Raw genomic sequence first — 288,358 nt, forward strand, 5'->3', positions numbered from 1 at the left:
ATTTTTCAAACTCAGAAAGACCTAAATTACAATACAGTTATACAGTATTATGTCAATATTCAGTGTTGGGGATATGAATCTTTGAACTGTGCATTTTAAAAAGTTGATTTCCCTTTCTTACTATTTTAGAAATTAGAGTCTAAGTCCTGGAAGTGGATATGGTAACCTCTTGGTTTATTTTTAAAAAATTTGATAAATAGAACTATAATTCTAAGTCCTGAAATAACAATAGCTTGAGAAAAAATACCATGATTTTGCAGTGTTTAAGGCAGAAGTAGTAGAGTCTTTGCTAGCATAGACAGAGTGACCATGTAAAGAAGTTGCTTGATAAAGGTTCATTAGGTCATCTTATAATCTCTACTAGCTCTTGCCTTGCCTAATATAAAAACACTACAGGCTACTAGGGTTTCAGCTTAATTGGTAAAAGAAATATACAGACTACCACTATAAAAATAGGCCAATCTTACTAATCACCTGAAAAGATGTTCAATGTTACTAGTCTTCAGTTCAGTTCAAATTTAAACCATAATGAGATACTATTATACACCCACCAGAATGGTTAAAATAAAATATGACAAGTCCAAATCTTTGTGAGAATGTGAATTAACTGAGTGAGACTCTTATACTTTGCTAGCAGGAGTATAACCAGGAGTTATACCCAGTTTGGAAAACTGTTTAGCAGTTCCTTCTAATTAAACATACATCTATCCTGTGACCCTGCATTTTGACTGCTATTTCCATTTCCTAGGAGAAGTAAAAACATATGTTCACAAAAAGAACAAGAATATGAAGAATATGTAAAGTTACTTTATTTATAATACCTCCAAGATGGATCCCTCGAGTGGAGAATGGATGAACAATTTACCCTATATTCATTCCTGGAAACCTACTCGACAACAAGAATAAATCACCGATAAAGGCTATAACATAGGTGACTATTACAATGCTGAGTGAAAGATACAAAACACAAAAGAGTACACACTGTGTGGTTCCACTTAAATTAATTTCAAGAAAAGAGAAAACAATCAAAACAGTGGTTCTCTAGGCCAGGAGTTTGAGGGATTGACAAAGAAAGAGTAACAAGGGAACTTTCTTCTGGAATGATAGAAATATTGCATATCTTGATTTGTGTGTTGGCTACAGGGTAATGCTTATATGTAAAAACTTGTTAAATTATGCTCTTAGTACATGTTCATTTCTCTATAAGTAATTTTATCTCAAAACTTTACAAAATTTAAAAAGGCCAATCATTAGGAAATTAAATCTTTAATGTATATCAATACAAGAACCATGTGCTTAGCTTGTTATGGAGATACAGATTCAAGACATGTTCTCTAGATAAGGCCCAACCAGATCAAAACCCTAAACCCCTTGTCTGTACAAAAACTCTGGAGTTCCCACCTACTTAATTCCCATGTAAGTCAAGAACTAAGAGGAGGACATGGTCTTCAGAGGCTGAGAGATTCTTTTATTGTCTGGACACTTGGCCATTAAGCATGTCAAAAAGAATCAATGAATAGAAGGATGTCTTAGAAGTAAATTTGAATGGTAGCAAGAAATCAAAGCCTTCCATGTGACTTTTCATGGATGCCATTTGCCAACTAGGAAAGAGTTTAGCTTTAGAATCATACAGGTACTAGGTTATAATTCATGTGTTTTCACGTACTCCAGCCTTTATCATTGAGGTGGAGCTCATGGCATTTCCAATAAATATGTGAAGTGAGAATTAAGAAATATAAATCATCTAGTTCTGTGGGAAATAACTAGCTTAGCAGCTTTACATGACTAAATTGGAGCTAATATTAACATTGCTCCACTGTCTGTTATTGCCATCAGAATAGTCTTTATTCTTACATGTTTCTCTCTCTGTTTTGACCCAATGAAAATTCTTCTTTTTTAATATTCAAAGTAGCTTTATTCATAATAACCCCAAATATTTTAGTCAGGTTTTTCACAGCTGTGACTAAAAGACATGAGCAGAACAACTATAGAGCAGGAAAACTTTATTTGAGGGCTCACTCTTTCAGAGGTCTTAGTCTATAGAAGGCTGGCTCCATTTCTCCAGGCTTGACATGAGGTTGAACATCATGGCAGAATGTGTGCAGAGGGAAGCAGCTCACATCACAGTGATCAGGAATCAGAGATAGGTCTCTACTTATCAGATACTCCACTTATCAGATACTCCACTTATCAGATATACCCCAAAGACACAACCCTAAATCCCACCACTTCAGTTACCACTCAGTTAATCCCTATCAGGGGATTAATTCACTGATTCGGTAGTTAAGAATCTCACAACCCAATCATTTCTCCTCTGAACCTTCTTGCATTGTCTCATGTGAGCTTTTGAGGGACACCTCACCTCCAAACCATAACACGAAACTAAAAATTAACTCTTCTTTCCTTTTCAGTATAACAATATGTACTCATCATTCAGGCTCTTGCTCTTTTGAATTAAAGGGAGCAGATTTCCCCCAATGATTTCACCCTCTGCTTAAAACTAAAGGTATCTGCTTTATGAACATAGACTAGTCAAATAAGTTGTGCTTTGAAATTGGACAACCTGGTTCAAATTCTGGCTCTGCCACATAATAATTGTGATTTTCATGACACAACTTAAACTAATTGAAGTTCCATCTTCTCATCTATAAAGTGAAGATAATAATAGTACATACCTTACAAAGTTAGACTATATTATATATATATATATATATATATATATATATATATATATATATAGTACCTAAAGTGGTATCTGGCTCACAGTAAGTACCACTAGGTGGTACTTGGCATTATTAGAATCAAAAGTTCCAAACACAAAACGCTTGCTTTCACTGTTTTTTTTTTTTAATGCCTTATCCTTCCATTTAAATTTCTTTGTTGTCTGGTTCCCATTTTGAAATAACCAGTCCATATGTACTCAGGCTGTGCTATGCCTGAGTCCTCCACTTGCCCTGTTTTTAATACCAGTAGTTGATCTGTTCTTTTTTAAGTTAGCAACCAAACTATAATATATGCTTTCCTTCTGAACCATCCTGTCTTTTCTTGCCTTTGTACTATGGTTTGGCTTTTCAATGTCCCCTGAAAAGCTCATGTATAAGCAACTCAGGAATGTTCAGAGATGATATGATTAGATTATGAATACTATAATTTCGTTGATGGACTAATCCATTTGATGGATTAATAATTTGGACTGATGACTGATAGCAGTAGTTAGGTTGTTAATGATTTGAAGAAGTAGGTCACTGGGGTCATGCCCTTGGACTATATCTGTTCCAAGTATCCCTCACTCTCTGCTTCCTGGCAGCAATGTGCTGAGCAGTTTTTCTCTGCCACACTCTTCTGCCATGATCACCTTAAGCTCAGAGCAATGGAGTTGGCTTACTTACCATAAACAGAATCTCTGATACTTTGGTCCCAACTTAAACCTTTCTTTCTTTAAGTTGTTTTGGTTAAGTATTTTGATCATAACAATGAAAAACAAACACACTTTGCCTCCTGATGCTCTGGCTATTATCTTGTGTCTGCCATGAACCTAACATGAACCAACTGGGACTTGGCATAGTGTCCTGACTTCTCTTTGCCTGCCTTGTCCTAGTATTACCCTCAATTCAGCACCATTTGTCTTATATCCCAAATTTTCCTGTTCTATTAGGAAGAAAAGGTCATGCCCTTTTGCATTTGTTGTCCTTCTTGGTGATGAGTACATTTTCAGTCAACATCCATTTCCTATCACTATAGAAAAGACACTGCCAATGCTCTCCACTGTCCAATGTAGTATTAAATTGTCTAAAATGGCTATTAATAAATTTTATTTAACTAGAATTAAATAATATAAGAAATTTAGTTGTTCAGTTTCTTTGGCCACACTTTGTGAGCTTAATAGACATATGGCTAGTTTTACTCTATAGGAAACTTCAAATATGGGGTCTAGACTAGGGCATTATGAGATGACTTTAATTATATCTGCTAAGATCTGTTTGAGAGAAAATGTGGAATGCCAGATAAATTTTATCTCTGGCTTGATAATCCAAAGGAGACAAGTATAAAATAGTAGTTAAAGGCATGGGCTTGAGAGCCAGGTGGTCTCAGTTAAGATTATGTCTCTGACACTTGCTAGTGATGTGAAATTAGGGTAAATTTCTTTGTTTCACTGTGCCTATATTCTATCAATAATAGGGGTTTGTGACTCATAGGCATTCTCATGATAATTACATGAAATTTCATATATACATACAGATGTAATTGAACATTATACATACCTATGTAATTGAGAACTATATACAAATTTGTGTCAATGTTAAGAATTTGGGACTTAGTATTTAATAAACTACATATTAGGGCAATTGTCCACCAGCAATGTAATTTTTATAAATTGAGTTTCAGAAATAATGATTTTAGAGACAAATATTTGGTTATGATTTGAATATCTGTATTGTGATAGAGGAAAGAGCCAAATATTACATAGCATGTTTTACACTTACACTGTATTTTATTTCCTGGAATAGAAGGAAATGGTATATTTTATTTCCAGGCTCAGTTTCATGTCCTGCAGAGCTATCCCAAGTGAGTTTGAGATAAAACAGCAAGAGAGTCAGGAATGGTCATAGGGGATTATTAGCCTGGAAAATTAGATTTAAAAATAATCTCTGTAAAGATATAAGTTGCAGCAGGTGGGGAACACCCACTGAAGAAGATATTGAGAAAACAAGCTGAGTTTTAGCTAAGTGTTAGTAAAGGGGATGGACTATGAATAGTGTTAGACAATGAGAAGGATAAAGAAAGACACAAGAGTATAAAGATGTGTAAGAATCCCTTTCTTTTCTCCCTCTCACTTTTAGAGGTAGAACACTACCCATAAAGACAAGAGACCTACCCTCATGTTCTGATGAATATAAAAATCTTTGATTATCATAAGGTTTCTCTAACTGACCTAACAGTATTTTTATTCTATACAACAGCAGAATTTCTTTGGATTAAGTATCAACTAAATGTGCTCTGAAAGTACTTCAGTGACCCAAGCCCAATCTGTTCTAGGTTTTGCTAACTAGGTTGGACGATATCCTGGACAGACACATTACCCTTGGTCCCCTTCCTCACTAAGACAATCTATGGAAATATTCCCTGCTCTCAACCTAAACTCATCTGACCAGTTTAGTCATTTTCTTACAGCTGTAAGTGGCAATCAGTTTTACTGATAAAAATGAAGATGGGTTATGCCTAGGTGGAAAATCAAATAATTCATCTGGGTACCCTAGTCTGGCCACAAACAATATAGAGTCACTTGGAGGGGAGGGGGGATAGTAGGGTATAGGAAAAGTAGCAGAATACAACAATTACTAATTGGGCATTATGTAAAATTGTGGATGTGTAACCGACGTGATTCTGCAATCTGCATTTGGGGTAAAATTGGGAGTTCATAACCCACTTCAATCTAATGTATGAAATATGATATGTCATGAGCTTTGTAATGTTGTGAACAACCAATAAAAAAAATTATTCTTAATAAAACATTGGCAAAAAAAATATATAGAGTCACTTGGTATATAATTATTTCTGCTGAATATTTAAAAAGAGTTACAACAAATAGTCTCTGCAAAGGTAGAGAAGTAAAAACACAGTATGCATTTAGTGAAATATAATTAAGTAACTTTGATTTAAACACAGAAAGTGTCAAGGAGGCTGGATAGCATTGGAAGAGCAGATATTATGGTGGTATCCAGGAACTAAACATAAATTGCTTGTGGCACCATACTTTGAACAGATTTGGAAAAACAATCAATGTTGAATAACTAAATGAACATTAGGTGGTTGTAATAAGGATTTTGGATTTCATACCAATGGTGGTAAACTATTAGTGGGAAATTGGAGAAAATGAAAAAGTGTTAAGTGACAATTATGACAGAATGTTGACAGGACTTGCTTCTGATCAAGGGGTAAGAAAGATGGAGGAGTTGAGATTGATTCTCACATTTCTGAGATGAACAACTGTATGAATGGTGGTACCATTCACTGGCAGCACTGAATAAGTAAATCTATGTGGGGGTAGATAATAAATCTGCTTTGGGAAATATTGAGTATGAGTTAGCTGCAAGTCATCCAACTGGGGATTTTTAGTAGTAATCCTGACAATGAATATGGAGCTCAGGAAATATAATGGGGCAGAAGATACCAATTTGGAAAATAATTATGAAAAGGCACTAGAGTATATGTAATTTCATTGGATGGTTTTACTAAAGAGAGTTAAGGAAGGAGCCTGGAGTTGTCAATATTTAAGTTATGGATGAAATAAAATGAGGCAGTTAAGAGGAATGAGGAGGAACAGTATACGAAATTTGATGAGAGATTAAAAATGGCAATATAAATATCAGTAAAAGAAACAAACACCACTAGATGTAATATAATTAGTTTGTGGTCAATGGAAATATATGGCACATACAAATAAAATATTTTGCCTTTGGATGTAGTAACTGAATATAGTGAGATAATTGCAATAGATGATTATTTCAATGACTACATTGTATTAATTTAAGGTTGAAGTAGGAATGTGATCTTGGGACACATCAGTGGTCATGCTGTACTGTGTATGTGTGTCCCACATGCATCTTATTCTTATTTATTTATTTATATACTGGGAATTGAACCCAGGGACACTACATCCCCAGACTTTTTTTTTGTTTTTTTGAGATAGGGTCTCACTAAGTTTCTGGGGCTGGGGATGTTAGAACATACCAAGTTCTCTACTTTCAAAGACTTATAGTCTATAGGTGACAAAGATATCTGTAGGGTGATAGGTTCTGTGTGTGGGGGTGGGAGTATAGGGTGTTCTGGAAATCAAGAGGAGAAGCACCTAATGTAGCCTAAGTTCATCAGAGATGATTTTCCATTGGATGTTATATCTGAGCTAAGGCTTAAAGTGTTAGAAGTTAGCCAGGCAAGGAGAGTGGGAAAAGTAAGAATATTATTTATTTTGACTACAAATGATCTTGTTTGATTAAATTATGGAATCTGATATCTCTGTCTAGGTTCTCTCAAAAGTGTTCTTACTCTATGATATTTTTTTTCCTAAAGTTTTCCTTGTGGCATTTTTCTGCTCAGGTTCACCATTGCTACCACTAATCCATCTGTGGATTTAAGACCCTGAGGGATGACCCTGTGCTGAAAGTTTTGAGTAGAATTACTATATAATTTGGGCCTGAATACAAAAGGAAAATATTAGTCCATTATTTAAAAATTATTAACAATTTCAAGGTAGTGACCACAGAGTACTAAATCCTTTCACCCTTCTATGTGTGGAGTCTTATGCAAATACACATGTTCATACCCATGAATCAACGCTTTTCAGAACACTTTACTGAAAGTTTGGGTGATCATGGAAGGACAAAATGATATAGAGGAGACTTTATCACCACCATTAGTAATATATGTGATTGCTCGAGGAGACTCAACATGGCGGCGGGCGGGGAGGCAGCGCTTTCAGTACCTCCTCAGCCACGCGGACAGAGAGACATATCAGAACGTTCGGATTCTACCTGCTGAGAAACTCCCAGCAAAATTCCACTGAAGTGAGACCTAGACGAGGAGTTTGAGATTATTGGAGGTGACAGCTTGCCCCGGAGGGGTGAATCTCTGCCACCCTGCGCGCGGAGGTGCGCACCGCTGCTATATGGCGACTGGCACAGAAGGAGGTGTTTCAGCACGGCCGGATACCATGTGCGGCGTAGAGAACCTTTGAAGAGGTTGCTAACCAAACCTTCATGAAACAGCAGACCGACAATCGAAACCGAGACTGGGACAGACCAGAGATAGGCCAGACCCACCCCTCCCATCAGACACTCCGGCAAGGAGTCTGGGGCCACCATGGCAGAGAGCTGACATCACCAGAGTTTGGCAGAAGGGATCCCTTCTCAGTGAAATCTCTTCAACAGGTGCGTGGCCACCAAAGGAGTCCAGGCAATTTGAGCTGACAGTTCCAAGATCACCCGCTCCACAACCTTGGGGTCTGGGTGAACGGCAAACAGAGAGAGTGCCCAGTCATTCGAGAAATAGGGCACTCAGGGGGCTGCAAGTGTAACTAGATATGTGGAGATCGCCTCCAGTGAGCGGGGCCTGGCTGGCTGGCAGGAGGAAGAGGGGGAGGGCCTGGAGAAGAGAAACGGCTCTGGACTAACAGGATTGGAAAGACACCCAGTAGGGGAAGAGGAGCCGCCTTACAGGATTGCTGCCGGGACATAGAGGGCAGAAGCTCGGCTCGGAGGGCACAGCTCTACCTACTGGAAGAGAAGCAAATAGAAGTCTAAGACTTCATTTATCATTTTTTTCTCTTTTTCTTTTTTATAAGACCAAACAACAGATCACTATATGCATACAGAATCCGTAAGCCTTTTATGAAATGAATGAATCATCTTTAAAGTACAATAAAGCCCAACAGCTCTAGACATAGTCTCCCACCACAAAGGAGAGACCAGAGATATACAAAACCAAAACAAATTTATCGGAGAAAACAGAAGCACAGCAGTTAAACAGAGTTGGAAAGTAACGTGAGCACCATGAAAAAACAAGGGAAAAAAGGATTACAAACAATGCAAGACAACTTAAATTTAGAGGAGAACCTAGAGGCATCAGAAAAATGGACAGAGAAAGAACTCAAGGCATACCTGACTCAGATGGAATGGAATCTTAGAGAAGTCATTAGACAGCAAGTACAAACAATGAAAGAATACTTTGAAAATGAATTACATAAGCAGATTCAAGAAGCAAAAAATCAACTCTACCAGGAGATAGAGATTCTAAAAAAAATCAAACAGTAATCCTAGAAATGCAGGAAACCATAAAACAAATCAAAAACTCAAATGAGAATATGACAAGTAGACTAGATCAAATAGAAGTCAGAACATCAGATAATGAAGAAAAAGTTTATCAACTCGAAAAGAATATAGTCAACGCAGAAAGGCTGGTAAGAAACCATGAGCAAAACATCCAAGAGATATGGGATGTCATAAAAATACCAAACTTAAGAGTCATTGGGATAGAGGAAGGTATAGAGGTCCAAACCAAAGGAATGAGCAATCTGTAGAATGAAATAATTTTAGAAAACTTTCCAGACATGAAAGATGGAATGGATTGCCAAATCCTGGAAGCCTACAGGACCCCAAACATACAAAACCATAATAGACCAACTCCAAGACACATTATTACGAAGATATCCAACATACATAACAAGGAGAGAATATTAAAAGCTACAAGAGAAAGGAGGCAGATTACATTCAGGGGTAAACCAATTAGGTTAACTGCTGATTTTTCATCACAGACATTGAAAGTGAGAAGATCCTGGAACAACGTATTTCAAATGCTGAAAAATAATGGATTCCAACCAAGAATACTGTATCCAGCAAAATTAAGCTTCAGATTTGACAATGAAATTAAAAATTTTCATGATAAACAAAAGTTTAAAGAATTTGCAACCAGAAAACCAGCACTGCAAAGCAGTTTGAGCAAAACACTACAAGAAGAGGAAATGAAAAACAGCACCCAAAACTAACAGTGGGAGGTAACTCAGTAAAGGGGGGGGGAATAATCAAAGAGGAAAAACAAGCCAAATTAAAATAAATAAATAAATAAATAGATAGATAAATAAACAAACAAACATGACAGGAAGTACAAACCATATATCAATAGTAACCCTAAATGTTAATGGCTTAAACTCACCAATCAAGAGCATAGGCTAATAACTTGGATTAAAAAAAAAACAGATCCAACAATATGCTGCCTTCAGCAGACTCATATGATAGGAAAAGACATACACAAGCTGAAGGTGAAAGGTTGGGAAAAATCATACCACTCACATGTATTCCTCAGAAGCAAGCAGGAGTGACCACACTCATATCAAATAAAATCAACTTCAAACCTAAGTTAATCAAAAAGAATAAAGAAGGACACTATATACTGTAAAAAGGAGCCATTCACCAACAAGACATAACAATTATCAATAAGCATGTACCAAATAATGGTGCTATAACGTTCATAAAACAAACTCTCCTCAAGTTCAAGAGTCAAATAGACCACACCACAGTAATTATGGGTGACTGCAACACACCTCTCTCACCATTGGACAGATCCTCCAAACAAAAGTTGAATAAAGAAACTATAGAACTCAATAACACAATCAATAACATAGACTTAACCGACATATATAGAATATATCAACCATCATCAAGTGGATATATGTTTTTCTCAGCAGCACATGGATCCTTCTCAAAGATAGACCATATATTATGCCATAGGGCAACCGTTAGTAAATATAAAGGTGTGGAGATAATACCATGCACCATACCTGATCATAATGGAATGAAACTGGAAATCAATGATAAAAGAAGGAAGGAAAAATCCTGCATCACCTGGAAAATGAACAATGTGTTACTGAATGATCAATGGGTTACAGAAGACATAAAGGAGGAAATCACAAAATTCTTAGAGATAAATGAAAATACAGACACAACATATCGGAATCTATGGGATCCAATGAAAATAGTTTTAAGAGGGAAATTCATTGCCTGGAGTTCATTCCTCAAAAAAAGCAAAAACCAACAAAAAAAAAAATGAGCTCACACTTAATCTCAAAACCCTAGAAAAGAAAGAGCAAAACAACAGCAAATGTAGCAGAAGGCAAGAAATAATTAAAATCAGTGTGGAAATTAACGAAATTGAAACAAAAGAAATCATTGAAAATATTGACAAAACTAAAAGTTGGTTCTTCAAAAAAATAAATAAGACTGACAGACCCTTAGCCATGCTAACAAAGAGAAGAGAGTGAACTCAAATTACTAACATACGGGATGAAAAAGGCAATATCACAACAGACACTACAGAAATACAGAAGATAATTAGAAATTATTTTGAAACCCTATATTCCAATAAAATAGAAGATAGTGAAGATATCAACAAATTTCTTAAGTCATATGATTTCCCCAGATTGAGTCAGGAGGATACACACAATTTATACAGACCAATAACAAAGGAGGAAATAGAAGAAGCCATCAAAAGACTACAAACCAAGAAAAGCCTTGGACCAGAATGGTATACAGCAGAGTTTTACAAAACCTTTAAAGAAGAATTAATACCAATACTTTTCAAGTTATTTCAGGAAATAGAAAAAGAAGGAGTTCTTCCAAATTCATTCGATGAGGCCAACATCACCCTGATTCCTAAACCAGACAAAGACACTTCAAAGAAAGAAAACTACAGACCAATATCTCTAATGAACCTAGATGCAAAAATCCTCAATAAAATTCTGGCGAATCAGATACAAAAACATACCAAAAAAGTTGTGCACCATGATCATCATTCTGAATGGAGAAAAATTGAAGGCATTCCCTCTAAAATCTGGAACAAGACAGGGATGCCCTCTCTCACCACTTCTGTTCAACATAGTTCTCGAAATACTGGCCAGAGCAATTAGACAGATAAAAGAAATTAAAGGCATAAAAATAGGAAAAGAAGAACTTAAATTATCTCTATTTGTGGCTGTCATGATTCTATACCTAGCAGACCCAAAAGGGTCTACAAAGAAACTACTAGAGCTAATAAATGAATTCAGCAAAGTGGCAGGATATAAAATCAACATGCATAAATCAAAGGCATTCCTGTATATCAGCGACAAATCTTCTGAAATGGAAATGAGGACAACAACCCCATTCACAATATCCTCAAAAAAAAAATAAAATACTTGGGAATCAACCTAACAAAAGAGGTGAAAGATTTATACAATGAAAACTACAGAACCCTAAAGAGAGAAACAGAAGAAGATCTTAGAAGATGGAAAAATATACCCTGTTCATGGATTGGCAGAACTAACATCATCAAAATGGTGATATTACCCAAAGTTCTCTACAGCTTTAATGCAATGCCAATCAAAATCCCAACGGCATTTCTTGTAGAAATAGATAAAGCAATCATGAAATTCATATGGAAAAATAAAAGACCCAGAATAGCAAAAACAATGCTAAGCAGGAAGAGTGAATCAGGCGGTATAGTGATACCAGACTTCAAACTATACTACAGAGCAATAGTAACTAAAACAGCATGGTACTGGTACCAAAACAGGCGGGTGGACCAATGGTACAGAATAGAGTACAGAGAGACCAATCCACAAAATTACAACTATCTTATATTTGATAAAGGGGCTAAAAGCATGCAATGGAGGAAGGATAGCATCTTCAACAAATGGTGCTGGGAAAACTGGAAATCCATATGCAAAAAAATGAAACTGAATCCCTTTCTCTCGCTATGCACAAAAGTTAACTCAAAATGGATCAAGGAGCTTGATATCAAATCAGAGACTCTGTGTCTGATAGAAGAAAAAGTTGGCTCCGATCTACATATTGTGGGGGCGGGCTCCAAATTCCTTAATAGGACACCCATAGCACAAAAGTTAAAAATAAGCATCAACAAACAGGACTCACTCAAACTAAAAAGTTTTTTCTCAGCAAGAGAAACAATAAGAGAGGTAAATAGGGAGCCTATATCCTGGGAACAAATTTTTACCCCTCACACTTCAGATAGAGCCCTGATATCCAGAGTATACAAAGAACTCAAAAAATTAGTCAATAAGATAACAAATAACCCAATCAACAAATGGGCCAAGGACCTGAACAGACACTTCTCAGAGGAGGACAAACAATCAATCAACAAGTACATGAAAAAATGCTCACCATCTCTAGTAGTCAGAGAAATGCAAATCAAAACTACCCTAAGATACCATCTCACTCCAGTAAGATTGGCAGCCACTATGAAGTCGAACAACAACAAGTGCTGGCGAGGATGTGGGGAAAAGGATACACTTGTACATTGCTGGTAGGACTGCAAATTGGTGCGGCCAATTTGGAAAGCAGTATGGAGATTCCTGGGAAAGCTGGGAATGGAACCACCATTTGACCCAGCTATTGCCCTTCTCGGACTATTCCCTAAAGACCTTAAAAGAGCATGCTACAGGGATACTGCTACATCGATGTTCATAGAAGCACAATTCACAATAGCTAGACTGTGGAACCAACCTAGATGCCCTTCAATAGATGAATGGATAAAAATAATGTGGCATTTATACACAATGGAGTATTACTCTGCACTAAAAAATGACAAAATCATAGAATTTGCAGGGAAATGGATGGCATTAGAGTAGATTATGCTAAGTGAAGCTAGCCAATCCCTAAAAAACAAATGCCAAATTTCTTCTTTGATATAAGGAGAACAACTAAGAACAGAGCAGGGAGGAAGAGCATGAGAAGAAGATCACCATTAAACAAGGACAAGAGGTGGGAGGGAAAGGGAGAGAGAAGGGAAATTGCATGGAAATGGAAGGAGACCCTCATTGTTATACAAAATTACATATAAGAGGAAGTGAGGGGAAAGTGAAAAAATCAAGGGGGAGAAATGAATCACAGTAGATGGGGTAGAGAGAGAAGATGGGAGGAGAAGTGAGGGGAGTGGGGATAGTAGAGGATAGGAAAGGTAGCAGAATACAATAGTTACTAATATGGCATTATGTAAAACAGTGGATGTGTAACCGATGTGATTCTGCAATCTGTATTTGGGGTCAAAATGGGAGTTCATAACCCACTTGAATCAAATGCATGAAATATGATATGTCAAGAGCTTTGTAATGTTTTGAACAACTAATAATAAAAAGAAGAAAAAAATATGTCATTGCTCTCATAATCCATAGGGCCAAGTCTATAACGAGAATGTGTAAAAGGCGTCTGTGTGCATAGTTCTTGGATTGTTTTTGTGTGAACATGAAGCTAAATAACTGCCATTGCTTGCCCCCCCCCAAAAAAATAGTGTGAGCTTATTTACATACTAGGTTCTAGGTTAAGCTCCAGCTTCTTCTGTACCCAGGAAGAGGAAGATTTTCTCCTTACACTCACATGAGGACCAATTCTAATGTTCATATTTTCACTCAAGCCCTGTTTTGTTTAAGGACAGTTGATAATGGAATGCCAACTCTTCTGAGAAGACAGCTCTGAAACTCTGTTATACATAGCCTTTTTGAATTGGAACCTTACTCTGTAGCCCAATTTAAGCCACATAAATTAATTGTCGTTCTCCTTTTGTAAGAACTAGCATTATACAACAGGGAAAAATCATTCCTATGCATCTTTTATAATGTTCTACAGGCATCAGGTAAAATTTTCCAGTAAGAAATTTTAAAATACTCCAATTCTAAGTGAGCAAGTAACAATTAAAGTACAGTGTAGTGTAAACTCATAGAAAGTAATTACATTAGTACCCAAAAGCAATAGTCTGTAAATACAACCCTGACTCAAGTCATGTAGAACAATTTATATTACCAAAGAGAACAGTGATTTAAGAGTGTAAAATATCTACATTGAGATTGTTATAGATTTCCAAGAAAAATAAATGTTTTTTTTTTTAAATGTGTGTAACAAGGCCAATTCACATCACTTTTCCAAATAAAGTAACAGGCTATCCAAAAGATTGTTTAAGTTCTTTCCTCATGAGAAAAAGAAAGTGGCTTGTAGTCTTTTTCTTGACTATTTATTCTTTTTGTACCCACCAAGAGTTCTAAAATCTTAGAGCAAATTTTTGGGCAAAATAAGGTTAGTCTATTTAAGAAGAAAAAAAATAAAAGCTAGTTATACTTCACTAAAGATTTATGGGGTATGTTTAGCTTTTGTCTTTATTTTTAAAATATTCATTTCAATCGTACAAGAAATACCATTTTCTTGGTATAAAATTTTGATTAAGAACAGAGTAAAAAGAGAAAGTCCCATCAATCCCTCCTGCCTCACTCCCATTCTCTTATCCTAGAAATAACCACTAAAAAGATGATAGTTTACATCCTTGCTTGATCTCATTGTATACATCTACCTATTAGTGAGTATATGCATGTACTACTACGATAATACCTAGAATATGAAGGTCCAGACACACATTTTTAAATAGTTACAAGCACTTCCAAATTTATCTCCAAAACAGCATGAATAATTTATATTATGTTGTATGTACCCATTGCTCTGCATATTTACTAACGCTGGATTTTATAATTTTTATTTTTTTCCAATCTATTTTTTTACTCCCTGCACTAACCCCATACCTTTTTATATATGATTGCTAATGTTTATATCTGGCAGGGAATGTCCTCCTTTTCTATGTTTTCTTACCTGTAGAATGAGAGTAATAATAGTATCTTCTTCATAGGGCAATTTTGAAATTTATAGAAGTAAGCAGGATTCAGATGATGTACTACCTTACAGAGTCTGGTAAGTAGTTTGAGTCTTATTCTAAGTATGAGATGGATTCAAGGTGAGTTTTAAGAATTAGGAAAATGTGATTTGACATATACCTTAAAAGATAACTCTGCCTGGGAATATTGTGCTAATAAAGTTCAAAGAAGGCCCCACATACTGGTTTGCTACCCTTCTTTCTAAAGTCCTTATACATTGAGATCTCCTTTGGAATTGGCACAAAGAGAGATGGTAGGCAGTAGATTTTTGAGATTATGCAAATAAAAAATATGGGGTAACCAGTTGAATCTGCATTTTAGTAAATGTTAAATTTTTGGTATAAATTGTCTCAAATAATGCATGTGGCATGATTATAATAAAAATGCTGTTTTGAAATTTGATTTTGACTAGGAATCCCATATTTTACTTGGCAAACTTAGAAGGGAAGTGATTATTTTATAAGGTACCATGGTTCCTTTTTCTTTCCTATTTTAAACACGGATCAGTTTTATCTCTTTTTCTTCTGAATTTCATGGAATTTTATTTGTCTCTTTACTAATAAATTACTTGAGGGCAGGGAAAATATCTGATTCATTCAATGTAATGCCTGCATATAGTAGTTACTCTGTAAATATTTGTTGAATAAAGCATAAAATATAAAGATGTGAGATACAGGGGTGACTTGAACAATACTATTTTATTATTTTTGCTTTCCATTTTCTGTTTCTGAGTCAGAGTAATCTATAGTCTACTGAGGGATTATTCTAATTAGGGCATTTGGTGATTTATGGAAGTTCGGATATTAGGAGGAACTGATCCCCATTGATTAAACTTCCAGTCAAAGGATGATACCTATTAGCTTAAGTGCTCTATTAGTTAGGCCTCTCAGGCTGTGTAGGCTCTTCCATTCTGTGCAGCAGCACCACTTACTCCGTGACTGCATCATTCTACTCTCTTTTTTTTCCAGAGGGAGACAAAATCAAGTCCTTTGAGAATTGGGCAGTCCAGCCTCTCATTTCCTCCATTATTTGTCAAAGCTTTATTTTTTCTAGAAATAAAGGAAATTTTCTGGAATCCCATGTGTTTTTTGAGATGATAAATGGTTCATCAGTGGGTTCCTTTTGTCAAGTATACTGAAGAAAGCAATTCTAATAACAGTGGCTGAACTATATTAGAACAGGGTTAAATGAAAGTGATTTTTCCTTCAGGAAAAGTAGTTAATGCTGAATTTCTTGCCTTTTAACTTGGTGTCAGGGAGGAAGAATGCTGAGATATATGGTTTTCTCTGCCATACTCATAGAGTACAACATGTATAGTCAGAATCATAGATAATATGGCACATAAAGCCTGAAAGATGTAAGTAGAGGGAGAAGGAAAGTAAAATATTGAGATTGGGAAAGGAAAGGTGAGGGATTATGTTGTGTGTGTGTGTGTGTGTGTGTGTGTGCGCGCGTATGCGTGTGTGTGTGTTTGTGAGTATATACATCAACATCAGCCAGAGTTACAGTTCTATTTTCTTAGTTTTCCTATGAATTTTAGAATGTGCCCTTTTAAATTGAAAGTCTCTTTTTTGAGAATAGCAGCTTGTAATTAATTTGAGACTGCCAGTAGCTAAATGTATCATCATAACTGGGGTGCCTGTGATTTGAGCTGATGTCTTGACACACACGTGCAGAAGACATTCTATCTTTACCTTATGGAAATCACAAATCACCCTAGTTATTTTGGTCCTGATATAGTTTTAGATTTCTACATTGGTGTCACCTTGGTTTTCCTGGTTTAGTTTTGCTCTATTTTTATCTCTTAGTTATTTGCAATATCTGAAAAAGAGAGGAAGCTCCTTATTTGAAATAGCACTGACTAAACTTTGAGTTTGGATCATGAATTTTCATAGCTAATGATATAGGTTGGCAGGCAGTTCTTTCTGTAGTTTGTGGTGAACTGCTAAAAATACCTTGATTGCCCACTTTCACCACCACCCCAGTATGGACTTTGTCATTCCATATACTTCAATAAATTTCAAAAGGCACCATTATTAGACAAAGAGTCATCCCAAGTGTTAATTCCAGATGAGATAATCCTGGATCTTGGCTTTAGAGGTTCCCTTCTGGATCACCCGAGAAGATAGCAACTCAAACTGATAAGGGAGAACAAAGAATCTCACACAAATACCAAGATAAATTGACTAGTCTACCATCCATCGTACTAAGAGAATTTTACATACCCCTCCAACTAATGGATAGGTAATGTGTAAAACGCAGGATATTGAAAATTTGAACAACAAAATTCACAAGTTTAATCTAGTGGGGAGATAAATATATATTATTAGAGAATAGAGACTTCTTTGAAGCATACAACAGACTGATCGTGTCTTAAGCCATACAAATTTTAAGAAAATTCTAAGAATGAGTATCATAAATATTATATATTTAAGCAAGAAACAAGTAACAACAGTATAAAGCTCATATATTTGGAAATTTACAAGCATATGGCTATTTAACTAAAGAGTCACAGAAGAAATGATAGAAATTAGAATGTATTAAGAACACAATAATAAAAGAAATACTGAATATCAATGTATGATGGGAAATTATATATGCATATGACTTAAGAAGAAATATGTAATAAGTAATATTTATATTATAAATTAAGAAAAACACTGAAAACTAATAAGTTACTTAATGAAAAAACAGTAGTAGAATAACAGCAAAGATAGTTTATATAGGGAAATAGTAAAGATCAAATATTTAAAAGTACGGATACTATATAAAAAAATAGTTCTCAATACTTACTGAATGTTAAGGTTATTTTAAGAGTTTCCATTTAAAATATTCATTCAGAACTGCTGGGAATATGTCCCCAGGCATTGCTTTTTAAAAAAGTTTCCTAAGATTTTTCTAGTTTGTAGAAAGGGTTGAGAGCCACTGAATAGAGAGGATAAACAAAGTCAAAAGTGGTATTTTTTAAAAGGACTAAAATATTGTTAAAACTCTGGCAACACTAATCAAGAAAACTGTTATGTCACAAAAAAACAATGAGAATAAAGAGGGCTGGGATTATGGCTCAGTGGTGGAGTGCTTGCCTGGCATATGTTAGGTCCTGGGTTTGATCCTCAGCATCACATAAAAATAAGTAAAGAAAATAAAGATATTATGTCCAACTACATATTAAAAATTTTGGATGAAACTATAGATTCAGTTGATATTAAAAGGAAATTATAATGTGAATGACCTCATGGTAATGCATTTGAAATTTAGATGAAAGGAAGAATGTTTTATGAAGGTAAAACTTGCCAAAATGGACTCATTTAGAAATAGAAATTGTGAATTGTTAGTTTAAAATATTCTCCATAAGAAAACATTCCTACTCATAACTTATGAAAAGTTTAAGCATCATATAATTCTAATCTAACACAGAAAATAGAATAAGGAATATCCCAAACTCATTTTATGAGGCTATTAATAACCTTGTTTAAAAAGGCCAATAAGGATGATATAAGGAAAGAAAATTACAGATTGTCTCACTCATTAACATAGGTATGAGCATTGAAAACAAAATATTAGATAACTGAATCAAGCAATGTATAATAAGGATAATACATCACAAGTTTTTCTAGGAATTCAGTGTTAGTTTTTTAATTTATCACTACAGTTTAAGAAATTAAAGCTGGCTAGGGATGTGGCTCAAGCGGTAGCGCGCTCATCTGGCATGCGTGCGGCCCAGGTTCGATCCTCAGCACCACACATCAACAAAGATGTTGTGTCCGCCGAGAACTAGAAAATGAATATTAAAAATTCTCTCTCTCTCTCCTCTCTCACTCTCTCTTAAAAAAAAAGAATTATTTAAAAAAAAAGAAAAAAGAAATTAAAGCCATATTATTGATCATACAAATATATTTGGGAAAGAATTAGATTAAATTTAACATCCATCTATAATAAGAACTCTTAAGATAAAAAAACTCTTAGTGTACTAGGAATACAAGAATATTTTCTTCACCTGATAATGAGTTTCTGCAAAATACCATTACCAAATCTTTTAACGGATTAGGTACCATTGGAAATGTTCTTATAAAATCTGGAATAAAACAGGTGAAGCTTTTGATCACTATTTTCTGTCCCAGGCAGTAAAATAAAGCACAAGAATAAAGTTATATGATAATACAACTTTAATAGATAAAACTAAAAATGTCCTTATTTGCAAGTAACATAGTTATCAACTCAGTCATCTGCAAAAGAACAATTTATTTTTTATAATTTATAAGAGGGTAGCCATATTGTCGAACACAAGATCAATATCCAAATGTGTAGGCACCTGCATTTTCAGTCAGCAACAAAATATAACTAATTAAAATAAAGTACCTGATTTTCATGGAAGATGGCAGATTAGAGTAAGGGTGAACTCCTTAGTAGTTCCTCAGCTCAAGATTATAAGTGGGCAAACTGCTGTCAGTGAATTGGGTGACTAAGGAAATTCACTAAAATTCAACATTGGACAATAGAATAGTCCTAGAGACACAGAAATTTGAAAACTTTGAACACAAAAGAAATTATATGTTAGAGATATGCCAGCTCATCTGGCCTTGATATTAGTGTAGCCACCCCACTGAAGAAGGGAAGAGAAGAAAAATGTGCATTGAATAAAATTGGCTTGGGGGAACCTGTGGAATAGAGAGAGTGGCTTATATTAAGCTACCAAGAGGAAGTGGGAGAAGTTGTTCAGTGAAAAGTAATTAAAAGTACTTGGTCTATGGACAGAGATTTCCTATAGGAACCAAAAAGTGCCAGTGATGAGAACCATTTTCAAGGAGCTTCATGGCGGTAAGCCAAGATGGGAGACTGGGAACTCATAAACAAAGTTGCCAGCCTGATTCAGCAGTCACCTATTGTGGAGTAAAGAATGTTCCTAGAGCATCATGATTAAAGCAGGTGCAGAGAGGACTATGGCTAGGATGATTTGAGCTGGGGATACCTAGGAGAAAGAGCTCTATTTGTTGCTGGTGAACCATAGGAACAACAGTGAAGACACCAGTAACTGCTTATTCAGGTTCATATTCACTCCAGGTCTGACCCTGCCTGGGTAATTCACATCTATGGTGGTGGAATATGTGAAGCCTTCCCAGTTTAGACTCCTAACCCTAAAAGAGGAAGTTTCAGGAGGTTCCTAACACCCACACTTTTAGCAAAGATAAGCATCTGCCAGAAATATGGGTTATAGATCAAATCTCATGTAGTTCCAAATCAGCTTAGACTAAATCCCAAGTGTTGGAACTTCAAAATTAGAACTCTGTACCAACCTCACTATGGTAATATATCATTTGTCATCACTTTCCAGTGTATCTCATCCTATAATGGGAGAGGAAAAGCTTACATCTACTATAACCAGCTTTGGCTCTGGCACACAATACTGGCAAATTGGTGAGAAACGTGAAGAAGTGGAACTTAACAATGCTCAGCCCTTGACCCAGGGTTACATAACCCCCCAAAATAAAAAGAATGACACAACAAGCTGGGTGTGATGGCACACCACTGGACAGGAGGATTGCGAATTCAAAGCCAGCCTCAGCAATTTAGCCAGTTGCTAAGCAACTCAGTGAGACCCTGTCTCTAAATAAAATACAAAATAGGGCTGGGGATGTGGCTCAATGGTTGAGTGTCCCTGAGTTCAATCCATAGTACCAAAAATTGTTTAAAAAAAGAATGACATAACAGAATAAGCAATGAAAATCAATCCTTGCCAACTGCTTTGATTACCTCAATGGAAATAAGCCCTTTATTTCTTTAACAATTTTTCTCCATCTTACCCCCACATTTTCTTCTTTGAAAAGGTTTAGATTTTATTTATTTTTAAATTTATGTATTTTGTACATTTTTCCAAGAGAGAAAGAATATTGGTGTGCTGATAGGTTTGAGAAAAAAATATGTGTTCATATAATTTTTCTATGCAGTAAAATTTTATGTGGGTTTTATTTATTTTGATTTTATATGTATTTGTTTTTCATGCATCAGTTTTTGTTCCTCTTATTACACTATCTTCACTCTATTCCTCAATTAATAGCTAAATTTTCCTGTTGCCTCTTTCTTGCCTTTTTTATTTTATAACTTTATAAAATAAAGTTATTTTTTACTCATCCATCTTTATAGTTATCATTTGCTACCTCTCTCTTGCTTCTCCTTTGTTAACTTATTAAATATTTCAAACTTTCTCTTGCCTTCCTACTCTATTTTCCCTTTACTTAAGAAACTGTAATTCCATTATCTAATAGAATTATATAGTTTATATAAGTCCTAACCCATTCATATTGTTGTGATTATTAATATAGTAGATTATGTAATAGACACCTGTAGTTTAATGTCTGATCTAGTTCATAGTTGTTTATTATTAGTGCTGATATTAAATTCTGGCCACACCATTCCTTTACAGGTGGTAATTAATGTTATAGATATCAAAACCAGACATTTATCTTAAAGTGGTATATGAGTTTCTAACATTGCTATCCCTTGCTTTCCCTTCTGTTTTAGGGGGTGGGAAGTGATTGGGATGTTTGAAGTTCACAAGGTAAAGATTCTGATGCTGAGCAACTGTTGTAGCTCAGCCAAGTATCAGTAAACCTCACTCCACACATGAACTAGCCCCATTTGAACCTCAGAATATGTTAACATGTATAATAGGGGAGACAAAAATTGCAAATCAAAAACCAATCCCCAGCACTGACATGTGTGGAGCACAGGTAGGCCCAGAAGAGCCCCACTGATGCCTGTGGAGCCTAGGCAGGCCCAGGTCATCTTTCTGACACCTGCAGAGCCCCACACTGTGTCTGGAGACAGCCAACAACCACAATGCTGCATGCCATAGAGCTGTATCTCAGAACACATCACTCAGTGCCAACGACTGGCCCTGCCCCCCCCCACCCAACCTGATACTCCATCACAGAAAGCAGCTGCCTCCATCTTGGGACACATTCATAGCCATCATTAGTTGGGGCAATTCCCAGCTTGGAACACCAGTTGGGCAGGTATTGATAGTATCTAACTCTGCACTCTCCCTGGCAGCCACTAACCCAGTACAGTGACTGCCCAATACAAAATAGCTCTCCAAGACAGGTGTACATCCCCCAGAGCACAACCCACAAGACCTTCAGATAGAAAGTCCCTGAATAAGAAATAGAAAGGGAGAGGGAGAACAAGATACAGTTTAGAGAATAAATTAAAGACCAGGAACTGTGAGATCTACAGGCAATATAAGGAGATAAGATCAGGTGCCCACTTCACAGGAGCAGGTCCTAGAGATCATTGGGGTGCAGTCTCTCATTGGGGAGCAGCTGGTGCCATACCCCACTTCCAGGTGCCCTGCACCCAAGACCAACCTTCCCACCCTGGTAACCTTTACCATCCTGAGGGTGGAGATACCAGCAAAAAAAAGACAACCCCATTAATTGGTTGAGAAGGTAAGCAGGAAAGATACTGATCACCAACCCCCAAACAATCCTTGTTTCTTTCTTCAAGATTTTTTTTTCTTTTTTCTCCCTCTCTATTCTCCTACCCTCATATAAACAACATTTGTGAAACCAAATACTTTGCATGAATTAGGATACCAAAGACTAGAATATCCGAATAGAATATTTCAGTTGATAAAATATATAATCTTGAAAACAATGTAGATCACATAGTGAAGATGGTAAGAAACCATGAGCAGAACATTCAAGAATTAATGGATAACATAAAAATATCAAATTTAAGAGTTATTGGAATAGAGGAAAGCATAGAGTTCCAAACCAAAGGAATGAACAATCCATTCAATGAAATAATATCAAAAAAAATTTCAAACATGAAGAATGAATTGGAAAACCAAATACAAGAGGCTTACAGGACACCAAATGTACACAATCTCAACAGATCCACACAAAATCACATCATAATGAAAATGCCTAGCATACAGAATAAGGATAGAATCTTAAAAACCACAACAGAAAGGAATCAGAATATATATATATATATAGGGAAAATATATACCAATTAGGATATCTGCAGATTTTTCAATCCAGTCCCTAAAAGCTAGAAGATCCTGGAACAATATATACCAAGCACTGAAAGAAAATGGATGCCAACCAAGAATCTTATATCCAGCAAAATTAAGCTTTAGATTTGATGATGAAATGAAAACCTTCCATGATAAACAAAAGTTAAAAGAATTTATAACTAGAAAGCCTACACTAGAGAATATCCTCAGCAAAATATTCCACAAGGAGGAAATGAAAAACAACAATGAACATCAGAAGAGAGAGGTATTACACTAAAGGAAAAAATAATCAAAGGAGAAACCAAGTCAAGTTAAATAACAAAAATAAACAAGACTGGCTGGGAATACAAATTATGTCTCAATAATAACCCTAAATGTTAATGGCCTAAACACACTAATCAAAAGACATAGACTAGCAAATTGGATTTAAAAGACACATCAATATGCTAACTTCAAGAGACTCATCTCATAAGAAAAAACATCCACCAACTGAAGGTGAACGTTTGGGAAAAAACTGATGTGGACTGTGGAAACAAGCAAGGGACTCCATCCTCATATCAAATAAAGTAGACTTCAAAGTTAATTAAAAGGGATAAAGAAGGATATTTCATACTGCTCAAGGGAAACATACATCAACAATACATAACAATTATAAATATATATGACCCAAATAATGGAGTATCTATGTTCATCAAACAAACTCTTCTCAAGTTCAAGAGTCAAATAGACCACAACATAATACTTCTGGGTGATTTAAACTCATCTATTTCACTTCTGAATAGATCCTACAAACAAAAGCTGAACAAAGAAACTACAGAACTCAATAATACAATCAATAACTTAGGCTTAACTGGCATAAATAGAATATTTCATACATCAACTAGAGAATACAATATTTTTCTCAGCAGCAAATGGATCCTTCTCTAAATTAGAGCCTATAATATGCCACAAAGCAACTGTTAGCAAATACAAAATGTAGAGATACTACCCTGCATTCTGTCAGATCATAATGGAATTAAATTATAAATCAATGATAAAATAAAAAAATAGAAGCTACTCCAACACTTGGAGACTAAATAATATGCTACTGAATGAACAATGGATTGCAAAAGACATCAATGAGAAAATTTAAAAAATTCTTAGAGATGAATGAGAACACAGGTACAACATAATGAAATCTCTGGGACACTATAAAGGTAGTATTAAGAGAAAAGTTCATTGCATGGAATTCATTCCTTAAAAGAAGAAAAAGTCAACAAACAAAAGACCTAACATTACATCTCAAAGCCCTAGAAAAAGAAGAACAAATCAAAACCCAAAGCAGCAGATGACAGGAAATAATTAAAATCACAGTGGCATCAATGAAATTGAAACAAAAGAAACAATTAAAAAATTGCCAAAAAAGTTGGTTCTTTGAAAAAAATAAATAAAATTGACAAACACTTAGCCATGCTAACAAAGAGAAGGAGACAGAAATTACTAACATACATGTAATGAAAAAGAAAATATCATATCAGATACTACAGAAATACACAAGATAAATAGAAATTATTTTGAAAATTTGTACTCCAATAAAACAGAAAATATCAAAGGCATCTACAACTTTCTAGAGTCATATGATTTGCCCAAACTGAACCAGGATGATTTACATGATTTAAACAGATAATTTCAAGCAATGAAATAGAAGACACCATCAAAAGCCTACCAAATAGAAAAGCCCAGGACCGGATGGATACTCACTTCAGTTCTACAAGACCTTTAAAAAAGAAATATTACCATGACTCTTCAAATTATTTTGTGAAATAGGAAAAGAGGGATCACTTCCAAACTCATTCTGTGAGGCCAATATCACCCTGTTTCAAAAACCAGGCAAAGGCACATGAAACAAAGATTACTTCAGATCAGTATTTCTAATGAACATAGATGCAAAAATTCTCAATAAAATTCTGGCAAATTGAATACAAAAACATATCAAAAAGATAGTGCACCATGAATAAGTGGGGTTCAACCCAGGGATGCAAGGTTGGTTTAACATGGAAATCAATAAATGTAATTCATCACATCAATAGACTTAAAGATAAGAATCATATGATCATCTCAATAGATGCAGAAAAAGCACTTGACAAAATACAACACCCCTCATGTTCAAAACACTAGAAAAACTAGGGATAACAGGAACATATCTCAACATTGTATAAGCTATCTATGCTAAGCCCCAGGCCAACATCATTATAAATGGAGAAAAATAAAAAAATCCCTCTAATGGCCCTCTATCACCATTTCTATTTAACATAGTTCTTGAAACACTGGCCAGAGCAACTAGACAGACAAAAGAAATTAAAGGGATATGTATAGGAAAAGAAGAACTCAAATTAGCACTATTTCCTGATGATATGATTGTATACCTAGAAGATCCTAAAAGTTCCACCAGAAAACTTCTAGAACTAGTAAATGAATTCAGCAAAGAAGCAGGATATAAAATCAAAACCCATAAATCAAAGGCATTTCTGTATATCAGTGACAAAAACTCTGAAAGGGAAACGAGGAACACTTCCCCATTTACAATAGCTTCAAAAATATAAAATATTTGGAATCAACTTATTCAAAGAGGTGAAAGACCTGTACAACAAAAACTATAGAACACTAAAGAAAGAAATTAAAGAAGACCTTAGAAGATGGAAAGATCTCCCTTGTTCCTGGATAGGCAGAATTGATATTGTCAAAATGACCATACTACCCAAAGCATTATTCAGATTTAAGGCAATTCCACTCAAAATCCTAATGACATTCCTTATAGAAATAGAAAAAGCAGTTATGAAATTTATCTTGAAAAGTAAGAGACCCAGAATACCTAAAGGAATCCTTAGCAAGAAGAGTGAAGCAGGTGCCATCATTATACCAGACCTTAAACTATACTACAGAGCAATAATAACAAAAATTACATGGTATTGGCACCAAAACAGACTTGTAGACCAATGGTACAGAATAGAGGACACAGAGCCAAATCCACATAATTATAGTTATGTTATATTAGACAAAGGCGCCAAAAATATAGACTGGAGAAAAGATAGCCTCTTCAACAAATGGTGCTGGGAAAACTAGAAATCCATATGCAACAAAATGAAATTAATTCCCTATCCCTCACTATGCTCAAAACTCAACTCAAAGTGAATCAAGGACTTACAAATTTAACCAGAGGCCCTGCACCTAATAGAAGGAAAAGTAAACCTAAATCCTCATCACGTCAGATTAGGCCCCGACTTTCTTGTGTTATGACTCCTATAGCACAAGAATTAAAATCAAGAGTCAATAAATTAGATGGATTCAAACTAAAAAGCTTTTTCTCAGTAAAAGAAACAATCAATGAAGTGAATATATAGTCTACAGAATGGTAGCAAAGTTTTACCACATGCACATCAGATAGAGCACTAATCTTTAGTGTAAACATATAGAACTCAAAAATCTTTTTTTAATATAAATTTTTGAGAGAGAGAGAGAGGAGAGAATTTTAATATTTATTTTTTAGTTCTTGGCAGACACAACATCTTTGTTGGTATGTGGTGCTGAGGATCGAACCCGGGCTGCACGCATGCCAGGGGAGCACGCTACCGCTTGAGCCATATCCCCAGCCCTAGAACTCAAATATCTTAACACCAAAAAACAATTAACCCAATCAATAAATGGGCCAAGGAAGTGAACAAACACTTCTTAGAATATGAAATACAGTCAACAAATATATGAAAAAATGTTCAACATCTCTAGCAATTAGAGAAATGCAAATCAAAGCCTCTCTAATATTTCATCTCATTCCAGTCAGAATTCAGCTATTAAGAATACAAACAACAATAAATGTTGGCGAGGATGTTTGGAAAAAGGCACACTCATACACTGCTGGTGGGACTGCAAAATGGTGTAGCAAATATGGAAAGCAGTATGGAGATTCCTTGGAAATCTGGGAATGGAACCATCATTTGACCTAGCTAACCCACTCCTTGGTCTATACCCAAAGGACTTAAAAACAGCATACTATAGGGACACAGCCACATCAATGTTTATAGCAGCACAACTTACAATAGCTAAATTGTGGAACCAACCTAGATGCTCTTCAGTAGATTAATGGATAAAGAAAATGCATTATAAGTACGTAATGTAATATTACTCAGCATTAAAAGAGAATAAAATCATAGCATTTTCAGGTAATGGAGAATATAATGCTAGATGAAGTAAGTCAATCCCACAAAGACAAATGCTGAATGTTTTCTCTGATATAAGGATGTTGATTCATAATGGGGATGGCAGCTGGGGGGACTATGTGGGAGAAATAGACAAACTTTACATAGGGCAAACGGGGGGGGGAGAGGAAGGCAGGGGGCATGGGTGTGAGAAAGATGTTGGAATTAGACAGACATCATTATTCTAAGTATATGTCTGAAAACCTGAATGGTGTGACTCCACTTTGTGTACAAAAAGAGACATGAAAAATTGTGCTCTATTTATATAATATGAATTTAATTGCATTCTGCTGTCATGTTTAACAAATTAGAATTTAAAAAATCCCCAAGTAGGAATAATTAGATTGGAACCTGAGGTCTCACTCCTAGACACCTACTTATACACCCAAAACAAAAGTCTCTATACTAAAAGAAAACTACACACCAAAGAACACATATAAAAAAGATGAAAAGGAATCCATCTCAACTCATGGACAAGCCAAATGTTTCTTAAAGCATGAGGACACTTGGAAACAAATCTAGAGAACCCTCAATATTCACAATCCCTAACCAAAAAACACAACGATATGAAAGGAGATGAAATTACAGAGAAAGATTATAAAAAATGACTATTAAAATGCTCATTGAACTTAAAGAAGATCTGAAAATAACTTAAGAGAATAAATACAAGAGGTCAAAGACCATTTCAATAAGGAAATAGAGATATTGAAAAGAAAATAATCAGAACTTCTGGAAATGAAAGACACAATGAATCAAATTAGAAATTTACTTGAATACATCAGCAACAAATTATATTGTCTGGAAAATAGAACATTAGTCCTTGATACTAGAGTATGTGAACTTGAATACTCAGTAGGTAATAAGGGAAAAAAATAAAAGAACGTAATTAGAATATACATGAACTCTGAGGCAATATTAAAAGAACAAACCTAAGAATCATTGGGATAGAGAATGTGGAGATATAATCTAAAGGCATTAAGAATCTATTCAGTGAAATAATAGCAAAACTTTTCTTACCTTAGAAATGAGATTGACATCAACATACAGGAGGCATATAGTACCTCAAATAGACTAGTTCTAAAAAGAACCCCTCTAAGACATATGATAAGCAAAATGCCTAACAGAAAATAGGAAAGAATATTAAAAGCTGCAAGATAAAAACATTAGACCACATTTAGAAGCAAACCAATAAGGCTCACGCTGACTTCTCAAATCTGATCCCAAAATAAAGGAGGGCATGGAATAAGATATTCCAAGCTATAAAATAAAACATTTGCTAGTCAAGATTGCTGTATACAGCAAAGCTATCTTCAGAATACATTTAGAAATAAAATCCTTCCATGATAAGGATAAACCAAAATAATTCATGACCACTGAGCCATGACTTCAAAGAATACTCAAAGATATACTGCACACAGAAGAGCTCAAAAACAAACTTCCAAGCTCACAAATAGTTGTATCTCACTAGAGGAAAAACTAAATGAAAATAAAGACTGAATGAGATATAGCAAAAAAAAAAAAAGAAACAGAATGGCAAGAAATAACAAACATCTATTCATAAGAACACTGGATCCAAATGGTCACAGCTTCCCAATTAAAAGAAATAGACTGACAGAAAGTATTGAAAAACAATATACAACTATATGCTGCTTGCAAGAGACTTATAGGAAAATACACTCATAAGTTGAAAGTAAAAGGATGGAAAAATATTCCATGCAATTGGAGTCCATTCTGAAAACAGACCATATTCTATATCACAAGGTAAATCTTAGAAAATTTAAAAAATGCTAATATAATCCCACATATAATATCAGGTCATAATGGAATGGAATGTGCTAAGTAGTTTGAAGACAGAGGATTATAGTTTGAAATGGCACATTAAGAAAAAAAAGAGATAGATCTCAAATAGGCAATCTAATTTTGTACCTTAAAGAATTAGAAAAGACAAACAGCTTAAAGTGAGCAGAATGGAATGAGAAATCCATAGCAAGTAAAATTATAGAAAACACAAACACATGTTGTTTGAGCAATATTTTTGTAAATGAGAGAAGTAATCAAGAAATTCATAGAACCTAATGTGAACAGAGGAAAAATATCTATCAACGTCTCTGGAAGTTCTAAAAGGAAAGTTTATAGCATTGTGTGCCTTCATTAAAAAATGTAGAAAATCCCATATAAATAAATAATCTAATGTAACAACTCAAGATCTTAGAAAAGGAAGAAGAAACTAATGCCAAATTCAGTAGTAGACAAGACATAATTAAGATCAGAACTGAAATGAATGAAATTGAGAATTGAAAATATACAGAATTAATACAACAAAAGGTGGTTATTTGAAAAGATAGATATAATTGATTAAACCCTGACCCAAATTAACAAAATTAGAGATGAAAAAAGAGATATCACTACAGATAATTCTGAAATCCAGAGGATCATTAGAAACTGCTTTGAACATCTATACTCTAATAAACTGGAAGATCTGGAACACATTGACAAATTTTTAACATATATGAGATGCCCAAATTGAACCAGGTATAGAAAATCTAAACAGACTAATATCAAATAATGTCATTGAAATATCAATTAAAAGCCTTCCAGGAGCAACAGCAACAACAAATTCCAGGGCTAGATGGATTCTCCACTGAGTTCTACCAGAATTTTAAAGAAGAATTAATACTATTATTTAAATTATCCCATGAAATAGAAAGGGAGGGAAACACTCCCAAATATATTCTATAAAGCCATCATAACTCTAATACCAAAACCAGAAAAAACACACATCAAGGAAAGGAAACTACAAATCAATATCCTTGATGAACATAGATATAAAAATCCTTTATAAAATATTAGCAAACCACATTCAAAATTATGTCAAGAGGATAATACTCCACCATCAAGTTGGTTTTATCCCAGGAATGCAAAGTTGCTTCAATATACAGATACCAATAAGTGTAATTCACCATGAAAATAGAATGAAGGATAAGAATCGTATGATAATCTCAATAGATGCAGAAAAGTTCTTTGAGAACTGGAGAAACTAGGGAATGAAGATATGTACCTCAACATTATGAACATAAAATATGACAAAACCAAAGCCAACATCATGCTAAACAGAGAACAACAGAAATCGTACCTCTAAAATCAGAAATAAGACAAGGGTACTCACTTGAACCATTTGTAAGTCTGAAACTCTAGTCAGAGCAATGAGACAAGTGAAGGAAATTAAAGGGATACAAACAAGAAAAGAGTAAGTCAAATTAATCTTGTTTACTGACCCCAAAACTCCACCAGACATAGTCTAAAGTTGATAAATATATTTAGTAAAATAGTAGGATACACAATCAATAAAGTATTAGCTTTCCTACATTCCAATAGTGATTCTGCTGAGAAAAAAATCAGGGAAACTATCCTATTCATAATAACCTGAAAATATACTTAGAAATTATTCTTACCAAGGAGGTGAAAGACCTTTAAAATGTGATCTCTAGAATGGTGAAAAAATAAATTGAAGAAGGCATTAGAAGATTGAAAGACTTCCCATGTTCTTGGATAGGCAGCATTAATATTGTCAAAATGATCATGCTACTAAAAGTGTTATACATAATCAATGTAATTCACATGAAAATACTAATGGCATTCTTGATAGAACTGGAAACAACAGTCCTAAAATTCATTTGGAAGAGTAAAAGATCGAGAATAGCCAAAGCAATCTTGAGCAAGAAGAATGATGCTGGAGACATCAGAATAATAATATTAAGTTAAACTATAGATTTATAGTAACAAAATGGCATGGTATTGGCATCAAAATAGACTTGAAGACCCATGGAAAAGAATAAAAGACAGAGAGAGACACCTTCATAGTTATAGTCATCTGATACTAGATGAAGGTGCCAAAAAGGTGTTTGAGAATGGCGCTGGGACAAACTAGATATCCATATGTGGAAGAACAAAACTAGATCTATATGTCTCATTCTGCACAAAAGTCAACACAATGTAGAAAAAAGACTTTGGAGTTAGACCAGACACTTTGCAAATTCTAGAAAACAATATAGGATCAACATTCCAACATATTGGAGCAAATACTTAACTTCCTTTACAAGACCCCTAAAGCTCAAGCCAGAATCAATAAATAGGACAACACACAATTAAATAGCTTCTGCACAGCAAAGGAAACAATTAATAGCATGAATTAATAGTATAGAATGGAACAGAATGGGAGAAAATATTTGTCACCTAGTCTTCTGACAGAGGATTAATATCCAGCATATATAAAGAACACAAAAAGCTCAATGCCAAATATATAAATAAATAAATAATACCTAAAAAACTCAATGGACAAAGAACTAAATAGACACTTCTCAAAAGAAAAAATACAAATGGCTGATAAATTTATTAAAAATGTAAAAATTTTCAATATCTCTTGCAATGAGAAATATGCAAATCAAAAATACATTCAGATTTCATCTCACTCCAGTTAGAATGACAGTAATCAAGAATACAAATAATAATAAATGATAGTGATGATGGGAGGGGAAAATTGACACTCATACATTATTGGGGGAACTGCAAATTATTATAACCATTCTGGAAAACAGTGTGGAGATTCCTCAAAAAACTAGGACCAGCTATCCCACTCTTCAGTATTTCTCCAAAAGAACTAAAATCAGGATACTATAGTAATACAGTCAGCCTCATCTATATTTATAGCAGTGCAACTCACATTAGCTAAGTTATGGAACCAACTCAGGTACCTTTTAATAGATGAATGTATGAAGAAATTGTGGTATATACATGCAATAGGATTTTGCTAAGCCATATAGAAGAATGAAATTATGTTATTTACCAGTAAATGGATGAAAATGGAGAACATGATGTTAAATGAAATAAATCATACTCACAAAATCAAGGGTTGCATGTTTTCTCTCATAAGCAGAAGATAGAACAACGTAAGGGTAAAAAGTGAAGGGGATCAAATTTCATAAAGACAGAGGTAAAATCTGTTGATCAGAAGTAGATTGAGGAGTAAGGATGAGAGATGGAAAAGGGAAGGAAATTGAATAGATTTGGAAAATTACACTCTATGCATGTGTAAATGTACCACAATGAATTCCAAAATAAAATATATGAAATAAAATAAAAAATAAAGCTGCCATTTGAAATCTTGACAAAATCTTGGATTGAATCCTATTAAAATGTGTAATGTATTTATGGGGAAAATTTTAAATTCACTTTTGTAGATAACTTAATTCTTTCCAAATTCATGAATTCTAATAAAAATTCCAGCAATACTTTTCAAGGAAATTAAAAGTTGAATTTAAATTTATGTTATAGAATATGTTATAGATGGTGATGTTGAAAACAGTGTGTGGGATACTCAAGATACTTTTCAAGAATATAGGGGAAAATGTGCAGACTATATTTTTCCCATACATAAAAGCTTATAAACAATGCAGTACTTAGAGCTTTTATGTGTCAGTCACATAATTAAGTGGAACAGAAGATTAAAAAATAATCCCAACTCAAATCTTGATCTCTGACAAAGCTTCATAGTAGATTCCTGATGAAAAAAAGGGGTTATTCAGTTAAGGGTGCTAGAACATTTGATTATATATGTGAAAAATAAATTAGATCTGATATCATTCACAAAAATATAGTTGGATTAAAGACTTAAAAGGGTAAAGGAAATAATTTAAACTCACAGAAGAATATATTTGATATTGGGAAGGATTTGTTTATCAAGAAAAAACATATGAAGGATAAAGAAAAAAATTGATAAATTTCATGAAATTAAGAGCTTTTGGTCATTGGAGTGATGTCAGTAAGTTGGCTGAATATGAGTTTCCACAATGCACCCTAACATACACATAGAGAATATTCTATCATACAACAGCAAAATACATGCTATTTTTAAAAAAAAAATTTTTTTTCTTTTTTTTTATTGGTCGTTCATAACATTACATAGTTCTTAATACATCATATTACACGGTTTGATTCAAGTGGATTATGAACTCCTGCTTTTACCCCGTATACAAATTGCTGTAATTTTCTATTTGTTACACATCATTTTCAAGCAGAAAACCAATATTGTGTACAGTAAATCATATTTAAAATTTTTATGATTGAAATCATACAATCTCTTTTCAGACCATATTTTTGTAAATATATAATTAGTAACTGAATGAAAATTGGAAAATCCACAATATGCAAACAGTAAATAACACATATTTGATCTCTCAATGGATCAAAGAAGAAATTAAGATGGGGAAATGCAATTGGGAAGGATGACATAAAGAAATTAAGAGGGACTTTTAGGGTCTGGGAAGTGATCTGTGGGGAAGCAGAAGGGGGAGGGGGTATGAGTAGAAGGTTATATAGATACGATTGATGCAATATGGAAATATCACAGTGAATCCTATCAACTTGTAAAACTAATATGTATTAGTAGATATGATTCTGAAAAATGCCCACTGGAAAAACAATAAAAAGGGAAATTTAAAAATTCTTTGGGCAAACAAAAGAGAAATACAACATATTAAAATTTATGAAATGTGCTAAGTAGTTTTAAGAGGGAGGATTAGAGATTGAAATGGTATGTTAAGAAAAAAAGAGAGAGATCTCAAATAGACAATCTACTTTTGTACCTCAAAGAATTAGAAAAGACAAACAGCTTAAAGTGAGCAGAAGGAAATAATAAACATTAGACCAAAAACCAAAATGAAACAAAGAGTAGAAAACAGTAGAAAAAACAATGAAATTATTGATGTTTTGAGCAGATAAACAAAATAGACAAGCTTTTATATATAAAAAGTAAAAAAAAAGAATATTGAAACACATAAAATTATAAATGAAAGAAGAGACATTACAACTGATACTGCAGAGAACATACAAGGCATCATAGGAAACTACTTTGAACATTTGCACACAAATTGGGTACAACAGAAAATATGGATTAATTATTGGAAACATACAACCTACAATGACTAAATCATAAAGAAAATCTTAACAGACCAAGATAAATGAGACTGAATCAATTAAAAAAACCTTCCAATAAAGAAAACCCTAATACCTATATCTTCACAGGTGAATTCTTTCAAACATTTAAAGAATTAATGCCATTATTCTCAAACTCTGCAAAATATTGAAGAGAATGAAGTTGTTCATTGTGCAAAGCTACATCCTGATACCAAAGCCAGAGAAGGAGACCACAATGAAAGACAATTATAGGCCAATAACAATTATGAACATAGAGGGAAAAATCTTCAATAAGTTATGTTCAAACCAAATTTCATGATGCATTAAAAGGATCATAAAGTGTGATAAATGGGATTTATTCCTATGATGCAATGATGATTTATTATATGAGAATCAATAAATGTGATATGCCACATTTACTGAATGAAGGATAAAATTATTTGATCATCTCAATAAATGCAGAAAAGACATTTGAGAGAATTCAACATTCTTTTGTGATAACACTTCCCAGGAAATTAGGCAAAGAAGAATGTACCTCAAGATAATACCTGGTATAGAAGACAAGCCCACATTATACTCAATGGTTAATGGCTAAAACATTTTTTAATGGTTGGCAACAAGAGAAGGATATCCACTATCACCACTTCTATTCAACATAGTACTGAAGGTCCTAGTCAGCAATGAGACTTTACAGTATTGAGACAGGAAAAAGAAAAAGCTACTAAAATTGCAAAGAAAGAAGAAAAATGATGTCTTCTTGCAGACAACATGGTTTTCTCTGTGGAAAAGCTTGACTACTACACACACACACACACACACACACACACACAGACACACACCTCTTAGAATTCATAATGTTCAGTAAAGTTGCAGGATACAATATCAACATACAAAAATTGTGTTTCTATGTATTAGCAGCAAACTGTCCAAAAAAGGAATGGAGAAAACAATCTCATTTATAATAGTAGTATCAAAATGAATGAAATACATAGGGATAAATTAACAAAGTACATGTAAGAGCTGTACACTGGAAACTATAAAATATTTTGAAAGAAATTAAAGACACAATAAATGTTGTCTCTGGTATGTGGATGCTAACTCACAATAAGCGGGAGGGGTGAGGGAAGAATAGAAGTACTTTGGATTGAACAAAAGAGGATGAAGGGAAGAGTGGAGATGGGAATAGGAAAGATAGTAGAATGACATAACTTTCCTCTGTTCATATATAAATACACAGCCAATGAAACTTCAACCATAAGAATGGGAAGTTGTACTCTATGTATGTACGAGATGTCAAAATACATTATAATATCATATATAACTAAAAATGGCAAAAGGAAATTGAAGACACAAATAAATGAAAAATATTTGGTGTTCATAGATATACTACCCCAAACAATTTGCAGATTCAATGCAGTCTCTATCAAAATCATGACATTATTTTTCACAGAAATAAGAAAATAATCTTAATTCATGCCTAACTATAGGAGATTTCAAATAGAAAAATTAATCTTGAGCAGAAAGAACAAAGCTAATAAGCTACAAAGTTAAGTAATCAAAACACTATGGTATTAGTATTAAAAACATACCCAAACATGGATTGGTGTAAAAACAAACAATGGAATAGACAGTCTACATGTTTACAGGCGAATGATCTTCAACAAACTTCAAGAGCACACAGTAGAATAGGATACTTTCTTCAATGAATATTGGTGGGAATACTGGATATTAATTGGATACACAGAAGGATATAATTTGAGTCTTAATTACATACCATAAAGAAAACTAAACTCAAAATGGACTAAAGACTTAAAATAATTCTTGAATGTTTAAAAGTTCTAGAAGAAAACCTAGGGGAAAAGCTTCTTCACATTGATTTTTATGGTGGTATTTGGAAATTACCTGCACAGCAAATCAACAGAGTGAAGAGACAGCTTGTATGATTTATAAAAATATTTACAAACTATGTATCTAATAAGAAGTTAGTATGAAAATATATAAGGAATTAAATAACTCACTAGCAAGAAATCAAACTTATTAAAACTGGGAAAAGGTCCTGAATAGACATTTCCAAACGAAGATATCAGGGACATGAAAATCAAAACCACAAAAAGATATCATATCACACCCATTGGAATTAATATGAGTATTTTCCATCCTCACAAAAATTCTGTCATTTGTGACAAAAAGGGTATTATACTAAGTGAAATAAGCTAGGGATACAAATACAAATACTGCATAGTTTCCATTATGTGTGGACTATAAAAAGTTGAACTCATAGAAGCAAAGAAGAGACTGAGTCTTGAAAAGACATGTGGAGGTGCTGGTGCTCGCCAAAAGTTACAAATTTTCATTTAAAAATTTTTTTTCTTCTTTTCATTATTGGTTGTTCAAAACATTACATAGTTCTTGACATATCATATTTCATATATTTGATTCAAGTGGGTTTTGAACTCCCATTTTTACCCCAAATACAGATTGCAGAATCACATCGGTTACACATCCACTGTTTTACATATTCCCATACTAGTGTCTGATGTGTTATGCTGCCTTTCTTATCCTCTACTATCCCCCCTCCCCTCCCTTCCCCTCCCATCTTCTCTCTCTACCCCATCTACTGTAATGCATCCCCCCCTTGTTTTTTTCCCTTTCCCCCCACTTGCTCTTATATGTAATTTTGTATAACAATGAGGGTCTCCTTCCATTTCCATGCAATTTCCCTTCTCTCTCCCTTTCCCTCCCACCTCTCATCCCTGTTTAATGTTAATGTTCTTCTCATGCTCTTCCTCCCTGCTCTGTTCTTAGTTGTTCTTATATCAAAGAAGACATTTGCCATTTGTTTTTTAGGGATTGGCTAGCTTCACTTAGCATAATCTGCTCTAATGCCATCCATTTCCCTGAAAATTCCACGATTTTGTCATTTTTTAGTGCAGAGTAATACTTCATTGTGTATAAATGCCACATGTTTTTATCCATTCATCTATTGAAGGGCATTTAGGTTGGTTCCACAGTCTAGCTATTGTGAATTGTGCTGCTATGAACATTGATGTGGCAGTATCCCTATAGTACGCTCTTTTAAGGTGCTGTTGGGATTTTGATTGGCATTGCATTAAACCTATAGAGAACTTTTGGTAATATCGCCATTTTGATGATGTTAGTTCTGCCTATCCATGAACAGGGTATATTTTCCATCTTCTAAGATCTTCTTCTGTTTCTCTCTTTAGGGTTCTGCAGTTTTCATTGTATAAATCTTTCACCTCTTTTGTTAGGTTGATTCCCAAGTATTTTATTTTATTTTTTGAGGATATTGTGAATGGGATGGTTGTCCTCATTTCCATTTCAGAAGGTTTGTCGCTGATATACAGGAATGCCTTTGATTTATGCATGTTGATTTTATATCCTGCCACTTTGCTGAATTCATTTATTAGCTCTAGTAGTTTCTTTGTAGACCCTTTTGGGTCTGCTAGGTATAGAATCATGACAGCCACAAATAGTGATAATTTAAGTTCTTCTTTTCCTATTTTTATGCCTTTAATTTCTTTCATCTGTCTAATTGCTCTGGCCAGTATTTCAAGAACTATGTTGAACAGAAGTGGTGAGAGAGGGCACATCCCTGTCTTGTTCCAGATTTTAGAGGGAATGCCTTCAATTTTTCTCCATTCAGAATGATGCTAGCCTGAGGCTTAGCATAGATTGCTTTTACAATATTGAGGTATGTTCCTGTTATCCCTAGTTTTTCTAGAGTTTTGAACATAAAGGGATGCTGTACTTTGTCGAATGCTTTTTCTGCATGTATCAAGATGATCATATGGTTCTTATCTTTAAGTCTATTGATGTGGTGAATAACATTTATTGATTTCCATATATTAAACCAGCCTTACATCCCAGGGATGAATCCTACTTGATCATGATGCACGATCTTTTTGAGATGTTTCTGTATCCAATTTGCCAGAATTTTATTGAGGATTTTTGCATCTTTGTTCATTAGAGATATTGGTCTGTAGTTTTCTTTCTTTGAAGTGTCTTTGTCTGGTTTAGGAATCAGGGTGATGTTGGCCTCGTAGAATGAATTTGGAATTCTCCCTCTTTTTCTATTTCCTGAAATAGCTTGAAAAGTATTGGTATTTCCACCATGTGGACAGCACACTGGTTTCATTAATGAGGTTCTTGGCATAAAAGTTAGCTAGCAGAGATCAAAATAAAACACACAGACTCAGTTACCTTTTCTATGACCAGGTCCGAGACAGCTCCCCTCTCTGGCTCCCACCTCTAACCACCAGTAGGGCAGCAAGTATTACTCAGGGCTAGCAGGAGAGAGAGAGAGAGAGAGAGAGAGAGAGAGAGAGAGAGAGAGAGAGAGAGAGAACGCCAGGGAGTAGCCTTTTATTGGGGAACAAGAAATTCAGGGGAGAATTCCATCCAATGAAGGTTGAGGGGGGCCGCACTCCAAGGTCAGGGTCAGTGATTGGGCCCCCGGGGTCAGTGGTCAGTCACACCCCCACACGGATGGGTTCTCTCCTCAGGAGAGGGCCAGGAAAGCTCCAACACAGCCAGAGCACCTCAGACCCAAACCGGGAGTCGCCCAGTCACGTGTGAGAATGGCTCCCCACAGTATTAGTTCTTCTTTAAAGGTTTTGTAAAACTCTGCTGTATACCCATCTGGTCCTCTGCTTTTCTTAGTTGGTAGTCTTTTGATGGCTTCTTCTATTTCCTCAATTGATATTGGTCTGTTGAGGTTGTGTATAACCTCCTGACTCAATCTGGGCAGATCATAGGACTCAAGGAATTTATCTATCAGGATAACAGCTGATCCTTCAACAAATTTTCATTTTTGTAGGATGAATATGTTTATGGATTGAATATGCTCTATGATGACTATAGTTAACACTGTATTATATACTTGTATTTTGCTAAAGCAGGAGATCTTAAATGTTCTCAACTGTATACAAAATAGTTAACTGTGGGGTATGGATATGCTAATTAGTTTAATTGTGGTAACCATTTCACAATGTATATATTTATCAAAAATCACATTGTACAATTTTTATTTGTTGGTTATACCTCAATAAAACTAGTGAAGAAAAAGAACAGTTGATCATCAAAATACATCTTTATGAAAATAAAATGATATGATGGTGTTGTGAGCCACAGCCGAAGGGGCCCCAGCAAACTTCCAGCTGATTGGCTCACCGTGGCCCCAGCAAACTTCCAGCTGCCAGCTGATTGGCTCCTCTGCGGTGATGCTCATTGGGCTGTTTCCCCGCCCTTTCAGACCACAGAGCTGCTCATTGGGGGACTCTTTTGGCTCCACACATGGGACCCAGCCAATTGGCCTCAAGAGAGGAGGAGTGGGGGTTGAGAGGCTCGTGGGAAGCTGGTGGTGGCAGTTGGGCTCTGAGGGAATTCCTGAAGAGCTCATGTGGTGCTGCATGTGTTCTAAAAATAAAGTTCGTTTCTGCTTGACAAGTGGCTCCTGAATTGTGCCCAGCCAGACTTCGGCATGCTGGAAACAGAAGATATTTGCAACACATTTAACTGTCATCAAACACCAGAAAATATAATTACCTTTAATTAATTCAGAAGACCAAGACAAATATGTAACAATTAATCACACTATTATATATTTGAAGCACCAATAAAAGAGAAAAGAACTTAAAAAACAAGCAAAGAAGACAAAGACACATATATCCACAGGAAAATGGGTCAGAGACATGTAGAGATGTTTCACACAATAGGAAACAAAAATGTCAGAAAAAATTATGAATAGAGTGCAGTGAGATACCACCCTCTAAATTGGGTAAAAATCCTGATACCATAAAATGGTATCAATATTTTATAGCAACTGTAACTTGTTCATTGCTGGTGGGAATGTAAAGTATAAAACCTATTTAGAAACTTTGTTTGGCAGATTCTAAATCTTCACTTCATTTCTACACTCCTAGGAACTTATCCATGATAAATGAAAACATTTATCCATATTAGAGCTTTGCATAAGAATATTCATGCCAGTTGTCTTATTCATTTTGGACTGCTGTAACAAATTACCATAGACTGGTTTCAACATGAAGTATTCTTTTGTTAGAATTCTGGAGGCTGGAAATCTGAAATCATGGTACCACTATGTTTGAGTGCTGATGATAACCCTCTTTCCTGAGACAGTCCACTAGCTCCTCTCTGCATTGTCACATAGACAAAAGAAGAGAGTTCTCTCAGGTCCCTTTTTAAAGGGCACTGATTCCATGTATGAACGTTCTGCCCTAATGACCTAACTACCTCTCAAATTCCCCACTTTCTGATACTATCCCCTCATGTTAAGGTTTCAATATTTAATTTCCCAAAAGGCTCATATGTTACATTTGTTCACTAGTCTGTAGCACTATTGGGAGATGCTGGAAGCTTTATGAAGTGGAGCTGCCTGGGAGGAACTTGTGTCAATAGGGGAGGCCCTTAAAGAAGATAGTGGGATCCTGACCAGCCAGCTTCTCTCTTTTCTCTTTCCTCTCTCTTCTCTCTATCCTTCCCAGCTGCTTTGGGATGAACACTTTGCCTCATCTTAAGCCAAAATAAATCTTTTTTTTTCTTTTATGTTTTTTTTAATTTTAAAATATTTTAATCGGAAAGAAAATCATCACAAGTAACAGAAAGAAATTTAAATGATTTTATACTTTCAGAACAGAATTTAAACTACAAAATAAGTCTGATTAGTTTCAAGGAATATGCTTATCACCAAAAGTGATGCCAGAAATATTTTTTTTTAAATTAGACCAATTTCCTCAGGAAAAAAAAATCATGACCAAACCAGCTTTTAAATAAGTACAACTTCTTTGCAAAGTCAAACAATTCCTGAAGTGTAAGAAAACCCCCACTCTCAGGTTTTTTTTTTTTTAATTTCTTGGGTCTCTTTAAAGAGAACAATTTAAAGAAAGGTAATGAAAAATTATTAGAAAAATATTAACTACTAAATAGGTAAAGTATTTCCTCCATGTGATCAAATTATATGATATAGTTGGACACATAGAATGCAACAACAGTCTTCCCGGGATGAGCATACCATAGGTTGTCTGCCACGACTTCCTTCTCTTCAAGTTAGCAGCCTATCTTAGCTCCTCTGCTGATTGTGGACAGGATTTGTGACCTGGTTAATTTTCTAACATTTTTAGGTGTGGGGAGGGGGGTTCTGTTAAATATCTTTGTTTTCAAAAAAATCAAAAATGACACAGTGACTCTAAAGAATGCTATCAAAATGAGAAGAATGCACACTAAAATAATTCCTGGTACTAACAAAAAAAAAAAAAAAAGAAAGAAACTAAGAAAGAAAAGAAAACCCCACTCTAGAGAGACTGGATACTTTGATTTGGGAAACAGATTTCTTAAGGACTTATAAGAACATATGATGCAACATCTATTTTTTGCAGTGCTGGGGATGGAGCTCAGGGCCTTGTGCATCCTAGGTAAGTGTTCTACCACCAATGTATACCCCTAGCCTGCAATTCCATTTCATTTAAAAAATGTTTTAATTGACACCCAGTAATAGTGTAATATTTGATACATGTATACAATATATATTGATCAATCAGAATTTTTGGCATATCCATTATCTTGAACATTTATTATTTTTGTGCAGGAAATACTCAAAATCCTTTCTTCTAGATATTTTAAAATACATAATAAATTCTGATTGTCTTTAGTCTCCCTCCTGTGCTATAGAACAATAAAACTTATTCCTCTTTTCTAAGCATATTACCCTTTCTAGCCTCCACAAACTGCTATTCAAATCTCTGCTTCTATGATATCAAACTATTGAACTTCTATATATTAGTGACAATATGTGGTATTTTCTTTGTATGTTTGACTTAACTTCATTTAACGTGATGTCCTTCAGGTTTATTTCTATTGTCACAAATGACAATATTTAATTCTTTTTCAGGGCTAAATAATAGTCTATCATGCACATACATTTTGTTTATCCATTTATCTGTTGATGAGAAATTGAATTGATTTCATATTTTGGCTATTGTTTCTAGTACAACTACAATATACACAGAAGTGCAGATGTCTTTTTGACAGACTTATTTTAATTCCTTTGGCTATATACCCAGTAGCAGTTTAGCTGGATTGTATCATAATTTTATTTTAGTCTTTTAGGGAACCTTTATAATGTTCTCCATAATAGGTCTACTAATTTCCATTCATACTAACTGTATGTGAGTTTCCCTTTTTCCATGTCCTTATCAACATTTATTATCTTTTGTCTTTTTGAAAATAGCCATTCCAACTAGGGTAAGATGGTGTATCATTGAGGTTTTGTTCTGTTTCCATGATTAGTGATGAGCTTAGTAGTATATTTTAAAGTATGTGTATATCTTCTTAATTATTGTTATTTTTAGTGCATACATCTTTATGGAGTACATTGTAGTAATTCAAAATAAGTATGAAAGGTATAATAATTAAATCAGGGTAACAAGCATTTCCATCTGTTCAACTAGTAGTCATTTTATGTATTGGGAAATTTATACTAATCACTATTAGTGGAGTTGAAATATTGGGGATTTTTATTGGGGGCTGATAATAGTAATCCTACTGTGCTAAGGAATAACTAGGAGTCATATCTCCACTCTGTGTTCTTAGTGTTCTTATTAAACTTATTTCTGTCCCTGCTCCGTCTCCTCTTCCTAGTATCTAGTGTGCATGATGCTATTTATATCATCTACAAGGTTTACCTAGTTTCTACAAGTGGGAACTTGTATTTGTTTTTCTGTGTCTGTCTTATTTCATTTAACATAATGATTTCCAGTTCCATCCATGTTGTGTGAAATGACAGGGTTTCATTCATTTATACTGAATATATATTGATGTATTATTCTATAGTATATATATTGTGATAACTTCAGCCTTTTTCTCTCCAGGATCACTTCAGCAATTCTAGGTCTTTTGTGGTTACATATGAATTGTAGGACTTTTTTTCTATTTGTGTGAAAATAGAATTTGCATTAATCTATAGATTACTTTAGGCAGTATATTCATTTTAACAATGTTGATTCTTCCAATTCATAAACAGGGAATATCTCTCCATTTGTGTGTGTGTTTGTGTGTGTGTGTGTGTGTGTGTGTGTGTGTGTGTGTGTTTTCTCTGATTCATTCATCTGTGTTTGATAGTATTCATTGTAAAGATATTTGTATTTCAATCATTTATTCATAAATATTTTGGGTTTTTGTAGCTATCATAAATAGGATTGCTTTCTTAGTTATTTTTTCAGCAAGTATGTCATTGCTATGTGAAAATTTTAGTACTTTGATTTTGTATCCAGCAACTTTACTGAATTCATTTATAAGTTCTAAAAATTTTTTATATAATATTTAGGTTTTTCTAAGTATAGGATCATGCCATTTGCCAACATGAATAATTTAAGTTCATTCTTTCCAATTTGAATGCCCTTTTCCCCCTTATCTTTTCAATTGCTCTTGCTAAGACTTGCATTATTACATTAAATAAGAGTGGTTAAAAAGTGTTCAACATCTCTAGCAACTAGAGAAATGCAAATCAAAACTACTCTAAGATACAATCTCACTCCTGTCAGAATGGCAGCTATCAAGAACACAAACAACAATAAGTGTTGGTGAGGATGTGGTGAAAAAGGTATACTCATACATTGCTGGTAGGACTGCAAATTGGTGCAACCACTATGGAAAGCAGTATGGAGATTCCTCAGAAAATTAGAATTTCACCCAGCTATCCCACCCCTTGATTTATACCCAAAGGACTTAAAATCAGCATACTATAAGTGACACAGCCATCTCAATGTTTATAGCACCTCAATTCACAATAGCTAGTCTATGGAACCAACCTAGGTGTCCCTCAATAGATGAATGGATAAAGAAAATGTGGTATATATACCCAATGGTATATTACTCAGCTTTAAAAAAAGAGTAAAATCATGGCATTTTCCAGTAAATGGTTGGAGTTGAAGAATATCATGCTAAACAAAATAAGACAATCCCACAAAACCAAAGGCCAAATGTTTTCTCTAATATGTGGATACTAATTCACAATAAGGTGGGGGGAACTATGGAAAAATAGTGTTACCTTAGATTAGGTAGAAGGAAGTGATAGGAGGGGAAGGGAGGCGATATGGGGATAGGAAAGATAGTAGAATAAAACACATTATTACTGTATGTATATATGTGATTGCATGACCAATATGATTTCGCAACATGTACACTCAGAAAAATGAGAAATTATATTCCATCTATGTATGATATATCAAAGTGCATAAATGCATTCTACTGTCATGTATAACTAATTAAAACAAATAAAAAAATAAAAAAAATAAGAGTGGTAAAAGTGATATTCTTGCCTTGTTCTTAATCTTAGAAGAAATGTTGTCAGGTTTTCCCTGTTCAATATTATATTGACCCTAGGTTTTCACATGTATCATTTAGTATTTCAAGGTATGTTCTTTCTATTCCTAGTTTGTTGAGTTTATTTTTTTATTGTGAGGAGTTGTAGAGGTTATAGATTTTGTAGAGGTTTTATATCTCTGTCTGTATTCAAATGATCACATGGCTTTTGTCCTTCATTATTTTGATGATTTTTGTCACATTTAATTGATTTCTATATGTTGAACAATCCTTGCATCCCTGGGATGACCCCCAATTGATCATTGTTTATTATCTTTTCAACATGCTTTTGAATTTGGTACACTAGCATTTTATTGAACATTTTTGCATCTGTATTCATCATTGTTGGTTTTGATAGAATGGTAATCCTGGCATTTTACAAAGATTTGGGAGAAGATCCTTCCATTTAAATTTTTTGGAGTAGTTAAAGAAAAATTTGAATTAGTTCTTCTTTAAATGTTTTATAGAGTTCAACTAGAATGTCCTTAGGTCCTGGACTATTTTTCAGATGGGATATTTAAATTACATGAGAGAGAGAGAGAGAGAGAGAGAGAGAGAGAGAGAGAGAGAGAGAGAATTTTTTAATATTTATCTTTTAGTTTTCAGTGGACACAACATCTTTTATTTTATTTGTATGTGGTGCTGAGGATCGAATCCAGCGCCCTGCACATGCCAGGCGAGCATGCTACTGCTTGAGCCACATCCCCAGCCCTAAATTACACTTTTTATCTCATTACGTATTATTGGTTTGATTAGAATTTTTTTGGCTTCTTGATTCAATTTTGTTAAGTTATATGTATTCAGGAATTTATCCAGTTCTTTGATATTTTACAGTATTTAGCATATGATTTAGCATAGTAGTTTTGTATGCTCTTTTGTTTTTCAGTGGTATTAGTTGAAATGTTTTCTTTTTCATCTCTGGTTTTATTTATTTGGGGCTTTCCTTTTTCTTGGTTAGTCTAAGGGGAGTATAGTAGTATATGTCTATAATTCAGTGACTTAGGAGGCTAAAGCAGGAGGATCACAAGTTTGAGGCCACCCTCAGAAACTTAGTGAAAGTTTCAGCGACTTAGCAAGACCCTATCTTAAAATAAAAAAGGACTGGGCATGTGGCTCATAATAATATGTCTGTGGATTCAGTCACCACTACCAGAAAAGAAAGCTGTCTAACACAACATGGGTGTTATGGTTTCAATGTATGAATCCAGGATGGACTCAAAAATTCAATTTCTAATGGTATATTAATCAAAAATAAAATTACAAATAATCTTGATGGTTATCAATAGAAGAATGAATTAACAAAGTGTGTCTTCATACAACAAAATGCTTCTCATATTAAAAAGTAAACTATATACTGATGAATACCACACAATAATTAATTTCAAAAATGTGCTGACTAAAAAGAAGGCAAACATCAGAGCATACAAACAATATCATTTTATATGCATTAAATCCTACAACAGGAAAAACTAATCTGCAATTGAAGTCAAATCAGTGGTTACTTCTTGTCTGGGGTGAAGGGAATGGGGTGGGTAATATGAAGGTAAAAAGGAAATGTATAGGTTATTTTACATCTGGACAGAGAATCTTGGTTACACAGTTGTACATATTTGCCAAAAATGAAAGTACTGTATAATTAATATCTGTGGATTTCATTGCTATAAGTTATTCCTCAATTTATCAAAGTCTTACAGATTCTGGAAGTAATTATGCTACATAAATTTTTAAAAATCAAAATATTATTTGAGACTTATGATAAAATTGTCAGTGAAAGCATCATGTGCAGAAATTTTTATAAACTATCTGAACAAATTAAAATATTATGTGATTCAAAAGTAGTGCTGGTTTTGGTTAAAAGCCCTTATGCTGATGGGATATAAAGTTTCAAAATAAAATTATTTTATGAACAAAATCAATAAAATCTCAGTATCATTAATCAACTAGTCATCAGGGAAAGATAAACTATAGCTTTAATGAGGTATCTTAAGTCTACCAGATTTGCAACACCCCCACACACACACACACATACACACATACACACATGCCTGATACTGACAAATGTTGATTAAATTGGAGAGCTATGGCTATCCTTTATTTAATACTACTGAGAGTAAATACTGTTGTGGCTTTATTTGAAAACAAGTTGGCATTAATTAGTGAAGTTCAAGATATGTATACCCTATGATACAGAAATTCTACTACTATATATTCTAGAGATATATATGTTCTGCAAAAGATCCATTTGTTTGTTTTATCTTGTTTTTCATCTCTCCCAAAATAAAAGCACAAATTCTACCAATTATCTAAAAGATTCTATAGAATCTGTTTTGCCTACCTTTTCATTACCCATCTGAACTTATGCTCTTTTACTCTCTTCCTTGCTCACTCATCTGTAACCCCATAACCTTCCTTGCTCTTTGTTTAACACTCCAGAAATGCTTCTATCTTGGGACTTGTTAATTTGTTGTTATCACTGAAACAATCTTCACCCAGAAGAGAATAACTTGCTCTCTCACCTACTTCAGGGTTTTACTTAAATATCCCCTCAGTAAGCTTTACCCTGACCACTGTATTTTATAATTATACCATGATACTCTCTCTCTGGTTGCAGTGGCACACACCTGTAATATCAGCAATTTTGGAGGCAGAGGCAGGAGGACAGCAAGTTCAAGGCCAACATCAGCAACTTATCAAGGTTCTAAGCAATTCAGTGAGACTGTGTCTCAAAATAAAAATAATAAAATTTACTGATGATGCGGCTAAATGGTAAAAGTTCCTCTGGGTTCAATCTACAATACCAAAATTTTTTAATAAAAATTTCTTTTTCTAATTGATTTATCCCCCACATTTTTGTGATACTGAGGATTGAACCCAGGGCCTCACACATGCTGTACAAGTACTCTACCACTAAGCATACTTCTCCCGCCTTATCTCAAGCATTTTTTCCATAGTGTCAGAAAGCTAACACACCTGTCAACACCCCTTAAAACCTTTTCCTGCTCTATTTTACCACTAGCATTTATCACCATTGAATATGCTGAATATTTGACTAACTTATTTACTTTATGTCTCTTTCCACTGCAATATAAACTCCATGCAGCCAGACCATTTGTTTTCCTTTTTCACTAATGGAATTTATGGACCTAGATCACTTCCTATTCTATAGTAGGTATTTAGTGACACTTTGTTAAATTAATGCATGGATGTCCATAATATCATTGCTAGACAAAGTCTCACTATGTTGCCTAGGCTTGTCTTAAACTTTCCATCCTCCTGCCTTGGGCTTCTCAGTAGCTGGAGTACAGGCACCTTCACCCCCCGCCATTGGCTGTAGCATTTCTTCTCAAATGAACTTGATTGTTAGAGACTAGGTTCCTAGAAAAATGAAACAGAAAGTAGAGTTCATATCCTCTCTATGCCCCCACACATCTATAGCCTCCCGAATTACTAACATCTCCCAAGACAGTGGTATTTTTATTGCCATGGATATACTTATATTGGCACGTCATTATCATCCAGAGTTCATAGCTTACATTAGGATTCACTGAGTGTCGTATATCCTGTTGGTTTGAAAAATGTACAATTACATGTGTTCATGATTATAATATTGTATAATGCAGTTTGACTGCCTTAAATATCCTCTGTGTTCTGCCTATCCATCATTCTCTCCTATAATAGCATCATTGTTAGTAATAAACATATGGAAATGACATTGACAGTACAATGGTGAATAAAATATAACGTATTCAGAAAGCAAAATACTATACATTTGTGAAAAAGAATCAGCTATAAAAATAAATAAAAATTTATTCATAACAGCATGAATAAATTTTATAAATATAATGTATATAAAATCAAGTCATATAAGAATGCATATGTATGACTACATTTACATCAACTAAAACCTTTTATGAAACTAGAAATGTATTTCTAGGGTTACATATGAATATAGTAATAATATAAAGCCCAGTAAAGAAATGATGATTGATATATTTTAGGACAGTGGCTAACTCAATGTAAAGGAGGGGATCAGAGAGGTCTTGAAAATTGTAATGCTCTTTCTTTTAATGTAAATGATGGTGACATGTATTTTGTTTTGTTTTATCTTTATGTCTTATACATGTATTGTGTATGTTCTTTTTATGCATAAATATTTCAAAATTAAAAAAATTAATGAGGTGGTTAGAAACTCTATATGAGAACATGACATTTTAACAAATGCTTGCATAATGCAAGGGAGTAAACCATACCACAATCAAGGAAAACATGATTTATAGACAAAGGAAGAAGTAACTCTGAAGCAAAAATAAATAAATATATTAAGTAAATAAAATAAAATGACTGAAGGATGCCCATAAAAGAAAGGGGTTGGGGGAAAGAAACAGGGAAATGTGTGTGTGTGTGTGTGTGTGTGTGTGTGTGTGTGTGTGTGTGTGTGACACACAGAGTACTGAGTGGAAAAGGAAGATTTATTTTGCATAAGCATACAAGTAGAACTCAGATCTGTGGGCAAAAACCATAAAGAGATGACTCAGTACTAGACAAGGAAGAATTTGAAAGTATCAGAGTCCTAGAGAAGACTATTTCAAGAAAAAATGTAAACATTTTATTTCATTGCTCTTTTGTATTAATTTCCTCCTCTTTGGAAAATAGGTCCCAATTTTCCTTTAGGGAGTGAGCATTCCTACCTCCATGGCCAATGCTGGTGTGACTAATACTTGAGATGCTGTGGCCTTGTCTAGTCAAGTGATGAGCTTGAACTTGATAATCACCCTAAATTAATCCTCTCTGTTCTTTATCTTTTCCTCTTATCTCTTTGGGAATTTCTTGTCTTCACTAGTGCAAGTACAGAGGGATTAATATCTACCTTAGAAGGTTTAAATGGTTATCAGGTTCATTGGCAAGGACTTCAAGCTATATGTGCACAGCATTGTGAATAAGATTGAGATGACATCAATTTTCTACATGAAAGAATAGAGCAGTCCATTACCATTCTTATGACAATCCTCAAGCCTCTCTGAAGAGTTTTGGTTACCATTTTTTTATCATGATTTCTGGAACTAACTTGGTTCCTGTACCTTTTTGATGCTAGTTATTTATTCCTTCCATCTACAACATATTATTTCAATAAATTCTGAATTTTTGCTTTCAATTCAATCCTCATACTCAATATATGTATTCTTATTCCTGTATTATAAATTTGTTGCATAGCCCGTATGGTGCAATGTTGTCCAATTCTTACTTTAAAATTTCAGAAGGTATGGAAATACTAAAGCAGAAAACATTTTCATTTAGCCTTAAGTGGAAATTATGAATGGTGAAAGTAATTGGGGCGAGGTGGTTTCATCATATTCTCCCTTTATTTTTGGTCTTTTAAATTATCCTGCACCATTGCTTGAGTCTCCTGGGGCAGTGCGAATAATTTGCGGTAGGCCTTTAGTTAATTTAGCCTAATTTTGCAGGTGCTGTTAGGAAAAACCAGCTGGCTTGAATAAAATTTCCCCCTAGATGCCAGCTAGCCATGATATTATCAGCTTTTTGAGGATTTTCAGAATAACAGAGGCAATAATAGTAGGTTTTTAAAATCCCAGTTTAGATCTGATTTTACTGCATTGGACTCCAATGATTTTGCACAGGCTGTTATGATTTTGCTTTTTCCTTACCTAATGACTCCTCTCCCTTCTCCTTCTCAGTTTTCTCACAAAATGAAATCAATCTCTCTCTCTCTCTCTCTCTCTCTCTCTCTCTCTCTCTCTCACACACACACACACACACACACACACAGAGAGACACACACAGACACACACACACTCACACAGAAACACACACAAATTAAAATGTCATTCAGATAGTAAACAGATCACATACCATCCTTACTGCTATACAAAAGCTCAACTTCTAGTCTATTGATTTCAGACTGCAAAAATGCATGTTTCTCTGTGAAATGGGAAGATATTATGTTAAGTTAAATAAACCAGATACAGCCACAAACTGTATAATATCACTTATATGTGAAATCTAAAAAAGTCAAACTCATAGAAACAGAGTACAAGGGTGATTAACAAAAGCAGGAGAAGGGAATTGGGGAGATGTTAGTCAAAGGGTACAAAATTTCAGTTTTGTAGAAATAAATTCTAGAGTTCTAGCACACAGCTTGGGATCTGTAGTAATTAATAATACTGAATCATATATTTGGAATCTCCAAACATAGTAGATAGATCTTATGTGTTCTCAACACACACACACACACACACACACACACACACACATACACACAAAAAAATTGTAACTGTGATAACTTGGATTAATAATTCATTTGACTTGAATAAGTAGTTCATCATGTATATCAAAACATCACACCCTATACATTAGATATTAACAATTTCAATAAGCTTTTAAAAAGCTATTCAGGAATAACCAACACAATAGTAAGTGTCACATTTATTCAAACTTATGACTGACTTTGCCAAACTAGCTCAATTATTTGAGAGAATGTTATCAGTTTCTCTCTTTTAAGATCTTTATATAAAATAATCAAAATGTGCATTCTTGTCAAAATTAACATTAATTTTTTGATATGTTAAATTAATTGTTTGATATGTTTCCTGAAATGTTTATGATTACTTGTTTGAGAGAAATCAGTCACTGAAGTGCAGATACACTATTGGGGAAATTTTGGTTTGGAGAAAACATGTGGAAGAGATTTATAACCTGTAAAGAACTGGGAAGTAGGATAATATTATAATAAAGTCAACATCCATCATTAAATCTGTTACTGTGAAGTAAATTAGGATTTTGAAAACTATGAATGGGAATCAAGGACTTGAGAATGGTCATTAATTTGTATTCACAATGGGGAAGACAGGACTTTGAGTATCATTCCACAGCTTCAAACAAACTAAGTCCATCTTCACTTAAGCTTTTATGCTTCGGACATAATACTTTTTTAAAGAACAGATTCAATTTAGAGCTAAAAGTTTGACAATCACTGGTATAACAGGAAATTTGCATAATTTTAGCATTGGAAAGGACCTTGGAGACCAACATTTAAAACCATGTCTTTTCATATATAAGGAAACTGAGGAATAAACAAATTATATAGTTTATCCAAGGTCATATAACTGGCTAATGGCCCTAACCTCATGATGTTGACTCTGCATAAGTTTTTCCCATTTCCCACAAATACTTCTTTTCTTGGCATCCTCAGATGAATTCTTCTGGAGCAGAAGTAGTAAAACCATAGCCATAAGCCATTTCAAGTTAGTAGGCTATCTTTTTAAATAACATTTTATTAGAACATGGTTACACCTATTTATATTTTCTATGTCTATTTTTTGCATATAAATTTAATTCTGACAGAGACTGTATGGTCTGCAAACATAAAATATTTCCTATTTGGCTGTTTACACAGTTTGCCAACCCGTGACCTGGAACCTAAAAGTCTTTTGTAATTTAGCTGAACTGAGATAGTCTATCCATTCTCTAACCTCTAACTATTTACTGAATGGAATCAGAAGGGAACAAAATGAGATTGATGACATGTTTTGTGGCTTTCTGCCAGCAAAGTGAATCCTTGAAATGGCCCTTTTCCAATTAGCCCTTTTCTTGCTTGCCAGCTTTTAAGTCACTCCAGGCTGCTAATGCCTCCCCTCATCCCCCCACACCATTTGCTAGGCCATCTGCATACAACAATGAGTCTTCTTAGTAATCATTCTAGCACTATTTATATTCACTTTTAGCCTAATTTCTGATTTTAAAAAAGACCTTTTGTCCACTTTTTATTAGAAAACATTTTATAAAATACATTCAAAATATCATGATTTTTTTCTTTTTTCTTTTTTATTCTAATTTGTTATATATGACAACAGAATGCATTAAAGTTCATATTACACATATAGAGCACAATTTTTCATATCGCTGGTTCTACACAAAGTATATTCATACCATTTGTATCTTCATACATGAACTTAGGGTAATGATGTCCATCTCATTCCAACGTCTTTTCTACCCCCAAGTCCCCTCCTTTCCCCTCCCATTCCTCCTCCCTTCCCCTCCCACCCCTCAGCCCTATCTATCACCCCTTTTGCCCTACCTAGAGTTTGTCTAATCCTCCCTTGCTCCCTCTCCCAACCCCACTATGAATCAGCCTCCTTATATCAAAGAAAACTTTCAGCATTTGCTTTTTTGGGATTGGCTAGTTTCACTAGGCATTATAGTCTCCAACTCCATCCATTTACCTGCAAATGCCATGATTTTATTCTCTTCTATTGTGACTAATATTCCATTGGTATATACACCACATTTTTTTTGTCCATTTATCTACTGAAGGACATCTAGGTTGGTTTCACAGTTTAACTATTGTGAATTATGGTGCAATAAATATTGATGTGGCTGTGTTCCTATACTATGCTGTTTTTAAGTCCATTGGGTATCCAGTGAGGATTGGAATAGCTGGGTCATTCCCAGTTTTCCAAGGAATCTCCATACTGCTTTCCATATTAGCTACACCATTTTGCAGTCCCACCAGAAATGTATGAGTGTACCTTTTTCCCTACATCCTCGCCAACACTTATTGTTTTGTGTTCTTAAGAGCTGCCATTCTGACTGGAGTGAGGTGAAATCTTAGAGAGGCTTTGATTTGCATTTTCCTAATTGCTAGAGATGTTGAACATTTTTTCATATATTTGTTGATTGATTGCATATCCTCTTCTGAGAAGTGCCTGTTCAGTTCCTTGGCCCGTGTATTGATTAGATTATTTATTTTTTGGTGCTTAGCTTTTTGAGTTCTTTATATACCCTAGAAATTAATGCTCTATCTGAGGTGTGAAGGGTCAAAATTTGCTGCCAAGCTGTAGGCTCTCTGTTCACCCCATTAATTGTTTCTTTTGCTGAGAAAAAGCTTTTTAGTTTGAATCCATCCCATTTATTAATTTTTGATTTTAATTCTTGTGCTATAGGAGTCTTATTAAGGAAATACGGGCCTAATCTGATATGATGGAGATTTGAGCCTTCTTTTTCTTCTGTTAGATGCCAGGTCTCTGGTTAATATATAGGTCTTTGATTCACTTTGAGTTGAGTTTTGAGCATAGTGAGGGATAGGGAATTAATTTCATTTTGTTGCATATGGATTTCCAGTTTTCCCAGCACCATTTGTTGAAGAGGCTATCTTTTCTCCAATCTATATTTTTGGTGCCTTTGTCTAATATAACATAACTATAATTATGTGGATTTGGCTCTGTGTCCTCTATTCTGTACCATTGGTCTACAAGTCTGTTTTGGTGCCAATATCATGTAATTTTTGTTATTATTGCTCTGTAGTATAGTTTAAGGTCTGGTATAATGATGGCACCTGCTTCACTCTTCTTGCTAAGGATTCCTTTAGGTATTCTGGGTCTCTTACTTTTCAAGATAAATTTCATAACTGCTTTTTCTATTTCTATAAGGAATGTCATTAGGATTTTGAGTGGAATTGCCTTAAATCTGAATAATGCTTTGGGTAGTATGGTCATTTTGACAATATCAATTCTGCCTATCCAGGAACAAGGGAGATCTTTCCATCTTCTAAGGTCTTCTTTAATTTCTTTCTTTAGTGTTCTATAGTTTTTGTTGTACAGGTCTTTCACCTCTTTGAATAAGTTGATTCCAAATATTTTATATTTTTGAAGCTATTGTAAATGGGGAAGTGTTCCTCGTTTCCCTTTCAGAGTTTTTGTCACTGATATACAGAAATGCCTTTGATTTATGGGTTTTGATTTTATATCCTGCTTCTTTGCTGAATTCATTTACTAGTTCTAGAAGTTTTCTGGTGGAACTTTTAGGATCTTCTAGGTATACAATCATATCATCAGGAAATAGTGCTAATTTGAGTTCTTCTTTTCCTATACATATCCCTTTAATTTCTTTTGTATGTCTAGTTGCTCTGGCCAGTGTTTCAAGAACTATGTTAAATAGAAATGGTGATAGAGGGCACCCCTGTCTTGTTCCAATTTAGAGGGAATTTTTTAATTTTTCTCCATTCATAATGATGTTGGCCTGGGGCTTAGCATAGATAGCTTATACAATGTTGAGATATGTTCCTGTTATCCCTAGTTTTTCTAGTGTTTTGAACATGAGGGGTGTTATATTTTGTCAAGTGCTTTTTCTGCATCTATTGAAATGATCATATGATTCTTATCTTTAAGTCTATTGATATGATGAATTATATTTATTGATTTCTGTATGTTGAACCAACCTTGCATCCCTAGGTTGAACCCCACTTGATCGTAGCGCATGATCTTTTGATATGTTTTTTTATTCCATGTGCCAGAATTTTATTGAGAATTTTTGCATCTAGTTCATTAAAGATATTGGTCTGAAGTAATCTTTCTTTGATGTGTCTTTGCCTGGTTTTGGAATCAGAGTAATATTGGCCCCATATAATGAGTTTGGAAGTGCTGCCTCTTTTCTTATTTTCTGAAATAAATTGAAGAGTATTGGTATTAGTTCTTCTTTAAAGGTCTTGTAGAACTCAGCTCTGTTTCCATCTGGTCCTGGGCTTTTCTTGGTTGGTAGGCTTCTGATGACATCTTCTATTTCTTTGCTTAAAATTGATCTGTTTAAGTTGTGTATATCATCCTGATTCATTTTGGGCAAATTATATGACCCTAGAGATTTGTCAATGTCTTCTATATTTTCTATTTCATTGGAGTACAAGTTTTCAAAATAATTTCTAATTTTCTTCTGTGTTTCTATAGTGTCTGTTGTGATATTTTCTTTCTAATCATGTATGTTAGTAATTTTGAGTTTTCTATCTCATTCTCTTTTTTAATATGGCTATGGGTTTGTCAATTTTATTTATTTTTTCAAAGAACCATTTTTTGGTCAATTTTTTTTAATTGTTTCTTTTGTTTCAATTTCATTGATATCAGCTATTATTTTAATTATTTCCTGTCTTCTACTGCCTTTGGTGTTGATTTGTTCTTATTCTAGGGCTTTAAGATGTAATGTTAAGTGATATATTTGTTGAACTTTTCTTCTTTCTTTTAAGTAACAAACTCCATGCAAAGAACTTTCTTCTTAGTATTACCTTCATAGCATCCCAGAGATTTCAATATGTTGCATCTGTGTCCTCATTGACCTCTAAGAATTTTTTAATTTCCTCATTGATGTCTTTTGCAACCCATTTTTTATTCAGTAGCATATTATTTAGTCTCCAAGTGTTGGAGTAGCTTTTATTATTTATTTTGTCATTGATTTCTAATTTCATTCAATTGTGATCTGATAGAATGCAGGGTAGTATCTCTACATTTTGTATTTGCTAAGAGTTGCTTTGTAGCATAATATATGTTCTATTGTAGAGAAGGATCCATGTTCTGCTGAGAAGAAAGTGTATTCATTCATTGAAGGATGAAATATTCTATTTATGTCAATTAAGTCTAAGTTATTGATTGTATTATTGAGTTTTATAGTTTCTTTGTTTAGCTTTTATTGGGAGGATCTACCCAGTGGTGAAAAAGGTGTTTTAAAATCACCCAGAATTATTATGTTGTGGTCAGTTTGACTCTTGAACTTGAGAAGAGTTTGTTTGATGAATATAGACTCTCCATTATAACAGTAAATTCATTATTGTTATGTCTTGTTGATGAATGGTTCCCTTAAGTAGTGTGAAATATCCTTCTTTGTCCCTTTTGATTAACTTTGGCTTGAAGTCTATTTGATATGAGGATGGAAACCACCCCTGCTTGCTTCCGCAGTCCCTGTGAGTAGTATGATTTTTCCCAACCTTCAGTCTGTGAATATTTTTTCTTATGAGATGAGTTTCTTGGAGGAGCATATTGTTGGGTCTCTTTTTTCAATCCAGTCTGCCAATCTATGTCTTTTGATTGGTGAATTTAGGCCATTAACATTCAGGGTTATTAATGACACATGATTTGTATTCCAGCCATTTTTGTTTATTTATGGTATTTAACTTGACTTGGTTTCTTCTTTGATTAGTTTTTCCTTTAGTATAATATCTCCTTTTGCTGATTTTTATTGTTGTTTTTCAATTCCTCTTCATGGATATTTTGTTATCATATGATTTTTTTTTAGTGGAGAACAGAATTTTCTTTTCCATAGGTAACCAACCTCCAGATGAAGAACTGCTTCATTTGTCTGGTAGCCTATGGAATTTGTACTGATGACACTGATAATTGTCCTCAAACCTCTGAAAGCTCAGAAGGATATTCCTCTCCAACTTGCTAGAAGTTCTCTTGTCATGGTCCCTAAGGAAGAACTTTGGGAGATGAATGGATAGTAATTTAAAGGGATATATTTATGCTATACCTGTGCTTCACTTAGGGCCTCTGGCAGGCACTCTTTTTGGGATATATATTAACCCTTAATACTTTTCAGCATCATTAGCTAATGTTAATTGAGCACTTAATATCTGTCAGATTCTTTGCTAAAGCATTTGACAGGGGGACTAGGTAGTATTTTTGTCCATGTTGTATAGGTGATGAAGTTGAGATACAATTCTACTCTTTTGTATGATTATAATGAACCAATTAAAATATTTAAAAATAAATAGAAGGAAGATCCTTAAAGTAGAGGAAGGGGATTAGTAGGAGAAAGGACAATAGGAAAAGGATAAATACTGGGGAATGAAATGCAGCAAATTACATTATGTACATATATGAATATTTCACAAGAATAATAGTATTAGGTATAATTATTATACACTAATATAACATAATAAAATTTTCAAAAATAAAAAAGAACTTTATGTTCAGAGAGATGAGATACCTTGCCCAAGGTCACACAAGTAATAAGTAACAAAGTCAGAATTTAGACCCAGATTTTTCTGATTCCAGTGTCTTTCTTTTTAACCACTTAATAGAAGTGCTTTTTAAAAAAATAGTTATCAATGGACCTTTATTTTATTTATTGATATGTGGTGCTGAGAATTGAACCCAGTGCCTCACACATGCTAGGTAAGTGCTCTGCCACTGAGCCACAACCCAAGCCCAATAGGACTGCTTTATAAAGCAATATTAGAAAAAAAATTATCACGAGGGCTGGAGATGTGGCTCAAGCGGTAGCACGTTTGCCTGGCATGCATGCGGTCTGGGTTCGATCCTCAGCACCACATACAAACAAAGACGTTGTGTCTGCCGAAAACTAAAAAATAAATATTATAATTCTCTCTCTCTTTCTCTCTCTCTCTCTTTAAAAAAATTATCATGAATATGCAGAAACAGAAAACAATCATTCTCTGAGACCTAAAAGTCATTCTAAAATTTTTCTACTGGCTGATCTTGTACACATAAGACATTCAGTTTACAATCAAAGGTTGGAAACATTTTACAATTGTAATATTAAATCAATTCAATCAATATATTCTGAGTTCAAACTATGTGTCGGCAACTGTCTTGTAGTCATTTAGAAATGTTAATAATATAGTTATTTTGTTACTCAACTTTTGTTGCTATGATCAAAATTTTGACAAGAACAACTTAGAGGAGTAAATATTTATTGTGGGCTCACAGTTTCAGAGGTTCAGTCCACGATCATTTTTGACTCCATTTCTGTGGGCCTGAGGTGAGGTAGAATATCATGACAGAAGGGTGTGAAAGAGGAAAGCTGTCACCTTATGGCAGCCAGGAAGCAGAAAAAGAGGAGCAAAGGACCAAATTCCTCCAGCCCTGTCCTACCTACCTAAAGTAGTTCATCTACATTATTAATCTATCAAATAAATTAATTCACTTATGAGGTTACAGCCTTCATAAGCTAATCATTTCACCTCTGAAAATTGAAAGTTTATGCATTAACACATGAGCTTTTGAGAGGATAGTAAAGATACAACCATAATAATTATTTTCTCACAGAGCTCAAAGACTGTCTAAGGAGAAAGACATAGATGATTAGCAAATATTTGTTCAATCGAGAGATGAAGAAAATGGTACATCTTCCCAAATCCCACAGTCCAGCTGGTGAAGCACACATGTAGATAAATAGTGAAATAGATGTAGGCATAAAATGAGGAATTAAGAATTTCACAGGTAGACAATGCAGGGAAGGACATTCCTGGCAGGGAAACCTAAAAAGGGCAAAATCACAGTGATCTGAAATAGTCTGGAGTGTTAAGGGACTTATAGGTACTTACATACTGCTGGAGGGTGAAAGACATGAAAAGAAAGACATGGATACATAGAGGGAACCAAGGAGTGATTTTTTTTCACTTAACAGTATTTATTGAATATCACTGCCCAGGGGATTTGAGTATGATCCTTGGGAAGCATGAGTAATAGAAGAAATCGCAGTAGATGTCTGCTTCTGAGGTGATAGTCTGCTTATGGATATAAAAATAATGAGGGCACATCAGCAAGTACACTCATGGGTGATTTCAACTGAACATTTGAATTTTGAAGGAGTATGATTTGTAGGGTATGGTGTTCAGGGGCAGCCTTAAAATTAAACATTGGGAAAAGACAGTTCCAGTTAAAATGACTCCAGTGATTTCCAATTTGTGAGCCTTAAGTTTCTTGGGAGGGGGGTTATTGAATCATTGCAATGGGACAAGGTTGTATTTGAGGAGAAGGCACCATCTCTGGATGAATAAATAACATCAGTGGTTCTTCATGTGCTACAATTGATAAGATAAATATGTGTAGTTCCCATAATTAATAAAGCATAATGAATATAAAATATAAAATCATTATCCAATTCAACAACTACTGGTCAGCATAGATACTTTTATTCAGCTGCTAAGGTAATGTAGAAAATAGTTCCACAAATATGTGTTTGTTAGAGATCTTCAGAGTTCCAAAATATTGGGAAGCACAGGTTTAAGGAAAGCAAAAAACAAATATTTTCTCCATGTGACCATAATGCGACCAAGCTTTGTGCTGGACACTAGCCTGATAATGAGGTATGGGAATAAGCTGGAATAATCTCTACTGCAGCATCATGGATGGAATGCTACAGGAAATCTCTCCTAGAAAAGAGCTTTCATGAGCAAGTTAACTTTAACCAAACATACAAGGAATAATAGTGTGCTGTTACAGAAAAGGTAATAATGTTCTCTCTAAGATGGAGAGAGAGAAAGAGAGAGAGAGAAGCAAAAATATTTCAAGAATTAAAGAGAAGTTAAAATCCCAAATAGAAAGGAATAGGGTGATAATTCATAGAGGCAATATTAGGGCAATGCCAAGGCTCAGGAGTTTTTGAGGGTAAGTTATTTTTCCAAGATTTCCCTTCTCTGTCACATATGAAAATTCTCAGAAAAAAATTATGGAGACCCCCCACTCTCCCTTCTCCATATGGCAAATTGGGAGATAACTGAGAAGGCAGAATTACAATAAACCATTCTTTTTGAGGCCACTAGACTTTTGAAGTTACAATGTGAGGAGACAAGTTGATTTTTTAACGACTCTTTCCTGACTTGAATAAATATATATCCTTGCCTTACTTTTTAAACATCTTTTCTTAGTCTCCTACTTATCTTCTTTATACCATACCTCTTCTATTTCTGTTTTTATCCTCATATTTTTTCTCTTCAACTTTTTTTTGCCCTTTACTCTCTTCTTCATTTCCTCCCCTATTTTGGTGAGGAGAGCTGTTAAGAAAGTCTGTCTCCTTCTCTGTGTCTCTGTGTCTCTGCCCCTGTTTCTGTGGCTCTGTCTCTTTGTCTTTCTCTTGGTCTCTCCACACTTCCTCCCTTGCTCTCTCCCTCCCTCCATCCCTGACTGCCTCTCTTTCTCTGTAATAACTAAGGACTTAGGGATAAGAGAATAATGTTTCCAATTATTTTTATTCCAAGCCGAAATGTCATACATCCTTCATATACCCAAAATAATACTAAGACCTCAATATAAATTGCACATCTGGAATTCAGGTAAAATTATGCTAGAGTTCTATCTCATATTGAGTTGGAAGTCTATTGTTCTCCATTTTTTTCTGTAAATTCAAAGGGACTGAAATTTTATTATTACTTCTAGTTCTGAGTTTTGTGCTTCCACTGAGTTATTATTTTTTGCCTCTTTTCCCTCCAATCTTCTTTGTTCCATACCAGTTCAGAATTAGAAACTCAGTCACATTTCTTTGATTTTTAACAACAAATGTCCAACCATGTTAGCTTTTTTTGCTTGGGGAAATGGAGGAGGTTTATTTCACATTGTTTCCACCCCCCCAAAAAAAAGAGTTTTATTCAATTCTTATTCAGAAAATTTGGATTTGCTTAATTTTTAAGCTTTGTTTTTCTAATCTGGATTCTCTTCCTCATCTTTTACCTTTTATAACCAATTGACCATCAAGTCATTGTGTTAAATATATTGTTGTTCATTTTCTGAGGAATTCTGTCCATCTATTAAAATAATATTTACCCTGATATTGTTGTGGGGATACCTTCTTGTTTGCAAGTTCTGCAAAGCAGTGTTACTGAGGGATTGGGGAGAATAGGGAGGCTCAGGCAGCAGAGCTGTATACATCCATAGCCTTGCTTCAGCCAGATCAGGTTCACTTTTCTCTCTCTTTCTTTTTTTAAATATATTTTTAGTTGTAGATGAGCATAACATCTTTATTTTATTGATTGATTGATTGATTTTTATGTGGTGCTGAGGATCGGATCGAACTCAGAGCCTCACATGTGCTAGGCAAGTGCTCTACCACTAAGCTACAACCCCAGCCCACTTTGATATTTCTTTCATATGATTTCTTGATCATTTGGGATAGAAAAATTAACTTTTCAAATAATATTTAGAAACCACTGCTTTAACTAGTTAGTTCCAAAAGATAGTACCAACTGAAGATATATAAATATTTTCCAAAAGAAGAAACAAAAAGAACATCAAGGCTGTCAGAACTGCAATATTAATTTGAAAATGATTCAAGGCATATTAGGAGGATAATCATATCCTTTGATGAAATCATCAGTGCCTAAATTCTGTTAAACTGGACTCTCAAACATGATCACATCTCTGGAAAAGAACTCTTTCTGTTTAATGCGGACTTTGGAGTACTGCTCTATCATGATTATATGGTTTAAGAAGCCTTGCAAAGGGACATTTGAAGATATAAGATACTTGAGAAGTGTTACTGTTCTTTTCCTACCTTTATTTTCCTGTATATGAGTGATGAATAGTTTGGCTTTTGAGTTTAGGATAATTTTAGTATTCAGTATCCTAAAATCTTTCCACACTTCATCAATTCCTCTGGTCATGACTGTGTCTGACAATGTGAGACTGGATTCCAGCTGTCTCTCAGATGGATTGATTTGATATATACTGCTGTTACTTAAGAAAAATAAAATCTATGAATTATGCATTTATTCTTCTGATGAACTGTTATGATTAATTAAAAATAACTGGTGGAATTTCTGGAAAATCTATAGCATTTTGGCTTTTCCTCAAAATTGAGGTCATTTATGTATATATTATTTCACTTATGGACTATATTATCTCCTTTAAGGTAGGGGTTATATTTGAATGAATCATCTTTCTGTCCACTGTATGAGAAAGTTGTAGGTGTGCAAAAATACTTTGTTGGCCAGGGATCCCAGCAGCCTGCAGCAGGGCCCGGAGAGCCAGGCCAACTGATTCGCGTGGCCTGCCCTGCGGCTACAGAAGGCGTGGCGCCTCAGTGAAGCCATTAATTGGCAAGCAGGGAGGTTAGGGAAGGCCATTAGGTGGAATCCCACCAGCCAAGCCCACACGGACCCTTGGGCCGAGCACGGGTTCTCAGAAGGGGAAGGAAGCGGTACAGTCCCATCCCCCACAGCGGACACCCCGCCGAGGCAGTCAGCGGCCAGCATCCGGGAAAGCTGAAGGATACACCACCACTCTCCTTCAGAGTGCGACATCAAAACAGGTCGGTGTCATTCAGCTCACCCCCCAGACAGCGGGAATTCGCATAAAATCTCTCCTAGGCTTGCCGGGAGAGGGAGTATCAAGCTGAACCTCCATACAGTCTAGGGGGAAACCAGAGACACCTGACCTCCAACCCCTCCTCCCAGTAGCAGCCAAAAGGAAACCTGGCTAGCCAGCGCTGGGGGAGGGGCAAGCAGAAAAAATCAAAGTGATAGAGTGCCAGGGATCCCAGCAGCCTGCAGCAGGGCCCGGAGAGCCAGGCCAACTGATTCGCGTGGCCTGCCCTGCGGCTACAGAAGGCGTGGCGCCTCAGTGAAGCCATTAATTGGCAAGCAGGGAGGTTAGGGAAGGCCATTAGGTGGAATCCCACCAGCCAAGCCCACACGGACCCTTGGGCCGAGCACGGGTTCTCAGAAGGGGAAGGAAGCGGTACAGTCCCATCCCCCACAGCGGACACCCCGCCGAGGCAGTCAGCGGCCAGCATCCGGGAAAGCTGAAGGATACACTGCCACTCTCCTTCAGAGTGCGACATCAAAACAGGTCGGTGTCATTCAGCTCACCCCCCAGACAGCGGGAATTCGCATAAAATCTCTCCTAGGCTTGCCGGGAGAGGGAGTATCAAGCTGAGCCTCCATACAGGCCAGGGGGAAACCAGAGACACCTGACCTCCAACCCCTCCTCCCAGTAGCAGCCAAAAGGAAACCTGGCTAGCCAGCGCTGGGGGAGGGGCAAGCAGAAAAAATCAAAGTGATAGAGTGCCAGGGATCCCAGCAGCCTGCAGCAGGGCCCGGAGAGCCAGGCCAACTGATTCGCGTGGCCTGCCCTGCGGCTACAGAAGGCGTGGCGCCTCAGTGAAGCCATTAATTGGCAAGCAGGGAGGTTAGGGAAGGCCATTAGGTGGAATCCCACCAGCCAAGCCCACACGGACCCTTGGGCCGAGCACGGGTTCTCAGAAGGGGAAGGAAGCGGTACAGTCCCATCCCCCACAGCGGACACCCCGCCGAGGCAGTCAGCGGCCAGCATCCGGGAAAGCTGAAGGATACACCGCCACTCTCCTTCAGAGTGCGACATCAAAACAGGTCGGTGTCATTCAGCTCACCCCCCAGACAGCGGGAATTCGCATAAAATCTCTCCTAGGCTTGCCGGGAGAGGGAGTATCAAGCTGAACCTCCATACAGTCTAGGGGGAAACCAGAGACACCTGACCTCCAACCCCTCCTCCCAGTAGCAGCCAAAAGGAAACCTGGCTAGCCAGCGCTGGGGGAGGGGCAAGCAGAAAAAATCAAAGTGATAGAGTGCCAGGGATCCCAGCAGCCTGCAGCAGGGCCCGGAGAGCCAGGCCAACTGATTCGCGTGGCCTGCCCTGCGGCTACAGAAGGCGTGGCGCCTCAGTGAAGCCATTAATTGGCAAGCAGGGAGGTTAGGGAAGGCCATTAGGTGGAATCCCACCAGCCAAGCCCACACGGACCCTTGGGCCGAGCACGGGTTCTCAGAAGGGGAAGGAAGCGGTACAGTCCCATCCCCCACAGCGGACACCCCGCCGAGGCAGTCAGCGGCCAGCATCCGGGAAAGCTGAAGGATACACTGCCACTCTCCTTCAGAGTGCGACATCAAAACAGGTCGGTGTCATTCAGCTCACCCCCCAGACAGCGGGAATTCGCATAAAATCTCTCCTAGGCTTGCCGGGAGAGGGAGTATCAAGCTGAGCCTCCATACAGGCCAGGGGGAAACCAGAGACACCTGACCTCCAACCCCTCCTCCCAGTAGCAGCCAAAAGGAAACCTGGCTAGCCAGCGCTGGGGGAGGGGCAAGCAGAAAAAATCAAAGTGATAGAGTGCCAGGGATCCCAGCAGCCTGCAGCAGGGCCCGGAGAGCCAGGCCAACTGATTCGCGTGGCCTGCCCTGCGGCTACAGAAGGCGTGGCGCCTCAGTGAAGCCATTAATTGGCAAGCAGGGAGGTTAGGGAAGGCCATTAGGTGGAATCCCACCAGCCAAGCCCACACGGACCCTTGGGCCGAGCACGGGTTCTCAGAAGGGGAAGGAAGCGGTACAGTCCCATCCCCCACAGCGGACACCCCGCCGAGGCAGTCAGCGGCCAGCATCCGGGAAAGCTGAAGGATACACTGCCACTCTCCTTCAGAGTGCGACATCAAAACAGGTCGGTGTCATTCAGCTCACCCCCCAGACAGCGGGAATTCGCATAAAATCTCTCCTAGGCTTGCCGGGAGAGGGAGTATCAAGCTGAGCCTCCATACAGGCCAGGGGGAAACCAGAGACACCTGACCTCCAACCCCTCCTCCCAGTAGCAGCCAAAAGGAAACCTGGCTAGCCAGCGCTGGGGGAGGGGCAAGCAGAAAAAATCAAAGTGATAGAGTGCCAGGGATCCCAGCAGCCTGCAGCAGGGCCCGGAGAGCCAGGCCAACTGATTCGCGTGGCCTGCCCTGCGGCTACAGAAGGCGTGGCGCCTCAGTGAAGCCATTAATTGGCAAGCAGGGAGGTTAGGGAAGGCCATTAGGTGGAATCCCACCAGCCAAGCCCACACGGACCCTTGGGCCGAGCACGGGTTCTCAGAAGGGGAAGGAAGCGGTACAGTCCCATCCCCCACAGCGGACACCCCGCCGAGGCAGTCAGCGGCCAGCATCCGGGAAAGCTGAAGGATACACCGCCACTCTCCTTCAGAGTGCGACATCAAAACAGGTCGGTGTCATTCAGCTCACCCCCCAGACAGCGGGAATTCGCATAAAATCTCTCCTAGGCTTGCCGGGAGAGGGAGTATCAAGCTGAACCTCCATACAGTCTAGGGGGAAACCAGAGACACCTGACCTCCAACCCCTCCTCCCAGTAGCAGCCAAAAGGAAACCTGGCTAGCCAGCGCTGGGGGAGGGGCAAGCAGAAAAAATCAAAGTGATAGAGTGCCAGGGATCCCAGCAGCCTGCAGCAGGGCCCGGAGAGCCAGGCCAACTGATTCGCGTGGCCTGCCCTGCGGCTACAGAAGGCGTGGCGCCTCAGTGAAGCCATTAATTGGCAAGCAGGGAGGTTAGGGAAGGCCATTAGGTGGAATCCCACCAGCCAAGCCCACACGGACCCTTGGGCCGAGCACGGGTTCTCAGAAGGGGAAGGAAGCGGTACAGTCCCATCCCCCACAGCGGACACCCCGCCGAGGCAGTCAGCGGCCAGCATCCGGGAAAGCTGAAGGATACACTGCCACTCTCCTTCAGAGTGCGACATCAAAACAGGTCGGTGTCATTCAGCTCACCCCCCAGACAGCGGGAATTCGCATAAAATCTCTCCTAGGCTTGCCGGGAGAGGGAGTATCAAGCTGAGCCTCCATACAGGCCAGGGGGAAACCAGAGACACCTGACCTCCAACCCCTCCTCCCAGTAGCAGCCAAAAGGAAACCTGGCTAGCCAGCGCTGGGGGAGGGGCAAGCAGAAAAAATCAAAGTGATAGAGTGCCAGGGATCCCAGCAGCCTGCAGCAGGGCCCGGAGAGCCAGGCCAACTGATTCGCGTGGCCTGCCCTGCGGCTACAGAAGGCGTGGCGCCTCAGTGAAGCCATTAATTGGCAAGCAGGGAGGTTAGGGAAGGCCATTAGGTGGAATCCCACCAGCCAAGCCCACACGGACCCTTGGGCCGAGCACGGGTTCTCAGAAGGGGAAGGAAGCGGTACAGTCCCATCCCCCACAGCGGACACCCCGCCGAGGCAGTCAGCGGCCAGCATCCGGGAAAGCTGAAGGATACACCGCCACTCTCCTTCAGAGTGCGACATCAAAACAGGTCGGTGTCATTCAGCTCACCCCCCAGACAGCGGGAATTCGCATAAAATCTCTCCTAGGCTTGCCGGGAGAGGGAGTATCAAGCTGAGCCTCCATACAGGCCAGGGGGAAACCAGAGACACCTGACCTCCAACCCCTCCTCCCAGTAGCAGCCAAAAGGAAACCTGGCTAGCCAGTGCTGGGGGAGGGGCAAGCAGAAAAAACAAAGTGATAGAGTGCCAGGGATCCCAGCAGCCTGCAGCAGGGCCCGGAGAGCCAGGCCAACTGATTCGCGTGGCCTGCCCTGCGGCTACAGAAGGCGTGGCGCCTCAGTGAAGCCATTAATTGGCAAGCAGGGAGGTTAGGGAAGGCCATTAGGTGGAATCCCACCAGCCAAGCCCACACGGACCCTTGGGCCGAGCACGGGTTCTCAGAAGGGGAAGGAAGCGGTACAGTCCCATCCCCCACAGCGGACACCCCGCCGAGGCAGTCAGCGGCCAGCATCCGGGAAAGCTGAAGGATACACCACCACTCTCCTTCAGAGTGCGACATCAAAACAGGTCGGTGTCATTCAGCTCACCCCCCAGACAGCGGGAATTCGCATAAAATCTCTCCTAGGCTTGCCGGGAGAGGGAGTATCAAGCTGAACCTCCATACAGTCTAGGGGGAAACCAGAGACACCTGACCTCCAACCCCTCCTCCCAGTAGCAGCCAAAAGGAAACCTGGCTAGCCAGCGCTGGGGGAGGGGCAAGCAGAAAAAATCAAAGTGATAGAGTGCCAGGGATCCCAGCAGCCTGCAGCAGGGCCCGGAGAGCCAGGCCAACTGATTCGCGTGGCCTGCCCTGCGGCTACAGAAGGCGTGGCGCCTCAGTGAAGCCATTAATTGGCAAGCAGGGAGGTTAGGGAAGGCCATTAGGTGGAATCCCACCAGCCAAGCCCACACGGACCCTTGGGCCGAGCACGGGTTCTCAGACGGGGAAGGAAGCGGTACAGTCCCATCCCCCACAGCGGACACCCCGCCGAGGCAGTCAGCGGCCAGCATCCGGGAAAGCTGAAGGATACACCGCCACTCTCCTTCAGAGTGCGACATCAAAACAGGTCGGTGTCATTCAGCTCACCCCCCAGACAGCGGGAATTCGCATAAAATCTCTCCTAGGCTTGCCGGGAGAGGGAGTATCAAGCTGAACCTCCATACAGTCTAGGGGGAAACCAGAGACACCTGACCTCCAACCCCTCCTCCCAGTAGCAGCCAAAAGGAAACCTGGCTAGCCAGCGCTGGGGGAGGGGCAAGCAGAAAAAATCAAAGTGATAGAGTGCCAGGGATCCCAGCAGCCTGCAGCAGGGCCCGGAGAGCCAGGCCAACTGATTCGCGTGGCCTGCCCTGTGGCTACAGAAGGCGTGGCGCCTCAGTGAAGCCATTAATTGGCAAGCAGGGAGGTTAGGGAAGGCCATTAGGTGGAATCCCACCAGCCAAGCCCACACGGACCCTTGGGCCGAGCACGGGTTCTCAGAAGGGGAAGGAAGCGGTACAGTCCCATCCCCCACAGCGGACACTCCACCGAGGCAGTCAGCGGCCAGCATCCGGGAAAGCTGAAGGATACACCGCCACTCTCCTTCAGAGTGCAACATCAAAACAGCGGACACTCCATCCAGGCAGTTAGTGGACACCATCCGGGAAAGCTGAAGAATACACCACCACTCTCCAACAGCTTGCAACATCAAAACAGCCAGCAGCAGGACCCCGGAGATCCAGGCCAACTGATTCGCGCGGCCTGCCCCGCAGCTACAGAAGGTGTGGCGCCTCAGAGAAGCCATTAATTAGCAAGCAGGGAGGTTAGGGACTGCCATTAGGTGGAATCCCGCCAGCCAAGCCCACCGCCCACGCCCGGAACAGACCCAGCGATCTGCCAGCATTGTAGTCACGACACCCCAATTGGAATAGGGACAGAGCAGAGCCGCCTTCCACTCCCGGAACAGGCCCAGAGAGCCGCCAGCGTGGTAGACACGTCACCCCAATTGGAGTAGGGGCACAGCCGCCGCCTGCACCTGCAAGGGAGACTTTTCAAGTATACAAGAGCAACATAAATAAATAGGGGGTAAATTTCAAAACACAACAGTTGCACCAAGCAGAAAGAAACGCGAGCAGTATGAAAAGACAAGGAAAGAAAGGTCCACAAGCAATGCAGGTCAACTCAACTTTAGAAGAGGTAATAGCTGCAACAGATGGAATATCAGATAAAGAGTTCAGGATATATATGCTTCAGATGATCTGGAGTCTCAAGGAAGACATGAGACAGCAAAATCAGACAATGAAAGATCACATTGACAAACAAATCCAGGAAGTAAAAGATCAATTTCACAGGGAGATAGAGGTAATAAAAAACAAACAAATTGAAATTCTAGAAATGCAGGAAACAATAAACCAACTTAAAAACTCAATTGAGAATACTACCAGCAGAGTAGATCACTTAGAAGAGAGAACATCAGACAATGAAGACAAAGTATTTCAACTGGAAAAGAACATAGACAGCTCAGCAAGTCTGCTAAGAAACCATGAGCAGAACATCCAAGAATTATGGGACAATATCAAAAGACCAAATTTAAGAGTCATTGGGATACAGGAAGGCACAGAGCTCCATTCCAAAGGAATAAACAGTCTATTCAGTGAAATAATACGAGAAAACTTCCCAGAATTGAAGATTGAGACAGAATCCCAAATCCTAGAAGCCTACAGGACGCCGAATGTGCAAAATCATAAGAGATCCACACCTAGACACATTATAATGAAGATGTCCAACATACAGAATAAGGAGAGAATTTTAAAAGCTGCAAGAGAAAGAAAGCAGATTACATTTAGGGGTAAACCAATCAGGATAACAGCTGATCTCTCAACACAGACTCTGAAAGCTAGAAGATCCTGGAATAACATATTTCAAACACTGAAAGACAATGGGCTCCAACCAAGAATCGTGTATCCGGCGAAATTAAGCTTCAGGTTAGAAGATGAAATTAAAACCTTCCACAATAAACAAAAGTTAAAAGAATTCGCAGCTAGAAAACCATCTCTTCAAAAAATCCTTGGCAAAACATTACAGGAAGAGGAAATGGAAAACAACATTGAAAACCAACAATGGGAGGTAGGACAGTAAAGGGGGGAAAGTAGTCAAAGAGGATAACAAATCAGGTTTAGTAACATCAATAAACAAATATGGATAGAAGAACAAACCATATCTCAATAATAACCCTAAATGTTAATGGCTTAAACTCACCAATTAAGAGACATAGGCTAGTAGAATGGATCAAAAAACAAGACCCAACAATATGCTGTCTACAGGAGACGCATTTGATAGGAAAAGATATACATAGACTGAAGGTGAAAGGTTGGGAAAAATCATATCACTCATATGGACCGCGGAAACAAGCAGGAGTGTCCATACTCATATCTAATAAAATAGATTTCAAGCCAAAGCTAATCAAAAGGGATATAGAAGGACACTTCATACTGCTCAAGGGAACCATACACCAACAAGACATAACAATCATAAATATATATGCCCCAAATAATGGTGCAGCTGTATTCATCAAGCAAACTCTTCTCAAGTTCAAGAGTCTAATAGACCAACATACAATAATCATGGGAGACTTCAACACACCTCTCTCACCACTGGACAGATCTTCCAAACAAAAGTTAAATAAGGAAACTATAGAACTCAATAACACAATTAACAACCTAGACTTAATTGACATATACAGACTATACCACCCAACATCAAGTAGCTACACTTTTTTCTCAGCAGCACATGGAACCTTCTCAAAAATAGACCATATACTATGTCACAGGGCAACTCTTAGACAATACAAAGGGGTAGAGATAATACCATGCATCTTATCTGATCATAATGGAATGAAACTGAAAATCAATGATAAAAGAAGAAAGGAAAAAGCAAGCATCACCTGGAGAATGAACAATAGGTTGCTGAGTGATCAATGGGTTTTAGAAGACATCAAGGAGGAAATTAAAAAATTCCTAGAGTTAAATGAAAACACAGACACAACATATCGGAATCTATGGGACACATTGAAAGCAGTTCTAAGAGGAAAATTCATTGCTTGGAGTTCATTCCTCAAAAAAAGAAAAAACCAACAAATAAATGATCTCATACTTCATCTCAAAATCCTAGAAAAAGAAGAGCAAAACAACAGCAAAAGAAGTAGAAGGCAAGAAATAATTAAAATCAGAGCTGAAATTAATGAAATTGAAACAAAAGAAACAATTGAAAAAATTGACAAAACTAAAAGCTGGTTCTTTGAAAAAATAAATAAAATTGACAGACCCTTAGCCATGCTAACGAAGAGAAGAAGAGAGAGAACCCAAATTACTAGCATACGGGATGAAAAAGACAATATCACAACAGACACTTCAGAAATACAGAAGATAATCAGAAATTACTTTGAATCCTTATACTCCAATAAAATAGAAGATAGTGAAGGCATAGATAAATTCCTTGAGTCCTATGATCTGCCCAGATTGAGCCAGGAGGATATAGACAACCTAAACAGACCAATAACAATAGAGGAAATAGAAGAAACCATCAAAAGACTACCAACTAAGAAAAGCCCAGGACCGGATGGGTATACAGCAGAGTTTTACAAAACCTTTAAAGAGGAACTAACACCAATACTTTTCAAGCTATTTCAGGAAATAGAAAAAGAGGGAGAACTTCCAAATTCATTCTACGAGGCCAACATCACCCTGATTCCGAAACCAGACAAAGACACATCAAAGAAGGAAAACTACAGACCAATATCTCTAATGAACCTTGACGCAAAAATCCTCAATAAAATTCTGGCGAATCGGATTCAAATACATATCAAAAAAATTATACATCATGATCAAGTAGGATTCATCCCTGGGATGCAAGGCTGGTTTAATATACGGAAATCAATAAATGTTATTCACCACATCAATAGACTTAAAAATAAGAACCATATGATCATCTCAATAGATGCAGAAAAAGCATTTGACAAAGTACAGCATCCCTTTATGTTCAAAACGCTAGAAAAATTAGGGATAACAGGATCATACCTCAACATTGTAAAAGCAATATATGATAAGCCACAGGCCAGCATCATTCTGAATGGAGAAAAATTGAAGGCATTCCCTCTAAGATCTGGTACAAGACAGGGATGCCCTCTCTCACCACTTCTGTTCAACATAGTCCTCGAAACACTGGCCAGAGCAATTAGACAGTCAAAAGAAATTAAAGGCATAAAAATAGGAAAAGAAGAACTTAAATTATCACTATTTGCAGATGATATGATTCTATACCTAGCAGACCCAAAAGGGTCTACAAAGAAGCTATTAGAGCTAATAAATGAATTCAGCAAAGTGGCAGGATATAAGATCAACACGCATAAATCAAAGGCGTTCCTGTATATGAGCGACAAATCCTCTGAAACGGAAATGAGGACAACTACTCCATTCACAATATCCCCCCAAAAAATAAAATACTTGGGAATCAACCTAACAAAAGAGGTGAAAGATTTATACAATGAAAATTACAGAACCCTAAAGAAAGACATAGAAGAAGACCTTAGAAGATGGAAAAACATACCCTGCTCATGGATAGGCAGAACTAACATCATCAAAATGGCGATATTACCAAAAGTTCTCTATAAGTTCAATGCAATGCCAATCAAAATCCCAACAGCATATCTTGTAGAAATAGATAAAAGAATCATGAAATTCATATGGAATAATAAAAGACCCAGAATAGCAAAAACAATACTAAGCAGGAAGTGTGAATCAGGCGGTATAGCGATACCAGACTTCAAACTATACTACAGAGCAATAGTAACAAAAACAGCATGGTACTGGTACCAAAACAGGCGGGTGGACCAATGGTACAGAATAGAGGACACAGCAACCAATCCACAAAACTACAACTATCTTATTTTTGATAAAGGGGCTAAAAGCATGCAATGGAGGAAGGATAGCATCTTCAACAAATGGTGCTGGGAAAACTGGAAATCCATTTGCACCAAAATGAATCTGAATCCCTATCTCTCGCCGTGCACAAAAGTTAACTCAAAATGGATCAAGGAGCTTGATATTAAATCTGAGACACGGCATCTGATAGAAGAAAAAGTTGGTTATGATCTACACGCTGTGGGATCGGGCTCCAAATTCCTCAATAGGACACCCATAGCGCTAGAGTTAACAAATAGAATCAACAAATGGGACTTACTCAAACTAAAAAGTTTTTTCTCAGCAAAAGAAACAATAAGAGAGATAAATAGGGAGCCTACATCCTGGGAACAAATCTTTACTCCACACACTTCAGATAGAGCCCTAATAACCAGAATATACAAAGAACTCAAAAAATTAGACAATAAGATAACAAATAACCCAATCAACAAATGGGCCAAGGACCTGAACAGACACTTCTCAGAGGAGGACATACAATCAATCAACAAGTACATGAAAAAATGCTCACCATCGCTAGCAGTCAGAGAAATGCAAATCAAAACTACCCTAAGATACCATCTCACTCCAGTAAGACTGGCAGCCTTTAGGAAGTCAAACAACAATAAGTGCTGGAGAGGATGCGGGGAAAAGGGCACTCTTGTTCATTGCTGGTGGGACTGCAAATTGGTGCAGCCAATTTGGAAAGCAGTATGGAGATTTCTCGGAAAGCTGGGAATGGAACCACCATTTGACCCAGCTATTCCCCTTCTCGGTCTATTCCCTAAAGCCCTAACAAGAGCATGCTACAGGGACACTGCTACATCGATGTTCATAGCAGCTCAATTCACGATAGCAAGACTGTGGAACCAGCCTAGATGCCCTTCAATAGATGAATGGATAAAAAAAATGTGGCATTTATACACTATGGAGTATTACTCTGCATTAAAAAATGACAAAATTATAGAATTTGGAGGGAAATGGATGGCATTAGAGCAGATTATGCTAAGTGAAGCTAGTCAATCTTTAAAAAACAAATACCAAATGACTCCTTTGATATAAGGGGTGTAAACAAGGACAGGGTAGGGACGAAGAGCTTGAGAAGAATATTTACAGTAAACAGGGATGAGAGGTGGGGGGGAAAGGGAGTGAGAAGGGAAATTGCATGGAAATGGAAGGCGATCCTCAGGGTTATACAAAATGTCATATAAGAGGTAAGGAGGGGTAAGTCAAGAGAATACAAATGGAAGACATGATTTACAGTAGAAGGGGTAGAGAGAGAAAAGGGGAGGGGAGGGGAGGGGAGGGGAGGGGGGATAGTAGACAATAGGACAGACAGCAGAATACATCAGACACTAGAAAGGCAATATGTCAATCAATGGAAGGGTAACTGATGTGATACAGCAATTTGTATACGGGGTAAAAGCGGGAGTTCATAATCCACTTGAATCAAACCGTGTAATATGATGTATTAAGAACTATGTAATGTTATGAACGACCAATAAAAAAAAAAAAAAAAAAAAAAAAAAAAAAGAAAAGGAGATGTAGCTCAGTGGTAGAGTGCCCTTGGGTTCAATACATACAAAATAAACTGAATAAAAAATAATAAAAAAAAAAAAAAAAAAAAAAAAAAAAAAAAAAAAAAAAAAAAAAACAAAAATACTTTGTTGAATTGAATTTTTACTAAAGTGGAGCAGGACCCAATATGGTATTTCATGTTTTTTTTTTTTTAAGATGACTTCTTGAAAAGTAATTGAGATTGGTAGGGAAAAAAGACAGAAGAAACTGGCAATTTTATAAATTCATGATGTGCTATGCATTCTCTTTGAAATGTTTTCTACATCATCTAATTAATTGTGTTTAATTACTAGCATTTTAGGTTTAATGATAGGCATTTGTATTTTATTTGCATAGTATTCAATTTTGTCCAATCTAATACACAGACTCTATGATTCAAAAAGTCCTATGTTGGTTTTGCTGTTGTATCCTTATTCATAAGAACCTCTTTATGGGCAATGGCCAGAGAAATACAACATTCACTTAGTCTGTAGTAGTAAGTTTAGTTACTACCCTTTTTAAAATTTAATTAATTATTAATTAGTTTATTGAAGTACTGGGGATCAAATCCTGGATCTCACCCATGCCAGCCATGTGCTCTACTGCTGAGCCACATTCCCCCTTAGGTATTACACTTTTTTTAACCTATATTCATTGAGTTTAAGATATAATATGCTATAGGTATGAGACTATTACAGGGCACAAAATGTTAAAGAGGAAGCAATTTGACCTACAGTTAACCTTGGTTCTGTGTACTTGAAATAGTTTCAAACATAGCCCTCTTTTGGCTCACATTCTTCAATTCTAGCGTTTCTAACAAGTTTTCACTTCCTAGTTCCTTTATTATCATATGCCAGATCAACTTAGAAATTTACCTGGCTCATCTTGCCATTGAATGAACTGGCAACTCTATCTTCCCCCTTGGCTCCTTCTCCAGTTTGGGATAAACAATATCTCAAGCCTAGGACTCTTTTGTTTTGTTTTTATTTTTGTTTGTACTTGGAATTAAACTCAAGGGCACTTAACCACTGAGCTACATCTCTAGTCATTTTTTTTTACAATTTTGTTTTGAAACAGGGTCTCAGTGAGTTACCTAGGGTCTTGCTAAGTCACGGAGGCTGGCTTTGGACTCATGATCCTCCTTCCTCAGCCTCCCAAACTGAGGGATTACAGGTATGAGCCACAGTGCCTGGCAAGCCTAGGACTCTTGAGAATCATAGATGTATCTCTTTACAGTTAGGGGTTATAAAATTTTTCTTTTGGTTTTAACCTCCTCCTTTTTGCTTTGTTTGGCTTCTATACAGAGGCCTGGATTCCTTTTATTTTATGTCCTGCTGGTTCCTGGCAGCCTTTCAATCCAGTTACTCTAGTTAACATGCAACACTACTTGTTTACTTCTCTAAATAGTTCCATGTAAATCACAGAATTGTGAGAAGATCACATATTGAACATAAGGCTAGCCAAGAGGACCTAGACAATGGGGAGAACATTTCTTCCCAGCAGGTGAACTCAGATATGAAAATCTGGATTTATGTAACAAATAAATCAAGGGAAGTTTTTTCACTTTACAGAAGGATTCACCATGGGGTTCCTTTAAATAGCTGGTTCCCTTAGTGCATATTACAATGATGTTTTATTGTCAAAAAAATCCAAGTGAAAGTTTGCAAAAAATATGCAATTATTATAATACCTGGTAAATTTTGTAGGTTTCTTTCTTCCTTGAAAGTAAAAAAATTAAAAATAGACTCAGAGTTAACATATACAGCATGATAATATAATAATCCTAGGGGGAACTATGATGTTTATCTTGATTGGTGTTTCTTACCATGAAGCACCTGCAGAAGAAAACCTATGGTGCATTTAAAGTGCAGATTCTCCATGGAAAAAGCTCAAGAATCTATATTTTAACAAACTTTTCCAGGAGATTCTAATTGACAATAAATTCTTTAAGAACCATGTGACTAGCTTTTTTTCTATTTGAATCTTTTCTTCTTGGCTTTCCTTGGTTTTAAAGCCAAGTACCATAGATTGTGACCTTAACTATTTTAATTATTTCATCACTGAGGAAAAAGAGATATTAAAAATAGGAGATGGTAAATAAAGAGATTATTAGGAGGAGAGATGGTGATTCTGTTAAACACATTAGTGTGTACATGTGTGTATAAAGACAAAAAGTATATAAGGAATATATAAGGAAAAAACATTATAATGTTCTCATATATACTCTTTTCACTTCTTTAACGTCTGATTCTATGTGATAGGTGAACAGCCATTATGCAATGTGTCTGGCTGCTTCAAGTTATTCTTGTATTTTTTTGACAATGTATTTCCTAAGTAGTCTGATATTGAGGGATGCTCTTTCATAGGTCCATACATTTTTCTTATTCTCTCTCATCAATAAAATGTCAGTTACCCTTTGAATACTGATCTTTGTATCTCATGTATTACTGATCGAGTCATCATAATAGATGAGCATAGTGGGAATCAGATGGATTCAAACAGAATGCCAGTAGGAGGTAATGAATATGAAGTGTAATATGAAGTGACTCTCTGACCCCAGCTTAAAAATGACAGTGAAAGACCACAGAGTGAACATGCCTATTATAATCATTACATGGGTCAATTAAGATAACATTAAAAGTCCCCAGAAAACCACTTCACTCCTTATATTTATTATTACCACTTTCTCCTCCCAGAGTTACTATTATGCTGATTTCTAACACTATAGATTATATTTGCCTGTTTTGACTTTTATAAAATTTGTGTCATTCAGTTCATAGACTTTTGATATAGATTATTTCATTCAGCCCATTTTGTTGATAATAATTTTTATTCTGGATACATACCCTGTGTTGGTTATATGTGGCAAAAACCATTTCTGTGGTTTGTATTTTCACTTTCTTAGTAGTGTTTTTTTGCACAAAATTATTAATGTTAATTAACTCCCATTCATTATATTTTCCTAGAAAGTTAGAAATATTTCCCTAACCCAAGGTCTTGAAGATATGTCTCTATATTTTTTGGAGGCTTTGATATTTTATCTTTCATGTGATAATTCATACTGAATCTTGAAATGATTTTTGTGCATGGTATGATGTATCATGTTTCATTTTTTCATAATTTTATTTAGGTAAAACTGAAGTACAATAAAATGTACATATTTGAAGTATACTATTTGGTCAGTTTTGACATGTATGTAAATCAATACATTCAATATAAAAAGCATTTCCATTACTTTTTTTAAAAAATTAAAACCATGCAGACTGTATTTCATGCATGATTTATCATATTAGAAATAAATCACCTCAAGATATAAAATTAAGTGGAGCACTTATAAATATTTCAGAGGTCAAGGAAGAAAGTCTGAAGAAAATAAATAAAAAGTTCTTTGAACTAAGTGATAATAAAAGTCTAAAATATCATGATTTCTGGGATGAAACAGTACTCAGATCAACATTTATAACTTAAAGTATTTGTATCAGAAAGAAGCTAGAATAACAATAAAATTATTTTCAAATTATGCAGTAGGAAGGAAAAAATAAGAGTAGGAGCAGATATATGAAATAGAGAAGAAATAATACAGCTAAAATTTGATAAAAATCAAACATCAGTGAAGCAAAAAGCAAGAACACAAAAATGAATATCAATGTAAATGGAGCTATCAAAATAACCCTACAGATGCTAAAAATATATTAAGGTGATATTATAATTGTATGCCAACATATGTGATATCTTATATAACATGGTCTAGAGAACTGTCTGTGTGCTGCTGAGAAGAAAGTGTATTCAGTCATTAATGGATGAAATATTCTATATATGTCTGTTAAATCTAAGTTATCAATTGCATTTTTTACTTCTATAGCTTCTTTATTTATTTTTTGTTTGGAGAATCTATCTAATGGTGACAGAGGCATGTTAAAGTCACCCAGTATTATTGTGTTGTGGTCTATTTGATTCTTGGAATTGAGAAGGATTTGTTTGATGTACGTAGATGCTCCATTGTTTGATGCATAAATATTTATGATTGTTATTTCTTGCTGATGTATAATACCCTTCTTTGTCCCTTCTGATTAACTTTGGCTTAAAGTCCACTTCATCTGATATGAGGATAGAAACCCCTGATTATTTATGCAATAATCCATGTGAGTGATACATTTTTCCCATCCTTTTACCTTCAGTCTGTGGATGTCTTTACCTATGAAGTGATTCTCTTGGAGACAGCATATTGTTGGGTCTTGTTTTTTAATCCAATCTGACAGTCTGTGTCTTTTAATTGATGAGTTTAGGCCATTAATGTTCAAGGTTATTATTGAGATATGATTTGTATTCCTGCTGATTTGGGTTTATTTATAGTTTTTAATTTGAGTTATTTTCTCCTTTGATTTACTAGTCCTTTAATGTAGTACCTCCATTTGCTGATTTTTACTTTTTTAAAATTTTATCTTCATGGATGGAATATTTTGTTGAGAATGTTCTGCAGTGCAGATTTTCTAGTTGCAAATTCTTTTAACTTTTGTTTATAATGGAAGGTTTTTATTTTATCTTCAAATCTGAAGCTTAATTTTGCTGGTGTGCAGTTAGGCTAGGGGCAGAGTGTATCAAACCTAGTTAAAGCTGAGTTTCAGCATTCTGAAGCTTTATCTGTTTTTTGGTTCACCTTCATTGCTAGGGTGGAGCCATTTGAAGATGCCAGTTGAACATATATAACATTTAACAGAAGTCCTTGGCAGGACCTAAATTCCAATTTTTGTTTCCTCCAGCCCTGTGTGATTACTGAATACTTTTCTGAGCTTCTAAGCCTCAAGCTGTCACTTTTTATTTCACAATTGGCAATTGCCTTTAAGGTAAAAGCAGCCCTAAATGTCAGGTTTACTTGTCTTGACATCCCTTTTTTTTCAGATTTTGACCCTGTATATTCTTTTTTTGGTGCCTCTTGAGTTTCTTCAAATGCATTTCGCTTTGTTTCCTTTTGTACCCCTTATTCTAATAGCTCTCAGTGGACAACTTAATGACACAACATATTCAGCCTTTAATGAAAGTGGGCCAAATTCTTGGACCATACACTGTGATAATCTAATTCAGCTGGTTTGACATTGGATAATCTACAGTTAAAAAAGAGTCAAAGTGAGTTATGATCTAGTGGCCCACATGATGTCCATACAGGGAACCTTGAAAAACTTGTCTAAAATGTGCATGTATTTTTTTTAGAGAGAGAGAGAGAGAGAATTTTTTTAATGTTTATTTTTCAGTTTTTGGTGGACACAACATCTTTATTTTATTTTTATGTGGTGCTGAGGATTGAACCCAGCACCCTGCGCATGCCAGGCAAGCGCTTTACCGCTTGAGCCACAACCCCAGCCCCTAAAACATGCATATATGATGACCTATAAACTAAAATAAAATATGTCCCTGAAGTTTCTATGTAGCCCAGAGTCTCTGGGAATTCAACAAGCAAGATTCATAAATCTGTGATTCCTTCAATCTAAAATAGAGAGTGTTGAGTATGTTCAGACTTCAGGTCAGCAATTTTTCTCTAGTTCTGTGGCAGTTCTTCAATCATAGGGCATTCAAGAGTCTCTAGTACCCCAATTTTGACATCTTGTCATATTCTGCTCCATACTCATAGCAATAAGACAGATCACATTTTTTTCAGATAAGAGAAAGCAGGGTAGGGAGATTTCTTCCAGTGGACATTTGAGCTAACCCTTGAAGCATGTGTAGAATTTCTATAGAAAATAACATTCTAGAAAGAACTAACAGTAGGAGCCATATAGGGCAATGGTTCTCAAAGTTTATTTTACATCAGAATCACTCAGAGAACATTTGGAACATGCAAGTAACATGATTACATTCTCAGAGCATCTCAGTAGATCTGGGGTAAGGGCCAAGAATTTGTCTATTAAATAGTTAGAAAATTAAAACACTGCTATTTTATTTATTGCTACATAACTGTTAATGATCTAATGTAGTTAAAAAAGTGGTTCATAGGAAGGAAGTAATTTATGACATATCAGAGAGTAACTGAAGTAGAATGGTAAGGAGAAAAAAAAAGCTTAATTTTAAAAAAGCTAAATATTTTCTGCCCATAAAAAGATGAAGTTATCAAAGCCATGGGAAACATATCCCATAAGTTTTCTTCCACTCTCTTTCTAAGAAAGTATTAATCACGAACTAATACAATAGGATTCACCTTACTCTAGAAGCCTTTATATGACCTGTCCCTTGCCTGTGTCTCCTGCCATATTATTTCTGTTTTATTCTTCTAAGAATGTAAATCATATTGTGCCACCTTCTTCCTTAAAACCCTCCAAAGCCTTCCCTTTCAAATTAAGTTAAAAATCCTCTTTTCTCTGCTTATAGAGCTCTATCGTATCATCTGGCCCTAGGCTCTTTTTAAAATATTTTTTTTAGTTGTAGATGGGCACAGTACCTTTATTTTGTTTTGTTTTATTTTTATGTGGTGTCAGGGATCAAACCCAGTGTCTTATGCATGCTAGGCAAGTGCTTTACCACTGAGCCACAACTCCAGCTCCCCTAGGCTCTTTTAAATCTCATCTTTTATCACTCTATTGCCAGTTCACCATACTTTAGCCACACTACTTTTGTTTCTATTCCTCTAAGATTTCATAGCCTTTGAACTTGCTGTGTTTCTTGTCTGCTATGGTTTTCACCATGATCCTAACCTCTCTCTGACAGGCTGCTTCTCATCATTAAAATCTCTAGGTCAAATGTCATTACCTCAAAGAAATCATTCCTTACTATAATATAGAAGTTTTTAATTACCTTCATCTCTATGACACTTAGTTATTACCCTGATAAATAAATTCCTTTCTTATTGCTCACATAATCTATTCTTTGTCTTTTATTTTTTAAAAAAGCTGCTGTATTTATTTTTAGGTTTTTGTATCAACTTAACTTCTTATTTCTCTGTATTAAATGCCAAAGAATGCAATTTTATTCATATAGTCCTTGCTTGCTTAGTTTTTTATTGTGCATAATAATTATAAAGAATAGTTGGTTTTATGGTGGTATATTTGTACATGCATATGACATTTTAATCAATTTTACTCCCCAATACTTATTACAAACCCTTCCTCTCTTCCTCTGATCCCCTTACCTAACCCAATAGTCTGCTTTCTAATGATTGCATAAATAAAATGTGATATATACAAAAAATTATATTTGTATTGGTTATTTTCTTTTCTAGTAGAATAGAAATTTAGTGCTGGGATCTTATTTTTATTGCTGAATTTCCAGTGCCTATTATGTAATTAACACACAATATCAATATATAGTTGCTAAAATAAATTAGTGAATTCACTAGGCACTACCAAAGGCTCCTCCTAGTCTCATTCATTCATATTCCTCCATCTGTCAGAATTCCCTGAAACTTTTTTCTCTTAGAGAGACATTTTCCTAAAGTAGTGCCATTGTCTCAAAAGTTTTTTTTTTTTTTTTTTTTAATGAAAATGTTGAATATACCCCTGTGAAGAGTAGTGCCTGAGATTTCATTAGCCTTGTATACCTCAGGTCTGGTTCTGAGGGAGTAGGATTTTGTGTTGGAAGCAAGATAGAAGCGAGCTCAGAGGGAACATTCTGGAAAAAGTTCTTTCCTAGGAAAGATGGGCCTAGTTGGGACATCAATAGGCAATCCAAATATTTGATGCAATGAAAAAATAAAAGGAAGAGTTTTAATATAATTGGTATGGACCTACAGGTTGGCTTGGTGCCAAAGCTGGAATGAAAGAATCCTTTCTCTATCTTTCAGTTTGTAAGCAGTTTTCATTTCACATCAAGGCTCAGCACCTGCCCTCCCTTCAGAAAACTGTCCTTTCAAATTCCTTGGACTTATTTGTCATTTTCTTACATGCCACAACCAGTTGTGTCTGTTGTTGCATTGTCCTGCTGACATAACATAATCTTCCGTGACAGATGCAACTATGGTATCTTAGTGACTCATAAATAGGAGACGACAGAGTTGGATTCTGGAGAAGTGTGATGGCATATGTCTTTGCTGACAGAATCTTAATGACCAGATGTGATTCCAACCCTTATTTGTGGGCTGATGCCTTAGTGGATGGATTTAGGCTTTTAATGGGGATAGTAGGTTTATACAGACTGAGAACCTGCTGTGAGCTGAAGGTGTTAGTGGGACCTGTGAACCAAACTATCAAGATGTTTACCAAAATACTAATAATAGTAGCTAATATTTACATGGCACTTCTTCTGTGCCAGGCACCATTTCTCAGCATTTCACATATGTTAATTTATTTAATCTTTACAATCTTGTGATGCAGGCAAGACTAGTGTCAGGGAGGCATATGGGATACTGAAGTACAGAAGTTGGTGAATTGTCCAAAGGCACAAAGGACTTTCAGGACACATACTGAAACCAAGTTTATCTGCCCAATTTAGGCTCTTTTTTAAAAAATATTTTTGGTTGTTGATGGACCTTTAATTAATTAATTTATATGTACTGTTGAGAATCCAACGCAGTGCCTCACACATGCTAGGCAAGTGCTCTACCACTGAGCCACAACCCCAGCCCCAAACCTAGGCTATTTTTTTAAAATATTTTTTTTACTTTTAGATGGACACACTATATTTATTTTATTCATTTATTTTTATGTCGTGCTTGGTATAAAACCCAGTGTCTCACACATGTGAGGCAAGCCCTCTAACACTGAGCTACAACTCCAGCCCCAAATCTAGGGCTCTTAATAAAGATTATCCCATACTATTTTGGTGACATTAGAGGTAACTGAGTTATGGTAATAGTAGAAGTAGTAAGAGTAACAACTCTAACAACTATTATTATTCTCTGTTCTGAGATTTGCTAAGTATATATATTATCTTTTTGAATTCTCACAGTAGTTCTACGAAATAAATAGCACTACAACTCTGTGTTGTAGATCAGGAATATGAAACTCAGATAGTATATATACTGTCTTGCCCAAGTCTTGTAGCTAGAAAGTAGGATAGTCTGGACTTGAACCCAGGTACCTTCAAACATGGTTCTACAAAATATCAAATTCTCATCCATAGGACCATACTTCAGGGACCTCATAGACCAATATGTAAAGATTCCCTTTGTTTTACAATGAAGCTCTTGAAGAAGGATGGAGAAATCAGTAACTCACTCTTGCTATTTTGTAGATGTGCAGTCTCAGAGTATACACACGGGGCATTGCATTCCACCCTTCTAGGAGGTTAGTCAAAAGCAGCAGTCTAATAAGTGGGTCCTGTAGGAGAAAGTCCTCACAGAAGACAACTGAGGCAAGCCTTCTTTCTCGTTTATACAATCACAATGTGCTCTTTGCTGCTCTTTATATACTGAAATAATTCTACCTACCTAGTGTCTCTAAATGTTACTTTGAATTGGTTTACTTGCAGCAGGGACAGAGAAAACAGATGCCTCCTATTTAATGTGGTCCCTGTTGTGATTTTTAAAACAGCTGGCCAAGATTAGGGGTTCAGGCTATGGTCAGGGTTTAGTATCCCAGTCATGTCTAAGGTTAAGGTCTGAAGAAGTGGTGAAGATAAGACCAAACTCATTGACTCATGGGGATTATACCCTTACTTTAATTGTTCTGCCCTTTAACTAGCCAGTTCCTGGCAAGGCAGCAGGGACTTCAATTTTCTGGTCTGAGTGCCATTCGTAGTGCAGTTCAAACTGCTCAATACGGTTTTTTTCTGCTCCCACCTGCTGCCATATATTTGAGTTCCCTGCTACTTCTATCCCTCTGCGAAGTGTGCAGTGAAATGAACCTGTTTTATTTCCCCCGCACACAGCAGTCACCAACTCCCTGTTGGTGCACTGAGATAAGGCAAGTGTAGGGGATCTCAGTCATCATCCCACTGGGATCTGACCTTTATAAATTTGTTGACCCTTATCCCAGGTCACCACCCAAGTGACCTAGTAACATCTGAAGAAGGGTTATCAAAATTTGATGCTCATCCCCCACCCACAATGCTGAAATATTGCCCAATCTATCAGGGGAATAACTCAGCTCAGTAGGAAACTTCTCTTTGCATGCTCCCTGCTTCTGTTTCTAATGACTTTCTGTTGATATTAGGAAAGCTGCACTTCGATGTCAGTGGACCCCTTATCCCACTGAGGATGGGCTGAGAAGGGCATGCTGCCTTGGTTTTATAAAGTAGCAGAAGTGCCTACTTGCATTTGCTACAACATTAAGGTCAGAGATTTTACAGAAAAAACACAATCTTTTAAGCCTTAAAAAAGGCATCAAATTTCTTTCATGATAGCTTCTTCCACTGTAGTTCATAATACCTCAGAACTGGAATGTTGATAGCAGAAGGAAATGCCTTGTGAAAGAGGCAATCCCAGGAAAACTGGTGATGGAGATGACAAGTCTGCCCTTACAGGAAATGCACCAAGGTCAACTTCTGTAATTTGCAGAAAAACAGCATTCTCCCCACTTGGAGTTTTTGTCCTACTGTATACCCTATATCCTATACCCTGTGCAGGGGTTTTGTGTCCAGGCCATTGAGTTTCAAGTAATGGACAATTGTGTTGCTCTATGTGTGTCTGGGAGATGGGGGCTTAGGGGGAATGACCAAAATATATCAAAATAAAGCAGAAGACATGTGTGATTTAGAAAAAAAATTATTTAATATTATAACAAAAGTGATATTTGATAGAAATCAGTAGCACACACATTAGCTTCCTTATATGAGTGATGCTGAAATGACTCATAAATCCATAAGAGGATTTATAACAAAGGAAAAAGGTATGTTTTATGCTTATCAAAGGGGGATAGGTGTTAAAAACAGATTAAGAAATTCTGCCTTATCTTTTTGCTCTCCTTGCTCATATGTTTTTCCTCTGTCTGCTAGTGCTTTTCGAGTTCCCTAATCTTGCATGGGAGAATGAGGGCATAGTTCCTTGTCTGACAGCACCTTGCCCTCTTTAAGAGATGAGCTCAAGGTTTATTCACTCATAAGGTGTTTTATTTGTCCCCACTGTCTCTTCACTCCCCCCTTCTTTTGGCTTTGATTGCTTCAGTCTTATTTACTGTTCATGTTAGTTGTTGAATTCCATTATGTACGTGTTGATTTTAGGTTATCCTTCTGTGTCTTGGTATGTGCCTGCTGGCCTCCTCCTTTCTCATTTTTTTGGTCTCATTCTTTCATCTTCTTTAAGGGTCTTCCTCTTGGTCTTTTCTTCTTGCATTTATCACTATTTTGTCTTTGATAAAGTAGCTTGCTTGCTACTCCTGCTACTGTAGGGGTAGGATAGGGAAGTAATGTTTCACTTGTCTGTAGTCCCTATTCAATCCTTTGCCTTCCCAAACATAAGACCTCATAATCAAAGGGCAATCTGGAGCTGACATGCCAAATATGATTCTGCTTTTGCCAATAAAGTTTTAAAAAATATTTGCTCTTTGGCCTTTTATGAAAATGTTTGCTGCCTCCCTTTGTGAGCAATGTTGCTTTAGCAGGTCATTGTTAAAATGCAAATATACAAAACCTTTCACCAAAAACCCCCATTCAGTTTATCTGGAGTGTGTGCACTAATTTACAGTTTCAAAAAGCTGATTCTTGTGATAAGCAGATTTGGAAAATAATGAAAAGGCACACATCACACAGAAAAATATTTCAAATCTAGAGCTTTCCATCTGACTATGTGTGCCTATAAACTCTATATTAGACACAATTATATTCTTTTATTTGTCTCTTTGTCCAAAATGAAGAAACAGTGCATTGTGCCCATATTACTTTGTCTTTTATCTGAGAACTGCTGTTGTGATTTAAGACCTTGCTGTTCAAAATGTGGTCTGCAGATAAGACACCAACTATATAGGCATCGTTGGCAGAGCCCATTAGAAATGCTGAGTTTCAGGCCCCATTGAATCAGAATTTGCACTTAAACAAGATCCACAGGGGATTTGCATATTTGCTGATGTTTTAGAAACACTGTTCTTGGGTGTGTGTGTGTGTGTGTGTGTGTGTGTGCGCACGTGCGTGCTGGTTAAAAACCAAAACTCTGGTCCAATTCTTGTGTGTCCTTGAGTATAGGCACCTGGGATACATTGTGGATTGGTAAAATGAGAATATACTTTGAATTGAAATGGTGTTCTGTTAAAATGCTTGTTCTGTTACCTATTAGCAATGTGACTTTAACCAAGATGCTTCCCTTCTCAGTTTATCTCCTCTTCTGTAACAGGGAGAGGATAATACCTGCCTCTCATATATATGACTTTTTGTGAGATAATGTATATAAAGTGTCTGGCAGATGTTAAACGAACAATTAACATCCATTTTCTTTTTTTACCCTTGGTTTTCTCAGCTGTAATATAAGGGAATGGTTAATAATACCTGAAGAATCCCTACTATAAGTGATCATAAGTACTATCTATATGAAAGTTCTTTGTGAATCACAATTATACAAATGTAAGGTGTATTTTTATAATTCTGAGGGTTTGTCAAAACCCAAATAGTTATTCTTGAAAACCAGAAAATACCAATGTAATTATCCTGATGGGCTTTACAAACTACCTTTAGGTTTCATTAGAATATGAAACAGACACAACTAACCAGTAAAATTCATGAACCAACATGTTTTTAAAACTATGTGGGAGAGTCATATTCGTTATAACTTGTCACTTCCTGGTATTCCAGTTACAGTCTAACATTAACTTATTTTTCTTGCTTAGTTACCTGTTACATTTTGGCAAAAGTCAATCTGGATATAGGAAACAGAGAAAATGATACCATGTTCTAGGAAGCCCAGTCTTAACATTGATGTTAGAACATTGAAGAGGCAGCACCTATAAAGAAGGGAAGGAACTAGCAATCAGTGCCTCTAGCAACTGTCAATAATAATAACTCCTGAGATATTTATATATACTTAGCATCAGTAGAGAAGTTGCTAGCCATCTTAGGCTACAAGGCAATGTATACAGGACAGATGTAAGGCTGTTTCTCTGTGTTCTTACAAACATGACCTCCTTTCATTTCTATGACTTGCGGCATGTGGATGTGAAGGTGATTTTGATTTTGTGTGTGTGTGTGTGTGTGTGTGTGTGTATGTTGAGTATTCATTATGTGTTGATCATTGTATTACACTATTTGCATTAATATCTTTTAATCAATCCTCAGAATAATCCTGTGAAAGAAGTATTATTCTTGTCATTCACAATTTACATATTTGAAAACTGAAACACAGAGGTTTTGCAAACTATTACCAAGATCTAAAGGTTTCCACATGATAGTTCCTGGTTCAAATCCATGTCTTTTTGACTTCAGATCACAGGCTTGTTCTTTTTGTGTCACTGACCCCTGCTTCCTAGGTTTATTGCCTCCATTTCCTTCATTATGTTTCAGAGGTCCTGGAGCCTGTGGAGAAGCTATTGTTTCCCCATGATCCAACCCCATTAGTTTTCTTTGCTATGGAATACAATCACTGAAACTTGTTTCCTTTCTGTGTAGCCTTGTATGTGAGGCAACTACATGAGTTTGATGAAATATATTCTGCCTACTTGCACTGCATGTGTAATAAGTAGGTAAGGGACAGGAAGCAATGGATTTGAGGGAGAGGTCAGAAAATGTGCAGGAATCAGTGCCATTGCAAAATATAACAGCCTTTAGGAGTGAACATAATAGGGATTTATATAGCAGTGCACTTATTTCTTGTTCTTTGCCTGTGATCCCATACAAAGTTGGAGAGTTTTGTAGCCATAACATATGGATCATGTCCTCTCCCTCTCCCCAACTGTGTCTTGTGGCTCCTCCATGTAAAAAATCCATGGTGCTCTCTATCTACCCATGAACCTATTCATTACTAATTGCTTGCCATGTGCTAAGCACCGTGCAATGAACTTTGTGATTTTTGCTTTTGATACTTCTCTGGAGGTGGTGAGATTATAGTGGCATATTAATCTCTCCTGGAAGAGTCATTTATAGATATTTAATGTTGAATATGCAGCTTTTGCCAACTTTTTTTGGTTGTTTTCTCTGCAAAACTTGGACCAACATTGCTTATACTGCTTATTCTCCAGTAGGGTCAATGATGTCTGATTTTCCATGTAGTTTAATTTCTCTTGGTGTGAACTGTTACTTTCCCCCTTTTCTCAATTTTTTTCAGATCAAAAGATTTTCTAGTTTTTCTGGAAAAGTGATCATGGAACCACTGTGTCAGAATCACCTACATTCTTTTGCTAAAATGCAGATTCTTCTGTCCCATCTCAAACTTTAAGGAATTTGAATTTCTAGAAAGTTGGGCCATGGAATCTGCATTCTTACCACACTGACTTTAGAGAACACTTGCTCTAATTGTTTTCCTTCTTCCATTTCAGACAGACACTTGAGTCCTCTTTGATCTTATTTCCTATTTCCAGAGCAGTTTACTGTCTCCAGGAGATGCTTGAGAGGATCTTTTATGTACCCAGGAGTTAACTGCTAGTCATTTAAGAGGAATACTCTGAAGCCATCAAGGTAATTAAAGCAAATGTATATCACCCATGCCCTGAGGAGTGCAAGGGCAGTTAAGAGGAAAATGTGTGGACAGTGCTTCCCACATGCACAGGATGGCCCTATAAGTAGATCTAAATGCTAGCTTATAACCCACTCACTAACAGCATGCCTCTCATTTCAACATCAGGTGCATGGGCTTGTCAGTGGGGTAGTTTTCTACATCCCAGTTCATCAGCTTCATTGAACTGTGGAGACCCTTATACCTCCAAAATAACCTTAAAAACACCTGGCCCTAAAGGCAGAGTTGGAAAAGGGAAATTGATTTTAGTTTTCAAGTGTAACAGCTAAAGGTGGCTAGTATACTGTTAGGGAGCACAATTATGTTATTTTGGAACATACCTTGGCTCCCAAGGTCAGATGCAAAGCATGCCTAATGAGATGCTGAAAAATAATAATCTCATAAGGGAAAGGTTCCAAGCTGTAGAAGTGCTGTGCACACATTTAATGCAATTTTGTATTCTTAAGAATCATTACTGGTTTTCATTTGAAGTTGCTAGCTTTAAATATCTAGTGGTGGATACACTGAAGTCCAAATATTAATTAATTTAGAAAACAACAATAATTGGTTCAAAATATCCCTTTGTCTCAGGTAACCATATTATTCACAGTTCAAAATGGAATAATTTTGAGAGTGGAAGAGGGTGCTATTAATCAAGCCAGGACAAAAGCATAAACTAGTGTATAAGCAAACCTTCCTTCCATTCTATTTAACCTTAGCAGGCCTGCCCTGCCATGTGGTCTTCTTTCCTGTTGGCAGTCAGAAATACAAATAGATTTGGGGAGAAGAGAAATTGAAAAGCAACCTTTTGTTTTTCCTTTGTTCTTATTGATGAGACAGCCCATTTTTCTGATCAAATGTGACCACTAGGAATATGATGCTGGGTGACTTGATGACCCATCCACCATGGCAACAGTCAGTGCTTTTCAGCCGATAACAGCTAAGTGAAAGGTTATGTATATTACTCTATTTGAGATCATCTGCTAAGCAGTTTCATTACAAACAAAAATAAGCTTACAATGCATATGGGCCATTTAAACTAAAGTATGGCCTCAGGATTGAAGACAGAGGTTTGAGACCAAATTGAAGGGCACCCCTTGCCCTTCGATTATTTTTCTTTATTATTTCAGACACCTATTAACATATTCATATAAATTCTCAAAAACAAAAGAGCCCATTCACATATGTGCATGTATGTGCATGCACATACACTCTGTGTAACACCTAGTGATCAAACTAAACCTGATGGGGATGTCAAGATCTGCTAACAAGAGAATGTAGACCAATATCAGATCTCCAACACAGGGGAATATCTTCCTGTGCCCATTCTGCTGCAGTGTTTGTGTTAGTTAGGGAAAGAATCTATATCTTTTGTGGTTTGGATCTGGAATGTCCCTAAAAATTCATGTGTTGGAAGCATGGTTCCCAATACTGCAATGTTCAGAGGTACAGCTTTTAGAGGCAATGTTTTAGAGCTCTGACCTCAACTCTGTATTAATCCACTTGCAGATTAATCCATTGATAGCTGAATGGTCTATTGCATGGTAACTGTAGGTAGGTGGGCATGGATTGAAGATTCAGGTCACTGAGAGCATGTCCTTGGGATTATGACTTGTCCCTGGCTTCTTATTCTATTTCTGTTTTCTGAATGCCATGCACTGAGCAGTTTTCCTCCAACATGCACTTCTGCCATAATATTCTGCCTCACCTCAGGTCTAAAATAATGGAGTCAGCCATCCATTGACAACCTTTGAAACTAGCCCATAATAACCTATTCTTCCTCTTAAGTTGTTTTTGTAAGGTATTTTGGTAACATTGACAAAAAGCTAATATAATACCTTAGGGGGAGTATAGAGAACTGCCTTCTGTGAACCACAGTCCTGATTTCAGATCCTTTCTTATTCTCCATTGCATTTTTCAATTTCTTCCCTGTAGACCAGATCTTCACCTTTCAGCAAACTGACTCACAATTTTCTAAAAACTGAGTACCTCTTATGGAGGATATAAGGAAGTTATTGTATGCAAATGCAGGGTTAAATGGCTCCTCATAGGGCCCCAATGCCACACTGTAAAAATCTATAGCTTCAGTGCTTTGACTTCAATGTGTCCCTTGGGGAAACTTTCAGCTTCTGTGTTACCAAGCTACGTGAAGACAACCAAGATTTAGCTGCCTTTTGTAGATGATCATTTTCAGGAGTTGATAGTGACCTTTGAGGAGTTGACATAAAAGGAATATTTAATATTGATTTCCTGTCTCTAGGACTTAGGCTGCTTCAAGGATATGAACTAAAGATTTTGCAGATGTTTTGTAATTCCTAATTACCACCCTCCTTTTCCCCCATGCCCTCTCCAGGGAGTAGCCTAATATTGCTAGGTTATTGCTTTGATTTTTCTTTATAATCCTGAGGCTGATCAGCATTGAATCTCTTATTCTTTTGGTAGACTCTGGGAAACAAAAAAAAATTATGTCACAGGACCATAATATATTGGAGTTTGTATATACCAAAGAGATCATTTTAGTTAACCCTTTATTCTGCAGATGAAATCTCCTGTCATTGACCCACTTCCCTTGCTAGGCTCAAATTTGGCTTTTGTATCGGAGATGGGAGGACATGGTTGGAGCTAAACTAATCTCTCTTTAACCCTTTTTAAAAATCATTGTTATACTTCCCTTTTTGTAATGTCTCCCCAAACCAGTCATGGACTCCATATACAGTGTTATACTTTCCTATCAGGATTTCATCAGAGAATGGCTTCTTCTTGCTTGCTTCTATTTTCCTCAGCAACAATTGGGAGTTTCATAGCCTTTTCCTTTCCACAAAGGATTAAACAAAAAGTCTTAGTTTTATTTCTCTATAATTTCATACCAGTATGTGAGGAAACAAAGTATAGGCCTCCTCTCTGAGCCATAGGAAGCCTCAAAGGTTAGAATCTATGAAGGACAGATGACCACCAGTATTTAAGCATCTGAAATCCACACTGACATGCAAAGACTGCTACTCAGTTTTTTTCTTTCTTATAATTAGAATGTGTCTTCTCTCAGCACTTGCAGAAATCCTACCACTGTGTACCATATCACTGTGCCTGTCTGTCTCCTCCATTAGATTGTTAATTCCTTGAAGGGGGGCAATTATTTAGTCATATGTATGCCTTTAACCCTGCCAATAGTGTCAGGTAGCCAAAAAGATTTGTTGCAATGAAATTTAAGGCATTATTTAAATGATCTATTGCAGACAGACATGATGCTAGATACCACAGTCACTTTACAAATAGCATAAGATACAAAACACAGATACAAATTCATTCCTTAATTTTTCTAGAAAATAACTTGAGTGCCTATTATGTTGTGGGTATTAAGGAAATATTGGGGATTTAAAAAAATTTTGGGGGATCTCTCACACATGTAAAATATATGTCACACCATATTCTGGGACAAAACAAATGTTATTTGTTATTGGTTTACCCCTTCTTTACATTAACATAGCAACCTCAACTCAAATGAACAAAACTCCAAGGGCAAACCTGTAATATTTTCCTCCAACACCACCCCTTTCTAAAGGCCCCAACACTCCCTTATATTCCAACTCTGATGCCTTCTCATATCTCCCACTACATAACACTAGTAGAGAACTCATCTAACTATTATTAGTGGGAATCATCCAATGAAGTAAGAATTTCTGAAAGAAGCTATATTTGAGTTAGGCCTTGAGCAATGGATGGGGATGAAGAAAGGAATGATCCATAAAGAGTCATTAATAGGTGCAGTAGTGCAGGCCTGTAATCTCAGTGGATTGGGAGATTGGAGGAAGCAGGATCTCAAGTTCAAAGCCAGCCTCAGCAACTTAGTGAGGCTCTAAGCAATTTAGCAAGACCCTGAGAAAAAGGGAGGGAGGTGGCTGGGGATGTGGCTCAATGGTTAAGTGCCCCTGAGTTCGCTCCCTGGTATACAGGGGATGAGAGAAGGGGAGAGATATATTAGTAAGAACAAAGATACAAATATTGGAGGAAAGTGATTTACTAACTTTACTTTGTATTGGAATTATTGGAGTATATAGAATATTTAAAAAAAACCTGAAACCCTATTCCATATCCAGATATTTTGATTATGGAAGTATTTTTTTAAAGAATAAATTTTAACCATCAGCAATCTCATCTACTCTCTGGGCTGACATTATTTTACCATCTTAGTGCCTTTCCCCATATTCTTTCCTGATAACAGACTGTTCGTTTCCTTCCCTTCTCCCTAGTTAAGTCAGATCCATTGTGAGGGAACACTATAATTCTCATCTCTTTTTGAAAATAATTCTCGATGGAAGCCACTAGATGTGTGGTCTCTCTTGTCTTTAACTCTGATCTAAGCAGATATTTGGAAACTGATCTTCTTGATGGTTTATTTTAGATAGTGAAAATTATAGATTAAGGAAAAGTGCATCTATTTGAGTTTCTCACAACATATTTCCCTGTGCCCTACATATCCTACATAATCATTAGATGTTTATTTAATAGATTTCACTAATGTAACCACCTGACTTTTACTAATACTTGCCCTTAGTTGCAACGGGGAGTTTTGGGTCCTAAGTTGATGTGCAATCATAAAAACTTCAATAATGGAAATTGAGCATGATAAAAAGGGAATGATTGAAATCAGATTCTCTTAGAGATTTTTTGGATTGAGCCAGGGCCTGAATACTTTATGATGGATTCAAAACCTTTCTATGAAAGGCTTCCTGGCAAGGAGAAATCATCCATCTCTGTAGTAGTGATTTTCTCATTTTCTCTATTAGAGTTGTTAAAGCCAGAACGCTATGCCAAGTTTGTAGAGTTGTGTGTTGGGGTGTGCATGTGTATGTGTGTGTGTGTGTGTGTGTGTGTGTGTGTGTGTGTATGTGTGTATGTATGTATGTGTGTGTGTGTGTGTGTGCATGTGTATACATGCTTGTCTTTTTTTTCTACTGAAAGCATTACTAAAGAAAGTAAACTATTTTATCGTACACGATAATTTCCTGCATCACTAACAAAATTCACACTCAGAAGCTCATGTCTTGCAGTTTTCTGTTTTGTTATCTCATTTGGGAAAGAGGTCAGTTCCTTTATCTTTTCTGAAATTTAATATTTATTTATTTATTCATTTTTAGTGTGTGTGTATATTTATTAAAGAAATATCAGGGATTCTGTATCAGAGTTTCCAATTGCTGTGATGGAAATCCATGGTAATCCTTTTATTTTTTTCACTTATGTATGAAAGCCAGGATACCTGTAATATTTTTATATTCCTGAATCACAATCTCTCTTGAAGCTTGAGAGTTGTTTTTAAAACCAGGGTCAAGTTTTATCCACCAATGTCAAAGTTTCTAGGCATTTATTTTTGGAATATGGAAGTCTGAGTTCAAAGAGAAACCCTCTACGTAAGCCTAGTAGTATGGAACAAGAAGACTTGCTTTGCTTTTCGATAATTCAAAATGTGAATTGGACTTTTCTTCCTCTCAAAATCTCCAGAAAAACAAAATCTCATTGTATTTTGATGTTTTCTACATCTGTTGTACTGAAATTATGTGATAGAATTTCTCCCAAAGATTTCATAATTCCTATTTCAGAAAAGACAAATTTTGATTTGTCTTTTATTTTCAGGTACGGAACTAAAGCTGAAGTGTTTCAATTTCACATCCCAGTGAGTTTATAGATGTTTCATGATACCTTTTAGGGTATACATGTTTTGATGACACTGGTACTGAACCCAAGTTCTTGCGGGGAGCAGTGGTAAAAGAAGATTCATATCTTTGAGTCTTATCCAAGCCATGTTCATTCTTGGGCTGAGTTGTCTTCCTTGTAGCAGACCCTGATATCTGATATAAGGATTTTAGTATAGATATTTATTTGAGTGGTGATATTCAGATACAGATATAGAGGAATAGGGACTTTAGAAATAAAAAGGAAGGTAAACAATATAAAAAAATATTAAGATATACATGATATTATAGCAAATTACAGAGACTCAGTGCCATGGGAAACTGAGACTGTGGAACATGCCTTAGAATCATCCCATTTGAATACAAAGGAATGTGTGTGATTTATCTTCAAATTCCTATTCACCTTTGGCCCAAGGGTACTCTTGAGAACATTATCTCTATACCTTCTAGAGGACAAAGAGGAAGCCCTCCAGTGAAGAATTGCATGGACTTGCAGTAGTACACCATTTGGAAGTACAGGGTTTATGCTGGGAGAATTTGGGTGGGAAGCTGTATATTTTTGTTAAAATTATATATCCACTACTTGAGAATCAATATGTATGTTTGTCAGACATTTTGAATGCAAATTAAGTACCAAACTGTGTTATTAAGATTTTCAGTCTACGTCTGCTTTCTAGAAGATGTGAGAGTTCATATGGAACTTCTGTTTCCTCAACTGCAAAATGAGGATAATCATATTTACCTCATGGTAATGTCATGATTAAGAAAGATATTATATGTTATTATATTACTATTCATGCTTAGAAATTGAAAGGATTTATATTACAAAGAGAATAGAGATCTATGTGTAACAGGGAGATTGAGAAATTTTATTAGAAGAAGTAAGACTTAGAGCCTTAGAGAACGGGTAAGAACTAAATGGCCTTACAGTTAACTCAGTCCTCCAGGATGCAACAGGCTTGAAAACAAATTTAATGGATGGGAAAACAGCATATTAAAGGGCTCAGTTCTTAGTTTCCTACCAAGGTAAACCAGCATTAAATATTTCTTTGTATATTTATTGACCATTCATTGTTCTTACTATTATAAAGATGATTAATGTGATAGTAATTACAATTCATCATCAGTGTCTAGTTTTGAACATGAAGAAAGATGGCAGTTCTCCTTGAAGTTAGGCATCACCTTTTGCCTTTCTTTACACAAAGACATTTTAGCAGATATGATATGAGTCACTACAACATGGTTGTATCAGTTGCCAGCATTCAAGTAATCTTCTACTGCTAACAAATTGTGGAAGCAGGAGTTGATAAGGAAGTCTAATATTTAGCCATCACATGGAAAGCAGCTGCAATGGAGAGTCACCTGAACCCATTGTTCATTTTGCACATGTGGAAAATAAATAAACCATTGTTGTTAGAAGCAACTGAGAATTGGGGATTGTTACTGCACCACAGCCTACTCCATCTTACTATAAAGAAGTATAGAAATACTGTTCTTACCCTGATGAAGATCACTTCCAACCAAAGGAAGCTAAAAGTAATTTCTCCTTTGTCTACACTAATTCATTCTTTTAATCCTTTATTGGCAAGAACTGTGAATGATGAAAACAATGTTATCTTCTTAATATATTAATTATATCCTGCATTTAAATAAAAATTTCACTCTGCTGAGCTGTGGCTCTGACTCTGAAATGAGGTAAAAGGAAAAATTTATTTGAATTTATTCTAATCATGTCTGGCCTGTAGTAGGTAACTAAGAAATATTTTCTCAATGTGATATAGTATAAGACAGTGCTATTCTTTATTTTGTTACTTATTTATTCATTCTAATTTGTTATATATAACAGCAAAATGCTTTTCAATTCATAGTACACGTATAGAGCACAATTTTTCATGTCTCTGGTTATACACAAAGTATAGTCACACCATTCGTAAGACAGTGTTATTATCAGTACTATGGCTATACCTGACCAGGTTTATACTTGGAAGAATTATGATATCAGTTAAATTTGTAATACTGCACAAGTGACGTCAGTAAGATGATGGAATTCCAAACCCTTTTCTCCCCACAGAAACATGAGTAAAACAATACTATTTTGGGCCAAAATAACTTACACAACCTTGTGAATCCAGTTAGGAAATTGCAACTTCTTAGATGTGCAAAAAATGGAGGAAACCCACTTTGAAATGGGAACGTGGAACAATTTCACTTTACCTTTCAGTCCTTTCCCCAAGCCAGCATAGCACAGCACTGAAAGACATCTACTTCCTTCTAGATTCTGTTTTGGGGCAAAGAGTGAGTGAAGCAAGAATCCAGCATCCCCAAATGTCAGGGTACTGCCTGAAAGACCTACTTTCTTTCTTTCTGTCTTAAGCTGTTTTAATTGTCTCAGTGAAGCTTTATTTTTATGTGGTGCTGAGGATTGAACCCAGGGCCTCACACATACTAGGCAAGTGCTCTACCACTGAGCCAGAACCCCAGCCCTAAAAAAACCTACTTTCATGTCACATTACCCAGAGTTTTGATGGAACCTGCAGAGTTAGAATGCCTGGGGACAACTAAGAAAAAAGAAAGTATGAAACAGGTGTTCTCTGCAGTTTTCACAGTACTTGCAGGATTGAGAGAAGATGTACAATTCTTGAGAATTCTTCCTCCATCTCCCTCCTTCCCTTTCTCCCTCCCTCCCTCCCTCCTTCCCTTCTTCTCTCTCTTTCTCTCTCTCTCTCTCTCTCTCTCTCTCTCTCTCTCTCTCTCTCTCTCTCTCTTTCTTCCTCTCTCTTTCCTTTTTCCTTTTTCCTCTCCCCTTTTTCCTTTCTCTCTCTTTCTCTTTTGTCTCTTGAGAGGATGTGGAGAAACAGAATTTTCTTTTAGCAAGAAGGGAGAAAAGTGGAACTTGTACCCAGCATTCCAGTGCACTCCCCCAGGGAAAAAAGATAGGTGACTCTTAGCAGTCAACATGATACTAAAAAGTTGAAAGATGGTGCACAATACTGAGGATTTTTCTACAGGAAAAAGGAAGAGGAGTGCAAGTTTCAGCCAGCCTCCCTACAGAAAATGGACAACCAGCTCTCAGCAGCCTGCAAGGCATTGTGAGATTGAGAAAAGATATACAATCTCTGAGATTTCTCCTTCAGGAAGAAGAGAGAGAAGTGGAACTTATAGCCAATATTTCAGTATTCCAGTGAAATGCTTTAGTCAAATGGGGTGAAAGATTTACTATGGTCTGCATGGCTCTTCAAGATTGGAAGAAGAAGGTGCACAATCCTGAGACTTCTGTCTCAGAGAGAAGGAGAAAGTTGGGAGCATGCTGATCCACATAAAATGTTTGAGGACTTTTCAGAGTTTCTATATGGGTTGACAAAAATTTTTTGCCTAAACCACCCCACAAAAGAGTCTATGTGCTTCTTCAAATATGTAGATACCAATACAAAACTACAAGAACATGAAGAGTCAAGAATTCTATGACTCCATTAGAGGAAAAAAATAAATCTCTAATTAGTGACTATAAAGAAAGTAATATCTATGAATTGCTTGACAAAGAATGGAAAACAGTCATTTAAAGGCTCAGCTACAAGAAAACACAGAGAACTGAACAAAATCAAGAAAGTAATACATAAACAACATAATATTAACAAAAATTTTAAAAAACATTAAAAAAGAACATAAATTCTAGCCAAAGAGTATGCTAAATGGAGTAATTCAATAGAGAAGCATTCAAAAGCAGACCTGATCAAGAAGAAAGAATCAGCAAACTTGAAGACAGGTCATTTGTAATTATGTAGCCAGAGAAGCAAAATGAAAAAAAAAAGTGAATAAATTCTACAAGAATTATTGGACAAAATCAAGTGATTGATATGATCATGGGAATCTCAAAAATATAAGATGAAGGTCTACTAAGTTGATTTAAAGAAATAATGAATGAAAGCTTCCCAAATCTGAGAGGACAATAAATATATACAATCATGAAATGAAAATAAGAAAAATAAAAGAGGTCTACACTGAGACAAATATAATCAAGTTTGCAAAAATCAAAGAGAATTTGAAATCAGCAAGAGAAAAATTACTCATTAAGTACACAGTAACTCTCATAAGGCTATTGGTGAATTTTTAAATAGAAACCTTATAAGACAGAAGATACAGGGATTATATTTTTAAAGTACTGAAATAATAAAAAATGCCAACTATGAAAACAATACATGACAAAACAGTCCTTCTATAATAAAGGAGAGATAAAGATTTTCCAGACAAAAAGCTAAAGGAGATCATCACCTTTAGACCTACTTTAGAAAAAAAGCTAATGTGAGTCTCCCAAATTGATATGAATGGATGCTAGACAGTATCATGAAGTCATATGAAAATAAAACTCACTAAAAAGGTTAATATATAAATTAATACATGTAATATTGTAATGGTGATATATAAATAACTATTTTTACCTTTTATATTTGAAATTAAGTTTTAATTACATAAATTATATCATATATATATATATATATATATATATATATATGAATAGATAAATTATATCATACATACACAGTGTATAAAGATCAAATCACGGTAGTTATCATTTCCCTCTCAAGCATTTAAAAAATTTTGTGCTACTGTGGACTGAACCCAGGAGTATTCTACCACAGAAGGACATCTTCAGTCCACTTTTCTTTATTATTTTGAGACAAGGACTCACTAAATTGCTGAAGCTGACCTCAAGCTTGTGATATTCCTGCCTCAGCTTCTGAATTTGCTGGGATTAAAGGCATGTGCCACCATGCCTAGGTAAGATTTTTTATTACCTTGCAATGATTATACTATTTTATGTGGGACAGTGTGATATTTCAATACATATATAAAATACAAATTGATCTAATCAGAATGGTTAACATTTCCATCTAATTATCATCATTTTTTGTTTAGAATTTTCAAGTTCCTCTCTTCTAGCAATTCATAAAATACAAATCATGTTGTTGTAAACTTCACTCACCCCACAGTGTTATATAACATTCAACTTTTATTTCTATCTAATTTTGTTTTGGTACCTGTTCCCCAAACTTCCTCATTCTTCCTCCCTGCTTAAACAATAGTAATCTCTATTATATATTCTATTCAACATTTTTAAACATCTCCATATAACAGAGAACATAATAAATAAACATCTCCATATAACAGAGAACATAATAAATAAACATCTCCATATAACAGAGAACATGTGGAATTTGTCTTTCAGTTTCTGACTATTTCACTTTACATAATGACCTACAATTCCATCCATTTTGCCACAAATTATAGGATTTCATTGTTTTTATGGCTAACTAATATTTCATTGTTATATATTTTATATTTTCTTTATCCATTTATCTGTTTATATATACCTAGATTAGTTACATATCTTAGTTATTGTGAAAGGCATGTTAATAAACATAGGCATACAGGTGTGTTTTTGATATGCTGATTTTATTTGCTCTGGATATAAACACAGAAGAAGGATAGGTAGATCATGTGGTAGATCTATTTTGGGTTTTTGAGGAATTTCCATATTGTTTTCCATAATGGATATTCTAACTTACATTCTCTTCAATGATGTATGATTTCCTTAATCTACAAATTTATAGACAGTCTTCCATGTCTGTGGTTCCACATCTGAAAATTTAACCAACCATAAATTTAAAAAAATCAGGAAAAATTAATCTTTACTGAATATATATGAATATTTTCTTGTCAGTATTCTCTAAACAGAGTATGACAAGGTACATGATATTTACATTGTATTAAATATTATGTATAGATGATTTAAAGTACACAGGGTATGTATGTGGATCATTTTGTATGCCATTTTATACATGCAACTCAAGCATCTGTGGATTTTGGTAACTTTGAGGATTCTGGAATCAATGCTCCTCTAATACCAAGGAACAACTCTTGTTAAGAGATAAAATATGGGCTGGGGATGTGGCTCAAGTGGTAGTGCGCTCGCCTGGCATGTGTGCGGCCCGGTTTCGATCCTCAGCACCACATACAAAACAAAGATGTTGTGTCTGCTGATAACTAAAAAATAAATATTAAAAATTCTCTCTCTCTCTCTCTCTCTCCTTCTCTCACTCTCTCTTTAAAAAAAGAAATAAAGTATGATAAAAGGAATATAACTATAAAACTTTCCTAATGAATTCATAATATACAAATGTAAATTATAACATCAATATCATAAAGTATGTATGGGGACATATAAAAGTCCAAATATTTGTATAAGATTTAAGGCAAGAAAAAAAGATTGAAAGTAAGATGTTAGTCTAAAATATAACTGTTATAACTGATTTTATATGTCTTATGGTAAACACAAACAAAATACTTTTTATGATAACAAAATAAAAATAAATGTTTCAAATAATATCATTACAAAAATTAATGAATTCAAAGCATGACAAGAATAGGAATAAAACTAATAGAAAATAATTAACAAAAAGACAATAATAAGTTCTCCCATGTTAATGATTACTTTAAATGTAAATGGATTAAGGTCATCAATCAAAAGACATACGCTGGTTAAATGAACAATGAATCAAATCCAAATATATGCTATCCATAGCATATATCAGATTTATGGACCCACATTTGACAGTGAAGAGATGGAAAAAGTTCCAACAAATTTAACTGAAAGACAGCAACAGTGACTGTGTTTACTATGAAACAAATAGAATTATATTTGAAACTGCCACAAGAAACAACAAAAGACATAATGAGTAATAAAAATTACTTTCATTAGGAAGGCATAAAATTATATATGCACCCAACATAAGAGTCCCTAAATATATAAAGCAAATATTAATGGAATGGAGGGAAAAAAGACAGAAACATAATAATAACAGGAAATGTCAATATGCTAAGTTAAAAAATAGACAGACCATCTAGATAAATATGTCAGTAAGAAAAAAGCAAACTTGAGCACCATTATACACCAAATGGACTTAACAGACATATACAGAACATTCCATCCCAATAAGAACTGAATATACATTCTTCTCAATTACACATGGAACATTTTTCAGAATAGATTATATATTAAGTCATAAAAAATCTTTACAAACTTAAGAAGACTGAAATCACTTGAAGTATCTTTTTCTAACACAATGGTACTAAACTAGAGATCAGTAAAGAAATGAGAGAATTCCCAAATATTTAGAAATTAAACTATACCTTCCAAAAAATCAATTGTTTAAAGTCTAAACTAAAAGGAGAATCAAGAAAGATGTTGAGACAAATGAAATCACAATGTACCCAAACCTATGGGATGTAGTAAAAGCAGTTTTAAGAATTTTGTTCATATAAATAACTGACTACAATAAAAATAAAATATCAAGTAAATAACCTATCTTTACCCTTGAAAATATTAGAAGAACAAACTTATTGCAAAGTTTAGAGAATAGAGGAAATAACAGAAATCAGAGTAGGGATAAACGAAGTAGAGACTAGAAAACCAATAGAAAAAAAGATCAATAAAACCCAGTGTTGGTCTTTTCAAAGGGTAAACATACTTGAAAAACTTTTATATAAATAAATAAATAAACAGAAAAGACTCAATAAAATCAGAAACAAATGGGGGGGGGGAATTAACAGTTTCTGCCTCATAATGGGAAAGGATTATGACAGACTATTATGAACAAATATATGCAAACCAACTGGGTAACTTAAAAGAAATGGATACATTCCTAGACACATACAAACTGCCGATATTGAATCATCAGGAAATAGAAAATCTGAATAGACTAATAATAAGTCAGGACCTTTACTCAGACAGTACTCAAAAACTTCTAATAAAGAAAATTCCAGAACCAGATGGCTTTATTGGTGAATTTTACCTATGAATAAGGCCTAATGTGAATCCTTCTGAAACTATTCCAAACAATTGGAGAGGAGGGAATGTTTCCAAATTCCTTTTATGAGACTAGTTTCACCCTGAAACCAGTGCCAGATAAACATACTATAGGAAAGGAAAATTATGGGCCAATAACCCTAATGAAAATAAATGTAAAAAATCCTCAACAGAACACCAGAAATCTTAATTCAGCAACACATTAAGAGAATAATACACCATGACCACATAAATTTATCCCAATAATACAAAGATGAGTCAACTACACAAATGAGTGTGTTTAACAGATATTAACAGAATTAAGGATAAAAATCACATGATCTTCTCAACAGATGCAGAAAAATCATTTGACCAGTTCAGCACCAATTTATGATTAAAAGCAGCCAAAAAGGTAGGTATAGAATAATGAGGTCAATGTGAGACTCCCACAATTAATATCATATTAGAGGAGGAAAAGCTGACAGCTGTTCCACTAAGATCAGGAATGCCCAATCTCACCACTTCATTCAGCATTAGGTATTAAGGAGAAATAAAAGGTATCCAAATAGGAAAAGGAATAAATGAAATTGTCTCTTTGCTGGTAACATGATCCTGTGTATAAACACATAGGAAGCATTTTAGACTAAACCAAAAACTGTTAGAACTGATAAACATGGATAGTAAAGTTACATGATGCAAAGTCATCATAGTGAACTTAGTTGCATTTCTATACACTAATAACAAACTATCTGAAAAAGAAATCAAGAAAACAATCCGATTATAATAACTTCATAAAGAAAAAATAGGAATTAACTAAGGAAATAAAAAGCTTGTATACTGAAAACTTTGCAAAACATAAATGTAAGAAATTGATGAAAGCATAAACAAAAAAGCACCCTATATTTGTGGATTGAAAGATTTAATATTAAAATGTTCATAGCACTAAAGTTACCCACATATTCAATGCCATCCTTATTGGCATGTTTTACAGTGTAGAAAAAAATATTAAAGTACATATGCAATTAAATTAGATTTCAAATAACCAAAATGATATTGAAACAGGGGAACAATCCTTGGGGCATTATACTTCCCAATTGAAAATATGTTATAGGGCTACAGTAATTAAAACAGTATCATATTAACATAAAGACAAGACATATGGATCAATGGAACAGAATAGAGAGCATAGAAATACATCTTTGCATTAATGACCAATTCTTTTAAAGAGAAGTGCCAAGAACATACAATGGGAGAAAACAGTGTTTTCAACAAATAATACTAAGAAAACTGGATATCCACATAGAAAAAAAAAAGTAGGATTCCTATCCTATACCATACAGGAAAAATTGACTCAAAATAAATTAAAGACTTAAATGTACAATCTGAAACTGTAAAAGTCATAGAAGAAAACCTAGGAAAACCATTTCTTGACATTGGTCTTGGCAATTGCCTTTGGAACTAATACCAAAAGCACAGGTAAGTAAAGCAAAAATAGACAAGTGGGACTTCATTGAACTGAAGTACTACTGTGTACAAAGGAAAAAATAGAATTAAAAGACAACACAAGGAATTATAAAAATATTTTCAAACCATATATCTGATAAGGTGTTAATTTACAAAGTATATTAGGGACTCCCACAGCTCAACTGCAAAGAAAAAGAAGGAAACAACCCAATTAAACTGAACATATATTTCTCCAAAGTCATATAATGGTCAACAGGTATATGAAAAGATGCTCAACATCATTATCAGATTAATTCAAATCAAGAGTTGCATGAGATATATCTCAAACCTTTTAGGTAGCTATTATCAAAAAACAAAAAAAAAAAGATAAAACTTTTTTTCCAGGTTGCAAAGAAACTGGAGTCCTTTGACACTGTTGGTGGTAATGTTAAGTGGTACAGCAGCTATAGTGGTTAAAAATTAAAATAGAGCTTCCACATGTTTCAGCAATCCCACATCACCTCCAGATGATACAAAAGAACTTAAATCAGAATGTCAAAGAGATAGATCTACATCTCTGATTTTTTTCTTTTTACACCAGTTGGAATTAAACTCAGAGACTTGTGCATGCCAGGTAATCACTTTATCACTGAACTACATCACCAGTTCTGTACTGTCATGTTCATTTCAGTGTTATTTACAATAGTTAGGATATGGAAACAAGCCAAGTCTCCAATTATAGATGAATAGATAAAGAAAATGTGATATATATATATACACAATGGGATATTATTCAGCATTAAAAAGTAGAAAATCCTAACATTGGCAGTGACATAAATGTGTAGAGAACATTATACCAAGTGAAATAATCCAGTCATAAAATGAGGAAAGTAGTTGGGAAGGAGAGTTGGGAGGGGATTGATCAATAGGTTCTCAGGTAGGAACAAAAAATTATGTTAATCTATTTCACAGTATAGTGACTATAGATAACAATAATGTAATACTGTCAAAAAACTAAAAAGATTTTGAAAGTTTTCACCATAAAGAAATTATATTCAAAGAGACAGATATGTTCAGCCTGATTTAAACATTACATAAATATACATGTATCACAGTATCATATTACTTCATCATGTACAATTTTAATGTTTTATATTAATTAGAATGAACTTAAATTAAAAGGACAAATACTTCATGATATCACTTACATTGCTAAATTAATCAGATTCATAGAAGCAAAGAATGAAATAGTTGTTTCCAGGGCTTTAGGGTGGAGATAATTAGGGATATTTTGTTCAGTGGGGTGTAATATTTCATTTATGCTTGATTAATCAACTTTAGATATCTGCTATAGAACATAGTGCTGATAGTTAACAATATGGTATAGTTCACTTCAAAATTTGTTGAGGTTAAATCTCATGTTAAATGTTTTTACTAAACAAAATAGAAAAACAAGGGAGGTGCTAGGGTTATACCTCAGTGACGTAATACATACTTTGTATGTGTGATGTCCTGGGTTCAATTCCCAGTACATACACACACATACACACACAAACAAACAAAATTAAAAATGGGCACCAGGTGTTTTATTCAGCTTTTCATTGCCATGACTAAGAGACCTAACAAGAACAAATTTAGGGAGAAAAAGCTTATTTGGCAATCACAGTTTCAGAGGTCTCAGTCTGTAGAGAGCTGGCTCCATTACTTGAAGCTCAAGGTGAGGCAGAATATGATGGTGGAAGAGTATAGCAGAGGAAAGTGACTCAGGAAATCACACCAGGAAGCAAAGAGAGAGCTCCCTTCATCATGAATAAAATATAAGCCTTGTAGTCATGCCCTCAGTGACTCACCTCCTCCAGCTGCCTTCTATCCATCTACAGTTACCACACTATCAGGGGATTAATGCAATGATTAGATTAAGGCCCTCATAAACCAATCATTTCACTTCTGAACTTTCTTTCATTGTCTCATACATGAACTTTTGGGTGACACCACATACCTAAATTATAACATAAGGATACATTGGGAAGTATTGGATATTTCTGTTACCTTGATTGTGGTAATGGTATTAGTATTATTTGTCTATGTCCCTACTCATATTGTACATATTAAAAATATTTTAGCCTTATATATGACTTATGTATCAATAAAGCTGTTAAATTATAGCACTGAAGTCTATCATCTATTCTCTATTCCCTATGTTACCATCTACTTTCCTTTTATTCTTTGCCAACCACCAAATATTTGTGCATTGGTCTGTGTCTATCTGATCAGGAAAATTGGTTGATAAACTTCCTTACAGTAGGGTGGAACTGACATCATATGTTATCTTTCATAGAGAGAGTTGCATTACATTAAGGTAGAGCAGTGATTCTCTAAGTGTGGTACCTGTATTGGCAGCATCAGAATTACCTGAGAACTTGCTAGAAATCCAAGTTCTTGGACCCTACTACAAATGTCCCAAATCAGACTTTCTGGTGACAGAGCTCACCTATCATGTTATTATTCTAATTTTTAATAAAGCAGTCAGCATCGTAACAAGAACTCCATGTGATACTGAGAAATTAAGGTAGAGGATAGAATCTTTATAACTTTATATACAATAGTATATAAATATACAGAAGAATATAAATGCTTTGGGTAATGATTTTATGTTTAAAATCTTAGTCTTCCTTACAATATTATCCGTATGTAAGCAAGAGATTGCATTTGTAAGCTGTTTATTGACATCATGAATTCCAGTCAAAGCATTGTACTGTACACTCCTATTGTACATAGAGAAGGTTTCAGCCTAGTGGAATAAAGATAAGAAGACTTATATTTACTTTATCATATTCACTAACATTTCACTATTAGAGATTCATTTGTTCATTTCCTATGAAAATGCAAAATAGTGTTGAATGTTGCTCATTCATTGTGAGCCCGAGAACCTAAAGCAGAGGCCTTATGCACATTCTTCTTTTTATAATTTTTTTTTTTAGTTGTAGATGGACACTATACCTTTATTTTGTTTATTTATTTTTATGTGGTGCTGAGGATTGAACCCAGTGCCTCATAGGTGCAAGGTAAGTGCTCTGTCACTGAGCCACAACCCCAGCCCTATGTACAGTCTTCTAACAGATCTCACTTGCCTGTGGTTTTCAAATGATCCTTCCAATCCCTTTGTAACCCTCTCATGATGCAAAATACAAAGTTACAAAGAAATGTTCATATTCTAGTAGAAAAAAATCATATGAGTTGTGGAGAGTGAGAAGAGAGCACGATGCAGGTTTTCTAGAAATGTACAAAATGTCATTGGAAATTGCATTACCACATCCTGTGGTGAGCAATTCCCACACCACATGATTCACTCAGCCCATAGGTCATCAGCAGAAGGTAAACTAAAGTTGAAAAGAAACTCTTTTTAACTTCTAGAGACTAAATGCAGCTGACAATGCCCCTCAGCCTAAAGCTAAATGTTTCAAGAGGACAAAAACTATCACATTGACAGTATAGGTGTGCAGAATATAATAGAATAAAGCACAGTATGTATTTACCTCTCTCTCAAATGCTTCCCTATTTACAATTTCCAGTGATTTTCAGTGATCTGTTCATATCTAAATATAAGTAAAATATCTATTTGTCTACTTGAGGAAGTTTATCACTAAAAAGCCTCGTGAAGATTTTTTAAAAATATTTTTAGTTGTAGATAAAAATACCTTTATTTATTTATTTATTTATTTATTTATTTATTTATTTAATGTGTTGCTGAAGTTTGAACCCAGTGCCTCACACGTGCTAGGCAAGTGCTCTACCACTAAGCCACAACCCCAACCCCTTCATGAAGATTTTTTAACATAAATAATTTATAAGAGAATAATATCCCAAATTTTTGTAATTCTAATCATAGGACATCAGCTCAATCCAAGCATAGGGTTATACATTTGATAGATATTTGATATACTAGTTTACTTTGACAAGTGTGGGACAATAAAAGATGCTTTTAGGTATATTTCTTTTTAGCCTAGTATGAGGGAATGCTAGAATAATCAGTATTGTATGTCACATAGCAAAATGAGTGATGAAAACTAAAATTCTCATTAATTCAAATATTCAGCTCTTGATTGTAAAAAGCAAACTGTCTGACCTTGGCTAAGAACCTTACCTTCCTTGGCCTTCTGCTTCTAGGAGGGCTTAGGTGAAGTTAAGGACATCTGAGATAGGCCATTTGTTTCCTGGCCAGAAGCTGGCCAAATATTGGAATAAATCAACCCAGCAATAGCAGCTGTGTTATCACAAACCCAGCCTTGGGCATAGTCATTTGCAGAGCTCTGTCACCTCGAAGTGTGCAAAGTCACTTTTCCTTTGATGAAGATGGGCTAAGGTAGCTGTTGTAGACAGGCTTGCTTCACATTTTTTTCTCCACAAGCATTTCCCGCAGCTGAATACAGGTAGGGACTAAATTCCTCTAAGAGACATGAATTTTATTCTCAGCAATCAGTGTTGTTGTCAAAGACTGGACTCCAGCTCTGGGGTCCAATGAAGCCTACATTCTGAGCCCTCAATCACACTTAAGTTCCTGGCCTCTGCTGCCTGTTGATTACAGGCATTTTTTTTTTTCCCCACTGACTTTTGTGTATCCAAAAACTCCTCAGGAAAAAAAAAAAAAGAAGAAAAGTCCTCAGTGGGTGATTATGAAAAGCCACATAATAGCAACAGCTAGTGCATAATTTATTCCTTTTAGTATATATGTAAAATATTTCTGGATATTGGAATGAAGTACATGACTTTTATTTCATATGTTCCTGTGACCATGTAATTAGGAATCTCATGGCCTAACTACAAAATGTAGGTCAATATATAATCCACTTACGGCTTCTAGGAGTAATTCTTAGGCTATAACACTGGCTTCTTCATGATATTTATATATAAAATCTCTAGAAACATATTCTGATATTTGTGAACTCTGTTCCCAGACTATCACTTGCTTGAAAAGAATAGCTACAGGATCTCTCTGTGATTTCTCTTGGTTCATCCAGAGAAGTCACATCTTACAACTCAGAGACAATAGCAGTGTATAGAATAATAATATAATAATAACAATAACAACAATAATAAACTCAACAGAAAACAACCAAATTCCCAACATTTAGCTTGATGTGTAACTTTTACCTTTATCTTACCATGGTGAATGTTCTTTGTCCCAAACTGTAGCAAAATCCATGCTCCCTACTTGAGATGAACCACTAGTACTAACAATTTCACTTGAACTACTAATTCTCCTGATCACATTTCAAAGATAGAAGCCGGATTCAGGAACAGTGTTGAGACAGTCACATTAAAGGAAAAAGACAATTAGGCTTTTGTTTCTGGTAGCATACCTCTACTTCAAAAGTTATTTTATTATTTGAAGAAGCTGCTGAATATGCTCCATTAAAGCAAAGCCATGGTATATGAGGTTCCTGTCATACAGTAAGATTTTTAAGATTTTTAAGATTTTCCATATTTCTGAGTGGATCTGGCATAAGATAAAGTTTTACTATGGCTGGTGGCCTCCCTTTCTGCTTGGGATGCATGCCTCAGCCAGAAACTCAACAGGAAATCTGCTTGAGACTGGCACTAGGGACAGAGATAAGTAAGGTAAATATTACCAAGCTCCCAATTAGAACCTGGATATGCTACCTGGCAAACTACTTTATTTTGGAAAAAAAATAAGAACATAAGAGAAAAACTTGATTTATTTTTTTCACAATAGTTTTAGCTTGACCTGTTATTTCTAATGCCCCATGAACAAGCAATTTAGATGGTAAAAGCCAGTTGGTAATTGAACCTATAAAAATATCACACTCTGACATGGGCTCAAAACCACTTCTGAGAGGTGAGATGCATGGGGAGAAGGGAATTTCCCCACCTTCTTAATTTGTAAAATGCCTCCAGCTCCTTGTCACCCATTCTGAGAAAGATAAAAGCTAACAGGCAAGTTGCTAGCTCCAGACACTCAGCCCTTTATGAATGGTTATTTGATCAAAATGTGTCACTCTGTCTGCTCTTTAATATTTCCATCCACCCCAAGAACTAGGTGGCATTTTTAACAACTCTCATTCATTTCTTCCATACCCTCCTTGGACAGAATGATAAACACATTTGAATCAAGGTGTTAATGGCAGATAAAGACAGTACTTCCTATTTGGAGGCACTGTTTAACCTTTTTGATGGGCTTTCCATGCCATGACATAAAAAAAAAAAAAAAAAAAAAAAAAAAAAAACCACAACTGTTGGGGTTTAAGTGTGCAGAGTTTAGCTCCCTCAGCCTGACACTTTGCAAGAAGCTGTGGCTGTGATTTAGGTCAGCTGAAGGCATGCCTCGCTAGGAGAAGGAAAGGTCCTTTTCCCCTTATCACAAGACACAAGCTTCTGCATGGTTTGGCCTAGAGGAAGAAGCTTCCTGCATACTGGACCTGGGAACAGTACATTCGGGGATTAGATAATGTCTACAAAGAACTTTGGGAGGGTACTTATCAAATGAACAGGAACAATTTGGATTTAGCTCTGTGTACCCACTGAGGCATGATATTTGGGCTATGTAGATGAAATGTTACTGAAGAATTGCTTGCTTTGTTAGAAGAAGAATATAAAAGAAACATGCAAATAAACCTCAGCATGCAGTTGCAATTGCTGCCTTGGCGCTGCATCCCCTGTGTCCCGGTGATTTCGCGACCCTTACCCAGGGACCCGAACGCACTAGACGTTCACACACAACAACAACAAAAAAAAAAAACTAAGAAAATGGGAGATTTCTAGCCAATGCATTAAATCCTGGAATAACAGTATTTGGGGACAGAGGATTTTCCACTATCTTCTCCAGCTACTCAAAAGTCAGTTATTTAAGAGGTTCCCTAGCTACTACTCTTTATGTGTCACTCTATATTCCTACATTTCTCTATCTACAACAAGTACAAATAAATAACAACATAATGTTTAACTCTTTGGGTTTCAGAATGCAAAGCCTTGAAATTAGGAGCGAAGGAAGAGTTAATTTAAGAATTTTGATAACTTCAGGCTTCCCACCCCTAGCTTCTTCTTTGCTATTTAAACAGAGACTTGACATTTCTAATTAGGAAGTTTTACATCCAGGCAAGCGGAATTTACCCCCAGCTGGGAAAACATGGCTTAGTAAGAGTTTGACATCAGCCCTCATTGATCTGAAGATTATCTCCAGTTTGAGACTGAAGAGCCTCTGGGAGATTGGGGAGGGAAAACAAATGTGGGAAAGTGTGTGTAAATGCATTCTTTGACTTTGGGGTTAGGTTGATAAAGTCTGGCAAGCAGAGACTTGGGAACAAAAATCGTTTCTTTCTTTTCCCTACTGTAGCCTTTTTCCCCATAGTTTCTCTTGTCAATATTTCAGATTCTGAACTTGCTGAAGAAAAGGCAAAGAACTTGTTGATTATAGCCATTGGGCATATTTTTGCATTTTTAAACCTCAGCAACAAAATGGCTTGTTGGTTTGTGGTTTTCATAGTCTTTGTGGGGACACATTCCCACCAAGATGTTTGAGTTAGTTGAGTGGCCTTTTCAGAGTGTGTTTGTACTACTGTAACAAAATACAAGAAATTGAATGGCTTATGAACAATATGACTTTATCTGTTAGGATCTGTGGACTGGGAATTTCAAGATCAAGGTGCCATCAGTTTCAGAGTCTGGTGATGGCACACTCTATCCTTCTAAGATTGCATCTTGAAAGCTATGTCTTCTGGAGTGGGTGAGGTCTATGTCTACACAGAGAAAGGGACATATGGGCAAAAGGAGTCTTTCCAGTTCTTTTAAAATGTTGCTAATCCTGCCCTTATGACTTAATCACTTCCTAAAGGCCCCTATCTCTTAATACATTGGTGATTCAGTTTCAACATATAAGTTTGGGGGGATACATTAAGAACACAGCAGAGCTTGTGTTCTTTTTACATTTTTTAGTTGTAGATGGACACAATAATTTTATTTTATTTATTTATTTTATATGGTGCTGAGGATCAAACCCAGTGCCTCACACATGCTAGGTTAGCACTCTACCACTGAGCTACAAATGCAGCCCTGCTTGTGTTCTTTTCTAGGATCAAATATATTAGTAATCTTACTAAAATGATAATAATCAGGGAGACTACCTCCAAACTGGGAACTACCTACAGGTTCTTGTCTTCCTATTTTACTTGAAGTCTTCCATTGGTACTTTTGATATACTAGGATTTCCTGTATATATCCTCTGTGGCTTAAGGACTTCATGCCATGATTTTTATGTCCATTCTGATGAGTTCCTGTGGCAATGCTTACCTCCTAAGATGCATCATGGTAGGTTTTAGCTTCTCTACAGTTGAATGTCCTTTTTACTGAAAAGAAAACTCCAGTCCCCAAACTCTCTAGCCTAAGTATTCAGAGAAACTCTAAAGTAGAGTCACTCTGGAATCCAATTGATTTCCAAAAGATCTTGGCAGTAGCTTCAGATAGCACTGTGAGGGTTGTATTTACCTTTGCTTCTGATGAGTTTTTATATGTCCTTAGTAGTTATAGTATTCCTATGATTACTTCTTCCTAGAGGATTATCTTAAATTTTATGTAAAGGAATGTGACAAGATTATCATACACAAGTTTCTAATATATCCTCGAATCCTTGCATACATTGTTCTAATAGGCTAATACTCTAGAAAACTTTATAAAATTAACCCAGGCTTAAACTGATTAACATATTTGTGCAAGAGAGCCTTGCTTCTGCAAGGTGGCTTATAAGTAAACTTCCACAGATTATGTTCTTGCCTTTGAGTTATAGCTTTAAAATGTCTAAGTTCATGGAAGCTTTATACAAAAGAGAATAGTGCTGGGAAAATGAGCTTAAGATTTATTTATGGATATTTAAGTTCTTATAACTTCTTTGGACCACTGTAAGTAGGAAGCTGCCTGAATTTCTTACTTGTGGCATTTCCTAAAGTAGCAGTGTCATAGTCTGGGAAAATTGGGTTTTAGGTTTTTATCAGGAGTTAAAAGAATAAAAGAAAGCAGATGGTGAAATATTGGTCAACCAGTTAGAAACCAGGAAACAGAGCCAACCAAACAAGTCAGTTAGCAGAAGATCTACTTAAAAGTATCAATGTCATGTGACAGATAATTTGAACAACTTAAGAGCTTTCACATATTTTCTATGAAGGCAGAATTTAGTTTTCCATGTCTGGGTGTTGAAGTAGAAATAATTGAAAGCTGTTGACTGGAGAAGAAAGAAGCTTGAATGTTGAACAGACATTGAAAGAGATTGAGTTATTTATTTTGTCTCCCTTCCTAAATTCAAGTGTCTCCTGTTTCAGTGCTTAGCACATAAAGAGTATTCAGTTAATGCTAAACAAATGAATAATTACTTGATGAAAAATATGATAAAGACATTAAGGATATGTTCATCTACATGACAATACATATGGAACTGGAGATCATTATTTTAAGTAAAATAAACCAGACAAAGACAAGCATCACATGGTCACTCAATTCAAATATCTAAAAATATTTTTCTCATAGAAGTTGAGAGTAGTATGCTGATTATCAAAAGCTGGAAGCAGTGAGTTGGGGAATGGGGAAAGGTTGATCAATAGGTACTAAGTTGCAGTTAGATAGGAGCAAGAAACTTTGAGGTACTACTGCAATGTATGGTGACTATGAATAACAATTATGTACTATATATTTCAAAACCTAGAAGAAAGGATTTTGAAAGTTTGAACCATAAAGAAATGATAAATGTTTGAGGATATAGATAATATTCTTTGATTTTACAGTATATGCCTATATCAAAACATCACATGGTAACCTATCAATATATAACACTTTTCTGTTTCTATGTATTAGTGAAAATAAATTCTATTTTTAAAAAAGTATTTGTACATTTGATTTAATTACAGGAGATATTTTATTTATAGGTAACTAAGTTCATGAGGGCAATTGACACATCTACTCACTACCTCCATTCTGTAGTATGGTTCCAGGCTTATATTAGGTACTGGATGAATCTTTGCTACATGGTTGTATGTGAATATGTGTAAGGGTGTCATTTGGATTCCTTGAGCTCAGTCCAAACTTAACAGTTGTTTATCAGTAATTTAACATATTCTTGATTTTTTTTTCTGTTCTGATGTGATAGGGGGCAAAGGAGAATCACAAAACATTTTCTAACCTGTAAGTTGGAAGATGATTGCAGCATATAATTTTATCTGAACTGAGAAGGGCCCTTTTCTCTTTGGCACATTATATAGTTGTACTGTCTTAAATCCTACAGCATATAGTAATTTTTGAATATGGCAGGGATGGTGCTATGATAAAGGTAGGTGAAGTTAAAGTATGATTCAATTTCTGTAAATTTGATTTTCACAGGGAACTTCAGGAATATGACTCTGTAAGTATGATTTACATATAAAAATAGCATTATGGATCATGTTTCAAAAGAATTACAGATACATTGTAATGATGACTGTATCTTAACAATGCACTTTGGTGGTAAGCAGCATAAATCACATTCAGCATTCATAAATAAATTCATAAAAAACAAGGGATGGTGTTTCAAGTTGAGCATAAATTATCAGTCTAAGATATTAGCCCATTTGGGATGGCAGGCAAACTTGGGACATCAGTTTCTTTTTTTCTCTGTTGAATTGAAGATAAGCTAAACTCAGGGAAGGGATGGCAAAACTGCAGTCTGCCAAGTTTTTCTGGGAAGCTTCAGCCTTCCCTTTCTTTTCCTTTTACCCCTTATAGTACACTTCTCTTTCAAATTCTCAATACCCTGCTTCTTTCTACCTGCCTTCTTTAATTAACTAGGATATAATTTGATCACTTTATATTTAAAACATTCCTATAATGATGATTTTTCTGCCAAGTATTTTACAGGTCACTTCAGTTCAACTCAAAAGTTACTAAGCATCTAACGCATAAAAATTATCAACTGGGTTAGATTAAGCAGATATAATGGTTACATGGTTATGATCTCATCATTAAGATATTTAACAACTTATTTAAATGAAAGGGTCTAAGAAAACTCAGAGACAAGAATATAAAACATTCTACAAATAAAACCCAAGGAAAACATAATAGAAGTATGTGAGAAGTGGGTTATTCTCAAGTCATGTTTAGATTTGGATTGAATTGACACTGGAAAGTTTATTACCCAGAAAATACTGCTGCTAGAAAATGTCATTCTGAGTAGAATGAATAGTAAAATCAATATGTACTAAAAGAAAAGCATAGGACATACCTCAAGAACAGTGGGTATTTCATGTGGCTAGACTGCAGACTATATGAAAAGTGTGCTATAGAATATTAATTCAAGGAACTTGGGGCTGGGGTTGTGGCTCAGTGGTAGAACAGTTGCCTAGCATGTGTGAAGCACTGGGTTCAATCTTCAGCACCACATAAAAACAAATACATAAAATAAATGTATAAAAATTTCAAGGGACTTTAATTATTAGGAAGAATAGCTTACATTTTATTCTTTAAGGAACCACCAGAATCCATCCATAGTTTTGATGAGAGGGGCTGTAATTTGAGAAGTCACATATGATGAGACTAAGAAAATTGGGTCAAAGAAAAGGAAACAGGGATGGAAAATAGTCAAGAAGCTACTATAACTATTTAGGTGATTTGTGAAGATGTTTTAAACCAGCCTACTGGCAGATAATATGGAAAAGTTTGACAAATAAAAAATGGGGGAAGAAGATCTATAGAACTTTAGCAATCTATTAGAAGTGATAGATGAAGGGGAGGGAGGCTTTACAGGTGATATCATGATGTGAAATCTGACAGCTCATAAAGTTGTGATCACTGGAACATTTTGCTAGAGAAGATACATAAAGGGATCATGTTGTAATATGTTGATCTTGTTACTTGAACATTCAGATGAAAATTTCAAAGCAGCAGCTGGGAATGTATGTGGTGTAATTATTAAGAGGAGAGTCAGAGTAAAAAATATGGATTTGGGAAATATTGTCATGTATGTGATTAAAAGATCTATAGAATTTGTGGCATCACTAGGTGCAAGAGTCTAGTATTAGAAGACCAAGAACACTTTCTTATAGAACTCCTTTATCCAGAAAGTAGGAGAAGGGAGAAAAGCTCACGAAGGATATCAAGCAAGATCAACCAAAAAAATTTGATAATAAGATAAATTAATATGCTCTCTTGTCCATATGCTCCTTGAGATCAGGAGGTTTGCTTTATTCATTACTTTGTTACAGCATAGCAGTTGCTGCAGAAATACTTGTGAAGTGATTTAATAAATATCACAGAAGCCAATGGAGATGACTTTACATTGCCATAAGGAACAAGCTCTTCAATGTGGTATGAAGTTGAATAAAATTGGAACTAGGAATGGTATTGAAGGTGGTGTTAAAGAGGACATTCATTTGTAGTCTGGTCAGAGCAGTGTCTGTGGGGAGGTGATGGTAGAAACCATGTAAGAATAAATTGAGTAGTGTACTAAAATTGGACATGAAGAGGTGGAGCTGATTGTAAACTACTCCATCAACAATGATGTGGAGTGAACAGAATGAGATATATAGAATGGCTATTAAAGGGGGGGATTTTTCATAAGAGGCTTCACAGCCTTAATAAATAGCCCATATACTTTTATACTTTGCTGAATTCTGGAATATTTTAATTAAAGTAAGATTTGAATGGATTTATAAACCAAAGAGAAAGAATCAATATAAAGAAAAAAAGACTAAATATGCAAGAGGAAGAAGGCCAGAACTGATAGAGTAAGATATTGAAAGAGGCCAAAAGAGCCCCGAGGGACAGAGGAGATTCAGAGATTAGTCTTAGAACCATTCTTCCTTTGAAACAAGAAGTGATAATGAAAGGAAATAATGGTAAAATATGGGGAACTTTTGAACTTATATCATATGGGGTTGAAAGAATTTGAAATGGACTTTTTATCCCTCAGAGAAATGGATAGAAGAGGTTATTTGCTAAAGTTTACCATGGGGCTTTGAGGAAAATTAAAATATCTTTGGTATATTTACCTTGAGAACATCCTGAAGTGCACTGAGCTGTTGAAAAACAAAAGCATTGCCAATTGATTCTGAAGATTCAGTCCAAGTTGAAAATAAGTTATCATGTAAAAGAATTATATTATTGAGCTTTCTGTCACTATAACAAAAAACCTTCAACTAACTTATAAGGAGGAAAGGTGTTGGGAGCTGGCGACCGCACCCTGAAAATGGCGCTGGTTTCCTGCTTCTGCTGCTTTAGCAGTTAGAGTTGTTAGAGGTAAACAACTCCTTGTAAGGCTGTGGGCTGGGCTCTGGCCTGCTTCCGCTGCGCTGCACCTATTAGATTTTCCACGTGGTGCTAGTTCATTGGCGGGGCTGGGTACTTAAGCTAGGGCAGACCGACTGCTCGCTCTCTTGTTCCTGTTTTCTCATCATAATTCAAGGGTCCTGAATAAACTGCTGAAAGAAGAATCCTGTGTCGTGTTTCCCTTGCTGGCGAGGGGTCGCGACAGAAAGGTTTGTTTTGGCTCCCTATTTTGGAGGTTCAAGTTCATGACTGAGTGGCTCCTGGTTGCTGTGGGGCTTTGAAAAGACAACTCATTTTAATATGAATATGTGGTGGAGGAAAACTTAACATCTCATCATTCAGGAAGCAAAGTCAGAGAAGAGGAAGAGACTGGGGTGACACAATCCCCTTTGAAGATTCACCCACAAGACCTAAAAGACCTAATTATCTCCTCCTAGAACTCATCTTCTAAAGTTGCCTCCTAATAATGTCACCCAGGGGAGCAAGGCTTTAATACAATGACCCTTTGGAAGATAAGAGTATAGCAAGAATCTATCAAGAGCTGGGTGTGGTGGTACAAGCCTATTATCCCAATGACTCAGGAAGCTTACCAAGATGCTGACTCAAAAAATAAAAAGTATATGACTCAGTGGCAATGTGAGATTGAACTCAGGGGAACTCGACTACTAAGCCACATCCCCAGTCTTATTTTGTATTTTATTTAGAGACCGGGTCTCACTGAGTTGCTTAGCACCTTGACAGTTGCTGAGGCTGGCTTTGAACTCACCATCCTCCTGCCTCAGCCTTCTGAGCCACTGGGATTACAGATATGCACCACCATGCCTGGCTGCCCCTACTTTATTAATACTGTTCTCATTCTATCCCATTCCTTTTGTTCCAGGATTCTTAAATATTTATGCTTCCAAAAATTGTGATCATTTTATCATTACAAATTTTAGACCACAATTTGAAATGTTATGGTTTGTAATATCAGGTACATTCAGACATTCTGCTTCCTGATTATTTAACTGAGGCCCTTGAAGTTTGCTGCTGAGGCATAAAAGAAGAAAGGCACTTTGGCTGTAATTGAGTGAAACACAGGGAAATTCTGTTCTGGATCAAGGCAGAGAGGTACAATTGGTTGCAGGGTAACTTCATATGACAGGGCATAAAACCTGAGACCTGAATTCCTGTTAGTTTGTGTAATTAAGATGATGCTTAAATAAGGCCAGTATAACAAGTCTGTAATCATGTAAAAGAGCTAATTTTACAAATGTAAAGGGATGAAAATATCACCACCACTCTCTGATTTTAAGTCCTCTCTGAATCTGGCTCTTCCTAATTTTCAGCCTTAACTCTGACTCACATTTTATACCCCAGAAGTGATGAGTTGCTTGCCTTTTCATTGCACAGATTCTACAATGTTGTTGCTGACATTGTGTCTTTGCTTATGTAAACTATTTGTATGGATGGTACTCCATCCTTTTCCTAATGCACTTTAACGTCTCCATTAAGAATTAAGTCATGTATCATCTACTACAGAGTGATTACCTTACCTTCTACTCTGTATCCCTGAGACTGGGTTGGAGCCTCAAAACATTACATGCATATTTGTAATAGGGTATTCCTAATTTATTTGATCAGTTTACCTTCTCCCTCAGGATTTCCAACTCCTAGAGGACCAGGATGTTGTTTTATTTATCTTTATATCCATAACATTTAGCACACAATTAGTAACAGTAAATATATGTTTAGATACATAGGAGTTTGCATGTAGCATGGTAATAATTATGTAGGCCATTTAATGTGCATTGGATGACAACTTTGCTGAAAGTTTTATTGGATTACAGCAATGATCTCTCTATATGTTTGCTCAGTCTTCATAGTTTGTTGCTGATCTAGCACGGCTGTCTGCTCACAACTTAAACAAATTACTGGGAACACTGCTTACAAGGCACACATTTTTCTTTATAGCCTTTTGTTCTTTAACCTCTGGAGATTTCTGAATTGTTGTTCACCATCTAGTTTGGAACAAAATCCCAAAGAATGTAGCCTCCTACAAAACAAGTTAAAAATACATATATAACATTTCAGTGGCCATATTTCATTGTATAAGTAAAAGCCGATTTACCTGGCCTCCTATCGCTAATAACTTTCTATTAACTGGTCCCTTTCCACAGTCACTATACAAAGAAAAATGATGATCATAACATGAGCCCTGATACCCTGTGACTTCATGGAGTTCCTTCTGAATCATCAAAACGAAGTTCAAGCTCTATTCAGTCTTGTTTCAGAAGAGAATATATTTTATCTTTTTATTCATTGAAAGTTGTCTCATGCAGAATGGTAATCATAAAGTGGAATCTTTCTTGACCAAGCCAGAAAACAGATTTCTTAAACAGACCTGATGACAGTAATTGGATTATTAGTGTAATTTAAATAGAATGTCAGGTATGATTTCTGTCTTTAAAATTAGGAATCTGGTTGCTCTTTCTTTTGATTTAGAGACAGTTATTTTAAGGATTAATTAAATTATACCTGAATCACACCTCTGGTCTCTCTGAGAAAGGTGCTAGATAAGTGCAATGCCACCAAGTGAAGCAGGTGCCACTTTTCCCTTCTAGTGAACATTGAAAACATCTTGAAGTTTTCATCTGTGCAATACTGATATTTTTTTTTCCTCTGGAATTCTGAAAAATCATCTTATAGTGTATACTTTAGCTCTGTGACTGGCATTATCTTGTGTCATATTGTGGAATAAAATGCACACTTTTTACTTAAATGAGCTTGGCTCCAGATAACAGGATAAGATCACTTTTGGAGAGATTATTTCCTTCTAGGAACTATGCTTATACTTTGTAACTGTAACATTGAATATTATAATGCATCCCTTGGTTCAGGTGCCCAGTTCTTGCCAAACCAGTTAAGTCCAGGAATAATATAAACTGAGCCATAGCTCTCCACGTCTGGGAGAGCACATTTTATAGAATGGTATGTGGACTAGGCTGGCACACCACATGATATCTGCTAAGGAGTACATAGTACAGGCAGGTTAAGTAATATACATTTTATGTATTTTTATGTATTTTACATCATATATGACTAACCAGGCTGTATTTATTTATTTAGGTACCAGAGATTGAACTCAGGGGCACTCAACCACTGAGCCACATCCCCAACCCTATTTTGTATTTTATTTAGAGACAGGGTCTCACTGAGTTGTTTAGTGCCTCGCCATTGCTGAGGCTGGCTTTGAACTCAGGATCTTCATGCCTCCCACCCACTGGGATTACAGGTGTGCTCTAAGGTGCCTGGCAGGGGGAGGGCTTTGTTTATATGCAAAAAGCCTGGAGAAAGGGAGGGAGAGCAGAAAAGAGGGATAAGGGAGAGAGGGAGGGAGGGAAGGGGAAGAAAAGAGGAGAGGGAGGGAGGGAGGAAGGGAAAGAGAGAGAGAAGACACAGATTAAGAATCAGATAACACAATATCATTTACCCCCCTGGCCCTCCACCCTGTAGGGGAACAGATGGAAAGCGTAGGTGTCTTTGGTCTTTGTTCCTGATTTCAGCTCCTCATGAAACTTGCCTACACTCCCTAACCTAGGATCTATGACATATCATTGTATTTTTTTCCAATGCATTCCATCACCCTTTTTTGTGTTAGCTAACTTAATTTCCCTTTCACCTTGCCTCTTACTCCCAAATGAACTGCAACTAAGATAGCCACTTGATTTTCAACTTGCTTCACATGGAAATTTAAAAAGAGCAAAAGCAAATGAACGTTAGAACACTGGGTGGACATTTTGTACTAAAAATAATTTCCCAGTGTTTAAAAGGTTAGAATGATATAAATAATTGAGCATTAAGGATGGAATATTTTGTACATAGTAGTAAATGAAAATAGATTTTCCTTTTTTACCAAAACATTATTGAGAATTATGCTGATATTTTTCACATTTCTTGGGATCAGTGCATCTTCAGTCTAAATGCTACAGGAAAGTACATTTGATTCTCTCTCTCTCTCTCTCTCTCTCTCTCTCTCTCTCTCTCTCTCACACACACACACACACACACACACACACAAACCCATTTACATCTTTAGTGAAGATATTTAAAGGTCATGTTGCCTTTATGATTTTAGTACACTGTTGTTGGAGACTGCTGATCTTTAATTAAAAGGTCAGATCTCTCATCTTCTTCCAATGACTTATGATTATTTTCATTACCAATGAACTGAATTTCTATTATTTAATAAAGCTGGATTCAAATAATTATTTAATTTCCAGATCCATGGAAGGCTTTATTAATTATGTAGGTAGCATGAACTGTAGATATTCCTTTTTATTCACATATAGCCTCTATTAAATAGTATTGTTAGAAAACCCTAAGGAATATTTTGATCAGTACCTTTTCTCATGCCTTTGGGTTCACTTCGTCCTAAGAACCAAGGCTGAAAGCCATATTTGGCTTTGGTGCCCAACTAATTCCCTTTAAACAGCATTTTACTTCTCAGGCCATCCCAAGACTCTAATACATTAAGGTTCCTCCAGACTACTGGAGGTACTGTTTTCTCTAAGCCATTCCCTCTTCCCAGGTCCCAATATTTGCCAATTGTGTTATTCCTTCATGGCTGCATGTAAAATTGTAGTGGTTAAAGTTTCATTCCATTGAAGCTGTTTTCTCTCTGTTGTATTCAATGATAAACCAGTTCTCATGCATGATGGTATTCCCAACTATAGACAATTTGAGAGTTCTCTATCCTGGGGCAATTAAAATTGAAGTTGAAATTGTTACTCCTATCTTCATTGTCATTTGATAGCTTAACTCATAGATATAAATAACAATGAAAATTAGAGGATCGGGAATATAAGGTAGCCAATTAAGTTAAGGGCCTTGATTTTATTTTTGTGACACTCAGGATTAACCCAGGTCCTCATTCATGTATAGCAAGCTCTGCACCACTGAGCCATATCCCCAGCCCACATGTTAAAGGCTCTGTTATGGTTTTGTTGTGAGGTGTCCTGTAAAAGCTTACTTGTGAGACAATACAAGAAGGTTCAGAGAAGTGATTGAGTTGTGAGAGTCTTAACCCAATTGGTGAATTAATCACCTAATGGGATTAACTGAGTGGTAACTGAAGGCAGGTGGGGTGTGGCTGGAGGAGGTTGGGAATTGGGGGTGTGGCTTTGTTGTATATATTTTGTATCTGGCAAGTGGAGATCTCTCTCTCTCTCTCTCTCTCTCTCTCTCTCTCTCTCTCTCTCTCTCTCTCCTTTCTAATTATGATGTGACTTGCTTCCATCTGTCATAATCTTCTGTCAGCCTCACCTGGGGCCACTGGGGAATGGAGTTGGCTGTGTATAGACTGAGACCTCTGAAACCATGAACAGTTAAATAAACTTTTCCTGCTGTTTTGGCCAGGTCTTTAAGTCACAATATTGAAAAAGCTGACTAAAACAGGCTCCATTTTCATGACCAGGTCCCCTCCCAATATTCCTATCTCCTAATATCATGAAATTGGGTTTAGAATTTCAACACATGTATGTTGGGGAGATACAAACATTCAGTTTTCAGGACTTCTTTTATAATTTAAATTTAGAATTGGTAGTCCTCTCATGGGTTCAAAGACCAAAAAATATTAAAAGATAAAAAATAAAAATCTTCCTCCCATCCATGACCTCATGGTTCTAGTTCCTACATTTCCCCAACCAGTACACACAGAAAAACTGTTCTCAATTATTACATGTTATTGTAAAGTTTATAGCTGTAGTCTTTCAGAGCTTCTTCGTGCAATTTTTTTTCACTTTTTTACTTTTTTTGTGGTGCTAAAGATCAAACCCAGGGCCATGTGTATGCTAGGCAAATACTTTAACACTTAACTATATCCCTAGCTCCTCATTATGCAAGTTATCAAAAAATATTTATGTAGATTCTCATTGTTTTCCTCTTGACTAATAATTCTTCCTAAGCATTTTACTCATTTCTTTTCCATTTTTCCTAGATATGTTATACTTTTCTCAGTGTTTCAAGTGGGGTCTTTTCTTCCATTTTATCTTCTCTTCAGATGCTATTTTGCATATGAATGAAATTCATTTCAGTAGGTCAATGTTGTAGCTTACTAATAAACAGAATCACTTTAAAGTCATAAAAAATGTGGTATGTATACACAATGGAATATTGTTCAGTCTTGAAAAAGAATAAGTGTATGACTTTTGCTGGTAAATGGATGGATCTGGAGACTATTATGTTAAGCAAAATAAACCAATCCCCCCAAAATAAACATCAAATGTTCTCTGATATTTGGAAGCTAATCCCCAACAAGGCTGGGGAAAGGAAGAATTGAAGTTTAATTGATTAGACAAAGGGGAATGAAGGGAAGGTAGGAATAGGAATGACAGTAGAATGAATCAGATTTAACTTTTCTATGTACATATATAAATCCACCACAGTGAATCTCACTGTGCAACCACAAGTCCGGGATTCTAATTAGAATAAGATGACCTCCATGTTTGAATAAATGTCAAAATATGCTCTGCTGTCATATATTACTAAAAAGAACAAATAAAAAAATAAAAGAATCCCTCAAAAGTGAGTTAGAATAGATTCCATGAGAAAAGCAGAGTGTCAGAGTTAGCAGAGCAATGGAAGGTGATACATTGTGGATTTTGAAAATGGAGGTAGGATGCTACAAGTCAGAACATGTAGGTGGCTTCTAGGAGCTGGAAAAGACAAGAAGGACAAAAGGAAAGAAGAGAAAGAGAAAGAAAATAATAAATAAAACTCAGATTTTCCCCTGGAGCTTTTCAAATGGAATGTGGCCCTGCTGACATATTGATTTCAGCACAGTGAGACCTGTGTTGGAATTCAGACCTCCAGAATAGTAAGAGAATAATTTAGTATTGCTTAAACCACTGCATGGGTAGCAACTTGTTAAGGTACCAGTAGGAAACTAATATAGGCACTAATGAAGCTATGTGCTTTGATAAGGAAGTCTACTTCTTCTTCTGAGGTTGGAGAAAACAGAGTGCATAATGCAACAGGTGGATTTTCAGGTGTAAAAATAAAGGTGTAATCAGAGTTTATGTGACAAAGGCAGGAAGTTTGGAAATTACTGAAGGGGCACCTATACCTCAATAACTTCAACCCACAGAATGAATCAATACTAGTTAGGCCCAAATGTCAAAGAAGGCATCACTGGTTGTAATTATTTTTACTGTGGTTTTACCTTACATAAACATAATTATGAAAACATAATGTACAATTATTGAAATATCCCAGATATAGTTCATGCTGCTCAGAAGAATTCTTTTATTTAAAAAACAAAAATACTGTAATTTTCCCACCAGGTTTTAAACTCTCCAAGGACAAGGAATACACATATTTTTTATTGTTACTTCCCATGTCTAACACAGTGCCTGGCATGTAACAGGCACTCAATGAATATTTGCTAAATGAACAAATGAAATCTCTAAAATATAAAAAAAAATATTTAAATATATTTTATTTACAACAGGTTTTCATGAAGACATGTTTTCTTTTTCCCTCACTCTTAAACACTATTTTCCACTGGTGCATTATAATTATACATAATAGTGGGATTCATTGTTTCTTGTATGCACACATGATGTAAAAGTACAATTTGACCAATATTATTCCCCATGAAGACAGATTTTGTATAAAGAGATGACAGCAATTGGATTTATCATTTATTCAACATATTGAGCATTTTTGGCTTTCACATTGTGCTCTAGGGATGGGAATAAAACATTGAACAAAACTATGCCCTTTCTCTCAAGCAATGATATAGACTTTTTAGGGGAGACACACAATTAAAGTGTTCACAAACAATTCTGTATTTTCTACAAGGAGATGGCATTGTTTATCTAATATTCATAGGATGTGAACTTTGAGTGATAGTGTCAATAAATGGTTTTTAACTGAGCCATTCATACTTGTATGTAGTCCCCTTTTGCATTAGGTTCTGCCTGGGGGTGGTTATTTGATCAAGTAAAGGAGGGAAACTAGCATTTGTTGAATGTATTTTATGTGCTAAGTGCTATGCTGTACTGGGTAATCTTTTTTATCTTTTAAACTTTATCTGTTTTTCTCTTTTTCTTTTCTAGCAAGTGATAGAGATAGAATTTTAGCTCCTACTTAACTCCAGAACTCATTACATACAAACTCTCACATCACTGCTTGGCCAAACTGCTATGGAAAACATGAACTAAACTTCTCACCGCTATTTTAATGACTCTTGAGTTGTCAATTTGAGAAGGAGTTCTAACAAGCCAGTATCCAAAATAATGCTGCTGTACACGTAGGTCTTGGCTCACTAGGTCAATGTTTGAAAGGGTGGCAGATGCTAGATATGAAGGAGCATTAGTGCTATTGAGGCAGAGACTACCAGTATTCTAACTAGTATGTGAATCTGGAGGATGTTCTTCAAGTTCTCTCATCTAGTCATACCTTTCTCTGGGCTACCCTCCTATGCCATAAACTTTACATTTGCTTTTACTTGCTGGTTTTCCAAATTTTACAACCAACCCATTAGTTGTCTGGCCCAGTACCCTGATGCAGTGCTATGATTGGAGAAGCATTACAATATGTACCTGGTCACAAGTAGAGGCTGGAAGTCAAGTGTGAGAAACAGCACACTGCTTTTAATTAGCTGCAGCTGATTTCCCATAACCTGGATGCAAGTTTAGACTGCTGCAGCTCAGATCATTTGAATAACAGGCAGCATTGACTGAGAGCTCCCATCCCCTGATGGGAGTCTGTCTAGTTTGAGCTAAAGAAGCTGATGTGATTAAGTGTGGGGCTTTTGATTAGGTGGACTTTGACAAGGCTTATTTGATTGTGTCAGGCTGGGGTTTCTTGAGGAATTGCCTCTGTCTCAAAATTGAACCACAACTTGACATGTCTGGGAACTTGGGATTTCCAGGCTGTGAAGCTGAAGGAATTAATTTTAATTGGCTAAAAGTAAAGACTGAGGAATTTAGAATATTATGCAAGCCTCTATTATCTCACCCAACCATTTGTTTTCCTATCATGGACCCTAATTTAAATGACATTCACAGGCTCTGAAGATCATTTCGTAATCTTTGCATGGGGTCTGAGAATTACAAATGTACCCATGCAGAGGTGGTTCTTAGTCCCACATTGTAGGACTTATACCTTGGCCACGTTTTAATTCAGCATTCTTAATAGAGCCCCCTAGGCAGGTCATCTGCAATAAGGCAATGGAAGGAAGATGGGAGGTTAAGAGTGGTCTTGATGTTTATACTATGTACAACTAATTACTCATTTCACTAAACACTACAACATTAGACCTTTTCTAGGGAAATTAAAACCAGTAGGACCTGCCATAAATATCAAGATCAGTAGTTCCTTAATTACTGCAAAGCTGAATCTTGTTGGCAATTCAAAAGAATTCCCAGGCTACCTCCCCTATGATACTTAGGACAGAGTCTTAACATGGGGAACAGAATTTCTGCATGTACATACTTATTGAGCTTTATGGAATTGTTGACCACTTAGTTTTATATAAAAGAATAAGTACTGCAACAAACTGTATATGAAAACATGAAACTGTACACCTTGAATATATATACATTTTTTATTTGTTGATTGAACATCAATAAAGGTTGAAAAATGTTTGCCTGGACAATCCAGCTCAATACTTAACCTTTGACAAGGGCCCTTGGGATAGTTTGGGAAAGAGCAGTGCTCTCATATTGCAGGTACTTCTAGTTTGACACCAAATTATAGATACTCATCTAAAGGTTCTTAAATGTACCAAGATGTCCATAGATCTATGGTTTCCAACACCAGTAGCATCTTGCTAAAGACATAGAGCTTTGGGGATGATTTTTATAAAGAACATGAGTATCCATTGCATGAGAACTGTGTTTGAAGAGGAGCAGCTATGGTACCCAAATTCAGTTGCCTGAGCAATTCTGTAGTAATTGTGCATCAAATCTGTGTGCTTGCTCATCCTGTACTACTATCTTATAAAAGGCAAACATCTTAAGTAACGCAAAATTCCGATGACCCATTCAGCCTAGGATTCTACTAGTAGCAGTGTTAACAATGGACAGGTTGTGGAAAATCATGGTTACTTATGTCATGACCTCCTAGTATTTCCAAGTTCCTGCAAGTTGAAAGAAACAGCCAGTCACACATACACATTGTGCCATGCTTCTCTAGCCACAGGTCTTTCTTATGAATTAAAATTAAAAAAGATTAATTAGTTACTGCTATAGAGCATGTGGAAGATGGCTGCTCCCACGACGCATGTAGAGAGGGTGCTACAGGCCTGTGATTCATTGCTCTGTCAGCAGTGTGAGATACACTGTATGAAAATGCCATATAAATGCAAATACAAATACAAACAGCAACTTCCCCTGTTGGCTAGTGATAAGGTGCTCATCCAGATGAGACATTAAGATTTAAAAGCCAAAAAGTAATAGCTGGGAGGGGAAAAACACAGTTTCTCCTCAAAGTTTCTTTTTTTAAGAAAGTCATTAAAATGCTTGCTGCCCCCTTCCCTCACGAATGACAGTTACTCATACAACCTAAATAGGTAGTCCTTATTCAGAAATGATGCGTTTGTGATTAATTCATTTATGGAGAGTACAAATTTGGAAACAGGATTGGAAGATGGGTGATTTAATGTGCAAAGGAGTATGTCTTTCTCAGAGGTGAGTATCTCACAACCAACTTGCCTCTGAAATGGGCTCTAGTCATTGACTTAATTATGAATTTGGATCTTGACTTTGTATAATCCTTTATATTTTTGAAGTGCTTGGAGCAGGGAAAGTTCAAAAAAAAAATGACAAGTGAAGGCTTAGCTATTTGCCTGGCACTTCTTTCTTAAACAGAAAAGGTGTGTTTCAGATAGCCATTTTCTCAGTTGTGCTTTTTGATTGTGTTGTAACCTACTGTTGTTGTAAGAAGTCCATTATAATGACATATAGAATTTTGGACATATAGAATTTTGGAGATGGAATGGGTCTTAGAAGATTTTACCATTGTTCCAGAACTGAAAATTCAGTTGGACTCTATAAACAGTGAAGGTTTTTGATCCAATCAGTATTTTTATATAAGGGCTTGAAATTGTACAACTTAGGTTTTATTTGATGCAGAACTATTTAAACTAGGATGCTGAACCAAAGAGTATCTTGTATATAGAACTTCTTGTTCTTCCTCATATTATCTTCAAAACTTGGGTACCTTCTAAACAACCTACACGTCCCTTTATAGCCTATTTGAGAGTTGGCAATCACTGAATTATTGAAATTGAAACAGTTTCTACTGTCTACCTGCATCTTGTCTTTGAAAACTATGTTCACCACAACTTTATTTATTGCTCCCAAACCTATCTTCCTCAAGTTTCAAGTTAAGAATGTGGCCAGGAAGCTTAGTTTTAAACTTCTGGTAATATGTGAATCTTTTCCTTCTGACTAATGAACCCAGAAAAGAATAGCAGCAATGCGATTCAAGCTATTTTAGTGCTGTTACTTATCTCTGCTTAATATTTAAAATGGCTTCTTATTGTCTATTGTATTTATGCATATAGGATTTGCTACTAACTTAATGAATTTTTTATAATCTATATAAGGGATTATCCAATTATGACTCATGGTCCTAGTTTTATAAATAAAATTTTACTAGAATACTGGGTACTCATTTTCTTACATATCTTGTATTTCTGATTTCATACTACAAGAGTGTAATTGAGTAGTTATATCCCACAAAGCCAAAAATATTTGTTATGTGGCCCTTTACAAGAAAGTTTGATGACATCTGCTCTATATCAGTGTTTTAAAATTAGAAATATACAATACAATCATAGGAGAGTTTTTTCAGGATACAGATTGCTAGAGCCTACCACAGGCCCAATAAATAAGAACATACAAATGCTGGTTTGGCTTGGTGTTGTGAAAAAAATACAGTTCAGGTGGTATTGCTACATCTTGATTGTGACACAGTGTTTTATATGAACATGTCAATATGCAAAAGTAGCTTATAAGTACAAGTTTAGTTGCCTTAAAAATAAAAACACAAATTTCATTAGATCTTTCCAAATTACTGGCATAGGATCTTTAAATCACCTCCAAAGTCACATCCAAGTTATTGTTTGGAATGCCTAGGGTGTGTGTTTATGTGTAAGTGTATGTGTGTCTATATGGAAAGAGAAAGAGAGAGATCAATCTTCAGTTAGCTTTTCATTGATAATTATGAACTGCCACCAGTTATACCCCAAAATGTAGTATGCATCTTCATACCCATAAATTACCATCTTTCCTATGGTGTACCTGCAAGATATTGCCTTGTCTGCCAGTGACCACTATATTCTATGAAAAGTGATGCACTAAATCCCTCAAAATATCAGAGATACACTGTGTTCCATTGCCAAGTAAGAAATGCCCTCCCTTCATGTTCCCTTATGTTAGAGAATATTCACATACTGATAATGATGCTCAACATCTTACAAAGATCTTAGCAAAACATTTAGTTTTCACATGTTCTCCATAAATCTCAAACATGAATTTAATATGGACTAGGGCAAGAAACAAATCTTTTGTAGTCAGATTCTTTCACTGTTTATCCGAGTTTGTTATGTTTAGTTATGCCTTCACATAAGAAGGAGGCTCTCTAGAAGGTCCTGGACCCTAAAGTAATTAGGTCTCCTCTACCAGATCCCAGGCATGACAAGGTATGTCAGAACCCAGTTTAGGTTCATGTTGTAAAATCATTCACTCTGCTAGTTTTAAGCTGTAGCTTGCAGCCTCCAAAAGACTTTTTAGCAAAATTTTAATTTCTGTAATAAGCACTAAGTGGAAAATTTTAGAATATTTAAGTCATTTGTTCACACCAAGATGTGAGTCCAGAGTAGTTCTGAGGGCAACAGCTGGGTAGATACTACCAATTCTTTCAATGAACAAAATGAATAAAAAATAAATAAATAATATTTGGAGATATTGTCAAAGTTGAATGTGTCTAGAGAAGGCTAGTAAGAGTGTTTCAGGGTACAAAAAACATTTTAATTGAGGTGAGTGGAATATTTAACCTCATAAAGAGGACACAAAAGGAGATACAATAAATATCTTCAAGTATTTGAAAGGATGCTGATAGAAAGGATTAATTTGCTTCTTATAGCTGAGTTTGACAGAACTAGGGCCAGTAAATGAACATCAAATGAGACAGAGCTCAATTTAATCTAAAAAAAAATACTTTATGACATTAGAGCAGACTGTTGTGAGCGGTAAATTTTCCTCTACTGTATATCCTAGTGTATGTATACATACGTGTGTGTGTGTGTATTATATATATATATACACACACACATATATACAAATATATGTATATGTGCACATATATATACACACACATATATGTACACACATATGTATACATACACTAGGATATATGTATATATATGTGTGTGTGTGTGTATATCGCCCAGTTAACTTTCTGGGATACAGCACATGGGATCCTGCACTACATGTGAGGTTTACCTATATCAGTAGATTTCAAACTGAACTCAGAGAGGCCCTAAAGTGCTCTAAATTAATGCATTAGAAGTAGCTAGCTAGCTAAGGTGAGGCAAAAATAATAAAAACATTATGTCTGAGAAGGCAGAAAAATATTGAAATGCCATTTTGACCATCAATATTTCTACATCCTGTAGGATATCAGTTGCCACATAATAGGTGCTCAGTAATTGACTAGTGAATGTGTGAATTGAGGGAAAATAGTTCACTACCAATAACAACAGTAGCAAAGTAATACAACATAGGAAGAATAAAGGAAGAGCAGCAGTCTGTTTTAGTATGTAAGGTGGGAGGGAAAGGTATTAAAAGAGGCAGTCAAACTATCACTAAAGATACCCAGGGTAAAGGAAAACAACTTTCAAAGTGAATTTTAGTTTTTAAGGAGATGACATATATAGGATGACAGAGGGTGAAATAAGAGAAGGCAGAATAACAATGCAGTGTCCCTAAAAGCAGGTTCCTTGATTCCGTACAAAACTTGGAATGGAACCACCATTTGACGAGCTATCCCACTCCTTGTTTGATACCTAAAGGACTCAAAAACAGCATACTATAGTGATGCAACCACTTCCATGTTTGAAGCAGCTCAATTCACAATAGCTAAACTATGGAACCAACCTAGGTTCCCTTCAACAGATGAATGGATAAAGAAAATGTGATATATATACACACAATGAAATACTACTCAGACATAAAGAAGAATGAAATTGGGGCATTTGCTGGTAAATGGGTGGAGCCCGAGAATATCATGCTAAGTGAAATAAGCCAATCCTAAAAAACCAAAGGCCTAATGTTTTCTCTGATAAGCAGATGGTCATCTTTAATGGTAATGGTAGGGAAGAATGGAGGAATTTTGGATTGGGCAGAAGGGAGTGAGGGGAGGAGGGATGTGGGGGTCGGAAAGATGTTGGAATATAGTAGTTGGGTTCATGTTCACAAAATCATACATGCATTTGATTTTGATTTGATCTCTGATTTTTATTCTTTCCCTTCTCCCAATTCTCCTTTCTCTACTCTGCTGATCTTCCAATGATTGATTGATTGATTGGTACTGGTGATTGAGCCCAGGGGTGCTTAGCTACTAAGCTACATTCCCAGCCCTTTTTACTTTTATTTTGAGACAAGATCTTATTAAGTTTCACAGAGCCTTGTTAAGTTGCTGGGGCTGGCTTTGAATTTTTTTCTTTCTTTCTTTCTTTTTATTTTTTTCACAACACCAAGCCAAACCACCATTTTTATGTTCTTATTTATTGGGTTTGTGGTAGGCCCTAGCAATCTGTATCCTGAAAAAAAACTCTCCTATGATTGTATCTTAGGATATTGGCAAATGATTCCTAATTTCTGAAAGTGAAAGGAAAAAAAAAGGAATGAAGAAATTTGGGCAGTGCCGCAGTCTGGCTGGGCACAATTCAGGAGCCACTTGTCAAAAGAAACTAACTTTATTTTTAGAACTACAAACGCCAAGCAAAACAGCTCCTCAGGAAAAGCCCTCAGAGCCCAACTGCCACCACCGGCTTCCACAAGCCTCTCCCCACACAAACCTCACCACCTCCCCCAATCCTCCTGCTCTTGAGGTCAATTGGCTGGGTCGTGTGGGCGGAGCCAAAGAAGTCCCCCAATGAGCAGTTCCATAGTCTGAAGGGCAGGGAAACAGCCCAATGAACATCACCGCAGAGGAGCCAATCAGCTAGATGTTGCTGGGGCCACTGTGAGCCAATCATCAGCCGGCAGCTGGAAGTTTGCTGGGGCCCCTTTGGCTGTGGCTTTCAACAGGGCAGCATTCTTCATTTCATTCACATTTTGTTTTCTACATATTTGTTTCAGAGATGAAATAAGTTTTATTACTCTTCAAATCCATATACCAGATAATTCTGCTACTTACTACATGTGTTATGTTAAGTAAGCTGCTTAACTTCTCTGATCCTAAAAGGTATCTCTAAAAAAATGATAACTTTAGTTACTCTTAGGGTGACTGTGATGACCAAACTAGACAACACATGTAAAGAGTGTCTATTAACCCTTCCTGGTACTTAGTAGGTACTCAAGCATGTGCAGTTTTAGTCTGTGTAATAAGACTGACTTCAAATTTTTATTATACATCAATGAATATACACCATAATATGTATTTTTTAATTTTTTCTGACATAAACCTTTTGAGACAGATACCTTTTGTGATGTTGGTTATTGTCAATAATTTTAATTTTACAATGGTCTATCTGATTTCACTATCAGCACTTAAAATCAATTGCTTATTTATGCATAAAAGACATACCCTTTTCTGTAATTTTTTGTAAGATCTTTCTCTTTATAACACTGCTTCAAAATCCAAGGACAATGCTTACTTCTTTCTAAGTGGTTTTCTGCAACCACTTATTCCTTGTTTGTAACAAACAGATGCAGGGCATTTGTTGAGAGGAGATCTTTAAAGGGCACTGTTGTGTTTCTGCTTTTAGAGATGGACTTTTCTGACCTTTTAGTAGCTAAGACCTTTTATCTGGAGTGAGGATAATGTGTGTTTATGTTCATGATTTCATATCCGTGAGTGTCCATTTGGATGATATAGAGTTGTCAATGTTGAAGTGCTACATGCAGAGTCCAGGCTTTGCTCATAGCTTATATAAGGGTGCTGGAGGCTACAGTTGTGAAATAACCAAAGACACATGTTCTCAATGTAACATCCATCAGAGCACAGACTTGCTCACTGTGTGCAAACAGGGTCTGGACAAGAGAAATGGATGGTACTGTGAACACCAAGGTGAAGGAATGAAATCAATCAGTCTCTGAATACTATTGGAGCACAATTTCTCAGAAACTTCACTCCTAGAATTACTCCTGTTCCTTTGAAAGAGTCTAAGGCAATGTGCTTAAGGGAAAGGCAGAAACAAAAAGAAAAAAAAACATGCTTACACAGTCACAGATAGAAAACAAAATAAATAAAAACTCCACCAAAGCCAGGAGAGAGAGAGACCGAGTTAGAGAAGATTGAAGAAAGAACAGGCAGAGAGAGACAAACCATGGAGGATTCCATTACTCTCTGTATTAATATAGAAATCTACTTTGGTTGGAGTTCAGTGAGACAATCTACCATGGAGACTGTTTATAAAACCAGGAGAACAATACCTACTGAAAAGTTTCATTGTTCTGCTGAAAGATACTGAGTCATTTGGGACATGTGAGGAAATCTATAACTTTATTTATTTATTTTAATTAGGTATATATGACATCAGAATGCATTTTGATTCATTGTACACAATTGCAGCACAACTTTTCATTTCTCTGGGTGTACCTGATATAGTGTCACACCATATGTGCAGTCATGCATTCATCTCATTCAACCATCTTTCTTGCCCCCATACCCCCTCTCCTCCCCTCCCTACCCTTTGCCCCATTAAAGTTCCTCCTCCATTTTCCCCATTCCCTCCCCTCCTTTATGGATCAGCATCCACTTATCAGAGAGAACATTCAACATTTGGTTTTGGGGGGGATTGGCTTACTTCACTTACCATGATATTCTCCAACTCCATCTATTTACCTGCAAATGCTATAATTTTATTCTCTTTTAATGATGAGTAATATTCTATTCTACCATAGTTTCTTTATCCATTCAACTATTGAAGGGCATGCCTTTTTTCACCATTTCTATTCAACATAGTTCTTGAAACTCTAGCCAGAACAAATAGGCAGAAAAAGAAATTAAAGGGATACAAATAGGAAAAGAAGAACTCAAACTATCATTATTTGCTGATGACATGATACTATACTTAGAGGATTCAAAAAGTTCTACCTGAAAACTTCTAGAATTAGTTAATGATTTCAGCAAAGTAGTAGGATATACTACCAATACTCATAAATCAAATGTATTTCTATACATCAGTGATGAATCCTCTGAAAGAGAAATTAGGAAAACTGCCCCATTCACAAATGGCCTCAAAAAAGTAAAATAAAATACTTGGGAATCAACTTAACAAAAGAGCTGAAAGACTGCTACATTGAAAACTACAGAACACTAAAGAAAGAAATTGAAGAACTTAGAAGATGGAAAGATCTCCCATTCTCTTGGATAGGCAAAATCAAGATTGTCAAAATGGCCATACTACTCATAGCACTATACATATTGAATGTGATTCAAATTAAAATCCCAATGTCATTACTTATAGAAATAGAAAAAGCATTCATGAATTTCATTTGGAAAAATAAGAGACCCAGAATAGTCAAAGCAATCCTGAGCAAGAAGAGTGAAGCAGGTAGCATCACAATACCAGACCTTAAACTATCCTACAAAACTATAATAGCGAAGGGGATCCAACATGGCGGCCGGCGAGGAAGCAGCGATTCCAACGTCTCCACTTTAACGGGATAAGAAAGACCCATCTGAACAGCTGCAGCCTACCTACGGAGGAACTTCTAGCATAATTCCCTTAAGAGGAGAGCAGCCGTGAACTGGTAGGTTTATTGGAAGTGACAGTTTGTCCTAGAGAAGTGGATCTTGGATGGCCACTCGGGCACAGAGGTCTAGTCCCACAGCCATTAGCCGCTCCAGCAAGCGGCTCCCCCGGGAGGCCTAGCTCTCGCTCTGCGAGCAGCCACCTCACCTGCCCGGTTCCTAACCACGCGGCCGCGCTACCCGGCTCCATAGGTGGCCCTGCGGCAGGTGCAGAAGTCAAGTCCTGAAGCCAGCAGCCGCTTTTGCAAGCGGCGGACACCCGGAGCGGTTTGGCCAGCCCCGCCCGAACCGGCAGTCGGCCTCCGCCATCCGGGCTCCCCTGGGAGGCCTAGCACTTGCTCTGGGAGCAGCCGCCTCACCCGCCCGGTTCCTAACCACGCGGCCGCAGCTACCCGGCTCCACAGGTGGCCCCGCGGCGGGTGCAGAAGTCAAGTCCTGAGGAGGGAAGATGGCGGCGAAGGGAGTGCATCACCCCAGTGTGCCGCGTCACTGAGCGGGAGAAAGATGATGTGAATCGCCTGAAGGCTATCTTGTTGGGAATTTCCAGTGAAATTGAGGTGCTCCAGAATCTAGTGGACAGATTTCCATCGTGCGAAGTTCGACTGCGGGAGCTCCATTTCTCCGCACGGAGGGTTGCATAGCCTGATAGGCAATCGCCCCGCAGCTGGAGTCTGTGGCGCGCGCTGGGGAGCGGCAAGGTGCCGGAGCGGGGGAGCAGCAGTATGGATTCGGGGGGCTCCCGCCAGTGGTACATTGGCAGCGCTGAGTGCTGAGTTCCGGCTTTGAGACAGAGGAGAGAAGCGGGCCAGTTTGGTACCAGACACCGGTCGGACCACAGAGGATGACAGCAGCCGCCATTTCGGAGAGATGATGTAATTATCCCCATGTTCTACTGATCTCAGCTCATTCAGCTACGGAACAGGTGATTTCAGGCTGGTATTTGCTTGTGTCTAGCAGACAGATTTCTTGCTCAGGCTCGGGACTGGGGATCTTGTGGAGAATACTCCTAGAGGCTCCTGCCTGGCAAGGCATGTGCCAGGCACTGAGCAGCTGGATTCTGGTTCCCGGGGCTAACCTGGCCCAGGTCTGAGGAAACTGCGGAGACTGCCGATGGAGGCCAGCTCCAAGTGGAGCGTGCGCTGAGCTTGGGGCGACAGGGTGCTGACTCCCGGAACAGTTTTGGCCTGGGGCTGGGGAACCCGTGGGGGTCGCTTGCTGGAGCCAGCTCCCAGTGGAGAGTGTATCGGGATCCGAGAGGCGGGGTTCTGGCTACCGAAGCTGCTTCGGCCCAAGGCTAGGGAACCAGCGGTGACTGCTTCTCAGTCAGGCTCCTGCTGGGTGCTGTGGGGTAGAGTGGAGCTTCCACCTGCGCCCAGAGCAGGCCAAGTGACCCGCCGGCGTGGTATCATGACACACCAAACGCAGCTGGGGCTGAAGAGAGTAGCCGCCCACGCCTAGAATAGGACCAGCGACCCTGCGGCGCGGTAGCCAAGTAACCTCATTTGGAGTAGGGGCTATGCAGGGCTGCCATCTGAGCAAGCAGGGCAGGCAGACCTGCGGCCCACTGGAAAGACAGGCCAGGTAGCTTGCCAGCGTGGTGGACACGTAACACCGAGGCAGTCGCGTCACACTGGTTGGAGTAGGGGTGGAGCAGGGTCGCCACCTGGGTCCGGAGCGGGCTCAGCGACCCGTTGGAGAGGTAGTCAGGTACCACCATTGGGAGTGGGGGCTGTGCAGAACTGCGACCCACCGGCCTAGAGGCCTGCCAGCGGGGTAGACACGTCACACCAATTGGAGTGGGGACCCAGCAGAGCCGCCACCCACATCCAGATCAGGACCAAGGACCCCAGGGCATGGTAGTTACGTTACCACAATTGGAGTGGGGGCAGAGCAGAGCCGCCACCCGTGCCCGCAGGGGGGGCAGACCTGCGACCCATCAGCCTGGTAGACAGATCACCCTAATTAGAGGAGGAGCACAGCCAATACCCACCCTGCAAAGGAGACTTCCCAACTATACAAGAGCAATATAAATAAATAGGGGGTAAATTTCAAAAACACAACAGTTGCACCAAGCAGAAAGAAACGCGAGCAATATGAAAAGACAAGGAAGGAAAGGACCACAAGCAATGCAGGTCAACTCAACTTTAGAAGAGGTAATAGCTGCAACAGATGGAATGTCAGATAAAGAGTTCAGGATATATATGCTTCAGATGATCTGGAGTCTCAAGGAAGACATGAGACAGCAAAATCAGACAATGAAAGATCACATTGACAAACAAATCCAGGAAGTAAAAGATCAATTTCACAGGGAGATAGAGGTAATAAAAAACAAACAAATAGGAATCCTAGAAATGCAGGAAACAATAAACCAACTTAAAAACTCAATTGAGAATACTACCAGCAGAGTAGATCACTTAGAAGAGAGAACATCAGACAATGAAGACAAAGTATTTCAACTGGAAAAGAACATAGACAGCTCAGCAAGTCTGCTAAGAAACCACGAGCAGAACATCCAAGAATTATGGGACAATATCAAAAGACCAAATTTAAGAGTCATTGGGATACAAGAAGGCACAGAGCTCCATACCAAAGGAATAAACAGTCTATTCAGTGAAATAATACGAGAAAACTTCCAGAATTGAAGAATGAGACAGAATCCCAAATCCTAGAAGCCTACAGGAACCCAAATGTGCAAAATCATAAGAGATCCACACCTAGACACATTAAAATGAAGATGTCCAACATACAGAATAAGGAGAGAATTTTAAAAGCTGCAAGAGAAAGAAAGCAGATTACATTTAGGGGTAAATCAATCAGGATAACAGCTGATCTCTCGACACAGACTCTGAAAGCTAGAAAATCCTGGAATAACATATTTCAAACACTGAAAGAAAATGGGTTCCAACCAAGAATCGTGTATCCGGCGAAATTAAGCTTCAGGATAGAAGATGAAATTAAAACCTTCCACGATAAACAAAAGTTGAAAGAATTCGGAGCTAGAAAACCATCTCTTCAAAAAATCCTTGGCAAAACATTACAGGAAGAGGAAATGGAAAATAACATTGAAAACCAACAATGGGAGGTAGGACAGTAAAGGGGGGAAAGTAGTCAAAGAGGATAACAAATCAGGTTTAGTAACATCAATAAATAAATATGGCTAGAAGAACAAACCATATCTCAATAATAACCCTAAATGTTAATGGCTTAAACTCACCAATCAAGAGACACAGGCTAGCAGAATGGATCACAAAACAAGACCCAACAATATGCTGCCTACAGGAGACGCATCTGATAGGAAAAGATATTCATAGACTGAAGGTGAAAGGTTGGGAAAAATCATACCACTCATATGGACTGCGGAAACAAGCAGGAGTGGCCATACTCATATCTAATAAAATAGATTTCAAGCCAAAGTTAATCAAAAGAGATAAAGAAGGACACTTCATACTGCTCAAGGGAACCATACACCAACAAGACATAACAATCATGAATATATATGCCCCAAATAATGGTGCAGCTGTTTTCATCAAGCAAACTCTTCTCAAGTTCAAAAGTCTAATAGACCACCATACAATAATCACGGGAGACTTCAACACACCTCTCTCACCACTGGACAGATCTTCCAAACAAAAGTTAAATAAGGAAACTATAGAACTCAATAACACAATTAACAACCTAGACTTAATTGACATATATAGACTATACCACCCAACATCAAGTAGTTACACTTTTTTCTCAGCAGCACATGGAACCTTCTCAAAAATAGATCATATATTATGTCACAGGGCAACTCTTAGACAACATAAAGGGGTAGAGATAATACCATGCATCTTATCTGATCACAATGGAATGAAACTGAAAATCAATGATAAAAGAAGGAAGGAAAAATCAAGCATCACTTGGAGAATGAACAATAGGTTGCTGAATGATCAATGGGTTTTAGAAGACATCAAGGAGGAAATTAAAAACTTCCTAGAGTTAAATGAAAACACAGACACAACATATCGGAATCTATGGGACACATTGAAAGCAGTTCTAAGAGGAAAATTCATTGCTTGGAGTTCATTCCTCAAAAAAAGAAAAAACCAACAAATAAATGATCTCATACTTCATCTCAAAATCCTAGAAAAAGAAGAGCAAAACAACAGCAAAAGAAGTAGAAGGCAAGAAATAATTAAAATCAGAGCTGAAATTAATGAAATTGAAACAAAAGAAACAATTGAAAAAATTGACAAAACTAAAAGCTGGTTCTTTGAAAAATAAATAAAATTGACAGACCCTTAGCCATGCTAACGAAGAGAAGAAGAGAGAGAACCCAAATTACTAGCATACGGGATGAAAAAGGCAATATCACAACAGACACTTCAGAAATACAGAAGATAATCAGAAATTATTTTGAATCCTTATACTCCAATAAAATAGAAGATAGTGAAGGCATAGATAAATTCCTTAAGTCTTATGATCTGCCCAGATTGAGTCAGGAGGATATAGACAACATAAACAGACCAATAACAATAGAGGAAATAGAAGAAACCATCAAAAGATTACCAACTAAGAAAAGCCCAGGACTGGATGGGTATACAGCAGAGTTTTACAAAACCTTTAAAGAGGAACTAACACCAATACTTTTCAAGCTATTTCAGGAAATAGAAAAAGAGGGAGAACTTCCAAATTCATTCTACGAGGCCAACATCACCCTGATTCCGAAACCAGACAAAGACACTTCAAAGAAAGAAAACTACAGACCAATATCTCTAATGAACCTTGATGCAAAAATCCTCAATAAAATTCTGGCGAATCGGATTCAAATACATATCAAAAAAATTATACACCATGATCAAGTAGGATTCATCCCTGGGATGCAAGGCTGGTTCAATATACGGAAATCAATAAATGTTATTCACCACATCAATAGACTTAAAAATAAGAACCATATGATCATCTCGATAGATGCAGAAAAAGCATTCGACAAAGTATAGCATCCCTTTATGTTCAAAACTCTAGAAAAGTTAGGGATAACTGGATCATACCTCAACATTGTAAAAGCAATCTATGATAAGCCACAGGCCAGCATCATTCTGAATGGAGAAAAATTGAAGGCATTCCCTCTAAGATCTGGTACAAGACAGGGATGCCCTCTCTCACCACTTCTGTTCAACATAGTCCTCGAAACACTGGCCAGAGCAATTAGACAGAGAAAGAAATTAAAGGCATAAAAATAGGAAAAGAAGAACTTAAATTATCACTATTTGCAGATGATATGATTCTATACCTAGCAGACCCAAAAGGGTCTACAAAGAAGCTATTAGAGCTAATAAATGAATTCAGCAAAGTGGCAGGATATAAGATCAACACACATAAATCAAAGGCATTCCTGTATATCAGCGACAAATCCTCTGAAACGGAAATGAGGACAACTACTCCATTCACAATATCCCCCCAAAAAATAAAATACTTGGGAATCAACCTAACAAAAGAGGTGAAAGATTTATACAATGAAAATTACAGAACCCTAAAGAAAGATATAGAAGAAGACCTTAGAAGATGGAAAAATATACCCTGCTCATGGATAGGCAGAACTAACATCATCAAAATGGCGATATTACCAAAAGTTCTCTGTAAGTTTAATGCAATGCCAATCAAAATCCCAACAGCATTTCTTGTAGAAATAGATAAAAGAATCATGAAATTCATATGGAATAATAAAAGACCCAGAATAGCAAAAACAATACTAAGCAGGAAGTGTGAATCAGGCGGTATAGCGATACTACAGAGCAATAGTAACAACAACAGCATGGTACTGGTACCAAAACAGGCGGGTGGACCAATGGTACAGAATAGAGGACACAGTAACCAATCCACAAAACTACAACTATCTTATATTTGATAAAGGGGCTAAAAGCATGCAATGGAGGAAGGATAGCATCTTCAACAAATGGTGCTGGGAAAACTGGAAATCCATTTGCATCAAAATGAATCTGAATCCCTATCTCTCGCCATGCACAAAAGTTAACTCAAAATGGATCAAGGAGCTTGATATTAAATCAGTGACATGGCATCTGATAGAAGAAAAAGTTGGTTATGATCTACATGCTGTGGGATCGGGCTCCAAATTCCTCAATATGACACCCATAGCGCAAGAGTTAACAACTAGAATCAACAAATGGGACTTACTCAAACTAAAAAGTTTTTTCTCAGCAAAAGAAACAATAAGAGAGATAAACAGGGAGCCTACATCCTGGGAACAAATCTTTACTCCACACACTTCAGATAGAGCCCTAATAACCAGAATATACAAAGAACTCAAAAAATTAGACAATAAGATAACAAATAACCCAATCAATAAATGGGCCAAGGACCTGAACAGACACTTCTCAGAGGAGGACATACAATCAATCAACAAGTACATGAAAAAATGCTCACCATCGCTAGCAGTCAGAGAAATGCAAATCAAAACTACCCTAAGATACCATCTCACTCCAGTAAGATTGGCAGCCATTAGGAAGTCAAACAACAATAAGTGCTGGAGAGGATGCGGGGAAAAGGGCACTCTTGTTCATTGCTGGTGGGACTGCAAATTGGTGCAGCCAATTTGGAAAGCAGTATGGAGATTTCTTGGAAAGCTGGGAATGGAACCACCATTTGACCCAGCTATTCCCCTTCTCGGTCTATTCCCTAAAGCTCTAACAAGAGCATGCTACAGGGACACTGCTACATCGATGTTCATAGCAGCTCAATTCAAGATAGCAAGATTGTGGAGTCAGCCTAGATGCCCTTCAATAGATGAATGGACAAAAAAAATGTGGCATTTATACACTATGGAGTATTACTCTGCATTAAAGAATGACAAAATCATAGAATTTGGAGGGAAATGGATGGCATTAGAGCAGATTTTGCTAAGTAAAGCTATTCAATCTTTAAAAAACAAATACCAAATGACTCCTTTGATATAAGGGGAGTAAACAAGGACAGGGTAGGGACGAAGAGCTTGAGAAGAAGATTTACATTAAACAGGGATGAGAGGTGGGAGGGAAAGGGAGTGAGAAGGGAAATCGCATGGAAATGGAAGGCGATCCTCAGGGTTATACAAAATGACATATAAGAGGAAAGGAGGGGTAAGACAAGATAATACAAATGGAAGAAATGATTTACAGTAGAAGGGTTAGAGAGAGAAAAGGGGAGGGGAGGGGAGGGGAGGGGAGGGGGGATAGTAGAGAATAGGACAGACAGCAGAATACATCAGACACTAGAAAGGCAATATGTCAATCAATGGAAGGGTAACTGATGTGATACAGCAATTTGTATACGGGGTAAAAGTGGGAGTTCATAACCCACTTGAATCAAACCGTGTAATATGATGTATTAAGAACTATGTAATGTTTTGAAAGACCAATAAAAAAAAAAGAAAAAAAAATAAAAATAAAACATTAATGCACTTAAAAAAAAAAAAAACTATAATAGCAAAAACATCATTGTATTGGTACCAAAATAGACATGTAGACAAATGGTACAGAATTGAAGACACAGAAACAAACCCACATAAATACAGTTATTTCATACTAGACAAAGGAGCCAAAAACATGCATTGGAGAAAAGATAGTCTCTTCAACAAATGGTGGGTGAACTGGAAATTCATATGCAGCAAAATGAAACTAAACCCCTATCTCTCACCCTACAAAACTCAACTCAAAGTGGATCAAGGATCTAGGAATTAGACCAGAGACCCTGCAGCTAATAGAAGAAAAAATAAGCCCAGCCAGATCTTCATCATGTCAGATTAGGCCCTGACTTCCTTAACAAGATTCTTAAAGCACAAGAAATAAAATAAAGAATTCATAATGGGATAGATAAAAATTAAAAAGCTTCTTCTTAGCAAAAGAAATAACCAATGAGGTGAAGAGAGAGCCTACATTTTGGGAGCAAATTTTTGCCACATGCTTGTCAGATAGAGCACTAATCTCCAGGATATATAAAGAGCTCAAAAAATATAACACCAGAAAACTTTAAAAAACAATAAATGGGCTCAGGAGCTGAACAGACACTTCTCAGAAAAACGATATACAATTGATCAACAGATATATAAAAATGTTCAAAATCTATAGTAATTAGAAAAATGAAAATCAAAATTACTCTAAGATTTCATCTCACACCACTCAGAATGGCAGTTATCAAGAATACAAGCAACAATAAGTATTGGCTAGGATGTGGGGCAAAAGGCACACTCATACATTTCTAGTGGCATTGCAAATTGGTACAACCACTCTGAGAAGCAGTATGGAGATTCCTTAAAAACTTGGAATGGAAATCTATAACTTTTAATGTACACAGTGGGAAGTAGGAATTGATGTTCCTAAGCAGTTATAGAAGGTTAAATAACTCTGGAGTTACCAAAATAATCAGATTTTAGTGGCGATGTCTTCCATTCTGCATCTAAAATACCAGTCTGGATCAAAACCAAGTGAAATCACATCCACATCCAGAAATAAGTTTTTCTACCAATCAGATGGAATTATGGAGAGATAATGGAATGATGATGCTCAAGTTGTCAAGATCTAGGCATGCACAGCAAAATGGGATGAGGGGAAGGAGATTAATATATAAAACATCATAGAAATGATACAAAAATATAAGGTAGGTATAATTTGGCTGACATCCCAGAAATAATTTAGAAAAATGACAAAATAGTAGAACATTTAAGATTGAGACTAAGAAAGCAAAAGAGCACCTCAACCAACCACATCTGATGAGTGATTTCTCATATGAGCCATCTATTGCATAAATAATCCATTAGATTGAGATCTGAAGAACACCTTAGTTATCTTGAAAGTGACTACCTTCAGTAAAGAATAGTGGGCCTAGGGCTGGGGATATAGCTCAGTTGGTAGAGTGCTTGCCTTGCATGCACAAGGCCCTGGGTTTGATCCCCAGCATCACACACACAAAAAAAAAGAATAATGAGCCTTATATTCCCATCCAGGCTACAGATTGGAAGTTTGAGTATAATAAATTTTTTAGTAGAAGTCAGATTTCTTTTATAATAAGAACAATATTCTTAAATTAACACTTTTAAAGTTAAGAAAAATTATACAAATGAATAATTATCATCCCACACAAAAATAATACAAAATAGACATACAAAAGGAAAAATAATTAATAGCAATTCCTACTCCCATTACGCAGAGCTGAGTATTCTTCATATTTTGGTATGTGTTCTTTCAGACATTTTCTTTGTAAATACATAATACTCATACATTTCTTTGAAAATATAAATTATAATATACTATGCATATAATATACTATGCATATTTCTGTGATACCTATTTTTTTATTTTTAAGAAATGCCTAAAATATAATTGTAATTAATATATGTTTCCATTGCTTAGATGAACCATATTTTATTTTTTGTTTTTTGTTTTTCTCAACACTTTTTATTGGTACATGATAATTTTACATAATAGTAGAATTTGTTGATAAATATTTGCACATGCACATGATATAACAATATATTTTGAACAGTATTACTCCCTGCACTTCCCTCTTCTCCTTCCTCACCTACCCTGTTTCCTTCCTCTATTCTATTTATCTCCCTTTGATTTTCATGAGATACCTCCATGCATGCCTTTCTTTTCCCTTTTCTTCTCTCTATATTATATAATTATATTGTGAAGAAGGCCTATATCACTCCAAAACTTACGTTTTTCCCCACTAATGTTTTAATAAGATATAACTAAAATATATAAATTAATACATAAGCAGGGGTGTCTGTAGTTAAAGCAATCTAAGTTTCCTTGCATTGTTTAGGGGAATAATGTAGAGAAAATGATTGACTTTAGACTTTTATGTCAAGTATGTATGTTAAAAATTAAAGATGACTTCTATAAACAAGAGAAAGAGGCCCAAAACAAAACAAAGCAACAACAGAAAAAATCAAATTTTCTGTCTGTTCTCTACATAATAGCTTCAATGCTAACTTGATTACAAATATACCTTATTTTAGAGAACCTACACAGTGGAGCGAAAAGAGCACTGGAATAAGAGTCTAAAGACCAATAGTCCTCTTTTGACTGAGCTGGTTACTACTTTTACGATAGAGTAGACATATTTACTAAACAGATAAACATTTGTAGAAGAGGTAAACAGTTTTGTTTACTGTTTTTTTCTTAAATACCACCCAAACTCTTCATCTACCTTGGTGTAAGAACAATTTATATTTAGTCGATTTATTACATTTGTATTAGTACATCTCTTATGAGTACCAGAACAATTGCCTAGCTGTCCTTTACTTTCATCTGATTCACTGCCTTGCATATGACTCATAGTACAGGCTCTATGGCTGACATAGGAGGATTTCTTTAGGCAGTGCAGCAAATCCATGGCATTGGCATAGTTTTCCTTGTCAACATTTTTTTCAGTGTTTTCTTTGGAGGCCAAGGTGACAGGACTGAGTGGCTGTGGGAATGGTTGGTAGAAGACCTTGCTGTGTGACAGAGGTGATTTTCTTGAAAGCAGTTATTTCCCTAAGCATTGAATTTGTGTCAATTTATATCACCAATGACCTTCTCTTTCAAAACCCACTCAAATGAACTCCAAAATTACACAGATATAAAGAGAAAAGCCAAACCTTTGTCCTGTTCTTAATAAGCTCTTGCTGCTCTCCCTTTTCCATACTGTCTTCTCAGTACCACATCCCTTGATCATACCCTATCTCCATTCTCACTGTCTGTCTGTGCCTAGATCATGGATTTAGGTCTAAAGCTCACTTAAAGATTTCCTAATATCAAAGTATGCTATATCCACAGCATTGTATTCAAAGAATAATTGGTATGTCAGGAAAGTATGCAAGCCCACAGTCAATTCTCTTATTTGTCTTTCATAATGGGACTAACCCAGGCTGACTAGCTAATGAGCCAATTATTTTAGGACAAGCCAGTAGATCTGGACACATAGCTCTATAGCTTTGGGGTTTATTTTATTAAGGCTTCTTTTCTTCAGGTTTCACATTTCCCATGGGGAAACTCTCCATGGGAGTTAAAGGACAGCACTACAGGTGCCTAACTTGAAACAATCACATATGAATATTTTGAGTCTCTAAAGATGAAACAGGAAACTTTAAGAACATTGCTTCTCTCTTTCTTGCTTTCTCATTCTCTTTCTCTAATATACACATACTTTAATTTTACATTATAGCTTGCTATGAAAATGTGCATACTCCTTGCCTATCTGATTCTACTTTGAGTAATTTATGCTAATCAAATAATCATGGATATAGACAAAGCTTCAGTTGAAAGAATGTATATCTGACCATTTTTTAAATTGAAAAAAATTGAAAAATTTTAACTGTCTACTAGTAAGAACCCTCTTATAAAATAATATGAAGCTATTAAAAATAATATTAAATGTGAAAATATATTCTTACATATGGCTAAGTTAAAAATACAAGTTATTCACAGTATGTAATATAAGCTAGTGTGTGTATGAGGGGGAAGTCTAATGATTAGTCAGGTACATGCCAAAATATTTGAAATTTTCTTTGGACATTGAGGCTACTGGATAATTTATTATTTCTGAAAATTTGAAAGGTTAAAAGTGATACCAGCTATCCTTGTATAAATTTCTCAGAATTTATACTTATTAATATTCTATTACTTTCTTTTAAGTCTTTTTATAAATAAGATAAATAAAACATTACACAAAATATCAAGATTCCTATTTTCTTTCTCTACAACTCTTAGCCGAATCATATACTATAAAAATTCCTTATATTTCTTTTCAATTACTATGGGTAGTATTTATTTTTTTTCTTCATTTTCTCATTTGTTACAATAAAAGAATATTGCTTTGGTTATGAGAAAAAGTTATTAAATTTTCTCCCCAGATATATTTACATTTTGATTTAATTTATAAGAGCATTGTGTATGAATGATCTCTTCTAGGTATGAAATTACCTGAAGTGAAATATAAGCTACATAGATTGATCTAAGTGTATATAGGTATATCTTCTTTGATATTGTCATCTGTTATCTATGGATCTTAGACAAGTTACTCAACCTGTTTGTCCTTAAGTTTCTTTATCTCAAATGGTGATAGCAATAGTTTCTACCTTACAGAGTTTTTTTTTTGTAGATTAAATGAGAAAATGCATGTAAACTACTTAAACTAGTGTCTAGAACATAAAACATTTCCAGTATAAGGTAGCTATTATTATTATCATCATGTTTGTCAATCTGAAAGAAGAGAAATGGTTTATATAGAATGGTGGTTTTAAAAGATAGCCACAGATCCTTTGACAGTCTTCTCACTGAAAGATGCAATCTAGCTTCCTTCTCATTCAATCTGTATTGACCTATGAATGCTTTGAACAATAGAATGTGGTGAAAGACATGCTATATGGCCTCCTCTGAGGCTGAATTTTAAAAGTTCCACAGCTCCACCTGTTTCTGTTAGAACACTCTGGGGCAAACCAGCTTCCTTGTAGGAAATCCATCTACTATGAAACTGCCATGCTTGAGATGCCACATACTTGCTCTGGTATTTCGAGATCAGTCTTTCAGCCACTTCCACCAAGAAAGTAGAAACATCAGTGAAGCTATTTCAGACTCTCCAATCACACCATCCAACAACTTAGTACCACAGAGTAATCACTGTTGATGCCATGGGGAGTGAAATAACTATCCAATAAAGTTTTCTGAATATCTGATATGCAGGATCCATGAGATATAACAAAGTGGTTATTTTTTAAAGTAACTTTGTATTAAATAGTGTGTTATGGGACAGTAGTAACTAGAAGAGATTTTAATTCTAGATTTTACCCTAGTAGTAGGGTATTGCCATAAAAACAAAAACACATTCCATGGCATTGGGGCCAGGCAGTAGATTGAAGCTATAAAGTCCTTGAGGAGTTTGTTAGGGGAAGTTCTGTGGTGCCTAAAGGAGTCTGTTAGAGAATTCATAAAAGACAGTAAGAAAAATGTTATTGGAAATTGAAGGAAGGGGATATTTTGTGTGCAGTGTCAGAAAGTATAACAAAATCACCTTGGTGCCACACATACACACACACACACAGAGATGTATATATATATACACACACACACACACATACATACATACATATACACACATATACATATACATATATTCTTATCTTGAAACATATTAAGTATGTGTATACACACACATGCACACATACGCTCTTTTATATGTATAAAAAAATCTTATCTGAACTGATGGATCAGGCTATAGAGATTTCTATGAAGAATGCTGAAGGTGTCAGTTTGTTTCTTTTAGTTGCATATCAAATAGTTGAATATGCTAATTGACTTGTCTTGATTATTACACATTGCATATATGTATAGAATTATCACACTGTATTTCATAAGCATATACAATTATTGTATGTTTATTTCAATAAGATACCCAGAGATACCAAACCTCTGTGATCAGGAAAAAGGCTGAGGGAACTACTCAACTGGAAAAATGGACTGCTTTTTTGAAAAAGGAAGAATGACCAAGGGCAGAATCAGAGACTAGAGAGTAGAACCAAGATAGAGGGAATAAAACTGGATTTTAGTAAAGAAACTGTCTGGAAATTCTGAATTTCATAATTATTTTAGATCCATAAGACTGTTAGGTCTTTCTTGATCTCCTCTTTAAATGTTGTTACAGCTTCCCACTGTTGTATGTTTAGTGGAAGATGACCTATGTATTAGGTCATGAACTTCCAGAATGGAAGGATCCATAGCAAAGAAACTGAATCTATGGAAACTTATTTTCATTTGGACCTGATTAAGATTACAAAGACTTGGATCTTAACCTGAGCCCAATGTTCCAGTTAGATACAACTTTTGGACAGTATTGGAATAAATTGATTGAGCACATTTTACATGTGTGAGGAACAGAAATAACTTTTAGCCAGAGTGAACTGTGGCTTTATAAAAAAAATGGTTCTGGATTCTTTGATATTCCCCTTATGTAGAGGCAAGTATCTCTGTCCCCTCCATTTGAATCCAGTGGCCTTATGACTTCAACAAATACCATCTGGTGGAAAGTGATTATATGTGACTTCTGAGGCTACATATTAAGGGACAATGCAGTCCCACCAACATGAAGCCACCCCACTGATGATGTAAGTGCAGTCATCTTGGTTCCTCTAGTTTGCCTCAACCTCCACAAAATATCACTGAGTGACCTCAGTTGATAACCCACAGAACAACAACAACAAAAATCACTCATTAATTTAGACTGAAATTCTGACTTATAGAATTCAAGAGATATAACAAAATTCATATTTTATGTCATTAGGTTTTGAGATAGTTGATTATGTACCAATGTAACTGAAATATTTAGTTTTACTATTACTCGATAAATATACAAGGTCTTCATACATGAGAGAGACAAAAAAAGGTGATACATAAGCATATCTTCAATGCTTACTTGAAAATGACTTTTGTCATCCTTTGATGGCTATAGTATTGCACAGAAGCCAGAAGTCTTTACAGGAATGGTCTTACCCTGGTATAACTTTAGGTTATGATATGAGACACTACAAAATCTAGCTCCATATTTCAGCATCAGGTGTCCTCTATATAGGAGACCTGGTGCACTGAAGGAATTGCTATGAATGGGATGCAGACCCATTACTAGCAGTTGACAACCCAGATATCTTTATGAGATACTTTACCATCATGTTTAGAGACATGTTTAGAGAGGAAAAACTCTGGAGAAGGAGGCATTAAATAGCAAGGTTCGTGAATGAGAGGAAAGAGAAACCTCAAGCATGGAGGAGGATAATTGAGAAATGCACGCCTACATGGTGACTCAAGTCACTCAACAAGTGACTATTGGCAGTTTGAAACAGTTGGAGAACACTGAATTACAGAATGCAAGATTAATATTTTCATAATTATGTCTCAAGGATCAGCCCTACATAGACTTATTTTGTGACATATCTTAGTAAATGGAGATATAAGTAATTGTTTGAAGTTAAGTTTTGGGTGTTACTTATATTATTTCCTTACATTTGTTTACTACCTCATAATTTATAAAGCATATTTACCTTCTGAGAAGGTGCTACATATGACCACCACTCCATATTTTTATTTGATGGAATAGATATTCAGAAAGGTGAAATGACTTGCCCCAAATCCCATACTAAGTTAAAATGGAAAGGTTATCCCCAAACTCCATGACTCCTGACTATTTCTACCACATTTCTTTTGAAAGCTAAAGTTGCTTCTTTCTTGTACTTATAGATATGCATCCATATGGAATGCACATAAAGCAAAATACTGTGTTTAGGCACTGCTAATGCATTTTTCTGATTGCTAATTCAAACTGAAATGCTCATCATATATCATTGTAATAAATTCCAAATGATTACCCAGATAGAATTTACAGCCAGGAATGCAGAAATGTTGAAGCATTTTATAGATTTTGAAAGTCTTTTAATCATACTAGGAATTCACTTTTTAATGGAATGGTATCTGTCAGAAGAAATAAGATTTAGAATGTACATCAAATAGAATTAGCTAAAATAAGGTAATTGTGAAAAATACTTCTATTATTCTTTTTCTGTCAAGGTGCATGGACAGAGAGAAATGCCAAAAAGGTCCAATGCAAAAGGAAAATTCTCAGGGGTAAAATCATTGGATCAGTCAATTTAGCATCATGACCCAAGTAGGAAGCAACATGGCAGAACACTGGAACATATGTGGCCCCACAAGGCAACATTACTGGTTTCTGTATCTCTTATTTTGACCAGGTAGTTTGGGGAAGTGACTCTGAGTCTCAGCTGCCTCATGAGCAAAATAGAGATTTATATTTTTACCTGCCTGAAGGTGGGAAGCTGGAGCAGATGTTCTACTGAGATTCCTTCCCAATTTCAAGTCTAAAATTGTAATCTTTCCTCTTTGGTTTCCCTTTTCCCTCTACACACCTTTCATTCATGAATTTATCTAAGCCCTTTTGTAACTGATTTATATTTTGGCCTTCAGGGTAATGAGTTCCACTGAAATTCTAATTCCTGTTCCTTTAAAACTCACTCTTTCATACAATGCAGGGCTATGGAATAAGACTAGTATTCCAGGACTTGGTCAAATTTGCCTTGGTGACAGTTCAGTTGCCATTCTGGTTTGAACTCCAGAATTGCAAGAGAAGAGCTGTGGGTAAAGGGAAAAATAAATCCAAGCTTTGTTTTCATTTCTTTCCTAAATCACATTTACAATCCATGAAGCATTTTCTTTGTGAATTTAAAATTGACTCCTCCAATTCTTAGTTTAATAAAAATTAATTTAATTTATTTTCATTGTTGTCAGATAACTTGAATTTCTCAGGCTGGATATTTGTTATGATTCTTAATTACATTATAACTTTTTGCAATCATCACAAAAGAAATAACAATGGTATTATATAACACAAAAGAGTGTACCTAAATCATAGTGGAGGAAGATAATATGGACTAAAATGTATTCATAATCCAAGAAAATAGAACTTGCCCACAGCAAATATTAATTATGGGAGCAATCATATGAGCAACATCACTTCTTTCAAGGACAAGAAATAACTCTAAATCTCATGCCAGTATTCTTTTACAAACATAATGATATTTGTTTTGAATCAGAAGATGATATGTGATTTTTTAAGCTGAATTATTTTTTAATTTAATTTTCTTTCTGATTATAGTAAGTCAGGATTATGACTAACTCTATACTAATGGATCTTCAAATATATTTCTATAGCTAATAAAAAAGTCATCTCAAATCCCAGATGGGGTTTTTAAACTAGAATTGCAGTGAATACTCTGTATTGTATACAACAAAACTCATGTTTGCTCTTACATTCATTCAGCCAATACAGTTTAAGCCACTTTCTTTAGGAGTAAACCCTCTATAAAGTACTAGAGATATCATGGTGAACAAGACAACTATGGTTCCTACGAGATTTAAAGTCTAGTAGAAAGACTTAAGGAACAAGAAATGACAAGTATTTTTAGAATTACGAAGGACAAGTTTAAGATGAGGTTTGAAGTTTTAAGTCTGTGCTTAAGCCACATATTAGTTGTATGTCCTCAGATTACTTCTCAGAATCTCAATTTTCTCATTTATAATAATAGAGAAATTACAAATACTGCCTCATAGAATTGTGTGATATTTGACAGAAAAGTATTCTTTAGCACATGTTAAGTGTTGCTACTATTTTTCTTTCCAGGCATTCATTTGTGTGAGAAGTGAGTGAGTCATATAGATTCAGAGCCCTCCTACATTTCTGTTCAGTCCTTCACTTGGTTACCTCTTCTAACCTTCCTTTATTCCTCATGCTCCTTTTTACTCATGGCACCCATCCTTTCCTCAGCACTCCTCAAAGGCTCCTTTACTGGATTAGGACTGGGAGATTCAGGGTATTAATCTTGCCTACTTCCTACATTTTTTCATCTTTTTTTTTCTTAATTGATTCATTCTATTAGCTTAGTAGCTAATGATGATTTTGCAAGGATATGGCATTGTCATTTTTTTCTAGTGGTATGTTGGTTTAAAGTCTATTTTCCCTTAGACTTTAATGACAATTAAAGTTTCTTTAATACTGACTCAAAACTTATAGAATTGGTACATTACCTTCTTGGAAAACAACACCTTAAAGAAGACTGCTTTTTCTAATGTAAATGAACCTGAAATGGGGCCTGGGCCGGGCTTATGTTAAACCATGATGGTAGGACTACTATGGGAGTTTGCTTTCACCTCATCATTTTTATTGCCAATAAGTGTGCCATTTTTCTACTGTTAGTCACTGAGTAGAGCCAAGCATTGCAACTAAGAGTTCACAGGAAATGTTTTGTTGAAAAGGTGGGTTTTCCATATGGTTTCAAAACAAAGCAAAATAGTCTGGTTTAATGAGAAATGGGTAACATGAAGTTTTGGAAAGGCAGAGTAACTTGATAAAAATGAAAGTCAGAGACATGCTAATCAAGCAGTTTCGTCTAGGATGTTCTGCAGTGGAGGTAGTGCCAAAGAAGCATGGTTTAATGGTAAAAATCTTTACTAAGAGTTAGGAAATCTAACTTCTCCCAACCCCAATTATTATTAGCTTTGATTTCTTGAGCCTTTATTCTATTTGGCGTACAAATTACTTATTTGCAAAAAAATGAAGAAGTTGAAGTTTCTTTAAATAATCTCTGCATAAAATATTAAAAACAAAAAATTATTGAAATAATCTCATAATACTATGAACACTAGATACATAATGGTAGAAGAAGATATTTAGCAGAAGGAATAAATTGAAAGAAAAATATCTTGAAAGAATCACTTAGGATTCAGTGGCAAACTGTGTAGATAGATGAGAGTGGGGAGCCAAAGTCCTGACTTGGTAAATGAGAGTAACAATAATATAGATGAAGAAAGAGAAAGAGAACTGTTTGGTAAAGAGGATGATTTATGAGTTATCAGTGAAGTGGCAGAACAATCAAGATGCTATAATACTCTGTTGGAACATGGGCATTTTTAGAAGACTGTGGAAAGCCATGCCAAGATTATTACAATCTGAGAAGTACTTGAAAGACAGGATTTAGCAATTTAGAGGGTAAGGAAACCAACTAAGAGGAGATGGGTGTGGTCAAGAATATGCAAACACATGTATATATATATATATATATATATATATATATATATATATATATATACCCAATATTTCCTTCTTTATTATACTTCATATCACCTCTTGAGAAATAGAGGAAATGTGAGGCATCATGAATCATGATCCAGTCTTTGGTACATCTTTTATTGGGTACATACACTGGTAGAAAAACAGTGATACACTGGTGGTAAGAATTCTTGAAATGAAGTACAAACAGAAGGACCTTCTATGATGCTTCTGCCCCCACCATCTTTTCAGCTGAATACCTCTCAGTTCACAGTAGAGTTTCATGGTCAGTGAAAACACCTGCTTTATACTTCTCTTGATTTTTCTGTAAACATAGGAATCCAAGGGCTGCTTGGTAATTATCTGTCGTATTTTTTTTCCCTTTCCCCTGTCATGTTTAATTTCACAACCATTTTCTTGAAAATGAGGTTGGATGGAGCTGAGATGTGTTGTGCCTCATCTGTCGCCACATATTGATAGGAACTCACTATTGTGTACAGATTGTATAACACCTTTAGATGAATCTTATTTCCTTCCCTTAGATAGTGCTAATAGGGTATGAAAGAAAAAATGATTACATACGATGATTATTATGGTGTTGTGTAAAGGCCTGGAGTCACTTGAATGGCTTGGAATTAAAAACAAATGTCTTCTCTGAGAACTCCGTGTTGCTGTCACAGAGATGACAACCTATTTCTTCTATCAGTTCTAGTTTCAACACATTTACCCTATTTTAATTTTTTCTTTGTCTTAGAGACTTCTCAAAATCTCTTTTAAACAATTGTACACAAGTGAATAAAAGGAAGCCTTTTATAGTTCAAGTATTTTAAAAGGTTATTTTTCCTTTTTTTTTCTATTTGTATTGTGGCTTGAGTGGCAGTAACACACTCGTTAAAGGCATAGCAGACTCAGTTTGGTAAAACCACTTTAATGCCTTTTTGTGCAAGGAGTATTATGTAGCTGATCTGCCACTCTGTAAACCATGACCTTTATTGAAATTATTAAGTGAGGTTGTCCTATGCCAGATAGCTCTCAACAAAAATTCCACAGGGGTACTTTAACACATAACTTTAATGTTAGTTGGGAATTACTAAACAAACACTATGAATGACAATATACTAAACATTTAAGCATACACACATACATACAACGTGCTGCATATGATAAGAGGCACTGTTCTGATACCAATATCTATTTCCCCTGCCCAGTGGAATTTTTTAAGGCTTTAACCAATTAAGGGTAAGAACATTTCTGTGTTCTTATATGATCCATATTTCTTTAATTTTGGAGTTGTCTAGGTTCTTCTGATCCTTGTTGGAATGCCTCAAGCTGTTCTTGCCCTGTGCTGCTCTGCCCTGGGGGTGTTCTATACCAGGGCCATTTGTTTCAGCCTCTGATTAAACACTTGCTCAAAAATAATTTTCAGTTCAGAGTTTTTATCAATTTTATCCCCAAAGAACCCTGTATTCTCTTTGAAATGCCTGCTGTTTGTTACTTATTACATTGGAAATGACTTTTCACATGTTTTGTTGGCCTTTTGGCCTTCTAGTTCTCTCTCTTATGAATGTTTTGAATTTTCTGAAGAGTATCTTTGTCCACACTGTGAAGATAGAAACAGTGTTTTAAATTCCAATTATCCTAGTAGAGAAACTAATTTCCAGGTTGGATCTAAGTTGTAATGACTGAAGTTTGGATGCTATAGCTTTTCCTATTTAACACCATTTAAGCATTTTCCCTTGGCTACAGCAGTTCAGGATTTTATAGTTTTATACACACTGTGAAATGTACTCAGCTTGATCTCACAGACACTAAAACCAGTCACGTCTTTGACTCTTGGACCATAACTTCAGGTTGATAGATAGACTTAGAACTGTACGAAAAGATAAGATACTATAAGAAGTAAGAAGTTTTATTCTTAGGTGCATTTCTTACATATGGTGGTATGTATAATTGAGACTGCAGTTAATATACATTTTTTTGCAGTTTTCTGTGACAGGATTAGTGGGCAAGGGTGAGAAGTACGTTAGAGAATATGTGTTATTAGGAGATATTTCATTAGATAATCACTTTAAAACTTCAAACAACTACAGTCCAATTAATTAGATCCCTCAATTAATAGGAATATTTAAGCAATGGGTTAGTTTGAGGAGAAAAGGGTAGATAACCAGAAACAATCAAATGTCAAGGATCTACAGAATGATTTAGTCACTCATTCATTTGTTCATTACTATTTACTGGCTATAAGTGACAAAGTACGCTGCATTCCTCACATTTAAATAAAAATAGATGGGCAAATGAATGATTATGAAGAAATGTTATAAGTGTGGTCATAAGCATGGGATGGTATAGAATGTATAGGATAAACAATTATTCCTGAGAAGATGACTTATGATGTTAATTTTGAAAGATTACTAGAAATGAAGTTGTAGAAAAAAGGGTAAAGGACACTCTAGGCAAAAGGAGAAACTTGAGAAAAGAGACATGTAATAAGAACTGTAAGTAATTTTATATGACTATAGCATTCAGAAAGACATGGAATGTGGCAGAAAATTAGTTGGACTGGTAGACAGAGGCCACATCATTAAGCAACCTGTATGTCAGGTTATGGCTTTCGACTGAACATTGAAGGCAATGGAGAGTCATTGCAGTTTACAGATGCAAATGTGGCTTTATTTATAATTTAGAGAGATACCTTTGGTGCAGTGTGGAGGCTGGACTGGAAAAGTTAAGACTGGAGGCAAGAAGAACAACTAGTAAGCTAATTAGTAGGAGAATCTATTAGACTAGGTGATCAATGAGGTGGTCTTAGTGGGAGTGGAAAGAAGGGGGCAGATATTAAAACAGTGAAAATGACTCATGAGGTTGAATGGAGAAGACATGGTGAGTTCCTAGAGTAGGTTTGAGGGAGAGAGAGCTATGTATGCAGAACTGATATACAGAAAGAAAAAGAACAAGCAGGACAAAATGTGAAGAAGATGATAAATTAACTTTTATACATGGCAAAAGTAATTTGAGGTAAAAATTATATTTTCCATGGACTTGGACTTTGGCTAATGGCATTCAGGATAACAATTCCAAGGTCTTATATCAGCCTCATTTAGCAAAGAGAGATTCAAATGTGTTCACTAGACAGATTGATTAAAGAAAGTCTCTGATTAAGCTTCTGTTGTTGCACAGCAATTTAATTAGTCCAAACTCACTATTCCCTGAGCATTTTCCTTATTGGGGTTTTATTGTACTTCCTAGGAGATAAATCTATCTTGGAGTCAGATATTCTCTGATATTACTGTTGCTTTGGCACTTTCATTATTTTAAAAATGCATCACATTTCCCTAATCACTGCCAAGGAGATAAGGAGTAATCCTCTCCAATTGATCAAACTCTCTTTAGTTTGATTTTCACATTCTCTGTTATACCAAGAGTGGATCTATTATTTTTTCCTTGACCCTTCACTCATATTCATTATTGATTTTTCCTGAAGGATGCCAAAGCAATTACTGCCTACTTCTTACTTCATCCTCCATAAAAGGATCTGAAATGGCTTCTTAGGGCCCTACAAAATCAAGGGTTGTTTACCCCAATCACACAACTCGACACTTTTTCTCAGCTTTTCAAGATAAAACTTTAAAGCATCTCCTGATTAAAGTGCTTCTGTGATTGTTGCTCTGCATCAAGTTCTGAACTTCCCTGTTCTTTCCTTAGAGCTTTTTTCACAACTCAGGAAGCAATTTGACCAGACATAGACTGGGGTGAACAGAGTGTGGAAGGAGGGACAAAGGGATTCAACTTGGTGAGATTTTCTAGTTACCTGTCAAGAAACTAGTGGAAACTCCTTTGTTTCTCTTTACTGACAATCTTTTTTAGATTATCTCAATCTACATTATTGCCACACTGTGTCTGTGCTAGGAAATCAGATTGAATGTAACATTGATGTTTCTTTTGATGGATGGTCTTTTCAGTACTTGGTGCCATTATTCTGAGTTTTATTGATCATTATCATTTAAAGATTAAACAAATACAGTAGCAGGGTCAGAAAAAGGTAGGACTGACACATGATTACATCTCTAGCTGTGTAACTTTAGCTAAGCCACTTAATTTTTTAGAATACTCTGTTTCTTCATCTGTAAAAGATACAATCATATATACTCTCTGTTGAGCTAGATGTGGTTTCTAACCCTGTAAATATTTTATAAATTTCCAAATCCTATGCATATGTGTTTGGTAGCTTAGATGCAAATTTAGAAAGTATGAGAGAAAACATTTGAAAAATTTTGCTACTATTTTCTGAAAGATACAGTGAATAATATAAGGAAAATGGGTAGAATTTATGTATTAAACCAAAGATGTTTATGAAAGCTTATTTATTATTAAGAAATAATGAGAGCAAACATTAAGTGGATGATTACTATATGTATGACAAAAACCTTTTTATGTGCTTTAATGAATTAACTCAGAGTCATAACCTTGAGTTAGGTATTATTATTAGGTAAAGATTATCAATGAGGAGACTTGTTCTAGTTCACCAAAGTAGTAAGTGGAGGGGAATGTAAATTTAGACTTGAGAAAAACCCCATGAAGGGGCTGGGATTGTGGTTCAGTGGTGGAGCACTTGCCTAGCATGTGCGGGGTACTGGGTTCGATCCCCAGCACCACATATAAATCAATAAAATAAAGGAATTGTGTCCAACTACAACTAAAAATAAATATATTTTTAAAAAAACATGATATTTTTCACAATGTGGTTGGGCCACATAGTCTTGACCTAAGCATTTTATTTTCAGTTCTTAGTTTATCCTACAACTACATTGCAGCAGAAGAGTCTAAGTTAATTGTGGTGCCAAGTTTTACTGTGTGCAGGGGAAAGGAGAGGAAGGTATAGTAGGAGGTCTCCAAATTTTAGAAATTGCCTTGTTCACTGATTTTTGTGTCAAATATAGTGGCGAATTTAACAAGGTTAAAAACAAATGCTCAGAGAAAAACCTCTTAGAATAACTTTTTCTCACTTGACTTTAAAGTCCTGGAAGGCAGGGAACACATGCCCTGGTAGAGAGGCTGGCACATAGTTGGTATCCAATACATATTTGTTAAATTGAACTGAATTCTTCTCTCATTTCTCAGCAGAGCTTTTATCCACCTGGAACCCCTGTTGACTATGGCTAGCTGTATAATTAAGCAACTCTGTGGAAACCAGCACGAAATGAGATGCAAATGCAGTGTTTGTAGCTACTAAGCAATTCATGAAAATTTCTGTACACAAGAGGAATTATATTTAATCAGTTGTGAAGCATGACCAAAGTATAGAATTTTCTCTGAAAAAAAAGTATAGTTGATAAATGTTTAGGAAATATAAGGTGAATTACATTGGAATTAAATTTAGATTAAATAATTTTAGATGGAGTGGTGTAGACTGAGACAAGTGGAAGGAATCTTGAGGTTCACATAGACCACCCACATACTTTACTTTTGAAAAGCTCTGTGCATATACCTTATGAAATCTCTGGTGAATTACATGAGTTAAGACTACTATAAAGATATTATACCAGTCCTCTTATTACAATATTTTCATGTAATACTAATTACCCTTATTTGATCATTATACATTGTATTCATCTATAAAATTATAATACTTTACCCCAAAAATATGTAGAAGTATTTGTCAATTAAAATTTTTCCATACATACATACCTTTATAATTAGTGTAATGGTTTACAAATGTAATAAAGAATCAAAATAACCCAGAACAACAGTGCTCAATTTTTTTGTATTTAGGATCACTTTATACTCTTAAAAATTATGAAGACCATTGAAGACTATTTGTAAATGGGCTATATTTATTGATATTTACTATGTTAGAAAATTTCCTGGGAAATTTTAAAATATGGATTTATTGATTTATTTAAAATAATAATAAACCTATTATACAATTAGCTAAATAACAGTTTTATGAAAACTAATCTTATTTTCTAAAACCAAGAATGTAATGAAATAAATGGAATCATTTTACATTTTTGCAAGTGTCATTAACATCTGGCATAACAGATATCATATAAAAGATTATATTGTCATATGCCTTTCTGAATTAAATTTTTCATGTGATTTTGTTTAAAGTTCAGAAAGAAAATACAGTTGTGTGCAGTGGCACATGCCTGTAATCCCAGTGGCTCAAGAGGCTGGGGCAGGACAATCGCAAGTTCAGAGCCAGTCTCAGCAACTTAATGAGGCCCTAAGTAACTTAGTGAGACCCTATCTCAAAATTTAAAAATTAATAAAAGGACTAGGGATGAGTCTCAGTGTCCTGGATTCAATTCCTGCTCTTAAAAAAAGAGAGAGAATAAAAAGAAAGTTAAATAATTAGTTGTTTTAGGCAGGTCTATATTTCAATTTCACATTGTCATAGCCAAAGTGAAGGCATTCTCACATATGTAGTTAGAAAGGAAATAAATATTTTAAGTCTTTGAAAATAATTGTAGACATTCTTCTGTGATATAACAAAATTTGTGATATAACAAAATTTTAACAAGTAGTAGTTTTTAAAACTTACAGTATTGCATTCCAAACCACATTAATGTAGTTTTCATAATCTGTTTTATCAATATCCATTGGTCTATTTTATACTCTGAGTGGATTTTTAATCATATATAATTTTGTAATATCATGCATTGATCATTTACAGAACTTTAATTCACCAAATTATGCAAATATTCCAAATGTTGACATTTTTATACAAAAAATCACATTCATTAATATCACCACTAATCTTATCATAAAATTTTTTTAGGAGGAATACTGTGATATTTATTTTTGCAGATACAAGTTTTCCAAAATTTTAAGTTTCACTTGAAAGCTTGAATTTATTCATTGGCAACAAATGTTATCATTTGTTTTCTTTGAAGTAACAGGCTCACTACATTGATTTCTCAAGAACATGTCTGATGGGACAAGAGGTGGGAGGGAAAGGGAGAAGGGAAATTGCATGGAAATGGAAGGAGACCCTCATTGTTATACAAAATTACATATAAGAGGAAGTGAGGGGAAAGGGGAAAAACAAGGGGGAGAATTAAATTACAGCAGATGGGGTAGAGAGAGAAGATAGGAGGGGAGGGGGATAGTAGAGGATAGGAAAGGCAACAGAATACATCAGACACTAGTATGGCAATATGTAAAAACGTGGATGTGTAACCGATGTGATTCTGCAATCTGTATATGAGGGAAAATTGGGAGTTCATAACCCACTTGAATCAAATGTATGAAACATGATATGTCAAGAGCTTCGTGATGTTTTGAACAACTAATAATAAAAAATAATTAAAGAAAGCATCAAGAACAACAACAAAAAAAGAACATGTCCGAGAAATATCCAAGTCTGAATAACCATACTTTGTCAGTTTTTCTTTCAAGTGAAAATAAGATTCCATGAGAAAATAGCTAGTTCAGCTTGCAACTAAAACAATAAAACAAGTTCTTTTCCTTGAGATAACCATTATACTTTGGCATGCATGAGAAGTGCTTTACACAGAATTTGTATTTTGTTATACATAATCTTAAAAAGACACAGGTTAAGACTTAATAAAATTAGTAACTGTAATGGCTCAACAAGGACATTTTAAAGTGAAACTGGCTTTCTTTGTATGCATTAACTGCAAATACATGGTGTTAAAAAAACATTGACTACTATAATGTGGTGTTGCTGCCTTGATTTATACTAAGCAACCAGCAGTTTTATCCTCCATTGCTTTTAGTTTGTCAGATCAAATGTCAGCACAGTGAAAAATACAAATAGTGATTATTATTATGAAAATGGTTCTGAAGTCATGAAATTCCCCTGAATCTGTGAACCACAGGGGTCTGCAGACTATTCTGAGAATTCCTGACCTGAAGAATATCTTTAAAATGCTGATTTGGGGGATTGGGGAGATAGGGGTACAGACTTCCAAAAACTCCAATTTAAGGATCTTTGAAAGGTGCCTAATAATATACATTTTTAACTAGTACTTGAGAATTTTGGTAAAGGTGACCTCTGGAACACATTTTGAAAAATAGACCATAATAAAAGAAATGTCTGCACTTGGCTATGACAATGTGAAATTGAAATATATACCTGCCTAAAACAACTAATTATTTAACTTAATAAAATTAACAACCCTCACTGCTTCATTGATTTATTTGGTTTATTCCATCTAAAGGTTGAATTGATAGTCCTTTCATTGTGTATAATCACTTTTCATCACTCATCTCCACCTCCTTAATTATCTTTCATTTTCTCTATTTTTGAACCCATTAAGACTGTTTTTCTTCTTGAAAGCAAAAAATGACAGACATGCCTGACATCCTCTGAGGGACATGACAGACATCCTTTAAGGTTCTGGCCATGCTAAGAGGAAGTCCTTACTGTATTGTTACATCATAAAATAATCAGTCTATTCATTCTCTTACCTCTTCTTCTCAATTATTGTTTTCTAGCCCTATATGTGCCTCTGGAATTCTGACCATGGCCACTGCACCTGAGTAATGTCAGAGAATATAAATGAAATGAATCTCACCTAGACATTTGTAGTTGAATGAACACCCCATTCCTTTCCTTAAGGATTATACACTGGGGTATGTCTGACAAAGAGGAAGAGAATAAGTGTGAGTAGGAATGAAGAATGGAAGAGAATGGATAAGAGTGAGAAGGAACATTCCTTAGATAATTGGCCTACTTCCTTTCCCTTTCCTAACAATGAAATCTCAGAAAGTAGGACTCAGCCACTCCTTTGATCTCTCTTCTTCTTTCTCTCTTCAGATATCCTGCAGTTGGCTGCCTGGCTTCAGAGATCTTTTTGAACTTGGAAAACTTCAAGCCCCAACTGAGGAATTCTTGATGCTCTGTTGTCTTGTGAAAACTTACAAGAACTTTCAGAGCTCAACCCTTCAGGCTTAAAAACTTCCCAGGTGAGAACAGACTACATCAGTGTTATTTGCATTTCTGGTTGACCTGTTCACCCTACCTTTTAGGCCATTTCCTTCAATGCCAAGGGCTCAGGTTTTTCATCACTAATGTGATTATGGATCACTGCTGATTTCTAAGACAGCTAGGTGGTGCTAAGCAAGATTTGCTACCCCAAATACTCACATGGGCAATATGACACTTTAGTGTCGGTTGCAGAGCTGTATTGATTTAAATCTTGCTTGAGGGTCATAACTTATGTATTCACAATGTTGGCATAATTTCACTGAAAAGACTTGCAAGTGATAAAATTGTTAAAAGAGCTGCCTTCATCATAGTCAAAAATTTAAAGAAATATGATTTAATGTTCAAAACTCTTTGAGTAATAGGTAAGGGACATTGAAATATTCAGCACTTTAGTTTATTTAGTTTTTCAAATCTGACTTACAAAATGTGAATATCCCTACTGTATTCACTGACCCTAGTCCACACATAGATATGTATATATGTACACAGCTGTTTAAACTTTAAAGATCAAGCACTGGTGAATGCAAGAAATCCACAGCAAATAAAAAGCTCCTGATTATACTTCCATTCCTAAAACTAATTATATATTTGTGCAACTAATACCTTCAGACTTTATCAGGTGTTAGCAAATACATGTATTTGCTGAGCTTGACCTCCTTGATATAAAATTTAAATCTATTTGTAGCAAAGCAAGCAGTTTTTTAAAATAATTACTCCAATCAAGTCAGGACCTTTCTTACTTAAAGTAATGACAACAATAATAAAAAGTTTGGGAACAGAAGCATAAAGTAAATCATAATTCATGAATTTCCATATTTTCTTCCATGTAAAAGAAATTGAACTGAATTTTATTTTAATAAATGACTTTTGACTTAGGTGACAGAATAATTTAATGTACTAATTTCTATATTATTCTCTCTAGGAATAGGTATTTCCTTCCTCATTTGGAAAAAAATATCTAAAACTTTTTGTTTTTCTGCTATGTCAGAGATGGGAATGGAGGAGTAAATTTTGAGACATCAAGAGCAATAACTTTCAGATACTCAAAAGGTGGCGCCTATCTAGGCCTTTTGACTTTTTTATTTTTAAAATATTTATTTAGTTGTAGATGAACATAATGTCTTTATTTATTCATTTTTATGTGGTGCTGAGGATCGAACCCAGTGCCTCAATACATGCTACAGCCCCAGCCCAACCTTTTGACTTTTAAAAACACAATCTCCTGGAGGGATTGTTTAAAAGGAAGGGAAGTTCCAAGCTATGGAACAGATGTAATAAGGCAACCTAGAGACCAGAGCAGGTGGGGAGAGCTTTCCTAAGTCTGACAGAGAATTTTTACAGTTTCTAGGAGTAAAGGAAAATGGAATGTACTTGCTAACAGAGCTCCAGATGTGGAATTATTAAGGAGTGCCTGTAGAAGCTTGATTATGTGTGTCATGAATTTGATAATAATGATTTGGCTTCTTGTGAATGGGTCTTGAGTCTAAAACAGACCATTGTAAGAGGCACACTGAATCTCATTAGAGCCTAAATGAACTTGAAGATCTGTTTGAGAGTGGAATTTTACTGCCTAATAGAAAACTTAAAACATGAAAATTATCATACACTAAAGACTTGCATCACCTCTCAGTTTTAAGGCACTACTTAAGTCTGTGATTTGGTATAAGCCTTTGGAGGGTTTGGGAAGATGGTCCCAAAACAACTAACATCCAGATTGGTAGACAGTTTGTATAGATTACATAATTTGGAAATGTAACAAAGTAAAATATTCCTTAATTCCAAATGTTATGGAATAAAAATCATATCTATAACAAGTTCATATGTATAAACTGAGGGAGTCAATAATTGATGGTATCTTTGTTATTGATTTCCCCCGATTTGAGCAGGTCACTTTTTACTCAAGTATAATAGAAACTATCATTATATGCAAATCTACCACTGAAGAAAAATTCTCCATGGCCCATTTAATATAATGTGATCACATTTTTATTTATTTTAATTTTCTAAGCAAATATTGACTGATATAATTATATTAAAGTCCTTACAAAAGACTGGTTGGTGTTGTGGAAAATTGGCATCTCATACATTAAATATTTATTGTGATTCAGATTATGTGGAGAATAGAAAGACAGAAATCTGAGACTTGAAACAAACAGTGCTATAATTTATGCCCCATAGTGTTATCTAAAGGTGAATTTGTTCAGAAATTTCTGAGAGCATAAAGTGATTTTTATGCTCTGTTCTTTTTCTGTATGACATACAGGATTGGATAATATATTTCCTAAAATTTGTGGTGTGTGTAGATAGCAAATTGTCCACCTGGAAAACCGATTTGAACATAGTGAAAAATTGCCCAGTTCATGTCACAGATATAGGAAGCTCTAAGGAAAAGAGCCCACAACTAGCCTAGACAATTTTGTTGACTGTTAATTGCTTTCTACATAATATACCCTAATCTGAAGGCTTTGAGAGTCTGCATTTCTGTGATTAGAACAGTAAGTGCTAATCTATGCATTTCATATACATATGTATCTCCAAATAAGGGAAAATGTTTAGGAGGGGATATACCTCCTTTTGCCTTTTTACTCATATCAAATCATCAAAAATATTAATTCAGGAGAAACAAACCAAAAGAACAACAAAAACAGTGCTGTACAGGCTGGGCTTGTGGCTCAGTGGTAGTGCACTCACCTAGCAGGTATGGGGCATTGGGTTCCATCCTTAGCACCAAATAAAAATAAAATAAAGGTCTTGTGTCCAACTACAACTAAAATAAAATGTTAAACAAACAGTACTGTGATCTAGTTCCTTATAGGAGACTTTTGGGAAAGGATAGAATCACATAATGGAAGATTTTTAGTTCCTATTAAGGAGTTTGTATTTGGTCTTTTTAGACACTAGGCAACTGCCAAAATACTTTGAAGTGAGGAGTGACAATATGAAAGTGACATTTTAGAGGATAATCTGACAGCAATGTGCAGAATAGATTGGAACATGGGTGAGAGACTAGACATAGGAAGACTAGTTGGGAGATACTATGAACAACATTCAGTTAAAAAATACTATTACATATGTGTATAATTTACATTTTGCAATGCTGAATTTTAATATGTACCACTGTTGTGGTGCTCAACTATTTGTCCCTCTCAATTTCAATTTTTAAACACTCTTTCTCTCATACAATTACTTGAATGCATGACTTCCCCAGTGTCAAAACACTCACATAACTATTGAAAAACAATGGAAAACATGCTGTAATAACATAATTATTCACTTTTTAAAGATCATGTGAACTAAAGTGTAGCTTATTATTAATAAAACTGAGAAACATTCCTTTGCAATCTAATCTGTCTTAAATACAACAATTTATCTAATGGAATAAATTAATTTTGTGCCAAAGTTAGACAATCTAAATTAATTCTAGGTAACTGGAATTAGACCAGAAACTGTGCACTTGATAGAAGAAAACATAGAATCACCATTACAAAATATTGACACAAGCAGACTTCTTTAAAAAGACCCTAAAGCTCAGTAAATAAAACCAAGAATTAACAAGTAGAATTCCATCAAATTAAAAAGTTTCTATAGAGCAAAGGAAATAGAAGCATTAAGAAAGAGCCCACACTTATTGTTGTTTATATTCTTGATAAATGCCATTCTGATTGGTGTGAGATAGAATTTTATAGTACTTTTGATTTGCATTTCTTTAATTACTAGAGATATTGAAATTTTTTTTTTATATATTTGTTGATCAATTGTATATCTTCTTCTGAGAAGTGTCTTTTCAGTTCCTTAGCCCATTTATTCATTGGGTTTTTGGTTTGGGGTGTTAAGTTTTTTGTGTTCTTTGTATATTCCTGGAGATTAATACTGTATCTGATGTGAGTGTGGTAATGATTTGCTCCCAAAATATAGGCACTATCTTCCCCTCACTGATTATTTCTTTTGCTGAGAGGAAGCTTTTTAGTTTGAATCCATCCTGTTTATTGATTCTTGATTTATTTCTTGTGCTTTTGGAGTCTTGTTAAGGAAGTCAGGGACTAATCTGACATGATGAAGATTTGGGCCTATTTTTTCCTCTGTTAGGTGGGAGTCTCCAGTATAATTCCTAGGTTCTTGATCCACTTGGAGTTGAGTTTTGTCCATGATGACAGATAGGGGTTTAGTCTCATTTTGCTGCATATGGATTTCTGGTTTACCCAGCACCATTTGTTGAAGAGGCTATCTTTCCTCCAGTGTATGTTTTTGGCACCTTTGTTTAGGGTTAGATAACTGTATTTATGTAGATTTGTCTCTGTGTCTTCTATTCGGTACCATTGGTCTTCATGCCTATTTTGGGCCAATACCGTGCTGTTTTTGTTACTATCGCTCTGTAGTATAGTTTAAGATCTGGTATTGTGATGCCTCCTGCTTCTCTCTTCTTGATAAGGATTACTTTGTCTATTCCAGGACTCTTATTTTTCAAAATAAATTTCATGGTTGCATTTTCTATTTCTATAAAGAATGACATTGGGATTTTAATTGGAATCACATTGAATCTGTATAGCGCTTTGGGCAGTATGGCCATTTTGACAATCTTGATTTTGCCTATCCTAGAGCATAGATATTTTCATCTTCTAAGGTCTTCTTCAATTTCTTTACTTAGTGTTGTGTAGTTTTCATTGTAGATGTATTTAACCTCTTTTGTTAAGTTGATTCCTAAGTATTTTATTTATTTATTTATTTTGAGGCAGGATAAATGTGGCCCATAGATCACAATTTGTTAAACCCATCGAATATTCTAAATGAATTTTTATTATAATTTTCTTGTGGTATTTCATGCCTCATACATAGATTTTTAAAAAGTCAGAGACTTCAAGATATTGTGTGTCTTTTCCAAAACATATGTTCATAACAAGAGTAGCAATTAGTTTATGAATCAGGGTACAATTGTTATCCTTTTGAAACAAAAATGACTGTTCAGTTTGCTATCAAATGAAATGTTCATCCCTTTCTATACTGTTATACTCTTCTATGTGTTTATGTGTGTATGTGCATGTTTATAGAGGCATACATTTTTCTGTGTGGTGCAATTTAAATAACTTCTATCTTACTTTATACCTCTCTTCTATCCTCTTTCATCCCAAATCCAGTTCTATCAGAAGATATGAAGATGTGCCCTTAGAAAATTCATATTCTTGAAACAGTTAGTACTCCCTTGTTTTAGACAACTAAACTATATTACTGTGGTTACTCAATACTCAGGACCTAAATCTGTTATTGAAATGCTTGGCTTTGTGTGGAACTACTACCTGGCTAGCAGATGTGATCAAGAACTTTTTTGTTGTTGTTGTGGAAACAAAGGTATATAATTAAGACCAATTTATATTTTTTGATTAAAACTCTCTTCTAGAACTGGTTTGTTAATACATTCACTTTGTAATTAAAGAAATATTTATAACCCAATATATGCTATTCACTACTTTTTAAAAAAATATTTATTTTTTTAGTTGTAGTTGGACACAATACCTTTATTCCATTCATTTATTTTTATGTGGTGCTGAGTATTGAATCCAGGGACCTGTGCATGCTAGGCAAGCTTTCCACCACTGAGCCACAATTCCAGTCCCTGCTATTCACTATTATAATGATTTGATACATATGATCTCCTTGACTCACTGATATCAAGCCTTCTTTTTTCAGATGAATTCACAGAAGTTAAATGACTTTCTCAAGGTCATGCACATGAATTTTAGTTAAAATGCAATTCAAATAACTAGTCTGTTGCTTGGATTCTTGAGATCTCCCTGGAGTACTGTGCTGCATTTGATATAGGGAAGTGGCCTGTATAAGAAGACATATAATATAGGTGGTTTGAGGATCAGGCTGATCTAAAGTGAAGAAAGAACTGGAGTAATGGTTAATGTAGCTCAGTTTGCTATCAAATGAAATGTTCATCCACTTATAAATTATTATCTTCTTCTGTGTGTGTCAGTGTGTGTGTACATGTGTATAGAGGCATAAGTTTTCTCTCTGTGAGGCAACATTTCTAGATTTGACTCTAATTTATCTCTTACTTGATCATTCTCCTATCCTCTTTTAACCCAAAATCAGCCCCCTAAAAGGGCAAGAAGATGTCCCCTTAGGGCATGCATAATCTTTTTTTTTTTTGTACCAGGAATTGAACTCAGGGGCACTCGACCACTGAGCCAAATCCTCAGCCCTATTTTGTATTTTATTTAGAGACAGGGTCTCACTGAGTTGCTTAGTGCCTCACTGTTGCTGAGGATGGCTTTGAACTCACTATCCTCCTGTCTCAGCCTCCTGAGAGCATGAATAATCTTTAAACAGTTAATAATCCCTTGTTTTAAGATTGGCCTATACTTGTCAATCTGACTCTAAGTGTTGGAAATATTTTCAGCACTTAGTCACAGTCAATTTTGGGATCCATGGCATAACTTGTGAGCTGCTAATAGGTAGGTAAAGCGATGTCGTGTTCTACTATGTAGTGTCAACACTAGGAGTCATAATGCTCCTGCCCCTACCTCTTGTGACATGTATATATTTTGAAGAAACAATACTTGACATGATATTTAGGAGAATAGGTTGGCAGTAGACTTATTATTTAATGTTAGGTTAATGTTTTAGTTAGCTTTTCATCACTATAACCAAAAGACCTGAGAAGAACAACTTAGAGGAGAAAATGTTTATTTTGGCTCATAGTTTCAGAGGTTCAGTCCATGGTTGTTCAACTCCATAGCCCTATAACCTCATGGCAGTAGGGTATGACAGAGAAGAACTTCTTAGTTTATGACAGCCAGGAAGCGGAGAGAACTTGAGTGTAAGTTTGCAGGGATAATGTAATTTCCAAAGACATGCCCCCAGTGTCATACTTCCTCTAACCATGTCCTACCTGACTATAGTTACTACCCATTAATACATTCAAATTATTAATCCATCAATGAATTGACCTACTGATTAGGTTATGACTCTCATAATCTAATAATTTCACTTAACATTTCATTGTTTCATACATGAGCTTTTGGGAGATATTGCATACCTATAAAATAATATTCCTCCCGAGTCCCCAAAATCTCATGCCCATTTCACAATGCATAATTAATTTAATCCATTTCTTAGAGTACCTTAACAGTTACAATCTTAACAGTTATAGCATTGCAGAAAAGTCCATGTCCAAACTTTCATCTGAGACAAAAAGCAAACTCTTGGTTATGAGCCCATGAAAGATCAAAAGCAAGTGACATATATCCAATGTCAGCATCTGGAATACATAACATCCTGATGTTCTCTCCAAAGGGACTGTGTACCTCCGCCCCTATGGCATCTCTCTTGGATTGTTTCTGCTTGAGTTTTTGCAGTGTCCCTTGCAGACATTCTACATTACTGACAGCTCTTACTCTCAGTAATCTCTGCAGCTTCAGCTTCCTTCTCACATCTTCACACATCCTCCCTCAGGGGTTTCCTGTGGGAAGTCTCACCATGGTTCATTTTCCTGGCCTCCCAGACCTTCCTTTTAAATTTTGGTGGAAGCTTGTGTGACCCCCTAAGTCTAGCAACCTACATTCCTGCAGAACCAGTGCCATGTGAATGATGCCATAATTTACTGCCCTCATGAGCAGTAGCCAGGCCACCTCATTATGATGGCAGTGGCTTCTGAGTGTCTGAGTGATTGAGCATGGTAAAACTTTCTAGGCCCCCTATATGAACAGACTGCTCCCATGTGCTCTTTTCAAAGGAATTTTAGGCTCTATGCTCTTGAGCTTGGCATGGGTATGGTCTTGCCAATTCTTGAGATGCTCTTGAACTACCTTTCCTATTATCTCTGTGTAAATTACTTAGCATCTCTTTAATGCCTGTAATCTCTTCACAAACCACATCATCTTTGGCCTCAGTTTGACACACATTTTTTAACAAATTGCAAGTTTTTGAAATATTGCTGTTTTTATTTTTTCTGACTTATAGTCAATTTAATCTAACATAATATCTAAAATGATTTTTATTATGGTAGCAGGACTTTCTCTGGATCCTTTAACATAAGAATCTACCATAATTAGACCAAGAGGCATTTACCTCTTTTCTATATCTGTTGTGCATTATAAGAACTGCCACCTCAAATAGTTTTCAAGATGAAGGTCATTAAATTGGACAAATCTGTAAGAATAAAACTGCCTCTGCCAGCAGAATATTTAGGCAGGTATCTGGAATATGTGGACCTGATTTCAAGAATGTGGCACTCCTTCTAATTCATATAGGTATGTATAAGGTGTTCTGATTCAAGAATTATAAAAACTCATTCGAGAGGGGTTATAGACTTAATCTGAGTAATTCATCATTTTACAGCTAGTTGGATTAATCAGGCCAAGTCTACATTAGCAAAATGAAGGTGATGAACCAAGTTAATTATCTGGACTACAAGTCAATAAATTTCAATTGCTTCCATTTCCTGGATCTTTCGGGTGAAAGCTTAGTCTGTCTTGAATTATTTGGATAAATTCCTCAGATTAACATTTCTCCCTGACAATGAAGCCCTTAAGGCAATGGGTCTAGTAAGTTTTACATTGGTCACAGGCATAACAGAAAAAAAGACTTATAAACCTTGGACCACACTGCTTTATCAAGTCTCCTTGTAATGCCGTGTTGAAACCTCTTAACATTGAAATGCACACATTAACTATTTCCTTAGAAAAGAAGAAAGAGGCTTCTAATAAATATGATGGGTGCAGAGGAAAAGATGAGTAGAAATGAAAAATATTTTTTTCTAGTAGAGAATAAGGAGCATTGATTTTACTGGCCTTAATAGCTATCACTAGGCCTGAATAGATGTGCTTCCTTCTTCATTTTGTAAGTTTCTGTGAACTCACTTTAGCACAAGTACAAGACACAGACAGAGCCTATTGAAGGCAACATCATTAAGTAGATTAAATTTCATTTGACTGTTGTGCCCCCCTTTTCCTTTGTTTTGCTGTTACTAATGCATTCCTAGATATCCAAGAGCATTTTATTAATTGTACTGTCTCCTTTCACATTTTTATAGGATTTCGTCCTCCTATGACCTGACTCTTCCCATACATATTTGAGCTAAGGTTGTTGATAGCACTTAATCACTTATGAAATAACATTTCCCCAAACTATATTTACACTGTCTTTCACTCATGGGAGTGAATCAAGTGAACTTTCCAGTTACTGGTAGAACTAGTGGGAAAGAAACTTCAGGTCACAGATGTGTTTCTGGTATCTATCAACTCATTCCATGAAAGTGACTGCATATTTACTCTTGTATAATGATGAAGCACATATATTTTACTACGGTCTGTTTCTTGGAGTTTGACTTTATATTGTTCAGCCACATTTTAACCTTAACTAGAACACTTTTATAGTATAGAATCTAGGAACTAATGCCTGCTAAACTTGAATGCACTTATGATCCACCTTGGAAAATTCCATTAGCAATGAAGTTAGACATGGTTTTTCAGGGTGGGGACTAAGATTCTGCACGTCTAACAAGCTCCTAAATTATACAGATGTCATTAGTCTGTGAAACACAGAAATAACAGAAGTCTTATATAGAAGGTGTTTTCAAACTGGATTCCATGGAGCCTAAGATTCTGGGAAGGTGAATTCAGAAGTGAGAATGGGTAGCCAAGAACATGAAACTCTTTTAGATCTTTTCTTACTCATTTTTATATCAATATATTACATTTGTATGCTTAATATAATGGGGTTCTATATAAGATTTTAAAGAGAAAATATGGTTTGGTTGCTAAAATGCAAATAAACAGCAATAGGAATATAAGTATTTCTCAAAATAAACATTATTCAGTTGGGCCAATTTGTAAGAAAAAATTAAATGAAACAGGTAGATATCTTTGGGATATTTGGGTCTTAATATGAGTATACCCTGATTAAACTCCAAATTTACTAGTGGATGTATCCATAGAGAAAAATAGATTTCATAAAATGGAAAATAAATTTTGGCTATGGTTTCCTGCTGGCCAACTTGTTGCTATAATGGAAAGAAGATGGAATTCAGTGTGAGGAGATTTCCAATACTAACATAAGTTCTCATCTCTGAATGTGTGTCTTCTCCAAGAGGAGGGAGAGAATGATCCCCACCCTAATACTCCACAAATTTACTTGAAAATGGAATTGAATGGTAAGCAGATTGTTACAGGGCCAGGGCAGAAGCAGGGGGAGCTGTTAGGAGCCTATTTCAACAATCCAGGTAAGAGATAATGATGGTAGAGATTGTCTTGCTAAGCAGCCATATTCTGTTTTTTTTTTTTCAATGAAAAGATGGCAATATTTTTGATGAAATGGAAGTGGAGTATCAGAGAAAGTTTATTTATTAGGATACTTTCACCTTTAACATTTTTAAAAGGAAATAATATATACAAAATGGTTAATTTTGCTTATGTTGATATAAAAAGCTGGATTTGTTTCCAGGAGAGCAAGAAATGTTCAGTGTGAATCAGATCCACAGAGATTCCTGTTAGCTCACATGATATTTTGCCACATACACACTGTTTTCCATTTATCTCTGTTCCTCTTCCTGAATTGAGGCTTGTTCTTTAGAAAAGAACAATAGGGCTAATGAGGGGACCATGAGTCTTTATGGATATTTGATATATTGTTGTTCTAGAATGAGGATTCACATCTTGGATACAGTTGTGGAAATAACTGAAATGAACTAGAAAATTTTTAAGAAATTGTATCTTTCCTCCCCCAGCTCTATGTGAATACCCTGCACTCAGTTACCTAGTCAATATCTCTTCAAGGCTGTTGAATTCTTGATGATAAAAGTCAGTGAAGTATAATTCTCCTCTCAGGTGTACTTCAATTTCTATAACCCTTGTGTGGCTGAATGCTAGGTTATGGCAGAAAGGTTGTATTTATCTTGATTTACTTATAAGTCAATGCCTATTTTAGTCATCTTTCCATATTTCAAAAAAGCAATTACTGAGTTCATACTAGATGTTAAACACTGGTGTTAAAATCCCAAGATTCAAGGGCTGGGGTTGTGGCTCAGTGGTAGAGTGCTCGCCTAGCATGTGCAAGGCCCTGGATTCAATCCTCAGCACCACATAAAAATAAATAAATAAAATAAAGGTATTGTGTCCAACTACAACTAAACAATAAATATTTTTTTAAAAGCCCAATATTCAAAGAAAGTTAAAGCACAGTGTTGTTTAAAGGAATGTACAGACTACTGAATGATAAAATAAATGGACATATATACTATGTTGTTCATTCCTTTAAAATATGCATAGGAGTTATGGACACATAGGGTAGGAACATGAAACCCAGACTGGAGGTTCAGATATATCTTCATGGAAGCAGTCACCTATAACATGAGTTTAAAAAGACTAGTAGGAATTAGCCAGATGAAAAGGGAACAAATTGAGAAGAACATTCTTCTAGATAGACAGGGCTGCATGTGCAATGGCATAGAGGTGTAACATGCCATGTTCAGAGAACAACCAATAGCTGAGTATGGCTGGGGTTATGAGTATCTGTGATGTGTACCAGAATATGAGGCTTGAGAGGAAAGCACAATTAATAGAATGAATGGACTTATTTACTAAGAGGTTTTAGTTTTATAAATAATGAGAGCTAATATTAAGAAGCTTACTATGCACCAATTACTGTGTGTATGTGTGTGTGTGTGTGTGTATGTGTGTATAACATATAACCCCAGCCACACTAAAATACCATTTCCTATTCTATGGATGAAGAGACTGAAGCTCAGAGAGACTATGTAATTTCCCAAGGTTATTAAGTGACAGATCTGGAATTCAGATGAAATCAGTTTGTTCAAGAACTCTTCTTCTTAACCAATAATCTCTATAAACTCTATAAAACCCGAAAGATATAAAGAATCTATGTTTCTTTGACACTTGTCCCATTTATAAGAAGTTGAAACTCTGCTTTCTTTTTTTTTCTTAAATCTCAACCAGTTATACAATTGCTTAAACCAAAAGAGTGTATAGAAAAGGAGATTCTTTGCCAGCTTCTAAGCCTAGGGCATAAGCAACTTGTAACTTCCAATTTTTGTCTCATGGAATGCTCTCTTAGGAAGGCCTGAGTCCACATGCAGGTGCTTCTATTGATAGTCTCAGATGAATTCAACCATTCAGTTATCCCTGCCAAGATACAACTTGTACAAATGAAACCATTTTGGATTATCCAGAGCAGTCGATCCATCTGATAAATACCACTGGATGATCTTAGTTGACACTACATGGAGCAGAGGAGTTACCCAGCCTAGTCCTGCCTTAATTCCTGACACAAAAATATCATGAAATTTGATATAATATTGTTATTTTAAGAAAGGATATTTTTGCAGAATTGATTGGAAGTAATACATAACTATGGCTATATTATTAAAGGATTCTAATCAGGTCAGGTATCTGTTAAATTTACAAGAAATAGTTATTCAACCTAAAATGCCTGGCACATAGCAGATACTTAGTAAATGAATGACTGAATTCAATATATACACAGTAGTTTTCAATGCTCATGTTTGTGTGTACATGAAATTCAGTGCCCTATAAAGGTTGCTGTGATGAAAATCTAGCACTGAATAGTCTGAGAAGACTAATCTTTCCATTATCCTTTGGGACTTGCTTTTTTGTCACAGTGGTAGGGGATTTTGCAAGAACTATCTGGTTTTTGAACTGCTTTAAACACTAGAATTTCACTCTTTAGAGGTCAAATTCCCACTTCCCCTTCATCCTTGGCATGTGTTTTTGGTGGATTATTCCCTTTGCACTTTCTTTTAGCTTCTTGATAGAGCAGAGGGAATCAGGGAGCTAAGAAAAGTGACGTATTTTCCTAAGTGCAAAAGTTGTTTTCAACCAAATGTCAGTTTTAGCAGGTGGAGTAAACTATGAAATGCAACATCTGAGTACTGGGTGACTTTTAAAATCCCTAAATGCCCATTGCAACTTGGAATGTGAGGCATGAGGGTACACCTGATTGGATAGCAATCTCAATTTTTCCCCACAAAAGTTCCCAAATACAGATTTACATCTAATCTTGGATTATGCAGTTTAGAAGACTTCAATACATACTAACAAACAATAAAATGTACTTTAAACTGTCTAAAGCCTGGCTTTAAAATGCATAGCATTTAATTTGGAATGGAATTTTGGATCTCTTAAATTTGGGACAGAACCCAGCAATGTGAGTGATATATTTAGTGTCTGGTTGGTTTGAAATCTACCCTATCTTGTCATTATAAGATAGTTTTTACTTTTGAAAGAGACCTATCTTCTTCCTGCTAAAATCGTTCTCCCTCCCTCCCTCTCTCCCTTCCTCCCATCCTTCCTTCCTTCTTCCCTCCTTCTCCATTTCTTTCTTCTCTGTTTCAAACATAGACTTGTCTCAGAAGAATAAAGATTTATAACCTAAGTTAATCATTCACTTTTCACCAGCTCAAAGGCATATCTTTGCCAAGAGAGCTTTCATATTTCCCAGAAACTGAAAGAAAGCAAGTAATGCCACTCTACTTTCAGGGATGAAATGTGAAGAGTTCATCTCAAGTGCCAAGGAGACATGGGTTGAAATGGACACAGTATCCAATTTGGCTTATCATTCTAGCCCAGATAGTAAGGCAGATCCACATACTTTCTGTCATAGAAAAGGTAGAGGAAAAGTGGAGGCAAGGCAGAGACATTTTTTGAGTGGAGTAGAAAATAGCAGTACTAACCATCACAGCACAGCAGAAGCTAGAGCTCTGCCATCAAATCTGTTGTTTCAGTTCTGTGAACTAAAGCTAATTCTGTGGGAATATCTATGGGTAATAGAATACACAGTGATTTGAGATTATACAGCTTTCGAGTAAGCCAGGCTTGGTGCAAGTATGCAAGTATGAAAGTATGTCTTAGACTCATAAGCCACTACATGATTTTGGTTAAGTCCCTATACTATTCTGAGCCTCAGTTAACTCATCCACAAAATGGGAATAATTTCTTTGTGTATGCATAGATACTCTTATATTTTTAAAACGGCAGTAAACAGTTTGATTTCAAATTCTTGCCCTGTATTCAAATTGGTTTATATATGACATACAGACCACAAAGACACAAGATGCAGATATTTTTGCCTCTTGAATATTCATAATCCTTCCAATACATGGAACATTTTAAGGATCCACACATTTACAAATCTTATATCTTTCTTCCAACTCCTTTAATATGCTTTTGAATGGAATTTCACTTATTTATAACTTCTTATAACCTCACTATTGCCTAATTTTCTCATAAAAGAGATCAACTGCATCTATAGGTTTGGGGTAAGAATTAAGATGATATGAACATCTAGAACAAAGCCCAGTATGTAGCATATGCTCAGTAAATATTTATTTTCTGTGATAGTTCATTTTGAGGTCAAGATGTGTCTTTCTTCATTGATGTGTATGTACTTACTCTGTCATAGTAAGAATGGGTAACCCTGGGTTTAGAACTTTGAAATTACCATTATGTATAACAGGCATCTGTGTAGGGTCTGTGTTGAGCTCCAGGATCAGACTAAAAATCAACAACCATATCTGGCCCAAAGAGGACCAACCAAATCTATGACTTTGGCTGTTTGCCTTTTTATTACAATGAAGGCAAAGCCAAAAATTAATGTTTTGGGTGATCACATGGATGACATGTATGTTAGATGAACAACTAACTCTATTTATTTATTAGGGGAACCAGTTACTTGTCTGTTTCTCCTTCTTAAAGATTAGTGCCAAATTCTTTTAAGATCTGCCTGGAAGCAAATGAGCAGCATCTTTTGTTAGGTGTGTGATGTCTCAGAGGGTCTTGGTCAATTTTTCCCAATTCATTTTATTCTGACATGAATTGTTTTTTCTCCAGAGAATCATGGGTTGTCATACTCTCATTTCCTACCCTTTACCTACCCGTGGCAAATTAAATTGATTATTATGGGATTCATACCAGTTAATCTTTTATGAATCCTCCACAGCAAATATTAACTTTCCCAAACTATAATTACTCAACGAGCTAACTGGTAATGTCAGGAGTTTGTAACTGGCTAAACCAAGAGTTCATAATTTGGCTTTTGCTAAACTGAAGGCTGTAGGAAAAGCAGAGCACAATGGGTATTCATATAAGTATAGTTTTAGTAAAGATGTGATGGGTCTCATGAAATCTACTTACTATCTGTGATTAAACATGTTCTTTCATAGAAACTGAATTTTTTTTTATGAATTTAACTACAAAATTCTAACTTTTCTTCTTCCCTCTAAGCCCTCTGGCTGGGGCAATAAACTCATGAGTAAATAAACAGTTTAATTCCAACAACTAGGAAACAATCAAGGCTGTATCCAATACATATGGATCATTTGAGTCATCTTGCAACTTTTCAAAATGTTTTTTGTTTCAATTCATGGGTTTGAATTTGTTACATGGACTTATCTCCTTGCACACTTACAAAGAGATACCTTTTCTTAGATATATTGTTTTCCTCTTCCCTGAGGACTGACTTTTCTCTTGGTATATTTCAGATGAGTTAAAAGGAAAGAAAAGAGTAGGCTTGAACTTTTTAAAGTCAAAATTGACGTATTGGCTGAAATCAAGCCTTGGATGTACAGATTAGGTGGTAGGTCTCTGAGAATTTCATTTCACATGCACAAACATAGAAACCCACACCTATATACACATCAAGAGATAAAAATTCTAGGGCAATAATTTTATCTTTTATGTGAAATACAGAATTTTATTTTGTTCTTCTATGATAAGTGCACTTCAGAACATATATTTCCATTTCCAAAATCATTTTGTTTAGTTATCATAATAAAGTATTGCAATGCTGAGTCAGAAATCATTACTTTTATGTCCAGCCAAAATGATGAGACACTTAAAAATTGCGTATATATGTTTTTATTTTGTATGTGTGTAATATTTACATATGAACATATGTGTTTGTTTCATCTATAAAAAGACATAAAAGTATATAAATTTTAAAAACACATTAAAGTTGGTTTCTGTAAATAATAACTGGATGCAAAATTTTCAATGTGACTATAAATTAGGCAAGTTTGTTGATAATTATACTCTGAAACAGCTAAGTCTTATATTGCCTATATAAAGAAAGAAACAAACAATAGACAAAAATTAATGGTGTCAATTAATCTGATAGGACCATGTAGCTATTTTGATTTCTAGTAGTGAAAAAGAAAAGTAAAATTTAGCATTAGCAAAGCTATGGTTGCTTAAATCAATGTGAAAATGATTATATTGGTTTAAAAGCCTGGTGTAATTTTATGACATGGCTCTCATGTTGGAGTGCTTCAGTATATACAAGTCAATCAATTTAAGGGGAAATTCATCCTTGTCACTGAAAAAATATGATTATGACAGTTCAGTATAGATCATCTGGGTAGGAGACCTCAGCCTCGAGGCAACCGACAGGAAAGTGAACCTAGGTTGAATTGATCAGGCTGTCATAACTTCCTGACAATAGAGGGAAGTCTACCAAGTATGCCATGAGACAAAAAAAAATACTGGCCATTTGTACTTTTAAATACAGAGGATATTTCTGGAGGATATTTCATAATCTTGAAGATAATTTATTCTCATCTTTTAATTCCTCCTTCTTTTTTCCCCTGCCCCAAAGATATTTTTGTGAATCTCATGGATTATTGTAAAAATATACTCACTCACCAAGAGCTTATGGATGAAATAATTGCTTTAACAGACTACCATATATATTGATGCTTGCTCACAGAAAATCATTAACTATTAAATACATTTCAGAAATTTGGAAATTCATTATGTCCAAACCATGTTATCTAGTATGATAATGTATGTAAAAGGCATTTCTGATAACTTCCTTTGTACATTAGTGCTTGTGTACATTTATTTTACATGATATAATATATGTTTCTTAGTCTTGTACTACTTATTTCACTTACCCATATCTGTTCTCCTCATTTACATTTTAAAGTCCTTGAATGAAGAGGGTACATTTTTATTTATCCTGAATAACTTAATAGGTTTAAATTAATAGAAGGAAAGGTAGAAGAAAGAAGTAGAGGAGGAGAAAAGTTACTGGTGAATCACAGTTTGTCAGGTAAACCTAGGATAAGGGGGAAAGAGGTGGTGTTTAAAAGAACATTCAGTTGAAGCTATTATATTTAGTACATTCACCTTAGTTTTTATCTAGGACAGAGTGCAGTTAAATTGATTGCACTTCTTTCTGATAATGACTACCAATTATAGGATCAACACCTCTCATAAGTATTAGAAAGTGTAAAGTAGGGAAAAAACAATTCATTCCTGTCCAAGGGCTAAAGTTCAAATCTACTTATTATTATTATTTTTTGACTCATTTCATATTCTGGACTCTGAATCTTGTCTAGTTACTCACAATAGTGACCTTCTGGCTTTTTCACACCTTAGCCATCTTACTAGTACATAACCCTTTTCTTGCCAGTCAAGACTTATAGATATACCAATTACTTAATAAAATATATAATGTTGGTTACATACTGACTAGTCAAATGTTTTTATCACTCACACCTCATGTTACAGAAGCTGGAATTGCCAGACAAAAATTAATTTAATTTAAAAAAATTTAAAATTGATTTAATCCACAAAGAAGATTAAATACTGGTTTGGGAAATATCATTGTAGATCTGAGGAAGGAAGAAATCCTAAGTATAATAATACAGACTTCTTAAGATTGATACAATTATTAAAAGAGTAGCTATACATAGCGATTGGTAGAAGATAATAAACATACAACAAAAGCTAATTTCTTATTGGTTACCTTTTTCTTAAAAATCAGAAGTTCAGAAATATTCTCTCTCTCTCTCTCTCTCTCTCTCTCTCTCTCTCTGTCACACACACACACACACACACACACACACACACACACACACAACTTTGAGGATGCACTCCCTTTCTCACATTGTATAACTAAAAGCTGCTCTAATGGTCAGAACCGAAAGGTCACTGCTTTGATTCTTAAACATTAGTGGGCATGTAGACAGAACTTCTGAGAAATTGCCTTTTATATAATTTAGGTTGTATACCCATTGGCTAATGTGGTAGTTACTTTCCAGAATGTAATATCAAAATCATAATCACAGAGTGTAAGGTAGTTCATAGTTTTCCCTTTTCATCAATTATTCAGTGAAATTCCAGTGTTGGTAATGGAGAACAAATGAATGAAGTGCTCTTGAAACAGATGAGCTAGAACATGACAAATCCTGTAGATCAGAGCTGATATTCAAAGAAGCCATTTTTGATATTCAGCAGTGATTTTTCTTACTGAAAATTGGGCAAAGAAGGAGAACAATGGCTGGCCAAAATAGAGCTTTCCATCTATAACTTACGACTATTGTCACTTAAATGGTCTATATATTACAAACAACTTGTTACAGGCCCATGGTATCTAATGCAAAGAAGATGTCATGAAAATAATTTATAGCCTATTGTGTGGATGATGAAGTATCTTGTGTATATACTCTTTCCAGCTTGCAGATTGAACTAGAGGCTTTCAGAGCCAAGGTTTCCATTCAGTCACCCAGAGTAATATGGCCAATATTTTTCACTTAGTTGGATAAAAGTCATATTTCCTTCATATCAGTGATGAGGATAAATTATTTTGTTTCTTTGATCAATTCTGGAATATTATTTAGCATTTTCATTGTATTTTTTAATCTTGCTATCATTTCCCCCCTAATCCTATTTGTTTAAAGTATAAAAAATGCACTAAATTATATGGCTTTAGCATAATATTAAGCTGAAAATCCTTTCATAATGCTACCTGCACTAAACAATAACCTAAGAACTGCCTAAATGCCCTCTCCCTGTCCAAACCAGAATATATCTCTGATAGAAATACCTAGGGATGGTTTAAAGTGGAACAGGATGGTCATTCTTTATTCTGAAAGATCAGACAGCTGGGCTACTACCTAACTATGCTCACCTCCTTTAATGATTCATAGTTGTACTGTACACACATTTTTCAAAACCTTCTTCAACACTTTATGTTTTAACATCCACCATATGTTCATTCCCTGTTGTATAAACTAAAAAAAGCAACTATATATTATGGAGACTGATCAAGGAGCTTTATGTACAGGGTGGAGACTGTAATCAGAGCCTTATGATATACCCTTTGGATTCTATTCGTGTAGTGTAAGGGATGTAGACATATGCCAGTTAACAATGATTTTTATCTGTGTGGACAGCTGAACCAAATAGTTCATCTAATCTCAAGCCTTTTACAGATAGCAAAAGGGTGTTGGGGACAATTCATGAAGCATATATCTTAGTACTCAGTTCATTCTAAGGATAGAAGTTGCAAAAGAATCAATGAAATAAAGAAGCATAGAGGAAGGGTGGCCATTTGGGGGTAAAGGAAGATGCCTGTGCACTCAGGCAATACTATAGGAGATATAAAGACAATCACGTGTTAAGGTCATACAAAGCAACAATCTGTTTAGAAGTAGGGTAGAGAGTTAGATAGATTGAAAATAAGTATTTTAAGGGAAAACCTTCATGATTCCTTTTGAAGATTCAGGCTGGTCTTTGTACCCTGGCATCTACTGACCATATTCAAAATAGGTGTTATTGGAGAAACCAACTAAAATGTGCCCATTGTTTCTTCTAAATTCCTGTATCAAAGTGCTTTCATATACTACATCTTTTTATATATACAAAGGTGTAGGTGTTTTCCTAAAATGAGATAGTATGATCATCTAGTTATTATCAGTCTTGATATGTTTCTGTAAAGATGCATTTTTTTTGTGAGTAAAATTCCCCATAAGAATCAACTCTACTTTTAGCAGTGTAATGATTTCTGTAAGATATGGAACTATTATCTCTTCCCTGACTATATAAATGATCTTCTGAGTATACATGCACCAGGGAGATGAAGTAGTTTCTATAGTCTTATTTGGAGCTTAACCATCAAGTAAAAGAGGTAAATATGCAAAGGATAGGTTCTGCTCTTAACAAGTTCCATATGTGAAATTTAGGGTTCTATGTAGGGATTTCTTTTTAAGTTGGGGCAGAGTTAGGGAATTGGGTAATGATATATTTAGATATAGGCATTCTTTATCTTCTTTCCATAACTTCTAGGGAGAGCTAATTTTCCTGAAAGATCTGCATAAGTTGGAAGATTTCTTTTTAGCATGTGATATTGTTTGGATTCAGGAAAAAGTAACCAAACTGTGCTTTCCCTAGCAAGATAGTTTTTTGCTTAATATAGTTTATCTTAGATATGGTATTGGCCCCAATGGCAAAATTGCTTATGCTATTATTAACGGTATTAATAATAATCTCATAATTCATTGAGGTACCATAGACTAAACAACAGGGATTTAGGGAATCTAACTGTGCTGGTACCAGATATGCCTGCAAATGTTTATCTAAATGTAATTTTATTACTTAAATTTCTACGGATCCTTTTTTGCTTGCCTTCAGATTTAGGAGTGGGAAAGTTGGTCCACATTGGCACTTTTCTAGGTGACATGTTTTCATGTGTGTGTTTATGTGTGCATTTTCACAGCATAACTTTTATAAAAATAAGGTCAAAATCTTCTGTACAACTCCCACTTTAGAACAGAATAACAGAAGAGTTCTGAAACTACCTCCATTTCATAAAACCTGTTTCAACCACATGTTAACTCTTAGGTTCTTTGGAACACTGTATAAAAATCACTAGTCAAGATTTAAGTCTCCTCATCACTCTGATCTCCCATGGTCCCTTTACATTGTAATGTTGAGTCAACAGGTCCAAATGACCCAATTAAAGGAGCCTTATCTTTATTCACCGGGATGGGAGAAAACATCAATTTATTTAGTGGTGCCTAACATAATGAACATTTGTCCAAAGTATTTATTGTTTGCTACAATAAACATTCTATGTCAGATATGGGGAATTAATTGTTGCAGCCCTATTTTATAAATGATTGGAGCTCTATGTTTAATCAGCCACATGCTGGGATAAAAATGAATTCATCCCATTAAGAAGGAGCATCAAGAAATAAAGTCTAACAGGGAGGAAGGCAGCTGGAAAAGTTGCTAAATTACTGGTGCATGTATATGTGTATAATATGTAGTGGTGGAGATGTTTGAAGTTTTTATTGCAGTGAGTTTGCAGTGACTGCATTACTTATAAGTGGCAGCAATAGACGTGAATTATACTGGTCTTCCCAAATAAGTGGCAATAAAAACTTTAGTGCACCCCACACCATCACCACATATTTTATTTAAACCACTTATTTTCTTTGGATTTTGTCTGCTTTAATCCATCTCTTTTTTTTTCTTCTCACTTATGTTACTCAATATGGAAATATGGCCTCTTTGGAGTGGGTAGGACCAAGAGAATTTGAAAAGGACAGGATGGAATCAATTTATGTTCCAGTTACAAATTTATGCATTGGTGTGGGAAACCTATAGTATATTTGATGGTCATTGTGGTCATAAATGGATTAAGATGGATAAATTATAAACCACAATTTATAAGAACAAATAGGAAAGGCAACTGGGAAACTATAATACAAATAAAGCTATTAAGCTATTAAGTATTGTTCATTGTTTTCACTAGCTTTGCTGGGTCAACATGGTCTCGTGGTTGAATTGGTGATTGTACCCACACCAGCCCTCTGTTATGGAAAAGAACTTTGATTTTACTCTACAATTTAGCTAATGTTGGAATTTAAGCTTCACTGGAGCAACTATCTTGTCTGATGGCTTATCAATGTATCCCTAGTTCCAGAGGATTACCCAACACATACTAGGTTTAGGGATTTTTTAATGAATTATTGAATGATGCAACTCTTATCATTAAGAGATGAATTGCATATTTTTATACTCTATTTCTGAGTGTGGAAAAAATTCTACAAAAATGGTTTTAATCTTTACTGAGTAACTCTTGAATCTATTAATATGAAAAACTTTAAAGTTAGTAATTCAAAGTACTTGGAAGAATGGGACCCTTGAGTCTGGGTGACAGTTAAGTGTACCAGAATAAAAAGTTTTGAGGTCTGGCAATTGATATGTCTATTTTGGTAGACAAGGTGCTTGAGGATAAATCAAAATTTCCATGGTGGGGGGCTGAGGCTGGGGCTCAGCGGTAGCGCACTTGCCTGGCATGTGTGAAGCCCTGGGTTTGATTCTCAGCACCACATATAAATAAATAAATAAATAAATGTATATCAACAACTTAAAATATATATTAAAAATTTCCAATAAGCTGAGAATCCTGATTATAATATAAAATGTAATGAGTAGCATACCAGGAAGACATCAATATCAAAAGAGTTGAACTAAATGGAGAAAAACAAACTGACAAAAAAGAACAGCAACAACAAAAACACTGAGAGGGAGAGAAAATAATTTCTTAAAGTAATTGTTCATTTACTTTAAAAAATATTTATTTTTTTAGTTATAGGTGGACACAATATCTTTATTTTATTTTTATGTGGTGCTGAGGATCAAACCCAGTGCCTCAGGAATGCAAGGTGAACTCTGTCCCTCTGAACCACAATCCCAACCCCTGTTCATTTACTTTATTTTTTATTGAAATTAACAAATTTCTTTTATTTCTTTTTTATTAGTTGTTCAAAACATTACAAAGCTCTTGACATATCATATTTCATACATTTGATTCAAGCGGATTATGAACTTCCATTTTTACCCCGTATGCATATTGCAGATTCACATTGGTTCCACATCCACTTTTTTACATACTGCCATACTAGTGTCTGTTGTATTCTGCTGCCTTTCCTATCCTCTACTATCCCCCCTCCCCTCCCCTCCCCTCCCCTCCCATCTTCTCTCTCTACCCCATCTGCTGTAATTTAATTCTCCCCCTTGTTTTTTTTCCCTTTCCCCTCACTTCCTCTTATATGTAATTTTGTATAACAATGAGGGTCTCCTTCCTTTACCATGCAATTTCCCTTCTCTCTCTCTTTCCCTCCCCCTTTTAATTAAGTATTTTTGAGTGCTGCTATAAATGCAGCACTGTTTGGTGTAAGTAGAGCCAGTTTCCTAAATTCTCTGGACATTTACTTTCACCCATATTGGACATATGTATCTCTATCTTTATCAAATTGTTTATCTCAAAATAGTGCCTTATTTTTAAAAAAATATTTATTTTTTAGTTATATGTGGACACAATGTCTTTATTTTACTATATGTGGTGCTGAGGATTGAACCCACTGCCTCACACATGCTAGGCGAGACTTTTACCTGAGCCCCAGCCCTAGCCCATACAGTGCCTTCTTGATGTTGAAAATTTTGCTATTCTTTTAGCTTCTATAAATTTTGTAACTTGTATTCATCCGTTTGACAAGCCAACAAATGTTGTTTTAATTATATGTGTAACTAGGCACTGAAACTAAATTGACTAGAAAGACAGTTCTAACTATACTAGCACCTACAGATGCTACTAATCTTCCTATTTCCTATACCCAGTTTTGAAATACTACTATACTTTTCCACATAGAATTGTTAGTCCATTATTTCTCAACCATGCATTTATATCCACTAAGGATCAGTTACCTTCCATTTTCTCCATGTAAATTTGCTTTGCTTAACATACATTATTACATCTATAAGAACATGGTGTAATAGCCATGTTCTTGTGTCAATTTGACTAAATCACAGTGTGCCCAAATAGTTGGCCAAACATTGTTTTGGATATTTTTGTGAGTGCTTTTTTGAAATGAAATTAACTTTAAATTGTTACATTGGTAAAGCAGATTGCCTTTCATAGCATGGGTGAGCCTGATCCAATTAGTTGAAGGTCAGAACTAAACAAAAAAGGCTGACCCCTAAGTAAGAGAATAATTTCTCCCTGATGGCCTTCATACTGACTTTTTCCTGCATTTGGACTTTTGAAATGTTGGCTCCTCCTAGGTCTTAACTCTGTTAAGTCTTAGGCAGGAAGTATATCAGTAGGTCTCTTGATTCTCAGGATTTTAAACTTGGAGAGAAATGAAATCATCAGCTCCTCTAAGGTCTGCAGCTTGCTGACTCACCCTACAGGATTAGGGACTTGCAAGCTTCCATAACAGCTTGAGCCAATTCCTTTTAATACATCTCTCTGTATTTAAATAAATATATAAATGTAAAAGATAAATACACGTGTATTACTGGTTCAGTTTATCTGTGGAACCCTAATACAAGGGCCTCCTGGGGGGAAAAACACCACAAATACTCCTACATAATCATACCTCTCAAGTACATTTTCATGAAGGAAGCCCTATTTAAAGCTGGTGCAAAATGTAAGAATATAAACAAGATCAATATCAACTTTTCTTTGATGTACCCCCATAATCAAATTTTATTCACATTTTTCCTTGACAAATAAGGATAATGATTTTCCTTAACTAATCGAATTGCTTATGTGAGCTATGTATGTCTATCATCTTATGAAATGTGTATACCATAAGTTGGGTCTTCAAGTTAATCATTTTGAGTAATTAAAATTATGAGTAATTCCAGATACTGAAGTAATTCATGAGAAAGACTCTTTTCAAGTCCTATGCCTTTCCCATAGACCTTTGTTTAAGTGGAACTATCTCTGTTGAGCATAAACACCACTAAGTAATCTCTGTTAGATATTGAAAACATCTATGACTTTCAGCAAAGAATAGAATCATACGTGTATATTTTCTTTAGAGACAATGTTTCTGACAGATCATGAAACCTCAGAATATATAGCATTGTTAGTTCTATCTTTTTATTTTTTATTTTGTCCTGGATAGAGAGCAATTCATTTTTCATACTGCCACCTGGTCAGGAAACAAGAGGAGTACCAGACAATGAAACTTATAAAGGGTTACATATAGAAACAACAATTATTAGGGTATATTTAACCAGGTTTTAAAAAACATGACTTATATATATTGTGGATATTTAAAATATGTTGAGCCTGTGATATCTCCTATTTGTCTCCTCTTTCTATACCCAAAGGAAGTATTTCCCTGGGTCATGAGTTAAAAATGATTGAGTTAAAAATGATTGTACTAAGGTGTTAAACTGGCCACAAAAGTGATAACATAAGCTCTTCCAGGCTATTACACATCCCATTTCTACTTTTAATGATTCATATGTTTTCCAAACCTTTATACAATTAATATTACTTAATAGGAATGGAAATTTTCATAAGACGTTTATCCAAGGATGTGAAATATTTTAATGACTGCAATATAAAACTTTAAGCAAATGAGTTTCTCAGATGGTACTGTTCTGTGTGTCAAAGTAGATATTTTCAAAGTGTGCATATTAAAATTTTGACTGGAGATATCACCTTTAATATATGCTTCACTGGCTGCTGGGGGCTGGGAAAAATCATTACTAACTGATATGCCTTAATGACCTGAGAGCTTTCAGAGTTGGGTGAACCCAAGAGAAACACTAAAAGGTGGATATTTGATTCTAATTATGCTTGGTACATGCTGAAAGTAGACCCATTGTGACAGTTATATCATTGTCAAATTGCTAGACCTGAGGTTTTCTAGTAATTTGACACTATTACCAAACACTGCCTCAGTGAATTCATGAAAAGAAAAGTGACATAAAGTATGAGGTCAGATAAAAGTAGGGTTTCATGATCTCTGATTGCTGTAGAAATTTCTATCTTGAAAGGAAAAGGAGATAAAAAGGAGCCAAACCTGAGCTTGCTAAATGACATTAATTGACTTTACCCTTATTGTTTTCCCTTATGGCCTTCACATCTCAAACATGGAAATGGGAGAAGAAGAGCTCTATAAACCATTTAAATTTTTTATTTCCAAGCTCTACATAGAAAATTTTATCTGCTTAACACTACTTGCATAATTTACTCTTCTTTGAGAAATACCACTGGACTTTGTTTTAATATGTGCTTTTGTGAAACTGAAAAGCAATGGTGACATTGTCTGGTTGCATTTCCTCTCTCTAAGTTGATAGGCTTTTATTTTGGTTAATTCTTTTTAACAGGGCAAACTTTGTCAAGTTTCTGTAACATTCTTGGAACTGGAGAGAATTTAATATGTTTTCGGAGAAAATTAAAAGATAGATTTAATTTTACTTGTTTTATTAATGTCATTCCACTACCTAAAAATATGATGTATTGGGCAGTAGAGGTTCTGTTTCTGAACTTTCTCCTTCCACAATTTTGTTTCTGGAAGAAATATATAGTGTTATTTCAAATTCATTACCTGAGTCACCTGAAGGTATGAAGCCAAGTTACATCCTAAATAGGAAGGTATATCATTCCCAGATCTGTTTCTCATCTGTTTCAGTGATTTCCACTTACCAGTATAATTCAACCTTAAAGATGGATTAATTATCTTGGATCTAAAACTGGTAAAAATGAATATTTTGAAGTTCTTTTTTGATCAGCATCAATTTCATAATGGATAATCATTGGTTTCCACAAAGTTAAGGCTTTCAATATTTTTAAGAATTAGAACCCCATTAATGAACAAATCAGCTACTCTATCAGTTTAACATAGTAAAAATGTATTAAACCCTATAAAAGTAATTTCTTTTTAGCATTTGTTATATTTACATATTATATATCTTACACATATTATCTATTTATCTATAACATTCTATATGTAGACATATAAATTGTGTTTTTTATGTAAATTATATATATTTTTCAAAGTATGTACACAGAAAGGCTCAAATAACACAGGACATGGTGAATGTCACAGTCATATAGATATAACAATTATATGATGGGTTATCTATACTAGAATGTTTTGGGGATTTAAAGGATTACTATTAATAATATAACAATAAAACTCTTGTAAAGCATCACTAACCAGGACAATAAGGATATATACTCACTTTTTCATATGTGTGATAAGTACAAAAGCTATTAGAGTTCATAAAGAGTCAAGAGATTTTCAAGCTACAATGATCAGGGCAATCTTTATGGAGCAGATACCATTTAAGCCAAACATTGAAGGTGAGAGATGATCTTGATAGTAGCCATAGGAGGAGGGCATTTCAGAGTTGAGATTTTCATGAACAATGTCCTGGATATATAGGGACAGGATAATTTCTGCCTGAGGATCAACAAGCAATAGACCTTGAATTAAGCAAAACAAAGCAAAACAAAATGTCTGGATGATGAAATGGGAGTGATTTTCCTGGGACAGCATATAGGGGGCTCCATGCTTTTGAATTTTATCCTACAGAATTTAGACTTTATTCCAGTAGGCATTTTGGTTCACTGAAAATGGGATTGTATTATTTGAAAAGACAACAATCATTATTGTCTTAATTGTTTAGGATAGATTGTATTTTTAAATTAGATTTAGCAAGAACTAAGTTTTAAAGGAAATCAATGTTAAATGGGTTTATTTGATGGGATTGTGAATGCTTTGGTTATAATGTTCAGAGCTAAATTGATCATCTAGTGGTGAAGAAGACAGTACTGGGGAACTGCACTCTGCACCATATATTTGTGAACATTGTCAAATATAATTGATGTGTATATTTTCTTTTTTATGGTTTTGTTTTTAATATTCAGGATTAGATGTACTAAAAAAGAAACAAATTTCTGACTTTTGAATCAATGGTTCTATTTCTAGTATATAAATCACATCTTCTTCCTAGCAAGCATTAAAGGATATTTATTATGTAACAAAGTTTTTTAAAAAAAAATTTATGTATTTATTTTAATTAGGTATGTATGACAGCAGAATGCATTTTGATTCATTGTACACAATTGCAGCACAACTTTTCATTTCTCTGACTGTACATGATGTAAAGTCACACCACATAAACCTAGGGTAATGATGCCCCTATCATTTCACCATTTTTCCTGCCCCCATGTCCCCTTCTCTCCTTTCCCTCCCCTTTGCTTAATCACAGTTCCTCCATATTTCCCATCCCTTCCCCATTATGGATAAGCATCCACTTATAAGAGAGAACATATCTCAAGTTAGGATTACCTTACTTTGCTTAGCATGATATTCTCCAACTCCCATCCATTTACCTGAAAATGCCATGATTTTATTCTTTTTTAATGCTGAGTAATATTCAAGTGTGTGTGTGTGTGTGTGTGTGTGTGTGTGTGTGTGTGTATCTCACAGTTTCTTTAACCATTCATCTATGGAACGAACATCTATATTGGTTCCACAGTTTAGCTATTGTGAATTGAGCTGCTATAAACATTGATATGGCTGTGGCACTATAGTATGCTAATTTTAGGTCCTTTGGGGATTGATGGAAGAGTGGGATAGCTGGGTCAAATGGTGGTTCCATTCCAAATTTTCTAAGGAATCTCCATACTACTTTTGAGATTGGTTGCACCAATTTTCAGTCCCATCAGCAATGTATGAATGTGCCTTTTGCCCCACATCCTAGCCAACACTTTGTTGCTTGTACTCTTGATAACTGCCATTCTGACTGGTGAAAGATGAAATCTTAAGAGACTTTTGATTTGCATTTCTCTAATTATTAGAGATGTTGAACATTTTTCATCTATTTGTCAATCAATTATATTTCTTCTTCTGAGAAGTGTCTGTTCAGCTCCTTAGCCCATTTATTAATTGGGCTTTTTTATAGGCGCTACCACTTGAGCCACATCCCCAGCCCCTCATTTATTAATTCTTGATTTTATTTCTTGTACTTTAAGAGTATTTTTTTTAAAGAGAGAGTGAGAGAGAGGAGAGAGAGAGAGAGAGAGAATTTTTAATATTTATTTTTTAGTTCTCGGTGGACACAACATCTTTGTTGGTATGTGGTGCTGAGGATCGAACCCGGGCCGCACGCATGCCAGGCAAGCACACTACCGCTTGAGCCACATCCCCAGCCCACTTTAAGAGTCTTGTTAAGGAAGTCAGGGCTTAAACTGAGATGATGAAGATTTGTGCCTACTTTTTCCTCTGTTAGGCACAGGGTCTCTGGTCTGATTCCTAGGTCTTTGATCCACTTTGAGTTGAGTTTTCAGCATGGTGAAAGACAAGGGTTTAGTTTCATTTTGCTACATATGGCTTTCTGGTTTTCCCAGCACCATTTGTTGAAAGGCTATCTTTTCTCCAATGTATGTTTTTGGCACCCTTGTCTAGTATGAGATAACTGTATTTATGTGGGTTTGTCTTTGTGTCTTCTATTCTGTATCACTGGTCTTCATGCCTATTTTGGTGCAAATACCATGCTGTTTTTGCTACTAGAGCTTTGTAGTATAGTTTAAGATCTGATATTGTGGTGCCTCCTGCTTTACTCTTCTTGCTAAGGATTGCTTTGGCTATTCCGGGTCTCTTATTTTTCTAAATGAATTTCATGATTGCTTTTTTCTATTTCTATAAAGAATAACATTGGGATTTTAACTGGAATTGCATTAGGTAGTATGGCCATTATGACAATATTAATTTTGCCTATCCAAGGACATGGGAAATTTTTACATATTCTAAGGTCTTCTTCAATTTCTTTCTTTCTTTTTTTTACAACTACAAAAAACATTTATTATTATTAGTAGTAGTTATTAGTGTTATGTAGTTTTCATTGTAGAGGTCTTTCACCACTTTTGTTAAATTGGTTCCCAAGCATTTTATTTTAATTTTTTGTGGTTAATGTGAATTAGTTTTCCTAATTTCTTTCAGAGAATTCATCTCTGATGTATAGAAATGCATTTGACTTATGGGTATTGATTTTATATCCTGCTACTTTGCTGAATTCAATTATTAATTTTAGAAATTTTCTGGCACAGTTTTTTTGATCCTCTAAGTATAGAATCATGTCATGTCATCAGCAAAGAATGATATTTTGAGTACTTCTTTTCCTATTCACATCCCTTTAATTTATTTCATCTGTGTAACTGCTCTGGCTAGAGTTTCAGGGACTATTTTGAACAGAAGTGGTGAAAAAGGGCATCTCTGTCTTGTTCCAGTTTTTATAGGGAATGCTTCCTATTTTTCTCCATTTAGAATGATGTTGGCCTTGGGCTTAGCCTAGATAGCTTTTACAAAGTTGAGGTATGTTCCTACTATCCCTAGTTTTTCTAGTGTTTTGAACATGAAAGTGTCCTATACTTTGTCAAATGCTTTCTCTGCATCAATTGATATAATCACATAATTCTTATCTTTAAATCTATTGATGTAATTAATTACATTTTTTGATTTCTATATGTTGAACCAGCCTTTTATCCCTGGGATGAACCCCACTTGATCATGGTGCACTATTAATTAATATGTTTTTGTATGTGATTTGCCAGAATTTTATAGATAATTTTTTTTTCATTTTGACAAGTATCTAGAAAAATTTTTTATTTCTTTTAAAAAATTTTTTAAATTGTTTTAATTATGCACTTTGATATACCATACATAGATGAGATATAATTTCTCATTTTTCTGAGCATACATGATGCAGAATCATATTGGTCATGTAGTCACATATATACATACAGTAATAATGTCTGTTTCATTCTACTGTCTTTCCTATCCCCACATCTCCTCCTCTTCCCTCCCATAACTTCTCTCTACCTAATCTAAGATAATGCTATTCTTTCCTACTGCCCCCCACCTTATTGTGAATTAGCATCTGCATATTAGAGAAAACATTCAGCCTTTAGTTTTGTGGGATTGGCTTATTTCGCTTAGCATGATATTCTCCAACTCCAACCATTTACTGGCAAATTCCATAATTTTACTCTTCTTTAAAGTTGAATAGTATTCCTTTGTGTATATATACTACATTCACTTTGTCTATTCATCTAAGGAACACTATGTTGATTCCATATATTAGCTATTGTGAATTGAGGTGCTTTAAACATTGATGTGGCTGTATCACTATAGTATGCATATTTTAAGTCCTTTGGGTATAACCAACGAGTGGGATAGCTGGGTCAAATGGTGGTTTCATTCCCAAATTTCTGAGGAATCTCCATACTGCTGTCCATAGTGGTTGCACCAATTTGCAGTCCCACCATCAATGTATGAGTGTACCTTTTTTCCCCCACATCTTCACCAACATTTACCTGTATTCTTGATAGCTGCCATTCTGACTAGAGTGAAATGAAATCTTAGAATAGTTTTGATTTGCATTTCTCTAATTTCTAGAGATCTTGAACACTTTTTTATATATTTGTTGATCAATTGTATTCCTTCTTCTGTGAAATGTCTGTTCCTTAGCCCATTTATTGATTGGGTTGTTTTTTTGGTGTTAAGTTTTTTGAGTTCTTTATATATCCTAGAGATTAATGCTTTATCAGAGATGCTTATGGTAAAGATTTTCTCCCAAAATGTAGGCTCTCTCCTTATGTTATTGTTTTCTTTGCTGAGAAGAAGCTTTTTAATTTGAATCCATCCTATTTATTGATTTTTGATTTTACTTCTTGTGCTTTAGGAGTCTTACTAAGGAAGTCAGATCCTAGGCCAATGTGGTGAAGATTTTGGCTTATTTTTTCTTCTATTAGGTGCAGAATCTCTTTTGTAGTGCCCAAGTCTTTGATCCATTTTGAGTTAATTTTTATGCAGGGTGAGAGATAGAGGTTTAATTTTATTTTGTTGCATATGGATTTCCAGTTTTGCCAGCACCATTTGTTGAAAAGGCTATGTTTTCTCCAGTGAATGTTTTTGGCACCCTTGTCTAATATGAGATAACCATATTTATGTGGGTTTATAAACCAGAAATATTGAGAATTTTTGCACCTATATTCATCCAGAATATTGGTCTAAAATTTTCTTTCCTTGATGTGTCTCTGCCTGGTTTTGGTCTCAGGGTGCTACTAGCTTCATAGAATGAGTTTGGAAGAGTTCCCTCCTTTTCTATTTCACAAAATAATTTGAGGAGTATTGGGACTAATTCTTCTTTGTAGGTCTTGTAGAACTCAGTTGTGAATTCATCTGGTTCTGGGCTTCTCTTGGTTGGTAGGCTTTTGATGGTGTCTTTCATTTCCTTGCTTGAAACTGATATGTTTAAACTGTGTATATCATCTTGATTCAGTTTAGTTTGATCATGTGTCTCTAGAAATTTGTCAGTGTCTTTGAAGATTTCTATTTTACTGAAGTATAAATGTTCAAAATAGTTTCTAATTGTCTTCTGTATTTCAATAGTGTCTGTCATGATATTTCCTTTTTCATCATGAATTTTAATAATTTGAGTTTTCTTTCTTTCCTTCTTTTCGTTAGGGTGGCTAAGGGTTTGTCAATTTTATTCATTTTTCAAATAACCAACTTTTTAATCATTTTTTTGAATTGTTTCTCTTGTCTCAATTTCATTTATTTCTGTCCTGAATTTAATTATTTCCTGTCTTCTACTACTTTTGGTGTTAGTTTGTTCTTCTTTTTCTATAGCTTTGAGATGTAATGTCAGGTCATTTATTTGTTGACTTTTTCTTCTTTTAAGGAATGAACTCCATGCAGTGAACTTTCCTCATAGTACTGCCTTTATAGTGTCCCAGAGATTTCGATATGTTGTATCAGTGTCTCATTTACCTCTAAGAATTTTTTAATCTCCTCTTTAATGTCCTTTGTGACCCATTGTTCATTTAGTAGCATATTAGTTAGTCTCCAGGTATTGAATAAGCTTCTATATTTTATTTTATCATTGATTTTTTAATGTCATTCCATTATGGTCAGATAGAATGCAGGGTAGTATCTCTACTGGTTTGTATTTGCTAAGACTTGTTTTGTGGCATAACATATGGTCTACTTTGGAGAAGGAGTATTGCTGAGAAGAAAGTGTATTCACTCATTGATGGATGGAATATATATGTCTGTGTATGTCTATATATGTCTGTTAAGTCTAAATTATTTATTGTTTTATTTAGTTCTATAGTTTCTTTGTTCATTTTTTCTTTGGAAGATCTATCCAGTGGTGAGAGAAGTATATTAATGTCACCCAGTATATTGTGTTCTGGTCTGTTTGGTTCTTGAAGTTGAGAAGGATTTGTTTGATATACATAGATGCCCCATTGTTTAGGGCATAGATATTTATGGTTGTTATGTCTTGTTGATGTATGAGTCCCTTAAGCAGTATGAAATGTCCTTCTTTATCCCTTTTCACTGGCTTTGGGTTGAAGTCCACTTTATCTGATATGGGAATGGAAATTCCTGCTTATTTATGTGGTCCATTTGAGTAGTACATTTTTTTCTACCCTTTCACCTTCAGTCTGTGGATGTCTTTTCCTGTGAGATGAGTCTCTTGAAGGCAGCATATTTTTTAAATCCAATCTGTCAGTCAATGTCTTTTTAAAAATATTTTATTAGTTGTTGGTGGACCTTTATTTATTTTTATGTGGTGCTGAGAATTGAACCCTGTTCCTCTCACATGCTAGGCAAGTGCTCTACCCCTGAGCCATAATCTCAGCCCTGGTCTATGTCTTTTAATTGATGAGTTTAGTTCATTCACATTCAGGATTATTATTGAAATATGATTTGTGTTTGCTGATATTTTGGTTTATTACTTGACTTGGTTTCTCCTTTCATTGGCCTTTCCTTTAGTGTAGTTCTTCCCTTTGCTGATTTTTACTATTGTTTTTCATTTCATCCTCCTGGAATATTTTGTGAGAATGCTCTATAGTGCAGGCTTTCTTTGTGTAAATTCCTTTAACTTTTGTTTATGATGAAAAGTTTTTATTTTGTCATCAAATCTACTTAATTTTGTTGGATATAAGATTCTTTGTTGACATCCATTTTCTTTCAGAGCTTAGTATATTTTGTTCCAGGATCTCCTGGTTTGAGGGTCTGGGTTGAAAAATCTGCTGAGATGCAAAGTAGTCTCCCCCTGCATGTAATCTGGTTTCTCTCTCTTGTGGCCTTTAAGATTCTTTCCTTGTTCTATATGCCTGGCATTTTCATTATAATGTGCCTTGATATAGATCTGTTGTAATTTGGTACATTTGGTGTCATGGAAGCATCTTTTTTTAATTTATTTTTTTAAGAGAGAGAGAGAGAGAGAGAGAGAGAGAGCAAGAGAGCTTTTAATATTTATTTATTTATTTTTAGTTTTTGGCTGACACAACATCTTTGTTTGTATATGGTGCTGGGGATCGAACCCGGGCTGCACGCATGCCAGGCGAGCATGCTACCACTTGAGCCACATCCCCAGCCCTCATGGAAGCATCTTGTATTTGATTTTCCAATTCATTCTTCAGGTTTGGGAAATTTTCTGATATTATCTCATTGAAGGGATAGTGCATTCCTTTGGTTTGAATCTCTATGCCTTCTGCTATCCCAATAACTCTTAAATTTGGTCTTTTGATGCTATCCCATAATTTTTGGATGTTCTGTTCATGGTTTCTTGCCATCTTCACTGTGTGGTCAACTTTATTTTCCAAATTGTATGCTTTGTCTTTATTTTCTGATGATCTGTCTTCCAAGTTATCTAGTCTGTCGGTTATGCTTTCTATTGAGTTTTTTTATTTGGTTTATTGTTTTCTTCATTTCAAGGATTTTTGATGGTTTCTTTTTTTTTAGAATCTCTATCTCTTTCTTGAAGTAATCTTTTATTACTTGTATTTGCCCCTGATCTCTTTGTTGGTGTGATCAATAGTTGCCTGTATTTGTTCTCTTATCTCTTTGTTGGAGTGATCAGTTTTTGCCTGTATTTACTTTCATATCATTCTTCAATGCACAAATCATTTTATTTATGTACATTCTGAACTCCTCTGACATTTCATCAACTGCATTGTCAATGGATTCTATTATTGTAGTATCTTAGTTTGGGGCACTTTCTTCCTTTTTTTTAATTTTATCTATGTGTCTTCCTTTCTTGCAGTGCAGATCTGAGTTATTACAGTTTCTACCCTATAATCTTGTAGTGTCCCTGCAGATTATCTGTACCTCATCTTGGTGTTTGGCTTCTAGTCCCCAGCTGGTGTCCCAAGATAGATGTTACTGCAACTAAAGGTGGCAGTGGCAATAGTGGAGGTAACTAAAGATAGTAGTAGGGGTGTCCCAAGATGGATGCAACCATTTCCAGAGATGGGGCTGAAAGGGTGGGCCTTACAATGGCTTTGGGCTGTCTGCTCAGAGATGCAGCTGCCTCCAGGCCCTGTCTATTGTCTCAAGGTGGAAGCTACTATGTGGGGAGGGCTATGGTGATGGCTGCAGTGTCCCAGGGTAGAGAAAGGCTAGGTTTGGGCTCCTGGGTGGGTTGGAGGGGGTGGTGATAGGCCTGACCTAGCCTGGGCTCCCACATGGGTCTGCCTGGTGGTCCTGGGCCTAGGCTCTAGTGTGAGTCTGCTGGTTGACAGGGCGGTCCTGAGCCTAACCTTGGCCTGGCCTCCCATGTGGGTTGCTGGGTGTGGTCCTAGGCTTGGGCCTGGGCTCCTCTGGTGGTCTGCTGGTTGGTGGGGGCTCTTCAGGGCCTGACCTGGACCTGGGATCCTATATGGGTCAGCAGAGGTGAGATATTTCTATTTTCTTATTGGTTACATGGGCAGGGACCCTTTTATTTTATATCTTATTGGATTTTACCTGTTGTATATCATATTTTTTTGAGTCAAGATTTTGCCTTTCTTTCTTGCAAAACTGATTTTTCTTTGGTATTGGCAAATGTGGTTATGTTAGTCAGATTTTCATTGCTATAATCAAAATAACTGATATGAACAAATTAAAGGAGAAATAGTTTATTTTAGCTCATAGTGTTTTAGTCAGCTTTTTCACTGCTTGACCAAAAGCCTTGACAAGAACAATTTTGGAGAAGGACATGTTTATTTGGGAGTCACATTTTCAGAGGTCTCAGCCTACAGATGGTCAACTCTACATCTCTGGTCCAAGATGAGGCAGAACATCATGGTGAAAGAGCATGGTGGAGGAAAGCCACTCAGGACATGGCACCAGGAAACAAAGAAAGAGAGCTCCACTCAACAAGGACAAAATACATACCCTAAAGGCAAACCCTCAGAAACCCAGCTGTTCCAGCTACACCTTATCTGCCATAAGTTACCACTCAGTTAATCCTTATTTTGGGATTAATTCACTGATTGTATTAAGCCTGTCATTACCCAATCATTTTCATCTATAAACTTTGTCGTATTGTTGCACACATGGGCTTTCATAGGACACCTAATATCTAAACAATAACACATGGTTTCAGAGGTGCAGTCCATAGTCAGTTGAGTCCATGCTCCAGTCCAATGTTGGGCAGAACATCATGGCAGAAGGATGAGGTGGAAGAATATTGCTCAGTTCCTGGAAGCCTGGAAGGAGAGAGAGGAAGCATCCAAGAACAAAATATAGACCCAAATATAAACCCCCAGTGATTTACTTCCTCTAGACACACCTTGCCTGCCTACAATTGCCACAAAGTAGAGTAGACCTTTTGATTTTATAATGATTTTATTAATGCATACGTTTATACATAATAGTATGTTTCATTCTGATACATTCATAAATGTATATGACACTTTGCTCCATTTCAATCCCTAATAATTTAACTTTTTCTCCCTTCCTCCCTCCCTACAATAGTCTTTTCAAATTATTAATCTATCAAATGGATTAACCACTGATTAGGTTACAGCTCTCATAAAGTAATCATTTTACCTACTGTATTAACACAGGAAAATAAAAGACATTAAATTTTATCCCCTAACTCCCACTGTTACACTAAAGCCCAATGAGGCCTTAATCCCCCCTGCACTTTACTATTGTACATAAATAGACTTTAAGAAACTCCCTGATTTCCCATACACTAGAAAAAATAGAATAGCCACAGAAAAGAGGCAAGGTTGTAGTAGATTTTCTTATATGGAATAGGTCAGTTCCCATGTGGGATAGATCATTTAGCTTTGCTTTTGCCAAAGCTCCTAGAGACTTGTGAGGTCAGGAGTCATTGAAGTGGCATTTATGAAATGTCTAATAACATTAGTGAAGATCAATTATATTTAATGGTTTTACTTAGTTCTTCTGAATCATTTTCCCATGCACTGTTGAAATTCAGCTACCTAATAAGGATATCTACAGTACTGATTAGGTACAGTTACAAATATACAAGTCCCAAGTATGAGAAAATGTAGTACTGGTAGATTACTACAGTAACTTTTAAAGTCTCTCTAAAATTTGTCTTGGGATTATTCTGTCTTCTTCTCTGTTTCCTATTATTCATTCCCCCTTTCTGATTAGTCATATAGCAGTTGCCTTCATTCTTTCAATCCTGATTTTTTGAATGGATGTTTGCAACTATACTTGGGAAAATTGAATTTGTATTTTTTACTGATTTTCATTGTTATTTGTGCAACTATTCATCCTTATTTTGAATTGGTTTTCAGAGAACTATTGGTAAATTTTTAGCTCTCAGACTATCTGCAAAGGAGTTAATGATAGATAAATTAACCTAAACTTAAAGGACAATTTAAAGAACCTTTCTATGTAATTATTTTGTGAAGGAAAGAAGTCATTTTTATAAAGCCAATTTTTACATCTGTTTTTATCTGTGTTCACAGTTTGGGACTTTAGATTCTAAAGTAAATCTCAATACAAAATGATATAGTGGAAATGAACTCAAATGAAAGGCTAAAATTACAACTCACTCATTTATTCTTTCCTTTCACGGATTGAAGATCTTCTGGAGGTTACCTTACTGCTATGATGTTTTTGTGGTCATCTTTTCTAACCACTGGTTTCAAGAGATAGATATTTTTGTGTGTGTGTGCGTGTGAATTGTTTTGTATCCTACATGACCTAAGAATATATTGTGAGATCAGACTGTCACGGTCTATCTCTCCATTGCCTGATGGGTTTTCTTAGTTTGTTATCTCAAGGCCTGGTCAGTTTAAAGTGTTACCATAGGTTGAAATGTAAGCAGGAAGTATTGAATTTATGTTGTTTGGCAGAACTGGAGGAGTTGGAAGTGAAAGAGTTTTAGCACTTAGTGCAAAATAACAGTAACAATTTTGTCATCCTATGGCAGTATGTGGTGGTGATGGAAACTTCAGGAAGTGGGGCCCAATGGAAGGAAGTTAAGTCATTGGGGGACATGCCCTTGAAAGGGATATTATACCCTCGCCCTTCTCTCACTTTTTGTTTCCCAGCTGCCAGGAGGTGAACAGATTTCCTCTAATTATTTGTAACAAGTTTTTCACAAAATGTGAACAGTTTTTATTGTGAGTTAATTTGTAGTTTTTACAGTTCATTTTGTGTTTGCTTTATGTAGCACTCAGATTTCTGGTTATTTCCTTTCCAATGGCTCTCATCTATATGTTTTCTTTTTCGACTTCTTTAAATGTTTACCTTTATTTTTTCCACCCTCTTTATTTATCCCCTAGCTTATTGATATGTGTTTGAAATATGAATATTATTTATATTTTATAAATATATGTGATGAATTGATATGATATACATTGTAGAAGTATTACCACAATCAAACTAATTAACATTTCTATTGCCTCCCATAGTTATCCTTTTAAATGGCAAGACTATTTAAATCTAATCTCTTAAAAAATTCCAAGTATAGATTATTAATTATAGTCATCACGTTGTATATTAGATATTCAGAACTTATTTATCTAATAACTGAAGCTTTGTACCCTTTGACAAACATGTCCCCATTCCTTCTACTCCAACTTCTATTAATCACCATTCTACTTTTTTTTATGAATTTGACTTTTTTAGATTTCACATATAAGCAATATATCACAATATTTGTCTTTCTCTTCCTGGCTTATTTCATTCTGTATAATGCCTCCCCCCAGATCCATCCATATCATTATAAGTGTAAGAATATTCTTATTTTTAAGGCTGAAAATCTATTCATTATATACACACATTAATTTATTTATTCCTACATTATCAGATATTTGGGCAGTCTCTATATCTTGGCTGTTGTGAATGATGCTGTAATAACCATGGTAGTATGGATACATCATCAAGATATGGTGATGATGTCACCTAAAATTCATATGTAAGATAATGCAGGAATGCCTACATATAAATGGTTAGATTAGGAGAGCTATAATTTAATCAGCTGGCTAATTTATTTGCTCTATTAACAAATTGAATGTCTTAATGGATAGTAACTATAGGTATGTAGGGTGTGGCTGGAAGAAGTAGGTCACTAGGAGCAAGCCCTTGGGGATTATATTATCCCTGACTCCTTGCACCCAAGCTTTCTCTGCTCCCTGGCTATTAGGAAAGGAACTGCTTTCCTTTACCATGCCTTTCTACCATGATGTTCTACCATACCTAGGGCCCACTGCTATAGAATCGAACCACTATAGACAAAACCTCTGAAACCATGAGCCAAAATAAACTGTTCATCTTCTGTGTTGTTTTTTAAAAAATATTTTTAGTTGGAGATGGACACAATACCTTTATTTTATGTATTTACATGTACTGCTGAGAATTGAATCCAGTACCTCACATATGCTAGGCAAGTGCTCTACCACTGAGCTATAATCCCAGCCCCCTAAGTTGTTTTTGTTGGGTATATTGTTCACCATAATGCAAAGTTGAGTAACACAGAAATTGGTATTGGTAAGGGTGGTATGGCTTTGATTAACCTGATCAAAGAAGTTGACTATATTTTGCCTGTGTCCTGAGACTTTCTATGAGGCTGAATTTAAAGATGATGGACTAATTAACCTGATGGAAGAAATTTCAGGGTTGCATAGCATTCAGCAGGTGGCATGGATATTGCAGACAGCTTTTAAAGAGAGACACAGAGAGAAGAGAGAGAGAGAGAGAGAGAGAGAGAGAGAGAGAGAGAGAGAGAGAGGAGAGAATTTTTTTAATATTTATTTTTCAGTTTTTGGTGGACACAACATCTCTATTTTATTTTATGTGGTGCTGAGGATCGAACCCAGCACCCCGTGCATGCCAGGCAAGTGTGTTAATGCTTGAGCCACATCCCCAGCCCTGCAGACAGCTTTTATCTGAGTTTACTATGATAATCAGAAGCAGAAAACACAGTGAAAAGATTTGAAAAACTTGTAGTTTGGCCAGAAAACTGCATGTCAAACTGGGACCAAGGAAGATATAACTGGTAAAGCACTTTAGACAATAGGTCAGAGACAATAGAAAAGATAGCTTGAGGGCATCTCAGGAATTGGCAAGACCATATCCATCTCTGACTCAAGGGTCTAAAAGTAAAAATGACTTTGAGAAGAGATCTTGGAGACATCTGGCTTAGATAGGGTGGCTAGGAAGTTGTTTCACCATACTCAGTCACCCAAGCACTCACAGCTGTGATTCCAGGAGGATCTGCGGCTGGAGATGGTGGCAGATTTGGTTTTGCCCACATAGTGCTGGTTTTTAGGAATGCTGAATGCTGGGGTCAGGATGTCATAGAGGCCTACACTGAGGTTTTAAAGGCTGTGGAGGCCAGGCAAAGTACACCCAGGTCAGAAACCCTGCAGGCAGCCCCTGCTAAGGTGAAACATGAAGGGGAGAAGGAAGCCAAAACTGTTGTGTAGGTCCCCAAGATTAATAGTAGCCAGGAATGTGGAACATCTGCCCTCCTGGGAAGAAAACTGTAGAAATCAAGCAGAAACAAGCAAAGAGAGAGACTGTGTAGGCTGCAATCAACAATGCCATAGGAGTAGAAATACACAGGATCTTTGGAGATGATATGATGTCATGTGCCCCAGATATTGAATATGGAGATATAGGACTTGTTTGACAGCTAACTTTTGATCTTGCTTTGGTCTCATCCCTTCCTTATATGCCACTGTTTTCCTTTCTGGAATGGAAATGTTTACTCTGTGCCATTATATATTGGATATATTTAGCTCAGCCAAATTTGCCTTGAGTCTCAGATAGGATTTTAGACTTGGACTTTAGGATAATTATGGAACTGTTAAGACTCTGGGAACTCTTGGAAATGAACTCAATGCATCACATTGTGAGATGAGTCTGAGCTTTAGGGGGCTCAGGGAAGAATGTTGTAATTTGGATATTCTGTGTCCTCAAAAGCTCATGTGTGAAATAATCAGGAGTGTTAAGAAATAAAGTAATTGGACTATGCGAACTCCAACCTGATCAATCAGTGAACTAGTCCTCTTTTGAGGGGTGGGTATGGGGGTTTGAACTCAGGGGCACTTAACCACTGAGCCACATCCCCAGCCCTGTTTTATATTTTATTTAGAGACAGGGTCTCTGAGATGCTTAGCACCTCATGGTTGCTAAAGCTGGCTTTGAACTTAGCGATCCTCCTGTCTGAATGTTCTGAGCTGCTGCGATTACAGATGTGTGCCACCATGCCCTGCAAGCTAGTCCATTTGATGCATTAATAAATTGGATTAATGTTTGGTAACTTTAAGCAGGCAAGGCATGCCCCTAAGAAGTGGGTCACTGAGGGCATGCCATTGGGAATTATATTATTCTTGGCTCCTTGAATTCAAATTCTCTCTGCTTCCTGTCTATCATGAACTGAGCTGCTTTCATCTGCTACATTCTACTTAGTATTGGGCCCAGAGATATGGTTTAGTACAACCATGGACTAAACCTCTGTAGGTATGACTCAAAATAAACACTCTATCCTCTAAATTGTTATTCATATATTGCTCACAGTGATGCCAAGCTGAATGACACATAGAGATTTCATTTTTTTGGGGGGGATATACAGCCAGAAGTGGATTTGCTGTATCACATGGTAGGTTTTTAAAATTGTTTTGAAGATCCATATTGTTTTTCATAAAAACTGTACCAGTTTTCATTTTATCCAACTGTGTACAAATATTCCTTTTTTCCACATTCCCATCAATTCTAGTTATCTTTTGATTTTTGATAATAACCATCTTAACAGGTTTAAGGGATATTTCCTTACAGTTTTGATTTGCCTTTCCCTGATGATTAGAGATATTGAGCATTTTTGATGTACCTTTTGGACAGTTGTATACCTTCTTTGGGAAGATGTTTATTCAGGCCTTTTGTCCAGTTATTTTGTTGTTTTTATTTTTGCTACTTAGTTATATGAGATTTTATATATTTTGACAATTGACTTATTAGATAGATGCATAGTTCTGTAGGTTGCATTTCCATGTTGTTGGCTGTTTCTTTTGCTATCCAGAAACTTTTAAATTTGATTTAGTACTATTTATTTATTTTTGCTTTTGTTACTTTTGTTTGGGGTTTCACATCTAAATAATCATTGCCAAGATCCATGTCAAATAGCTTCTCTCCTATGTTTTCCTCTACAAGTTTTCTGGTCTTGGATCTTAATTGAAATTAAGACTTAAAATTAAGTCTTCAATCCACTTTGAATAGATTTCTCTATATGGTGCATTATAGTTTGGATCTTGAATGTCCTCTAAACGTCAAATATTGAAGGTTTGGTTACCAGCCTGAGGCACTATTTGGAAGTGATGGAAATTTTAGGAGGTTGTGCATAGTGGAAGAAGGAAGGTCATTGCGGGCATGCCCTTGAAGGAGATAATCAGACCCTGGCCATCTCTCTCTCTCTCTCTCTCTCTCTCTCTCTCTCTCTCTCTCTCTCTCTCTCCTTCCATCCATGAATTTAGATGTTTTGCTCCACCACATGCTCCCCAACATGATGTTCTGCCACACCACAGATCCAAAAACAACCCAGCCAAGTGATGATAGACTTAAATCTTTGAAAGAGAACCAAAATAAATCATTCCTCATTTTAAGTTGATTATCTCTGGTATTTCTTCACAATGACAAAAATCTGACTAACACATGGTATAAGATAAGAGTCCAATTTCATTCTTTTACATATGAGTATCCAGTTTTCCCACATCATTATTGATAATTGATGAAACCATACTTTTTCATTGTATATTCTTAGCGCCTTTGTCAAAGATTATTTGACCATATATACGTGAGTTTATTTCTGGCTGCCCCATTCTGTTTCATTTTTCTATCTTTGTTTTTATGGCCATTCCATATTCTTTTAATTTATATAGATTTGTGATATAATTTTTAAAAAGAAATGTGATTTCTTTAGTTTTAATTTTTATTCTTTATGTTGCTTTAATTATTCAGGGCCTTTTGTAGTTCCATTAGAAAGTTAAGATTCCTTTTTCTTTGAAAAAATGCCATTGAAATTTTGATACAGATTGAACTTAATTTGCAGATTGATTTTGGTACTGTTTCTTCTTGAATTTTCGTCAATAGTGTTTATAGTTTTTAGTGTATGGTTATTTCTTTATTTGGTTATGTTTATTTCAAAGTATTTTATTATTTTTCTTCTTTAAAATTTGGGTGTCTTCCACTTATTTTTTTGTCTATAGCTCTGACTAGAACTTCCAGTGCTATGTGGTATGAAACCTATGGGAGAGGATATTTTTTTCCTGATTTTAGAGGGAAAGACTACAATTTTTCACTTTTGAGTATGATGTTGTCTACTGACTGGTCATATATGGCCTTTGTTATTCTTAGGTACATTTCTTCTATACCTAAATGTTAAGATTTTTAATCATAATTGGTGCCAATTTTTTTCAAGTGAATATTCTCTATCTGTTGAGAAGATCCTGTGATTTTTATCCTTCATTCTGTTAATGTGGTATTTCATATTTATTGATTTGCATAAATTAAGCTATATTTGTATTTCCTATATAAATATCACTTGAACATGTTATATATAATCATTTAAATATACTGTTGAATTCAGTTTGATGATCCTTTGTTAAGATTTTTGCATCTATGTTGATTATTAGCCTGTATTTTTTCCTTTGAATGTCCTTATCTGGTTTTGTCAAGGTAACATTTGCCTCAAAAAATAAGTTTGGAAGTCTCCCCTATATCAATATTTTGGAAGAATATTTGAGAAATATTGGAATTAATTTTTTATATGTGATGCTCAGAATCTTTTTGAGATAATTTTTTGTTTAAAGAAAATGCTAACTTTTGCTGTAATTTATTATATAACAATGAATATTTATACAAGGATATGATGAAAAACATTGCTTAAAATTTGCCATGATAAATTAATATTTAAATGAACAAATTCAATAATGTGATAAACTTATTAAATTTAGCACAAGAATAAGTAGAATATTACTAGTCTTTACAAACTTCAAGAAAATTAAATCTGTAATTAAACTTCAAATCAAATTAAACTTCAGAAACAGATAGATTCAACAACAAACTCTTCAAACAGGAATAACTGTACCCTTTTGTGAGAATGCAACATTCTGATATAAGGAGAAATTGTCCAGAACATCCTGGGCTCTGTTTCTATCCCTTCTGGTACACTGTGTCTTGTAACACTTTGGCCTTGTGTCCCAAGCTCTCCTGGTGTATCAAACCCTGAACAGTGCTTTCAGAGTGGATCAGCTACGCTGTGCCATGAGATATAAAAAGGTGAGATTCCATCTGCCATAGGCAGCTTTTCTGAGTCTTGGGGGACTGAATGAACATGAGTCTTAGATTTCTATTTTCCCATGCTACCTGTGAGTAATAAAATTACTTTGCTTAACCCATTGTGTGATTGTTCTATGTTGTTACACTCATGCAAAGTGATCTTGCTTCACACTAAAGGAGTTAGCCTTTACTTCAGAAATAGTTCAGCTGTACTACCTTTATTAAACAACTTTATGATCACCCAGGTCTATCTGCTATGCTGATTGGAACTCAAATTTTCCTTACTTATATGAGCTATGGCCATTATCTAGCTTGGCCTTTTCTGAACATTTATTGTCCAGCTTTGTAGAGTTTCTCTTTATGTATTGACAAATTATACCTCTTCATACTTCTGGAAATTTTTTCTGCATAGCTCACTTATCCAGAATTCTGCCTTATATAATCCAGTATCTTCAAATCTCTGAACTACAAGATCTATTTCTCCAACTCAGGTTATTGTACTGTTGAGACTGTCTCCAGGTTGAAAGCTGTAGCTCTTGTAGGGGTACTATATTTGTTTTCTTCTCTAGGAATCACAGACTGATGTTGGTGGTCCAATGTATATAAACAGCTATTTCATATGTATTTTTCTATTATTTATTTTGGTAAATTAAGTCTGATCCTCATTACTACAACATAGTCAGAAGTAGAAGTCAGTTGATAGCTTGCTGTTTACTATTATATTTTGTTTTTGAATCGATTGGTTCACTTAGCAGTAATACTCTTTCAGAGGTGTCTTAAAAAGTAAAAGCAGAGATGCCGATATTAAAGTACAAAATAATGAAATACTATTTCCAAATCCTAACTGCAAGCCACTTACTCCTTTGAACTGATCTGCACATTTGGTTCATTCTTCTAAGTATATCATGCTTATTCTATGTTCATATATTGATATATACCAACAAGCATATACTAACAAGACTCTTACCACCTTGAATATCCTTATATATTTCTCTAAATATTTTTACTCCATCCAAGAATCGTTCCAGAACTGGATCCCAAACTTAAATGCTTCCATTGGCCAGAAAGTTAATTTGGAAGTGGAAATATCATAGCTTCATTCATGTGATACTATTCATATAAATTATAATGGTGTTTCTCTATACATCATAAACATTGTGACAAACTATACTTTCTATGTTGTAACTAGAGATACTTAAATCCGTTAAAATATGATAACTTATCTGAACTCTTTAAAATGTAAATGTAAGTTTCCTCAGAAATTGAGCAATATTCTCATTTAAAATATGCCAAAAAGCCATGCCAACTAAATGATTTTAAATTTATATTTGATTATAAAAATTTTATAAATGAAAATATTTGCAATATTTGAATTTATGTTTATATTAAATGATAATAGCATGTTGAATTAAATTATCTGCAATTAATAATTTTATGTGGTTTTGTAAAAGAATATTATTATTCTTGGGAAATATACACTATAGTATTTTTACTTAAGTATTCATTGTTGTCACCAACTTACAAGAGAAAGACAGGGATAGAGAAAGAGAATGTTTGATAGCAAGTGTAGACCAATGAGCCAGGGAGATAAAATGTTAACATTTGGTTAATCGTGGTGAAGGGAATTCAATATATTATTATTAAAACTTATGTAGGTGAGAACATTTTTTTAAAAAGGAAAAAGAAAAAGCAAATCAAGCTGATAAAACTAAGCAAACAAAACAAAATAGACATATAGGCCATATTTTCACATGAGCCATTATAACATTTGAACAGTTCTTAAAGAATTCTTTTTAGTTTTAAATCTCCATGAGGTTTACTATCTCTACAACATACATTTGATTATATTTTATCCTCTTTTGTTTCCTATGTCCATGCCATTTATTTTAATTTTAACTGTCAAGATAAGCTACTTCAGGATAGGTTATAGTCTCTGTCTTCTTTACGTATTCTCTCAGCAATTAGAAAATTTCTGAGTATAGGTATTCAGTGATTCATTCTTGAATTTGATAAGTTTTCATAAATTGGAACATTGACCAAATGGGAATATTTTCCATTGTAAACTGGGAGTTCCTATTTATCATATTCATTGAAAGTTTTACTACTTAAACAATTGAAAAAATCATTTAATCTTTTTTATTTTAAAATTATAATATGAACCTTGAGGGTTGTTTGGAGGTTCTAGCAGGGGAATACAGCTACTTGTATACCCTTGACCAAAGAATGGTCCTGCTCTATTGGGGAAGGTCGTCATCTTCCACCAAGCTTCTAGCTTCAGGATGGATGCACATGGAGCGGTGAAGGAGGGAGGGGACACCCTCCTATGCAGCCAGATCAACCGAATCAACACTGGTGGTCAATGGGGTGACAGATACAACCAGAGAAATGAAAAATTGAGCTCTCTCTATATAATAAGAATTGTAATGCATTCCACTGTTATATGTAAATAAAAATAAATAAATAAATGATAATTTGACTCAGAGGAAATCAATGGGAATCTGGCCAGCAGGATGAAATATTTTAGAAAGCATGAAAGAGTCACTATTACTGTTTTATTCACAAAGTAAGTAATTTTATCTGTACTTTTATTCCATTTCCAGTAAGAAATTCAAACATGGAGTCTTACTGAACTGCTATTAACTGAAAGATTCTAAATAAAAAACATACTAATAGAAGCTCAGATTATGAATAGAAGAACATTTATTTTTACGTTCAAAACCCTGACTAGAATTTTAACTAATGCTTTCTTTCTATAATGTCTACTGAGAAAGTTATATGGAGGGACAGTCAGAAGTAATACTTTGTATGGTACCAGTTCAAAAGTTATAATGAATTTTAACAGTTCACAGTATTTATGTCTAGACTGCATTAATCAGTAACCATTAGAATACATATATTTCATCATCAAACTCACTGTCTTGGAAACTCTGTTTGTTGCAATGTTAACATGTCCTTTGGTAATGTGGAAAGTTATCCTGGGCCAAAGATGTTTTAATTTTGATTAGGTCCAGGGCCAGGTTTTATATTTATTCATTTAATTTAAAATCACAATTTACCAAGATATACATCTAGCTCATCCAGCTGCTTTTTTGTACAAAGATGAATAATCACCTCATCAAAGAATAGCAACGCCTTCAAAATTTAACTTAAATTGATTTGTAGTAGGAAAATAATAGATATCTGTATGGTGTAAGAATCAGATGTCTGGGTAGAATACTTTCAGGAAAAGGTATAATATTTAATAAATATAGAACTCAACACAAAGGAATTGATAAGGAGCTGTCACTAGCAATGAGAACATTCTGATATTTGGCTTCTCTAATATATCTCCCTAAAGAATGAGACTTTCTCAGGAACTTTACTACTCAAAGTCAGAATTATGAACAATTTTCCTTTGTCTTAGAATGTGGAAAGTCAAAAACAGATTTGTTCCCAATATTACAACAAAATAAAGGTAGATAAGTTACTAAATAATAACTTTGAGTCAGATAGCTGAGGTTTAAGAATAACTATGTAGCTTAGAATCGAAGAAAATACAGGATTCTCCAATGAGAAATGAGATGCAGAGAACTAGAGATAGAGATGTTGCTCACTTGTGGCAGAGAACTAGAGATAGAGATGTTGGCTATCACAGAAGCAGGTAAAAATATCAGGTAAAATGTTTAAGAATTTTTTTTCTGTTTTATTTATTTATTTATTTATTTATTTATTCTAATTATGTATATATGATAGCAGAATGCATTTTGATTCCTTATACACAATTGCTACACAACTTTTCATTTCTCTGGTTGTACACGATGTAGTGTCGTACCATATGTGCAATCATATGTGTACCTAGGGTAATGATGTCCATCTCATTTCCTACCTCCCATGTCCCCTCCCTACCCTTCCCTCCCCTCTGCCCAATGAAAGTTCCTCCATTTTTCCCATCCCCCCCCATTATGGACCAGCATCCACTTATCAGAGAGAACATTTGGCCTGTGTTTTTTGGGGGATTGACTTACTTTGCTTAGCATAATATTCTCCAACTCCATCCATTTACCTAAAAATGCCATAATTTTTTTCTCTTTAAATGCTGTGTACTATTCCATTGTGTGTGTGTATGTATGTGTGTGTGTATATATATATATATATATATATATATATATATATATATCACAGTTTCTTTATTCATTCATCTATTGAAGAGCATCTAATTTGGTTCCACAGTTTAGCTATTGTGAATTGAGCTGCTATAAATATTGATGTGGCTGTGTTGCTTTTTAAGAACTTTTTAAAGACCTAGCTTGGGCTAGTGAGAATGCATAGAATAGAACTCTGACATTTCCAGATACAAGGAGATTTTGTTCACAGACATTTTCATGAGTATCCAAAGAGTGATCATGAAGAATCCAGTACAGTGAGTGGCTGCAAATTATCTCTCTCTGTGGTGAAAAAAAATAAATTCAAAAGTAGAGAGAAAAAGAGGGGGAAGAAGCAAAAACAAAAGAAAAACTCAAAACAACAGTCAAGGAAATAGCCCAGAAGGAAGAGAGAGTAGATCATAACCTGTCATATAAAAAACATATTTATTAAATGTAAATGGTTTTTACACACCAATTAAATTGCAGAGATTATCAGATTATGTTTTCTATAAGATATATATTTAGTTATAAAGACATAGGTTAAAAGTGAAAGAATGGAAATAGATAAATCTACATTTGATATAACTGGTGGACAGATAATCCACAAAGATATAGAAGAATTGAGCAACACTTCTCTTTTTGGTGGTGTGGGGATTGAATCTAGGGCCTTGTGCATGTGAGGCAAACACTTTACCAACTGAGCTATATCCCCAGCCTCCTGAGCAACACTTTTAATATGTTATGTAAAATTGATATATGTAGACAAATTGAAAAAAGCAACAGTCAACCGCACATTCCTTTGAAGTCCACATAAACCAACCACCAATATAAATAATATTTTGGGCTATAAGACAGATGTTAACAAATGGAAAATAATTGAAATCACAAAAATTATATTTGAACACAAAGGGATTATAGTCAAAATAAATTATGTGTAATGTGTATAAATTGAATAAAACATTTTTCAAAAACTCATAGACACAAGAATAATTCACAAGAGAAATTATAAATTAATTTGAATTCAATGAGAATGAAAATATAGTCTATTCAAATTTGAGGGATGATGTTAAATTACTTAGAGAAAAAAAACTTAACATCAAATAATAATATAAGGAAATTTTAAAAAGTTTTAAAAGCAAGTATCTTAACTCTACTGCTATAATTTGGCTCTGGGATGTTTCCCAAAGGCTCATGTGTTAAATACATGGAGTTTGGTTTGGTGTTATTGGGAAATAGTTTAAAATTTTAGATGTGGAACCAGTGATATGAGGTTATGCCTTTTCAAACGATTTTGGGACTATGGTTACTCCTGTCTCTCTCTTTCTTCTTCCCAGCCACCATGAGGTGAACACCTTCTTCTATTATGTTCTCCCACTATAATGTGCTGCCTCAACACATGCCTGAAAGCAATAAAGCCACTGACCTTGGACTAAAGCTTCTTAAAGTGAGCCAAAATTAACCTTTCCTCTTTTTTAGCTATTACCTTAAGAATTTTTATTGTAATTGAAAGCTAACTAGCATGCCACCTTATAAAATTTATTTTAAAAGAACAAATTAAACCTAAATAAAGAAGAAAAGTTTAAGTAACATAGTGAAGAGTAGAAATTAATAAAAGAAAAAACAGAGACATGATAGAAATACATGAACATATAAATTAATTTGTTTAAAAGCTGGTTTTTGAAGATATAGTCCACTTTAATAAGCATTTATTCAGACTAATACAGAAAAAAGAATAGGAGCAAATTACCTGTATAATAAATTAAAGGGAAATTTATGAAATTTATGAAAATGTCTGAAAACAAACATTTCTTCCCTTAGAGTAATGTTTCTTCAGATTCCATAGATATTAAAATATATGGGCTGGGCATCTATCTCAGTGGCAAAGAACATGTTTAACATGTGTGAGGTTTTGAGTTCAACCTCTAGCTCTGCAAAACTGAAAGACATTAAATGAATGTTGTATTTAAATTTCCTTTTTTATACCTTTACTGTATTTATTTATTTTATGTGGTGCTGAGGATTGAACCCAGTGCTTCACACATGCTAGGTGAATGCACTACCACTGACAATCCCAGCCTGTGATTAAATTTGTGTGGGTGGTGCTGGGGACCAAATCCAGTAATTATGCATGCTAAACCAGTGCTCTACCACTGAGAAACAGCACCAGACCCATAACTGTCTTTACATATATAGAATGCCAACTTAGACAAATTGGGAAAGTCCTTGAAAGAAGCAATTGAGCACTCTTCACTCAAGAAGAAATGGATAATCAGCATAGTTTTAAAATCCTGTTTTAAAAACAGGATTCTTAGTAACCTAGAAAAAAAGACACCAGCTAAAAGTATCTTCACAAATAATTTCTACCAAACGTTATAGTGAGATATAATCCCAGTTCTTCACAAAACCTTTCAGAAAATATTTAAGGATGAAACATTATTGAACTTACTTTAAATTGTTAGCATTATGTTGATACCAAAACAAGGGAAAGTTATGAGAAAAGTATATACAAATAGTCTTCAAAAGTATTGATATAAAAATCCTCTGGATACATTAGCAAATCTAATTCAGCTATATAGAAAAAAGATAATATATTATGATCAACTGGAGGGGAGTATATCTTAGAAATGCAAAGTTTGTTCAAACTTTGAATATCTATCAATGAAATTTCCTATAACCACAGATTAAGAGAGGGGAAAAAATAAGTTTCTCTTTGGCTGCGAAAACTATTTTTAGAAAATTTGATGTGATTCTTATGAAAAAAATTCTCAATCAATTAAAGGGGATTTCTCCCAAATAAAAATGGCATCAATGAAAAGACCTACAGCTAACAAATTTGATAATTAAATTATTAAAACTTTCTTGTTTAGTCAAACATGGGGTGAAGACATCTTCACCATTGTTTTAAATCAACTTTATGTTGCTATGACCGACTTAGAACAACTTATCTAACAAGAGAAACTTAGAGAATGAAAAGTTTATTTTGGCCAATGTTTCAGAAATTCATTTCCTAGTTGGCCTACTCCATTCTTTGGGCCTAAGGTAAGGCAGAGAGAGCATCATAGCAGAAGTGTGTGGTGGAGGAAAGCAGGTCAGGACAGAGCAACCAGGATGCAGAGGGAGAGATCCACTTACCAAGGACAAAATATAAACCCCAATGGTATGTCACCAGTGACCAATTTCCTCTTAACACACCTTACCTGCCTATAGTTACCACCCAATTAATACAACAGTGGATTAATCCTCTGGTTAGGTCAGGTCATTCATGATCTAATCATCTCACCTCTGAACTTTCTTTCATTGTCTCACATATGAATTTTTGGAGAACACCTCATATCTAAATCAAAATATCATTTCTAGTCTATGTCATGTTGGAAGTCTTAATCAGTATAAGAAGAAAATGGAAAAAATCCCATTAAGCCATATAGATTAGTAATAATAAAATAAAACTATTTTATTCCTGGATGACATATTTATCTATAGAAAAATCCTCAAAATTTATCTAAAATACATATTTAAATGAATTTAGTAAGTTTATCTAACAAGACCAAATATTAAATTGTGTATCAGTTTGCATATCAATCATATATTTTTATTCCAACTTAATATTGAATAATTGAAACATAAAGAAATATGTGTACTACTTAAAATAGGATTCTACCCCCAAAAAGAAACCATGAAATATGTTTATATTTCACAAAATGAGTGAAAAATAATAAATATTAGTGGAAGAAATTTTTTAAAAGACAAATAAATTGAGTTGTATGCCATATTCCTGTTTGGAGAACTGAATTTTGTTAAGATGTAATTTCTTTTCAGCTTGATTTATAGATTCATTGTGGTCCCAATTAAAATACCAAATGAACTTTTGCAGATAATCACAAGGAGATTCTAAAATTTGTATGAAAATGAAAGGAACTAGAGCAATCCAAAGTAATTTTGAGAAAAAATATCAGAGGACTTTATTATTTGACTTCAAACAATCTAATTTTTTAAAATACAATAATCAAAGTAGGTATTGGCAATAGGATAGACAGGTAGTTCAATGGAACTGACTACAGAGTCAAAAAGTAAACTTTCACGAAAATTCTCAACCTATCATCAACAAAAGCACAAAAGCAATTCAATGGATTTTAGATAGTTTCCTAAAATAAAAATCTGCTGGAGACCTTAATGATGTCAGATGTGTTAATTGGTTTGGTGTGGTAATCATTCTACAATGTATATTCATATCAAAACATCACATACACTATGAATATATGCAATATTTATTTATCAAGTATACCTCATTAAAACTGGAGAATTGTTTCCTTTGATTTGAAGAAGCTTCTTAGTTTGATGGCATCCCATTTATTGATTCTTGATTTTATTCCTTGAGCTTTAGGAATCTTGCTGAGGAGGTCAGTTCCTGAGCCAATGTAATAGAGAATATGGGCTACTTTTACTTCTAGTGGGTGTAGGGTCTCTGGTCTTATGCTTGGATCCTTGATCTACTTTGAGTTGAGTTGGTGCAGGGTGAGAGATAGGGGTTTAATTTCAATCTCCTACATAAGGAATTCCAGTTTTTCCATCACCATTTGTTGAAGAAGCTACCTTTTCACCAACCAATGTGTGTTTTTGGTGCCTTTGTCTAGTATGAGATAGCTGTGTTTGGGTTCATCTCTGTGTTTGCTCTTATGTTCCACTAGTCTTCATTCTGTTTTTGTGCCAATACCATGCCATTGTTGTCACTGTAGCTCTGGTATTGTGATACTTTTTGCATCATTTTTCTTGCTAAGGATTGTTTTAGCTATCCTGGGCCTCTTATTTTTTCCAAATAAATTTTATGACTAGTTTTTCTATTTCTATGAAGAATGTAGTTGGAATTTTGATGGGGGAATTGCATTGAATCTGTACAGTGCTTTTGGAAGTATGGCTATTTTGACACAATTAATTCTGCCTATTGAAGAACATATGGAATCTTTCCATTCACTCAACTTTTTTTTTAGTGTTCTATGTTTTTCTTTGTAGAGGTCTTTCACATCTTTTATTATATTGGTTTCCAGGAATTTATTTCTATTTTTTTCAGGCTATTTTGAATGGGATAGTTTTCCTGATTTCTATCTCATCTAATATGTCATTGGTTTATAGAAACACAATTGATTCATTGGTGTTATTTTTTTTTATTGTTGGTCGTTCAAAACATTACATAGTTCTTAATACATCATATTTCACAGTTTGATTCAAGTGGGTTATGAACTCCCAATTTTACACCGTATACAGATTGCTGTATCACATCAGTTACCCTTCCATTGATTGACAAATTGCCTTTCTAGTGTCTGATGAATTCTGCTGTCTGTCCTATTCTCTACTATCCCCCCTCCCCTCCCCTCCCCTCCCCTCCCCTCCCCTTTTCTCTCTCTACCCCTTCTACTGTAAATCATTTCTTCCATTTGTATTATCTTGTCTTACCCCTCCTTTCCTCTTATATGTCATTTTGTATAAACCTGAGGATCGCCTTCCATTTCCATGCAATTTCCCTTCTCACTCCCTTTCCCTCCCACCTCTCATCCCTGTTTAATGTAAATCTTCTTCTCAAACTTTCATCCCTACCCTGTCATTGTTTACTCCCCTTATATCAAAGGGGTCATTTGGTATTTATTTTTTAAAGATTGACTAGCTTCACTTAGCATAATCTGCTCTAGTGCCATCCATTTCCCTCCAAATTCTATGATTTTGTCATTTCTTAATGCAGAGTAATACTCCATTGTGTATAAATGCCACATTTTTTTAATCCATTCATCTATTGAAGGGCATCTAGGCTGATTCCACAATCTTGCGATCGTGAATTGTGCTGCTATGAACATCTATGTAGCAGTGTCCCTGTAGCATGCTCTTATTAGATCTTTGGGGAATAGACCGAGAAGGGGAATAGCTGGGTCAAATGGTGGTTCCATTCCCAGCTTTCCAAGAAATCTCCATACTGCTTTCCAAATTGGCTGCACCAATTTGCAGTCCCACCAGCAATGAACAAGAGTGCCCTTTTCCCCACATCCTCTCCAGCACTTATTGTTGTTTGACTTTCTAATGGCTGCCAATCTTACTGGGGTGAGATGGTATCTTAGGGTAGTTTTGATTTGCATTTCTCTGACTGCTAGCAATGGTGAGCATTTTTTCATGTACTTATTGATTGATTGTATGTCCTCCTCTGAGAAGTGTCTGTTCAGGTCCTTGGCCCATTTATTGATTGGGTTATTTGTTATCTTATTGTCTAATTTTTTGAGTTCTTTGTATATTCTGGTTATTAGGGCTCTATCTGAAGTGTGTGGAGTAAAGATTTGTTCCCAGGATGTAGGCTCCCTGTTTATCTCTCTTATTGTTTCTTTTGCTGAGAAAAAACTTTTTAGTTTGAGTAAGTCCTATTTGTTGATTCTAGTTGTTAACTTTTGCGCTATGGGTGTCCTATTGAGGAATTTGGAGCCCGATCCCACAGTATGTAGATCATACCCTACTTTTTCTTCTATCAGATGCCGTGTCTCTGGTTTAATATCAAGCTCCTTGATCCATTTTGAGTTAACTTTTGTGCATGGCGAGAGATAGGGATTCAGCTTCATTTTGATGCAAATGGATTTCCAGTTTTCCCAGCACCATTTGTTGAAGATGCTATCCTTCCTCCATTGCATGCTTTTAGACCCTTTATCAAATATAAGATAGTTGTAGTTTTGTGGGTTGGTTACTGTGTCCTCTATTCTGTACCATTGGTCCACCCGCCTGTTTTGGTACCAGTACCATGCTGTTTTAGTTACTATTGCTCTGTAGTATAGTTTGAAGTCTGGTATCGCTATACCGCCTGATTCACACTTCCTGCTTAGCATTGTTTTTGCTATTCTGGGTCTTTTATTATTCCATATGAATTTCATGATTCTTTTATCTATTTCTACAAGAAATGCTGCTGGGATTTTGATTGGCATTGCATTAAACTTATACAGAACTTTTGGTAATATCGCCATCTTGATGATGTTGGTTCTGCCTATCCATGAGCAGGGTATATTTTTCCATCTTCTAAGGTCTTCTTCTATACCTTTCTTTAGGGTTCTGTAATTTTCCTTGTATAAATCTTTCACCTCTTTTGTTAGGTTGATTCCCAAGTATTTTATTTTTGGGGGGGATATTGTGAATGGAGTAGTTGTCCTCATTTCTGTTTCAGAGGATTTGTCGCTGATATACAGGAATGCCTTTGATTTATGCGTGTTGATCTTATATCCTGCCACTTTGCTGAATTCATTTATTAGTTCTAATAGCTTCTTTGTAGACCCTTTTGGGTCTGCTAGGTATAGAATCATGTCATCTGCAAACAGTGATAATTTAAGTTCCTCTTTTCCTATTTTTATGCCTTTAATTTCTTTTGTCTGTCTAATTGCTCTGGCCAGTGTTTCGAGGACTATGTTGAACAGAAGTGGTGAGAGAGGGCATCCCTGTCTTGTACCAGATCTTAGAGGGAATGCCTTCAATTTTTCTCCATTCAGAATGATGCTGGCCTGTGGCTTATCATAGATTGCTTTTACAATGTTGAGGTATGTTCCTGTTATCCCTAGTTTTTCAAGAGTTTTGAACATCAAGGGATGCTGTACTTTGTTGAATGCTTTTTCTGCATCTATTAAGATGATCATATGGTTCTTATTTTTAAGTCTATTGATGTGGTGAATAACATTTATTGATTTCCGTATATTAAACCAGCCTTGCATCCCAGGGATGAATCCTACTTGATCATGATGTATAATTTTTTTGATATGTATTTGAATCCGATTCGCCAGAATTTTATTGAGGATTTTTGCGTCAAGGTTCATTAGAGATATTGGTCTGTAGTTTTCCTTCTTTGAAGTGTCTTTGTCTGGTTTCGGAATCAGGGTGATGTTGGCCTCGTAGAATGAATTTGGAAGTTCTCCCTCTTTTTCTATTTCCTGAAATAGCATGAAAAGTATTGGTGTTAGTTCCTCTTTAAAGGTTTTGTAAAACTCTGCTGTATACCCACAGCGGTGGCTGTGCCCCTACTCCAATTGGGGTGACGTGTCTACCACGCTGGCGTCTCTCTGGGCCTGTTCCGGGAGTGGAAGGCGGCTCTGCTCTGTCCCTATTCCAATTGGGGTGTCGTGACTACCATGCTGGCAGGTTGCTGGGCCTGTTCCGGGCGTGGGCGGTGGGCTTGGCTGGCGGGATTCCACCTAATGGCAGTCCCTAACCTCCCTGCTTGCTAATTAATGGCTTCTCTGAGGCGCCACGCCTTCTGTAGCTGCGGGGCAGGCCGCGCGAATCAGTTGGCCTGGATCTCCGGGGTCCTGCTGCTGGCTGTTTTGATGTTGCAAGCTGTTGGAGAGTGGTGGTGTATCCTTCAGCTTTCCCGGATGGTGGCCGCTGACTGCCTGGATGGAGTGTCCGCTGTGGGGGATGAGATGGGACTGTACCGCTTCCTTCCCCTTCTGAGATCCCGTTCTCGGCCCAAGGGTCCGTGTGGGCTTGGCTGGCGGGATTACACCTAATGGCAGTCCCTAACCTCCCTGCTTGCTAATTAATGGCTTCACTGAGCCGCCACGCCTTCTGTAGCCACAGGGCAGGCCGCGCGAATCAGTTGGCCTGGATCTCCCGGGTCCTGCTGCAGGCTGTTGGGATCCCTGGCACTCTGGTGTTAATTTTTATACTGTTACTTTGTTGAATTTGTTTATGAGTTCCAGAAGCTTTCTGGTAGGGTGGGGATATAGCTCAATTGGTAGAGTGCTTTCTTTGCATGTAAAAGGCCCTGGGTTCAATCCCCAGCATTGAAAAAAAAGAAAATAAGCTTTAAGCTTTATGGTGGAAGAATGTGAAGAGAAAGCCTGTAGAATGGGAGTGAATTTTTTGCCACCTGCACCTCAGATAAAGCATTAATATTCAGGATATACAAAGAACTCAAAAAATCCAACAACACAAAACCCCAAATAACCCAATCAATAAATGGGCTAAGGAACTGAACAAGCACTTCATAGAAGAAGAAATACAAATGGTCAAAAATACATGAAAAAAATGTTAAATATGTCTAGCAATCAGAAAAATGCAAATTAAAACTGCACTGAGATTTTCTTCTTACTCCAGTCAGAATGTCAACAATCAAGAATATACAAGCAACAATAAATGTTGATGATGATATGGGGGAAAAGATTCACTCATACATTGCTGGTGGGACTGCAAATTGATACAACTACTATCGAAAACCATATGGCGATTCCTCAGAAAACTTGTAATGGAACCATTTGGTCCAGTTATCCCACTCCTTGGTTTATACTCAAAAGACTTAAAATTACCATACTACAGTAACACAGCCACATCAATGTTTATAGCAGCTTAATTCACAGTAGCCAAACTATGGAACCAACCTAGGTGTTCTTCAACATATGAATGGATAAATAAAATTTGGTATGTGTATACAATGGCATCTTGCTCAGCCATAAAAAGAATGAAATTATGTCATTTTCTGGTAAATGGTAGGAACTGGACAATATCATGACAAATGAAATAAGCCAGTCCCAAATATCCAAAGCCAAATATTCTCTCTGATATGTGGATGATAATGCACAAGAAGGGAGGGTAGGAGGGGAAAAATAGAAGTTCATTGGATTAGACAAAAGGGAATGAAGAAAATGGAGGAGAAAGAGAATAGGAAAGACAATAGAATGAATTGGAAATAACTTTCCTTTGATTGTAAATGAATACATGAACACTGTAACTCCACATTATGTATAACCACAAGAATGGGATCCTAATTGGAATTGGTTGTACTCCATGTATGTCAAAATATAGTCTACTGTCATATATATCTAAAAACAACATATAAAAAACCTGGGGGTTCCATAGTTTAGCAATTGTGAGTTGAGCTGCTATAAATATTGATGTGGCTGCATCACTGTAATATGCTTATTTTAGGTACTTTGGGTATAAACTGAGGAGTGGGATTGCTGAGTGGAATGGTTGTACTATTTCAAGTTTTCTGAGGAATCTCATACCACTTTCCATAATGGTTGCACCAATTTTCAGTCCCACCACCAATGTATGAATGTACCCTTTTCCCCACATTCTCACCAACATTTATTGTTGCTTGTGTTCTTGATAATTGCCATTATGACTCAAATGAGATGAAATCTTAGAGTAGTTTTGATTTGCATTTCTCTATTTCCTAGAGATGTTGAACATTTTTTATATATTTGTTGATTCATTGTATTTCTTTTTTTGTAAAGTGTCTATTCAGTTCCTTAGCCCATTTATTAATTGTGTTATTTGTTTGTTTGGTTGTTTGTTTGGTGTTAAGTTTTTTTGAGTTCTTTATATATCCTGGAGATTAGTGCTGTCTTTGAGGTACATGTGGTAACATGAATGGATAAAGAAAATGTGGTATATATACACAATAGTATATTACTCAGCCGTAAAAAGAATAAAATTATCACATTTGCTAGTAAATGGGTGGAGCTGGTGAATATCCTGCTAAGCAAAATAAGCCAATCCCCCCCCCCAAAAGGCTGAATATTTCCTCTGATATGTGGATGCTAACTTACAATAAGGTCAGGGTGTGGGGCTAGGGAAGAACAAAGTTATTTTAGATCAGTTAGAGGGAGGTGAAAGAAGGGGAGATAACATGAAGGTAGAAAGGATAGTAGAATGAATCAGACATTATTACTCTATATTCATATATGACTACATGACCAGTGGGATTATATATCATGTACAACCAGAAAAATTAGAAAGTACATTCCATGGATGTATGGTATATCATAGTGCATTTTACTGTCATGCAAAACTATTGAGAAAACAAAATAAGAAGCACTTGAAAAAACTGGGGACATGGTGAGTACACTAGGATGCCTACACTTCACATCATTAAAAAAAATCTTCCTCATAATAAAACATAGACTGAAAGAGAAAACCAAAAATGAAAGTGCAGAAGAAAACACAGGGCATTTTGATTTCAGGTTAGTATACAATTTCTTAGATAAAGGACAGCATGATCCCTAAATGTTTTTTTAGAAAATTTGTACTTTATTAACATTAAAATCTTGTGCCTTTTGTAATACACACTGTTAAGATGATAAAAAGGCATGCCGCAAACTAGGAGAAAATGTTTGCAAAATCCATATCTGTAAAGGAGTTGTATCCATGAACTGGCTCTAAAAACTTAATACCAAGGAAACAACTAATTTTAAAAAAGGATTCGAACAGATAATTCACTAAGGAACGTATACAAGTAACAATAAGCCCAGAAAAAGGTGCTGAACAACACCAGCTAATATATAAATACAAAATTAATCTACAGTGTAACTGACAGACTATTTTGTGGCCAATATGAACAAGTAAACAAACTCCTGACATAGAAACTGCTGATGAAGATGCATAACAACTAAAACTCCCATACATTGTTGGTGGTGATGTAAAATAATTGTCACTTGGGAAAATAGTTTAGCTATTTCCCATAAATTTAAGCAGACTAACTATGACCCAATAATTCCACTGCTAGGTTTTTATTAAAGAGAAAGGAAAAGTAAATTATAATGTTTATAAATTATACCTGAATAAACCTAACTTTTAAAAAACTGTGGCCTGTGGACAAGTGACATCAGTATCACCTGAAGTCTCATTAGAAATGAAGACTCTCTGGCCAAATTCCAGACCTAGTGAATTATAATCTACAATTAAAAAGATCCCCAAGAATGCATACTGGAATTTGAGAAATACTGATTAAGCATCCCCCCAAACTTAGATTAGCACAGTAAAGTTTAAGAGTAAGAGGCTAAGAAGAAATTTTGGCTGATGATATGGACATGTGAGGAAAGGATTTATGTCATTATAATCACTGAAGAATTTTTTTCAAGGAAATAAGGTGTTGTAATTTATTTATGTGATTTAAAAAAAATTAATTGTAGATGGACACAATACTTTTTATTTATTTGTTTATTTTTATGTGTTGCTGAGGATCTAATCCAGTGTCTCACACACACTAGGCAAGCATTTCACCATGAGCTACAATCCCAGTCTTAATTTATGTGATCTTAAAAATATTTGAGGCTCTATTAATGTATCAAGCCTATTTTCATCTTGAGAAAGTGGTGATCAGAACTACCATGTCAAGATTGAACTACCCTAACAGCTATTTTCAGTGACCTGGTAAGGATCTGATAGAAACTGTCCTGTGGGGAGATCTATGGACATAAGGAGGAACATTTTTTTCTTAAACCTCTTGCAATTGTTTGTCATAAGCTGGTCTCCTGTGACATGTCATTAGACTAGAGTTACATATTAAGACCCATCCACGTATGTTCTCATCTCTTTTTTTGAAGAAAATGAAAAATCACATTAATTAGTCAGTTGATATGAGGACAAAGAATCTGTCCTATGCTGAATGCAAGAAAAGCAGATAACAGAGAACTATAAAAGATTTATTGTGTCAGAGGAGTTTATTATTTGGCTTGAGCCAAGCATTTAACTCATAAAAATAGATAATGTTACTAGATAGCATGTAATGAAGTAATCTGTAGGTCTTACAGAATTTAAGTTCTCAAATAATTTAAATATAAAATGTGTCCTTTAGGTTGGAGTGGTCAGAGAAGACTTTGTACAGAACAAGGTGTAAATAATCATGCACTATTTACTTAGCAGAGTATCTTAATAAAGCAATAATGGGAATACACTTTAGTTGGATTTGATACAATTATGATATCAACATATTGCTATGTATTTAATTATTGGGACATGAACAATTAAGTGAAAACAGCATGACATATGGTTAGGTTAACTGTTCTTCCAGGACAAGAACCTTTAATATCTGTCAGTGTCATATATTAGTGGGCCTTTCTTCTTCAGTTGGTTATTTGTCAAGAAAATTAATCAACTAATAAAAAATTAAATGTACTTATATTTTTTCAACCTAATCTTTGGGATACTGAAGTCTTTAGAAAGTAATATGTACCTTCAACTCAGAAACAGATGACTTATTTTGGGGTTCTGTTAGGGGTTTCTTTATTTGAAAGACCATCTCCTCCTGCAATTCATTGAGGGAAATTGGCAATGAGCCTCCCAGCAATGATCCTGGATCCAGCAACTTTCCTTTATCTCTACCCATCAAAACAGTTTTTCAGGCAAAGTCCCCCATTAGATTGTGAACTCCTTTCTGAGCAAAGGCTATGTTGATTAATCTTGGGTATTTCCCTTCACAAGTCCAATAGAGTATCTGACACAGAAGAATTGCTCCATAAATAATAGTCAAGGAAAATCAAACTCAGGTAAGCTTCAAGTTGTTCTCTCAGTGCCCTGGGGTCCTTAGGGGAAACCGATTATTGGTAAGTTAATCAGGTAAAAAAAGTATGTAAACTAGCTTATGTCTTACCTCTCTTAAATAAAAGCAGCTTTATCTCCTTTCAATATACAAATCCAGTAAGTCCCTTACAGTAGAAATAGATTAGCAGTTGTGAGAAAATGTGAGTCTTCTGTGCAGATTTAAATCACTTAATTTACTTCAAGTATGGGCAGTACTTCTTGGTTAAACCCTGTATACTCTGAATAATCTGTGGAATGTTAAAAATACATTGATCCATAAAGAGTTGAAAACTTCATAGATAATTTTGCACTACCTAGATTATAAATATTTAGGATATGCCAAATTATGGAGACATATTTGTCTATTTTGTGAGTTATAGCTTGTTGAGGTTTGTTCTATGATTGTAGTGCAAAGATAATTATGTGCCTTTTGTAACAGATTCTAACAATATTTACTGCTGCTTTAGACAGATGGGGTGAAAAAAGTGCATCTGTACAGGGTGTAAACACAGGGTGGCCAAGCATGTCTGAAATAGTTGTGAATCACCTTGATGTTACCATTCAACAAACTCCTAGGAAAAGTTAATGGTGAACCAGGCATGCATCAGTCATTGGTCTGGCACATTTTTTCAAAAGCAACAAAAGATGAAATCTGAGTCTTTGAGTCTGATGATGGCTCTGAGAGAGGCAGATAAGGCAAAATGATATAAATTCTCCAGTGTTTTCACATTACTTCATATTTAGTGAAGAGTCTACATTTCACTTAAGTGAAAAAACAAACCACTGATTTTCACATTTGAGACAATGAAAACCAACATGTAAAAAAGTTGTCAAAAATTAGCATATTTAGTCAGGCATGTGGCTCACACCTTTAATAACAGTGGCTAGGGAGGCTGAGGCATAAGGATTGCGAGTGCAAAGCAAGCTTCAGCAACTCAACGAGACCCTAAGCGACTCAGTGAGATCTGTCTCTTAAAAAATTTTGAAAAAGGGCTGAGGATACTGCTCAGTGGTTAAGCACTTCTGGATTTAATCTCTGGAACCAAAAAAAAAAAAAAAAAAACCCTCTTTTGTGCCATTTCTTACACATGGACTTTGCTATATTGCTTTTGTACAGTGACAGGAATCTCATATCAAACATGTTGATGGAATGAGATTTTTCTCCACAGTAACAGGGAATCTCTTTCAACTTTACTTCTGAGAAGAATGCTTCTCTCTTTTATCTCCATAAGTCTAGTGTGACACTAGCCTGGACTGTTTCCAAATCTGATGAGCCTTGGAACCAGTGGCCGCACTCATTAGTAACCATCACATTTTGCAAATATTTCTTCTTGTATGGATAGGTTCAAAATATGGTATTCTGTGGTGGAGGATGCTGGGGCTTGAATCACCAGGGCTTTGTGCATGCTGGGCAAGCACTCTAACACTGACCTACATCCCCAGTCCAAATCTGGTGTTTTATTTTTTTAATTCTTTTTAATTATACATGACAATAGAGTATATTTTGACATAATTATAGAAGCATGGAGTACATCTTATTCTAACTAGGATCTCAGTCTTGTGGTTGTACATGATGTGGACATTCACTGTGGTGTTTTTGTATAGGTACATAGGAAAGTTAAGTAAGACTCATTCCACTGTCTGTCCTGTTCTCCACCCTTCCCTTCATTCTCCTTTGTCTAAATTATAGAGATATACTTACATTTGTCTATTTTTGTGAGTTTTAGCTTGCGAAAGCTGTTTCTAATCTGGTGTTTTCTATCACCTCTTTCTTGAAGCCTTGAGGAAATCAAAGAACATAATCTGGCAACTATTCCTATCATTGATAGTCTGGAATAAATTACTGTAGGACTGGTACATGCCCTGTGGCCTAGGAAATGTGTAAGACCATAAAAATAATTGTAGAAGATTCTTTATAAGCCAGTTTATATGATCATATATAACATGTTTACAGAGTACTTAATTTTGCATAATACATATTTTAAAAAATTATCCATATACATGCTTTGGATACAACCCTTCATTTTAAGTATTTGACTTGTAACTAGCCCTTTACACATGTAAAATTAGTCCAGGAAAAAAAATGTAACCAGAGTAAAAAACCACTCAGAAACAATAATTTCTGTCTTCCTTTATTTTCTTCCTCAGTTTTGACCTAAGATTTACTATGATCTGCAACCCACAACCCTTAAAAGGGCACATACACACATGTACACCTTGAAATTGAGTATAAAGAGCCTCTAAAAACTGAATAATACCTCCTTCCAATCGTTTTCTGAAGATCTTTGAAACATCATTCTAGTGATATTTACTTAATTATACATCATAATTATGTAAGTGTACATTGTAATTATATGATCACATGTGTTTATATTCAATAGACAATTAGATATAATCACCCTTAGCACATAAATGCATGATGACAAAAAGTTCCTTGATGGAATTCAGGAACCTATGAGCAGGTAAAATACACTAAATGTTATTCTGATCCTTTCCATTGGATAGTTTTCATGAGGTTGAACTATAAAGATAGCTTGTATCAGGATGAAGAGAGAGTGTTGGAAATGTACTCTAATTGAAGAGAATGAACATGGAAAATTGGGATGTAGAGGCAGGAAGATTGTAAATTCAAAGCCAGCCTCAGCAACTTAGTTAGGCCCTAAGCAACTTAGCAAGAACCTGTCTCAAATTAAAAAGTAAATGGGGCTGGGGATGTGGCTCAGTGAGAAAGCACCCAGAGTAATCCCTGGAACCAAAAACAAACAAAAAAATTACAAGGGTGATTAGTAGAGTGAAAGAAGAGGGAATCAGGAGGAGAAGGAAAGGTGAGATATTAGGGAATTAAATAGATCAATTTATGTTCTGTTCATGCCTGAATATGTCAAATGAATTCCTTTCTTATGAATAATCATAATAAACCAATAAAATTAATGTTAAAAAACAATGAGCAATTTGGCAATTATAAATACACATTCTTCCTTCTCATATAATTGAATTTGCCTAAATCTTGTTGATATCAACTTTGTGCTGTTCTATTATAGTCTCCACATCTTATTTGGAGTTTGATTTCCCTTCCAAGAATACATCTTGAACCCTGTACTATGAGTTTTAATATGGGATTCACTTCTAAATTGTGTTTACTTAGAAGGATTCATGGTGATTTTAGAAACATGAAATATCTAAGGAGATATTCATTTAACTCACTCACAGTGGGTTAAATCTGAGAGAACTTGTGACAAAATTGTCCCAGAAATTTCAGAGTTTTCCTTAATCCCCTCACTTACCATATACTAACAATTTATATAACTTTCTACTTCTTATGTAGCCTTCTTATCATACTTCTCATATCTGGGGCAATAGATACCCTTCTTTTCAGTTCTCTTTTAGTAACCATCAGGATCGTTTTTTCTCCCACTTCCTCCTACTAGTGCCTAGGGCCCACAGACCAATTCCTGAACTCTGAGGATCTCTTTGTAGTGTCCCACCTGGCCTAGACAGGGTTCTGTACTTTCAATATTCTCTGAAGCTAATTCTTTCAAAGAATTAAATAGTACCTTGTATGACTTCTTTCTGTCATGTGACAGGTAATTTTATTTCCACAACTAAGTTACCTAGCTAGGATAAGGCCCATCTCAGGTAATATAATGCCTTAACCCTGATGAAATCTGCTTGACTCTAAAAGGACAGTTGAATGTTGATTTGGATGGCATACAGGCATCAAGGCAGACTGAGCCAGGGGAATGTGAGAAAGGATATATTAGAACAAATGGGTCTTCCAGTGATGTCCACTAGAATAGAACACTGTATATAAATACTCACCTATACAGCTATTGGCATTTTGCAGGCAGCAGTGAGGTCGAGGCATTTCCCACTGACTTATGCCAGGCTTGTGACAAATTGGAGGATGGAGACAATATGACAGGAAATGTTTCTGATTCAATAGATTGAATTTCAAACACGAGTCTCCTCTGGGCTCTTAACTGCAGGATATGGTCTGTTTCCTGGGTTACAATATTGTGTTGTAATGTTCTAATATTGGCTCTTTCTTCTCCTGAGTCAGTGAATAGTCTTGTGTCACCTTCTCACGCCTTATTTAGACATAAAGGCTGAGAAAATATTATTCTCTGTCCTGATGGGGTGAGGAAGAGGTAATTAGAGGAGAATGACTTTCATTTCCCTGGCCTCAGCTTAAATGTGCCTGCATTTCTCTTTTCCATATCTCCTTTCCCCATGTCTAAACTTTCAGAGAGAAGAAAAACAGGTGACTATCCCTTCCTTTATGATAAGTTGTATATCCAAGTTAGCAGCAAGCCTGAGAAATCTGCGTTTTAATATCTGTGGCACAGAGTTGACAAGAATAGTCCACTTAATCAGATCACCTCCCACTAGGTGATTATTGAGGAAAATTTTGAAGGAAAACATAGCCATCTGCTCAAATATGTGAAATTATTACCTTCCTGAAAAACACATGCATCACACCCACACATACACTCACACTCCATGAGCATACATTATAAGTGCTGACTTCCTCAATTTATCCCTGCTTTGTCTACTTTGCCATCATAGAATCTGAAGTTAGTGTCAGAAAGAGAGGGCAAATGTGCATAATTTCTAGTATAAATCTAGAGTGTCTGTGGCTTTCTCATTCTTTCTCCTTTTTTTTTTTTTTGGTACTTTGTGATCGGTTCATTGATACCTCTGACATACTTAGACAATGCACAGAGTGACTTAAAGGGTACTGGTGACTCTACCTTTAGAGAGTTTTATTATTGGGAACTCTGGGGAATTAGTAGAGGACCATGTACGGTAAGGACATTTGTGACAAATTATTTGTATCCAGAGCCTGATATCAGGAGCATCAAAAAAATCATAGTATTTGATAATCTAAAGCATTAGATTTGAAATTAGTTTCTTATCTCTTCCTCACTTGACCTTTCTTAGCCTCTGTCTTATCTGTAAATTTCAGGATTATTGGGAACACTAAATGAGCTGATATATGCAAAATAACATCATAATATTGCCCACAAAATATTAAAGTAAAATTTTTTTGAGGAGGGTAGGGAGAAAGTGGTAGAGAAGGAATACAACCAGTATTTATTGAAGTCCTATGTGATCAGGTGGAAACAAGTTTTATGGAATACTTTAATAAAGGGTTACAGAGTTTAAAATTTCTTATCCATTCCCTATAAGCTCACATATACCATTCAAAAAAACTGAAGAAGTGGGCCATATGGAAAATCTTTTCCTGAGGACAACGTAAGCTGGGGAAAGGGTACCATAAAGTTATTGTAATTTTAAGGTTTTCAACATCACTCATTATGAAAGGGATTTTGCCCATGTCTTGCTCCTAGGCAATTTAGTGCCTTAACTATTGTGACTGTGAGTCTCCCAAGTTTTATAAATTGAACATTTGTTAAAATTTGAATTCTATAGCCACAATTTCCATAGTTTGAGGATCTTATTTATATGTTACTTAATTTTTACAATCTTTTTACCACATTCTGAATTCTTGGGATATTTAAGCTTATTTTATTTAATAAGATATTTATCCTCACATGTTTTCATTTTTAAGAAAAAAGCTAAAAACTTTGTAGTATAAATTCTTGCCAGCTGGAGACACTCTGTAGCCTTCAGTCTGCAAGCTGACTTGACTGTTCATCATTTGCTTGGGTTACCCTTTATTGCACATGCAACTTGGTAATATTTTAACATATTCTGATAGTAAATATTGCTGTGGAGAATTCTGATATTAACCAAAGACTTCCTCTTGTACATCATATGTTTAATGCCTAAATGCAGAAATATTTCTTTTGTAACTCAATCAAGAAACATGATGTGTAATCTTCTTTCACATAGTCTTTCACCTAGTCATTTCTTTCTTTCTTTCTTTCTTTTTTTTTTTTTTTTTTTGTACTGGAGAATGATCCCAGGGTTGCATTACTACTGATCTATATCCCCAGTTCTTTTCAATTTTTAGAAATAAATTGCTTAGGCTGGCCTCAAATTTTGATATATGTAAACTCTTTTCAGATTTCATAATTGGATTAATTTTGCCTAACACACACACATGTACACATATCCATAATTTTTTCTCTGATCACTTTATTATTTATCTTTTTTGCCCATATTCCCACGGCTGTCTGACTTTCTCAGGTATTTCCTCTTTTTAAATAATTGGATTTGAATCCATATCTAGTCTGTGTCATAAATAACACTATTTATTAGTTTAATGTTGTTTTGATCCTTAGTTTGCTTTGTTATCTCAGTAGTCTCCCTTGTGATTTCAATCTGGTACCCTATTTGCTTGTCTCTTAGATCTTATTTTACTGAAATCATTGTTTTTATTAAACTCTTTTATAATATGAAGTGCCAATGAGAATTTTCCTCCTTTCATTAGGATATGTTTTATTTTCCACATTGGATTATTCAACCTTCATTGCAGGTCTTATCTCATTTCTTAATTCTGTGAATATTTCAATGAAATTGGAACAAGTTCATTAAAACTGGTTGGAAATAATTGCATATATTTTGTTAATATTACAATATAGTAATATTCTTTATCATTATATAATATGTATTTGGTCTACATTTTTAAAATTTTTGTTTTATTAATGAATTATAGTTTTACATAATTGCAGATTAATTTTTACATATTCATAAATGCATATAACATCATTTTCTCTATGTCAATCTCCAGTGCTCCCTCTTTTCCTTCTCTCCTCTTTCCCCCTTGATTCCCTTCTTCTATTCCACTCTTCTCCCTTCTGTTTTCATGATATTCCCTTTTAAAAACTTCCTTATTGCATGTGTTTCACATCTACATGATGGGGCAAAGTGGTTTAAATTGGATTCTTCTAAAGCAACCCCTTAAAGGAGTATACCTATGTAAATAATTTACTAAAGAACAAAATCTTCCCAGGGGAAATTCCAAGAGAAGCAAGAGAGTGGAAGGGAGCAATCAGTAAAAAAAAGTCTTAGGCAAAACTCTACAGAGGAGTGTGCTGAGATTCCAGTGTGAGCATTATAATGGTTTGTATATACGTTGTCCCAGAAAAGCTCATATTTGCAATACTTCAAGAAAGTTTAGAGTTGAAATGATTAGCTTATGAGAACTTTAACATAATCAGTGTATTTAATTTCACTGCTATGGATTAATTGGGCTGTAACTACAGCAGGTGGGAAGTAGCTGGAGGAAGTGGGTCCCTTGGAGCATGCCTCTGGGTTTTATATTTTGTTGCTGGAGTGTGGAGCGCTTTCTCTGCTTCTTGGTGCCATGTTCTGAGCTGCTTATCTCCACCACACCTGTTTACCATGAAGTTCTGCCTCACCTTGAGCCCAGAGCAACGGAATCCACTGTCAATGTATGGACTGAGACCTCTGAAACTGTGAGTCCTAAATAAACTTTCTTCTTCTGTTTTATTTTCAGGTATTTTGGTAAGAGCAGAGAAAAAGTTGACTAAAACAAACACTATGTCTCAGAGTTGCCTTAAACCAAGTAAGGGAGAAGGGTTTTCATCCTCTTTCCACTCATCAGTTGTTGGTCAAACCTTAACTTGATTAGGGTCGGGTGAGAGAGATACATTGTTAGGTGCTTCTATATCTGCTGAACTGTTGACAAAGTAGATTCTAATAGCCCAAGGACAGGCTTTTGAAAACTGGCCTCAGTTTCCATTTGTTAGCAACAAGTTTGCATCCAAGCCAAAGACACATAAAATCTTGTAATAAAGTACTTAAGGGGATCTGGGAAAAGCACTGACACTATCAACCACACTTGCTATATTAATTTCATTTAGTATTTTAAAATAGATTTCATTTTTGCCATGTGATTCTTTTTCATATTGCCTAATCACTGTCATAATTAGCTTGATAAACTCTTTCCAGTGCTTTTATTTACTCTTATGTAAGGTGGATAGACTTCCTTTGATTTATTTCCCATTATATCTGGAAACACCTTATATCCCAAGTTCATTTTGTTGTTTTTCTTGTTCTCATAAGTACATTTTGAGAAATACAGCATAGAAGTTTGGGGTAGGTAAAAGCAGAAAAGCTCCACAGCTGCTAGATATATTTGTGTGAATGGCCTGAATTCTGTTGTTTCTTCTAAGATTTCCGCCAGCTACTCCCCACCTGCCAATAGTTACAGCCCAGTTAATTCATCGCAGTGAATTAATACACTGATTATGTTAAAGTTCTCAAAAGCTAATCATTTCAACTCTAAATTTTACTAATATATTATAGATTGGATTCAGCCCTTCAATGTGGGAAATAGATCATATTCTTGTCAGGATATCCTTGGTCTTTAGATGAATTCTAAAAGTCATCATGGAATCCTGAAAAATTGCCAGCTTTTCTTACCTATGCTGATTTCTCAATTGTCTCTGTTGAAATTCTGATAATGGTAGCCTCCTATTCTTGACGATGTTACCTCAACTTTTGTCTAGAATTTTTCAGTGTAATTTTGGGGTTTACTCATGAAAATACTTGGGATTTCATTTCTCTACTGCCTTTCCTCAGAATGGAATCTATAGGAGCCACACAGAACAATGCTATATGTTTTGTTTCTTTAATTACTACTTTTCAAAGTTTATGACAGCAAGGTTGTGTTGTTATCTCTATGTAGATGCTGCTATAGAATTTCTTGCTCATTTATTTGTTTAGTTAGATTCTGTGATCTAACTACATTCTTCAATTACAACTAGGATGTTTATTGCCTCCATGTTGGTTTTGGTAAAGTACAATAAAATCCCTCCCACCAAATTTTCTTATGTTCTCATCTTTGCCTGAATCTTACACATATTAAAAATCACAAATCTCTTTTTTTGCTTCAATCAATTCTTTTAAGTTGTCTATAACATTTGGAATTGTACAATCTCAGTTAAACAATAAACAGTGCTTTAATGTGTTCCATCAGAGAAAGTAATTTTCAAACAACCTCTGAAACTTACATAAGTTTTAGTCATAGATTTTTCAGTGACTTTATTCTAAAAGAGAAAAAGAGACCAACAATCAGCTCTTTATACTGTACTTGTGAACACCAGTGGTAGTTCAAGGTGTGCTTATTTTCATCTCTTCAGATAATGTCCATACTGCCTAATATGACATGCATATTGTAAGGATAAGTTGAAGAAGGAATGATAAAGCAGGAGAGGACCATAAAAATATTTAAATGCAGAAAAGAGAAATAACACCTACATAAATATCTGAGAATGTTAACTCTTTAAATATGAGGTGAAATTCTCTATTGCTTACTTTTGTGATGGCAAGCATTGTATGGTCGGTAAAGTTTCCTGAGATGATATAGCCTGGATGATGTCTTCCCTACACCATGATACTCCTCAGAAGTCACAGCTGTTTTAAGAGGCAGTCTTTATAATTGTAAATATTTGGAGGATGTTCTTGTTCTTTTAGACTGCTCACTGATATTTGGGGCTTCTTGAGATCTTGAATAGGTGAGGAAAAAAAACTAGCTTTAACCTAGATCATTTGATTACTATACTTGTGAAACTATTTTGCAAGAAAAATCATTTGTCCATATTTACTGCTATTTAGTCAGCTTTTGGCTGTAAGGGCAGGGAAAATAAGAGAACTCTAGGCTAGAATAAACTGAATCACCAAAAAGGGAAACTAGACAAAGGAAACAATCATTTTTTTGCTGTACTGTTTTTTTTTTTTCAGTTAAAAAAAGTATATAAAAATACTTGCTGGAAAATGTCTTTCTTATTCAGGTCAGATTCTGTTTAGATCATTAGTAGCTAAACAGCTTTAGGATATGTCTTGGTTGTTTCTGTTTGTTTCCAGTGGACAGATATGAATGATTTCTTTCTGTCAGCTTTCCCATTCTCGGAAAACTAGATTTGTCATTCTGTTGTTGAGGTCATAGAGTCACCCAGTCATCAGCTGCTGACTGCCTATCTGCCTTGACAGGGAAGGAAATTGAGGGTGTTAGTAGAGGTTATTTAGGGTCACTTAGTGAGTGTATTGAAAAAAAAATAAAAACCACAGGAAGAACTTTGGCAGATTTGAATTTATAGGAAGATAAGACCAAGGAAAAACATTGGTTATCAAGTGCATTTTTTAAATAAAAGGGATTGTACTGTATCATTTTCTTTGTGAATCCATGTTGTATACTTTATTGCCTTTGACATCAGTTGTGGCTTAAAATACAAAATGATAAAATGATCAAATTGATAATTATAACTTTATGACTATATTAATGTACTCTAAATTATCAGAATAATTAGGTATATCTGTGTATACACATATAAATATATGTATCCACATATAGGTGTATTTTATGAAGAAACACTTGAAATTGCTTTTTATAGGTCAAAATGGTCAAATACCAAGTTCATATGGTCTCATTTAACATACTGGCCAAATGGTCAAATGTCATCAAATTTATATTTTTTAATTTGGGGAAGGGAGGGAGAGGGAGAAGCAGAGGCTGGAGTAACTCAGTCTCCTTGAAGGGAATGCCCTCAATACCTAGAAGATCATTTCCTTGGTTCTAACTTAAGGTTCTGTCATCTCCCAATAGTACCAGGCTGGGGAGTAAGCCTTTAACACATCAGCTGTTTGGAAGATATTCCCTATCTAGCAGTTAGCATAGTCACTATATACAGTATCAATTTGTTTTTATTAAGAACATTGTTTTAAATGAAAATACTGCTTTTGCCAAAGTTATATTTCAAAAAAGGGTAAGGAAAGTGATGGTTCTTAGTTGAGTAATAGAATTTGTTGGTAAATTAAAGAATAAAACATCAGGTTTTGTGGTGGCTCAATCTATGTTGTGAATAATTCATCCTATATGCTTTATGTAGAGTTAGGAAAATTTTATTCCTGAAAGTATTTCATCCAGTGCTCCAACCAATCTAGCAAATATTCATAGAGGGATAGAGAAATTATAATAAATAATAAAATATTGCAGTGGATACCTGGTTTTGCTACACAGAATCTATTTTCTGCTCTTTCATATAATAGTAATCTGAATTTCCTTTAAAAATTATCCTTCTCCCAGGCCACACATGAAAGGTGGTTTAAGTTGGTCTAAATCAATTACTGCATTGTATTCATCTAATAAACTTGGGGCACAGGTAGTCACATGATATAATCTAGTCCAATCATAATAAATCCTCAGGAATTTGGTGGAATAAATTATTTTTTTCCTTTTTTGTTATTTATTTATTTGGGTACTGGGAAATGAACCCAGAGGCACTGAGCCATATCACCAGTCCTTTTTATTTTGAGATAGGGTCTTACTAAATTTCTTAGGGCCTTAAAAAGTTGCTGAGGTGGCTTTTTAAAAAAATATAAATCTTTTCATTGTTCTTTTTAGACATACATGACAAGAGTGTATTCTGACATACATACATGGAGAATAACTTTCTATTCTTGTGGTTGTACATGATGTGGAGTTTCACTGGTCATGTATTCATATATGAACATAGGAAAGTTATGTCCAATTCATTCTATGGTCTTTCCTATTCCCATTCCCCTTCCCTTCCATTCCTCTTTGTCTAATCCAATAGACTTCAGTTCTTTCCCTCCCTCATGCCTTTGTTGTAGGTTAGAATTCACATATCAGAGAGGACATTTGACCCTTGGGTTTTGGGGACTGGCTTATTTCACTTAGCATGATATTCTCTAGTTCTATCCATCTACCAGCAAATGCTGAGGCTGTCTTTGAACTGGTCATCCTCCTGCCTCCTGTAATCCAAAATTGTTGGGATTACAGGCTTGTGCCAGCACACACGGCAAAGGCAAAGATTATCTACTTTACTAGGGTTAGTACTCTGAGTATTGCAGTCATTTTGACTCCAAGAGGAGACATAGCCTGAGGATGGAGGCAGAAAATGAGAGTCTAGAAGATTTGCATAGCAGGGCTGAGACCCTGATAAAATCTTGAATTTCTGGGGTTGGGGTTGTGGCTCAGTGGTAGAGGCTTGCCTAGATGTGAGGCACTGTGTTTGATCATCAGCACCACATAAAAACAAATAAAATAAAGGTATATGTCCATCTACAACTAAAAAATATATTTTAAAAAAATCTTGAATTTCTGAACCAAAATCAGTCAGCAATACTTTGGATATTTTTTGTTCTATGAGCTAATCAGTGCCTTTTGTATCAAGACACAGAGTAAGTTTTTCTTTCCTCACTAGACATAAAAAGCATCCTAGCCAACATAAGTGGTTAATTTGAAGTTTGTGGAAACATATAGGTAACATGATTATCAATAGAACAGTGATTTGAAAGAAAGCCAGGGAACTGTTTAAACATGTCAATGATGCAACTGTTAGAGGAATCACCAGAGTATTTGCCTGAACAGATCTTCACCATGAGTAAAATTCAGATGAAAAATTAAAATTTATTTCATAAGCTCTTTCCTGAATATGAAAGTACATATTCATATGAAAAAAATATAAAATTGACCAGATTTAAGGCAGAAAATAGCCACCACTGATAACTCTAACACACAGAAGAAAACACTGTCATTATTTTAGCATATTGCTTCTATTCCTCTTTCTATCCATCTTATGTAGTTAAGATTACACTGTACATTCAATTTTTGTACTTTTTTTTATTCCAACACCAAATAATAAGAATTTTCCCACATCATTAACAACTCTTCATGAAGAACATGTTTTTCTTCCCAAGGAAATTACAGTTTGGAGAGGGGTTAATACAAATACATATGAAATGGTGAATGGCATAGTAAAAAAATTGTAATATAATTAGTTTAATAATATGACCATACTATAAATAACATGATTAAATTATTTAAATTGTCAGTTTAAATATAATTTTAAAAAATCATAAACTTTTCATAGCAAGCATGGGATTTGTAAGGGTAGACATCTGACTTAGTAAAGGAAAAAGACCAGATAGTTTAGACTAAGAAAATTGCAATTAACATCTATTCTAATCCTGATAGAGCATGTGGGCATGATTTTCTACATGAAGGAACAAAGGCTAGAAGGAAGATTTGTAAAGTAAATCAGAAATGAGTAGTTATGAGGTAGTTTGATTTTGGAGAATCTTGTGAATTAGGCGAAAAGTTTCTATTTATGAAAAACAATGAAGTTCATAGACCTTATTAAAGGGGTATAATGAGGACTACATTGTCTTACATGGCATGCTGTTTTGACTGAGAATTGTGGAGAAGAAAGGTATGTAATGACATCAATAAGAACCTTCCAAGAGGACACACTGCGAATTATGGCATTGCTTTTACTAGAGAATTCAAAAGCATACATTTTAGCTGAGTTGGGGCAATTTCTTAAAATTATGTTGTGCTCCTATATATTTATATTATTTATTTCCCTCATGGTAAACTATGATGTAGGTGCTCTTGTTATCTTTATTTTAGAAACTAAGGTTTAGGATTATTTCAGGGATAGAAATCAGTTTGAAGAAGTTTAAGCTAGTTTAATAAATATAAACATGGATATAAATATGAACATAGATTAAGGCATATTACTCATTATTTACAACCAAATAATACAATGATATAGTTGATATTCCAACACAAATCATTATCCAAATAGTCCTAGGTACTTTCTATACTTTATTTACTGCATTGCTAGTATTAGTGATAGGACCCTAGGTGTTTGGTTACAGTAGCAAAGATATATTTTTTCAAATAATTACTCCTCTGTTTCTGAAACTTAAATATTTATTTGTAACTTGATCATTATCTAGTATAATTATTTATTTAAAGTAAGTATATTTGCTAGTACAATTGTGTGCTGTCCTGAGTCTTTGAATATCAGAGATGGTTTGTTCCACTGCACATGAAAGACAGTTTGACTTTGTGTATGTGTGATCCTTAATTAACAACATTCCACCTCAAAATTCTGTTGATATTACTCCTTGTGTTACCATTTGGAACATACTGTGTATCTGAGATGTTTGAAGTTACCTAACGTTTTGTAGCTTTGGTAGATGGCCTCTTTTGTTCTTCTCTGCAGATATTTGCAAGGCTTTTACTTCACCCTCCTAATACTATTTATTTTTTATTGTGATAGCTTAATCATAGGTATATTTTAATTCTTAAAATATTTCTTCAATCATGTCTTTGAATATTGCTCTGATAACTTCCTCAGTAACATCCCTAATTCTTATGTTGATTTTTAATTTTTTGCTCTCTTTTCTCTCATCTTGTTTTCATTCTTGCCTGTAATATTGTATTTCTGGGGACTGACTGTTTTCTGGGAGCTTAAGACTCTGGATATAGACTGAAACATAGTAATAGTGGGATGGAGAGAAAAAGCCGTCTGGTTGCTTTCAAAAGATGTATGTATGTACTAGGTGGATAGCCCTGACTTTTTGAATCATGAGATAGTCTGTGAGAGAAGAATGAAATGTGTTTTGCTACCTAATTTCAAGTGAGATAACTGTTTCCAGTGTGATGGCAGTGATAGACTAGTAGTTGTATTTTCTGTTCTCTACAGGAATCCCAGATGATGATGAGTTAATTTTCCTTATCACCTTTGGTTTAGGTTTGCAGGTTCAAATAATTTCTTAGTCAACAATTACAATATAAGTATAAATTTTAATTTAGTGGCCCAAATTATTTTTATAACTTTAAAACTGATTACTGACCTGTTTTAAGTTTTATTTTTATTAACATTTATAAGAGTGATTATATAAGGATTCAATATCAATTGGTTTCCAAATTGTAGGTCTACCTCAGCTTTATACTCATTCTGACTATAACTGTATGCTTGTTTTTGAATAAGCAACTCATAACTTTGTTTCCATGCATAAATGGCATTTTTTTCATCTGACCAAGTGAGTTAGCCTGAACTCTTAAGTGACAATACATGGTTACTGTATTGAGTTGAATCGTGCCCTCCTGAAAGATCTTCAAGTTTTATCCCTCAGTGACTTTGAATATGATCTTATATGGAAATAGTATATTTTCAGGTGATGAAATAAAGATGAGATCATTAGGGTATGCCTTAATGCAATGTGACTGTGTCCTTACATAAGAAGGGAAATTTAGGCATGAAAATGGGCACACAGAGAGATCATGGCTATGTCACCATGAAGGCAGGAATCTCAGTGATGTATCTGTAAACCAAGGAATGCAAGAGATTTCCAGCATACTTACAGAAACTAGGAGGAAGTGGAGTAACAGATTCACCTTCACAGTCTTTAGAAGAAACCAGTGTTGCCAACACCTTTATATTGAAGTTCTAGCCTATAGAACTATGACATAAGGAATTTCTATTGCTAAGTGACTCCGTGTTTGACACATTGTTACTTCAGTCCAAGCTGAAACAATGATATCTATACTTCTTTCATGATTGACTCTGACACTACTTACACAGAAAGAGAGTACTATGGTTTAGATCTGTAATGTCACCCCAAAGCTCAGATGTATTAGTCAGTACAGCAATGTTAAGAGGTGAAGATTGAATTATGTGGAATCTTACCTCATCAATGGATTAATCCATTTCATGACTTAAGTATTTGAATTGACTTTCTGGGAGGCAATGAAAACTGTAGGCAAGTGAGACATGGCTGGAGGAAGTAGGTCGCTGGGAATATGACTTTGGTGACTATATGTGTACCTAGCTCCTTCCTCTTTGCTTCCTGGCTACCAAGAACTGAGCAGCTTTCTTCTGCCATGCCCATCTGCCATGATGTTTTTTCCTTGCTGCCGGGTGACCATGGACTGAATACTCTGAAACTTGTGAACCAAAATAAATCTTTCCTCTCCTAAGTTGTTCTTGTCAGGTACCTTGATCACAGTTATGAAGGGATGACCAACGCAGACAGTAACACAAGATCATTACAAAGATCTGTGACTATAACCCTATCCTCTGGAACACATCATAAGTCATGATTGTGAAATTGAAGTGGTTTCATATGTTCCTTGTTTGCTGAGGTAGGTAGATATAGAGATTTATTCATGATAAGCCTTACTCAGGACTATTGCCCTCTATTGCTTCATAGAAATAAAGTTAGAGTAATTGAGAAAAAAATTGAAAACATGTCAGGTCTAGAATTTCAAGTCATTTTTTTTTAGCATTTCCCTGTAGATAGTAAATCCAAGGTGCCTCTTTGTTGATTAAGGAAGCAAGAGTGCTGGGATGCTTATATGTCTATGAGTATTCTCAAATATGTTCATGTCTGACAGACTGTTTCCAGCTTGCCCCCTTTTGCCTTTTTATTTTCTTTTTCTCTTCTCTGTTATCTCACTTCATGAGTTAAAAGAACACTTTCTTCAGTTTTCATAGGAATCCTAACATTGCCACACCCAGGAGCTAATCATTTGGCTTGAATTGGCCTTGATAACAAAATGGAACACTGAACCACACTATATAGGTCAGTAAGTTAGATAATTTGGGGTTGAGTCTGTGATAGTTTTAATGCTGTCCAATTCATGTCCTTGACCTTTTAATTTGACACGAGTTTGAACATTCACTCTACTTCTCCAGGATTTCTGGCTTTGATCCTTGACTATGCCCTTTGAAATGCTCATAAGTGTCACCCTTGTCTTCCATACTATCTTCAGTGTGCCTTTTCTAAATCTGACAGTTTTTTATGTTAAAAGTTTTCATAGACACCAACTACTTGAACAACAATATCTGATCCCTTTCAAATAATAGCACACAAAGCAGTTAATAATCTGATCTCTATCTTCCCAGTGGTATAAAATGACTAAGATTTAAAAATATACTCCTACCTCGGAGGAACAAATCATAGCAATACCTGAGATTCTTCCAGAGTTACCACTCAATACAATCTCTTTGAATTAAGTATTAAAAGGTATTGGGCCATGGCATGAGATGAGGACAGTTCTGGGCTTAAGGTATTGCTTGGAGTCTAGTAGAACACCCCGGCACAACAGAAGAAGCACCTAAAATGCTATGGCATGGTAGCAGAGTGTTAACCAGAGAGATGCAGGGAGCCAGCAGAGAAACTTTGCCAGCTTTGCAGCTCTCCTTTGCTAAGAACACTTCTGTAATATCTGCAAAGAATGTGCCAAAGAAGGAGAGTGACTAGGGCATATTTTTGGAAGATCTATTATTTGAATCCTGCCGTGTCAATGAATAAATGGACATTTGGCTAATCTATGCACAACTCCCTTTTGCACATCCAGACGTGAAACATTATAGTGTCCTGCTAAGGCTTTAGACAATAGGATTTGTGCATCTGTAAAGTCAGAATCAAAGACTAATCCATACTTGGTTATTCTGAGTGAACTAAAACACAGTAATTCATTTTCATTATAGATTGGGCATGCTGAGTAGAGGAACTGATCCATTACCAAAATCTGCTGTCTGTTCTCCATTAAGCCTGCTGAAGCAAGGGTCAGTCTGACACTTCACAGGGGCCAGGCCAGAGGGAGGGGGAACATCCCCAGGAGTGAGAAGTTGGCCAAGGTACATTTACATTCTATGTTTGGCATTCAAAACTGAATTTAACTAAATGGCTTCTGTGGAAACCTTCTGTGGTAACAGCTTTTCTGGTAAACATGTGTGATGATGACTTAAGAAGCTTCATGAAGGTTGAACAGATGTGCAAAGCTTGTCTTTAAATAATGTGGAAACCAAGATATTTTCCCCCTTCTCTCTCCCTCCCCCCACTGTGTGTGTGTGTGTGTGTGTGTGTGTGTGTGTGTGTCTATTTGGTATTAGGGATTGAACACAGGGCCACATAAGCATTCTACCTCTGAGGTACCTTCCCAGCTCTTTATTTTAAGACACATTCTCATTAAGTTGCCCAGTCTGGCTTCAAATTTGCCATCCTCCTACTTCAGCCTCCCAAGTAGCTGGAGTAACAGATGCATACCCCCATGAACAGCAAAATCAAGATTTAGATGAATGTTTTATCTTCCTTATAAATGGATCTCTATGGGCAAGAACAGATTCTGGTGAGATAAAATGGGTGGTAATGTCTTATTGTTCTTATATGTTTGGGGAGATGTTTTAACAGAGCTAATGGAAGAATAGAATTTTCACTTCTTTCCAGGTAGTCATCCTCTTTTTAAGCTTTCTTGGTTATAAGATTATTGTTGTTTTTAATCATTCCATTCAAGACCTCATGAACTCATTTTGCACTTAACAATTTTGAATATTTTGCTCCTTTGCCTGCTTGTTTTGTGTTGGGTGTGTGTGTTTCTGTGATAGGGTGTGTGCATGATGTGCACATGTAGGTACCATTTCTCTCCCTTTGCAGTACAAGCTTCTGATATGCAGAACATTTGCTGTTTTCTTTTCCTTCACATTCTCCTCTGTGCCTTCTCCATAGTGTGAAGCTTGCTGTAACACACTTTTCCCACTAGAATGTTTTGGGAAAACTAATGCAGAAGAATTGTTCTTGAAATTCTATCACAGAGGCAAAATGGAAGAAAAGAAAGAGGGAAATAATGAGTCTTCAATATTTAACTCTGTACATGCCACATTCTCCCCAAATGACCCGAGACATATCTGTTTTTTTTTTTTTTCTCTCTGTGGCTCAGGTTCTACATAAAAAAATCAAAGGATCAAACAGCATGATCCCTGAAACCCCTTACAATTTGGTCCTCTAGAATACATCATGACTCTCTATTATAAGATCTATGGAATTGAGCTTGGGAGGAAACCTACTATAAATATTGAGATTCTTACCCTTTGTCCAGACTCTATTTATTGAGAACCTATTTGTATTTCAAGTATGATTCCAGACTACTTACATGCATTGCTCCTTTTAATCTTCAAACAACTATATGTGACTGCTATCATTATTTTCTCCATTATTAGAGGATAGTTTAAGTATCTTTCTACCATTAAATAGCTAGAAAGTTCAGGGCCAGTAAGTAATCCTTGTCTTTCTGACTCAGATACTCATATCCTTGAGCACAGTACTGTACCACAACACTTTACTATGCTCCCTCCAGTTGAACATATAGAAGCAACTGAACCAAACATACATACACTTACACCTATACATATACATATATAAAACAAAAACTCGAGGTCAACCATGAACTGATGGCTGTTGTTATGTGTGAGTAGGTGAACCTTAACCTATTTTCTAGGAGTTGGCCTGTGATGCAGGCTTGCTCAGGTCTGATATCAAAGTTTTCTCAAAACTTCAAAGAAGCAAGGAAAGCATGGTGAGTCCATGAGAGAATATGAGGGGATTCAACCAAGACACAAAAGCAGCACAGCAAGAGACCCTCCATCTGTGCAAGGGAAACATATACAAGAAGCAAGAGTAGCATCAGGAAAGTCAGAAAAAAAAATGAAGAAACAATGGAAAACAATCCAGCACAATTTCTTCCTGATTTCCTGCCTATATTTGCTCTGTGTGTTCCTTTACTACTTGTACTTCCCAGATCTGAGCTGCAGTTAATTCTATGAGGACACAGATAGGAATTTTAAATCTTTTTAATTTGAAACACAGATATTATACAAACCATGAAAAATGTCTATGTATGTCTATAGGACTGAAATGGCGGCAGTTTATAAAGGAGAAAAACCCATTTCTAACAAGATTTCACTTTGATGTTGAGTGAGGAATTGGCTAACAGTGGATTAAAGTGAGGGCCCATCCCTAGCATCAGTGATGTGCAATAGAGCCCCCCCAGCCCCCTACACACACACACACACACACACACACACACATATACATACACACACACACACTGCAATTCCATGTTGGGAGGATAGAACTTTTATTAGAATATTTATTTTCCCAGAGAAAGAATCCCAGAAATCTGTATAGCATGAGAAGGAAGAGGGCCTGGGGTGGGCTGAGATGCAGTGCAAAGGGAAAGAATGGGTCCATTTAAGCTGTACTTTAAGGCCGGCACTTAGTGATGTTGAATTGTACCTAGTTGAAGGAGCTCCTGGAGTGAAAAGCAATGACCTGGGTAAGATCAAGTGTTATGACTTTGATCTCAGTACTCTGAGGGAGGGACTTAGGGGCATAGTAGATGATTTTGAAGGATTCCTTGTAGCGCACTAGAATGAGGAAGGGACTAATATATGTTCCCTGGGAGGAGTCTCTACCAAGAGGCTGTTTCTCTGTCTGGCTGGAGCACAGCAACTGTATGAAGCTTAGCCGTTAAGTCCTCACTTCATATGGCTTCAGGACTTGTATTTGCCAACACTTGTATGTCCTATATTATTTAGCAACTCTCTCAATGAAGCACAGAATATTTTCTGAGGTAATTTGTCTCACTTAGAAGGGCCAGTTGGACTGAGTGGTTAAAGAGCATGGAATAAGGCAGGAAGAAGCTTTCAGAAAAGAAAGGAAAAAGTAGAGAGCCTTAGCAAATGTTCCCTGATCTCAAATAGAGCGGTGCTAGAAAGAGGGCAAAAGAAGGCAAAAATCATCCTGGAAAATGAATGGCATCAAAATGAAGAGTATTTTTTTGAGTATCTAAAAATAAGGGATAGAAGAGTATTTGCAGAAGATGAAAGGCTTATTTATATCTTCCACCCCTCCTCTTGTGAATAGTGTTCACTTTAAACTGCTTGCATGTATATTGTTCACTCTGTGGATTAGTTACTGCCAATTTAGAATGCCGAAATCCAGCATTCTGAGTCTCATAACCCCATGATTCTCATTAGCAGATGTACTAATTTTATCATTAATCCAAGCAAAATCCCAGACATTAAAACGGCAGCAAAATATATGTACAAATATCATATATCCCAAAGTCAAATATAAATGAACTGATATAATTGGTTCTTTTGGAATTTTTGTAAGTCTTCTCCAATACTACAGAAAATCAAGGATTGTTTGGCATGCAGGATGGACTTTAACAGATAAAGGAGAAAACATCAAGTAGCTGAGGCTTTAACTAATTTGATGATCTCTGATGCTAACAGGGTATCCAATCCCCTTAGCCTCTCAAGTGCACTGAAGGATTCCCAATTATTATAGCTGCATGCCAGAAAGCTCTTCATTTTATCTCTTGGATACACAGCAAAAGAAGACATTCCAGGTATCTAGGAAAAATAGCTTTGACCTTGTGGTCCTGTAAGTGACCTGAGAAACATGTCTGGGAAAGCAGGCTTATGTCATACAAGGTACAAGGCAAATGTACAACAATGAGTCTTTGGGTGCCACCTAGTTAAAGCAGAAATGTGGAATTTGATGTGATTTCTGTTTCTTCCTGTGGAGGCAAGGTGGAGACCTGCAGTGTTTCTTTCTCTGCTCTATTAATGAAGTGTGCTACTGGTACAACCCCAGGATCAGTTAGGGATCCCTAACATTGTGATATAATCACAGAGGCAAGGTAGACTCTGTTACCAGTCCAGGCCAGAGTTAAGTCCAGGACTCACAGACACCTTCTGTAACTGTGAGTTACATACTTTCTAGCTTTTGCCTGGATTTAGAACTGGAACTGGGGCAAGATCAAATCAACCTATGGTAATGCCTTTTCTGGGATCACTGTGATTTATCCATTGTTTCCTAAGTACACACAAGAACTCAGAGACAGAAATATTATGGTAATGAACATTTGTTGGTGTCTGGTAGTTTTCAAATAATTTTATTTTCTTATTCTTTGTTGTTTAGAGTTTATGAAGAGCCCACCATGTTCTAGGCTCTATACTTGTTCATACATTATATAACACCATGTCAATCCTTCATGGTGGATCTGAGTCTTTTCATTTTACAGATGAATTTATAGTAAAACTTAACTTAGCTAAGATCCTGTCTAAGGCTTAAGAATTGTGGAATCTGTATTTCCATCAACATTTGCCTAATTCTAAAATGTGTGCCATTTCCACCACATAGAATGGCAACTCCTGTGAGTGAATTGATTATGAGCAGAGTGATATAGCCAAACATAATATGCTATTTTTATCTGTATCTTATCTTGATTAATTTGCACTGCCTTTTATGCCTCAACTTATCTAGAGCTGACTTACTAATTTCTCCATATATAGGTTTAGCTGTGACCCAGTTAAAATATAGAAATTATTTAAACCAGTAGAGGCAAAGAATTTTCATCTCATCTCAATGCTTATAGATTTACAATAACTACTTGGAACACTTTTTGAGAAGACTCATGTGGTGGCATCCAGTAATAGGTACTGTTATCCATTACTCTTGTTTTTTTATTATTTTTTAGTTGTGTATGGACTTGATGACTTTATTTGTTTTTATGTGGTGCTAGGATTGACCCCATTGCCTCACACTTGTGAGGCAAGTGCTCTACCACTGAGCCACAATCCCATCCCCTACTGGTGGTTTTAATAGGCAGGGGAGAAAAGGCACATGCACAATATATTTGCTATCCCTCACTTAAGCATTCTTAAAGGCTTTCCTGCTGGTGAAAAGTTTTTAATGACTTTCTCATGGTTTTGATAATGAATCATTATGGAGATCTATGAGTTAGTGCTCACTGCTTCTCTCACCTGTCAATGTTACTATCCAACCCCTTCCCCATTTCCTCAGTCTAATAAGGCAGAATTCTTTACTCAATTTCTAATGGATGAATTCAGGTTTTGCATCCACCTATAGGACCAGTTACAAAACCACATTCTTATTTGCCCCCTAGTACTTCTAGGGATAAAATCTTGTCTTAATTTTTTAGTTCTTTTCCCCTGTTCTGTGAGTGAAGCCCTGCATCTAGATGACCACTGATCAAATACATGGATATTGTATATATGATTATTTAACAGCCATTTGTATACCTGTCTCAGAGAGTATGCTCATACTTAGAGATTTGTCTAGTGATCTATAGGCCACAGTTAATTGCACAAAGAAAATGCATCTGATTTTGACCCATTCAATCCATTGTTTAAGTAGAAATAAATATTTTTTTTATATTATTTGAAAGAATAGAGGATTTGTGATAAAGAGAGTAGGGAGTCTATACAAGTCATAAGAAGTTGTGACAGAACCAGGTGAGACATGTGGGAGCTGAGTTAAGAGAGAACAGATTGTCCTAGTCTGTTCCTGCTGCTATAACAAAATACCAAAGATGGAAAACATTCTCAACAACAGAAATGCATTACTCACACTTCTGGAGGCAAGAAGTCCAAGATCAAGACACCAGTAAGTCTGAAATCTGATGAAGGCCCACGTCTCATACTTGACACCTCCTGCTGTGTCCTCACATGGCAGAAGAGAACACACTATTGCCTCATTTACAAGGGCACTGATTCCATGCATCCTCTAATCACCTCCCAAAGGCTGTCACTTATTACCATAGAATTGGTTATTATGTTTCAAACATAGGATTTTGGGAGACACACTGACCTTCAGACTATAGCACAGATACTATGTGAAAATGCAATGAAATATTCAGTGAAGTGCAACAAATGAACAGGTATAAGGAGAACTGAGAGAGAGACAGCAGCCCTCATTCCTGGCTGGCTAAATCCTGACCCCAGTCTTCATGAAGCTTTGCTATAATTAGGGCAAATGGATTCTCTGATATTCTCCCATATTTTTTTTCAACATTATTCTCATGCTGGCTTGTAATCAAGTGAGTATTCATGGTTTACTATTTTCAATCACTAAATGACACATTACTAAAACACTGATCATGAAAACTGCCCATCTAAACTCTGCATTTGCAGGTTTTACATCTTGATGGAATATTTTTTGAATGCCAGTTAGTTCTATTTACTTATTTTCCAATCAAAAATCACTTTACCTTGGAGTTAACTTGCCTTGGCCCAAAGTCTAAATTTCTATTTTCATCTCAGCCTCCACCATATCTGTCCTAACCTTTTGAGCAGGTACAGTATTAGGTCTGAAATATCTCAGGGCATGAAAATTTCTGGTACAGAGATGTAAATTCCAAATATGTAGGATATGGTATATATAATATTGATTCACAATCATTTTATACTTGATCTATGTAATCTTGAGACTTTGATAATTATAGTATGAATCCTAGAAAGCAGCAAAATTTGTCAAATTGGACACACACAATATTAGATACCAGTAAGGTACTGGGTGAATATCAAAGTTAAGCTCCAGACCTAATCCTGAGTATTTAGGAAAATAATAAACAAATTAATATTTATGTAGTATAAAAAACCAAAGGACACTAAAATATGTATAACCAATAATAGTAACCCTTATTCCTACCTTTTCCCCTATTTAATAAAGTGGGACGTTTTGCCTTTATAATAGGTCCGTTGAATAAATATATTAGCATAGCATTTGACTTATAAATATCTAATCATTTCTACCTATCCATCATTAATATTAAGCTATGATTCCTAGCAAAACCCAGAGTGCAAGATAACTCATTTCCATATTTAGCAGAGATCTTCAAGAATTTAATTTTTCCCCTTAGTTAATGAAAATGAAAAGCCTGAAGGCACTGAGAAATGAACTATCTTGTTTCTTTAACCAAAAGGAGACAAACTGATTAGAAGATGAAAACTTTCCCTTCTTTCCTCCCTCCCTCTGTGTCCTCACGGACCCCACTGGTAAATATGAAGTTGTCAAGTATAAGGCACAGAATATGATGATTTGACCACTGGAGAGAAGTTTACCTAGCAAAGGACCACACTGAATATAAAAGAGAAACTTCCCTTTCACTTTCTAATTAACATTCTTCTTGCTTAACAAACACCAAATGCTTAGGAGACAGGAAGTCATCTACTTTTGCAATTTGATCTTGCCTTCAGATTATCAGGTGATAAATTTGTTATAAGAAATGATAAAAATTGTAATTCTTCCCACCCACACAAATACGTAAAACCAATTTCCCTGTTCAGGATCCTGAGAAATAAACATGCCAAGACAGAAAGGCTATTTATCATGGCTGTCATAATTAGGTCCAATTGGGGAAGTCAGTTCTCTTCTGCAAATGACAAACTTCAAGTTCCAACCCAGCAGCACCATTTTGCAGGACATGTCTAATAACCTCCAGTCATTTATCACTATTCCCAAATGCCAAAATCATCAGAGGCAAGGCAGGTGTTCCTCATTCCAGTTCACTAAACTAAAATCATAGCCAACATTATACCAGTATGAAGATACTGCCTGGTTTTTGATACAAGAACATTTTCAAATAAGATTCCCTCTCTCAGGTTTTTTTTTTTTTTCTTAAGCATTGGAAGTACAGTTCATAAAATTATTGAGGTAACATTTTTTTTCTGACTTTTGACTTGCCAAGTAGGCAGTGAATTGCTAGCTTTAGCCAAGGCATACACATGTGAATGAGACATTAGAAGACAAGGGGTTCAAAGAAACCCCAGGTGTCTCCCATTCCACTTCTGCCTTCACAGTGAAAGGCAGGGAACAATGTGTGGCAGGAGCAATTGTCTGACAAACCACTAGTTAATAGGCTTTGTGCACTGTTTGGACTTATATACCAAAACCAGAATTGACAATTCTGCTTAAAAATCATAAATATCATGAGAAATATATCATTACTTCAGTTAACAGAAAGGATTAGTTATTGTGTGTGTGATAACAGAGTGGTTGGTGAAGAGATTCTATTTAATGAGATATTCTAATAAACCGAGGAATGTCTTTGAGTTTTACTTCTCAGGGTCAAAATTTTTACTTAAAGGATGTCTGCTTCCTTTATAACCTATTTATGGGTTAGTAACCTATTTATGGGTTCAATAAGAAAAAAATGGAAGGAGCAGTGTACTTGGCATCTAGCCTACTAGCTACAAACTAACTGGGTGTACTTAACTGGGTGTACTTAGGTCTCTGAATATTTTTGGACTGTTAATCCTTTTTATTATTTTGTTGGTACATTATAATATATATAATAGTGGGAAACATGGCATATTTGCACATATGCACATAATGTTATCAATCTCATTCCTCAGTACCCTTTCATTTCCCTCCCCTCCTCTCCTTCTGCTCTACTTGTTTTCCTCTACTGATCTCCCTATCATTATTAATATTTTAATTAGTGAATTATAATTATATATAAGTAGAATTCATCATGGTATATTTGTACATTGGCTTAGCATAATTTGGTAGATTTTGTTCTCCAGTACGTCCCCATGTCCTTCTTTCCTCTCTCTCTCTGAATCCCCTTTCTCTACCATATTGGTCTCCCTTCTATTTTCATGAGATACCTCCCTTTAAAAATTTCTTATTTCTCTCCAGATTCTGAATATGAGAAAAAACATTTGACACTTGACTTTTTGAGCCTGAGTCTGACTTATTTTGTTTAGCATGATATTCTTCAGTTCTATCAATTTATTGGCAAATGACATAATTTCATTCTTCCATATGGCTGAGTGAAACTTCATAGTGTATGTATAGCACATTTTCTGTATCCACTCCTCTGTAGATGGACATCTAGACTGGTTCCATAACTTAACTATTCTGAATTTTGCTACTGTGAACATTGGTATGTCAGTATCACTATTGTATGCTAATTTTTATGCTTTTGGGTAAATACCATCAAGTGGGATATTTTGGTCATATGATGGGATTTCTTCTTTTGTAAAGTAGAGATAAATATCACTGTCCTTAGAAGAAAGCAGAAAGACAATGCATGTGTGGTTTTACTAGTTTTATATAACAGAAGAAAACAAACCTCAGAAATGATGAATGACTTTCAGCGTGTTTCACACAGCTAATACATATCAGAATGTGAACCCAGTTGTAGTTGACTTCCAAAGTAGTGTTTATTCCTACTATGCTTTATTAATCTATTTTCTAAGAATAGCACTAGAGTTTGGATTTGAAATATACCTCAAAGGCCCATGTGTTAAAGTCTTGGTCCTCAGCTTTGTGCTTTGAGATGTGGTAGGACCTTTAAATGATGGGGCCTAGTGGAAGGAAGTTAACTCATTGTGCATGTGACCTTGAACAGGATATTAGCTCCCAAGCCCTTTCTTATCTGTTTCCCACCCACCATGAAATGAACAGGCCTCCTGTGCCATATTCTTCTGCCATGATATACTGTGTTAACACAGATCCCAAGCAATAGGGTCAAGCAACCATGGACTCAAACCATGAGTCAATATAAATCTTTCCTCCTTTTAAGCTGATTATCTCTGGTATTTTGTCACAGTGACATAAAACTAACAGATATGAATCCAATCAAATGCTTTGAATGGTTCAAATGGATGAAAGGGTATCATCTCCTAGGCATTGCCACAGCCCCACTGGCAACTTTCTATCACTGCACTTCATTCACTGTGTTGTTATCTACTTTTATGTCAGTTTCCTCATTAGATTGTGAGCCCTTCAAGGGCAGGGATCATGCTTTATGGATATTTCTATCCCCAGAACATTTTCCAGTGCTCTGCAATATATTAAGCATTCAGTCAATGCCTTTTGAAAGAAAAGAAGGGAAGCAGGGAGGAATATATGATTCATAAGGTACTTTGGGCTCTGTCCCTGCCCTTACTTCTTTTGTATAACATCTGGAAATAATTCTGACTCTTTGAACCTTTTAAGTTCTGGATAAATGGGAGTTTACAAGGAAGCCTAACTAATCTGAACTTCTTGAATGTTGTTTTAGTGATAAAACCAGCAATAAGCCCAGCCAACTCTCAGGCCATGTATCAGCTAATCAATAGGAATGTTCAATCTACACCAAGATTTTCTAACAGCTGTCAAGGCTGACTAATCAGTGATTGTTCAAAAATCACACTGAAGAGAAAACCTTTCTCTTCTCCTGGGGATTTGCTATGAGAAATGACCTTGGGTAGGAATTGAAAGATTCTCCAATGATCTAATTATTATGAGGAAGACTATTTAAAGTGAGGGAGCAGAAAGGAGGAAAAGGAAACTGAGGGACTTAATCATGCTTATTTCTTCCATACAAACAGATGTAAAATATATCAGACCACTATCAGGACTGTAAGATGTGAGGAGAGAAGAAGGGAGAGATGCTTGGGAAAATAGAAGAAGAGAGAGGTAATCTCAAGAGATAGTAGTGATGTGTGGAGATTACTCTTCCTGTAGCACATGAAAAAAAATTTCACAACTGTTGTCTCCTCTTTAAAATATCCCATAACAGCTATAACAAATTTTAATCACTGTGAGTACATCCCTGTCCCTTAACAATGCCAACCAAATATTCGCCCTTCTTTTATGACCTAGCATTTTCACACTCCCATAATTCAGTCCTACTTGTAATTATGGTAAAAGTTCTGTCATTGTTTCCATCAAAAGCAGTATTTTCCCTAGATTTTTACTAGTTCAACTGTTTGAAATTCCATAAAGCTCAAGCTTGGCATCAAACATCAGAGGACAGATGATTTTTAAAATGTTGCTCTTTTTATAAACTCAAAACTAATTAAAATCTGTTAAATATTTTTAATTTGGATTTGAGAATATATGCTCATACTTTTGATTTAGAGTTATTTTAATCCTTCATTTAATCATAGGTATTTAAAAATAATATTAGGGAATTTTTAGAGGGAAGAAGGCAAAAGGAGCTACAATTTGTAATCCAACAGGGAAGGGAGGAAGTTGGTAAACGGATCGTATGGTGAGGAAATTTGAATAGATGTTTTCAGTTTTTATTTATTTATTTATTTTTGGTACCAGGGATTGAACTCAGAGGCACTTGGCCACTGAGTCACATTCCCAGCCCTTTTTTAAAAATATTTTATTTAGAGACAGGGTCTCACTGAATTGCTCAGAGCCTTGGTAAGTTGCTAAGGCTGCTTTTGAACTTGTGTTCCTCCTGTCTCAACCTCCCTAGCCACTGGGATTGCAGGTGTGTACCACTGTGAACAGCAAGATTTTATTCTCAATGAAACTTTAGAGAGATATTCCCTTATATATCATTTAAGGAACAGTATGGGTGCACTCTACCCCTTTCCAAAGTAACTAATATGTTGTTCACCTCCATAGAATAGGTTCTCACGACATTGGAGTGATTCAAGTTGCAAAGGCTTTCAAGATTCTATCTACTATCCATTATTTATAGACAGGGTCTCACTGAGTTGCTTAGTACCTCCCTTTTGCTGACACTGGCTTTGAACTCACTATTCTCCTTCCTCAGCCTTCTAAACTGCCAGGATTATAGGCATGCACCACCACACCTGGCTGAACACAAGTTTTATACTCTAGAAGAATAGAACTGTATTCATCTAGCAGCACATAGAAAATGTCTTTAATCAGTTTGTGAAAAATAGTTTTATGCTCTCTGCCTTAAGAGTGAATAACATGAGATTATATTTTTAAAAAATCTCATTTTGTTATAGGATTTTTATATGTTGTCTTATTTAATCTTTGGGGAAAAGTGTGATTTAGGTCAGCATTGCACCAATTTCCAGATGAAAAAAATGGAAGAATTGAAATTTGGGTCTATGAAGAAATTCAGCATCTTCAATTTGTCTTCTAAATCTGGCTAGATTATGTATAGGGATAGGGACCTGCAAACATATGTATTAAATTATCAGTCTGTAAGAAAGATTGGCAAAATAAATTAGTCTTAGTTTTCAGTGTGTGTGTGTGTGTGTGTTCATGTATGTGTTTAATGGGGTAAGGGGAATGAAATTACAAATTAGACATTCTCTGAATGGTAAAGCTTGGGAGCTAAGGAGCTAACCGCCACCTATGGGGCACTAATTCAGCTTTATTCTTTCACGCTGCATCCTATTTTTCACCCTGCCTAGCAGTTGCTTCAGCAGGGGGGAGAAACAAAGAAAAAACACTACTGAAACAGGTCTTTCCAGTATGTTTTCCACAGCAGATTCCAGACTATCTGATTGCTTTGAAAAAAAAATTCTATCCCTCTGTACCATTAAGACTCATCTCATTCACATTTACCCCTACTCCTGCAGCTTGCAAAGGTATCGTGGGCTTTGCTATTCAATCAAGAGGGAAAATTTGTAGCCTTAGGATGTGCTAAAATATGCCCAGTATCCTGAGGACAGGTAATATAACTTTATTGGCAAAGGCAGCCCAACCCAGAACCTTGCATCTGACTCCTGTGTCTCTGGGAGATAGTCACTCAAGGACTACAAAATGGTCTCACTGCTGTGCCTCAGATCTGGTCCTGTGGGTCAGAAGTGCAGAAAATAAATATCCTTGGCACTGGTTGTCAGAGGAATAAGCTTTCCTTATGTACTTTTCCAGTTCTTTATAGCTTCTCTTTAGTATTTGGAATGAGAATTTCCTTTTCTCCTGGCAGTGAAACTATGGGAACATTTAATACAATTCTTCATCCCTTACAAGATATCCCATCCTGTAGAAACTAGAATAACAGTGCTATGCAACCAGTCCCTCCTTAAATCCTTAAGACAATGTTCCTAAATTCCAATTTTCTCCCTCTTAAAGAAAAAGAATCATTCTGATACTTTAAAACAGTAAAGAAGACATTATTGAGGGCAATCACAAATAGTTGTCAAGACTACCAAAACAGAGGAGATAAGACCAGCCTCAACAACTCCTCCCAAAACAGCAAAGGCAGCTGAGAATATTTAGCTAATGAGCAGAACTGGTGGGTCAGTGGATGCAAAATTACTAAGAGGAAACATTTTCCCTAAACTAACTTAAGAGGACTTTTTCTAAAACTGAGTGCTGTAGGCTTAGCAAGGACAGAACTGGGTGGGGGAAGAGAGAAGCAAGTTTAAGGCCTAAATTCAAGGAAGCCTGAGTAAAATTTGATCAAGGAGAAAGTATTTGTCACCCCCTGCCTTTCATGTAAATTCTGTGCAGTACAGTACCAGTTTTGCAGAAATGGAGATACTTTATGAAAAGATATCCTAACTCCAAAGTTAGTGTCAAGTAATGGGCTCCTTTGATATTCTAACACAAATGTTGATATAGCAAAGCTGATTTTATTGCTTCCCAAAGTAAAGGAGACTGTCACCTCAGCTGTGAGCTTCAGCATTAATCTCAGATGGGAGGAAGGAAAGATAAGAATTTATTGAAAATTTATTGTTTGATTTCAGGTGAGTCTTTCAATGTGAGAACTAGATTAGGAGTAGATTAATCATCTTGACTGAGCAGTTCAGGATTGGTGGAAACAGCATGGTGAGGATTTGAGGATAAGAGTTTCAAAGAATATTTGGGTAAAAATTCTTTTTTCCATTGAAACATTGACAGATATTTCAGGAAGTTCCTATAATGAACCATCAAACCATTTGTTTGGGCAGGCAATCCTCAGAAGAGTAAAAAGAAATGCTAAGGAAGAGAACAATAGCAAAGCCATTTTAATGTAGATAGCAACCAGGAAGAATATGAGGGTGACTGGTTTTGGATTTCATTACACTTTAGAAAACAGAGATTGGAGTAGTTTTTCTAAATCCTCAAGGACTATACCAACCCAAAATACAGTCAGGGATTTTTTTTATTTTCTGCTGAAATAAGAGCCCATGGTTACAATACAGCTGTGGATAGTCTTTAAAAGCACTGAATTTTAGGAAGTCAGAAATACTGGGTTCTATTCTTAGTTCCAAACCAAACATAATGTATGACTTTGGGCAACATAATATTCCTCTGTAAGAATTACTTAATTTTTTTTTTGTTTTTTAGTTTTCTGCTTGTAGATGTATACAATGCCTGTATTTATGTTTATTTATCTTATGTGGTGCTGAGGATTGAAATCAGTGCCTTACACAAGTCAGACAAGTGCTTTACCACTGAGCCACAACCCCAGCCCCAAGCATTACTTTGAATGCATGTTAAATTAAGTTGGACTGTAGAGCTGATTTTAAAGATTAAAGAAGTCAAATTTCCATTGTTCTATTGTATAATTATTCAAAAGATTTAATGACAAAAATAACATCTTTGATAATGGAAATTCTAAGAGCAAAATACAGGAAGACATTCCCTTCTTAAAAAGTTGGCAGTTAAAATACCAGAAAGCAGAGGACTGGGGATATAGCTCAAAGTCAGAGGTCTTACCTAGAATGCATAAGGTCAAACATTATAAAGTGATGAGACACATACCAATGAATATTTTATATCTGGTAGTTTGTAAGCTTAATTGAGCCTATTGGTTTGGAGAAGGCACGAAGTAAAGAAGAAAGATATTAAAATCATGCTATAGAAAAATTACAAAAATCTAGAAAATAACCGTGTTATATGGTTAAACAGGTTATAGAGTAATATATAGTTTATAGTTTTATATAAAATATTTATGTATACTCACACATTTGAAACAATTGACCAAGTACTATTTTGTAATACTAAATACTAACATGGTTATATGGATTTTAAATTTATTTAACTTTTCTAAAGTGAACATGAGTTGGATGTTTATTAATATGTTACCAGTGTATGCAATGACTCAAAAGGGAGGTGAGAACAGGTTGATTCTCTCTTCAGCATTTGTATTTATTTTGAACTCAGGGGTACTTGACCTCTGAGCCATATCCCCAGCTCCATTTTTGTATTTTATTTAGAGACAGGGTCTCACTGTGTTGCTTAGGGCCTCGCTAAGTGGGTGGGGCTGTCTTTGAACTCATGATCCTTCTGCCTCAGCCTCCCTAGTGGCTGGGATTACAGGCGTGTGCCACCAGCCTGGCCAGAATTTGTATTTCAAATGAGAGAATTTATGAGAGAATTGCTAGTTTGTCATTTTTCTTGAAATTCCTTTAGTTCTTTTGAAGTATCCAGAAGGACACTGCTTAGAAGCAAATACTTTATAAAATATTTATTAAACTAACCTTTCTTTTTGGTGAATTTCCAAAATGTGAATAGTTACTCCAATGCTTCTGAAACAAGGGAAATTTAACAAAAAGCTTGGGTAAAATGGGAACTAGTTGTAGCTAAAAGATCTTTTTTTTTTTTTTGCTTGATTATTTTCAAAAACATAAGACTCTGTGAGAACATTGGTAGGAACTCTTTTTTTCCCTAGGTCTTTGGCATGGCTCTGAGCTGGTAGGGGAGAATAAAGCTCAAGTTTCACTAACTTCATAATAAATCTACCTCTGATAATCAGAAAAAATTAAATGTAAACATCATAGTTCTCTTAAAAATTGCTTATATAGTAGTCTTCCTTCTTATCTGTGGTTTCCATTTCTGCAGCTTCAATTATCCATAGTTAACAAACTGCAAATATTAAAAATAAAATGCCAGAAATAAACAATTCATAATTATTCAATAACAATAATGCAGTATATTTTTATAACTGTTATATTTTATTAAATGGTTATTGTTGTTTATCACTTGCTATGTCTTATGTATAAATTAAGCTTTACCACATGTGTGTGTATGTATAGGAGAAAACAGTATATATAGAGTACTATCTGTGGTTTAAGATATCTGCTTTAGGTCTTGGAACATATCAGCTGTGGATAAGGGGGACTATTGTATTTTATATTTTCCTCAGTTATTGACTAATATTTATTTTATATACATCCTCATCATGCTAAAATTTATTATTCTGACTGATATTGTGATCAATTAGAGTTATCCTTTTTATAAGCTGAATGATTGGGTAGTATATTTTCTGATCCTTGAATATATGAAAATGTATTTCTGTTGTTCTCATAGATGAATAATAGCTTGGCTGGGTATGTAAATCTCTTGTCATTTTCTGCCGCAGTCTGGCTGGGCACAATTCAGGAGCCACTTGTCAAAAGAAATGAACTTTATTTTTAGAACCACACAGGCCAAACAAAACAGCTCCTCAGGAAAAACCCTCAGAGCCCAACTGCCACCACTGGCTTCCCACAAGCCTCTCCCTCAACCCCAAGCCTCACCACCTCCCCCAATCCTCCTGCTCTTGAGGCCCATTGGCTGGGTCGCATGGGCGGAGCCAAAGAAGTCCCCCGATGAGCATCACCGCAGAAGAGCCAATCAGCTAGATGTTGCTGGGGCCGCTGGAAGTTTCGGCTGTGGCTCTCAACAATTTTCCTTCTCAAAATTCCATAGTCCTTCTTCAATTGGTTCCCATGCTTTAATGTTAGAGGAAAGATAATAAATGTTATATTTGTTTTCTTTTTGTGAGTTGTTTGTTTTCTTTTATTAAGTTTTTAAAATTCTTTTTTAGTTATATATGAGAGTAGAATTCATTTTGACATAATTATACAAGCATGGAATATATCTTGTTGTAATTCAGACCCCAGTACCTCTCCTTCCTGTCCCCTCTCCACCCCTGCCCCCTTCACTCTATTGTTTTCTGATGCTTATTCATAATTATTTTTTAAAATTAATTTCTTGTGAAAATTTATGATGGTGATATTTACTGTGGTATATTCATATATGTATATGGAAAAGTTTTGTCAGATTCATTTCACTGTCTTTCCCACTCCTATCCCCACTCCCGTCCCTTCATTCTCCTTTGTCTACTCCTCTAAACTTCTATACTTGCCCCACCTTATCATGGCTTCCACATGTCAGAGAAAATTTTGACCTTTGATTTTTGGGGGGACTGGCTTATTTCATGTAGCATGATATTCTCCGGATCCATCTGTTTACTAGCAAATGTCATTAAGTCATTCTTCTCTATGACTGAGTGATACTCCATTGACACACACACACACACACAATGGAGTGTGTGTGTGTGTGTGTGTGTGTGTGTGTGTATCACATTTTTATCCATTAATCTGTTGAAGGGCACCTAGGTTGGCTCCATAGCTTAGCTATTGTGAACTGTGCTGCTATAAACATTGATGTGACTGCATCACTGTTATATGATAATTTTTTCTTGTAGTTTTTGTAGTATGGATATTTATAGGTGTTTTACTTTCTCCTTGCCATTAAAAAGTCATGAATAGGCATGGTATTCTTTTTATTAATTTTAACTTATTCTTTTCTATAGATTTTTGATGAATATATTATGTTTATTCAAAGGGAGTTATATGATTTTGTTATCAAAAGATGTTGCACGATTTAGCTTTAACTGCTTAAATCAATAATACAGAATGGTGTGTTTCATTGTAGCCTGTCAGTACATGCATATAACATAATTTAATCAATTTCACTTCCTAATACATTTCTTCACCCTTCCATTTTCCTTTTTCTATCCTTTTGGTCTGGCTCACTTCAGTTAACATGGTGGTCTTCATTTCCATCCATTTTCCTACAAATGACATAATTTAATTCTTTTTATGGCTGAGTGAAACTCCATTGTTTATATATACCACATTTTTTTATTGATTCATCTGTTGAAGAGGACCTAGGTTTGTTCCATAACCCAGTTGTTGTGAATTGTGCTGCAAGAAATATCCACCATTATATTTTTAAATCTGTTGAATGTCATTCATCTCTAAGTAATCTTCCCTGACTTTTTGTGTCCCCTTTTCAATAATAATTTTTATCATTTTTATAAGTTTTACACATATAATATACTATAAATTATAATTTAAAATCCACAATTACATATTACAGAAAACATTCTAATGTTTTCTCCTGTTTTTTTTTTTCCGGGTTTATCTGCATTTAAATGACTCAATTTCATAGATCATTTAAATTCCAGAGGAAAGTTCCACAGGGGAAGGAAATTTATAAACTCATGGCAGACACCCTGTTGCTTGTCTGTTCAATTTGATCCTCTCATTATTGGAACCATTCAAAGATCTTCACCTAAATGCCTTCTCTGATGTTGCTATGAATGAATGCCCTTTGGCAAGTACATCTAAGGACTCCTTGCAACACAGAGTTCTCCTTAGCTAATCGAGTGTTTCTAAGTGATGGTTGATTTCAGGAAATGATGGAAAGTTTCCAGTATTGGCTGACAACATGTCTTCTTTAATCCAGAAGAGAAGTCATACACTGTGAACTCACTGACAATACTTCATTTCACCAACGCAGTATTTTTTAAAATTTAAATGCCTTTAGACATCACATATTCTCTCAATTTTTCCACATTCCCAGCTATTTTCAGTTAATTTTGCTCCAAGAACATTCCACTCATTTCTACTACCTTATCTTCAGCATATAAAATTGTGTTTACTAAACCAGTTTAATGTTTGTGCGAGTGAAACTCAGTGTAAAGATTAGGGTGGAGAAAGGGTATGACAGTCTGTATAACTATGCCAACTGGGGTATGAGTCAATCATTGCATTCACCAAATATCCACTGAGCATTGGTTATAGGCTAGAATCTGAGAAAAGTACTAAGGTAAGAGCAATAAACAGAGTATACATAGTCACTGCCCCTCTTGGAGCTTACAGTAGAAAGGAGCAAACAAAATTTGCAAGTTACTCAAATGAATAAAAAATTATAATGCTTATTTTCATTCTGGTAATAAGTAGACAGAGTGAGATAAAGGAGAGAAATAAAAAGGAAATAGACGGCTAGAGTCATGGCTCAGTGGTAGAGTGCTTGCCTGGCATGTGTGAGGCCCTGGGTTTGATCCTCAGTACCACATAAAAATAAATACAAGATCCATTTATAACTAAAAAATATTGAAAAAATACACTCTACTGTCATGCATATCTATAAAGAACAAATAAATTTTTTTTTAAAAAGGAAATAGAGGAGAAGATGGGAGGGAATAGAAGAGAGGAGAAGGAAGGATAAGGGAGGGGCAACATTAAAGTGGAACCTTCAGTAGGAGACTGTAAGAAATCCTCTGAATTTTGGAAATAATTAATAGCCATATAACACCTTAGTTATTTGGATTCATGTAGATATTTAAATTCAAAGTTATTATAATTCTCCACTTATCAGACCAACCAACTGGGATTGACAACCTGGCTGAGGATTTCTTCTCAAATATCACTTCTCTTTAACAACAGGTTTTTTTTTTTTTTTATTGCAAAACAGAATATTTGAAGATAAACTGAGTTTTTTACTTAGTCATCATATAATATATAAATTTCTTAGGGACTAAGAATGTTAAATCAAATGTGGATTATACAGCATAAATATCACTACTTCAGAATACATAGAAGTTTTATTTTGACAGTTCCTTTCATTGGGGTATGTGAAAGATCAGAATGAAGATTTTAATTTTTAATATCTTGCATACATGTATATATAAAAAATAACAAGTACATTCTTTCAAATTCTTATCTCCAATGCATTAAATCCTTGATTATTTTTCCTGTGAATCTGTCCATCTTAGCAAAAACAAGATTATGCATGATATCTGCTATGCTAATGTCTGAAAATGTGCCATAACATTTGTGAACATTAAAAAATGTGAGAAAATGCCATTTTTCACCATAAAAAGACTAATGAAAAAATACTATTTTGGTAATTTTTCAGAAGTTCTTTTTTTTTCCTTTGCATATTTTTTTTTCTTTTAATTTGGCTCAGCCAACCATTCTGCCACCATTGTGATCTTTCCAAAGTTAATTTTCTTAAAGTTTCCGAAGTTTTCCTCAGATAGTATCCACCTACCTACCTATTAAAGCCTTTGTGCAGAATTATTCATCTGAGGGATGATAGATTATACCTTCTAAATGAAAGGGGGAAAACAAAAAGAACTTGAATCCAAGCTAAAACATGAAACTCTTTGATACAACTTTGACTTTTAAAAATGTGGTTAAAAGATAAGGTTCTGAAGTTAGAGCTGAATTTAAATCCCAGATCTCTAACTTTATAGCTAAGTGATTTGAAGAAAATTACTTCTCTGAGCCTCAGTTTTCTGATCTATAAGATGGGAGCAAAAATAGATAATTTAGATAATTCATAGGGCGTTATGAAGATTAAAAATGATAATGCATGGAATATACTTGGTACATAGCCTGACCCATGCTCTGAATGTACTTTTAATATCCTTACTAAAATTTATTAAAATATCATTTAAACTATAAATATTTTAATTGTTATGATCAGCTGGTCCATTTATAAATGGATTGTATTCTGTACTTGGCTGATGTTCTTTATAGATATGCATGACAGTAGAGTGTATTTTTTCAATATTTTTTAGTTATAAATGGATCTTGTATTTATTTTTATGTGGTGCTGAGGATCGAACCCAGGGCCTCACACAAGCCAAGCAAGCACTCTACCATTGAGCCATGACTCTAGCCCTCTATTTTCTTTTTCCGTCTCTATCTCACTCTGTCTACTTATTACCAGAATGAAAATAAGCATTATAATTTTTTATTCATTTGAGTAACTTGCAACTTAACCCTTTCTGTTAATCTCTCAATCAGCTGACTCAGCCCAAATTTCTCATACATGACTTTATTAAGCTTATAAATTGCTCTTTCATTTCCTATTTGACTAAAACTGTGTGGAAGCTTATGGATTCTCATCTCCTTGAACTGAGAGATCTATCACATCTGGATATAAACGACTTTTTATTTTTGAAGATGACCTATCTTGTATTTAGTACATAGTATTTTGATCAGAATTTTGGGCTATCATGAGGGAAACAAATTCTTCATAAGATTTTTCTGAACTCCCATGAACAATACTATGTTACCAGCTTTGGTAGCATCTCACAGTCTTCTGCATATGGATAGAATTTTAGTTTTTACTGAAAAAGATACAATGAGCTATTGTCTTATATCTCTTCCCAGAAGTGCTGAATCTGTAAGTAAACTTTCATTGGTCAGGTATTTGACTACATAGCTTCTCAATGTATCATTACTTGTAAACATCCAGAGCTTAGTAATAGTCTATATGGGTGTGTGTGTGTGTGTGTGTGTGTGTGTGTGTGTGTGTGTGTGTGTGTCTATTATGTGCTAACGCTTTACAAGGATTATCTACTTACATATTTAAAATGACTCTTTGGAATGGTAATAGTGTGAATTTCTTGTTCCTTGCTGGTAATTGGTGGTACTAAAGTTTTAAAGTCAGGTCTCTAAGCCTCTAGAACATGAGGTCTTAACAATACTACTGTTCTCAAAATAATAAGTTTTTCCCCTGTATTTCTGAAGCACTGAAAGTTAATAAAGTGCCCTTTGAATCAGTTAAGCAAGAATACTCATTTTTCCAGCTTACTAGTATATACCCTGTGTATACTTAGAGATGAAAATATGAATATAATTACAATATTTCACCACATAATCATTGTCACTGCATAATCATCTCAATCTATTTTTTTTCAGTCCAAATATTGGTTTATAACTTATCATCACATAATCATCACATGTCATGATTCTCTTTCTCACATCAGCTTAAAATGTAAACAGAGTAGCAATGTATTTGTCGGTGGCATATGGATGTATATTTGTCTTCCCATGCACTGCAAGCTTTGAACCCCAAATTCTCTCTGCACATGCATTTTCAGTATATTTCAAACAGTTACCTTGAGTGGCTTCTTTAGAGCACTGCAGGACTAATGGGAAATATATCTCATATGAGTTGGTGCTGAGGATGGTGTGTCAGCTTATGAATCCAATGATTGTGGTTGGGCACAGAAGATTAAGGTTTGTTATTCCACACTTCACAATACTAGAGTAAATTTTCTCAAGTGTAATATTTTGACCATAATGTACAAATTAATAAAAACTACTGTTATCTTTGTTTAAAAAAACAGAAAAATGTTCAGTAAACTGTGATGATGAAATGGTATGCATCAATTTTAACTATTCATTTTTGACATATATTCACAAGTGTTTTGTGCATCCTAATCTTGCACCAAATACAGTTTATTAATAAATGATTTTAAGTAATACTCCCTCGAGGGCTTCATATTACCTTGGAAGAGATAATCATACATTTATACAATATAATATAGATTATGTAATATAGACTAGTGTATATTACCATATAATAAGGGCCATGCCACCAATTTGGAAGAAGAGATTTCAGATCACTGAATGGTAGTGACATTGTGGCTGGACCAGATAATGTGATAATGCCAGGAGTGATGCTAAGTAAACAATGAGGAGAAAGGAATTCTATCTATGGAGAATAACATGGACAAAAGGTCAGAAAGATGTTTCCAAATAGAAAACATGTCTCAGGAAAAGGACAAGTAATTTGTTGCAGCCAGAGAAGAGTGTGTTTGGAAAGTTGAAAGATTGGGAGAAAGATAATAAATTGTGAAAAAGGCTGGATATACTTTATCCTATTTAGCAATGGTGTGTGTGGTTGTGGGAGTGTGTGTTTTAGGAGGATGTGCTGGTTAGAGTCAGGGAGGCAAGGAGAAAAATCGATAATATTATATATGCAGTTTAATTCCTAGTCTACTATATATTTTATGATTGTGACAAGTTACTTAATATTGTTAAACCTCAGTTTCCTAAAAATAAATGAGGAATATAATCCTACCTCACTGTGGTTTTGAAGGGATTAAATGAGTTTAAATAAATAAAGCACAGTCATGTTTTTTAGAATATAGTAGGTATACAGAAATGGTGAATGTGATTTCCAGCATCTCCTGAACTAATTATGATTTGAATATCTCATTAATCATATTGGATGAGTAGTAATTTACTGTATTTACAACAGCAAACCTGTGAACCAAATTATCCTCTGTTTAGTGGTATCTAACTTCTTTCTATACTCACATGGGCTTTGAATATGAACTACTGTTATGGAGCATAAAGAGAGATGCTATATCTTGAAATAACAAAAAAACAAGGGTTGAATCTGATTTGCAATTGTCATGAACATCATGTATATGAATATAGATATAAATATGAATATGAAAACAGATATTTTTGTCATTCATTTTTATATTTATTCATTCATCAATAGTGATTCAGAAATATTTAAGAGGTATATCCTTTCCTCTTATAGTTTTCTCAGCCTAATTGCATGTAGCCTATGATCCATTTTGATCACATAGAGAGTATTGTTGTATAATATCTTTTCCTCTCAGCAAAAATACCTACCCAAACATCCATACATCTTAAGATATTTTCCAAAGCCAATATTTAATGTCTAAATATTCTGTGAATGTATTTTAAGTGTGTAATACTTATTGTGCAGATTTGTTCTTTAGAATGGTCCTCAAACCTCTCAATAATCTCTTCTGAGAAAGCTTTTACCTATTTGTCCCTTGGAGGGAGGTCACTCTAAGTGCATTTTAATGTGTGCTGAAAAAAGGGCAGCACAGCTGAAGCCTGATTGAAAATCTGATCTTCTCCCTAATGTCACAAGGACATTCTGAGACAATGACTGAGGAGCTATGCACCAGTACCCAGCTGTATTCCTGATACTTACATTGGCAGATGCATTATCAACAGAGACATTGATTTAGAGTGAATTAAGTAAGCAATTTCCATCTTCAATCCTCCAATTCCATTTTAGCACCAGGAGATATTAACCAGTATTGTTATAGGTGAAATCTGATTGTGTTAAGGAGGGTGCCTGGACAATTGGAGGGATTTAAGATAGGAAATTAGAGTTCTCAGTTTTGTTCCTGTCTCTAGCCTGCTGGGTCACCTTGAGAAACTTATATCGAAACTGCATCTCAGTTTCTAAAAATCAAATCGTACTTTCTATAATCCTGAAAGAAAAATTTTGGATTATCAACTTGCTAGGTATAACTTTGTCATGGTAAGTGTATGCAAGGAATTGCTGTAGGTGCAGGATTTTGCAAATTGCTGAAATGAAACAGTGGATTGGCCTTAAAATATACTTCTTTTCATCTGTATTACCAGGAAACTAAAGATCGAAGTAAAGTACTTCAATACTCTCATTTCTAGCATGATTCTCACAGATTGATTGAGCTTGACAAGAGAAAGGGAAGAAGAGAGGAAATCTTATGTACAAAGTCATTGTAAGGCATGTAGAAATATCAATATGCTGCAATAATTCTTCTGGGTATAAATGTGCTACTTTAAATATTTGAAATATATATTGGTGATGGTTGTTCTCCATGAATATTTTAAACAACATGGGTGAAACCAGAATTTTTTGAGCCAAATTATGGTTTACACTATTACATGGTTCTACCTAGTGTTTGCTTTCTCTACTCGCATAGCTACTTATACTAGTAGCATAATTATATAGCACTTTTCAGTTCACACCTAAGTCAATTTATTTAAGCTACTATTATTTTCCTTATTTCGTAGTTGAAAAAGATTAAAACTCAGAGTGGTTTTTACTTTCTATTATTCCCTAGGGAATACAAAAATTTGGGTATTTTGCATTCACTGTCAGTGATCTCTCTACCACATTATGCTGCATATACTAAATTGTGATACAGGAAAGAAAGCTATGGAGCATGAGAGAGTTGAAAGATGAATTTGGGACAAAGGCCTCAAGGAAAGATTTTATTACTGACATGGGATACTTGAAGTGTAGAATCTGTGTGTTTTCAAGAACACTCAAACACATGCTATTTTGTATTACTTTTAACCTCTTGATTATATTCAAAGTTTCTGAAAATAAATGGTTTGTAGTATTTCGTTATTGAAGTTTTTTGTAGACTCTGTGGGTGGAGTTCTATAAAACAAGGGCAGATACCTTTACGAAATGTCATAGATGATATTATTTTATTAGTGACTCACTGCACATAGTAGAGTAAAAGTTCTGAGAATTCCTACAAAAGGGAAGTTTGTTCAAGTTTGCTAAACTCAACATTTCTTTTTTCTTTAATTCAACACCTGTTAAACTTCTGAAACAGTAATATTTATGCAAAAATGCAACTGGAAAAATTAAAAGCAATCTTCCCATTACTCCTACCAACTACATCACTCTCTTTTCTTCCATTATTATCCTATAAGTGAAAAATAAAAGAACTCAAGATGAATGGATTGTGAATATGATCTTATTTATTGTTGCTATTATAAGAGAGGAAACTCATAGAGGACAAGATCTGTTTTCCCATGCTTACTAAAGAGTCTCATACATCATACTTGCTCTGTAACATCTAATGATATTCCATCCTATTCATGTGTAAATTCCACTCTGAATATTTTATCCATGAGAAGAGTAAAATATTCCTATAATTTTTAAGAAAAATAAGTATCTATTTAGAAATATTAAACATTTATCTTTTTAAGAGCTGAAGGCTGGAACAGTTGTTCTTTTATTTCCTGGAATTCCATTAACAGAGACATTTTTTATGACTTCTTTCTATTGCTCTTATTCAACTCTCTAGCTTAATCAAATTCTGGTTGTAAGCTAATGAATTCTTTGTTGCTGTTTGGATATAACTCTTTTTTGGCCTATTAGATTACATTAAATGTTATTTATACTGATGTACCTACCAGAATAAAGTCACATACCCATGTGGTTTGTGGTAACGTCTCCCTTGCAAATTGAATTCATCTCTGGTGCCCAAAACCCTGGCCACGGAATTTAAGACCAGAAACAGAAACTGAGGCAGTGAGGGGAGCTCCTAGGTATAAAATAAATGGATATCTCTCTCCTTTCAATTGATCAAGGTATCAGGATATTCCTAGATCATAATAAGATTCTGCTATTTATATGAAGGAATTCTGTAAGATAGGAAATTTTAAAATCTAGGCAACATGTTGTTGAAGGTGTACAAGATTTTTGTGAATCAAGTAGTGATATTGCAGGACAATGAGTAGAATTGATGCTAAGGTCCTCAAACACTGGAAAAAAGATAACTGATAGGATGCATGTTTTATTTTTTATTTTAATTATTTTTTATTTATATATTACAGCAGAATTTATTAAAATTCTTATTACACATATAGAGCACAATTTTTCATACCTCTAGTTGCATACAAAGTATATTCACACCAATTCATGTTTTCATACCTGTACTTTGGATAATAATGACCATCACATTTCACCATCATTTCTAACCCCATGCCCCCTCCCTTCCCCTCTAACCCCTCTGCCCTATCTAGAGTTCCTCTATTCCTCCCATTCTCCCTCTCCCTATCCCATTATGAATCAGCCTCCTTATATCAAAGAACACATTCAGCATTTGGTTATTTGGGATTGGCTAACTTCACTTAGCATTATCTTCTCTAACTCCATCCATTTATCTGCAAATGCAATGATTTTATTCTCTTTTATTGCTGAGTAATATTCCATTGTGTGTATATGACACATTTTTTATTCATTCATCTATTGAAAGAATAGGTTGGTTCCACAGTTTAGCTATTGTGAATTGTGCTGCTATAGTATGCTGTTTTTAAGTCCTCTGAGTATAGACCAAGGAGAGGGGTAGCTGGGTCAAATTACCTCTTTAGTTTCATACTTTATCTTTTACCATTTCCTCAGATTTCTGTGGTGAAAATATATTGAACATATATTCCAAGTTTTCAAATGAGTGTTTTCTGCCCTTTTGTTACTTTTCACATTCTTTTACCTCTATCTGTAACATTCCCTCTAGATTCTACTCTCACTCTATTTTGATGAATTCCTAAACATTTCCTTAAAATGCTATTCTGTCTGAGAGGTATTGTGCATCATCAGACACACACTTTTCCTCATCTAGATTAAGAGTTGTATATCCCTCCTGTGTGATCTCATTTTTACCATCACTGTATTCACAATACTATGATATAGTAAATGCCATGGAGTCTCTGTGTCTCTTACTGAACTTTCAGCTCAATTTAGACAAAGATTATGTCTTTCTTGTTTACCATTTTATTCATAACAGTGCTTAGTAGTTCTTGGGTAGGTTATTAAACATTTGCTAAATGGATAAATATGACATGTTATTAATTTTCAACATGGTTTGCCATATTTTTTCCATAATTCTCATCCTATATTGCCAAAAAGAATAAAAAGAGAGGAAATGAGAATGGTTCTTAGAACTATGCCATTGTTCTAAGCATCTTGTAAATCCTGAGCAGAAGCTAGTATGGCAAGGGGCAAAGATGAGGCATTGTACTGAAAACTAAAAGGTCACCAATACCTCTGTTTTATTTTTGATGCAATAGATATAAAGTTGATCTTTATGAGTTTCCTTCATTTTGGATTGCTGTGATTTTTCAGCTTTATTTCCAGAAAAGAAAAACAAAACACAGCAACCCATTTTTTGATCTTTAAAAAAAATAAAAAGAAAGCATTTGAAAATGGCCAGCAGTGTAGAGCAGTATAAATGGAAATCTCTACATTGCAATTAATTTACATAAGGTATTTTAAAATGCATTTTCATATGAATACAGAGAGAAGCCTCAACCGCTGCCCCTATATGAAGATGCTATTCATTCAAAATGTAGGACATGCTGTTTGCAGAGAAACCCCTTGTTACATTTAACTTTGCTGTCAGCTACACATATCTGTTTGCTATTCTAACTATGGCCCTTCAACAGGAATGATATAAAGGAAGAATAGACCCAGCTAAGCAGTTGAACAGTTGACAAAATACCAGGAAGGAGAGGAGGGAGTAGGAGCAGAAGAAATTGATTTGCATTTGGTTATCTTACTGAAACAAAGAGGTCACCATTTTTTCTCTTTTAGTTTTGTTTTATTTATAATACTCTTGGCTTTTCTAGATTCTCTAGTTTGGCCAAAACTAGTTTGGCTGAATTCCACTATTATTCCATATACAAAAAGATAACATCTCCATAGTTTGCAATATGTTTCTGCTAAAATTTTTTGACTAAAATTGTGAATAAAAGAAAAGGTACAGTTTCTGGGAACTGCCATTTCAAAAATATAATAGGTTCACTACAAAAGAAAGGAAATAAAACAACTTCAGAAGGTTAACAGGTGACATTTTGTGGGAATGGTGACACTGTGCTAATATTTTACCCCCTGAACTTCAATTTTTAGCCTCAAACAGGATGAAATGAACTAGATCAGATTATTTGTTGAGTGAATCATGGAAAAATTAATCATCAATCAGTTTTTATGGAAGAGCTGTAAAGTTCCTTTATCATGCTTCATCCTCTATTAGATGTTACAGAAGGTGTAACAGAAATCTATTTTCAGATCTAAAAAAGCTTATAATTCTGTTTGGGAAAAATAAATCTCATAGTCAAAATTATGAGATTGTTTCACCAATTGTAAGAACTACAAAATATGCTGTATGTGAAAGTTCAAAAAAAGTACATGTCATTATAGGCTGGGGCTACCAGAGAAATGATGCAAAACTTCTTCCAAAATCAAGGTATCCTAGTCAGGCATTGAAAAACAGTAGTTTATTTTCACTTGATTGAGTGAACATTTTCTATTTTGTTTAAGAAATGTGTGTTCAGTTAAATATTCTAAAATACTATGATGAAAGACTATGAATAGAGTAGAGGGAAAGATATAGGATATTCTCTGAAATGAAGGAGACCAGTTTGATAAAAGGGATGACCTGCCATTTTTATTCCTTTAATGCAAATTATGACAATAACCTATATCAAAGTATAGGCTCATGTGTTCACACTCTTTGTGTTGCATTACTGAAGGAAAGTAATACAAATTTAGACCATCAGTTTTGAATAATTACACAGTACATGCCACATGTCAGAAACTATTCTTACCACCTTATAGATCTATTAAATTATTTCATCCTAATAACTCTGTAAGGTTTTATAAGTGATAAAATGAAGGGACAGAGAAATAAAGTAATTTGTCCAACCTCACAGAAAAGAGTGGCAGAGTAAAAATTTGATCCCAAGTAACTTATAGTTTTTAAATACTACACATGTTGGCTTGGGCTGCACTTGGTTATTTGAAGGGTCTCAACTGATTTCTAGTTGTATCTATATATGGCTGAATTTGTATTCTTGATAACTTTTTCTTTAGTTTCCTTAGTGACATTATTTACTGACATGTTTCTTGTATATAATATGTAGGTTCTGAGAAAATCTACTGAGAGTGTTGATCTAGAGATCAGAGAGGAGTTTATATAGTAGAAAAGCAGAACATTTTTAATATTTTGGCAATTATCATATAAATTATTTAATCCCCAACAGTCTTCTTTGATTATGACCTTATGTAGCAACGAATTGAAGACTATAGTGCATCTGTCAGCTCATTAGAAACCAACAGGGCATAGCTTGTACAGTCTGATTAGAACAGGGTAGAATTCTATGGCAGAAAATTGTCCAGAGTAGCTCTCTTACAGTAAGCTGACATTCTCAGGAGCTACAAATAGTTTTCCTCCAGCCTCCATTTCTCATTATTCTGATCATCCTGAATAATAGAGTGTTTCCAGCTAGGCTTATATTTTGAATAACAGTAATTTCATACATTTTCCCTCCCAAAATCCAAACTAATTACTACAAGAGTATTGCCTAGAAAATGATGAATGGTAAACTAACCATGGTAGGTCTTTAATTTCACTCATCTTTAATTCTTTTAGTTTTTGAGCACCTATGGCTAAAGAATAAACATTTCTGTCAAGATCCTTCTCTTTTTTTTCTGAATTCACATCTGGAAAGAAGAGGCAAGCACATCTGCTAGAGGCATTTCTGTCCAGCATACTGTATAGGCCTTTGCTCTTTCACCTTCCCCACTTGCTCAGATTAATTCCTATTCTCATGCTTCCCTTACAGCCATCCCCAGTGCCCTCATCCTAGGAACAAACTCAAGGTATATTAGAAATGGAAAATAGCTCACTATCATTAAATGCTGGGGTTCTGTATCAAAATATTGTTTGTTTATTTTGCTTTTGTTTGGGAGGGCAGAGGAGGGGAATTCCACTATGCCTGTCACAGTGATTGACAGAAATGAAGCATGAAAGAGAGCAACTGTGTTTATGAGCCAGGGAGGTGAAAACTAGACAAGACCTGGATCATATATTTTTAACAACTCAATAAATTTCTTTCACCCATTTCCCAAATCTTCATGTTCTAGCCAGAAAAGAATGACATCAAGTTTCCGTTAGAAATGAATTTTTGTTTGTGAAGGTTGGAAAGTTATAAGACTATAAAACATATTTTTTTAATGAAATTGCAATATCCCCCAGAGTCTCACTCAAACCTTGTCCTCGGGGCCATGCTATTCTTATAGGAAAGATAACCTTATAGCAATGTCTTTGTGCTACTTCAGCAACTAAATTTTTCTGGATGGTCTGCAATAGACTTTTTTTTTTTTAATTCTGAGTTCCATATGATTCTCTCATTCTATTGAAGCAAAATAAATCTGATTTAATTAATTGTACCAAACCATTGATATTCATAGTGGAATTATAAAACAATTTGTTATGGTAAGTGCATTTTGTGGAGGAAGTCTGAGAAATTTAGAGTTAACCAATGGACAAACTATGCCAGGATAGTAGGTGATTGCCAATGTCTCATCTCTGAGAAATTTTTAAAAGAGAATATTTGTCTTAAAAAGTGAAAACCCATTTTCTTTTTAATTCTACATTTCTGCACCTTAGAAATATTCAGTTATCTCTTATTGAAGTAATATAGTATAGTTGAAAGAGCATAGACTTTGAAGTCAGATCAGAATTATGGCTGTGCTAATGAGTAGTTCTGGATGAAGTCTCAGAAAAAAAAATTAACAGCTCAGACTCAGTTTTCTCTTTTGCAAATAGCAAATAATCATGAACATTCTGCAGGATTGTTCAAAGTAATGGAGGTATAAGTCTATATTAATTATTGCTGAAGTCCCTATTGTGTACTTTTCCCCATTTCCCATGGCAGTGTTGCCATTTATCCTCAACAGTAAATGGTAGCTATTAAAATCTAATAAAAATATGTCAAGAATCTTTTTCTCACTGATATCTCTTATTCCTTATTTTCACTGGGGTAAATTTTTTTGAAACATCTTTCTAAGCAAATGCTCTATGATTTAGTTGAAAGAATTTTCACAGGAATTCTTTTTCCAAACTGGTCAGGTGATTGTTAGTCATAAAGTTTTTCAGTTCTCAAATCAGAGTGAGGTTCCTGATTACAGGTTAGGGCTGCACTGGACACTGGATGATGTAGGCAAAATCATCTACAGAATACAATTTAATAAAAGTTGGTAAAAGGCCCACTTGACCCTAACGATCTCAATATCAATCCCTGCCACCTGTCTTCTTTTCCTAAAGTGGACCTATTAGGTGAAAAATGTGAGAAAGTCCAAGCTTCCTCAGTTTTCGTTAGAAGTGAATAGTAATCTTTATACCTGGCTTGGGCATGATTTTAAGTGGTATCAACTATGTAAATTGTGACACATACATGATGGTGCTCTTGATTTTGTAAGAGTGTGGAAATCACAAAAGGTCCATGAATTTCAAAAAGGAAAAGGAATAAATGTGAGCAATTTTGAATATTTCAACTGAAAACACAATTTACAAAATATATAACCAGAGCTGTTATTCAGTCCAACCTAACCCTCATATATTGGTTAGTTTATTTAGTACTTCCATATATTTATTCAGTATATCTTATTTGATACCTTGTATATAGGAGATACTCTTCTAAGTGTCAGGGATAGAACAAAGAACAAGACAAATGAAGATTCTGCTCTTATTGGCCCTATATTGTAGTGTGTGTGTGTGTGGGGGGGGGAGAGATCAGATAGTAAAAAGGCAAATAAATAAGATGATTACAGAATGTGACAAGAGTTGTGATGAAACAATGTTGAGGTACATTAATTGGAAGACCCTAATGTGTATTGAATGTCAAGGCTTCTTTGACATGGTAATGTTGAAACTAAGACCTAAATTGTAAAAATAAGCTAGTCATGCAGAGAAATATGAGTAGAAGTAGAGGAAATCGGGAGATCCTTTCCTAGTGGAAATAGGCATGCTTAAAAGAATAAAAGAAACAGTTGGGACTGGATTGTACTAAATAAAGAGAAAAAGACTAAGCCATTTATAATCATGGAGGTAAAAGTAAGTAGTCTGAATTTTATTATAATGTCAATAGAAAGACATTGTAGCATTATAGATCAGAAAGTGATGTCCAATTTGGCTTTTTAAAAAGTATCTTGTTATCTTATTGTCTAATTTTTTGAGTTCTTTGTATATTCTGTAATTTTCATTGTATAAATCTTTCACCTCTTTTGTTAGGTTGATTCCCAAGTATTTTATTTTTTTGGGGGATATTGTGAATGGAGTAGTTGTCCTCATTTCCGTTTCAGAGGATTTGTCGCTGATATACAGGAATGCCTTTGATTTATGCGTGTTGATCTTATATCCTGCCACTTTGCTGAATTCATTTATTAGCTCTAATAGCTTCTTTGTAGACCCTTTTGGGTCTGCTAGGTATAGAATCATATCATCTGCGAATAGTGATAATTTAAGTTCTTCTTTTCCTATTTTTATGCCTTTAATTTCTTTCGTCTGCCTAATTGCTCTGGCCAGTGTTTCGAGGACTATGTTGAACAGAAGTGGTGAGAGAGGGCATCCCTGTCTTGTACCAGATCTTAGAGGGAATGCCTTCAATTTTTCTCCATTCAGAATGATGCTGGCCTGTGGCTTATCATAGATTGCTTTTACAATGTTGAGGTATGATGCAGTTATCCCTAATTTTTCTAGAGTTTTGAACATAAAGGGATGCTGTATTTTGTCGAATGCTTTTTCTGCATCTATCGAGATGATCATATGGTTCTTATTTTTAAGTCTATTGATGTGGTGAATAACATTTATTGATTTCCGTATATTAAACCAGCCTTGCATCCCAGGGATGAATCCTACTTGATCATGATGTATAATTTTTTTGATATGTATTTGAATCCGATTCGCCAGAATTTTATTGAGGATTTTTGCATCAAGGTTCATTAGAGATATTGGTCTGTAGTTTTCTTTCTTTGAAGTGTCTTTGAAATGGGCCAAGGACCTGAACAGACACTTCTCAGAGGAGGACATACAATCAATCAACAAGTACATGAAAAAATGCTCACCATCGCTAGCAGTCAGAGAAATGCAAATCAAAACTACCCTAAGATACCATCTCACCCCATTAAGATTGGCAGCCATTAGGAAGTCAAACAACAATAAGTGCTGGAGAGGATGCGGGGAAAAGGGCACTCTTGTTCATTGCTGGTGGGACTGCAAATTGGTGCAGCCAATTTGGAAAGCAGTATGGAGATTTCTTGGAAAGCTGGGAATGGAACCACCATTTGACCCAGCTATTCCCCTTCTCGGTCTATTCCCTAAAGCCCTAACAAGAGCATGCTACAGGGACACTGCTACATCGATGTTCATAGCAGCTCAATTCACGATAGCAAGACTGTGGAACCAGCCTAGATGCCCTTCAATAGATGAATGGATAAAAAAAATGTGGCATTTATATACTATGGAGTATTACTCTGCATTAAAAAATGACAAAATCATAGAATTTGGAGGGAAATGGATGGCATTAGAGCAGATTATGCTAAGTGAAGCTAGTCAATCTTTAAAAAACAAATACCAAATGACTCCTTTGATATAAGGGGAGTAAACAAGGACAGGGTAGGGACGAAGAGCTTGAGAAGAAGATTTACATTAAACAGGGATGAGAGGTGGGAGGGAAAGGGAGTGAGAAGGGAAATTCCATGGAAATGGAAGGCGATCCTCAGGGTTATACAAAATGTCATATAAGAGGAAAGGAGGGGCAAGACAAGATAATACAAATGGAAGAAATGATTTACAGTAGAAGGGGTAGAGAGAGAAAAGGGGAGGGGAGGGGAGGGGAGGGGAGGGGGGATAGTAGAGAATAGGACAGACAGCAGAATACATCAGACACTAGAAAGGCAATATGTCAATCAATGGAAGGGAAACTGATGTGATACAGCAATTTGTATACGGGGTAAAAGCGGGAGTTCATAATCCACGTGAATCAACCGTGTAATATGATGTATTAAGAACTATGTAATGTTATGAACGACCAATAAAAAAAAAATTAAAAAAAAATAAATTAGGAAAATAGGAAAAAAAAAAGTATCTTTTATGTAGCTAATAGACTAAATTAACAAGAAGAAAAAAATGGAGAATTCTATGGAAAGATGATGATAATAGAAATCTATTGGAATTCTTAGAATGGGATTTTAACAATGGAATTTTATGTAAATACAGGGTATATTTAGGAGGGAGGGGTACTAGAAATATTATTGAATTGGAAGTGGTAGATAAATAAAAAAGAGAATCTAGAAACTATTATTAGGTTTTGAGCTTGAGAAACAAGTAAAAGTTTATATTTGCTCTGATGAGGAAACTGGGAGATGGTTTATTTCTGACATGTTATATTTCAGATGCCTATTATATATTCAAATAGAGGTAGGAAGGAGGCAGTTTGACATACAAGTCTAAATTTGGGGGAATATATCAGAGTTGGAGATAAAGATAGTATGTGAAACCATGTATCTAATATGAAATCACCTAGGAGCTACTATAATCAGCGATGATGTTTGACTATTATTACTACCCTGTTTCTTAGGGATTAAATTGAGACAGGGAGAGATTTTCCTCACTCTCCCTTGTTATTCAGTCAGGTTATGCATATTTTAATGGGAGCAGAAAGCAGCTACAGATATAAATATAAAAACATATTTTGCTAGGAAAATATGATAAGAAATAATGGACTATCACCTCATGCAGCAATGAATATGCATGTATATGTGTATATATACGTGATATATATATATATGTGATATATATATATGTGATATATATATATATATATATATATATATATATATATATATATATCAGCCACATCTTAGTTTCTACATAAAATGTACCTTCAGAAGTCAGTGATCCTTGCAGAGAAGGCTAATTCCAGGCAAAATAACATCTCATGCCATAAAATAAGGAAATACTCAAAAATCAAAGGAACGAAGTGATGTAGAAACTAGCACCATGGGATTGTCAAGAGCCAAAGTTGGGGAACTTTGAGAAATATGAAATGACTTATAATACATTGAATACAAATTTGTTATTCACTAATAATATTCACATTCACACAACAAAGATAGCATATGATGAAGAGGGGAAATATTTGATAGAATACCAACTCATAAATGTAAAAGAAAAGAAAATTTCTATTTGCAACCCCCAATTTAATGAATATATTAGAAAGGATCATCAATGATGTAAAACCCTAAAGTGAAAAGATTCAAGGTGTAGGATATTACATTGTTTCAAAGATTATTATCAATGAAAATAATATGGTTTTCATTGACTTGCTGAAATGATTTTAACTAAGTGAACAACATTAACAACATCAATATGGAACAAGCTGATATGATGTTCCTCAATAAGATGATGAGAGGAACACAACATTATCTATGCAGTATTCTTGTCATGATGTTTAACTTGAATTCACTCTTGAAGAAACAATTAGGCAAACATAAACTTTTGGATATGCTGCAAAACAATTGAACTTCAATCCTCAAAACTTCCAGTGTTCTCAAAGATAGATACACATTAGGAAAAATCTTATTAAAGAAACTTAAGAAACATGACAACTAAAAATAAAAATTTGATTCTGAATTGGAATATTAGGAAAAAGAATTATAAAAGAGCATTATTGGGATATTTGGGAATTTTTAATATGGACAGTGCATTAGATAATATTATTATTGTTAAATTTCTCAAGTAGGATAATGGCATTGTGATTATGTAGGAGAATTTCCTTGTTTTTAGGAAATACATGTAGTATACGTGGAAATGACAAGGATGTGACAAAATGGTAACAATTGGAAAACCCAGATGAAGGATATCCAGGCATTCATGATAATATTCCTCCAAATTATGTCTAAGTTTGAATTTTTTAAGATAAAAATTTGAAAACCAATGATGAAGTGGAATATGGGAAATTTAAAACCATCTAATGTTCAGAAAAACAGCTGAGACAGCTGTGAAATTCAGGTTTATCTGTCAACTGGTATCAGGGAGTCAGCTGCTTGGTCTGTGCTTATGGTCAGCAGACCTTAAGGTGTCTCCCAGTGATATCCTCCCCCGCCACTGGTGTCAGTTCATTTGTGTAATAATATTCTGTGAGTGTGCGTGAGACCTTTGATTTGCTTCTATACAAAGTGATGGGACAGTCACTCCTTGACCATATTACAGTATCATTATCTGATGCTTTATTGTTTATTATTTTAGAAGTGGAAATTGAGGTTCAGAGATAAGTAATTTGTCCAAGATCATGTAGTAAATTAGTGAAAACCAAGATTCAAATCCAGGTCAGTCTGATTCCAGAGTCTCTTCCTTTGTAGAATTATTCTCTCCTTTGTAGAATAGGCATGCACAGTAAATTGAAGGAGAAATAAATTTTATAAGGCCAACACAGAAATTTAGAAGGGATGGCTATAACAATGGTTTTCAAAGTGTGGTCCTCAGATTGGCAACATCATCCTGGGATTGTATTAAATATACACATTACCTTTTCTCACCCAGACTAATTGACTAAGAAATTCTGATGGTGGGGCCCAGAAATCTGTTTTAACAATATTTTCAGGGGCTCTGATGCTTACTAAAATATTAGAACTACTGGAAACAAAATAATAAGATGAGATACATGGAAAAAGTAGCATGACTTGGAGAAGACCTAGGGAACTTTAGAGTTGAATATGTTCTCCAGTTTGAAGGATGAGCAATAGAAAAAATAATGGTGACAGAAGAAAGAGAAAAAAAAAAAGGTTTTCTTCATTAATTTGATAGTAGGCAACTTTCAAAAGGCACCTTCTGGTTACACAAAAACAACTTAATAGTGAGTGCTAAGTTACTTTCATCACTGCCTTCCAACTACTCTAATAGTTAAAGTGTAAAGATGTTTGTATTCTGCACTGAGGTAAGTGAGAGGGGATAGTTACAGTGGGAAGTATGTGGTCCAATTAAGCATAAAGAAAAAAAAAGATTCAAGGCTCCTGTGAAAACAGGAGGATTGTAGAAGTTAATTTTAAATACATGCACATGTGGCTACTACGATAGCATAAGTCAAGGAGATGTCTATATTAATAATAGCAAATGGAGTTAATCAAACACTGCTGCATTGACTGGGCTACATCAGAAGCCTTACTGCTCTTAGATGCTTGCCTTTCAACCTTATTGGAAATTAAAAACTAAGCCCCTTGTGAGGAAAATCTATTCTACCTGAAACAGTACCAAAAGCCTCATCTCAATCAAATTAGTTGACCTAGTATTTGCAATGGCTGAAGAAAACAGCGGGAGCTAATGATAAACAAACCCGTCTTATGAGCTCAGTTTCTGAGGAATTGCTTCTGATCAGCTAAACTAGTAAGACCAACATATTTGGATAGTACTTGGAAGTTTTTAAAGCATTTTAATGCCTAGTGTCTTAATCAAAACTCATAACCTGGTGATTCTGACAAGGAAGTTGTTATTATTTCCACTTCATTGTGAGGGGGATGGAGACTTATATGACAAAGGTCTTGTTTTAGTTTAAGTCATCATTTTATGCCTAATTCGTCCTATGCAACTTCCTCTTTTTTAAAAATGGATTCTGTTTAAGGGGGTTCCTCATTCTGTCATGCAAATATATGCTGGTAGGTTCATCCCACAGGTTGTCAGATGGGGACTACATAAGTGTGAACTGTACAAGGTTTGAGATCAACCTGGCTCCCTAATGCCCATACTAATACTACTTAAAAATAAATTGTGCATACCATCCTATATCATTAAAATATTCTTCTGTGGTATAATTGTTTTCCGTTTTGCATTTTTATTGTTTACAGGAATATCCTTACACATCAGTATTTGGGTATATCTCTCATGTTTTTCAGGATTAAGCCATAGCAGTGGAATTACTATATCCAATGTTTATAATCATTTTGAAAACCTTTGTACTATTGACACAATATCCCCAAGAAAGACCTTATCTATTTACCTTTCACTTAATGCTAGTGGAGAGCACACCTTTCCCTTACCCTTTGCCAATACTGCCATTTTGATAGGTGAATCTGGTGTCTTATTTATGTTATTTGTATTTTTGAAGACTAGTAGATTGAACATTTGCCTTTCCTCTTCTGTGAATTCTCTATTCATCTCTTTAGGAATCTGTATACTTTTGCTGTAAAGGACCAAATAATCAACATTTTAGGCTTCATAGATGTATGGTCTCTGTTACAACTAAACAACTCTGCCGCTGTAGGGCAAAAACAGCCATAGACAATAGTGTCAATGAGTTGGTCTAGCTGTGTTCTAATGTAACTTTGCTCACAAAAACAGGTGATAGGACTGGGGTTGTGTCTTAGTGGTGGAGCATTTGCCTAGTATGTATGAGGCACTGGGTTTGATCCTCAGCACCACATAAAAATAAATAAATAAAATAAAGGTATTGGGTCCATCTACAAGTAAAAAAAATATTAAAAAACAAAACAGGTGATGGACCAATTTAGGTCCATGGGCCATGGTTTTCCAATACTACTGGTGGTATGTATCAATTTTTCATTGATTTTGAAAAATTCTGTGTATACTACCTATTGTATCTATTCTTAAATTTTATATTCAAGTCTATTATCATTCCCTTTTTATTTCTGCCTTTGCTTACATGCTTAGCAACATTTTCTCCACTGTGAAAACTATTGACCCATGTTTTCTTCCAATTTTCCTATGTTTTATTTTTTTATGAATTATTCTTAAATCTATCTGGAAATAATTCCAGGGTGAGGGTAGGAGTTGAAAACTGATAATATTTTCCAGTAAATAGTCAATCAATGGCATCAGCACCTTTTATTGAATAAACCCTCTTAGCTCAGGGGAGTTTCTTTTGAAGCTAAGTCTTTACTAAACTAGATTCATCTCCATCTATGTTGTTCTTAGAGGTGTTGTCCTATGAGTCTAGCATCTAAAAGTAATGGATCTGGAAGTATGCTCACTATGTAGAGGGGCCTCTCCATCTCCCTTTGTACTTAAAGTCATTCCAGTTTGAAATGCTGTCTTTACACTTTTATCTTTCATATATCTCTGTCTCTTTGCATTTGTGTATAGTTTTTTTACTGCTCAGTGGGAGACAGTCCTTTCTCTAAAGCCAGAAAAATTGTGACTCTTCTTTCTGTTGTAATTTAGCCTTGATGTGCTATTCTTATTTATAATGGGCTTAGTTTTCACATGCTATTCTAATTACTTCGTTATATTATACCCTATCTCCATTTCACACTTGTATTTTTAAAAATCAGTGTGAGAGTTATCTTTTGTTTTTGATTATCTAACTTTAAGGATAATTCTGGACTTCTTCAACTGCTAAAGAAACCTACTGGTCAAAATTATTGATTTTTGTTTTTCTAATTCCACTAACCATAATGACATACTAGCACTATAGTATTTTCCTCACCATGACCATTTCATTTATTTGCTCTGCCAATATAATGATAGTAGAAATGTCTGGTAAATTTTGTACCCTCTCATCCCAACTCTCACCCTCTGTTCTCATCTCTCAGCATGCTGGAAGTAAACTGAGGGATTGGATTTTCATTCCCCATGGTTTGAGAAAAGAAAGAATGGTATTCTTGTAGAAGACCACTAGGAAGATTAATCCTGCTATGCTAGAAATTAGTATTTTCTTCTGAATTTCTTTCTTTCTTTTTCAGTTTAAAAATTACTTTCTATCCTTACAACCTCAGAACAGGGCACAAAATACATGCTCTACAATATGTATTTACATTTCTGCTGTCCTACTAAGTCATTTTAAAATCTTTGATTACCTTCCAACAATCTCTTTGTGTATATAGTTTACATGATAGTTGCAGGTCAATATATATATATATATATATATATATATATATATACTCTGTATTATACACATACATATATAATACAGAGTTTATTTTCATCAAAACTCAGTGGCCTTACAAAGATGTTTACAGTATAAGTTCACTTGTTAGAACTATGTAAATTGTTGAACTAGAAAATTAGTAAATATATTTCATTACATTTTTTGCAGTTAAAAATATATCTTTGGGGCTGGGGTTGTGGCTCAGTGGTACAGCACTTGCCTAGCATGTCTGAGGCACTGGCTACCACATATAAATAAATAAAGGTCTATCAACAACTAAAAAACAGTATGTCCTTAATGTCCTGCAGTGGCATTTTGAATTAAAAAGTAGACTAATTAAAAAATTTCAAAAGAAAGTTTCATCTATGAAATTACAGTGTCCAATTCAACTTTGGGGGGACTGGGGCTGTAGCTCAGTGGTGGAGCACTTGCCCCACACATGTGAGGCACTGGGTTCCATCCTGAGCACCACAAAAAATTATTTAAATAAATAAAATAAAGATATTGTGTTCAACTATAACTTAAAAGCATTTTTTTAATGTAACTTTGGTTCAAACTGTTTCAAGTACCTTGTAAGCATTTACTACTTGTAATTCTGGCAGTGCCCTTGTAAGGTACTTTAAGTAAGATGAACTTGTTATGCACTACAAAGAAACTAAGACATGGAAGTAAACTGATTTGCCCTAGGATATGTAACCTGCTAATGAGTATGTGTGACTCTCCATATCTCATCAACATTTTTATGCCTAACCTCATATGCCTGTGGGTGACTTTGTTTATGGCAAATTATTTCCTGTTATCACCATGAGACCTTAACTGAGAAAAATGGATCTACCTCTTCTAGGAAGTACTCCTTCCTCTCCCTTGGCTCTGATGACAGTTTTCCTTCATTTTTTTTTTTATACTTGTGAACACCTAAACTTGCATTACTCAGAAATATTATAAAATGATCCAAACCTAAGGATTTTCTTTGTTTCAAGTTCTGTTGAAAACTCCTTGGCAATGGAAATAACAATCTTTGTTTTAGTCTATCTCCCCAGGTCCTAGTTCAGGGTTGCAAGCCTGTATAGTGTGGGAGTCTGATACTGAATTATTCTAAGGAACATACCCTTAATCCAGAATAGTATAGTGGAAGCAGCAATTGACCAGGAGTAATTCATCCTCAGCCAAATCACCCTTTGGCCAATAATTCTTTCTATTAAAAAACAGGTCGAACTAATGTGGTTGATCTCTAATGTTTCTTTCAGCTGTAAAATTATAGGAATCTCAAGAATACTTGTTATGCTTTTTCCTTAATTGTTATGCACATGTATTTTGGAGTCAGATTAAAGAAACAGGGTCAGGACCAGCAACCAGCCAAGTGACAGCAGCTACACGAGCCGGTGGGGAACGCAGACCGGACCCACAAGGACAGGTCCGGCGGACGGCTGAGGGCTAGGCCCGTCCCCTCCCCCAGTGTCTGCAGGTAGGAGGGGGACTGTGAACACCAGCAGAGCGGGCCCAAAGCCTGCTGAGGGGTGGAACCGGCCCCTCCCCCAGTGCCTGCAAGCGAGGCGAACCTGCAAGCCACGGGCGGGCGGGTCAGGCCCAGCAACCAGCAAAGTCACAGCAGCTACACGCGCCGGCGGGGAATGCGGACCGGACCCACTAGGACAGGTCCGGCAGATGGCTGAGGGCTAGGCCCGTCCCCTCCCCCAGTGTCTGCAGGTAGGCGGGGGACTGTGAACACCAGCAGAGCGGGCCCAAAGCCTGCTGAGGGGCGGAACCGGCCCCTCCCCCAGTGCCTGCAAGCTAGGCCAACCTGCAACCCATCGGGAGGTTAGGCCCAGCAACCTATGGAGTGACACAGGTGCCCCTGGCGCCTGCTGGGTAGGTGGACCTTTGACCGACCAGCAAAGCAGACCTAGGGCCTGCCAGCATGGTAGACGGATCACACTAATTGGAGGAGGATCACAGCCACTACCTGCCCTGCAAGGGTGATTTTTCAACTATACAAGAGCAATATAAATAAATAGAGCGGGAAAATATCAAAGACACAACAATTTCACCAAGCAGAAAGAAACGCCAGCAGTATGAAAAGACAAGGAAAGAAAGGTCCACAGGCAATGCAGGTCAACTCAACTTTAGAAGAGGTAATAGCTGCAACAGATGGAATGTCAGATAGAGAGCTCAGGACATACATGCTTCAGATGATCTGGAGTCTCAAGGAAGACATGAGACAGCAAAATCAGACAATGAAAGATCACATTGACAAACAAATCCAGGAAGTAAAAGATCAATTTCACAGGGAGATAGAGGAAATAAAAAAACAAACAAATAGAAATACTAGAAATGCAGGAAACAATAAACCAACTTAAAAACTCAATTGAGAATACTACCAGCAGAGTGGATCACTTAGAAGATAGAACATCAGACAATGAAGACAGAGTATTTCAACTTGAAAAGAACATAGATAGCTCAGCAAGTCTACTAAGAAACCATGAGCAGAACATTCAAGAGCTATTGGATAATATCAAAAGACCAAACTTAAGAGTCATTGGGATACAGGAAGGCACAGAGCTCCAAACCAAAGGATTAAGCAATCTATTCAGTGAAATAATAGAAGAAAACTTCCCAGACTTGAAGAATGAGACAGAATCCCAAATCCTAGAAGCCTACAGGACGCCGAATGTGCAAAATCATAAGAGATCCACACCTAGACACATTATAATGAAGATGTCCAACATACAGAATAAGGAGAGAATTTTAAAAGCTACAAGGGAAAGGAAGCAGATTACATTTAGGGGTAAACCAATCAGAATAACAGCTGATCTCTCAACACAGACTCGAAAAGCTAGAAGATCCTGGAATAACATATATCAAACGCTTAAAGAAAACGGATTCCAACCAAGAATCTTGTATCCGGCGAAATTAAGCTTCAGGTTAGAAAATGAAATTAAAACCTTCCACGATAAACAAAAGTTAAAAGAATTCGCAGCTAGAAAACCATCTCTTCAAAAAACCCTTGGCAAAACATTACAGGAAGAGGAAATGGAAAATAACATTGAAAACCAACAATGGGAGGTAGGACAGTAAAGGGGGGAAAGTAGTCAAAGAGGATAACAAATCAGGTTTAGTAACATCAATAAACAAACATGGCTAGAAGAACAAACCATATCTCAATAATAACCCTAAATGTTAATGGCTTAAACTCACCAATTAAGAGACACAGGCGAGTAGAATGGATCAAAAAACAAGACCCAACAATATGCTGTCTACAGGAGACGCATTTGATAGGAAAAGATATACATAGACTGAAGGTGAAAGGTTGGGAAAAATCATATCACTCATATGGACCGCGGAAACAAGCAGGAGTGTCCATACTCATATCTAATAAAATAGATTTCAAGCCAAAGCTAATCAAAAGGGACAAAGAAGGACACTTCATACTGCTCAAGGGAACCATACACCAACAAGACATAACAATCATAAATATATATGCCCCAAATAATGGTGCAGCTGTGTTCATCAAGCAAACTCTTCTCAAGTTCAAGAGTCTAATAGACCACCATACAATAATCATGGGAGACTTCAACACACCTCTCTCACCACTGGACAGATCTTCCAAACAAAAGTTAAATAAGGAAACTATAGAACTCAATAACACAATTAACAACCTAGACTTAATTGACATATATAGACTATACCACCCAACATCAAGTAGCTACACTTTTTTCTCAGCAGCACATGGAACCTTCTCAAAAATAGACCATATACTATGTCACAGGGCAACTCTTAGACAATACAAAGGGGTAGAGATAATACCATGCATCTTGTCTGATCATAATGGAATGAAACTGAAAATCAATGATAAAAGAAGAAAGGAAAAATCAAACATCACCTGGAGAATGAACAATAGGTTGCTGAGTGATCAATGGGTTTTAGAAGACATCAAGGAGGAAATTAAAAGATTCCTAGAGTTAAATAAAAACACAGACACAACATATCGGAATCTATGGGACACATTGAAAGCAGTTCTAAGAGGAAAATTCATTGCTTGGAGTTCATTCCTCAAAAAAAGAAAAAACCAACAAATAAATGATCTCATACTTCATCTCAAAATCCTAGAAAAAGAAGAGCAAAACAACAGCAAAAGAAGTAGAAGGCAAGAAATAATTAAAATCAGAGCTGAAATTAATGAAATTGAAACAAAAGAAACAATTGAAAAAATTGACAAAACTAAAAGCTGGTTCTTTGAAAAAATAAATAAAATTGACAGACCCTTAGCCATGCTAACGAAGAGAAGAAGAGAGAGAACCCAAATTACTAGCATACGGGATGAAAAAGGCAATATCACAACAGACACTTCAGAAATACAGAAGATAATCAGAAATTACTTTGAATCCTTATACTACAATAAAATAGAAGATAGTGAAGGCATAGATAAATTCCTTGAGTCTTATGATCTGCCCAGATTGAGCCAGGAGGATATAGACAACCTAAACAGACCAATAACAATAGAGGAAATAGAAGAAACCATCAAAAGACTACCAACTAAGAAAAGCCCAGGACCGGATGGGTATACAGCAGAGTTTTACAAAACCTTTAAAGAGGAACTAACACCAATACTTTTCAAGCTATTTCAGGAAATAGAAAAAGAGGGAGAACTTCCAAATTCGTTCTACGAGGCCAAAATCACCCTGATTCCGAAACCAGAAAAAGACACTTCAAAGAAAGAAAACTACAGACCAATATCTCTAATGAACCTTGATGCAAAAATCCTCAATTAAATTCTGGCGAATCGGATTCAAATACATATCAAAAAAATTATACACCATGATCAAGTAGGATTCATCCCTGGTATGCAAGGTTGGTTCAATATACGGAAATCAATAAATGTTATCCACCACATCAATAGACTTAAAAATAAGAACCATATGATCATCTCGATAGATGCAGAAAAAGCTTTCGACAAAGTACAGCATCCCTTTATGTTCAAAACTCTAGAAAAATTAGGGATAACTGGATCATACCTCAACATTGTAAAAGCAATCTATGATAAGCCACAGGCCAGCATCATTCTGAATGGAGAAAAATTGAAGGCATTCCCTCTAAGATCTGGTACAAGACAGTGATGCCCTTTCTCACCACTTCTGTTCAACATAGTCCTCGAAACACTGGCCAGAGCAATTAGGCAGACAAAAGAAATTAAAGGCATAAAAATAGGAAAAGAAGAACTTAAATTATCACTATTTGCAGATGATATGATTCTATACCTAGCAGACCCAAAAGGGTCTACAAAGAAGCTATTAGAGCTAATAAATGAATTCAGCAAAGTGGCAGGATATAAGATCAACACGCATAAATCAAAGGCATTCCTGTATATCAGCAACAAATCCTCTGAAACGGAAATGAGGACAACTACTCCATTCACAATATCCCCCAAAAAAATAAAATACTTGGGAATCAACCTAACAAAAGAGGTGAAAGATTTATACAATGAAAATTACAGAACCCTAAAGAAAGACATAGAAGAAGACCTTAGAAGATGGGAAAATATACCCTGCTCATGGATAGGCAGAACTAACATCATCAAAATGGCGATATTACCAAAAGTCCTATATAAGTTCAATGCAATGCCAATCAAAATCCCAACAGCATATCTTGTAGAAATCGATAAAAGAATCATGAAATTCATATGGAATAATAAAAGACCCAGAATAGCAAAAACAATACTAAGCAGGAAGTGTGAATCAGGCGGTATAGCGATACCAGACTTCAAACTATACTACAGAGCAATAGTAACAAAAACAGCATGGTACTGGTACCAAAACAGGCGGGTGGACCAATGGTACAGAATAGAGGACACAGTAAGCAATCCACAAAACTACAACTATCTTATTTTTGATAAAGGGGCTAAAAGCATGCAATGGAGGAAGGATAGCATCTTCAACAAATGGTGCTGGGAAAACTGGAAATCCATTTGCACCAAAATGAATCTGAATCCCTATCTCTCGCCGTGCACAAAAGTTAACTCAAAATGGATCAAGGAGCTTGATATTAAATCAGAGACACGGCATCTGATAGAAGAAAAAGTTGGTTATGATCTACATGCTGTGGGATCGGGCTCCAAATTCCTCAATAGGACACCCATAGCGCTAGAGTTAACAAATAGAATCAACAAATGGGACTTACTCAAACTAAAAAGTTTTTTCTCAGCAAAAGAAACAATAAGAGAGATAAACAGGGAGCCTACATCCTGGGAACAAATCTTTACTCCACACACTTCAGATAGAGCCCTAATAACCAGAATATACAAAGAACTCAAAAAATTAGACAATAAGATAACAAATAACCCAATCAATAAATGGGCCAAGGACCTGAACAGACACTTCTCAGAGGAGGACATACAATCAATCAACAAGTACATGAAAAAATGCTCACCATCGCTAGCAGTCAGAGAAATGCAAATCAAAACTACCCTAAGATACCATCTCACTCCAGTAAGACTGGCAGCCATTAGGAAGTCAAACAACAATAAGTGCTGGAGAGGATGCGGGGAAAAGGGCACTCTTGTTCATTGCTGGTGGGACTGCAAATTGGTGCAGCCAATTTGGAAAGCAGTATGGAGATTTCTTGGAAAGCTGGGAATGGAACCACCATTTGACCCAGCTATTCCCCTTCTCGGTCTATTCCCTAAAGCCCTAACAAGAGCATGCTACAGGGACACTGCTACATCGATGTTCATAGCAGCTCAATTCACGATAGCAAGACTGTGGAACCAGCCTAGATGCCCTTCAATAGATGAATGGATAAAAAAAATGTGGCATTTATATACTATGGAGTATTACTCTGCATTAAAAAATGACAAAATCATAGAATTTGGAGGGAAATGGATGGCATTAGAGCAGATTATGCTAAGTGAAGCTAGTCAATCTTTAAAAAACAAATACCAAATGACTCCTTTGATATAAGGGGAGTAAACAAGGACAGGGTAGGGACGAAGAGCTTGAGAAGAAGATTTACATTAAACAGGGATGAGAGGTGGGAGGGAAAGGGAGTGAGAAGGGAAATTCTATGGAAATGGAAGGCGATCCTCAGGGTTATACAAAATGTCATATAAGAGGAAAGGAGGGGCAAGACAAGATAATACAAATGGAAGAAATGATTTACAGTAGAAGGGGTAGAGAGAGAAAAGGGGAGGGGAGGGGAGGGGAGGGGAGGGGGGATAGTAGAGAATAGGACAGACAGCAGAATACATCAGACACTAGAAAGGCAATATGTCAATCAATGGAAGGGAAACTGATGTGATA

Source organism: Urocitellus parryii, chromosome X (assembly GCF_045843805.1).
Source record: "Urocitellus parryii isolate mUroPar1 chromosome X, mUroPar1.hap1, whole genome shotgun sequence".
NCBI lineage: Eukaryota > Metazoa > Chordata > Mammalia > Rodentia > Sciuridae > Urocitellus > Urocitellus parryii.